Source organism: Hetaerina americana, unplaced genomic scaffold (assembly GCF_022747635.1).
Source record: "Hetaerina americana unplaced genomic scaffold, ioHetAmer1.1.p SCAF_89, whole genome shotgun sequence".
Classification (NCBI taxonomy): Eukaryota; Metazoa; Arthropoda; class Insecta; order Odonata; family Calopterygidae; genus Hetaerina; species Hetaerina americana.
Genome location: NW_027287527.1, coordinates 614595 through 825062, shown reverse-complemented (window position 1 = coordinate 825062; position 210468 = coordinate 614595). Strand labels below are relative to the sequence as shown.

Below are 210468 nucleotides of genomic sequence, written 5' to 3'. Positions count from 1 at the left end.
TGGAGGGCCAGGAAAGTAAAATCTCACAGGTAATTTTGATTATGCAAGTATGTATTTTGAATATCACCGATTAGTTTTGCTTTACAAAACACTAAATTTGTAACAATTAAAAAAGTAAAAAATAAGTGATGAATTAAACTATATTTGTACATCATTCCTTTTGGCTGAGAACAAAAACATATTGTTAGATCATTGTGGAGTATGTCTAACTGTTTATGTTTGCACCAAGCATATAAATGGGAAGTCATCCGGGGATGAATGACCATAGTCTATTTTAAGTTGTTAAAAGAAATTGAGCATGTCTTTTAAAAATAAAGGTAGTCTACCACAAAAAGTTAATTATCTATAATTTTAAGTCGGTACTTGCAAGTTTATTGCATGCCAATTCATGAAATAAATTCCTTATACACAATACTTTGGATACATTCTACTTCTCATAGTTTCTGATCCACATTGTGACATCTAAAATACCTATTCTGTCTTTCCCTATTTTCCCATTCTTGTGTGAAATTAGCCCTTCTGTATGAAGTTCAACAAAATACTACATACCTAATTGCCATTAACTCCTACATCCACTTTTTGTCCCAGTTAGGAAGAAGAAGACTCTTCTCCCACATTCTGACAATTATCACTAAATTTTACTCCTCTCCAGTATATTTACCTGCCCTTTCTTCTTCATAGATGTAGTTGGCATGTATGTGAGTTGAGCATTTGATTAGAGTTTAGACCTATTTGGCTTAATAGGCTTAAAACTATGGCTAAACATAGATCATACATCAAATGGAACTGATTCATCTATACTGGATGTCTGACAATTCCCACACATCAAGATGAGCCTTTTGAGGGAGTTGAGTAAAGGCCTTATGAGCCGATCGAATCTACAGCATGCCGCAACATTACTTCCTTTTTTAAAGGGGTTTTGCTTTATAAAAAAGGAAGTTCCGTTGCCGTACCCTGTATCAAAACAATCTATCATTTGGAAAAAACCTCCTATAACTGGACCTCAGGAACCAGCATCCTATTCTTATTCTTTTTCTTCAAAGAACAAGTCTCTGAACCTAGCAACAATTACAACAGCTAGGCTTCCGTTAAGGTCTCTTTGAATGATCTTTTTGGCCATTTTTGGTTTCTCCTTCAAGGCCTCTTCAACTATTTCCACTTTTCTTCTCCTTGAGTCTCCACTCTTAATTTTGGACAATAGTAATTTTAAGCTTACTCTTTGTAATAAATCTTTCAAAACCAGAAATTACAACTCAGCGGAGAGGAATGGGTGTTATTTGATGGGAGGGATCATAAAATCAAAATATAATTGAAGGGAAATGACTAAAATCTGATTTCCTTTCAGAAAATTCCAGCTCATGGTGACTTGTAGGTTGCTTGGGAATAAGAGTGTTTCCATTTTAATGATAATTTTTAATGGGCTGATTTAAATCTTGTTATTTTTATTTTTTTATAGTTACGTCTATCGGTGATAATCAGTCCTTCAAAAGAGGGATGCATATGATTTTTTTTATATACTTCCATTTTCATCATTCCTCTCAGATAGCCAACTACTTCCTAAACAGGGCTTGGAGAGAAATTTTTGTAGGATTCATGTCGGCAAGATAAACTGTTTCAAGACGCTTAGTCTGATGTTCTAATAAACTTAAATTTTACTTTTATAATTAATAGATTTTAGACTTTCAATATTTACCCCTTCGTTGCTAAGTAATTTTTTTTCATCTTTTGATAGCTGTGGAGTCACCAATTTGAATTACATGAAATATGTTTTTTTAAATTAAAATCACCAGGTATACTGCATACTATATGAATTTTACAGTAGATGTCTAATACATGCAAGACAAGATAGGAACACAATGTGTGAATTTAGATGGCTCTTTCATAAAAAAATGTAAATGGCTAATGAATAAAGCCACACTTGTGGGTGGCAGTAGGAGTGTTTGCTCAAAGCTGCTTACCCCAGAGAAGGGGTAAAAGCTGAGCCTTATCCCTGACATTTCCTTGCCTGTTCTTGGAAAATGGTGTTCAACAGATATTATGTCAGAATGTCCTCTGAAAACTCAGACAACATGAGAGATCACCAAAAGCAGCCAAGAATGTGAAAATTTTGCCCTTATTCATTGTTCTTGTGGTCTTCACCAACCAATAATGGTGTTGGGGAAGAGAGTAGATTTCCAAAGAAACTGTGGGAGATGCCGCAACAGTAACTTTTGATGGATTCATCCGCTAATGTGCATTTCCCAGTCAAGGCTAATGATTTTTACACTCTGAAATTGTTGCATTGAAGAGTGTAGATATTTGGAAATGTGATTTTAAATGAAAATTTTGTTCTCATTAATGTGACAATAATATTTATTGCTGGATAATTACATGAAAACCTAAAACAATTATATTTGAATAATGTTTCAATTGTTGCTTTAGAAAAATTAAAATATGTACATATTTTGTAAGTGGCACTAGGTATAATGATCTGGAGGGAAAACAGCCTTCAAGAATGTAACTCGAAAGAAAATTGCTGAGAATGATTACAGCACATGGTACATGAACTTAATTTAGGTTACTTTGATGTTTCTTTCCATTTTATTTGGAAACATCCTCTCCACTCTTTATCATAACCTACATCCTAAACTAAAATCCCTTAATCCGTACACCATAATTCTCTGCTGTTTATTGGTTTTGAAGACTAGAAATTATGTATTTACAAAGTATAAATCAGATATTTCAGTAGAATAGGAAAGATATCAGTTAAGCACATGAACACTGCTCATTATCCCATGTTTTTCCTTCATAGAGACACTTCCTTTTCTCATCTTGATTAATGCAGAGGCAGTTGCAGTCCCCTGGTTGATACATCTGAGAACAAAAATTCATTATAAGAGCTTTCATATATTATAACAGATACCTATTTAGTGGATATACAGGTGATATCTGTATATATAAGCGAATTGAAAAATGATGAAATATGTGTTCACACCAGGCTTACAGGCATTGTACTTTAAATTCTTCCCCACTCCACCATAGATGTAGGTATTTACGTATTACTTTTTCAGTTGATGGTTGATTTTCATTAAAATCTTCACCTCCAACCACATATAAATTAATCTAGGAATATTTTTCAAACTATATTTTAAACGCCTAGATTCATCTCACTACAGTTGGTTCAAGGTACATGTTATTTTTTTAAATTGAAATAGTCGGTGAATCCCAGATTGAAATAATATACTTGGTTTCTGGGTCACTTATTTATACCATGCAAAAAAAGATGAGGATAGGTTACGCGAAGGCCTTGATAAATAGATTAGAAACTCAGTTAACCCAATGACTTGTTTTATAGGTTAGGGTTATGCTTAGAATACAGAGAATAAAACCATCCCATGTACACTGAGTAAGTGATTTAGATTTGAAGAGAAAAAGGAATAAAAAACTTTGTCAGTTGTACTCATCAAGAGTTGACTTGCAAGTTAAAGATATAATTACTATACATTCATAAAAAAAGAATAACTTTGAAATAAAATTTTCCAAATATTTTCATTTGAAAGTTGAAAACTGTGAATTAAACATTGTTGGATGATTATTTTACTTCAGAGAATTCATGCAGATCATTCTTTGTTTGTTTATACAATCTGTGCTTGCTCTCAATTTCATCAACATTTAACTGGTTTAACTGATTTATGGACCTGCTTCCTTTGATTAATTTATATCTCTGATGGCTTGCAAGCTCCTTGGATTCTGCCAAGACACTCTTTGACTTAGGTTTGAATGGGGTTGAACCACCAAAATTTACACCATTCTTTTGTCTGAATTTTGCCCATGAACGCTATACTTTGCAGGACTCTATGCCTAGCAGACTAGTCTGGCTGCCAGATCAGTTCACACCGTTAACACTATAGAATGATGGGATCCAAACCCCTGACTAAGATTTATCAAGCACCCAAATTTTTTTATTGTGCATCAAGGAAATTAAATCAGTGTTCTTGTTTTTGGTTCGAAGAATTGGAGTCTCTACACTGAGTAAATAATGTCATGTCCAAGTTCAAGATTAATAGAAGTACAAATGAACTTTTGAGATTTTGAGAGAACCCAGAAAAGAGTTTCAACATGCTTACTTTCATTTTCTTATATATGAGAATATAATTCATCAAGCATCAAACATGAAGCTATGATAACAGTTACCCGGGGCTTAGAGTGCCCTGGGGATTTACTTGTTAAAATTATGAGAAATGAATTGTGATTTTTAGATTCATTCCCAGAAATGACACCTAACTTACTTGTTTTTCATTGCAATCCTCCTTTGTCACTGTGCACATGCAGTTACAATTAGTATGCTCTTCAACATGTACTTCACCACATTCAGGCTGTATGCCTTTATCCATAAAATTTATTTGCTGCACCTGTTGTGTATAAAGAGAAAGTGTGACCCAAAAATTTATCTTAACATGTGGACATAAAAAATGTATGGCAAAAATACTCCAACGTATTCCTATCAAAATAGAATGTCCCTGCTTACATCTTTAGAAGTTGGACTACATCTATGATCACTGCACATGCATCATCTTATGAATAAATTACAGCTTTGTGAACACTGCTCTGAAATGTTGACAATAACTCTACCACTCCTAAATAATCCACAATTGTATAAATCATTAGTTTAAAACACTTACTTTAACTGCAATCTTCTCTTTTGCTGTAGGGATGCAGTTAAGCTTTGCATGACAAATTCCATCACAGCGATTGACCACCACTTTGTTAGGAAGAAACTATTGAAATGGATAGATAAAAAGGAAGCAATAATTAAGCGAAGTAAATCACACTTCCTCTTTTAAATAGCATGATTTTTGACTAATAAAGTCAAACTCAGAAATTGACAATTACTGTATCAATCCATGAATGTTAAGCCATCTATGATGATTATGAATATACAGACTGTTTCATATGCAATTCCAAACAAGTGTATGTCATCAAATGTGAGGTAAACAGTTTTTAAGCAAAAAGGTATCCTCGGAGTAGCACCTTTCTTTTTAATCCAAAGGTGATCTACAATCTATTTAATGATATATTTTATGACAGTTTAATGTTATAATTTACTACATATCACAAGAACAGCCTCTTGTTTTCCCATTATTTTTTTCCACAGTTCTTCGCATGGAATAGGCTATTTCATCCTTTCCCATAGCCTATTTCTTCCTTCCTTTATCCCCCTTACCCAATTATCTCCCTTCGGTCATGGCCTTCAACATTCTACTACCTCTTAATATCTCCTCCCACTTTTTCTGCCTCCTTCAGATTACACCTAGTCACATTCACCTAATATATTCTCCAATTACATTTAAAACTTCATTGCCTGTCTTCCTCTCCATCCAAATAACCTTCTTTTACAATCTTTGTTCATGCCCATATCTCAAAATTTTATGATAAATGTTCATCATCTTACTTCAAAGTAAAAGTTTTAGATAATAAAGTGCTGGACTCCATGTTAAAGTCTGTTGTAGTTAATCTATTTTTTATTCAGTCTACCAATCATGAATTCCCTTTATGAGAATGCTTTTCTCACCAATGTAATTCTTCCAGCAATTTTCCCTATACTGTGCCCGATTTTTTCCAAATACTGTCCAAAAATGTGAACTTCTTTGCCTGCTCTTTTTTATTTCCTCCTAATTTAATATTTATCTTACCTAGTCTACCTGTTGAGAATCTCATTTTACATACTTTAATTAGCTGTCTTTCAGAAAATTATTAATTGAACAATGAATGTGGATGCAATGAGGGCTTTGTTGGTACCACTTTTAATTTTAGGAAGGCTAAGGCAATTAGATGCCATCAAAGTATAATGAACTCCAAAAAAATAGAATTTGGGATATAAGTCTTATAAAATTATGGTATAAATACTTAAGGAATTAGGATGTAATCTCTTCATCATAATAGCATGTTAATACAGATAGCATTTTATGTTCGTATATGTTTCTCTTTTAACACCGCATTTTAAAATAAAAATGAAACTGTGATGTGAAACTGTGAAAATGGCACAGGGGATATGCATCTAATGTCTGTTTACCTAAAGTTAGTCATGAAATGGTAGGCCATAAGTGGACATAATTTAAAGTGAATAGTCTAGGAGATTAACCACTAGACTTAGCGACTGAAATAAGTAAAATCATTTTTATAATCTCTTCTTTTATCATTTACCAATGAATGCTTGATATCTTCTACTGAGGACAGTTAGCTTTACAATAAAACCATAGTTATTAACCTGAAGGTTGGTTTGATAGGTGAGAGTAGAGCTCACCTAGTACTAAGCCCAATGGTGTGTGAAAATCACGCATCAGGTTAGGGAAGGCCAGTTCCTTTCCCTATGCCAACTATGGTTTCCCAGGAAGATGTGGCACCTGAAAAATCACACAGCTTGGGTGAGCTGAGGGTACCGAGAGGCTTCCTCAGCTTCCTTAAACCTGGGCCCTGCAGTCATTAGTCAAATGCTCTACCCATACGACTACTATATCCTCCAGCTTTACAATAAGTGTCATATTATTTCATTAAATTTATTAATATTTTCATTTTTTTCCAACAATGTAGGGTTCACTGTATTATGATAGTGTATTTTTTATCATTAAAAAAGCATAATTATTTTATTGACAACTTTCCAAAAATACCTACATTTAAATTATTATTTAGTGGATTAAATATTGACTTAATATGATATCTGCATTCTCATGGAAATGGTTTTCTTTGGTTGGATATTTTTACTAAGGGTAAAGTGCACTTACTACCAATAACAAAGGAAGCCATTTTTCAACATAGCACTCTTTCTTTTTCACAATTTTTCTACAGGTATGACATACATGTGTACCTACAGAGCAAGTCTGGTTGGAGAACTGAGCAGCCATTGCCATTTGGGAACAAGTTTAAAGGTAAAATATCCTTCATTTACATAAATTTAGCTTTCAATTGTGTTACTTTATCAACAACTAGGTTAAGTACATAATTCAGAGGATTAAAATTGTTTTTAAAGCATTTTTTAAATAATGAACAACATGTCCATCAGTAGTGGGTACTCACAAGGACATGATTACTTTGCTGATTAAATAATAAATAAATTTAGTAAAATTCCATACTTTTCATTAAACTTTTATTAAACAGCTAGTTTATTGTACTGTAATGCCTGTATTTCTTTCCTACTTAGCAATTTAATTTTGATATGTTGATCCTTTGAAGTCCAAGAATTTGCCAAAGCATATATAAATTTATATCCTCACCTATTCATTGCTAATTCATGACCAATTCACCAGGGGCTAAATTTGAAATAATATTTGTAGTATTTCACTAAAATTTCCACTAATTTGGCCATCAAGGCATCTGGCGATAGTTATCACTCAAACTTACCTGTATTTCTGAAGAAGGAGATATGATATCAACGAGGACAGGCCGCGGTTTACAAGCACTCCCTTCTATAATCTTTTGAAAGCCTTTCAAATAATTTCTGTCACACCCATCTGTTAATTAGGAAAGAGGCAACAATTAAACACAATGGTGTTCAGCATCACTCGGTGTGGTGGCTCCATTTTGAAATCAAATTGACAACTTTGTATTCTGCAAATTTACATTATTAGTTAAGCCCAGGTTTCACCATATTACAGCACTTTACATAGTTACTGTGTACCTAAATATGTCCCCACCTGATGAAATTTAAGTAATACACATAAAAAAATTGTTGGATACAAAGTTGTAGATTGATTCCAAAGTAAAAAAAGTAATAGTTAAAGAGACATTAAATGGTATCAAGGCAAATCTAGTGGTTTTATAGAAAATATGGGCATGTTTATATAGCCAGGAAAAGGCATTCTGGCCAAGATAAAATTTTATCAACTGGTTAATTTGAAGGAATAATTTGACAGCCAACAAATTTCAATTTTTCTGATGTAATTTTGCAGTTTTGTGACCACTTTGGGTCCAATGAAATCTTTTACCACACACTCTGAATGAAATCCTTTTGGCACTTGAATAAGTTCCTCTAATACTTACACAAATTTGCTACTTCATTTTTGTAGTTCAAATTACAAGGACTAATAATGGAACTGAAACTCACGGAAAGAACAACAATTAGCTGTGGCCAAAAATAATCAGTAGTTAAAATCTTCTAAACTGCAATGCTAAAGTATGAGGCCAATTTATTAAATAAACGCTTTGATGAAAATTATGCTTATCATTGTGTTCTTAAGTATACAAGGAAAGAAACTGGGCATTTTTCTGTACTTTGTTTCAGCAACAATTCTTTGCAATGGAATTATTTTTGCAAATATTATAGGCCAACATTAGCAGGGATTGGAAGGTATAATAAATTTGTAAAATTCAAAAATAGATAGGAAAGATGGATGCAGAGGATTTTGAATAGCAATGGGATGCTGAAGCTTATTTTAATGTTGGAGTTTTTAAGGTTGTGTTTTGTCATGAGAGACAAGAGAGAGGGGGATTGTCTCTGTACCATTTGATAGCTTGTGTCCAGCCATAACCTACCTTAATCAGTAGATTACCTATAATAACAATATCAGATTTTGTACAGATACATAACTACCAATATTAATTTTTAACTATCATTTTATGTGAAAAATTATGAATAAAATTATGGCTGTTGATATGTGGTTAGATACTTATATGGTTGTCTTAGTGCCTATAGTAAGATAATACATTATTCTTGACATGACCATTATGCTATAATCCTTTGCAATATGATCAATTTCATAAGCAGTCATTTTTGATGCAGTATGTCTTTTTAAATGGTGCACAAACTAATTGAAGAATGAGTCCAGTGCAATCAGACCAGAGGGAGTAGACTTCATTGCTGTTAGTACTAGTGTACTAACAGCTAGTACATTAGAAATGGATAAAGTAATTTTTAACATTTCCACTTTAGTGAATTCTTCATTTGCGCTTCATGTCACCTAGCAAAAGACAGAAACCATGTCTCATTTTATCCTGCTTCAAACACTGAAATTAATTTATATTTTTTCCTTAAAGAAAATCATGCTATTCAAATGAAAAACCATGACAGCTTCTACACTTCAATTTAAGGCATAACTCTTTTTCATTCCAGATAAGCTTTCACATCACTGAAAGATAAGCTTTCAAGTACATCATATTTCCTGATAATGATTTGATACAATAATAAATGTAATGAAATATAAATAATATATAGAAAACTTTGACAAAAATTATCTCAAAAAGTTTTCATTACTAAATTATCAAAATTACTCGTGATTATGAGAAGAATTGCCCAATAATAAATTATAATGAGTTTGAGAGAGGAGAGTTGGCTAATTTGCGATTAAAGGTATTGATTTTTTCAGTACTACCAATACAACTACCACTACTCACCTGTCAGGGAGACGTCTCATAGCCCAATCACATATGAAACTTGACAATAAAAAACACAGCTCATTATAAGCAACTGAATTAAACTCACCTTGCTTCACAAAGGTGTGTGGCTCATCCCAATCTGCTGACCTTTTGCTAAACGTTAAAGCACCCTGTGAATTAGGAATTGATTCATCAGGTAGGTTGATTATGAGTTTAAAATTCAAAAATATGTTCAAAAATATGAAAAGCTGTGATACAACTTACGTTGCTCCCGAGGAGGTTCGGCAAGAACAATACGAAAATTTGCCATAAAACACAAGAAAGCAAGTTTCCTTTTCCCTTCATGTTGGCTGTATCTGAGAGAGAGAGGGAATTATTTCAATCCGTTAGTGTCTATTACAGAAAAAGTTTTGCTCCATCAAGCCAGAGGAAGTCTTGTCTTCCCCACTTCCTGCCTTCTTGACTTCCTTGTCAGAATGCTCAGGCGCTTTCCTCTCCCGTGATGAGCCCGAAGACGTAGATTTCACTTTTCATTGCCGATGTGGGTCCTTGATCGCGACGGAATTCGGTACCAGAAGGAAATCGTGCTTTTGGTGGCGTTGCTCGCGACACTAGCTTTTTGTAGCGTATTACACTTTTAATAGATCAGCCTTTAGAACACAGTCCGCTCTTGAACGTGAAAAATCCCGTGTGTCGTGGGAACGAGTTGCTTGGCCTGATGAAATTTCGTTAGTTCACTGATTCACCGTACATTTTCGACTCATTTTAAGAGGCCGAGGAATAATAGAGAGCGCTCAGAGATTCCCTTTTATCGAATCATATTCTCCATTGGTTAAGTTTAGTCATGCTTAAGTAAGGAGGAAATAGCTCCACTGAACTTGTCTATAGTTATTTTTTTGGGGTTCACAAATGGCACCCTGCCCCAATGAGAAGTGAACTGTCCTGAAGTAGTTCTATTTTCAAGGTTACCTAGTCGAATAAGTAGTTCTATTTTTAATGGTTACCAAGGTCAAGTAGCGCCGATTTGGAAAGGGACTAAGTGAACGGCGAAGTAAGGGATGCAATTTTGGGGCTAAAATCATTTAATTGGTTCACATGAATCCTCTATCGTTTTGTGAAGCCAGTAAGCAACTCATTTGTAGACAGCCTTTAGGTTGTGCTTCCATGAATGCACATTTGAATACTAATGGCACAGCATCGCGAAATTGAAGATTTTTTTGCATTTACTGATTGGGCACATGTACAATGCATTCACTTCCGCAATGTATACAAACATTATTATATAACATTCTATTAAACAGTGAGCAGGAATTAAAACCGAACAATTTCAACTGACTCAATTAACGTCTCTTGTATTTAGAAATAAATGTGATTGGAAATAAATTAGCATTCCATCAGGTTACGTGAAAAATATCATCCAGCTTTCTGGTGTAGGAGGGCAGCAATTATTTCCAATTTTATGGATCAGAGTCAACTACTTGGGGGCGTAATTGCCACCTTATTTTCCATATTTAAATCCCTCTGGTTTTGATTCCACCTTGTTCTTAAGCGCTGCTTGTGGCACAATCACAAACTACATGCCGCTCCGCATTAATGAGTGGGAATTGGTTTCAGTTTAAACGCACGTACGAAGGGTTCTTATAGCTATTACTGCTGAGAAACCACTTAATTACTACATTATTCGACTTAAATCAGAATTCAGCAGTGCAAATTATTATTATCACGCTAAGCATTAGTTTTTTTGCTTATTTCTCGGTAAACATTTAATTCATCTTATATTTCAATAATTCTATTTGAAAATGGGATCTGGGAATGGCTGATAAGCCTTACTACAATGAGCATAAACTCTGGTGACTTCAAAGTGATTTGACCAGACTAATGTTGAAAAAGCGATTGGACATCCTTGCGAATGTTTAAATGATATGATGAAGTTGTTTTAAATCGAACAAATTTCTTTAGCTGTATTTTTAGGTGTAACAGGAGCCAATATCAATGAACCCAATTAATACTATTTACGGTCTGATTTCATTCAAAAGTATTTAAAATTAATTTCATTAACTTATAGTTATGCTCACTAAATTTTATAGTCAATATCAAATCCTAGGATTCGGTGAGGATCATTAATTGATTATCAGAAATGCATCGGTGGAGAAAACATTTTTTTCGCTAAAATATACTAAATTTTGCATTCATATACCAGAATAAATCATTCACAGATTGCTAGCATTTTATTGTGAGCTGTTCGATGAACTTAAGATATTTGGAAATTTTTGTCTTAAAAACAATCTTGTCTCTCAAATTAAGTTAATTAATTAATCACCTGATTTGCCATTTTATACAAAAAGCTAATTCATCGTGAATATAATATTGGCCCCAAACCAGTTATTACAAAAGAGACATTAACGAATCAAATTTAGCTTCTTCTGTTCTCCATTTTTTTAACCTTGCCAATAAATTATGAGTTTACTAATTAGGAAAGGAGTACGCAAGATTAAATTAACGATCATGATCCTTATTTATTACCCATAACAAATAGTCTATTTTCTACTGAGTCGGCGTGGTTACTGATGTATATTGATGGTAAAACACAATAAAATTACATATAAACAAAGATTTTTCAATTACCGAGGATCGATTCTGGTATATATTTAGTTTTAAATGAAAAAAAAGGAATTTCAAAATATATCCATATCCTGTCAAACCTTGAATGTTTTTATCTGGGCTTATCGAATAACAGACTCTTGTTTTTGACCAATTGTATTAGCCTGGTGACTAATTAAACTTTCATTCATTCTTTAGTTTTAATACGAAGTTGCGGCAATTAATATAATCTGGATGGCTATTTATAGTCATATATATAAGAATGGAGTATCGAGATAAATGATCAATATAATATCTTAATGCGAATATACGTAGAATATGTTGCACGAATTTCTGCGAACGAATAGGATTATTCGTTATTTCTTATTACGATGAACGTATATCATTATCAAATAAAATAACACTTAAAATAAACGTATTTTAAGTGCAATTTTCAAACTGAAAATGCCCCTATTGCTCCAGTGCCAGTGAATTCTACTATTAAGATCGGTTTCTCCTGTGGATCCGGATATTGCCATTGTTTTAGGCGATGAAGACAATTATAATTCATTTATAACATTTTAGCACGCAATATTATTACCAATTTTTAAGAATAGAATACGATTTTAATTATACACAACAAAATTTTCCTCATTCAACTTTTTCATACGGTCACGGCGTTGTCACAACATTATATGCAGAGAGTCATTGTATATCTCCTGGGTAAACCACTGATTCGCTGAGGTTTTGTCAGAAAACATTTTCATCTTAAAAAATCAGCACTTTTCTGGTTCCGTCGTTACTATTATTGTGAGGTACCTTGCACATTTACTTATCATATCAAACCATATCTGTAATTGCCTTCGAAATTGAGCAGTTGCCAAGAACTTTGCTGTAAAATTCCCGTGAACAATATTTTTAACGTTTATTATTACCGGCTGGCCATGTTCATCGTCGAATTTATTTTGGTACAATATCGCGCTGCCGGAATACGTATTTAAATATTGGCCGTTCTGCAAATTCATCGGCGTCCGGCAAGGTTTACGTCTCGAAAGGACCCAGAAGCCCACTAGCGATGCTCCAATCACGTGGAGGGGGACAAGGAACGGGAATGGATGATTCGGAGGCCGGGGAAATGTGGAACAGGGCGGCATATCGCGCGTATATGGGATATTTGCTCGGAGTTAGCGGGACTATATTTACTGAGTTATTCTTATTGGTGCTGAGTTACTGCTATTTGAGACTAGCAAGTTGGAGGATCGAGTTGTAAACTTCATCAAACCAAACCATAATTCAACCAAGGCAGGTGCTATGTGGTGGAACATTCATGATGACCTAAAATCAATGAGAAAAACAGGTGTACTCGTAGTTTTTAAAACTGCGTTGAGCCATGTTGGCGATATCATAATGTACACAGCATATACGAGTATCATTTTAGATACATAGTCCACCTGATAATCACTCCAATGCGGCGTTTTAAATAAATTAGTGAACAGAACCAACCGTCTCTGAAATAAATTTTGAATCAATATTCTTAGTGATGAGTGGATGCGAATTTAATGGAAGTATTTTGACTCAAAGTAGATGAATGAATGGTTTGAATGTGTTGGTGATGACTGTATATTAAGTCGGTCAATTTTGGAGAGCGAGGAGAGAAGAGTTCCGTCAAAACAATTCTGCTAGATTACCATCACATTAGTCACCATGCACCAAACACCATTAGCAGGCTTAGTTTGATGCATCTGCCCGCTCGATTCCCCTATTCACTAACCTCTGCCAGCATTCAAATTTCATAGTTTTCTCACGTGTGAATGTAAACAAGTGTGCCACACTTCATTCGGCGCTTTCATCCGAAGTTCTCGTCCGCTTTTCCTTTCCATTCGGAATGGTGCGGCGACTACTTCTCACGGCGGTATGCTTGTTCTTTACATCTGGGTTCAACTCTTTCAGCGAGTGTCTCGGACAACTGCAGCTTTAACTCCGCACGGAGGGAACTCAGGAACTGGCAGCAGTCGGTCGGTCGATGACGAGACGAAAGCGAGACGTGCGATTTCATTTGGGCGAGAGCAACTGGCCTCCTACTTGGGAAAGGGTAGATCACATAGTAGAAGTGAATCCTGAGCTGGGGGGTATAAGAGCACACATCACATGAGAATTTCACTTTTGAAATGACTAAAACAACATTATGAAAACTTGCGCTTCTAGGCAGATGCGGCTAGACATATTTCTTTATCTCAATTACTTTTAGAAAATAATGAACAGCAGTTATCAATCTATATTCTCGGTCGTCAAAGCATTTTTTATTGTTACTGTGTGTAATGAAAATCTTATTATTGTCTCTGGTATCCCATTGTCTCCTATTGCCTTAATATTGTCTCGAACGAAAATACGATACATATTGACTTAACATTTGTGTCCATCATGATTTCTTGAGGCGATATCAACAACGCTCTCTCCTCATATACGACCCCTTTGCATTCCATTCCGTTCTGTACAAGGAACTACCGTGCCCGCTACTTCATAGTTTGAAATGGACAGAAAGAAAACAAACGGAGAAGAGCTGGATATGATAGTTGAGGAGAGGTAACTTAATGAGAAATTAAAAGAGAGCTGTAAAAGTAGATGCAAAGTATTTAAAGTGGCGATAGATGGTTGATGACTATGATAGATTAGAGAATGTTAGACGAGTGAGGAAGGGATAGGAGAAGAATAGGCATAATGGATAGAATGAAGGGCGACGGATAGTATATGGAATTGAAGAAGGGCTTAGTGTAGTACAGGTTATCTTGTTGCGCCGTATTAGTGGCCTGACCTCTCCGTCCATTCAAAACTTGTCTTAACCAGTAGAATGTCAGTAATAATTATTACAATCGGTATACTCGTAAATCCCAAAACCAATTATGGGCTGAGAGTTAATTCCGTTATGTCTTCACGTCTTAGTACGATTAGCGACTTTGGTAATTCACATTTCTCGCAGCTCGTATCTCTTTTTCATTAATTTTTTTATTCATAGCTATTATTTTATTCATAGCCATCAATTTTATACTAGCCTATTAAAGGTAGGTTTTACACGGTTTCAAACAACTTCTACGTATCATCAACTTATCGCAGCACTTCCTTTGGTTTTCTGTACATTATTTCCTCCTTCATTTCTTCGCAACCCCTGCCTGATTTCATACTGTATAAAAAGCCTTTCTCTGCCTTGTTTATCCAACATTTTCCCTGCTACCACCGCTTGTATCATCAGCACACTATCCATGGATATTTTCTTCGCCCATCTTTTCCATTCCCATTGTATTTTTCAGATTTACTTTAGCAACTATCTACGTATCCTTGCCCAGGATATTTAAATTTAAGTGTTGGTCTTATTTTCTGTTCAGCTTACTTTCTTCTTCTGTAGTGCACTTAAGTCTAAATCCTACAGTCTACGCCTATCCTTTTGCCTAAAAGACCAGGGTTCAGATCCATAAAGCACCACAATGCATAATACAGCATTTAATATTATTTTCTTTACATATTTACTTAGTGTATCTGTCATTTTATCTTCTTCTTTAAAATGTTTCTTTCACCAACGCAATTCTTTTCCTAATACTCACACTACTATGCCAATTTACCTCTTAAATACTGCCCAAATACATTCACATTTCCGCCTTCGAAAGTCCATTTCTTCCTACATGTTTAACTTAGCTTTCCTACTCCTTGAGAATCTCATTACTTTTGACTCTTGTGGTTAATCTAAATACCGTACCTCTCGTATCGTTCCTGTAAATCACTCAGTAATTACTGCTATCTCTTAGCTGTAATAATCACTATAACTTCATTATTTGCAAAACTGACTTAATCATCTTGCCGCCCACTTTTATTCCCAGGTCAAGCCCTACCATGTCACCCTTAACATTTCCTCAGCTTATATGCTTTCCACATTTATCGCTTCTAATTGGAGTAAGAAAATATTTGATTGGTGTATATTAATGCCAAAAGAAAGGGTGCATTTAAAGATAGAAAGCATGAGGACTCATTGACTAGGATTCTATCGAGCCGTGTTCGGAATATTTATCCTCGTTTTGTAGTTTTGAAAAATATTTTTCGTGCACACTCGGTTCGCAATTGTTTTCTCCGCCCTCCAGAAACCAGCCGTGCGTCCATTCTTCAAAAACTCAAGTTTTGAAAGCTCTCTCCCTCTCTCAGAACCGAAACTTAAAGATTGCGGTTTCATTGAGGAAATACACTAACTCAGTTATAGTAGGCTGTTGACAATATTTACCCGGGCATTTCCGCTGTCTCTTTCCCCCTCACGATTTTCGTTACACTCGGGGCTGTGTATTTGATCATCTGTGACTCGAGAATCAGTCAGGTGAAAATAGGAATTCTCTCGTTCTCGCCGCAAATTTGACGCCTGAGCAGTGTGCCTCTCCAAGAAAATCTTAACACTTCCAGACTAGCACCTTCCTCGTTTTGGTTTATTTCTTGAGCCTGTAAAGTGAACAGATATTTTATCTAGTTCCGCGATTTCCCAGTTTTTTTATAGAAAGCAGATGAAAGACTTACCGTATCCCGCTAATTTAATGATACGAATGATAAAATAATGAGTAATAATGATTACTCATTATTCTGAATCTTAGCAGAAAGGCTTAAATCGCGCTGAATTTGCAAATCGCGCGAGTGAAGTATTGACGAGGACCTAATAAGTCATCCTTAAGAGAAATATCTGTGAAGTTTTATTCCCGCCAGGATTTCTACTACTCATAGATTATTAGAATTAATTATTACAAAATTATTTCTATCAATAGCTACGCCCGAGTATCGTGATGTCATTAAATACCATTACCTTTAATATTGCCTATGCCTTCATTTGTACTGCAGTTATAAGTTAGCCGTATTATATTATCCACATAGCTAACCGATACTTAGAACTTTCGTCACGTCTTTAAAATGTCCCGTATGCGGTCACATAGTATATATAAATTTTATGCAAACAATTGGGGGCTCATTTTTTCCAGCAATGCGCAACTGGTACAAATATTTGAACAAATTCGCGATTCCTTTCAGATAGGATTTTAATTTTTGCTATTCAGAGACGGAAATTACACTTTTCAACACCTCAGCGTAGCTATTGGTATATAATACAATAATTTAAACGTGACCTTTATGCCCCCTTTCTCATGATAAGATACCAAAATACTTATAATGATAAAATCGAATAAAGTTTTTCATTAAACCGATCAAAAATAATGCAAAAACTTTCACGATAAAGATATAAATAGTTAAAATAACCTTCAAATCACATAGTATCTTCCAATATAAATCTAATGTAACGAATGCAATACATTTTTAAAAGGTAACAGTAACGGATAATTATTTAGCCTTCGTGGGCTATGAATGTTTGTCCTTAAAGTTGTTAACTTGCCTTAAAGTTATTTAATTCCTTCAGGTATTGCTCATCAAAGCGTTGTAACCGACCTTCCGCATCCTTCCTCGGCATGATCACTGAAATCATCATGCGTAAAATAAATAGTTCACTCGGAGCGTACAAATCATCTTTTATTATTATGAATTCAAAATCCGTTTAGTCTCTTCAACAATTTACAGAAATGACGGTCATAGTCGGTGATCATTGAAAACTGGTCCTAGTTCTGTGATTGGTCCTGAGCCCTTCGTGTTGCTCTCGTGACGCAACGCATGGCATTTTACCAAAAATCATGTCTCGCCCAGAGCCGCGGAAGGATACGATGGGTGTGACCAGATGTAACCATAAGTATGTGTTGCGTAATTCTTCTACGACCACGATTTTTTTCTATTATTGCCTGCCAACTCTGGGAACAAATGAACGAAGAGAAATCAAAGATTACGAACCGGATGAAGGGAACAGAGTTAAGTTTTCTGTTCACTCATCACGGTGTGACTATTGGAAAGACGTAGGTACTATCTTCCCTGTCATCGAGCGCGCTTACTGTGACTCTTAAATGTGGCTCGAACCTCGTTAAACCTTCAAATATCTTGTATTTTCAGCAGCACACATTTCGAACATTGCTTCTTTTATCCAAGATGATAAGCCGATGGCCATTTAACGGCACATTGCTTTGGGAATGTGATTAGGATGGCCATTTCATTCAACCATCTGATCGGGCTTTAGCGGTTGAGAAATATTTTTATCGACGAAGGTTCAGGCGTAAAAACACATCTTCATTCTTGACTCCGAAGAAACCACTGTAGTAGTACTCCATTTTACAGTATAGTCTTTCTTGAGAGGTGAAAATTCTAAATAATATCATAAACAATAGTTCAAATTTTTGTGAGGCGAATAAAGGATTACAGCGTCACATGATCCCCCTCTGTTCACGAACAAGCCAAGGGTGTTTTCTATGTTTAAAATATTGTTTCCGTACTTTCTAGGTGGTAAAATAGAGCATTGAAAACGTAAATAAACGTAAAAAATACCTGTATTTTAGTAGGGGCTGTCTAATAAGTTAGTTCTGACCGTTTCTAGCTCTCATACAAGATGACATCTCTTTAATGTCAAGAGTCAATTAATTTAATATTGAATGAGATTTGATAAGATAAACTTAATAAGAATTGAAAGCCGTCTTGAAACCATTTTATGTTAAAACTTGGAATTATTTGTAAAATGCTTTTACCATATTGGTGTTCCTTTGCTCTTACTGAAAAAATAGAATAGTCATGTGGATACTATTCCGTTACGAAAAAACGTATTTGTTAAGAAAATTATTATTTTTTCTCCTATCACAAAATGACCCCATCATAATTGGGTAATTGGGTCAATAGTAAACTATAGGAGTATCTCGTTAACTCTGTATTAAAAATCGTGGGAAAGAATAAATGGTATCCCCACCGACCTCCATCTGTCTCGTTCCAAAGCATATAATACGTACGTCCTCATTGCACTCGTAATCTGCATCGCTACATCTTATTAGAGACCTTTCTCTGTGCATCGTACCTCCTTAAAGTCAGAATTACAATGAAATGCTTACGATTTTTCATGAGAAAATTTCGAAGTGATCATTGAAAGAGGCTCTATTTTACTGTCTTGATTTTGATGCATCGCCAATGAGAATAGTACAAATTGTTTCCTACATGGGATAACCGTAATGACTCCTCCAAGGAAATTATTAGTTTCCAATTTCATCAATTATCATGTCCATATTTTCATGTGAGCATTATAATTTTTAAAGCTAAATACAATGTGACCTTTGCGTTGCATCCTAAGCTGAAAGTACGGATGTTGATGAATTCCTGTGGTAAGAAATCTTTAAAATGATGAAAGCCTTGCTTGTGATTGAGTAGGAAAGATTTTTTAAAGAGCTTCATAGATTTTAGAGAGGAGTTCACTATATACTGCAGTACTTCTTGCACATATCATACTACACCGATGACAAGCCGTACAAAATATCATTTTTTTGGCCTCATACTATATATTGCTATTTTACTAACTCTTCATCTACATGAATAATCCATCATTGAAATAAGAAATTCCTTGTCCCCCAAACAAACGTTTTTTATAAATATTTTGTAAGATATTTTTGCCTCTTCAACTTATACGCACAAATTCGAAGGTGCATACCCAGAGAACGTTGATCGCAGAGACGTGGTCCGCACTATTTTTTCGTCCTTGTGCATTACTAAGACGTTGGTGGATTATAGGCGTGGTAGCTTGAGCGCTGTTAGCCTATGCGCACAAAAAGTTGCTTGCTGCAGCAGCTGGATTAAAGTACGACGCAGGAAAAAAATTATTAGCCTTGGAAATCTTTTTTGTGCAGATATTAGAGTCTTGACAACCTTTCCATTTCTCAAGAAGGCGGTGATAATTTAGGTCAGTACTTGGTGAAAAGCTGTTTGAATATTGGATACTCCCGGAAGCGATAGGAGGACAATTAATAGTAAGTACTTTGATACGCACCAATACGCGGTGAGCGTGATTTGTACTCTTATTACCTGGACAAGGCTAAATTAGGGGAGGAATGATATTTTCATTGTTTCTAAGGACATTAAGGTCAATAAATCATCATTAATGGCCATCAAACGTAGGGCTCATTTGTCGCAGCCCTTCGCCCAATGCAGTCGTATATAGCCGCTTTAATTCATCGTGAATGGATGAACGTATCCATATTTCGGGAGAAATTGAGCTAAGAGGATCCTCTCTGCTATTTATTCCATACATTCTTCAGAATATTATAAATTAGTTTAAGAAGGTAAAAAATGGCTACACAATGGAAATTCTAAAAAACTTTCATGTCGGGTCAAAAAATGGCCGCGTAAGAAAGGAATATGTAAGGTTCAATTGAAGCATCGACAGGGATCGGAAGTAAAAATCCTTTAAAAAGTTATCCAGGGCAACTCCTATATGACATGTGGGCATGATTAAACCTCTCAAAGAGCTAACCGTTATAAATAAGGCAAATAAATTAAGTAGAAAAAAATTACGTGGCATATATTCAGTGATTTCATAATTTGTTAATTAGTTAAATATTGTTTAACTTTACCAAAGTCTTGTCCTTAACTTGGAGATGGGAACAGAAACATCAAGTGGACATTATTTTCTTCAAATTTATCCGAAAAGAGATACAAGTAGTTTCCACGAATTTAGTCTTGGTTTCATTTTTTTTCTCAGGTTTTTGAATTCTGTTGAATCAAGTTCTCTAGAAATTTGTCAAGGTTTTCGGCTGGAATACATTTCTCTATTTTGCTATATATTTATATTATATAGTTCTCTCATATATTTCCTAGGAAATTGGCGATTAAATTTATTTGTTTATTTGATTTAATATTCAACTAAACATATAATTACAGCGAAAACCATGTTTAATCACAGATGAATCACATTGATAAGAACCAAATCATTACCAGGTAGCAATAATTACGTCAGAGATTTACGCAATGGATCTTTTCAAATTAAGTCAAGTAAATACAATAAATACTGCATATTTTTCATACCCCGTTCAAGAGTTTTCACATCATGATCGTTCATGAAAATGTTTAAACAAACATAATGTTTTTCCTCACTATATTTTCCTTGTAGAATTTAATACTTTTTTAAAAGGATTAATTTTATTCTATTCTCTTTGTGAAATAAATCCTTTACTCTTTAATCCGCTGCACATTACTTTTTGGATCGCGTTTGTCTGTATATGGTTTTTGACTAATTAATACGAGATCTTATAAGGTATCCAAACAATTTGTACTAGGTAAACAGTACATACTTATTAGCATATAAGATCTTAGATCGGAGTCAAACTATTTACCCAAGTAAAACAATACTAATAATAAGAGATATAAAATAATAATAACAACAAATAAAATAATGACGACAGAACTATGAATAGGAGAAATACCTTCTTTCATGTGTTGTTGAATAGGATGTACCTGTTGAAAGAGGATAATTGAGATTTGGGGAGGCCTTGATCTAACTCAAGAGTGGAACGATTTTTAAATGTAGATCTTGAAAGAAGAAAACATACTCGTAGACGGAGGAAGATCAAGTATTAATTATGAGATGTATACTTAAGGAACTAAGATGTGAAGATATAAAATGGAACTGGACGACTTTGGGAGTAACTACAAATCCATCTTAAGATGAAAAATCCACTTTAAGGACCCTTCAGACAAATTCTACGATAGTTTGAGACGTCGTGTTGAGTGTTAGGGACCTTTCTTCGCGCTATGTTGGTAAAACTTTCCAAAAAAATCACAGGATGTCATGCGGAAATATAGCGAGCGTGGGGGCGAACGTCTCTTCCAACTTATCTCCAATTACCGTCGTTTCATTGTCTCTGCAGTGAAGTAATTGGCCTTCCATGTCATCCTATCCCGTTTCGATCCGCTGAAGTCAGCTTCTCCTTCCTTTCTCCCGAGGTGCATGGTTAATCTTACGGACCGAATGTTGTGGTAACCACCTTCGTGGAACCAGCCGCAGGGTGAGCCAATCCGGCACTCTGTCGAGTGCTCTCCTGCTGGAATAAAGAAAAGGGGCTATGACCTCTTTCCGTTGCATAAATCTCCCAGTAATATTTTCATTGACTGAAGTTAAATACTAAAAATGAAAACTTAAGTTAATTTATCGCAACGGTGACTTGGCACACGGATATTTCATTACGTCGTAGGCAATATAAAGTAAAACACATTAGTGTCCTTGTCGTTATTATAAATGTTTTCGACAACGATATCATTGAATAATCGTCATTATTAATCTAGGAAAAAGTATTGAAAGGGCATTGATACTGCGAAAAATATGCACTGTACGAAAAATTCTAGCATAGGTCTGAGCACTAACATAAATGTTTTTATACTGTTTTTTCCTCCAATGGTGTGGTATCACTACGTAAATCCTTCAGATTTGATATATTATACCTGCACGGATGACTAGAATTCCAGAGGGAAATGAAGATAAATAAGAATAAAACGTGAGTAAAGCAATTCCCGAGAAGACGAAATTCGCCATTTAAGACATTTTTAATGGGAATATAAGACATTTTTAATTATAATAGATGGTAGTCTACCGTCAACTCTTTCTGTAGCATAGAAGCAAATACGACCATATTGTTTAGATCAACAACAGGATACTATATTTAGCTCGCGAATATTTTAAAAAGTAGAGAGGTTTGGTGGCCAGGGCCTTTAGTAGAGACTAAACGAAAATATTTGCGTAAATATCAATTCAATATGGAGCGAAACGTTGCTTGGTTGAAAGACGTGACTTTGAGTAAGGCAGAATAGTTTGTACTATTTTAAGACTTAATATGGAGAAGGTTGGATATGAAATATGAATGAGTTGACATACGAATGGGGAGAGTGGTGAGAAAAGTGGGATGAAATTGTGAGGGAATACTAGGTGAAGAAAGATGAGGTGGGTGGAGGATATGATGAGAGACATTGGAGGTGGAAGAAATGAGAAAAGGAATAATTGGAGACCGGGGAAGAGAGGAAAATGGAAAGGATATTTTCAATGGCATGAAGTCAGAAACCGTGAGGAGCTGAAGAGGTTTCAGTGATGTGTTCCTATAGTCCACTAGACTATTTAGTTTTCATGGCCCATCCTCTGAGCTCAGATGGCTATAATAATCGTAATAATTCGTGCCAATTGCAGGGGTGGCTACAGTTATTTTTTTATAATTCCCAAAATTTCAATACTTATCATCCCTCTTCTCTCTATCAGTCTTCAGCTTACATTTCCCTCCAGTATCTTCTGTATCCACTTGTCTTGCCTTCTTCGGATTTCCTACAAGGACAGTGCGGAATTTTCCTAATTATTGTTTTATTTGCATCATATTGAGTCACAAAGATTTCTTTATAAAAACATGGAAACGTGGATTTTTTTACGGAAATCGTCAAATTCGGTAAAATTACACCCATGAGAGCGTTATATAGTGAATATACGAGAAAATTCGATTATAAATACAGAAATTGATTGAATACATATATTCCTATGGGTGAGAGGGGTAAACGTGGATTGAAAACCTTTGAGAAAAAATGAAACGGACGGAAAGGAAAACAAAATATTGAAGTTCTGGGCATGGTTGGGGATGAAAGACGGTTGTTGTCAAAAATTCGAATCATACAGGACAAGTGGCTGCAGGAAGTACTGAGAGGTAATATGTTACTGAATACGGTAAGAGAGGGGAAAATGCTGGGAAGAGGAAGGGGGGTGAATTAGAGAATAGCCATTTGGATGGAATTATGCGAGGGAGAAAGTGTGATGAGCTAAAGAATGAGTAGTAGTTGTAGTGGTTATTAGGGGGGTGGCCGGCTGCTAAGGCCACTGCTAATTTGCTCCATTTGGGGTAACTGGATAGTGGTAGGATGTTCAGGGAAGGAGGAAGGGCGAAGAGAAACTCGGCGTCGGCATTAGCCTACTCATAACGATAGGCGCCAAGGAGTACACAGTTTAACGTCCCATCTAGTGTACGGCGTACTCACTTAAAGTGCTCTCCACATAGTAGTACCCCAAGTGGGGATCGAAATACTACTAAAAAATGCTGCCACCTCTATTTTTTAAACTCTGACTCTCGAGGTGAGAAGATACACTGACGGCCGTACCAGCCAGATTTCCAGAAAAATAAGGAGTTGTTGACAATGTAATATGAGGTTTAAGGATATTTTGTACTGTGTTTGTGAGAGCTTTGGAATACAGTAATGTGATGTCCCAGAGTCCATAAAAAATCCACCCTAAGCCGCTTGACTGCTTCTTACAGAAATATAATTCCAGACAGAGTGATGAACTGAAAATTCCAATTTACGTGTCAAGCCCTTCCAGCCCAGTGGAGGGCGAAGTATTAATAATAATTGATATCGCTTGCTCAGTAGTTATATCCGGTGTTTCCTCCTCCTTACAACCGTCTTTAAAATAGGACCTGTATTTATTCGATTTTTTACAATTTCCGTCGTGTGCGATGCCCTTGTTCGGAACCCTTTTTGAGTTCGGAAATCGAGTATTGTCTGCCGGATGAGTCAACCGTTGCAGCGGGGCGGAACGTTTCATTCAGCAAATCACGGTCCCGCTTTCAAACGTTCGACTGTTTACTCTTCCTTTCGTGGGAAAACAACGAGAGAGCTTACAACTCATTGGCGGCAACTAAAGTTCCTCTCCAATAGGGCAGAACTGCTTATTTACCCTGAGGGCAAAATGTAAGCACTGCCCATTAAGCAAGTACAATATGAGCATTGTGGGACGGAAATGCTCCTGTCAACATTGGTCGAGGCGTGCTTTGAATTAATGGTCTACTGGAATCGGGTTCGAAAAAGTATACATAGTTTTTATGAAGGAGAAGAAGCCTGGGGTAGTAAAAAAAACACCGTTCGGTTTTCTGTTTAACAAGGAGATGATTTCATGGGTCGTCGTCCTACTCCTTCGTGCACTGGAATCTCTAACCATTCTAGCTCGTGGTTTGTGAGGTTGGGTGAAAACTGATCGCGTCATACGCGGATGCGGATATTCGTGGTTTTAACTGCTTGCGACCGCGGAAATGAGCGGACATGACGGATGTGAAAAACCGGACAGCGTTACTTCCCGACTGCATCATCTCCTTGATCTTCACATATTTTTATTTCCTGTAACCTTCCCCTTAGAAACAATGTCAAAATTTACTTCAAATTGAATTCATTCACATTATCTACGATTTCTTGTCGTTAAAGTGTAATTATCTCGTATCAAAGATCGACTCAATTATCAAAACTTGACGTTTCTCTCGCGGGAATTGGAGTGATTTTGTGGATTGGATTGATTATTACTACAGCAATTTTTTACCTGGCAGATATGAAAAGAAAAGAATAAAATGGATTTATGAATACATGTACACATAAAGGGTAATCAAGCGTAGCCGGGTAAAAGGCAAAGATAAGGACGCTTACGGTTTGATTTGGGACTACGCGCAAATTTGTATGTCGTTTAAGGGGAGGCTACTTGTGATCCTACAGTCAATTATTTATTTTTTTATCCTGTTAATTTATTTTATTATTATAATTAATTGTTTGATTAGTTAATAAATTTAATATTATATCTAAGTTTATGTTTTGTGGTAGAATTGTCAGATCTCCAATTATACTAAACTATATGAAAATATTCTTCGAATACACATCTTAAGTTCTTTTATCATTTTAACTCAATAAAATTAATTTCGTTTATTAGAGTTCGTGGAAAAACACCCGTTATTGGAATTCGATTTTATCGAACAATTAATCGTATTATGTGCAGTGGAATGGTACTTAAAGACGATTTTCCATAATCATTTTTTTGTGCTCCTGATTTATTTAACAAATATTTTAATCATTGAAGATTTTTCTGATTCATGTAATTAATTATAATTATTTCATTAATCATGACTGCTCCTGGTTTAAAGGAATGTTTTCACCAAGTGAAATGGACCGTGAATGACGGAAATGGATTGTTATTCGAGAAAATGTCTGTTCGGGATTGAAATGGAGTGATCTGATTCCGAAGGTCACAGGGTGCGTGTATGTATTTCTGAACATCGGCTCACTGTCGTGACGGGGGCTAATAATGCACCGGTCATTCCAGTGGCGTTAGGAAACTGGGGTCGGTGCGCATTTCAATGACGCACTTCAATCTTTTGAATTGTATACGAATCAATCTGCACTACTTCTTCAGGGGAGAACATTCTTGAGATTCTTCAGTATCCACGATCGCCATCGTGAAATTGATCTGCACCTAAACTTTATCTGTAGGTGGCATAATTATCCTAGATCGAAAATTTTCTCACATAATTTAACTTAATACAATTTTTTTCTCAAAATATTAAATAAATAAAATTAGTTTTTAAGAGACAAAATTTAATTTATGTCATCATCAGCCTTGGTAATTTATCTGCTAATGGTAGATTTTGTTAGGCCTGTAGTAACTATTAAATTCTAATTATCTCGTGAAATTGAACTACTCTTTCCTTTTTGTCTTGCTTTTTTCCCTGCTTATGCATCATATCTTCAAGCTGTCCAAAATGCATATTTTCATCCTTTCTTGTCACCTTTTAGAACTCTTTCCCGCTTAGATGACACTATTCTTTCTACCACGGTCTAATTATCCCATTACCATTCAATATGTTTTCCTTCTTCTTCCTCTGACTTCCTTGAATTACACCTTGCAATATCCTCTCTACTCCTACCATGTTTTAAACTTCATTATCTTCCTCTCTCTCCAACTCATTCCTCAATGTCCTCTACCATGCCCATAAATCAAAAGTCTCCACCATTGTATGGTATTCCTCTTGCCTTAAAAAAACAGACTTTGGATTTACAAAGCGCTCCATATTAAATATTTGCTAATCTTTTTTAAATCTTTACTTACTAGTAGCGTGTGTCATAACTTCTCCGTATTTTGAAAATTTTCCTTTTGCGAACGCAACTCCTCTTTCAATTTTCTATCTTTCTTACCCAATCGCTTTCAAAATATTCCCCAATTTGTTGATTCTTCTATGTCACATGGTTTGGTTCCTCATACCTTGATGCTAAACTTAGGCTATGTACGTGCTTATTGAGAATATTATTACGATTTATTTGCACCGTGGGTCCTTTGGAGCATAGAAGATATGTTCATTAGAAAACGTTTTTATAGACGGTTTTAGTTCCCTCACAAACCTACTTAACTTTTGAATGTAATCACCGTTCACTTCTAAGTATTTTTCGTGATAATGCACCAGATTTTGCAATCCCTCAGCATAGAAGTTCGCCACCTGGGAATTGAACCAGTTGACAACAGCGGTCTTGAGTTCCTCGTCGTCTTCAAACCGAGGAAATACGTAGTCGCTAGGTGTTGTCGATAGTGGTCCAGAAACAGTTGTCCACTCAATAATCTATACTCTCTGTATTGATCGGTACCCACCTTGCACATAATTTGTGATATCTGAGCTTTTCCGTAACAATCGTGTAAATATTGTTGCGTCCAACAAGAGGAAATTAATCAGCCAGAGCACTAATCGCCAGCCGTCGATCAGATCGCAGTTCTTGGTCCAATTGTTGAACGATTTAATCCGTCTGGATACTAAGCCTGCCATCCGCTCCTCATCATGCATTTTTGTGCGGCCATTTTTGAAGTCTTGACCACATTGCCCTTTCCTACAAACCTTTCACTTCCTTTGGCACGCACATCGAATCACAGCACGCACTTCGCAACTGACGGGAGTAGTGATTTTCGCGGAAGTTATCTGCATTCACCGATAGACCGACTACTAAAAAGAAATAGTAGGGGATCCGTATGGTGCGATGGTTAATGTCACGGCTTCCAATCCCAAGGGTCCGGGTTTGAATCCCGGTAGTGCTCAGCTTTTCTAGTGGTATCCCTACTTGGGGTGCTCTTTGGAGAGTACTTTAAGTGAGTACCCCGTTCGTCGGACGGGACGTTTATTTCTGGACCTCTTGGAGGTTTTGTTAAGATTAGGTTAATGCTTACGCCGAGTTTCTCTCCCTCCTTCCCCCATTTCCTGAAAAATCCTACTCCTAATACGTAGATTACCTACCCATCCCTGCTGACGAAAACGACCTCCGCTGTCGGTCACCTCACCTAATAGAAATTACTACTACTAGCCCCTGCTACTACTAGATACTACTGTTAGATACTACGAGTTATACTACTAGATATCACTACCCCTAGATACAACTACTTTATACCGTTACTACTAGATACTACTTCTAATATATACTACTACTGCTAGATACTACTACAGCTAGATACTACTACTCGAAACAATATCTTCAATGGCTTCGGAAACAATCAATAGATGGCGGTGTATGCTCAAAAACTTTTTTCTGACCCGTCTATATTCAAATATAAGTAAATAGACCTATAATTTTCAAGTTCAAAACCAGGTATTTTTGTGATCTTGTGATTATTATGTATCCCATACCACATTGGAAAGGTGATATACTTAACAAAAACTACGATTCCCCTGGCTGACTGGATAAATAATATTTAAATATCTACTAACCTCAGTTAATCAACCCTCACTCGCCTTCATTCTCAACTGTGAGAGGCAGTCAAATGAAAACCGTAAACATGGAAATGAAGCTTTGTGGAAACCGAACACATGGATATGGGACATGGGACATTGCTAACCATGCACAGCAGAGATGCGACGATGAATTTCGCGTACTCCAGCACTCTTAGCCGCCAGAAAACGAACTACACCTCTCTACCCATCTTTGCTTGCCTCCATTTCAACAGCTGGACGAACCCACTACATCAGTCCGTGCACCAGCAAGGATATAACCCAACAACTGTGAGTTTTCACTGTGCAGTTCTCCTACCGCAGCGATGACAGTATCGATGCGTAACAACAGTGTTGCCACCTTTCGCACGGACTGTTAATTATGGCGGGTGTTCGGCTTTCATTTGATTGCCCCTCATAAAAATAGTAAAACCTCTCTCAGGACACCATTAGCACATAAACAGAATATAGGTTAAACATCACTTGCCCTTGCCAACACATCTGCCTATCACTGTCTATCTCGATTCTGTTTCCACCATATACGTTGCATAATTTTTGCAGTTTAAATGCAGTTTTTGAATAATTCACCTATTCTTGCAGTGTACTCCTATTGGCCGTAATTCTTTCATCCGCTCTGATCACACTACTCTGTCGACCACCCCTTGTGATGCTCTTAGCTCACAAAAATATCCTGTTTATATTCTATTTTTATTTCCATTATTTTTTTTATTTCAAAGGCCAAACTGATCCTCGCATTGGTTATTGTTTGTGCAATGATATGTTTTTCTATTCTGTATTAATCTCAGTACTACCTTTTTTGCTGTTACAACTCTTATCCTTCGGGATGGGGATCAGAATTGGTTTAATATAGCTTTTATTCCAAACTACCTTCCGATAAATTCCACCTATGAGTTCATAAAATATTTTCTTATCGTTAATTTCGCGTTAACTCAGTTGTTATTCTGTAGAAGATGATATTTTCTATTCCTACTGCTTAGTTCGACTTATTTTCCTGTAGCATGTAGATGTGATTTTGCTCGTCAAAAAATGTGATTTCAAAGGGCTGATTCACGTCATTCATTCAAGTTTTCCTGCCCTCATTTATCGTCTTCATGCCTTTACAGTTCTTGGCGTTGACCATCACTACTCTCCCGTAAGTCCACTCTCTCCCGTTAGTCTACCCGTACTCTAGCGTTGGCCATCCTCCTCTACTCTTCCCCAACAGGTCTTCAGTTAACTGCAGTGCCTCAGGATGAGTTCCATTACTTTTGCTTATCTATTTTTTTACAGTATATTCCACTTCTATACTTAGGATCTGAACGAGTTATTCACAACTAACTTGAACTCTTTTATCATCCTTTGGTTGTGCCATTTGATCTGCTTCCATTGTCATCAATGGCTCAAATAGTTTCTTTGCCTTTCATAGGTTTTTGCCTTTAAATCTAAGATGTCTTTGTAAACCGTTTTCTCGATTTCAAGGCGTATCCTATTTTTCTTATGACCCAATTATTAGTGTTAACCGAAAATCTTCATAGTTTTGTCTTTTCGTCCGACTGCATTACTCTATCTACCATTGCCGTCATTATTTTTATTGATGGTTTCAGTTGAATTATTCCGAGAAAATAATCCAAATGTAACCCTATAATCAAGTGTGTTCTCCCGTATCTATTTGAAATGCTCTCTTTCTGCGAAAAAATGACTAAATATTAGGGGCATAATGAGTACAAAACCAAGATTATTTAATAATAAGAGTAGAAAAATAGATCAATAACTAATAAATTTTTATGTGTGTTTCTCAACGTGCGATCGAAACTTTAGAATCGAAAACTTAGGATGATTGCTTAAGAATCGATTCTTAGGCAAGTGCTTATGTTACTAGTGCGACATTTTCGTGTCGCCTATGCCTCGATCGCACATACTCGCACGTTAATAAATATTTATGACGAACATTTGCTTTTTTGATTCAGTGTTCACGGATTCTATTGAATTTCCGCCTAACGTCATTGAATTAATTGACATTTAACTCACAAAGTTATTTTCCACGATCAAAATGACAGACAATCGTTATATTCGAGGTTGAATTAGAGCAGCATTGAAGTTGTTAACATTTCAGAGACATTTTATTGAACTAGAAAATGAGCGTAGACGTAACATGACATTATTCTATGTGGCCCCGAAGGAGTCTTTCAGAGCCCCCTTTGGTCTGTTGAAAGACTCCCGGAGAGGAGTCGGAGAGCGTTCTGGCGCCCGGCGCTAGTAATGGAACATGAGTATTTGAAAGAATTTATTCGAACGTTTTCGAATTTTAAGTATTTTAGTATAATATACAGCAATATGTCCCCATGAAGGCCAAGATGATTCATATGATGAGATACTATTGATGGCACCATATTCTAGAAATTCGAAGGTTAAGGCGAATAATTTTTAAAAAGGTGAAATCCTCGCATTTGTGTACCCATCAGCGGGTAAGTCCACTAATGTAACTGTAAATGTAAATTATTCACAAATAGGCAAAATGGCCGCTATTATTAAATGAGATGTGATGCTTGTGATTCAATATATTATTAATTGCCTCGAACGATGTATCGACTAGCTTCTCTCTATTGATATTTAAGTCACATGGAAGGTCAATATGTTTCCCACGTAGTTAGTTATCTGCGAAGTAGTTGCGAATTTGAATGCGTGAGAACTTCTTCATCGCCATATCCGTTCTCGGTGAATTTAAGTTCAGCCAATTTTTATCATGCGCAACGTGTTTTTGATTGCTAACTCAAGTAACCACTTCAACCGTTAGCAACAACGCTTGCAGTAAGTTGTGATTTTTATTTATTTATTATCAAAATTCAAAAGATTCTATTCGTGTGTTTTAACACTGATTGGCATTGACTAGTTTCCTCTGTTTATTTATTTTTCAAAATTGTATCATATTTGCATCTTGTCAACCTAGAATTTTTCAGAGAATACGGTGGGTTCCCGGGGTAATTTCAAATGCCGTTTAAGCGTTGAATTCCCGAATCGCTTTTTCCTTTATTGCCTCTGTAATTAATTTTAATCTTGTTTCCTGCTCACATATACTTTTTACGCATATGTCTAGTTAACTTGTTCCTAAACCCTGCATATTACATCTAGGATCTCTCGCATTCCTGAATAATATGACTACCCTAATGTTTTATAAATCGTTGGCTCTCATCGCAGAAGTCTATAGGGGATTAAACCAGTTTGAGTGCGTAAGATAAATTTAAAAGTTTATGTTCATAAGCTAAATTAAATTAAGGTTAATACGGTATCAAATGTTGTGGTCATGAATTATGCTCGGTTCATAGTCGTGATTCAAACTCTTACTCTCCGACTATTGAGGTCTGAAATTTCAGACTTCACCATGCGAAATTTCTTTAAACTTTTTCAGCAATATTATGATAATTTTTCTTTTTTTATTGATAATTGAAGGGGACCGCATTTCGAAAAGAGCAACACTGCTGTTATTCATTTCGTATATAAAACATTAAACTATGATTGTCCTACTTGAGTTCTAGATTAAAATTAGATTTATTTAGCGCGAGGTAGACAAATTCTTACATTCATGCACCTTAAAAAATTGTCTGGACGAGAAATCACAGGATTTCAACGACAACTGTACTCTATCACTATGCTTTGAACCTACTGATCCAAAACTTAATTAGAAGATGGGTGCATGATAACTTCTTCTTCTTCTAGCTCAACATACTTTAGAGCAGAATGATGTATTGAATAACTAAATAGCAGAAGTTGAACCATTACAAATGCTGCGTGACTACCGAAATTTAATGCTTATAATTCTACAGTAATTGCCTAGCAATTCCAAGCAAGGTTGCTTAGCATCCTGTAACCTCATGTGTTGTTCTCCTACGATGTGTATTTTACCACATCCTTAAGACGACTAGAACAGGATAGATGATAACATTCCATTGCCTGGACGTTTATATTCACCAGCGTTTGAAGATTACTGGCGAGAATTCTAGCTTCCTATCTCATTAGACGCAGAGCCAGTTTATTCTGTCCTTCTGTAAATAATTCTTATAGAGATAAATCTCGTTTCAAACAGCTCTTTAGCTACTCTAACCAACTTTTTTTTCATCGATCCTCCCGCTAGTGTCCTTAAAGAGGAAGCCGCACTCTCTTTTTTAACTTTCCTTCCTCCTAACCTTTCTTTCAACCAGTTTTATAATTTTTTGCTTTCTCTGCTTCCGTACCGTTTTGAACACAACTCTTTCCCCTTTGACTCGCCGCTTACCTTTCTCTTCTTCTACGAGCTTATATCATTTTTTATTAGTGAATCGAAGCCCGTTTACATGATCGCACGTGTGAATGATAATTCCAGTGGAACGATTCCAGGAAATTGGGACGAAAAACGTCTTATCTGAATTTGAATTCGGCGCACGCTCAGTATTTTCTCCAATTGAAGTGCAAAAAAGGTCATATCCTAGGCAGAGAGCGTTGTATTTCACTATCTCATGCATTCTGCAAGTTCTATTAACGATTCACTTCCATCGAAGGGGAAGAGGGTAAATTTCAAAAGATGAAGTCACTTGGGAGAGTTGTGGAATCCCTTCGCAGTTGTATGCCGGGTGTCTTCCGTGTCGTAAAAATGATGGCATGCATCCATTCATTTTCTTGTTCACAGAAGATGGGGAATAAAAACAAATATTGTGAATTTCAGCAACCGTGACGTTTGCATTCGCAATAAATTATCCTTGAAATGTTTTATTCAACCGAATGATATTATTTATCAAATTGTTTATGCTTTAATTACACATTATACAATTGATTAATTATGTTCATTGAGTTGTAGAATCAAGAAGTTGATATCAATCCAACTTAATTATTGTGTTCCTATAAATAAACATTTCGCAAATGAGATTAAGCTAACAGACCTACGCTTACACAATCAGGGGATTTGCAGTGAGCGTTAGCGATCACTTAACCTTGGGTGTCATCGCCCCTTGAGGAGCAATTGTAACATAATTTTAATGAAAATTGCGTGTTTATGGGTATGGCTCAAAAGTTTTTAAGGAAAGGGAAAAAATTAAAATGAAAGGGGTTACAATGATAAAATTACGGGATTATTTATGATTCTTTGCCAACATTGTTCTTTGATGCCTTTATGGCGCGCATTATTGGCTTAAAGTTTTCAAAAGCCGATTCTGATATCGACAAGTAAAATTTCAAGGATAGGCTTCCATAGCTTTAAAGGTATTCGTTTTTTAACCACCGGGGAAATTACATGTAGTGCCGAGCTGAAGACACTGGTCTTCGTAAAATGCACGGTTGGAAAATATAGTGGTAAAGAAGTGTGGTAAACATGCTATTGCTCGTTAGTTGGAGCACCAGGCAACCATCTCAGAAAACATTAATTCGATAATTGATCAAAATATCGAGGAAATGCGCCGGGCTCGTGAGAAGCTGCCACGAGAGAACAAAACAGAGTCACACGATTTCTACGCAACCTGGGATGGGAGCTCTCGGGGTCACAAAGACTCGATGCCAGATTAAACTAATGAAAAAATAAAGAAATTTTACGATTTTATGCTCATCGTCGATAAATTTGCTTAAGTCTCAAACTAAAGAGACAGATGGGACGGTAATGACAAAATCAGAGAGTTGAATGAAGTAAAACTCGTTTATGACGGGTACGGTTATGATAAGATCTTGGATATTTCTATAAAAAGAAGTGTTGGTGGGAAATCATTAAAACGGTAATTGAAAAAAATCGATACAGTATTTAGAAAATAATTTTCGAATGAAAATTTTAGATTTGGACCCATGTCCCATCATATGCTATACAGGTATATTCGTATGTCCCATCCCTGATTTGGGCATTCTAAATTGTTAGCTATTGGCGCATTCTACTTACTAGATCTCTAAATAACTACCTCATAAGTTATATAAATTTTTCTTCGGATAAGTTATTCTCTGATTAATACTGGACTTGTATCTTTGAAGATTTCTAGTGCAATTTGCTATAGTTATCAGAATATTCATTAAATTATTCTGCTATGCACTCAAAAATTGTTTGAAAAATAAGTTTTGGGTATTGAACTACAGTTAGGCTACTATCGAGTACTTTTATCACATGAAACAACTCAAGAAGTCATAGGTATTTTTTTCGGAATTAATTCTTTGCTTTTGGAAAATGCAAAAGGAATTACTAGCGTGGATGCGCTCTGAAAGGTAAATACATTTTTCTCCTGAAATACTCAGAGAGTATCTTCAGAAGTTCGATGAAATTCATCAGCAGGGGACTGAAAGGTTTTTTAAAGAAATTCAATCTTTTACTATTCTACTTTGACTGTTGATTGCCTTTCTAAGGTAGAATACAGTTTATCTGCCTTCTCCCGCCTTACCCAGTTTTCTAACGTGATAAAGTTAGTTACTGTAAGTCAGTTCAGCAGTGTCTGTTTATGCGTCTGTTTTGTTCCGGGAAATTGTCTTGTAACCTAATAAAAGGCTGCGCTCTCTTTTTAATAATTCCCTCCTTCAGTTTGTGAAGTCAAGACGTCCGTCAAGGAGACTCTTAATCGCTAAGTCAGGCATTTATCTCACATAAAATCAGCTACTGGTAGGCGGCTTGGCAGCTGTCGCAGGAAGAGCTCCGTTCCGATGCCTGAACGGCGGGAATTTCGTTTTATTCTTGCTGGCATTCGAACCTCGTCCACTCAGCCGTTCATCTAATTCCATGATCCACACCCTTAGGCTTAGCATTTTAAATTGTTTTGTAATTGCAATGTGCATTTTCGTTTGTACTACAACTCTGAAAGAAGTTTCCTTTTGACCGAAATTGGCTTTATATGTACCAACTGTACGATTTATAGAAAAACATATTATTTTAATTACTCCCGAAAATATAAGATATATATATATATATATATATATATATATATATATATATATATAAATGTATACATGTATATATATGTATATATATGACGATTGTACGGAAAAACTCACACGAGCGGCACAATAATGGGCTGACACAATATAACACAAATAGAATAGAATAGCAACATTTAAAAGGACACTCACACGGTAAATTGTTCGAGCTTTCGGCCCTCTCAGAGACCTTCTTCAAGTGAGACTCAATGTATATATATGTATACACATGTATGTATGTCATGTATGTATGCACGTTTGATACCTCGAGGAATGGAGGAAATATATTTTACTGATTATGGGAACCTTTGCGAGTAGATAAAGGCTTGCGGGCTAGAAAGCGCGAGGGATGACACAAACCCATGACATTACATTAATTATAAAATAGAGTTCTGAAAAAATACGAATCACTTTCATATTTTAATGAAATTTATTATTTCATATATATAACGTGTTTCCTTGAAAATCAAAATTTACAAAAGTTTGGCATAGTGAAATGGTAGAAAAGTAACTAAGCCTACTCGTTCAAGTGCTATTTTTTATAGAGAGCTTCAGCTACTAATTTCCAGCGTATATTTACATTTGTTTCGATACGCATTGTATTAAAATTGCTTGGTGAGTAAATTAAAGCACAAATAATTTTAATTGGCTATTCGATTAAGTTAAACTCTAAAACATTTTTCAATTTACCAAACTATACTGAGTAGTCTGAATAATGTTAAGAGTTTGTTCCTCGACATTTTGTTTGTTTGTGTAATGATTTTTTAAAATTTTTGTCCTATTTTTTGCATAGGTGGTGCTAATACCACATACCAATATTTACCTTCTTGTCTTCCAAGATGAAAGTTTTTGACAGTTAAACACACGATAGAATTCTTAATTTGTATTTGGCGTATTTTCGCGATGAAATTGAGCAAAAGGTTCAATATATTTATATAAAAAATAAGTACATTTGCTGTTCTACAAAAACTAAATTCCTGCCCTATCCCTTAGAATTTTTTTACACACTCTTTTCTGGACCAGAGCAATCACTCGGATTTTCTAGCCATAAATCATTGTTCAGATTTCCCCATTGCGAAAGGGGGAAAATTGGATAAAAAAGGGTAATTTCTGTACTCGCCTGAGAGTTACAAATAGCCTTTCGGGGCATTAGAGCGATAATAGTTTCTTCTACTTCAGTCACTGCTCGTGCAGAGCACTGGACCATGCTGGAATAAAAGATATAAATACAAAAAAATAAGCGTCCAAGCGATAATAAATACGCCATCTATGTCCAAAAACATTCTTCCGAAGGATCCCGTCATGAAACTCACTAAGTTGTCTTTATCGCAAGACCTTTTAAATGGAATGTTGGGGGCGAGGTAGCGAGCGCACCGACGGCATGGCCTTTTCCCACCGGCCCTGTTTCTCCCCTTCACATTTCCCGTCTTTCTTTTCGCCACCACCCTCCTACCTATTCCCACCTGCCCTCAAATTCCCTCGCTCCCCCACCCACAACAACTCAACAACTGCTCGCCCTCCCCTCCGCCCTCATCCCCCATTTCCCTCCCTCCCTCTCCACCTTCCCCTCAGCTCCATCGCTCCGTAAGACAACACAGAGCAGCCTTTGAACGCAGCCACAGCAGTCTCGGCTTTCCCACTCTCGCGGCCCTTTAATCCAGATACTCTCCTCCACCTCCCTTCTCTTTCATAGAAGCCAACGGTGATCGTTCACAAGATTCCCCTCTCCGGCGCTCCCCTCCCTCTTACTCCTGGTTCCCTTCTCTTTCCCTTCATCTCTCCGTAAGGCAGTCCTCAACTCTTCTTCTCCCCCGCCAGACGTGGAAAACCGCTTCGCCAAATGACGTCGTGACATTTAGTGCCCCGACGCGCGCGGATAAACGATCTGACCCACCTTCTGTTGTGGCGGAAGGAAGGATTTTCGTGTGGGGGAGTAAGTGCGTTCCCGCATTGTGTGAAGGGGCAGAAGATATCCTAGTATTGCATTGGATCGTGAATGATCATATATTTCGGAAAGTGTGCGAGCCCTTATCCCGTATCCCGCGATCCTCGTTCGCGTGGATGAAGCGGCGAAGTCATCAGTAGCAGCGCGCGAGCGTTGAAGTCTCTTCGATATTCGCTCGTTGAAGTCCACGGCTCTGTGCCAGCATTGATGTCCGGGTTTGTGCGTGTGTTGAAGTTCCGGTAGAGTGATTCTGATTCTCTGGATACCTCGAGTGCCTTAAGAGACACTCTGACCTTCGACGTGAGGGTTTTATTTTTTCAAAATTTTTCCGAACGTTTGCCGCAGAGGGAAGATCATTTGAAAAATTACCAGCCAGAGTGAAACTTTGTGGGACGCATGACCGTACAACTAACCCTCTGGTATCATATCCACGGAAGAACATGACAGCGGACGGTCCAAAGAACGGCAGGAGGAAGCCGTCACTTGAATCCAAGGTATGCGCAAACATTGGCCCAGTGGCATGAAGGGTTTTTATTTTTTTCTTCACGAGATCCGAGAACGTCTCCCGTTTCACACTCTCCAGAGGGTGAAGCTTTCGAGAAGGGGACGCAGGTGGAAAAGGGGGAAAAGGATGAGGAAGAAGGGTTCCTGGGCTATGGGCGTCGACTCGACGCACGCCTCTGTTACACGCTTCGCTTGGAGAGAAAATTCAGCGTTCCGCTTTCCAGCTTTCCTTGACTGAGGGGGTTGGTGGAAAAAAGTTTTACCACAGTAAAAACCACCCGAGTCGAGTGAGAGGTACATAGACAATCCAATATGGTGAGAGGGTGGTATAACGTCGTCGCTTTTTGATGATTGTTGAGATGAGGCCTTTGTGAGGTTGATGGACGGGATAATTATTGGTCGGTTGGATGGTCACGGAGTTCATGGCTCTGCTCGAGTGCCGAGTTCGTTCGTCATTACACTTTACACTTCCTGTCAGTTAGGGGAGGATGAAAAGTTCAAAGAACGGAAGAATTAAGACAATCCCCGATTAAATGGTCTGTCAGCGAATTGGGGATACCGGTGAATTCAGGCATATACCGTCGAATCATGTGTTGCATTGAATCATCTATATGTTCGATGAAACAACACGAGGCGGTGTATTACCGCTTGCTCATGACCCTAATTTTATGATCTACTTTATTTTGTTGAGTTGTAGAGTATAAACACCTCCCACTTTAAGTGACAAGGGGTGTGTACCTTTTACCTTAGATTCAAAGCTATACTTTCTAAAAATAACCTTGTTTCATAAAGATCTTCGCTGTTATCCCTACTAATTTTCCCAGTAATTTAATGCAGGTTACGATAGGGTGACTCTGAAATATAATAATTTTGTAATTTGACTAGTAATACGAAAATATTTCGTAAATTTTATTCCAATTATGATTTGTGTATGTATTTAATATGGATGATGAATATACCGATACTTTTTTACCCTTAATTTCATTCATTAAAGGTTTTACTGTATACTTTCAAAGGTAGGTTTTGAACAATCCGCAAAGACTATTATCTTCTTTCTATTCTTTTAATCTTTGTACACCTAGAAATAGTTAGGTGAAGTAATCACTGTGCTGTAAGTAGTGTGAATAGAGTTGAGAGCTGTAAATGATGATAGAACATAATCAGCCACTTTCGTTTTTAATGTGAATATATTAATTTGATGTTTCAATAGCACAGAACACAGTTCTCACGCACTCTCTTCTCACGATTTCGAGGGCTGCGCGCAAAGAGGGAGTGGCGACTAGGAATTGGGAGTTACCTCATTAGGTTGACTTGAGAGATAAAAGTGAAGGTGCCAAACCGGCGTCTGCATTGGCTAACTGAAAAATAATCCAATGGGACATTGTATAGACATTCCATGTCATTCCTGTTTTTCTCATTGCCCTGTATTTATCTTGCCTCCAACGGGTGGAGAGAGCATACATATTTTGAATACTCTGAGATTAAAATTTTGAATTAGCGCCGAATTTAAAGCTGTTTGAACTGAAGCTAACTCTACTCTTCTCTAGTATTATTTTACCATAATACATACAATTTTATTAGGAAATGATGAAAATAATAATTTACAAATTGAAAATTATATATTTATGTATCAAATTGAATAGAATCACTTTTTACTTTGTCACCCGCAACTACAAATTTTCACGGAATAGTTGGAAACATTGCTCTTCATTATCAAGAATCATAGTTTTACCATTTGATTGCATCATTAATTCATCCTAAAAAAATTATAGTTTATCAACTAGCCTATCGTAAGCAGGGATACCGTTTACTCAGGAATTAATATGGTGATATTCACTGGGAAGGAATTTTGATCGACTCGAGTGTAGGGGATTGCACGCATGATATAATGACATTTTTGATATTTTACGTTTCTGGAGCTCGTTTCTGTTTCTCATCCGAGCAAGAGTGAGAAAAAAATGCACGGACTTGATCAAACACAATCTAGATAAATTAAGGAAGTCAAGCAAACTCGAAAATTTCGTGCTTTGGATTTTGGAGATTATCTCTTTGCTTTAAGTTATACGAGCGAGCTCGTATAATCTCGTCCTTCATTTTTCGTGAGAAAAGCGGAAGATAAAAATCAGGGCATCATTTCAGGGGCAATGTTTTCCGGCCATTAACTGCATGTATTTTGAATGAAACAGCACTTTCACCTATTTTTAAATCACCTTTGGCACTCTTTTCCGCAATAATAATTCTTGCTTACTAATCGATACCTGGTGCCATATGATTGAAAAGCGATAAGTGAAGGAAAAGGGGACAAAATATTCAAGCTATGGAAAAACTGTTGGCAGCATATTTTTGAACCTGTAACCGTGAATTTGTATAGTTTTTACTGTCATATTATCTGGTGCATGGTAGCCAATAGAGATTAAACATTATTTTATGTAGAAATACTAATAATTTATGCTACACTCAGTAATTCAGACCATGCAATATATTGATACATATTTATTGATACTTTTAATGCATTTTTCTGAAGCAATTGTCCGTGCAGGGATTGTACGCCGTTCAGTGAAAGGATGAAATTTCATAAATCGGTGTACTGAGATCCAGCAGGAAAAAACAATTGAAGCTGACAGGGATTGGAACCCTCTTTTTTTGAGATTGTCAGTCGGGCGTGATTACTAGATAACAAAGTCGTTTGAGATCACATGTTGACACACCCGTACAACTATTGAGAGTTCCAGAGTGTCAGTCCCTGCCAGTTAAAATGATCGCTGCATGGTAGATCTCCGAATCTCTCACAAAATTATCTATTTTATAAATTATCCGCAGCAAAAGAACGTATTTCACTTCATCTGAGGAAGCCAACTGATATTCCGGCGAAACTGTCGTGTTTTCATTTTATACTCGAAATGAAATCTATGCATCAAAATCTCTAGGCAGAATATTTCTCAAAATATTTAACAAATATTTATTTATTAGTTTGATTTTCATACGCGGAAAATAATTCAAATTGCTGTTATAATGATAGTACTATCCTGATGTTAGTTTGAATCGAAATCATTTGCTATAAGGAAGCATACCGCAGCAGGCTGTTGCTATAGTTTGGGGGTTTTCGGCTATTTTACTGCGAGGAAATCATCTCGTTTGTTTCTTTTTGTACGCGTTTATTTTCTATACTCTTTCCGGCAAGGCATGGGCGTGGTGAAATTCACGTGGAGATGAGCACGGCGGTGGCGGTGGACGGGTTTCGGTTCCGCGCCGCGCCTAAAACCAAGTCATCGGGCCGTTCCCTCGAGACCGGTGAGCCGGAAGTTGAGAGCCGGACGACCAAAGGGGGGCGGGCACCGAATCTCTCTCCTATATTTCGCCGTTGACTTTCAACCGGCACGAACTCGAACCAGCCGACGGGGAAGCTGTAAATGGGATGCGGATGGAAAGGGAATCCGTCCCGGGATATTTCGAGCGGGGAGAGAAAACTTGGAAGTGGTGAGGTACTACCTAGCATGAAAGTCTCCCCACTTACATTCAGCAGAGTGCAGGTGGACCGTGATATTTACATCGGTTGGCTCGCGGAAGTCTCCGAAACTTTTGGTGTTTTATGATCGTTCCTCACGTACGAGTACAACTGTCGTTTCTTGTATTACGCAATTTTTTCTGCAAAACCAGTTGTGGAAATGATCCGAGAGATGGTCGTTGTGGAAATAATAAGATTAAAATGGTCATAGGAATCGTTCCACAAAATCCTCTTTATGTTTCTTGAAGAAGTTAATGGAAAACTTAAACAGAACTCAGTGTTTTGCTTAATGGAACTGTGTAGACTAAATAGGATTTGCAATTCAGTTTTTTTTATTTGCTCAACCGATTATGTAGAACAAACGACAATTATTTAAGTGATAAACGAAATATTTACTGAAAGAACTACGCTTGATTACTAAATTAGCAGTAGCCATTCGGGGTCCAAAAGTTGTGGTTTCGTAAGGACTAATCACTTCTCAATTTCTAAGACTAGCCTAACACTAATCACCCGATATTACGATAAAACACTTTCAAAGCCCAACTCATTTCATTGCTGACCAACATATTGATTCCCTTTCCTTCTTTTACCTCACTTACCAAACCCTTCCCTCTATCAGTATTCAACATTACATATCATCTCACGCATGCGCTTGACCTGTCTTCAGATATCTCCCAACAGCCTTCTTAGTTTAGTTCCTACCTAACTTCTAACCTGCTCAGTTATCCCTTCTTAGACTGTTTTCCTTTCCATCCATTTTACTTCACTTTATTTTCCCAACATTACTTTTCATTCCGTCTCTTTTATTTTCTCCACTCTTCCCAACACCCAGGTCTTAAAAACTTGAATTGCACGCTTTATCCTCACCTCAGCGATCTAGTTTTGGGACCATAAAACGTCATGACTTCTGAGTTTTGCTTCAATTGTAATTTCAAAAAATAGCCACTCAACCCTACAGACTGCCATGCTCAAGGCCTCTCAGCTCAAATTATCCGTAGCCGCCGAGTTTTATCTCCGAGCTGAAAATTACTTAAATGATACCAAATGACGGGCTGCATCCTAGTCATCCCGATCGGCCATACGAGTTGAATTAGAATGCGTACTACCGTGGGCTAAAAGGTCTGAGAACAATGGCCTGCGTTTCCGTAAGGCTTTCCGCTGCGGTTCAAAGCCCTTCGGAGGTGCTGTATTCATTCCTTTTCCGCCTCCCCTCGGCAGCTGCCTGCACTTGGAGAGTGGTTACTTAACCCCATTGGTCCCCCCCTTCCTGATTCGTACGTGACCCCCATGACTCGATGTCATACTCCAGTAACTACTCGCTTAGGGCAGCGTATCAGCGGCTGCTTTACTTTCCAGTGTCCTCCCTCACGTTTTTTGCATTTGACTGGTAGCCCCAGTGCAGCTTAGCAATTCATCCAAGCTACAAATTAACAATCGTCTTTTTGAGGCATGCAATGAGCTGTTTTCTTGGACTAGGAGCGAAAGGGTCCACTCATAATATTCACGAGTACTCCTAAGTGTTATGAATGAATTCAAGGGGGCTTTCATAACGAGGGATGGTCGAACTCTCTTTAAAGTCCTGAGCGCAACAAGGATTTAGAATTTCCCTTTGCATTGTGTCGGGAATGATGATTTATTTTAAAGGGTATGCAAAATTTACTTTATTCACAATTAGTAAAATTTATGATGGTATTTATTTTAAAAGAGACCTTTAACTTGAAGACTGCTATTAGGAAACCAACTACTTGTCCACACGGCTATGCTTCCTTCAGAAAAAGCAGTCCTCTATTGTCATTCAGCGCTCAATACTGCCGCTAACGGTGTTTGCCATCAAATTCTACATTTCTCTTCTCTGACTGAAATAATAATTAAGCAAGGGCGAAACGCTTCATGCTTCATTTTTCCCTCCTTTGTTTATTAAATGAATTTGTGATTTTCCATGTCCCTTGTTATTTAAAACAGATTACCCCTTTTTCAAACAGCTCAGTAATGTCTATGCGCAAGTCATGCTCGTTAATGCATGTCTAGTTTCAGCAAGCTCTTTCTTTTTGGAATAATCCATTGGATTTTAAAATCCTAAATGATATTCAAGTATCATTAGTGTGTATGGTTCTAATTGTTATAAGTTTCAAGAAGAAATATGCATACGAGTATAAGACGAGTATTACAATTCTCTGAGCTTGCTCCTGAACAAGCTGCATTGAAGTTCTAATATATACTATTTTTTCTGACAAACTAGTCATACCAGAAAGTTTAAACTTCTGTTACATATGAACATACTCTCCCCGTAGACGTACACACTGCAAGCTATTCTGAATTCTGTGGGACAATGTTTACGGGAATATAATATGAGCATCAAGAAGAAGGAAGCTAAAATCCTAGAACGACAGAGGAAAGGTGAACATGGATATAAAAAATTTGAAAAGTGAAACTAGAGCAATTGGAATCCTTCATTTACCTAGGCAGCAGTATAATTTGGGATGGAAGAAGTTCGACCGACATCAAACAAAGAATAGATTAAGCTAAGAAGACGTCCATGAAGGAAAGGCAACTACTATGTTCAAAGAACCTAAGGTTTCAAGCAAGCCAGGAGTTCGTCCAAACGTTCGCATGGAGCATGGCACCCTACGGATCAGAGACGTTGAACATTGGAAAATTGGACCAGCGAAGAACAGAAGCCTTTGAAATATAGTGAGGGAGGAGCATGCTGAAGATTACGTAGGCAGAAAAAGTGAGGAACTGGAAGTATAGAGGAGTGCAGAAGAGGAAAGGACCATGCGGAAAACTACACGTTAAAGAATTAACTCAATTGGACCACACAACTTGAGGCGCAGTGGATTAGTTAGAACCATAATAGACCAGAAAATTGAAGCAAAGATAACGCAAGGAAAATCAAAAGACAAGTGCATAGGCCAAATTGAGAATGACGTAAAACAGAGAAGCTATCAGGGGGTTAGGGAATCAAAACAGAATGGAGAAAAATGGAGGGCTGCATTAAATCAATTTTAGGATTGAAATACTGATAATTATGATGGGTATTAAAATTCATTGGTAGTGAACAGTTTTATATATTTCCCTGTTGAGTCTCTTCTCCTACACTTGATCAGGGATTCCATTACGGATATTTTCAATGTATATATTTCGTGCACAAAGGCGACCATAGTTTTCAAACTTAGCAACTCATCGCCTTTATTTCGATGAGCAAGTGAGTGTTTACGATACAAATGTGACATTATTAGAAGTCATTGAACTCAACACCTGGCCAACGAAAAGTTCCGTAATAGATGCCCTGTTCCCTCTTTGTCCTAATAACCTCCGCTGTGGAAAACTTCATTGAACAATTATCTCCTCCCGCGTTTCTCTTAAATTTTTATCGAAATATTACGTTTTTTAAATAAACAACTTTTTTCATATATAATTTTTAAATTTATACTGAGAGTGAGCTATTTCACTTGTAATCTTCGATCGGTGGTTAGCTTATTGTGAAATATGAACACATGCTACAGTGAAGTAATTGGAACGGTTTGAGAGAGATATTAGCATCATTTGAGGGCGGAAAACAGGCCTTTCCACCGAGACTTTTTGTTCGTTTGCAATGAATGCCCCCGTTTGGGCCTGTGTGGGTACTTAGAAAGAAAGGCCGACTTTCACAGTGGTGCGATAGTTACTGAACAGCGGCATTCCTTTATAAACGAATAAAAAAGAATAAACCGCAGCCCGCGACCTCGCATTCTACCCGAAAGGGAAATGTCGTATGTTTCTCCTTTGCTGTGCTGAAAGCGCAGCAAGTATCGCACGCTAATGTCCCGCAAAAATGGTCAAGAATTGAAATCGCAATTTTTTCCACAAAGTTTTAGCCTGAAGCTATTTCTGGTGTTTGAAGTTGGGTGAAATGGATTGATGATGTGATTGGACTAAAGTTTACCCTGCATACGGGGCATTAACTCAGGCTAATCCAAATTTGAACTTTTTAAGGTAGTTATTTTTACGAAAGATATGATATTGTTTTCGCATGAAATTTGGCGAAGATTAATAGAGGCATTATGACATTATCAATTAGTTGAATCATTATGCTTCAGACTTTTAATCACTGATTAAAAGCAATTGTATACTTAAAATCAGGTAATCGTTAACTCGTATCATGTCTCATTTCTTTCCTTGTTGCTGGAAATGTTGTCATATTATCAAACTTCAACTTCACCTGAAATCTATTTCAACAAAATATAACCTTTAATCTTTTTTTAGCCCTATCTTTTATGGTAATCCGTTATTGGAGAGAGTGAACGATTGACGATGGCCATGTAAGGTCTAAGGACTAATCAGTTTGAAATGCCAATCATTAGTATTCATAAACAGAAATAAAATTTCTTAGATATTAGAGCTGTTTTTGAATGCCGATATAGGGAATTTGGAAATGAATTAAATAATAATTGTTTTCAGTTGGATTTGATTATAATACCTTTGTAATTGTAATAAAAATGCTTTCTAGAAAGAAATTTCCGTTCGTTATCTGATTGCTTTTTCGCGTAAGAAACTGAGCTAGAATTCAGTTAATTTTTCAATTTGCTTACCTTTATTATGCACTTATTAAATGAAATTCTCCTTCGGTTTGATGAATAACTTTTACACTACTCGCTATCATGGAAGTATATTTTACGAATTTTATAGTAGTATTAACGTGATTATGTTCCGAACTACGTCCCACCACCTATACTACAGTTTTCCTTTGAAAAAGTTTTTTTATAATAGAAATTATAAATTTTAACTCTTATTTTAATTTGATGCAGCGAAAAAGTTGGCACTCTGAGGTATGTAGGAGTGTTTAACAAAGAGGCACTTGAAAAAAAGAATTGACAACGAATAAAATACCTAGGGACTGATTCGTTGTCTCTGGATCTGAGTGAGTCAGAGGGCTCTCAAATCAATAGGTTTGTTTAGGGAACGAATCCCTAAATAAATAAAGAGTAAATAAAAAGTATGCATGATATTGCGATTTCAAACAATTCTTGTGGGAACATTAATTTCAACTCAAATGAGTGTTTAGTTTTAGTGCCCAATATTACGTTTCTCATTGTTTTTTTCCATCAAAATCAGTCAGGACAAATTAAGCCGCATAAATAAGTAGTCTTGTAATGAATTGTAATTAATATTAATGGTAGACTACCGACAAATATTTTCGATGAACACTCAGATTGTGCTCTGTTGTTCCTAAAAGCCCACCTCACATGACACTACATACCTTTGAACCTCATATTAAAATAAACCATTTTTCTGGTCTACACATTTTTAACTTCCCTTTATGCTGTCTACAGTGCCTTCTTTTTCCTCCCTCTACCTCAAGATTCAAAAACTCTCCCCTCAAGCCCAGTCTTCAAAATTTCATTAAATTTATTCGACATCTTTTTCCTACCTTCTAAGAATTCCTTCCTTCTCTCGACCTTACCATGCCTAGCACTCATTTGTTTATATTGATTTCCGTCAATTTTTTCTCAATTTTTCTCCACGCCCGCTTAAACTCAATAGGAAACTAGCTTGTCATTTCTAATCAAAACCAGGTTTAAAATCCCAGCAGTTTGCAGTTATTCCCCAGCACTGAAATTGTACGCCGTTAGTAAATTAAATCTTGGCGTATCAAATTAAAAGTCCCAGTCTAAAAGAGGCAATTACGGTGCTTATTACATAGCGGGATTCAATCTTGTAATAAAACGTTATCGAACAAAACACAAGAAAGTCACCCAAGCGGTTCGATTTCCAAGTTACCGTGGTCCCAAGTGGTTACCAAAGTATTCGATATCTTACTCCAAGGCCGGACGTAGGATTACCGCAAGAACATTAGGACGGTACGATGTATTGTCACCAGAAGGATTACATTGATTCGAAGCAAAACTTGGATGTGGAATGACGACAAAAGCCAGGGATTAGTACTATTAGGAATTTATTATTCGGAGAATACACGGAGAGCTTTTTTTAGATACGTGTATAACGGCTCAACCTCTCATTGATCAAGGATTTTACTCATGCGCTGGAACTGGTGGGACGACATTATTGTTAAAATAACTGCAAATGAACCAATTATAACCAAACATAAAATATAATTGAATGTTTCCAAGATAATATACCGACTTCTGATCAAACGACGCGGTAAATGCAATTTTTTGCACAGTCAGGTGTTTCTTCTTTCATGGATTAATTCAAGCGTATTTTTCATTTTATAGATTGTTATAAAAGGAAAACGGTCTTAAAAATAAGTAACTAACAAGTTGTAAAAACAAGTTTTATTTGGTTTTATTACTTTATGTCCTCCGTCTCATAGATTATAAATGGGTATGGAGGCTCGACGTTAAACGGCCATAATGGCTGTTTTGGCAAATGCCATTAAGGTCAGCTTGGTTATCATATAGACCATGATCTAGAATTGACTGTAATGCATCGATTTTAATTTCGCATCCACCGTTTTCATTGTATCGGAATAACAACGAGTACCTTCAGTGAGTGAGTACTTTACAACATCACGGAATTGATTTCATATGAGTCCCTTAATATTTTAATTGGTATTGATTTCACTCTTAAAAACGCGCAATTTTCTCTACAATTCATTGGAATTGGAAAACGTAAGTTTCAGGATTAATAGTTTGATGCGCTCTATCGTATTACTTACCACAAAGGCAGTTAAACCGCTCAAGATATTCCGTAAATATATTACAGAGTATTTGTTAAGTCCAGCAAAATGCCAACATTTACGACGCTGAAGTGACCGTGGATGGTCTAATACTACATCGTGTCTCATCATTTAGTGGAGATGCATACTTTTAGTATGAACTTTTATCTTCTGTCCTCCTCACCGGATCTTCCTCACGGAAGAGAATTTTCAGGTCCCACATTGTTTCATACTAATGGGTCAGGTGAAGATGGCAGGGACCGGCTGATAGATGTCACCTCTTAATTACATGTTATAAATACCTTTTTCCGCTCTCAACCGAGGAATACGTCAGGCAGACAGTGTAAATAATCGCCATCATCATAGATAAACTACATTTTCGCTTTCCATTGTATTCTATTCCCCGTATTCGTTTCAGTTCCTTAATTCTTCTAACGATAGTCTCCGAGATTTCCAAAAAAATGAACTCGCAGATGCCGTGGGAACGATAAAAAAATTGCCATTTGTCGTAAAAACTGATGTAGACAACAGAGGTCAAATTTCCACTGGGAAGAAAACGTAAAAACCCACAAATGCACGGTTTCACTCTTGAAAATATTTCTATATGGCCTCTTAAATGACATTCTTGGTCAATAGAAGATTCGCTACGGGGGTTGGAAAAACTCAAATCTTCCTGTGGGATCTGTCATTCACTTTGTCAGCATCTACACACCCAACATAGCCTTCAAAGTGAGGTAAAAAATTGTTGAAGCAACTAGAGCAATTAGTCACAGCAAAAAAGAAAGATTTTTAAACTTGAAAGGGACAACATTATTGTTAATATAACTTCAAATGAAACAATTATAATTAAAAATAAAATATACTCTGGTCGGAATACGCTGGGTTATACTCCACATTATCCATATAGGTGATTGTGTGGCGCAGTCATATTACATCTGTAATTCACCAACTGGGAGATCAATCGTAAAAAGGATTCAAATCAGAATGTCACTAGAACCAATAAATTAGCCTAGAGATGTGTTTCTCTCCTCGACTTTTGTCCTTAGTTCGTCGAGCTCTTGAGGCGTTGTTTCTGAAACGGTTCGCAATTCGCTCAGGGGGACTGCCCACTTAAAGGGGAGTGCCTCTTTCTCAATGTTTTCACCCCCGTATCATGATCGGTGAGGAGAATCGATTACAATGACGGCTACGCTCTTGCTAAAGAAGCGAACGAGAGCGCGCTCGTGGAAATCGACTTGCATCTTCGTCCAACCCAGATTAAGCGCTCTTACTTGATAAAGCGGGGCATTAAAGGGAGAAATCGAGCACACAAACACACACGTACACACGCACGCAACCTGAAATGGATGAAGAAGAAAGTGTACACGCTGTTTAAGTCCATCGGATGCGCTGCTGATATTTCTTCTTCGGGCGCCATGGACCGTTTCACCTCGTCCGTCGCAATTTCGACTCTCCCACCGGTCGCCCTTTCTCCTCTCTCGATCGCGAACCCGAATCCAGGGGCTCTCTCTCCTGCTGTCACTCTTCTTCACCGGATGAGATTTCTAAAACCGTCTTCGAAGCCGTGGCCCCCGACGAGGAGGTCAACAAGTATCTCTTGTCCGAAGCAATGCGGAGATAGACTCGTGATGGTCCCAAGTTCTCCCAATGGGGAAAAATCCCCTCCTTCGAGGGGCCGCTCTCTTGTTGCTCATGCTCTTAAAGGTTACGGCAACCGATTCCACCAACAATACAAGGCCGATAGAACAATATCTCAACAGATCTTGATTCGCTTCTAGAATTTTCGGAAGAGATATGTTGTAATAAATACGAGTACGTGTTTCTTAAATCTGATGCTTTCAAAATATACCGAGTCCGATAGCAACGGCGTGAATAAATGCACTTTTGAACGTCCGCTGTGAATACAAAGGTTCACTTTAAACGGTTGTGAATTTGAATCGTGATAATGCTTCTTAGTAGAAGTATGAACACTTAAAAATTATGATTTCCTAAATAATATACGTAGGAGTGTAATCCTACTGGTTAAAGGATCACGAGTTCAAACCTGAGTACGGAATTTGATTATGCTGGGCAGTTTCAGGAGTCACTTTGTGAAAGCGACCCATATTGCGATGGAAAAATTGTTTTTTCACATGAATCTCCTAAAAAACTTGTTCTTTCCACAAAGAATTCGTTTAGACTGAAAAAATCGTCCAAATTATCTGATGAATGTGTACGTCGAAACCTCGACCGAAAGCAAATGGGCTCTGGGTGGAAAAACCAAGTGTTTCAATGCTTCCATGACATTTCATGATTTGAATTGATAACAACCAGTGATACAACCAGGATTTCAATCTAGGAATAAATAATGATAAAAAATCTGAGGAGAAATATAATGCCATTGTGTCATTTTGGTTAACACATTGTCGTAAAAGTGCCAATAAACAAATAATACGTTTGTATGAGTACGAAAACATTTGACAATATAAATGCGTACTTTTTAAGCTTTATCTAATGTGAAAATAATAAATATATTTTGAAAGTTAGCACTGCCTAAGTGTGAGACACTTCACCAATTTATCCACCATCTCATTTTCTGTTTCATCATTTTTAATAGCCCAACACAAACATTTTGCTTTCTAATTTGGTAACTTCTGTTTCCGCGACTGTAGCGTTTGAGAATTTGGACACTATGATACAGGCTGACCTTTCAGAACTCATTTTACGTGTGTTTCTTCGTCCCGTTAAGCGTTTATTCCCATGAAAATTCTTTGGTGAGTGTCAGCCATCATTTTCATTGGTTCGCTACTGCATTAAATCATTAAATTACAATTTTTTAAACTCTTTCTTTCATTAAAGATACACCAATAGAGAGCTCCATATGCGACAGAGCTGAGAGGGAAATAGTTTCTACGTAGGTAGCCTTAATCGTTAGTTTGTTTCGAAATTCTGTTCTTCTATAGAAAGTGTTGTGAAATTCGGAGACGACCTATAAAAGTATTTTTGATTGAAAACTGCTTGCGTGACTAAATTCAGTAATACTAATATATGAATTGGTAACTATTGGCCACGACAGCCGGAGTCACTCCTCAGTCATACTTTTTATTTTTTACTGGTACTTTTACGGTAATATATCGGCCACAATAACATGATGGCAATAAATAAAAATTCTCTTTCGATTTTTTAACCATTTTTGCGTTGAATTTACTAAAGTGTATCTTTAAAAATCGAGAATAATCACTCGATGAATTATATTTTTCACGTGTAAATAACATTCACTTTATTTTTACTCCTCTAAATAAATGAGTATAAATTTATCCTCTTAATTTTAGACAAAATATCCCGGTCCATTTTGACTTTTGTATTAAAAATTTTTTCAGAGTTTAACAATTACCATGGTGCACCAATGGGCATTGAGTTGATAATATTCGAGTACCTTTTGGATGCTATGTAAGAGAAGCAAAATTGGTTGGGCCCATGTGCATGTGCAAGAGACCTGAATGACCATGGGTTGATTATGCAATGCGTGAAAGGGATTTATTATGCCATTTGAAAACCGGTATCTTCCCATTTTTCCGGCAAGGCCCTTACGTAAGCTCTCAACCGCAACTTATTTTCTTGCCGGGCATAATTCAGCAAGTGGATACGTTATCTGCTTCATTTTAATGCACGGCGTGTCATCCTCAACTCAGCCACCGAACTGCATATCTATCCGGCATACTATCTGTTATCATTTAAATTCAATATGTATGGTGTCACACAAAACACACGCCAGAACTCGGTTTGGAAGTGGGTCACAATTTGTCCATTGTGTGTTAAGTTTGGAGGATTTAATCCCCGTGAACCCTGGGCGTCTCATAGTAGGTTGACGTATCACAGGCCATCGGAATGTTCACGCCCTTTCGTAGAATCGGTTGGTGTGGTAGTGGGGTGTCGTTCGCGTACGACAGACCACGAATACCTACTGCCCTCACACGCTTCAAGTAACGCCGCTAAGCATGTCTGTTTTGAGATAATCTTTCAGAAAACGCGCCCATCGTGACTTCGTAATTATTTGATTGTAGAGAGAGCCATACATTTGGGAAACTGAGATAGGAAAGACAAATGATTGGGAAGTCTCCTGTAGATAGCAATATCCTTTAATGATCATAAACTGTCAAGAATACAGAATAGCAAATGCTTGGGATGCATTAATACTTCGGTTTTGGAAGGCTTAAATTTAAATCGTTTATCTTCAATGCAACAGCTGTTGCAGAAGCCAGGAGGAATAAAATAAATGAGCTATGCCAATTGAAAATCCCTCTTTGACCTTCAAAAAGGGATTTTAAAAATAATATGGAGAGTGGTAGCTAGAATTTCATTTTTATTCACCTTTAGAACATTGTATTTAACCGCCCATATAATGATGAAAATAGCGACTTTTGAAGAGGAGAGCATTGCCTACCTACCTTACGTGACCGGTGAGATGGTAGCATCCAATGAAATGAGTTATATGAAGTGTTTCACTTAATAGCAGAAAGCTATAGCTCCCTTAATAATGTATAATATCCACCACATCATCGCTGACACATTAATCAGTAGTAGCAGTTACGTGAACTTTTGGGAGGCTAAATAATAGTGCATAGAAAGCATGTAATAACGCTCAGGAAAATTACTCTCTCAATACGAATTACGCTCTCGTTAAATTAATTCAGATAGTTTATGCGTAAGAAATAAAGACTAAAAGTTGGGGGCACCGCAAAACCATACCATTAAGATAGCCTACTTTTGCGGAATATGAAAGGAGAGAATCAGTGTCCTTTAATGTATTGTTAATTACTTCATGGGTGCGAAAATTAATCATATTCCTTATTACCTTTGAAAATGTTTTTGCTACGAATGAGAAGACATAATTAGTAGGACGTGGATGCTGACCTCGAAGCCGATGAGGAGGAAAAACAATGCCGGCATTTCGTGTTTGTCGTGCAGTAAACAGTTACCCACGGCCAGACATCCGAAACGCTTCACCACTGCGAGGAGATACGCAATTCTTATTTCTCTCTGTAGAAAACTAACGGATATAAAATGGAAAAAAATTATTTTCTTGTACCAAAGTAGTCCATATCAGATGTGGATAAAATCGTTTTGCCCTTATCAACGTTTGTCCTCGTCTGGCCTTTCACCGTTTAGATTGTTGTTTTGATATGTTATTATTACTTCAAGTTGTGTGACGTCAAAATGTTTTATTCTGCTATAGCAAAATTAGATTGGAGATTGAGACGAGATTGAACCGAAAAGGATATCTGAACCGAGAAGGATATTTATCTCCCTCATTTTTCCACGTGGATAAATCAATGGCGGAGCGAAGGTAAAATTACAGATTAAATCTTTGGCATGAATTGGAAGGATGTCTCCTTAGCAATGATGCTGAATATGTATTATTAGCCCCATCGTACTACGGGTAGGAGATATCATGCAAATAAAATGAGAAAGATTAAGTGTAGAAAAGATAAGTATAAGATGTCAATTTTCCCAAGAAGAACAAGGGAATGACATTATACGGCTGCGCTAGGGGGGGGAAGTTGTATTTTGTGCCAAATGTAGTCTAGTGTGTGATCACCCCCTGCCACATACCTTAACGGTAGCTTGCAGGATACCATGTATTAACTCGTATGGTACCATGTATGTATGTACTCGGATGTATGTATCGTAAGTGGATGTGTAAGCTGAGAAACCCACGCCTTCCGTTTGTTGTAAACTAAGATATAATGAGAGCTGGAGAGCTAAAAATGAAGCTGTTGGTAAATTTATGACGACGAAGATAGCATATAAATTGACGAAGACAATTAATTTTCTCCTCGTTTCATGAAAGTAATCACGAAAGGCGGATTTCCTTCTTCTGTTTGTGGGGCGCATTCCGGGGAAAATAGACATCTATTTCAAACGTCAGTTTTAACTTTTTTGCTCCGGAACCTTATGAGTAGTGATTTCCGATTCATTCCCCTCGGCCTTAGGCGATCCTTTATTCTCTTAAACTTCCCACGGCCGTAATTAAAGTCGAGGAGAAATTAATTTTCCCGTTTGCAAAATGAGCAGAGTGAATTTTTTTATTGGTCATTTCCCGTCGCATTCAAAGAGAGCAAAATTTAAAACTACATCCAGGTATCTAGGCCGTGAATAATTCCTGGGAATGATACCAAACCCTCATATGGTGTGACCCACATGCAAGATATCTGACTGTTTCTTATGTACGGAGGAATGAATGCATTTCTATTGAGAACTCTGATTACATTCTCATTATAACGGGTGCCGCTTTTAATATTTTTTCAGGTTTTATTTCATAACCACGCGCTTAAATTCCAGTATTTTCTGTTTTATGACGTTCGTCCTGATCCAGGGATGCGAAATTTTCGTCATGAGAAAATGTTCTCTCTATCACAACGTCCGAGTTCCCTTGAGGTAGGCTATTTTAAAGAAGTTCGTTTTAATTTGTTTGTAATTATAACTTATTTTGACCGAATCCTTAGGATTTCGACTTATAATACCTATAGGATAAGACTTTGTGCCATCTTCTGTCTAGTAACAAAGAATTTCATTATCTTTATAAGTAGTAGTAGTATGCAGGGGAGGCGACGGGCAGCTGAGGTCATTTGCGCAATTAGGGATGGATAGGAAAGGATGAAGGGTGGGCAGAAACCCGGTTTCGGCATTAGCCTACTCTTTAAGAAAGGCGCCAAGGGGTCCGCAGCTTAACGTTCCATCCGACGGAAGGCGTACTCAGTCAAAGGGCCCTCCTCGAAGCACCTCAAGTAGGGATCGAGATATCTTTATAAGATATCGCTAGCCAACATAAGTATTAATATAAATATAGGTATAAATCTTTTTAACAACATAACCAGCAGCTCACATCTTTAATTGCACATTTAACTTATCAACTAACAATCGTTTGGCAACGGCATTTTCTTATCGAGCCTTCTCCCTACTTTATTGTAGTCAAAATTTCTCAATTTCATCATAGTTTCACATTCATGGTTTAGAATTATCATTTGCAGATTTTTTAAATGACATTTGATCGTATCTTGTGTATTGCAAGCAAAATAGTGGATATACACTTCGGTTGGACCGAAAAACTTGCATCATATGAAACAATTCGTGTCTTTCAATTTAGTATTGATATTATTCATATTAATTATCTAAATATTACCGACTGAATTTTTCAAAAGCTATGAATGATTTTTCACGCCTGAATTATCAATGACTAATTTGTGTAACCAGCAGCTTGATAAAGCAAGACTAATTTTTTTCGGAGACATCCTTCTCTCAGCAAACAATTGTTGGAATTTCCCCATTGAGTGCTTTCACACATCCGATTTGAAATACTATAAAGTAAACCATAATCCCTCTACTCCTGATTACCACAAATGTTTCGTTTCGAAAAATCGACGGCGCCACGGTAGGTACGTATTTGACAGTAGCGGCTAACATGCCCAAACGAGGCTCTGTCATTTGAAAGTGGGAGAAGTAGAAAGTTCGGTGACAGTTACGGCAAGGGCAGAGGGCTAGATGGCGTGTAGCCGTAATCTGCGATGGTGACGGGTTAAAAAAAAAAAGAGTTGGAAGGAATGACGGAATGGGGAGCCGGACGCGGGATTCGTGGTGGCTAGACCGAGGGACGCCTTGCCGCGCCGCCGGGAAGAGAAGAAAGCCGTCCGAGGAAATCAGTATTCTCGTAATGCTTGCATGTTTGAGTGGATGGTTTGGAGTCGAGGAGCGTGGGGAAGTCTGCCGTGACTGTTCGCTTGGGGGCTGAGTGAGAGGTGGGGAAGTTGGTGGGAGGGACACGAGCGAGAGGAGGATGATTCTACGCCTCGAGGTCATGCGGGTAAAGGCGGGAAAAGAAGGTCACTCTGCGGTCAGCTTCGAGGGTTCCGAGCTAGTTCCTGAGATGACGCGTGGCGTTGTTTTGCGTATTCCTCTCAGTCCTCCTCCTCATTCCCTTTCCGCTCCCCCACCCTACACGTCTGGCTTCCTCCTTGCATCGCTCATCTGAGCCTCGGTGTGTAAGTACGTATGTACGCACCGGCCGTGAATAATTAGTGAAAATAAATCTTATGGTCTAGCAATTAAAACCTCGTAACGGGGTCGGGTTTATTTTTACGATCCCACCATATCAAGTTGGGAACGACCCTTCATCGTGGGGGGGAGGGTATCTCTTTTAGATCGCACCGGTGAGTTCAAAAACTTTTTTTCCAACGGTCGGACTGCCACACAGTACACTTTACGACAGTGCCTCTAATCGAATATTTTTTCATCATTTCGCAGATGTACGGAGAAAGTTATAATCTTCCTCCCGCATGTACTTGTTTTTTTTATGATTTAGTTCCAACCGAAAAAACATGTAAGGAGATTTTGCTTACCATATCATTAATTAGTTTTATGAATTAAAAGGGAATGTTATGTGACTTCTTATTCCTTCATTTACGTTTCCAAGAACATGAATTATAAGATATATGAGTGGTATCATATCGACGCTTTCTCTTCTTCTGCAGTGCTATTCAGCTTTAATTATAGTTACGGATTGGTGTTCCAATGAATTTGTTTCTTGATGAACAGACTTTCTGGAACATGACATCGAAGGATGATTGTGGTAGGATCGGTCCAGTTCCCGTGGTTCATTCTTGGCGTTTATCGCTTGTTCATTCTCTCTGACATATTTACTGCTATATGTATCCAACTTATTTTGAAGGTAAACTAGACTAAAGACAAATATAAATAATAACTCTCGAGTTCAATTTGGTACTTTTTTCATATAAACAGGAAGGTATGCACCTCACATGAAAATTTATTTTCATCTAACATAAGAGTATATATTGATAAATAGAAGAGTTTTTTGTATTTATTAGGATTACTTGTCTGCATAAGAACTACAGCCATTTAATATTTCATAAAGACAAGTGATGAAAAATTGCGATCTTGTTCTTTCACCTATCTCATTTTCAGAACTAATTCCATCTTTTTACACGAATGTTTATTTGTCTTCGCTGCTTTGCGATGTCGTTTCCTGAACTATATAAATTCCGTTATTTTAACCCTGAGCGGGGTTTGAGAAAGTTACTGACATTTTAAGCAATTATTTAATTTAAAAACTGTCATTATGTTGTTTTTACACGTTCTGCTAATATTTTGATTCTCCAGAACGCCAATCTGGTCATGAATAATTTAGCTCCTTAGACTCAAAAAAATATAATGTCTAGGTTCTGATAAAATCATTTTTCTATCTCTGTCCAATTATTGACTACTGACTGCAACTTCAAGTGGCAATTATGCTTTAAATTTCACCTTCCCACGATAGATTAATGTAGGTCGCGGTACACAATGAGCACTAGTCATGAGACTTTTATGACAGGGATTTCCCGGTCAACTTTCATGTCCGTAGGCATACTTTAAAAATTCTTCGTTTTTTACGAAAATGCGGTGAATTAATCAGCTTCTGCGCATCTGCTTTTGTTTTAAGTATTCTTTGGTCACGTTTTACTCCTGAAATTCGTGATCTGTACGTTGATACTTTGAAGTGAAGATTGAAAATTTTGCATTGCTAATTTAGCTGTTCTCTTTAAACTCATCTAGTTTTATTTGCAAGAAAAAAGGAATATTTGAAGAACTATGCCGAAGGAATTAGTTTTGTCTCTACATGGGTGGTTTCATGATCCAATGCTTTAATATAGTGCGGTGAATCCGATTCCATGTGTGGATAGAGCGAGTCGGTCAAAGGGTGGCGTCGTCCAGGCCCCTTTTGTTATTGCATCTGCGCGCACAATACTCGTATGATCAAAGTATATAATATATATATGTATGAATATATATATATATATATATATATATATATATATATATATATATATATATATATATATATATATATATATACACACACACATATAAGTAAGATGATATGCCTCTCAAGCACATACTAGTTTCAGTAGAGTTGCTGGGAAACAAAGTCATGTAAAACAACAATCAGGAAGGATATACCTCAACCTCATTCTACCCAATCACTAGCGCTCATGTACGTATGCTGAATAATTTTTGTATGGAGAACCGTAGAGTGAGCTAAAAAAATCAGTTCAAATGCGTCCAGGGTTCGAACATCAGCTGTTGCTTGTCAAACACGAGTTGCTGGCTCGCGATAAAGATTTCGACTGAAAGAGGGAACATCTAGCTCCAATACATCCCTTCGGGTATCCGCACTGAGTTAAAATGTAACTTAATGGCTGCTGACTGCTCATATACCCTCCCCCCTTTCCGGAAAATGTTATGCTTGCTATTCGAACCTGAGGAAATCAAATTAATTCACAAGGCGTTTCTCTAAGAACAAGTTTTTTTTCATGTCGTATAAATGAATTCTTTAACTTTTCTATCTGAAACTTCATCAGATAAAATATACGTCATTGCTCGTCTACCAGCGGTAAACTAATATATCTGGGCACAGTTTTCCAGTCGTTATCCTTAGTGGTATAGGGGAAGTGGGAAACATATTCCAGCCTACAAATCAGGATGTCGTGGGGTTGAATACCGCGTAGGTATATTTAACCATTTAGGGCATGCTGGTTCATCCTTATTGAAATAAATTGATTTCTTAAATTGTTCTGAAACAATAATCTTTTTTGTTTCCGTGGTAACAAAAGGGTTATTATTATAGGCATTATTATTACCCATTAATGCCTATCTGCAAGAAATTTCAACAAGAGTCACCCGAAAGAGCGTCCCATCATATTTAATCCCTTGATTTTTTTCTTCCAATAAATTTCAAAAGTGAAGGCGTGTGCACTCGTCTGCTTGCGGTAAATCGAATTGGCAAAGTGATCGTAGGGCATTCCGGTATCTCTCACCGCCGGCGTTCCGCCTCAATCGAATCCCCGACTCTTCCTGAATTCGCCAATGTCTTGGCAGTGGGTTTGCGGGACTTCGTTGCTCTCGGTGAGAGATCCCGGGGTGAAAAATGGGCGCACACGGACACGACAGAGCAATATGGCGATTGACTGACGCTTTGAACGGCGTGACCTCCCTCTCCCACCGCAGATGCTCCCTTCCCGCGCAAGGACTTCCTCTCGAGAGTGGGAGGAAGAGAGGGAAGGAAAGAACCCTCGAGCTGTAGGGCAGCAGGGTTGGGATGGGAGAAAATGAGATGGAGAGGGAGTGAGTTGAGGAGGTGGGTGGGGAGACGTTTGAGCGAGGGGTTGGGAAGGGATAGTCCGTTAAAAGGAGGGGGAGGTGGATTGGTTAAAGCGGAACCGTTATCCATGCTTCTCTCCCTCTACCAGCGACTGGCGCGACGTCACCGGGATGATGGGGAAGTAACGACTGCAGTGACTCGGGTGGTCGAGCAGAGATGGGCGAGTCCGATTCGATTCGGTCGAGAATCGACTGTAATAAAGGAATGCGAGTCTCTTTTTTTCAAGTCATAATCGTATCGATTCGTCCAGGTCCTATTCGATTCATCCCAAGGAATTCGCTGATTCCCCTCTCGCTCCTCTATTTTCATGGTCCGATGAAATCTCAATTACGCATCTCATTGAGGTCGTCTTGAACGTGATAATACTCTGCGGGTAGGAGGTATCGCCTTTTGTCTATTTTAAGATTGACATATTTCGTGCGTCGGTTCACGTGAATTGCGAATAGGCTTAATCGAATCGATTGTTTCCATCGTACCGCTGTTCTCCAACTTCGGGGTACAGGGAGGAGTGTTGTGACCTTCGTTGTCCTTGGATGATATGGTCTCTTTTGGTCATTCATTTACTTTTCTATACAAGCGCGATTTTCCAGAGCTACTTATCGTGCCTCGGAAACTGAATTCACCGGCAGTGCCTGCACAACGGATCCACTCGATTCTTTAGTAGTGTTGGTGGAGGAAGTAATTTGTGGGAAATGTTTTTGGCAATGATTGGGAATCGTCGTACATTGAATGAGAGATGCTTGAAAATGTTTCACATGACCCGCCATAAGACGAGTCTTCTCTGAGTCTGGCACAGATTCGAGGGATTGAATTCTCTCATATTTTATATCTGGTCCTGGTCGGTGATTCTTTAAGTTTGCTTCGCGAACTCATGGATGGAAGCTGAATGAAGAGAGTGGATAAGGAAAAGGGGAGAGGAAACATAGCCTAAGAGATAGCATTACTAAATAAAATATTTTTTATTTGCTTCTGGAAAAAAAACTAACTGCAAGATTGGCAGTATGGTACCTTGGGGGGTTGCATCGTATCCCTCGAGTCTGGCCTGAGAAGGGTCAATCAAAATGGTTTAGAAAAACTTTGTGTAACATAATGTGTTTTGGCTAATTTTTTCAGGAATTTTTCTCTTTGAAATACCAGTTGACTTTACAATCAAATGGGACTGCAAAGTGTATCGGCATTTCGACTAGTTCGGAACCGATGGACACTAATTTTCTGAGTCTCTTCAAAAATACGCTTTTCCAATTTTCCTGACCGATTTTCTATCGGAAGCCACTCGTTCAATTCGGAGGAAGTATATTAACGACGCTGAAGTAATCGCTGAGTACTCTAGTGGTAGAGTTGCCGGGATTCATGTCTATTTAACATACATTTAACACGGAAGACACATTTGCATTAGGTATTTTCAGTCCTAAAGATTATTTAAAAATAGTTTAGGTCATACTGGGGAATGTGAAATCTTATGTTTTATGCAATAGCCCATATACCTGATTTCTTTCATAGGTGAATTTTTAATAAATCGACAGTCAAAAGATATGCGGGCAGGCGGAAAAATATTATTTCACAAATAGATCAAAATAAAAATATCTTGAGTGACTCATTCCTCTCCAACCTTCGAAAAGTATGTCTTATATATAGACGCACACACACACATATGTGTGTGTGCGTCATAAAAACATATATATATATATATATATATACATATATATATACATATATATATATATATATGTATATATGTATATGCATATATACATACACGGGGCTCGGCCCAATCGGCCGTGTGTCGTACCCGGCAGCGGGGGAGGCAAGGCTTCCGCGGTCGTCATCCCACGAAACCCTTGCAAGGTAAAACCAGCAGCAGCAGGACTGAAGACGCAGGAGAAGAAGACCAAATTAGTTAGAATAGGAACGTGGAATGTTAGGACAATGATGAGGACAGGGAAATTGGAGAATGTTAAGCGAGAGATGGAAAGGGGAAATATAGATATTTTAGGTCTATGCGAGGTGAGATGGAAAGATAACGGGGTTACTGGAGTGATAAGTATAGAAAAATATACAGCGGTGGGGACGAGAGCCAACGAGGGGTTGCCATAGTATTAAATGAAGAGGTAGGAAGAAGCGTAGTCAACATAGAGCAGGTAACGGATAGAATACTACTAGTGGAGATAAAAGCAGAACCGACGAACTTAGTTATTATTCAGGTATACATGCCACCGAGCAACCATAAGGAAGAAGAGGTCGATAGGATATACGATCAGTTACAGGACATGATCGCGTGTGTTCCTGCAGGGAAACATTTGATAGTGATGGGGGATTGGAATGCGACGGTAGGCGAAGGAAGAGATGGTGATGAGGTGGGGGACTACGGTTTAGGCACGATTAATGACCGCGGGGAGAAAGCAGTTGAGTTCTGCAGGAGACAGAGGGAAGTCATCACCAACACTTGGTTTAGACACCACAAAAGACGCAGGTATACATGGAAAATGCCAGGTGACTCAGGAAGATATCAGCTAGATTATATCCTGGTTAGACACAGGTTTAGGAACAGTGTGATAAATCCCCACAGCTTCCCGGGAGCGGATGCGGACTCAGACCACAATTTAGTTGTTATGAAATGTAGCGTACGTTTCAAAAAGATAAGGCAGGGGCGGCGAGTTAGAAAATGGAATGTAGAAGCATTAAATGGGTTGAAAAGGAAGGAATACAAACAGGCGGTAGATAAAATCATGGAGGATGCTAAAGGGCTTAATACTATCGAAGAAAAATGGGAAATGATCAAGAAAGGGTTGTCTAAAGCCGCAAAAGCCACTATTGGAACCGTTAACGCTAAAAGGACTAGGAAACCATGAATCACGGATGAGATGATTACAAAGATGGATGAGCGGCGAAAATGGAAGAATATAAATACAGAATTAGGTAAAATGAAGTACAAAGAATTAAACAATAAATTGAGGGGGGCAACAAATAAAGCAAAAGAAGCCTGGTGGAAGACGCAGTGCGAGGATATGGAAAGTCTGCAGAGGAAGGGTGAAATCGGTGCGCTGTACAGCAAAGTTAAATCGTTATCGGGAAGTAAGAAAGGAAGAGCTATGCTTACAGTTAGAGATAAGGCGGGTAAGGTAATAGTTGACGCAGGAAAGATCCAAGACAGATGGAAGGAGTATACTATATAGAAGAACTGTATAGTAAAGAACTCAGACCAACAAAGTTAGACATTGAAAAAGAAAATGACGTAGAGGAAGACAGCTTAGGTCCAGGCATACTAGACAATGAGATAGAAAGGGTATTAAGGGAGATGAAACTAAATAAGGCTGTTGGGATGGATAACATTCCCGTGGAACTTTTAAAATGCTTAGGAAAATGTGGGAGGAAGAGGCTATATGGGCTGATCCGTAGTATTTATGAGGAGGGAATCTGGCCGGAAGACTTTGTGAGATCAGTTTTAATTTCTATTCCGAAAAAGGTAAAGGCCACGTCATGTGAGGACTATAGGACAATTAGTTTGATATCCCACGCAGCTAAAGTTGTTCTCAGGATCATAAACAAAAGGATAGAGAGTAGGGCAAATGATTACTTAGGGGATGATCAGTTTGGGTTTAGGAAGGGGAGAGGTACGCGTGATGCCATTGCAGTAATGAGATTATTAATCGAGATGAATATAGAAATACAACCGGGAGGTATTTGCCTGTTTCGTAGATTTCGAAAAAGCGTTTGATAGAGTGAATTGGGAAAAACTAATAGGTATATTGCAGAAAATAGGAATAGATTGGAGGGAAAGGAGGCTAATCCGCAACCTGTACATGTCTCAGACTGCTCAGGTGCGGGTGGGAAACGGGGAGTCAGGATGGGCAGTGCTAGGAAGGGGTGTAAGGCAGGGTTGCCCAATATCACCGTTGCTGTTCCACCTGTATGCAGAGGAAATGATCAAAGAGGCATGGGAAGAACTCAAGGTAGGAATGAAAGTGGGCGGGGAATTCGTAAAATCAGTTAGGTTTGTTGATGACCAAGCTTTAGTTTGTCAGTCAGCCAAGGGGCTGCAAGCATTGCTGAGTGAATTGGAAATTCAGTGCGACAGGTATGGGATGAGAATCAATATTAAGAAAACAAAGGTTATGCGATGTTCTAGAAAGAAAAAGGCCAAGCTTAACATTAAAATAGGAGGGCAAAAACTAGAGCAGGTAGAAGAGTTTACGTATCTCGGTAGTGTTTTGGACCAACACGGTCAAAGTAGTAGGGACGTAAGGAGAAGAATTGCGCTAGGCAAAGAGGCTTTCACAAGGAGGAGGGAGTTGATGATAGGGACTTTGAGTAAGGATGTTAAGAAAAGACTCGTAAAAACTTTGATATGGAGCGTAGCTATGTACGGTGCGGAAACGTGGTCATTGAAGCAGGAGGATAGACGTAGATTGGAGGCTTTTGAAATGTGGGTGTGGAGAAGAATGGAGAAGGTGAAATTGACAGAGAAGAAAACAAATGAGGAAGTACTTGGTATGGTGGGCGAAGAGAGGGGTTTGTTGGGAGCAATCCTATGGAGGCAGGAAAAGTGGATGAAGGGGGTGTTGACCGGCAGTGGGATGTTGAAGACTGTGATAGAGGGTAGAATGTTAGGCAAAAGAGGAAAGGGAAGGAACAGGATAGGGATGTTGGACGGAATGAAGGGAGGAAGAAAGTACTCAGAGATGAAGAGGGACCTGATATAGAGTAGGATGATGGATTTTGTGTTTTGTTAGGAGTAATAAAGTATTTGTTTGGTAGTTGTGTCCATCCAAAAACCTACCTTAACCGGTAGATTACCATAAAAAATATATATACATACATATATATATATATATATATATATATATATATATATATATATATATATATATAACGATTGTCCGGAAAAACTCATACGAGCGGCACAATAATGGGCTGACACAACATAACACAAATAGAAAAGAATAGACACATATAAAAGAACACTTACACGGTAAATTGTTCGAGCTTTCGGCCCTCTCAGGGGCCTTCTTCAAGAGAGACTCTCTTGAAGAAGGCCCCTGAGAGGGCCGAAAGCTCGAACAATTTACCGTGTAAGTGTTCTTTTATATGTGTCTATTCTTTTCTATTTGTGTTATGTTGTGTCAGCCCATTATATATATATATATATATATATATATATATATATATATATATATATATATATATATATATATGTATATACATAACGATAGTACGGAAAAACTCACATGAGCGGCACAATAATGGGCTGACACAATATAACACAAATAGAATAGAATAGCAACATTTAAAAGGACACTCACACGGTAAATTGTTCGAGCTTTCCGCCCTCTCAGAGGCCTTCTTCAAGAGAGACTGTCTCTCTTAAAGAAGGCCTCTCTCTCTCTCTCTCTATATATATATATATATATCCTTTTCCAATCAAAGGACAAAAAAATGTATATGTGGCTTCAATAACTGAAGTAAAAAAGTGCTAGAAATGTTTGAAGTAACGAGCCTCAGGAAAGTAGTACCCCTTATAAAAAAGATAAAAGTTAGATAGAATCACTTGACCACCCGACGAGACGGACTTCTTCATATCAAGTATCGAAACAGTCAAAGTAGAAGAGTTAAGAAACCTTACCTTTGGTGTGATATGTGAGGGCAGAGGTCACAGCTTACTAAGCACAACAACATGTGAAATTCAGACGTTAGCAGAGTAGTTGAGCCAATTCCCTTCCCTATGCCGCTTGCTTTTTCCCCGAATTTTATAGCGGAGAAATCACACAGGTGGTTGAAGTTGAGGGTGACCAGAGGTATCACAATTGTTTTAACCTGAGCAATCCGCTCAATGACTGAAGTTTCTGTCACCGAATTTCACCACATCCCTCACAGTCCCTAACCTAGGAAGATAACGTTAATTTTCTTTTTAAATTAATTTTTTTATTTAATTGATTAATAATTAACGTTGGAGGGCGGCGATAGACCAGAGGTAGCGTGTCTGCCTGTAGAGCCGCTGCGTCGCTCGTTCCATTTCCGTAACCAGCGAACATTTTTCTACTCTGAAAAAATTTTATTAATAGTTTTTCGGAACGAGGCAACCAAACATTCACAGTAATAACAACATAAAGCAACCATAATTCACAATAATGGTATTTCAGAACGAGAAAACGAGAAAAATAGACTGCTACTAAAAAGCCACCCTGAACTCAAGGTGAAAGGCAGCAGTTTCACCATTAGGCACTGGTGGCGCAGACCGAGTAGGCCGGCCCGGTATCAGCTGCCACGGCTGCAGGCGAGAATGAAGTTCACAGTATCGGCCGCAGTACTGCGATGTGGAAGACAACGAGGAACCATCACATTATTCTCCATAGTATATGCAGCCTGCCTTGCATTCTAATAAGAGTGAAATATGGTAGTAGTAGTATTTAGGGGAGGCGACAGACAGCTGAGGTCATTTGCGCCATTAGGGATAGACAGGAAAGGATGAAGGGTGGTGAGAAACCCCGCGTCGGCATTAGCCTACTCTTTAAGAAAGGCGCCAAGGGGTCCGCAGTTTAACGTCCCATCCGACTGCCCTCCACAAAGCACCTCAAGTAGGGATCGAGATACCTCTGAAAAATATTCAACACCGCCGGGATTTGAACCCGGACCCTCTGGGTGGGAAACCAGTACGTTAGCTCCCGCACCAACTCGATCACCGAGTGGAATATAGCAGCTGAAGTAAACCAATCCTAGGATTGAAATACTGATGATGAATTAACGTAGACATGGACATGCTTTCTAGTGGGCAGAACGTTCACCTACTAAATGGTGAAATCCATAAAATGTCTCTGGGCATCCACAGATAAACCACAGGCGGCCTAGGGAAAGGAACTGGCACATTACCATGAATGTGTGGATTTCACACTTCCTAAGCCGTAGTGCGCGGTGGCCTCTGACCTCACACCAAGCCGACCTTCAGGTTGATTGCTACATGTGTGTACGTGTTGTGTAATAGGTGACGGACACAAGCAATTCTCGAACTACCGTATGAAACTCAAAGATTGGAATCTCTAGTGTCCACTCCATGCACCGAAAATTCAGTGATTACGTCAGTGGAATGATCTCTCTAATGGTGCAAGCTTGGAGATCGCGTTTCTGAGGCATATGGAATCGCGTTCATGATATTTTGTATGTGGAACGTTCTGTTTTTGATGTGGCTCTCCTTAATAGGCAAATACTACAGTTATGACCCTAGACAGAAGCTCCGAAAATTTTTATATTTGCGGACTCATGAGGCCAAAAATTTCAGACTCCCCGTTGGCTAGCGGTCGAGAAACAAAATGATGAAGAAGAAATAATCAAAAAGAATACAATTTATGGTTTTTGGGCTTAATGGCGTCCACAAATAACACACCGTAATGATCATTGCATTACTAGATGTAATATTTCACGTTTTTTATTGCGCGATATCATAATTTAACTCTCTCTCTGTGTGTGTGTGTATATATATATATATATATATATATATATATATATATACATATATATATATATATACGCACACACATATTTTGCTTCATAACTGTGTAATATATAACTATATAGTAGAAGCTTAAATGTAGAATCAAAAGGTTTTAGCTATCTAACAATAAACGAAAATGTCTCCTTTCCAAAATTCCAGAGACTCCTTGATTTAACATGGGGTGGTATGATAAACTTGTGACCAAAGATGAAGATTGGAAGTAATTCAAAGGAATCCTGAGCCGGATGTATGTAGTATTTACGTCACACCAGCTTAGCGTCCTATATGAAGGACAGGGCACTGAACTTGAAATGCTTTCCGCACAATACCTAACCAGGGGTATAATTGGATAATCTGCAGTCGGCGGGGATCAGAGCCTGATCCCCGGAGAGGGAAGATAGTGCCGTATAATCAATCCGCTTTCCGCATTTAGACCTCTCAACTACTTTCATAAATAAATTCTCTTCCGCATTGCAATTAGAGTAATTGTCAGTTGGCGATTGCAGTAATCATGACTAATTTGATCACGAACAGATTTCACCAGTTATTTTATTCTATTCCTTGCTATTCAATTCACTCTAACGTTTGATAGAATAGGTATGCAAGGACAGAGGCAGGGGAGACATGAGTAGTGGCGAGTGAGACTCTAAGCAAAAGCTAAATTAACCCTCTTTTTCACTGTGATTACCCTTAAACGTGGAAATAATTAATAGTGGAAAGGGTGCTTGTGTATTTAGTTGTTCTCTTCCAGCTTTTAATTAAAAAAATCTATAGCCTACCTACTTTAGACAGGTGGAAACGAGTCCTTTACAGCGGAAAGCTCATTTCCTTCACCCTTTTATTTTTCACCGTCATCCGCTTTAAAAAAAGCATCGCAAAGCCTTGGAGCAGTCCATTAAGGCGTTCCCGAACCGCTTGGAGTCGTCACGTGGATGCGAAGCATGACCTAGTTTTCGGACGATTCCACCCACTCTCCCCAGATCAGGAACACTTTGGGGATAAATGGCGTCACGGCTTTTTTTACGAGAGCATTGGAATGATCTTGAAGGATCATCCGGTTTTGTGTTACGAATGTAACGTCATCTATCGTAGATGGATTCCAGCGGTGCAATGATGCGAAAAGGGGGCATTAGAGAAGGGATTCTTGCTCTTCTTCGTACTGGAGTGTGATTTAAGTTTTTCAAGGAGTTTTCCCTTTAATTTTCCTGTGTCTTTTCAAGGAGTTGACCCTGAAAACTTTCAGTGTGGTTGGCCATATATTTGATTATGGTCACACTATAAATAATAAATAAATACATATTTATTAATATAGAATGTGTGTGCGTATATATTATTATTATTAGGTAATCTACCGGTCAAGGTAGGTTTTTGGATGGACACAGCTACTAAATAAATATTTTGTGACTCCTAACAAAACACAACATCCTACTCTACAACAGGTCCCTCTTCTTCTCTGAGTACTTTCTTCCTCCCTTTATCCCGTCCAACATCCCTATCCTGTTCCTTCCCTTTCCTCGTTTGCCTAACATTCTCCCCTCTATTACAGTCTTCAACATCCCACTGCCGGTCAATACCCCCTTCAGCCACTTTTCCTGCCTCCATAGGATTTCTCCCAGCAAACCCCTCTCTTCGCCCACCATACCAAGTACTTCCTCATTTGTTTTCTTCTCTGTCCATTTCACCCTCCCCATTCATCTCCAAACCCACATTTCAAAAGCCTCCAGTCTACGTCTATCCTCCTGCTTCAATGACCACGTTTCCGCGCCGTTCATAGCTATGCTAGCCCTGCCTTACCCTAACCCTGCCTTACACCTCTTCCTAACACTGGCCATCCGGACTCCCCGTTCCCCACTCGCACCTGAGCAGTCTGAGACATGTACAGGTTGCGGATTAGCCTTCTGTCCCTCCAATCTATTCCTATTTTCTTCAATATACTCATTAGTTTTTTCCCAATTCACTCTATCAAACGCCTTTTCGAAATCTACGAAACAGGCAAATACCTCCTGGTTGTATTTCTATATTCCTCTCGATTAATAATCTCATTACTGCAATGGCATCACGCGTACCTCTCACCTTCCTAAACCCAAACTGGTTATCCCCTAAGTAATCATTTGCCCTATGCTCTATCCTTTTGTTGATGATCCTGAGAACAACTTAAGCTGCGTGGGATATCAGTGTGTGCGTATTGTGTCCGGTTATATATACATATATATACATATATATGTATATATACACACACATACATATCATGGCCTTATAGAGGGATGAATATCAGGCAAACGAGGAAGTGGCAGGAATCGGTTAGGGTATTGGAGGGAATGAAGGGAGGAAGGAAGTACACGGAGATGAAGAGGGACTTCTTGTAGAGTAGGATGTTGCGTTGAGTTTTATTAGGAGAGACAAGATATTTATTTGGTAGGTGTGTCCATTCATAACCTACTTTAACCGGGAGATTACCTATTACATTATTCACGCATTATAAACCATAAGCCGTTATCCATCCGAATGTGTTTGATAGGTGATGGTCACTCAATAGTAATTGTGTTTTGTTCCACCGTTAGAACTGTGACCGTAATCTCACTTATCCTTGCGGACGTGTCTATATATAATACCGTACATTTCGTTTACCTTGTATTACTTCAATTAGATTATAGAGTAATTAATACTGATTTGTAACACATCGTAGGTCTTGCTATTTAATTCTCGTATCGATTTACTTAAATACCACCTATAGTTGATTCTTTTCCGTAGCAATGCCCAGTCTTTCGATTCAATTTCCATAAAAAATATGATAAATTATTTCCATAGAAAAATTGATCTTTGATGTAAAGAGTTTGCATAAATTTTTTTGACATACCTAATTGGTGTACGAAGGACCTTAGTGCTGCCTGGTGACCCCTAGACCTCCTATGCTTCATTGCTTTCTATATCTCTTTAGTAAATTGTGAAATCTTCTCCTATATGTTCTCCCTATAATTTTCCAAAAATTTGAAGCCATATTTTCATGGACAGCACGTGACTAAAGGCCCTTCCGAGCGCGAGAATACGAAATTAACTTATATTTTCGGAATCGTTCACGTTTATCGTGCAAATTTTCGACACTTTCAGTGCGATTCCACACTTTCTCAAAACCCCATATTTTCCTCATTTCTGTACCTTGCCGAACCCCTTTCTCTTGGAGTGAATGACGCAACATATTTGCTCTCTTCGAGCCGTCTTTCTCTTCCTTGAGTACACATGGATCCTCACCATTGGGCGACAGCGTGACTATGTCTCCCTAATGGTTACGTAGACGTTTCGGTAAATTTGTATGGCACGTTATATGAGTCTAAAATTTAATTCCTCTGGCCTTTATTGTTTTTAATCACCTTATCTATCTGTATCAGCTATGGAGTTAAAATATCATTTATATTTGTAATAATCAGGTACTCTCAATCCATTGTCCATCCCTGATGGCTGACTCGTTATCGTCGTCCTATAATAAGAGAAAAAATCACGACTAGATGAAATACAGATGCTCGATCCATTTTCAAAGAAAGAGTTCATATGAGGGATTTCCGATGAGTCGGAAGACGTTGCTGCATTTTTATGAAAGAGTCCTCTCACGACGCATCATTTACTTTTCCATGGAATAAATGCTTTTTGAAGTGTGCATTATCGTCGAGTTATGCCTTGAGGTCACTTAAGTTTTTCCTTTTTAGTTCGCGACTAATTTTAGAAGCAGTCTGAAACTCGCAACCTTTTGTGAGCCAAAGAGGAGGTCGGAAAATATGATAAAAGACTGCCATCCCAACAAGAGATTTCTATACTCACCATTAATTCATTTGCCCTAAAGTGATATTATTCATTTCGTTGGTCCAGTTGATAGCCAATCGTATTTGTCCACTATTGATTTATGTAAAGAGAATTTTATATGCTGAATTATCAGATCGTAGAGTGGAGGCTTTTGAGCTGTGGGTATGGAGAAGATTGTGATAATTAGGTTGAACGGCAAGGGAGACTAAGGGCTGAGTCTTAAATTTTTTTTTAGATGGAAGTTTGTGCGTGCAATCCGGAGACAGAAAAATTGGAGAAGGGGATCATAGGATGTTGGAAGACGTAATATATGAGATTTCAATTTGTTGGGTAAGCGGGGAAGATGAAGGAAGAGTATTGGCTTATGGGTGATATGAAACCTGGAAGTACGAGTAGGCATGGAATAATAAGAGTGTACTAGCATAAGTTTATATGTACTGAGGGAATTTCGCGCTATTTACTGTAATGCTGAGAGACTTTAAAACGCAGCATCGGTAGGCTACCTATTTATTATATTATTGTGTTAAATTAAATGTGTATTACTCTTATTGTACTAAAGAAAGTTTGTTTTACAGTCCGTCTAAATATAACATTGTCACACATTCGAACACTTTCATTCGAAGATGACAATGCTATGTCGGAACCAGACCGTGAAATTAAAGGTGTTAATTGTATAGAGATAAAGAGTTAATTTTGTCCTACAACCGTAATTTCTACTAACTGAGGGTAAAAAATATCAACTTTATCTATACACATTGATGATAATTATTGTACAAAGTGCTAACGTTTTTTAACGCAACAACATCTATGTCAGATTGTTGTGTCCGCCAGAGGAGAAGTGTCAGTTACCATGGGAATATTATAAGCTGCTGCCTACTCCGCCGTCGCAGAAAGACCTTGAGATCAGCGATACCAAGTTGACACCTAATAATATATGGACAATTAAAGTTTCTTCTATTTCGCCCAAGTTCTGGTGCACGGCTCCATACTAACCGATCGTAGGAAAATGTGACTTCAGAGCTTCCCATTGATTGACGCGCTCCGGATTGGCAAAGGCCATAATATTCCCCATTAACCTCATTTCCGGACCTATCGTGTTTTGAGGACGGCCCGGAATTGACGCCTTTCTGCCTCTCTACCTGCCCATATTTCAGCTGGCGTCTGGCCTTTGAACCATCTGGTGAATTTAGGAAAAACACCTTTTATTTGAATTTAATTGAACTGAATTCCAGGTCTGCAGCAGAAATACATAAGAAATGTAGGTTCCTTACTTAACATGTTTTTTTCAATGCAACAATTTCAGAGTGTAAATATCATTCCAATTTTATCAGGAATATAGGTAAGAGTGCTCGTTTTTCGTTTTATGATAATTTATAATTCAAGATCGAGTTAACATTACATATTAGTTTCTTTTAAAATTTATTTATTTATCTACTTTTATTGGATTGAGAACAGTCTTTGTTTTAGTATATCAATATAATTAAGAAATATTCTTGAGATGCTTCTTTGTCGAATAGTCGCCGCTCATCATTGAAGTTTTAGTGTCAATAATGGATAGTTTTTCATGATATGCAAGGTATATCTTGTATTACAATGCAAAAATTTCAGAGTGTAAAAATCATCCGCCTTGACCGTGATTCGAACTTGGATCCCTTAATGTCTGGTCGAGTACTTTAGCCAGTTAATCTCTTCGAGGCGTCCCCTTACACTCCGAAATGCCTCCGCGGAATCTGCCGCAGTTCCTTGGAATAAATTTTGTATAGTTAATACCGATACTTTGTGGAGTTCCATTTTTTATTATAACAATTGACTTTGCGTTTTATAGAAAATATATTCATTCTTCCTGAGAGAAACAATTCGTATGATATTAATCTTATCTGTGGGATGCAGTCTTATTTTCATATAGTCGCGATAGTTTTTCACTTGAATGATCCATTATTTTTTCTACCATTCAGAGCCACTTTTAAAGCTAAGCAATCACGTTAACGTTTCGACGTATTTTATGATGTAAGTAAAACCACAGTTTTGGAGGAACTACAATTTACGCCAGTGGAGATACATGTTTTTTTTAACACGATGGATAAATTACGCATGACTCGAAGTACTTCCATCATTCTTGATATTGTATTCTACTTGGGGTGAGACCCATCTTAAAACGTTAGCTGCGCCTGAACGACGCGTTCAAATTTCTGTTGCATTCGTAATAAATATTTTTCTCTTCCTTAGAATACACATGCGAAGCATTTTTATTGGCCTAAACATTCTTGGGATGTTTACCTAACTCTTAATGTTGCCTTTTTTTACGAAGTGGAATAAATCTAAGAGGTTAGCACTTGAGAGAAAATTAAAGAAATTATAAATAGTATCAGTACTATAATATACGAAAGTTATAACGGAGCATAAATGTGTCTGACTCGCGAATAACCTTTCGAAATGCGATTTTAAATTTTTTTCAGATAATTTCCTTATCAGCTAGTGATGGCATTGCGCAGAAACAACCGTAATATCTATTCCGCCTGACATATTGGATCCCTGAAGGCGGCTTAAAATTTGTGACACAGCTCCAATGCACGGCGACATCGTTTTTCCTATTCTCGGACATGCAAGGGTCATAAAGCGGTAAAAATCACCTCTAAATTCTTATCTCAGTTTCCTGTTCGTTTCGACCAATGTGCGGCGGACCCAGTTGGACGCGGAAAATATTGCGTTCCCTCGTTCATGTCTCCCCCCCCTCCCACAGGAAGGGCGTGCGGCAAACGCGGCTCTAATTCTTGCACTACTTAACGTCCACCCCCTCCCTATAAGCGTGACATTTTTAGGTGTACCGATTCCAGGTTGCATCGTGGGAGCAAACGGTAGAGAAAGGTGTCGGCGGTTCCGTTGTTGCGGCAATACCGTTCATTTCCCCGTCTTCGTCCATCTTTTGTGCCAGCCTTCCTAGAGCGACGATACGGTCTCCCGTTCCAGTTGCCAGCCCAAAGAATAACAGTTAAATGGCAAGACGTCAAATGTCTTCGTGGATGCGGTTTTGGCGACCGTCCTCCTCTTCCGTTTCGAAATTTCTGGAAGGGAACGATTTCCTCCTAATGGGTTCGGCTTCCAGGGACCGCCGTCACGAGTTCCGAAGGCTTTGAAGCGTAATATAGGGATGATTATCTTTTGCAAAACTCCGATTTCCTCACTAATTTATATGATTTTTTTATTCTTGGGCAATAATACATTTGAAATCCCGTGTGGAGGGTAGGTTATGAATGGGAAGGTTAAGAAAAACATTTGAGGAATCAATTTCTGTATGACACACATTAACAGTGGATTGGGATTATATTTTATTTTTGGCGGAATGTACTGCGGCAAATTCTTTTTCCTGGACTTATCAAAGGACATTATTCGAAGGAAAATTTTATTTGCAAACCAGAATTGAGTTACATTGTGGAGTATGAATTATATTATGGAAAGGGCGGATCATCGGAAGCATTTTAATCTTTCTTTGTTCTTTCTCGGGGTGACCAAACATTGTGCTGAGGTCCATGGGTCGTCAAAGAATATTCATAGCCTTGATTTTCAGCTTGCACACATGTGTGTTCATTTGCAAACCATAAAACTAAAGGTCAAAGTAAACACTTCAGCGGTGATAACATTTTGTTGAAGAGAAAAAATGAGCAAAACATTTGTAAGGAAATGTACGAGCAAATGATAGATTACGAAAAAAGAATTTGATATCCTGCGAGAGCCCATCGATTTGTATCTACAGTTATGTTTATATTTCTCGCGTGCTATAGGTATATTATGAAACAACTGAGAGAAAATGACTACGCACGTAATATTTTTCGTGAGTAAGACTATAAGGAAGCTCAATAAAGTTGTATCAGAGAGCGTGACTGATCGACAAATGAAGAGAAAGCATCCTGCCAATTTACCTTTCCCCTTGTGAATTCAGTATACAGCTAGATAGTTGTTACTCGAAATTCCGGTATTCTATATTGATACACCGCTGAAACTTTACTTGGAGCGTGACAGTACTCCTTTGAAATCAATGGCACTTCATAAAATAACGGTCGCGTATCGCACGCTCTCGAACTCAAGCATCCTTCCAATTCACCGTACGCAGTGAAAACGAAAAAGAAATTGACCCAGCCGCCGTGAGGCCATTAGGCGAAGGATTTTTTGTCCTACCTTTCAGGTGGACCATCCACGCACACGTGTGCCAGGACTGCCTCAGGACATAGTAACCGCGCGGACGAGAAGCGGGAGGCCTAATTTTCACGTAAACAACCCACGTTGAGCTTCGAAATTCTTGCTCTGACTCACCCTTTACCGTTGGCCTTTCTTGTCATTCATTTTTTTTTCGTGTGCCGCTTCCATTTGAATACTCCCATCTCCCAAGGACCGAATAACCGCTCATAATACATATTACACCACCCGCCTCGCTTTCTTTTGTCCAATGAAAGATTCTGAGTTGTTCCAATTGGTTTGCCCATCCGGAATTCCTTTGTCTGTCACGTTATATATGGAGCTTGGAAACTCCGACTACTACTGTATCTTTTCTTAAAATTATTCCGGGTAGGATTTCTTACCTCAATGCCAGGGGAAACCTTGTAATGGTTTATTTAATGGTTGTCGTAATTCGTAATGGTTATGTCACTAATTTGTTAACGAACTCCTGAAGGGATATTCTGTAAAAAAATTGCCACGGAATGGATCGATGAACGAATGATGATCAGTATTATGTGATAGTAAAAAGCTTAATATTTCTCATTTGTACAATATCTTCTGATATTTAATACCTTTAGATCAATTCGTTATTTGCTATCACGCTTCCATCCCATTGGTGGCTCGCAGGATGTGTTCATAGGTCGTAGGATATTCAATTTTACCCCGTGAATTTTGAGGCAGATAAAGGCATAAATGTCTTTACCAACATAATCCTGCACCGCGTCGCAGAAGGTCATGGGAGAGACGAAGAAGATTAATAAAATGAAGAACCCCACGCAAGTGAAGTGAAGGCGTGGTTCACACATTAATTTCGTTTGAAAATGAAGGTATTCATGAGTGTGCATTGTGAAAGTTGCCCATTCGTGGGAATGCAGAACTCGGGAGATCCGTTCCACATTTGATGGAGAACGTCGTAGAAAATCTTTCGTTTCCGTCCGACAGTTCTTGTCACATATCTTTGCATGGATTGATTTTTTCACTTACATTTTTTCGTCGCCATAAATTTACCTGGTTTAGGAATATTTTCTTATTCTTGCATCTAAACAAATGATATGAAAAGAAAAGAAAATAAAAAATAACTAATGAACGTGATAAAAGTATGGAGATATTTTTTGGCATAATTCCAAAGAAAAATTAGATTAAGGACATTTATAGGGGAAGTAGTACGTTGAAGACTGTGGCAGAGGAGATACTGTTAAGTAAACGAAGGGGAGGAAGGATGAGATTAGGTGTGATGGGCCTAGTGAAAGGTGGTAGAAAGTTTTTATATAATTGAAAAGAGGCTTATTTTAAAGTTAGGTGTTCACGTCATGTAAGGCGAGGCTCATAAATATAGCTGTGCTTGTTTCCATCTAAAACCTGCCTTGATTGGTACACTACTGTTCACTACTACTCAATAATTTTATGCAAACCTGTTCGTTGGGATTGAAAACCACAGTGGATCAATTATCTCTATTAATTACTGTGGATTAAACTAGATTTCTCATTGCAACGCAATTTTCATGACATAATTAAAATGTCTTCACTTTCATTTTGAAAAGTGAATATTTGGTTTTAGTTCAGTGCAGGCGAAGGGAGGTTGCGCAAACAAGCAATTTAATCCTTCCTATTCGATGTGAATGATACATAGCTTCGGAAATATCTTGAAAGGTGAAAATGTTAACGAGTTCAAATAAGGAGTAGCTGAAAACTTGGAAAAATTACCTCTGTCGATTGCGGGCAGTATCAGAAATCAATGTAATATTATGTATGAGATTGCTATTATTAAAACTTTTGGGATCACTTCGGTCATTCACATAGTTTTATGTCTGTAATAAAATGATGTCCTCTTGATTCACAGGCTCTTACATAATTGATTTAATCTCATTTAGGACCTTCTATTGCCCAGTGATGAGAATTTTCCATGAAGTAGATTCCAAGAGGCATTCCGAAATTCAAGGAGAGTCAGAAACTTTACTGAACAAAAATTTAAGACAAAATTGCGAAACTGTAGTCGGAGGCCGAACGCAAATTTATCTGTGAGTGCGCAATGTTCTTATAAACGGAAATTCCTTCCTCGTCATTTGAGTTAAACATTTTCGTTTGGGCCCTCACGTTTTTTTGAAGGTTTAGTCTTCCCAGTGAAGGCTTTAGGTAATTTAGGTACTTTCGTGTCAAGCTTCCTTTGCATCTTCATTCGAATCATTCAGCCATGACCAACAACCGACTCAATCCTTTTGTCTTTAGGCCGCACGTTCTCCACAGTTTTTGAAATGCTCTTTCTTCAGCCGCCTATTTGCACATTAACGAAAACTCAGTCAAGCATTTCAAAATCATGTATCGCCATTTTTAGAAGTTTAAAGTTGTCGCTGTTATAATTTATTTATTGTTCAATCATTGCTTCGATAAAAATTGGATTCTAGTTTTTAGGAATCTACGATCCACGGATCTACGACTGGCGCGGCCAGTGTTCTAACCAATGAGCTATCGAGGAAACGTAAATTACATAGAAATCAGCGGGGGATTTACGCGACCACTAGCCCCGATTCTTTTGTCAGAAGATGGCGTTGGGGAGCTACCAGGGGGTAGAGCGTTGGACTACTGACCGGAGGGTCCCGGGTTCGATTCCCGGGCAAGGCAATCTGGCCACCTGCAGCTCCACCCAAGCTAAAGTGATTTTTCGGGTACCAGGTCTTCCTGGGAAACCATTACCGGCACAGGGAAAGGAACTGGCCCCCCTACCCTGATGTGTGAATTTCACACGCCGTATAGGGCTTAGTACTGGGTGAACTCTACCGTCACCTACCAAACCGACCTTCGGGTTGATTACTGTGTTTATGGTTGAATATATATATATATATATATATATATATATATATATATATATACATATATATATAATATATATATATATGTATATATTTATTTATATATTCAAAGGCATAACATTTAATAGCCACTTAAAATATAGGTACAAAAAATAAATGAATGTCCCATAAATAAATATATATTTTTCAGGTATATAATAATAATATAAGGAAAGAGGCGGAAACCTGCACAAAGGACGAACACGAGGTGATCGGGGAAGTTGGAAGCTGAAAAAATAATAAACTCTGATTACTGGCCAAGCGATTTAGGATCAACGAAAGGTTGTTCAATGAATTCTTGAAATTGAACCTTGATACTGAAAATACTTACGAGTATTACTCGTATTTCATGCGGGTTTTTCGCAACCATGATCAATACCATCCTCCGTTGGGCGTATGCTCATTTGACGTTCCGAAACCGAACGGCTCGCCATGGCGTCGGAACGAGTGGAAGTGACATCAATTCAAATGCCAGGACGCTCCACCTATTCTCTCACGCAGTTTATGGAAGTGAAGGGGAATTGTGAAGGAAGGGTGGGACGAGGATAACCAAGGTTGGTGGACGTGAAGTGGATCGTGGGTGATGGCAGAAGAGCCGGGAAGAGAACTGAGGGGAGTGTTACAGTTAGGTCTGAACGCACGCAATCGTCTTCGAGAGTGCCCAACATACATCCGAAAGCTAAATATTTTTTTGGCGAGGGACCTCTCCGTTAATTACTCCCACGTCCGAATTACCCCTCGCAATGTGAGCGTCCAGACGATGTGTCTCAGGAGAGAGGGCACAACGGAATATACGTAAAAAGCGCCTTGGGCAATGCACGAGAGTTGCGTGGCCTATCGCCGGGAAAGGAAACCAGGAAGGGAATCGTGATCCTCCGCCCCCTCACATCCTCAGCACACAAGTAACCACGGCCTGTTTGGATGGAAGAGGTTTCCCTTCTTTTTTCTTCTCGAATAATTGAAGCCATTTTTGCTTCACGAAAATAATTTTTTACCGAAATATCGGATGGAGGAATGAGTCTGGCGTACTCGACGGTTAGCGAATCACCTTCGTCGTTCGGCGTGAATGCTCAATGCTAGGGATATAGCGAACGGGTGGTAGAAGTCTATTTCTCCGCAGGAAGACACCCTTGGCCAGAGCGCACGTTCCAAAAGTAGTCCGACTGAGACAAACCGGAATGTGTCTGAAGTCGGACTTACTGGTACCCTTATGTAAAAGTGAAGTTGAATGAGTTGTTGTATCGTTTTGCTCATTCACTCATTTTTTCCCTCTCCGGAAACTATGAAAACCAAAAGCCGCAACTACTTCTAGAAATGTGTCTATTGATGACGGAAGTATGTAGCCGCAGACGAGTTCCACAGACCGCCTTATCAACATATAACGGAAAAGGAAATATGACTTTTACTCCCTTGACGAGAGATTAAAGCTTCCTAAACTTATGTTTCCGTATATTTTTAAAGAGATTATGTCAGTTCGTGAAACTCAGTTAACTTTGTGCCAAATTTAAAATTTATCTCCGAAAGAAAGGTGACTCAAAGAGATTTTGAATTTTGATTTCATGAATATATGTGTAGCCAGATAATTCTGAGAAAAGTAGCCCTTCCTCTGGCCTTGGAATAAATCAATATTTTTTTACAGTTAAGTGGAGACAAAGGCCAAGGTTTCAGATTACTGAAGGAATAGCATTCACTTCTAAAAGAAAGCCAAGTGGATGAATTAAAAAGGTTTATATTTTAGTGTGAAACGCCATTATTTCCTCTTAGAGGAATATTTTAGTTTTTCTAAAAGCCGTTGAAATGCAGGAATTATTTCTCTTGGCCGATATTCATTAGGGACTAAAATAATCAACGACGTCATTATTTATTATTATTAGGTAATCCACCGGTTAAGGAAGGTTTCTGGATGGACAAAATTACTAATTCAACAATTTATGACCCCCAGCAAAACACAACATCCCCCCTACATCAGGTTCCTCTTCAGCTCTGAGTACTTTCTTCCTCCCTTCATCCCGTCCAACATCCCTATCCTGTTCCTTCCCTTTCCTCGTCTGCCTAACATTCTCCCCTCTATTACAGTCTTCAACATCACGCTGCCGGTCAATACCCCCTTCATCCACTTTTCCTGCCTCCATAGGATTTCTCCCAACAAACCCCTCTCTTCGCCCACCATACCAAGTACTTCCTCATTTGTTTTCTTCTCTGTCCATTTCACCTTCTCCATTCTTCTCCACATCCACATTTCAAAAGCCTCCAGTCTACGTCTATTCTCCTGCTTCAATGACCACGTTTCCGCGCCGTACATAGCTACCCTCCATATCAACAACGACGTCAGGTCCATGGTAAAAAATTTGGAATTTGGTCTTTGAGAATCTCCTAAACATACATATAGCAGTTTCTGTCTAGTTTGTCCATAAAATTATAGGAGTAGGTCCAAATCGTTAAAAAAATGTTAAGGGGGCTCACAAAACCATGTACGCTTAAAATTAGACCACGTCTGGGAAAAGACCGCAGCGGCGGAAGGCGCACACTGACCTGCATCGTTGTCTTCGCTTTTCTAACTTCAATTTCTTGTCAAATCGTCTATTAACCATATTTAAACATTAATAGAAAGACAGATTTGGGCGAAACTGAGACCTAATGGTCCCTTCTTCCATTTTAACCATCGCCGTATACATATTATATTAGGCATTAAACTTAAATTTACATTCATATTTACACATTAACACATGTAGACAGACATAAAATCATTTAGCACAGATAAAAATAGAATCATGCAAAAAGGGAACTAAATTGTATGTTTTCTAGAGCATCTGGAAAATGTCATCAGGGCAAGAATTTGTTAGAAAAACCTTGCATAGGTAAAGTTTGAGCTCATGATATTTTCGAGAGGCATTCACCGACTTCGCTCGTGGGAGTTCTTGAATATAATCTAGTATATGAAAGCGCCGGTCTCTGAAAAAATAATTAATAGTAATACCGTAGAATGCGTCGGTTGTTCAGGAACACATAGGCGTAGTCGCAGAATAAAAATCGTTTCGCTTTCCACCATTTATCACGTTCCAATATTCAGTGTTTTTTCTGTTCTGTCTAAGAAAGCACAGAACTGATCCATCATCACAATGAGACAAATAATGAAGGGTGAGACCTGTACTGTGTGAAATGATTTACAATTATCGGCTATTACTATGAAAAACTGTAAAGAAGGGTGGAGTCGGTACTACTGTAGTGAAAAATGTAAGTAATTCATTTGACGCAGAGTAAGCTGTAAAAATATTATTGAAATATCTAAAATTATGTAGAATTGGCAGCATAAAATACAATGCCTCCGAAAACGGCTGACGTTTATAGTTCAAGCCACGAAAGCTTCCACTTTTTAATTTGAATAAAAATGGGGTGGGAAACTATTAAATCACTGTTCATTCATAGTCGAGAAGCGAAGAAAATAATGCCTCATTTAAAAATGAAAGGATGGAGATAAAAGTGGTATTATTTTGTAGGAAAAACACAGGGGTGCGCCCAAGTTATCAGCCTTCGCTAGGCGAAACGTGTTTCTCTTGAAAGTTCCGATCGCTCTACGTCGACGAGTGCGATTCGATGTGCGAATTAACCGGTCGTGGGCACGGAAACGGGGCTAAGGAGAGTCTCCTCGGGGAGACAAACCCGGTCCGGTCCCTTGTTTTGCGTCGTGGAATAACTCGAGCATCGGGCTCGGCCTCGATCCGAGGCGGCATTAAATTCGTTTTAATTTATTGGAGTTCATCGGGATGGAGAAAGTGGAGCAACCCCGGGATGATCAATTGGAAAGCGAATCTCGCATCTGCTTTGTTTCGATCTTTCTCCTCCGCGGTGCCGATTTCGAAGATGAGGAAGATGGTATGCGGGAGAACCACGATGGGCGGATGCGATGGTCGACGCGTGATCCGTCGGCGGGGGCCGTATAATGAGCGGCTTGAACTCTTCCACCGTGCCCAACTCGTGCCTTTCTCCTCCCTTGATTACACTCCCGAGTCTCCAGATTTTTGTTTCCAAGAAGAAATCGACTTGCTCTCCATTACGGCTATTGGGAGTGAGGTTAATATATCTAATGGCTACCTACCTACCAATATCAATCTCGCAAAACTTTTAACAGTGTAGTCTCGGTAGAAAAACGATTATAGGATCGTTTCACCATTCTGGACGCAAGTTGGTTTTCACTTACTACTAGTTAATATTGGGTAATAGTTCAAGGTGTATTTTAGTGAAGAATGTTTGTTTGTGTCTTGTCAGGTGAGGTTACGTGGGGGTGCTCATTCTGTATCCATCGAAAACCACCCAATACCGATAACAAATAATTATAATAATAGTTCAAAATACGATGCATGTGAAGAAATGAATTCAATTAATATATTTGAGGGTTGAATAAAATAATCCACGAATAAAAAGCGTGCAATAATATTTTTAATTTATCAAATATGGTGTATCAATAGGGAAATGGTAGTCCAGAGCGTTGGGCTAGTGACTGGAGGACCGGGTTCCGTGCGACAGAATTCCGAGCACCCTCAGATTCACCCAAGTTATGCAATATTCTGAGCATGAAATCATCCTAGGAAACCACAGGTGGAGTAGGCAAAGGAACTCTCCCCCCTGCTCTGATGTGTGAATGTCACACAGCGAATAGTGCTTAGCAATAGGTGTGATCCACCCCCACCTATCAAACCATTCGTTGGGTTGATAACTTTGTTTTGAGTATGCGGGTGTATTAATTTGGAACAAACACAGAGAATGGTGGTTGTAGTCACGTTTTACGCAATAACCTTGTTTTAAACTGTAGTTAATTAAACATTTCCTTTTGTAGTCTCAGGATTGTCGCTTAAAATGACCGCTGTAGTACATGTAAATACTTAAGGTTGAATTATCAATTGGGTGGAACACGCTACGTTTATCGAACGTATTCTCTAAGTTTCATCTTCCAAATTTTCATTCGCTCATATAAAATAACTTCACAGTTTTTTGGATTCTACTTCCTTGTTATTTTCTTAATATAAAAGGTCGAATCACAGTAGTCTATCCCAAAAGTCCAGGAATCACGTCGTGACAAAAGCAGAATGTATAATGGGGGGCCATACTCTTTTTTTATGCCTAAGTTCACTCTACGTTTCGTATCTATTCATTACTCTCGCGACCCAAGAAAGTGAATCTTTGAAGTATTGATCAAAATTAATTTCTCATTCTTTTTCACCCAAACATTTAGCTTCATATCGTAATGTTTTATTCAAGGCATTATGTTTCAAAAATTAATGATTTAATTTTTATGTAATTGATTCAATTAAGGTCATGTAGACAGCAAGATTCCACAAAATACGATCTCTCTACCTCTAAGCATAGACGATAGGATAAGCATAGACAATAAGAGACTCTCACTTGCCTAATATTTTGAGAGATTTCCTTCGGCTATTAAAATCGTCACACCTCCCTGTGTGGGATTGAAGGGTAAGATGTACATATCACTACATTGTGTTATATACCTTGACTTTGCATGCACATGTACACTCATCAGAGTTAATGTAGTCCTTATTTAAAATGATCAAAAGTGATGATGTTACAGTTGAATTTCTTTGGTGGAGCACTTGAGACAGAATGAAGACTATAAAAACGATTCTTCAGCGATTAAATATGTCTGAAAAATAATATTGTGTGATCCATCGACACGTTGAGAGCAAAATTACGCATTACATTTGTATCAGCGTGTAGGTAATGCTAGTGCATCCGCTCACCCACTAGCCGAAATGGCGTCATGACCCAGATCTCGCCGCAGAAACAATCAATCTACTTTCACGCGGAAGCGGGAATCACGAACTGTCGTGCAAATTGGTCGTACGGATTAAGAGCACAGCGTTTAGAGTCCATCTGACGTTAATGTATACATATTATGCACGGAGAGCGTGTCTTAAGTTCCGAGAATACCAATCGTATTTAGTGGAACGGTTGGTAACACCCCTTTCTTCATGTTTTCGTAAAGCATGAATAGACCGTCAACGGAAACACTGAAGGGGATTAAATCCACCATGTAAAAGGCCATCTCTTGAAACATTTCAAGTAACTTTACATAGTTTCAGCTTGCAGGAGAACTTGAAGCTTCTGCCGAGCAACTTGTTTTGGTGGCTTTTTCAGCAATACAAGGTGCGGCCCTTGTATACAGGGTGCGGCGCTTAAATCCGGGCAAATTTCAATTTGAATTTCCCACCATATGGTAGTTCCACTTGAGGTCGCGATTGGCGTTCTTGAAAACTATAGGCATCTAGTAAACAGTCATGACCTCAAAATGGCCGAAATATTACGTTCAAGTGCGGTGTACAATCGAAGAGCCGCTATTATGTATATAATGTCATGCATTAATGCCTTTAATGCTTCACTTTACTTTTGAGACTTATTTCGCAAAATCAAGTTGAGCATTCCATGATGCACTACTCGATTAAGTCAAAACGACCTCTAACATTAATTTTCGACGAATGTGATAATACACTACTAAAAATGTTACATAGTTTTATGCATTTTCTTCTTTTTAATAAGAAATGGGAGCTGATTAAGCAACGAGGTTACCTCAAGACTTATTCTTCTTATGAAATAAATACAAATTGATTTATTTAGGTGAATAGTGTGAACAATTCCATAAAGACTCCTTAACATCTTTCTTTTCTTTTCAACAAGGGTTGTATTTGGAGTAGATCTAGTGTAGACACATCAGTCGTACACAAAGCCCCAATGCTTTTAAGGAACCTGATAGTGTCACCTATACGACATTTCCCTGAAGATGTTTGCTTAACAATTTTCTCTCATTAAATACCCTTTTTTATGGGCTGTTTCACCGTAGATTCTGTTTGTTTTAATGTTTAAAGAAAAATTGTCGTGAAGTATTTGTTCTTCATTTTCGAGTAAATTGAATCAGGTGCGAATAGCATATCCTTTTTCATGCCATAAAAGAAAACAACCATGAAATATTATAGATAAAGAAATCCATTCTTGAACAAGGGAGAAAAAGTGAGGTAAGACGACACCGACGATATTCTCGCTAAATTTTTCCGGCGTAAAATATTTTCTGTTTTTTACCTGCGTTGAAAGAACAAAAATACCTATTGTGAATTATATTTCATTCTAATTTTTCTTTACTATATTCGGTCGGCGCTCATTTTAATCGCCCAGATAATAATATTTAGGAAAATTCTTGACTTATCGCAACTCCTCAAAAAAGTCCAGAAATAACACGAAGGGACTTCGACTTACTCTTACGTTGATCCATTTGGCTGGACGATGTATTCGCTATCGTCGCAGCCAGCATCTTTAGCTTTTATGGGCGGATTGCGTTAACAAATTTTCATCGGCACGAAATTTCAACTGCAGAAAACGGACGCGCTTTGCTGTGTTATTGACTTATCGTTTTCCCCAGAAATATTTATCACTTCGTTTCCTTTCCTTGACCGCTTTTGACCATTTGTTTTTGGTAAAAATGGGTGGCGGCGTATTTATTCGTCCTTCAGGACACTTTCGCTTTAAAATACACTTAATCCCGGACATAATCGTATCTTTCTTTTTTACCCTTTTCCTGAATCGCCTGTACGTGTGCAATTCTTCCTATTACCCATTTTTTATGCATATTTGACAGTTGGTAGTAACTCAGTGCAAGTTCCTTGAGCTCAAGGCTGCGGTCACTTTTCAACATTTCAGTTCACATTATTCAACAATTGCAATTTTTTTTCTAATGTCTTCGACACAAGGTCGAAAACCAACTGAGCGGGTACAAAACCAACCTTAATACCTCATTTCAAATTCCCATTTCGGATTCATTTGCTCGAAAATTCGAAGCTATACGCTGGCGTTAATTTACTAAGAAGGTGAACCGGAATCGTATGTGCTGGAGATTCAAGAGTCAAGGTTGAGCAGTTTGTCTTGAGGAATCTACCTTAAGAAAAAATCTCAAGTACTATTACCGGAACCTTACTAGTTTTAAATACACTTGGAGATATCCATCTGAATAGGATTGACTTTATAACTGTATTTAGAAAGTTGATCTTGACAAGCGGTGATGATTTGCGATACTCTTGACCATTTTCCAGGGTAAGACGGTATTAAGGCTCACCGTTTGGGATAAAACCTATGTTTATTGAGACGTTTTAGTATAAAACACTTATTTATTGCCTGCCTTCATGTGGAAAAATTAATTTATTTGATAAAATTAATAAATTTCCTCTTGGGGGGTCAGCTCAGGATAGTTAAACTTCTGCTCGAACGAAAAGCCGAAATAGGTAATAGGTATCTATTCTTTCAAGGCTACTATAATGATATAGTGTGAGGGTATATTGGCATCCTTGCATGGCCTGACTAAATTAATGACCAAATATGCCAAATATTTCGGCTTTTCGTGAAGAAGCTGAATAGTTTAGGAGATTGGAAATGAATACTTGTGTATCTAAAAAAGTTCATTAAAGGTGACCTTAGAGATTGGGAGCATTTTTCCGTTTTAATTCAAAGCTAATATCTCAGCTTCCTTTAATTTCGGTGAAAGTATTATGATAGAAGCGTTGTAGTCCAGTGGGTAGAGTGCTGGACGACTGATCGAAGGCTGGGATTCGATTCCTGGTGACGTTTCTGAACACCGGGTTGATTTCTGGTTGTTTTTTTATCAAGAGCGCGTTATATTGCTAATTAACATACATTATATTCCATTTTCAGGATAAACGTAGTGCGAGAAGATGCTTCTAGCAGGAATCTAATTGATGAGATACTTAATATGGAAGACATAGTGAGTTATCAGGGGAGGTGACGGGTAGCTAATGTGATTTTCGCTAATATTTAGTTTCCATATTCTTGACTGGGAGTTTCTATTATTTATTAGCACACACATATATATCTATATATATACATATGTATATATATACATATATATATATATGTATATATATATATATATATATATATAAACAGATTTAGATTTTTAGAATATAGAGACACACAGAAATTGTGAGTGTCCTTTCTTTGTGTCTCTATATTCTAAAAATCTACATCTGTGTTTTTATATATTTGTGCGTCGCCGAAGAGCGTTCCATTTCGAAGATATATATATATATATATATATATATATATATATATCATTCACTTTTTACCCAATCGAAATCTTTGTAGATTAACTTTTGTCAGTTAGGTTAATGACTCATGAGTTCCTTGAGAGAGATGAATAATGTTATTCGCATTCATCCAATTAACTGTAGTCAAGGCTGATTTAAAATGGAAAACTTAAAACTATTTGGGTGCTATTTTTTAATACTTTTTCTGTTCAATATTAGATTTGCCAGTGAAAACTCTAGCTCTTATCAGCAACTTCAACCTTCACTGGAGGTAGCTCAAAGTTTTTAAGTTTTGGTAGAAATTCTGCGGACGCCATTGTATACAGCATACTGGTACTTTTCCCAAGATGGAAACCAATACAAGGTCTGTACAAAAAAGATGAAACTGGTCTTTTTATGAGCGAACTGCTTCACGGATCACAAGCAATGAGGTGTCGCCTTATAGGTAAAACACCGCCTTGCTCGTGGCCCTATCTCAACTTGCCTCCGAATGAAAGCAATTCTTGGATGAGCTTGCACACACTTACTGAACAAATCCTTGTGTCCGCCATGATGAAGGGGGTGCGCCGAATTTTGTTTTAATATAGGGAAAAGTATAACTGAAACTTATGCAATAATCAAGAGGCATACGTAAATGAATCTATGAGTCGGTCACAGTGTTGGGAGAAGGGGGGGATGGAAGGGGCCATCTTCCCAACGACCCAAAAATGCTCGGATGTCTCAAACGAATGTGAAGGGGATGCGATAGTTTTCTTCGATTGGGATCGGATTATTCATTATGAATACATCACCAAAGGACAAAAAGTGAATGGCTATACACGTATATAAAGGTTATGATAAGGTTAAGACACGCCATCTTACGGAAGACGCCAGAAATGTGAAAAACAATACTTCATTCTTTCATCACGATAACACACACAGCGGTGCTCACATCATTGATTGTTACCGAGGTTTTTGCCAAAAACAGCACACCGGTGATCCCCCGGCCACCCTAATGTCCGGATCTTTTTCTATTTCCTAAGTTGAAATCCACCTAGAAAGGACGCCGTTTTAAAACTATTGAAAACATCCAACAAAATTGTGCCAAATACTTGAAAGCTACCCCGGAGGAAGCGTTCCAGGCGTCATTCGAAAGCTGGAAAAAACATTGGGAGCGTTGTAATGGCAGCCAAGGAATGTATTTTGAAGGTGATAACCATGATGAAGGCGTAAATAATAAAATTTAGTATTTATTCAAACGGTCTCATCTTTTATTTAACAAATTTTGTATTATTGGTATAGTAAAATTCTCGAGAAGCAGTAAAGTTAAGCCACACATTAAAGTAGGAGGGAATGAACAAGAGTAGGTGGAGTAGTTCTTATGAGCATTTGGGCGGTATTTAGAAGAAAAGAAGCGTAGCAACGGATACATTAGGGAAAGGATTGGATTTGCGGAAGGGATATTTGCAAGAAAAAGAGAATAGATGATGGATGCACTGAATAAAAATTTGAAGAAAAGATTATCCAAGACTTCAATATGGACAGTAGTGCTTAAATGAATGTGAGACCTGATTGTTGCGACAAGAGGATGAGCGTGGATTGCAGACTTTTGCGATGTGGGTGTGGCGGAGAAGGGAGAAAATAAGCTAAGGATAGTAGAAGACAAACACTTTTTAAATAGGGTGGGCGAGACTGTGAGGAAGAGACTGAGAGAAATCCGAAAAAGACGAAGATGTTGAGTTGTATGCTGAAGGAGGGAGGGAGAAGGGGGGAGAAGGTTGCGTAAGCGGGATGGAGGGGGAAGAGGCTTTCTCAACAGTAATGACAGCAGGCAGTTGTTACGAAGTGGCTTTAGGGGAGGCCACCGACAGCTAAGATCATTTGCGCCATTTGGGATGGATGGGAAAGGAGGAAGAGTGGAGGGAAACCCGGCGTCGGCATGAGTTTACTCTTAACGAAAGGCACCACGGGGCCCGCAGTTTAACATCCCATCCGACGGACGGCGTTTTCACTCAAAGTGCTCTCCACAAAGCACCTAAGGTGGGGATCGGGATACCACTGAAAAATATCTGCCGCCTCTGGGATTCGAACCCAGGCCCTTAGGGTGGGAAGCCAGTACGCTAGCCACCGCACTTCCACGATCCCCGAGTCGTTACGAAGAAATGAAGAAAGGAATAATGCAAGGAAGGAAAGAGGAAGTTCTCACAGTGATTAGACGTTTATGGTCATTTGGAACTGTCCGAAACCTATCTTTAAATAGGGAGAATGCCTTGACTGAATGATTCGGTCTAGAAAACTATTCCTGAAATCAAATGCCCGGGGACTCCTATCTGTATGAATTATGGGTTTGATATTTCTTGTCGACTACGCTCATGAAACACTTGTTGTAATTCATATCAAACCCTGTTATGTTCCTTGCGCATCTTAAAACCCCACCTTAATACCTCTCCCCTCCTCCCTGCCATCCCATTCAACCCAGAGGTGTTCTCGTCTTCCGCGTGCCAACATTTCACGCGATCCATTCCTTAGCCTCTCGAATCGAAGTGGCGGGAGGTGGTCGCAGCCTTATCAAAACGTAATTACCTGTGATTTGCAACCCGGCTGCTCCAAGGCTGAGCGAATGGTGAAAGGGACGGAATTCGAAATCCGAGCCGCTGATTGGCGCCGATCCCTAGGTGGAGAGAATATGCCCAAGGATTGATGCCCTCTCCCACGTCGACCGCGATTACGAAAATGTCAGACAGACGGACCCTTGGGAAGTGCCGCGGGACCCGCAGGCGTGCCGCTCCGTCGACATAGCGTTCCTCGTGCAGGAGGGGGGAGTGTGCGAGTCAAACCCGCTCCGCGTGCCGAGTTCATCATCGTCATCTCCTCGTCGGTCGAGTGAGGAGGCACTCGCTGACGCTCGTGTCGAAACCGCCCCTCGCGTGATCTAATGCTTCTCTCATGTACGGCCGGGGAGGCCGTACTGTCGAAAGTGTACATTTTATCCCCGGGGTTCAAAACCCTGTGGTGCTGATTCAAACGAGAAACTTCTCTTATTTTTGATAGGACCGGCAAAAACAAAGAAGCATCAGGCCCCGTCCTCCTCCTAACGGTCTGGCGGCCGTAAGGTATTGGCCGTAGGCCGTTGGATATCCGTTTTTAAAATTATCATAGAGATATACGCGATTTTTTTTCCATTCCGTCCTCGGGGACTATATGGGCGATTTTTAATTAGGTAATCTACCCGTTAAGGTACGTTTTGGATGAATACAGACCAACCATATAAATATCCTACTCTACAGCAAAGTCCCTCTTCATCTCCGTATACTTCCTCCCTCCCTCTATTCAAAATCCCCATTCTATTCCTGCTCTTTCATCGTTTGCCTAACACTCTCCCCTCTATCACAGTCTTCAGCATCCCACTGCCGATCAGTACGCTTTTCCTCCATTTTTCCTGCCTCCTTATGATTCTCACAGCAATCTCTTCTCCTGCACCACACCCAGTATTTCCTCATTTATTTTCCTTTCGGTCCATTTCACCTTCTCCATCCTTCTTCACACACACATTTCAAAAGCCTCCATTCTACGTCTATCCTCCTGCTTCAGTAACATGTTTCCGCGCCGTATATAACTACGCAATATGTATCTTTGAACAAGGTCAACATTAGAAATGGTATGCAATGTACGGGCGTGCGTGAGTATAGGATTGTGATCCTTCGTCCTTGACGCCGACGAAGAAAGGCGGGGGAGGTGCTAAAGATCGGCGTTTGTTTTTCCATATATTAACCTCATGGAAAGAGCCTGGTTTATAGGGCCATTTAATGCACCATAACGATAAATCCTGCATGGATGAGACCATACTCGTATTCATTTATATTCTGGTCTGATTTAAATTCGGAATGCGCATTAATACGAGGAAGGAACGACAAAACATTTTTTCTCGTAAATTTGTAATATTTTCACCCTTATATATCTGACACGCTTCTGGTATATTCACATAATGGCATAGATGTAATTTTATGAGTGAAATTTGCATTTCATAAATGAATGAAGCAAGAGCCTGAAACAATCGTGCAAAAATATATCATAGGAAAAATATATGGAATGTTGTTGCTCAGAAACTTGCTCGTAGAGGCAAGAGGATAAGCGTAAATTTGTAGATTTTGGAATGTATGGAGAAGGATGGAAAATGTAAAATGGCCGGAAAGGAAAACTGACGAAGAGGTACTGGGCATGGTCGGGGAGGAGAGAAGATTGGTGGGAGAAATCCATAGGAGGCATTAAAGGTGAATGCAGGGTGAATAGAGTGGTGATGGTATGCTAAAGACTGTGATAGAGGGGAGGACGTTAGACAAGTGAGGAAGAGGTAGGGATAGGATATTCATGTCGAAAAAAATGAAGAGAGATTATAATTACTCGGAATTGTAGAACAGTTTTACGCAGAGTGGGTATTAGATTGTATATTTATTGATGGAGCTTGGATACGTAGCGATTATGTCTCCATCATAATTCTATCTGGACGATAGACTACCAATAATAAAAATAGTAGATGCTAATGTCCTTATAATCATTTTTCTGTTCGCTACATACATTTTGGAATGATATAAAACTGTAAACGATGGAAAAAATATTTCAATATGTGGGTGGTATAATCCTATGAAATCATGCATCACCCCTTGTTTAGATTTGTGATTAAAGACAGGATTATATTACGAAAAGATTAGATATAAGGCTGTAGAATATTGACCAGACGACGATGGATTGATGGGAGTCAGAAAGTATGCGGAGTTCCAATATTTTTTACGATACTGGGTGTTGCAATGTTAGTGTCGAGTTAGGTAAGACTATGAAGTTAGCGGTGGCAATATCTATCTAAGGAGGTTGGTTGCAATTAATTATAACAGGTATTAGGTGCAATAGTTTCCATTGTTGCCGTATTTCTTCGTGAACAATTAGTCACTCCTCAAGACGAAGGCCACGAGAAAGCCCAGTGTTTGGCAGGTTAGCACTCCCAGGAGTGCACTTGTGGAAACGGCGTCATGGAGAGAAAAAGGGAATGAGAAGTTGGGACAGAAATAAAAGCCTTTGTACGTTGGAGGATTTCAATTCAATGGCACGTGTCCGAGGAGTCAGGTCGTGTGTTTTTCGCTCCCAAGGTCAGAGCAATGAGGGCACATGCAGCCGATCGCCGACCACAACTAACCTTGGTGGGTGAATACTCAGCTTCCAAACGAAGGGTCTTGGTTTCAAAATTCAGGCTTACCCCATGAAAAAATGAGCAAAGGCCCAATCCAAATGAACGCCCTGGTATGATCCTGGTATTTAATCAACCAGGGAAATCGAAAGATCTCACAAACTTCATAAAAATTAACGAGCGATTACTATTCCACATACGTGATGGTAAATAAAACACACTCTCATGGCATAAATTAATAGCTAGGAGCTGCAAACATTCTTCAAAGGAGGAGCTAAGAACTTTGCGAAGGTTGAGGGAGGGGATCAAGTTCATCTACTAACCCTGGGTTAGTAGATGAACCTGATACATCTATATGTATACATATATATATATATATATATATTGTATGCATATATATATGCATATATATATTTTTTTTAAGTAATCTACCGGTTAAGGTAGGTTTTTGGACGGACACAACTACCAAACAAATATTTTATTACTCCTAACAAAACACAAAATCAATCATCCTACTCTATATCAAGTCCCTCTTCATCACTGAGTACTTCCTTCCTCCCTTCATCCCGTCCAGCATCCCTATCCTGTTCCTTCCCTTTCCTCTTTTGCCCAACATTCTACCCTCTATCACAGTCTTCAACATCCCACTGCCGGTCAACACCCCCTTCATCCACTTTTCCTGCCTCCATAGGATTGCTCCCAACAAACCCCTCTCTTCGCCCACCATACCAAGTACTTCCTCATTTGTTTTCTTCTCTGTCCATTTCACCTTCTCCATTCTTCTCCACACCCACATTTCAAAAGCCTCCAACCTACGTCTATCCTCCTGCTTCAATGACCACGTTTCCGCTCCGTACATAGCTACGCTCCATATCAAAGTTTTTACGAGTCTTTTCTTAACATCCTTACTCAAAGTCCCTGTCATCAACTCCCTCCTCCTTGTGAAAGCCTCTTTGCCTAGCGCAATTCTTCTCCTTACGTCCCTACTACTTTGACCGTGTTGGTCCAAAACACTACCGAGATACGTAAACTGTTCTACATGCTCTAGCTTTTGCCCTCCTATTTTAATGTTAAGCTTGGCCTTTTTCTTTCTAGAAAATCGCATAACCTTTGTTTTCTTAATATTGATTCTCATCCCATACCTGTCGCACTGAATTTCCAATTCACTCAGCAATGCTTGCAGCCCCTTGGCTGACTGACAAACTATAGCTTGGTCATCAGCAAACCTAACTGATTTTACGAATTCCCCGCCCACTTTCATTCCTACCTCGAGTTCTTCCCATGCCTCTTTGATCATTTCTTCTGCGTACAGGTTGAACAGCAACGGTGATAATGGGCAACCCTGCCTTACACCCCTTCCTAACACTGCCCATCCTGACTCCCCGTTTCCCACCCTCACCTGAGCAGTCTGAGACATGTACAGGTTGCGGATTAGCCTCCTTTCCCTCCAATCTATTCCTATTTTCTGCAATATACTCATTAGTTTTTCCCAATTTACTCTATCAAACGCTTTTTCGAAATCTACGAAACAGGCAAATACCTCCTGGTTGTGTTCTATATTCCTCTCGATTAATAATCTCATTACTGCAATGGCCTCACGCGTACCTCTCCCCTTCCTAAACCCAAACTGATCATCCCCTAAGTAATCATTTGCCCTACTCTCTATCCTTTTGTTTATGATCCTGAGAACAACCTTAGCTGCGTGGGATATCAAACTAATTGTCCTATAGTCCTCACATGACGTGGCCTTTACCTTTTTCGGAATAGGAACTAAAACTGATCTCACAAAGTCTTCCGGCCAGATTCCCTCCTCATAAATACTACGGATCAGCCCATATAGCCTCTTCCTCCCACATTTTCCCAAGCATTTCAAAAGTTCCACGGGAATGTTATCTACCCCCACGGCCTTATTTAGTTTCATCTCCCTTAATGCCCTTTCTATCTCATTGTCTAGTATGCCTTGACCTAAGCTATCTTCCTCTACGTCATGTTCCTTTTCAATGTCTAACTTTGTTGGTCTAAGCTCTTTACTATACAGTTCTTCTACATATTCCTTCCATCTCTCTTGGATCTTTCCTGCGTCAACTATTACCTTACCGGCCTTATCTCTAACTGCTATCGTTGATCTCCCTTTCTTACTTCCCGATAAAGATTTAACTATGCTGTAAAGCGCACCGATTTCCCCCTTCCTCTGCAGACTTTCCATATCCTCGCACTGCGTCTTCCACCATGCTTCCTTTGCTTTATTTGTTGCCCGCCTCAATTTATTGTTCAATTCTTTGTACTTCATTTTGCCTAATTCTGTATTTATATTCTTCCATTTTCGCCGCTCATCCATTTTTGTAATCATCTCATCCGTGATCCATGGTTTACGAGTCCTTTTAGCGTTAACTGTTCCAATAGTGTCTTTTGCCGCTTTAGACAACCCTTTTTTGATACATTCCCATTTTTCTTCAATAGTACTTAGCTCTTTACCGTCCTCCATGATTTTCTCTACCGCCTGTTTGTATTCCTTTCTTTTCAACCCATTTAATGCTTCTACATTCCATTTTCTAATTCGCCGCCCCTGCCTTATCTTTTTAAAACGTACGCTACATTTCATAACAACTAAATTGTGGTCTGAGTCCGCATCCGCTCCCGGGAAGCTGTGGGAATTTATCACACTGTTCCTAAACCTGTGTCTAACCAGGATATAATCTAGCTGATATCTTCCCGAGTCACCTGGCATTTTCCATGTATACCTGCGTCTTTTGTGGTGTCTGAACCAAGTGTTGGTGATAACTAAGCCCTGTCTCCTGCAGAACTCAACTGCTTTCTCCCCGCGGTCATTCCTCGTGCCTAAACCGTAGTCCCCCACCTCATCACCATCTCTTCCTTCGCCTACTGTCGCATTCCAATCCCCCATCACTATCAAATGTTTCCCTGCAGGAACACATGCAATCATGTCCTCTAACTGATCGTATATCCTATCGACCTCTTCTTCCTTATGGTTGCTCGGTGGCATGTATACCTGGATAATAACTAAGTTCGTGGGTTCTGCTTTTATCTCCACTAGTAGTATTCTATCCGTTACCTGCTCTATGTTGACTACGCTTCTTCCTACCTCTTCATTTAATACTATGGCAACCCCTCGTTGGCTCTCGTCCCCACCGCTGTATATTATTCTATACTTTTCACTCCAGTAATCCCCGCTATCTTTCCATCTCACCTCGCATAGACCTAAAATATCTATATTTCCCCTTTCCATCTCTCGCTTAACATTCTCCAATTTCCCCGTCCTCATCATTGTCCTAACATTCCACGTTCCTATTCTAACTAATTTGGTCTTCTTCTCCTGCGTCTTCTGTCCTGCTGCTGCTGGTTTTCCCTTGCAAGGGTTTCGTGGGATGACGACCGCGGAAGCCTTGCCTCCCCCGCTGCCGGGCACGACACACGGCCGATTGGGCCGAGCCCCGTGGTTGCCAGGACTCAAAATATCTCTATTGTCCATCATATTTTTCTAGGGAATGATAATTGAGGTGGTTTCCCGTTGCCTTCCTCAATAGTGTTTTTAACGTGACACCATCACTTACTGGCCGCCCCACTGGGGTCAGACGCCATTGCAGCCGCCTCACTGAGGAACAGACGCTGCGTGGACTACCTTTCGTCTGGCTCCTAACCTTCGACCTATCTGGCATGGGTGACCCTACCAGGAGCAATTTTTATTACTCCCGCCAGTACAGCTCTAGGGGTCATCGGAACGCACAAGCCCTTCCACCACGTCAAGGTTGTAGTCCGGGGAGGGGCATATATATATATATAATCTTTTAAATATATATATGCATATATGTGTATATATACATATATATACGAGTATGTATATAAGGAATAGTTAAACTTAGCAACCCTGGGTTTGTCAAGATAATATTCTTTCTGTATTTTTAAATAACCCATAGCCTAAGACATATAGTAAATACGGCTTGATATAATATTGAATTAATGTTGGAAAATTACGGGAAGAAACTAGGTTTTTGAGAGCAATTTGAAGGGGGCAGGAAAAGTGTCACTGAAAGGGGATTTGAGAGTTAATAAGATGAAGACGGCCGAAAGGGAGAGGAAAACGTTGGGTAACGAGGAAGAGGGGACGAAGAATAGAATAGGTATGTTTAACGTAAATAAGGGATTCAGAATGATAGATATGGACAATTCCCCGTTTAGAGGAAGAATGATTTGATTTCATGCAAACAGGTAGTGTCATTTTGTGCAGTTTTCAGTAGTGCCCGAAACTGCTATGCTCCTCAGAACATTAGGTCACATTAGTTTTGCTGGTTTGATCAAAAATCTAACTTTGCCATTTATACTACCACCATGACCTTGATAGTATATATGTTAAGTGATATTGTTAAAAGAGAATTGATGATAAGAAAACGAAGGTAGTGAACTTCTCAAGAAAAGGTAGGCTAAGTTTATTAGATTTGAGGTAAATGAACTAGGGCACGTAGAATTATTTACTTTTATAGGTAGTCTGCTTCATTGAATTGGGTAAAAGAGGAAGGAAATTAAATAGCAATTACATGCAGTAAAGTTTATCAAAGAGGAAAGAGTTGATGAAAGGGATTTTGAGAAAAGGCATAGTGAAAATACTAGCAAACATTTCGATATGGAGCGTAATGTTGTATAGCTACGAACTTGGTCGCTGATGTTTGGCGTACATCGGAGGATTTCGAAATTGGGGTGTGGTGGAGAATGGAAAGAATAAAATGACGAGAAAAGAAAACAGGTGAAAAGTATTAAGAATAGTAAGGGACGAAGGGAGATCGTTGATTCAAAATAGTCTGGAAATAGGGATCCATTTTGCGAGGCAGTAAACTGTTGATGACTATGAAAGGTGGAAGAATACTGGGTGAGTGAGAAATAAGGAGGAAAAATCTGGCATTTTGGATGAGAAAAATGATCGTAAAAAGTGTGAGGACTTAAAAATGGTTTGCTTCAGAGTAGGGGGCTTATGACATTGGGTACCATTCTAGGTAAGGCTTAGAAGTGTAGAAGTGTTTAGTTCCTGAGTTAATCATAAACCTAACTTGCCCGGTAGGCTACTTTTTATACTAAAATCAGGGTACATAATGTTTTATTCACTCAGCAAGTCACTTCATTTGCTCAATACGAAATTCGATCTAGTGTGGGCTGTCATATTCAATCCTCTCCCTGTGGCAGAGACGGAGTGAAGGACAAACTGGCCCCTCTGCCCCGAATGCGTTATTTCACGCGCCGAAGGCTTTGGGCGAGATCATTTCCTCCCTCCCGCCTATCGAACCGACCTGTGGGTAGATGGAAATATTAATTTAAAGATAATAGACTTCAACACACCTTAGTGAGTAGGCGTAGATTATTGGAGCTAGCTATTGGCGAAAGAGAAAGGCATATCGGTGGAGTGGAATCCAGCTCGGCCACGCAAAATCTGAGATTTTTCCACATTGGATTTCAAATTTTACGACTGAGTGTATTTGTATCTGTGAGTCTTCATCGATGTTAATCCTCGCTGTACTTTGATCCAGGTGCAAATGTCACATTTTCTTAGAATGAGATTATTAAAGGAATATTAAACGTTGTAGCTAAAAAGGGAATGCTGTGCTAATATCAATTATTTATCACGGAAAGTCAGTTATCACTCACAGCCCAAGTTTAGCACCTACTATTATATATTCAACTTGAATATAATTTTCGTTCTTTTGAGGTTCTACACCGTTCCGATTTTTTTTTTCATTCTATGGTTAATTTATCATTAGCTGGTTGGCTAAATCTTTCCTTGCTTTGACTCATTATTTTCGTCCCTTTGGTGACGGCACCTTCGTCGATTCTCAGTCTTCGAGAATTGTGCTTATGGTGGTACTTTTTTCGACTCTCTTAATTTTTCTCGTCTGTAGTAGCGACTGGAAACCACATTTAATGCCATTCTATAGACTCTTAAACTCTAAAGATGCTTACAAAGCATTTTCATTGAAAGGCGAATTTTAAAGGTGGCCTATCTTCAAAGGTCCATAAATGTATGTAGCCAAGATTTTAAAGTTCAGAATGAAGAAAACGCAATACAATATAACTTTGACGTAGTTTATCTTTCCTGAATTTTTATGGTTGGATGCCTCTTGGACCTATATCGTCGTGCACTGAATCAAGTACTTCTATTTTGGAACCCTAATATAAGATACATTAAATTCTCGGTATTTTACGTAAATATATTTTTTTATGTTTATATATTTACGTCTTAGCATTACCGGAAAATGTACTAAATTATATTTATCACTTGGAAGCAGTGATTACTACTCAATAATAGTCAGATTAGATCACTCGGCTGAATAGGAGAAACATACACCTGCACTAGTATTTTAAAATACTTGAGTTTTACTCGCGAAAATGTTAGTCTCAGAACCATTACTGAGCACACCAATAACTTTGAAAGTAAGTCCTCATCGTCCTTCATCATGAGAAAATTTCATGAAAAGAATTCATTTATCAATGTAGCCAACAGGAAAAACAGCATATTGATTGTACATGAGTTTAAATAATACCCGGCGAAACCTAGATGCATGCTTAAGAGACGATTTGTGACTTTGTATTCAGGAGTCAAATGAAGTATGAATATTTTCATCTCGATAGCTTAATTTTTTCTCGATCAAAATGCCTGGGTTTTGTTCTATCGTACTCAAAGAGGAAATCGCAAAATAAAGTATAGAACTTTCAGAGGTCAGTTTTTGGCTTGAAATAATCTAGCGAGTTCCCAAAAATCTAAATCTCTTGGGAGAAAATCATACTGGTATGCAGTGGTCTCAATGCGGTTTCCTGAGAGAAAGAAAATCTAAAATGGCGTTCCTTCCTGTCAAGCAAAAAAATCTTCGTCCACGTACTCGACAGTTGGCATTACTTTCTCTGATTGTTTTTTTTTCTGACGGGAACCTGCCAAGACGCATCCCCATGTCGGAAAGCCTTCGACGTCAGTTCAGCGATCGGAATGTCGCCATCTTCATCCTGGCCGGGCGGGCGATTTCTACTAGTATTTACCGGGAATGACTCATTTAGGAGGATCATGGCCTTCCGCACGAGCAAACCAGGAACCCTTTCATTTGGCTTTTTATTTCCCACTCTCTCTCCCACTCGGTCCAGGGGAGACGCTTTCGTTGGGTAAGTACGTAAGTGGGTGATTCTCCTCATCCTCCAAGTGCTCTATGGTAATATTTGCATTCCATCAACTGCTTAACTCTCACTTTAGAAGGCTTAAAAATCTTGGCATGCCCTCCAAAGGAAAAGTCACCGCTCACGCCGCGTCTCTTGTGCCAGGGGTGTTTCTGCGATTGGAATCGAAGCACCTATCCTGAAAGGACGTAGAAAATTTATGGCTGTGAATGATGCCATGCACAATTTTCACCATTTTGTATGAGTTAACATTAGTAGGGAAAAGGAATTTGGAGCCTTGTATATGTGGGCAGCTTATTTATAATTGGCGTAAAAAATACACTATTGCATGGTTGTAGGTACTCTTCAAAAATTTGATTGTTTTTTCTGAAATTAACAGATCAAATGCATCGTGTTCAGGCAAGCAACAAGGCATACTCCAGCCATGTTTTTCTATACTGTTACCTGTTTTAGTACGTTTTGTTCATAGGTCCTCGCTTGTCACCGTGTTTACCAGGGACCAAACTACAAAGAATTGCTCAATTTATGTTAGGCATAGTTGGGCAAGAGAGTGAATTAATGGGGAAATTAGAGAAAGAAGAAAATTGGATGGAGGGTAGACTTTGAGAGGTAGTGGGATGCTGCATGTTTTTAAAGAGAAAGTTATGTAATAGTTTTCAGGGACTATTTATAAATCACCTTTACAAGGTAGAGAGATTAGAAGTTATGAAAATAAAGAAACAGTTGAATTAACTCCAATAGAGTGAATATATTCTAAACAGTGGAACTCATTTTATTTTAATGAATGTAATGCATCTATTATTTACGTACATGAGCACGATGATGTAATTCAGTTAATACTTTTTGATATAATGATAATGAATTGCACTACAATACAATTCAATAGTTAATAATTACTTGTTAATATTTAACCCCTCTATTACCGTCTTCAGCATTCCATTTCCTCTCAGTATTTTCCACATCCACTTGTTCTGCCATCTTTGAATTTTTCCAAAGAAACCTCACTCCTAGCCTGCCATTCCTAGAAGTGTATGATTGATTTTTCTTTCCATTCATTTTGTTTTCTCCATTCTCCTCCTCATCCACATCTCAGAAGCCTCCTATCAACGCTAACCCACTTTCCTAGATGACCAAGTTTCCGATCCATACAAAAATAAGTCCTATATAAATTTTTTCACCAGTCTTTTCTAAATGTTTCATCATACCACATCACCTGACATCAGCCCTCTCCTTTTCAGACAGGGAGTGTTAGTAAAGATGTAAAGAAAACATTAATTTTAAAAATAATTAATTACATGATAATACATTTAATTAAAGTATGTTAGATGTAATTATAGGTGTAATTTCCTTCTCTTTTCAGTTCTCAATATCGCCATCATCGTATTCCGCCACTGGGAGTGAGGATGCACTGAGATTCACCCGAAAGTTGAGTGTCCGCCGCTACTATAGATGGAGTTTCACCTTCCTCTCCGCATTCCTCCTCATCTTGCTCATCGCAGCTTCATCAGTTTATCTTGGATGTAAGTCAATTGAATACTCTATAAAAAATTTCCTTGGGAAGAGGATGTTGACGGCGAAAATAATGCCCTAGTGACCCTATACAGAGTCCCTTTTCGTTTTGGAGGATGATATTCTAAAGGCAATGCTGAAAAGAAGTATGATTTTTATTTGGCTCGCAACAGCTAGCGTTTATAAAGTCATTTAGTCACAAATTGGGCAACTTTATTAGCACTGCCGCTAATTGAGTGGCGCTCACAGGTTAATCACGACCTTCCGACATATGTAATGTCTTTCGTTTGTGGGATGGCATGGCGGTCCTACTAGCAACACAACCTAGTTCTCTGACCTCTCCTTCACGACCGTGACTAATCAGTATAGTTTATTGCCTTCGGAATAAGCGTGTCCTGTCTAATATTGTGTTATCTAATAGTGCATTGCCCTCTCTTCAGCAATTAATGCGTGTTTAGCATATCCAGCGTGAGCAAAATGTTTGTTATTTTTACGCTACTGATGCAGGAAGGATGCATAAAAAGATGGACAATGTCGGAGTTTATAACAGCTTTACAAAAACCCTTTCGTATTGTATGTAAAGTGCTTATTAGGCAAGTTATCTTATAGTCTCGCCGGTCGTTTCATTAATGAATATGGAAGAAGAGGGAGGGGGGAGGATTTCACGCATCCTTGCGCCAAGAAGAGGCCCCGATTATTTATTTAGGTCCGAACTATATAAGATTAACAAAAAAACTAAGTATACCATTGGCGTGCCAAATCAATAATTCATAAATGTCCTCTTTAATTCAAAATTGCGGCGTCTCATGCCCATAATGGAGCTCCGAAATCCGGTTGAGTTTGGTTCACTGCTCACCCCTCCCCGCCGAAATCGTGACTGATGCAAAAACCGCGCGTTCGTTGGCGTGCGCAATGCCCTTCCGCATTCCCTCCGCATCGTTTATTAAGAGAAATGCACTAAAGGTCGCACCAATTCCTCGGATAAAAGGACCCACCCATTTCGGAGGGCACGCCCAGTTACAGTCCGAATGAACCAGAACCCAATTCAAAGCCTCTGGCGCGTTCCGTACCTCGGCTGTACCTTATTCCGGGGCCGAAAATGATGATATCTGTAAAATGTCATAATGATAACGATATAGAAGTATACCAATGTCTTCTGGGAGAATTGGACGATTTGTAAGATTGATGTATCGGAGTGTAAGCTGTATGCTAAACAAGAGTACATACTTCAATTTTTTTTGTTATGCCGAGGTCATTCGACAGGGAAGGGGATAATTTACGGTGTATCTTAAACGACTGTGATTTTCCGATACCCCTGCGTGCCGATTATTTCGCTCCTATCGGGTATTTACGATATTTATGCGTGGATGAGGATGCGCGTATATAAGGATGAAGAGGTATGGTAGTCCAATAGGTAGAGCGGTGGGTTGCAGGACCTGGGTTGACCTTCGGGTGACGACTGCGGGCACCCTCGGTTTCACCCAAGTCGCGTGGTTTTTCTGGATACCAGAGCTGTATTTATGTGGTACAGAAGGAAATAAAGTAAAGCAATAGAGTGAGAAATGAAGGAATGTCAAACAGAAGTGAAGAATAAAGATGTTATGACCAAAGTATAAGTTTTAGATTGGTTATATCTTAAGATGAAACTGTTCACAAATACGAACAGCTATAGAGAAGGCAGATGGAAAAAGGTAGAGCATATGCCGGACATAATGGAAAGAAGGCGTAGTGAAAAGATTAAATGGATGCACAGGAGAAAGGTGGCTCGAAGGCCAGTTGATACTCGTATTAAGATAGCTTTACAAATGAAGAAGAAATTATTTTAATTCAGCATCATCATCAGTATTTCAATCCTAGGATTGGTTTACTGCAGCTGTTACATTCTACTCTTATGATAATGCAAGGCAAGGCTGCATATTCTAGGGAGAATAATGTGGTGGTTACCCGTTGCCTTCCATATCGCAGTACTGCGTCCGATACCGTGAACTTCACTCTCTCCCGCAGCTGATACTGGGCTGACACACTCGGTCTGCGCCACCAGTGCCTAATGATGAAACTGCTGCATTTCAGCATGGGTTCAAGTTAGCTATATAGTAGGAGTCTATTTTTCTCGTTTTCTCGTTCCGAAATACCATTATTGTAATGTTTCTGTAAATGTTTGAATGCCTCGTTCCGAAAAACTATTAGCAAACTTTTTCTAAGCTGAAAAATGTTCGCCGGCTACGGGAATGGAACCTGCGACCCAGCGGCTTCACAGGCAGACACGCTACCTCTGGTCCTCCCTCGCCCCTAAGTTCCGCAAGGGAAAAACTTATGAAATCGGGACATTAAATGTTTTAATGGGAATTTTCTACTAAAACCCTACATTTCTTCTGCAGAGACAGTTATCACTCATTTGTGTCATGGCGATTAGGTGAAGTGGAAGATAATTATCCTGGTACAGTAATCATTCTAAAAGAACAAAACGGCGTTATTTACTAGAATAAAACAGGCATCAATAACAATCACAGCACCTCTCTAGGTACTGCGTAGTGAGTCCCGAAAGATGTGATTCTACGTCCAACCAATCATTCAATCTAAATACAACCCGTTGCTTACTCCTTAGTTAAGTGAGGTTGGAATTACGATTGAGATTTGAATGGACTGGGAGTATGAAGGCAATCCCGACCCTGATATGTGAATTTGACACACCGCAGCGCGCCGTTGGGCTTAATAAATTAGGTGGGCTCACCTACCAAACATCACCTTCGGATAGATTATCGTGATATATATATATATGTATATATATATATATATATAGTATATATATATATGTGTGTGTGTGTGTGTGTATATATATACTATATATATATTTGTGTATAAACTTTGACAGCAACAAACAATATAGGAACACATAAAAAGATCACTCACTTGTTATTTCTAGATCATTTCGACGGAATTCAACTCCATCTTCATCGGAAGAAATAGAAGTAATGACTGCTATATAAAAAATGTAATAGAAGTAATGACTGCTATATACTAATATATACTTATATATATACTTATACTTATATATACACTATATACTTATATATATATATATATATATATATATATATATATATATATATATATATATATATATATATATATATATATATGTATATATAATATGGACGAACGTACGGTCCACTTCTGGACTCGATCCGATAAGCATGGATACCCGAAGAAGATAATAAAGCTGATACGCCTCTAGAGTAGAGCAATTTTGAGAGGGTAAATTTGGGCGCACTGCTTGAGAAAGTCCTCGAAGAATTCAGTTATCTTAGGACTATCTTTGGACTTAATCACCGAGATAATTGTCGTGGCGCACAGTTCATTGCAGTATAGGACAGCGAATTCACGAGCGTCAATTGACCGAATGAGGACAATCCCTTTCCCACCCGTTTGTTACTTCGACTGACCCCCACGAAAAAAATCTTCGGAGCACGCCCGATTGGTGGCGAAACAAACGGGAAATTACTCCATTAGAAGAAGTCAAACCAAACGAAACCATTTTTCTCGCGGCCATTGGATTTATCTATGAAACACTTGGGAGCAGATATAACGGGCCACCACTGCAATAGCGTGCATTCTGAACTAAACCGATATGCTATGGATGTCAAGTCGAATCGTTTCCAGTTATAGCACAATGTATAGAGTTGACATGGTAATATAAAATTTCCAGTGCAGACAGAATATTTTAATTTCTAAGTCATGCACTTTTCATGCACATTTCTAAGTAATGCATAGCGCGTCTCGACAACGTGATAGGTATGCTATAACGACAAGCATACTTCATTAAGATAGCAATTATCCGAAAGCGAATTCTCGCCTCTTGGGCCCTGTACACAAATCATATTCATAATCTTTGTAGGGTATAAGGCTTTTTCCACCATGCTTCTTCAATTTTGTCGTCAAATTCAGTTACCTGGATCCAACCTTCTCTATCAAAAATCTTTTTGCTTTCCAATGCGCATATAGGAGCTTGATATAGTGTATTATCCTCATTTGCAAAGTCTTTTGGGTAAACGAGTTTTCGGAAGAGTTGCTTATGATTTTCGTTAGATGTATTTCCACTTACTTTGGTATAAGTTTATTATTCTCTGGGATCACAGCTAGATCCATGAAATAAATATCATTGTACCTGTAAATCCACTAAGCGAAATCCCGTCGTCGGACCCATTTTTGTAAATTCCTATCGTTCGTTTCTACCGATTATTTCAATCCGAGGGGTGGTCTTTTGGGTGAGGGTAGAGCTCACGCTATAACAAGTCCTAAAGCGTGTTTAAATGAAGTATTGAGTAGTTTAGGGAAGGCGTCTCGTCCCTTATTCCGCATGCAGTTCCGCCAGCTAAGGTTTACAGGGTCTGTAGTTGGGAGGGTCTAGAAGTATTCCCCAGATTTGTATCAGGGGTATTTGGGTCATAGACCGAACCATATACCCACAAGTGTCCACCACTTTTAGCAACCCATATTAGTGGATAATTTATGTTTTCCACAAAGAGAGGGGATCGAGATGGTGAGGTGGCTATCGTATTGGCTTCCCACCCAGAGGGTTCGGGTTCAAATCCCGGCGGTGTTGAATATTTTTCAGTGATATCTCGATCCCTACTTGAAGTGCTTTGTGGAGAGCACCTTGAGTGAGTACGCCGTCCGTCGGATGGGACGTTAAGCTGCGGACCCCTTGGCGCCTTTCGCAAAGAGTAGGCTAATGCCGACGCCGGGTTTCTCTCCACCCTTCATCCTTTCCTGTCCATCCCCTATGGCGCAAATGACCTCAGCTGTCGGTCGCCTCCCCTAAATACTACTACTACTACCACAAAGGGTCAATGAAGAATTTAAGCGACTCTCTTACATTACGGTCTATTTTAGTCGATTTTTCCATGCCAACACTGTGATGTTGAAAAAATCAGTGTGCCGTTACAGGTAAATTACGAGAATGCGCTCCAACTTGGATATTGTTAGGCAGGCGAGGCGTTGTGAGGGAGAGGATCATCGTAATGTCAGTGCATAGCTGGGTTTTTCCAGCTGTTCCGAAGATTGAAAGCATATCTCACCGATAGCTCCGCCCCAGACAATTCATTAACGAGCAACACAACAAACCGAGGTGGGCCCCGTGACCTTCGGGTTAACCTGCAGGCGCGTTGCCCACCCGTCCGACTCGGTCGGGGGGGTGGGGGGGGGGGAGCAGGTATTTAAAAGAACGTCAAGGAGAGCAGGCACGGGCGGACCCATAGGGGGCGGTCCGCTCTTCCCCTCAGATCCTTTTCAAGCGCAGCAAATGGACTCCATGACCGGACCCGCACGATGGTAAACTTACCGTAATAATCAAAATGATGAACTACAGTAAAAAAATAATTGATCAACGTTTCGAAGAACATTTGGGGTTAATATTTAAAAATCCCACCACCTAAATGAGTCAATAGTTACAAATGTGATTCCTCCGTTTCATCCCCTTTAACCAGCCTTTAAATGTAGATCGTTAAACGCCATTATTCCGAAAAAAGGACGGGTTAGACAATTATAAAAGGAACAACATTGAAAATGTTACACGAACCAAGAATGCAGGAGTTCATGGATGGGAACTAAAACTTTTGAGATTGTAGTCATTTTTTTCCTCGCATTGCTTTCGATTCGTAAAACTAAAAAAGACTCCGTGAAATGATGATCCCATTCTCAGAGAACGAACGTCCAATACTTTTTAAGTGACCCCACACGTCATGCCACGCAAGCTCAAGCACGCAACGGCTCACGTGCCAGTGCCCCGACGTGTGCCAGGGAACAACTTTTCATAGGGGTAGCATTCCAGGCATCAGGAAAAAGAAATAAAAGTACAGTCCACCCCATTCCTATGGTGCCGAGGTCACATTGTTATACCCCTTCTCTCTACTTAGTCGAATTGTTTGCTGTGGGGGCGTTGGGTGGTCCGCTCGGTTCCAAGGCGATCGAGCGTCCTCGACACTTCCGTGGGAGGTTGAATTACTCCCGATTGAATGCTCACGAAGTGTCCGGCCGCAAGTCTTGTCCGCCACGACCACATTTAAGAGCCTCCTCATTCCACGGGGAGGGCCTCACCTCCCTGCCGCGGTGCCCACACTTGGGCCGGATAGTCGGTCAGCCCCAAGGGCTTTGTGTGCGCGGCCCAGACACCAAAAGAAGCGAACGTTCCGCCTCCCATCGTTCACACCAGGTGAAGTCTCCGAAGCGAACGGAGAGGTGGAAGACTGTGCGCCGTCTCCCGCGTAAAAAAACCTTCGTTCGGAGACACGGAACGCATGTAACTAGGGCGAGAAGATGAACCCACTGAGAAGTATGCTGGAATATTCCTGGATTATTTTGAATTTATATTTTTTCAAAAAGTTCATTTTTTCTGCTTAGTGAGTGGCTGATGGAAATCAAATGACTGGAAGAATTTATACTTACATCCATGCCATACGACTATATTTTCATACTTAACGAAAGAAATTGGCATACGAATCTTGAAGAATCACGCGACCATGTGTACAACGGTTGAAGAATAACGGTGTCATATATGGACTGAGTGCAAAAAGCACGGTAGATGATACAAGATGTTTTAAGCACGATTATTGAGAAGCCTCGCCTCTATTTGAGGGAGAGAATGTGAAAGGACAAAGTCTTGCAATTTGATGAGGAATTGACGATAGGGTCCACATTGCGCTCAACCACCTCCATGTGTACATATCGAACATGCTCCCACAAACATAGATTCTTGGTCAATGTAATAAGGAGACATACACCTTAAGGCTAGTCGTAAAAATTCAACAACTGGGCGTGTGTTTTTCTCGCAGGATTTGCTATCTGAAACCTGCAATCAAAGATATCAATATATCAATAGAATTAGGAGTAAAATGTGGAGGCGAATTCATAAAATCAGTTAGGTTTGCTGATGACCAAGCTCTAATTTGTCAGTCAGGCAAGGGATTGCAAGCATTGCTGAGTTAATTGGAAACTCATTGCGATAGATAAGGGGTGAGAATTAATATTAATAAAAAAAAGGTTATGCGATTTTCCAGAAAAAAAGGCTAAGCTAAACATTAAAATAGGAGGGCAAAAAGTATTGATCGGCAGAGGGATGTTCAAGAGTGTGATATAGAGGGAAGAATGTTAGGCAAACGAGAAAAGGGCAGGAACAGGATAGGGATGTTGGACGTGATAGACGGAGGAAGGAAGTATACACAGATGAAGAGGGACTTGATGTAGAGTATGCTGCTAGATTATGTTTTATTAGGAGTCACAAAATATTTATTTGGTAGTTGTGTCCATCCAAAACCTACCTTAATCGGTAGATTAATTAATAATAATAATATCAACGGAGTAACAAAGAAAAGACGCTCGGATTCCTTTTCTCTCTAAATGAGGCAATCCTATTCTTTCTGTTATAAGTTTTATTGAAAATCTCTGTATCTTACCCCACCAAAACTTCAATTTATCGATTTAGAGGTCAAGATGAAGCTCATGCGTATGATCTTCAAACATTTTTCTTGACTGCATAACCTCATATTTACAGCCTTTTACCTCTCATCCTTTCTCTTTCCTCCGCCGACTTGCTATTTAATTGAGTTCTTTCATTGGATTGTTTTTAAATCTTATTATGTACTGATTTTTTTATCCGCTATGGTATCATTTCCCACTTTCTTCCCGGTCTCAATTGAATTAGGCGTCTTCCATTTCCGTAAATACGCGGTCGGCTCTCCGTCCTGACCTTCAGAGCGTGTTGCAAGAGAAATATTATAGAGATCTCGATCTTTTGGTTCGTAAGAAAAATAACGAATTCCCATTTTGTGTGAGATACAGACATTTTAGCCAATGTCCAATCAGGATCAGCTCTGAAAAATTCTCCTAGTGGCTTTCTTCAGCAGAATTAAGTTATTATCATTTGAAAGTTCCAGGTTTGGCGCACAAAAGGATTCAGAATGCGATTCTTATACAGGAGAAGGGATAAAAACAGAATTTCACTTTTCAGCCGCACCGTCGTCGCTCTCCGCTGAGAAGATTTGACAATGGGCCATTGTGGAAATCAATTTCGTGACTCGAGTAGTACAAAACGTTTGCACAATAAGCGCCGTTACTTTTTTGGGCTAGATTGGTAAGAGGGAGGAAATGTGGAGCAACACGATCCAATTACAGCCAGCGTGTCTTCTCACGAATTCCCTCAGCTCTTTAAAACTCTACAGGCGGGCTATCATACCCGATGGTTTGACCACATGCGAAAGGGTGTGTGTGACGGGTTTATTGCAGTTCTAGAAAATATTTATTGATATTTTTCTAAAGATGTATTTCACTATTTTGCCAAATATTTCTAGCTTGCCTACATTAATCATTCTCAACCTTGGCAAAATCAACTGCATTGCGCTATAGGAGCTCTTGATAAGGATATTAAAACAATAAACATTGAAGGATATTCAGAAGAATGAGTGTGAATACATTAGAATCTCATAATAGTCCCGTCACAACATTCTCGTAGAGTGCCATTCTAACAAAAAGATTATTTCTGATAACTTATTTTAAGGTTATCCACCGCTCCTCGTGAGACAAAAACATTCCTCGCAACATAGGATTGTTTGTTCCACATACTTTTTGGCTGGTTCCCTTACCTCGTCTGGCATGCTAATGAAATTATGTTATCAGAATTGATTCCTAAGTTTCAGTGTTGACTTTGTTCGTTTTGTACTTTTCAATTTGGTCTTTATGAATGCAATCATAGTGTATAACATTGTTGGCCATACACATTTTGTAATGATCGTACGATAACATATTTTCGTTCATGTGATGAATGCGATTGCATTATATTGTTGCTAAACTTACAAATTAAATCTTCCAAGAGAGGGTTGCTCTTGATAACCTTGCTTTTATTTCTTAATGGATGAATATATTATCAGAGAATGGTTTAATTTTTTAATTAACAAAGTTCACTGGTATATTTGATTGAGGGGAAAGTGCTAGGCAAGCGAAGAAGGGGCAGGCGAAGAATATTTGGACGTTATGAAAGAAGGAAGGAAGCATGCGGAATTAAAGAAGGGCTTATTACAGTGACAGATGTCAGGTTTGGTTTTATTAGGAGGGGAAATTAAATTATCGTGTCATGTTGTTCACGGTTGTCATTGTGAAATACTAATGTTAAACCTAATATCGGAAGAACTCAACGCCGGGAACGCTGCAGTCCAAAAGCTATTCGACTTCTTTACTTTTACAAATAATTAGCGACTTCAATATCGAGCGAGTACTAATCCAACGTTCAAAATCTAATTGTTTAAAAAAAAATAATTCACAGCCTTTAATGGGATAGATGGTGAGATGATAAATGACGAAATTATTTCAAAATGTGTTGTATTTCTAAGCTGGGGTGTAGTTTGGAATTTGAGTTAATATAAACAATGGTCGTCTGCTGAATAAAATGCAATACAAGTAAAAGAAACAATCTATCGTCTGGCTTACATATTTAACATAAATGTAAAAATTATAAAGTTGTGACACAAAGGCCTGAAATGTATGCAAAAACTCGCGCCGAATGTTTCGTTATTTTCTGGCTGAAGCTAATGATAACCGAATGAAAACATCCACGAAGGTCTCATTTTGTTTCCCAAGTTCCCACTTCAAATGCTAATGACATTGCACCATGTGGTTTTCCCGCAACAACCGGCTTTTCTGAGGTCTGAAACGTGTAATTTGGTTGTAGACATTCCTCCGTCATTTAATGACTACTTTATAGCCAAGTTGGTCTTCCACGACACTTCCCGCAACAGGTATTGGCTCGTCAGTGATATCCGTCATATCGTCTCCTTTTTCCCGCTCTGCTATTTTCCGCAATTAATTACAATTCGTCGCAAAGACGTTTATCAGATAGGAGGAAAGTATTTTAAGAACTGTTGGTGGGTTCCCAGGTTTTTGAACGCTTCCATGCGTAAGACGATGAAGGTCGACGCTCGAGTTCTTTCAGACGATTAAGTCCATTGAGACTGAAGCACCGAATAATTATGGATAGCAATCACTCTGAAATTACATGCGTGAGAAATCCGAAAGGAAAATAACATTGTTAAACCACCGAGGCCCGGAGATTTTCTCGTGTGAAAAACACTGCGTGTATTCTGGGTGCATAGCAATCGAAAACAAATTTCAACCACTCATTATTTAACAATAATTATCATAATCCATTGCCTTTAGCAACATTTCCATTTTATTCCAAATTGGTTATATGCATGTTTAGTAAACCATGAGCTCTTTTATTCATATCTTCCAAACTAAATGAGTAAATAATTTATTATCGTTTATTGTTATTATTTAACGAAATCAGTGTTTCGTATGCATTACTCTTATTCTGCTAGGCTAAGGCATTGCCTCCTTTTCATAAACCATCGTACTTGCATCAGAGTTAATTTATTAATAATTATTCTTTTTTCTTCTCACAAGCCGTTTTTGTTGCAAAATCATCACGTCTCTTAACTTTCATAAAGTCAAGTACATTTTTTGTAAAATCATGCGGGTATATACGATCGTATGGTTATCATTTATAACTATCCAGTTATGAAATTTGGGAAGCTATGTTTTTGCATGAAATTCATCATTATCCGTTACCTAAACCAGTTTGTTCATTGACGCTGGCTGATAGGCGTATATTGGAAGCTTTTGAAATATGAGTGTGGATAAGGATGGAGAAGGTGATTTGGATGGAAAGGAAAACAAATGAGTAAGTGTTGGTTATGGTGGGCGGAGAGAGGGGTTTGTTGGGAGAAATCATAAGGAGGCAGAAAAAATTGATGAAGGGCGTATTGATCGGCAGTAGGATGTTGAAGACTGTAATAGAGGGGAGAATGTTGCGCAAACGAGCAAGGGGCAGGAATAGGATAGGGATGTTGGACGGAATGAAGGGAAGAAGGAAGTATACGGAGATGAAGAGGGGCTTGTTGTAGAGTACGATGTTGGGTTGTGATTTGCCAGGAGATGCAAGGGAATTAATTTGGTTGTTGGGTCCATCCAAAACCTACCTCAATCGGCAAAATACCTTTTAACTAATAAACCGGTTTTACCATTCTCCGTTAGCTAAAAATAGTCCAGAAAAAACCAGCATCAGGAAAAACTTCATCAGCCACTGTTATTCCATTCACTATCGTTTCACGATACTTAAACTGGTGGGTTGGCCAATGGGGGCAGCCAAACATCATGTAATCATAATAACAGAGATGAAAACTAATACAATTTTCCCCTAAATAAAAATTTATTCACAACAGATTCAATGTACTGCATCAGTTTCAACTGTACAGGTCCAATATATATAGAAATAAAATAAAGGAGGTGGGGAAACCAGGGTGTCTCCACGTGCCGAAAGGGGTTAGACGAGTGAGAAAAACCGAAGTTCTGGGGATGGGAGAAAAAAAAAGGGTAAAAATTGGGGGTGGAGGTTGAGGGTTTGTAGAAGAAGAGAGAAACACAAATGAATACGAAGACTCCAGTTTGCCTTGATGAGATGGTCGTCCTTCCCATCTGCACTCCCTAAGGCGTCCCCCCCAAGGTGTGCGAGGAAGGAGCGGCGGCGGCGTCCCGTGATGTCGGATGGGGACCGTTGGCCGATCGTTGTACCTCGCTGGGGATCATCCGGGTGTCGAGAGTCGACTCACTCCGTGACTGCAACCCTCAAACCCTCAACCTCCACCCTCACTTTTACCCGTTTTTTCTCCCATCCCCAGAACTTCGGTTTTTCCCACTCGCCTAACCCCTCCCAGCACGTGGATATATTGGACTCTGGACAGTGAGAGCTTCACTTGAAAATGATGTAGTGCATCGAGACTGGATGCGAATAAATAATCACACCTGAATCTGTAATTTTTATCATGTAATCACTTCCCTCAAAGGATGTTGAAATTAATATGCCTAAATATGGCCAGCCCCAGTTTTAGGATGAAACATTTACGTCATACAATGAGGGTGGAGCATTATAAACCAATTTCTATTCGAATGAATACAACTCCGATTATTTATTTTTATAAGATAAGATTTTATAGGTCTGTCGATTGAAGGCAGGTTTCGGCCAACTGCTGGAAACTTGTTGGCTATGTCGTGGATTTCTAAATAATGACATAAACCAATTTTTTTTGACACGCTTTTTCCTCATTCCGAAATTCACGTATCCCGCTTCCACAGTAGTCTCATTGCTGTCACAATTATTTTAATGATTAAATATTACCAGAGGTTTTCTTGAATAATTAGTCCATTACATATGCCAACTTAGTGCACTTTATGATTCCAGAAAGGGTTATCAGAATGTTCTCAGAGATGGGACATCATTTAATTTCTCTGAAAGCCAGAATCTAATAATTGTAAATGCATCAATACTGATGAATTGTTAAAATATCTTTCATTGGGTAGTGAAATAGCTAAACTTTTTTTTAAGCCACCCCGCATTGATATAATACTTTGAGGAGGCATTATAACTTCATTTTCATAACACATGTGTTCTAAAGATAGTATCACTGTCAGATGCAACTTCTCAAATTGCATTCTTCCATCGCTCTATTACTCTTAAATGCATGAAAAGTTAATCCTCCATTCATAAATACGATGGTAAATACTCGTAAAATGTGCCTGAATATGAGCTAAATAAAACTTTTGTTATATCTTTCTTACATATCTATCTAATACTGGCCTCATTGAATAAGTAATAAGCCACACGTTTCCATCTTTTGTTAGTTTTTGTTACCAATATGGTCATTATGTAATTCAATACGACTTGACTAAGGGAGAATCGGAGCCGTTTCACTGTTGAAATCCTCAGACCATGCGTGGGCGACCATCTGACTAAGAGCGTTAAACTTGCATGGATTTGCTGGGTCACTTCAATCGAATGGCGGCCGATCCTGAGGTGGAGGTCCACTCACGATGTCTCTTTGACGATGATTAATGACAGTGTTTCCCGTTTCCCGCTGTCGCCAACAGACACGTACCTGGGTCCAGAGGATGGCTCGACTGAGAAGGTGTTCCGGGTCTCGATGAGGATCCTCGGCTGGGATGGCCTCAAGCGGTGGATGGGGAGGAGGGGGACTGCGACTGGAGGCAATCAGGAGGACGGACGCTCGCTCGGGGGCGGTGTTGGGGTCGTCCTGGCCCCACCCCACGACGGAGAGAGCAAACTGGATGGAGAGGGTGAGTGAAGTCGACCTCTCGACCATATCTACCCCCACTAAGAGCAATCAATCATCCCGAAATCCCCGCTCGTTTGTTCATTCTTTCGGTGATCCCGTCGCACTTATTCCGCGGCCGAAATCAAGATGTCTCGCGCGGTCAAATTCATTTCTCAAGTTGAATAACCGCATCAAATATCACCTAACGTTCGATGAGCAGATATCATTATCCGTTGGTGGTCGTATTAAAGGAATTTTCATGCCTTTTTTCCCGTAATTTGTACTTCACAATTGTTTAACATGGCTCTCATGGTCGATTCTCTACTGACATCTTCTGCACAAAAATACCATTCAAAATATAAAAGAATTTGAATAAACGAATATTGAACAATATTTCCACATTATTTTCGAGATATAGGGGCTTAGAATTTTAATATTTTCGAATTTCTTCCCGAGAAGGGGAAAATGGCCCTTTGGCCCAAATATGTTTGGCAATGTTCATATGTTTTTTAGTGTTAAGTTAAAGCAATCTTAATCGTCGGCTTTCAAAAAACCATTTTGAATTTATTATCATTAAATAAGTCAAAAGGTAAAATATTTAAGGCGAACTTATTATAGTATAGATTAATATAATATAATCTGGTTTTATTTTTTTACCAATATTGTATATTTGTTTCTTCCGATTCAGTTAAAACCTCTTTAGCAATCAAGAGTCGAATTTCAAAGCGAGTAAAAAATTTGATCGTATGGGAAATTATCATTGATTAGTTTATATAAATAAAATTATAAACGTATTAATGTAACTTTAAGTAATAATGAATCATTTTTAATTTTACAAAGGTACACAAAGTCAATGAAAAGATTATTTATATGCCCAAAACCTTATGCAGTTGAGGCCAAAACCCTTGCGAAGGACAAAGACTATTTAATTACAATGAAAATGATGGTTGACTATTTATGACAGTTGAATGGGCTAATATTGACTGTGGTTCCCAAACTATACGTGTGCGTTGTGGTTCCTAGAAGAAGCACGGAATTGCTTCGTGGGAAATATCAGAGGAAATAAAACCGAAGAAAATTTGAAAATCTAATTTTAGAATATTAGATCATAATCCATTAAAGTAAAGCCCTTCATATCTTAGTTATAGTTAGTGACTCGTTTCTCTAATCTAGTAGTTTGATTAGACTCATATAATTATATATTAATACTTGTATTTAGGGAAGATAAGTTTCAATTATAAAACTTAGGGAACTCCTCATTGGTCGGTATGTGGTGTTTAATTACAAGATTTCGTATTGATATTTATTTTATTTCGTAATTAGATGCTCGTATTTCCCCGCATCACATTGGAAGTTGAATATTTTATTTTTTTTTAAATATCAAATTTTAGAATAGATGATGTCGAGCCTTTCGCGACAAGACGTGATGTGATACAGTGTAAGTGGTCTGGTTTCGTTATCCAAGTAATCGCAACCCCTATGTTAAAACAGTTTTATTTTCAGAAATCAAACGGAATACTCTCCAGAGGCAGTGATGATAGCAATGGTAAAGATGAAAGTCATCTCATTTCCTACTGTAGAACACATAAAACCCCTTGGAAAAATTTAAAAATATCCTTTTTTTTCTTCTCAAATATTATATTATTTTGTTCATTAATCGTCCTGGTTGTGAAAAGTAAAAAAAAAGGAGTCGTCTATTTCCAAATTCAGCTGTATAGAAAAATCATGGTTGCCAAGACAGACGATAAACACGTATTTCTAGTAACTACGGCGTGAATTTACATCCAACTTTGCATCCATATTTTGGACTGAAAATAGTAATTTTTATGCCCATAATTCAATGAATATACGAGGACTAATGGGGATTAGTGATCTTAACGTATTATGTGAAAAAGTAGAAGTAACTGTGTCTGCATCTAGAAGTATAAAATATTATTCGCGGTGACTTCAACTTCGGTCTTCAAAATCCTTTTGACGATCAAATTTAAATAAGCACCAAATATAGTAGCCATCGGTCGCATGGATGGACTTAACATTCATTATTATTGGGATTCAGCTATGGAATTTTAGTGTTTAAAAATTCTTCTTCTCGTGCAACATACGTGTTCTCAATTTAATCCAGATGCATAGCGTTTTTCTGCATTATAACATAAATTAAATTTTCTTCGGTTCGAATGTCAATTGTCTGCGCTCTGAAATTCCCGTCATCTGAATGGTCCCCCATTACCCCCTTTTCATGTAATACTATTTGGCGATTTTCGAAGTCATCATTTGATCTTTGAGTGGCGTGGTCTTAAATGAAATAAAATATGTCTAGTCCTTATTTTCTTTTCCACCGCCCATTTTAAAGCGAAGAGGGATACGCGTGAGACAAGCAAAGTGGGTCGCTTTAACCCTCAACAGACTTCGGCGACCTGAATGAGACAGTTGGCCGTTTCGATGGTAAGGTTTTCATCTGGGCGACAATAGGTACATTGCGTCCCCCATGACTTTTGACGTACCAATCGCGTGAAAAACCTTTCCGTTTAAGCTTCCTTCTCTGAAGAATGGTGCCCACCCACTTGACTGACTGCGGTTGTTTCACGCGATGTAATTATTCATTTCCTCTCTTTATGCCCATATAAGGCCGAATCTGATTCCGCTCTCATTTCATGGAATAGTTTGGCTCACGAAAGCGATCGCGACGTCTTGGGCAAATCGGTAGGACCGTTCGGCTGCAAACCGGATGACGGTCGCGGGATTGAATGAAGGCGATGTCATCTGGTTCACCGTGATGACCCCGAAGACTTGGATAAAGTTCTGTCTATCTGTCTGGAATTCTGGGTTCTGAAAATCAATGGAGAAACTGTTACAGGGAAAGAGACTTCCCCTCCTACACCGAATTAATTTCACAAGCTCCACCAGTGAGATGAGAACAATAATCTGTCCCCTGTCGATTGCACCCTTGGTTGCAGACTATGGTTTGGTAATGAGTAGCATAAGCAAATCATTTGAGAGAAACAGAGAAAAACACCAGAAATACATGTAATTTTCCACTTTATATTGGAAAATTTTGGTTTGTTTCCCTGTTTATATCATTATGGAACGATTCCACCACATCGCACCTGAATCTCAATTGTAAATCAATGGAGCTTAGGTGTAACAAGAGACATGGCTGTCCTGTGACCACGTCCCTCCCCCGTCCCCCCGGGCTCTTCTTTGGGGAAACAGAGGGTTTACACTATCAGGTGCCAAATGTAGTCCGTTTCTTGCCCGTTACCGGTGACAACTTTTTCGACGACTGTGAGAAAAATGAATATGTTAGCGTCTGAAATAAAAAGAGGATTTTATTATTGACTCTTTGTGTGTGATTTTTATCAATTCCCTTTCTTTGAATTCGTTTTGAAGCTTCCAATGCCATTTATATTGCAGAACTTATTCATCAGTGCATGTTAATTCATTAGCCTATCATATTTTTTCTCACTAATACCAGCACACAAAGTATAATGATCGATATTTCATTGGAGCGTAAAAGTGAAAGAAATATAATTTCAAAACTACCCTAAAATGTTTCTAGTAATGTTTTTAAAAGCTTTCTGAGTTCCGCACATGTCTTCTCATACGCCACTATTCTGGGCAAATTATGTTTCTATCTCAGTTGTATAATATGTACTCTTAAACTTTCAATTAAAACGCTTTTATATTGGCGTAATAGAATTATTTGCTCTAAAGCAACAACTCCAATGAAAGGCTTTACTGGCTCTGGAAAATGAGCTTATTTATATCAATTTAAATGTGATTACCTTTAGCATGACCGTGAAATATATTTCAAAAGAAACTACAAAAATATTAGCTAAGCAAAATCAGTGCCATCCGTAAATGCAATTTTCCTCCAAGTTTTACTTCCGCGCCAAGACTTCATTTCAAAATAAGATATTTCTAGTGATTTCATAGCGGTTGAGTGTTTTGTCATGCCTGCTTAGTAGCAACTTGTCATAGATTTCAAATGGCGTGCATTATCTGTCCTGGAGCCTGCTTCAAAAATGTTTATGCTTATAGGTTTTCGAAGCATATAAGTCTATTTATGATGGGTGTTCATAGATAAGTTGGATGGAGTCTGTGGCGGATTTATGCGCTAGGAGTTCACGTTTTCCGTGAGCGGCATCGAAAACTCCGCTTCAGCCGCTAGAACACCTGCCTGGCCCACAGCGTGTGTTTGCGGGCGAAATATTACCAACTCAACCGGAAGAGCAGTCAGGTGGCGACTGGAGGATTCCCGACTCGTTTCTCCGTCGCTCCGACGATGATGCTCTCACGTGCAGAACACTGAGCGTAAACACTAGCGAAGACACCAGAAGCCAAAGGTGGACTAATATAATATAATAGTCAAACCGGACCAATTAATAGTTTTCCGTTGGCGAATCTATTCGATTCCGTGACCAATTACTAATAATTCACGTTATTGGGAAACGGTTCATTCTATTAATTTCTACTATCTTTCATTTCGTCTTCATTCATATACAATACCCCCCCCCCACTTAAAGATTTCTTATGAAAAAACGAGTGTCAGGAATGTTAAGGGAAGGGAGAAAGTTGCCGAAGAAGGAAAATTGGACACAGAAGGCATTGTGAGGAGTAACGGGATGTTAAAAACCGTGCTAGAAGGATGGTAAGGGAATTGGAGAAGAATTGGCATTTTAGACGGCATACGAGGAAGTAGAAGTTATATGGAAGTCAAGTATGACTTAGTGCAATGCAACTGATATTTATGTGAACTGATGACTTTGAGTGAGCATGTTTTAAAGAATAGTCATAGGTTTAATAAAGATCGTAAGCTCGTTTTGCTTTCAAGGTCCATTAAAATCTGGCCCAAAACAATAGAATACTAATAAAAATTCCTTCATTATAAGCAAAAACTATCTCCTGCTTGTTTATTTAGCGGATGGCTTTTATTGCTTTCTAATTTATTGTTTCTTCATGCATTTAAAAATGGTCACTGAAAGTTTTTTTTTACAAACTGCTGACCTTTAGAAGACAACTACCATGTTTACGTAAATATAGATACTATGTATAGCTTCGAAATTTGGGCGTTGAGGCAAAGGATATTTACAGATTTGAGGTTTTTTAATGTGAGTTCATGAGAATGGAAAAAATAAATAAACGGAAAGGAAGACAAACGAAGTGCTAGTAAGGGAAGAGAGGAGGTTGTTGGCAGAAATTTGAAGAAGACCGGATGAGTTGATGCAGGGCATATTGAGGGGCAGTGGAATATTGAAGACTGTCATAGTAAAGAGAATGCTTGTTGAGTTGGGGGTAAGAAACTGTAGGCATATTGGATGGAATAAAGGGAGATAGAAAGTGTGCTGGAGTTGCAGAACGTTTTATTGTAATACGGGGTGTGTGTGGTATTTAGTGCCAAGTGGGTGAGGCTAATGAGCATAGTAGTAGCAATTGGTTCCCCTCATAATATATTATAAAGTTGCCTTGAGTATCAGGCTACAACTCAACAATGAGAGGTGAATCTAAATATTTAAAAGGTATGTCGAAGTGAGATTCTAAAAATGAAATAATACCTTAATGTTCTATTGCATTGAGCAGAACATTGTATTTAAACGAAGATTTGCTATTCGTTTTCGTTCCCAAAAAGTACCTCACTCTCGATTTCTCGCTGCCAGAGAAATTTTTTGTCACGGTTTCCGATGTTTGTGAAACAGTGCCGCTCGAGGTGAACGCGCTCCGTCCAAGTAAAAGAGTAAATCATTGAGTCTGGCGATCGCTAGCGCCGATCGGGTTCTGCAATCTCAAACGCTACGTACATTTGGAGATCCGAAAGTTGAGAGTTGGGGAGTTGACTTCGCCCGTATACGGTGTAATGGCGATTTTGAAATGCTAAGTACCACACTTTAAATTCATGGTGTGCATGGATTTCCTTCAATGGCCCCATTTTTCAGCTGTTTACATCAATCACACCGCCCACAGCGTGTCGCTGCTATATTCCTTTCTGTGGCTCCAGTTTGATTGTCGTTCAGTTTAAATGTTGTACCCCATGTTGCACATTATACTAACAAACATTTTTTACGGCCAGTTTTTTTTAAACTCCAACCGATTGTTTCAATTTTTCGCGGAGGTAGGTCATATAACTCTCCCTGGTGATAGAAATGGAATCTGTAAGGTGAGAAACTGCTTCTATTTAGGGATATTCATACCTAAAGCACAAATTTAAACGATGAAGTTGTCAATTTCGGCCCATTTCTTTCGACCATTGCGTGTTCGGAGTGCTGTCGCGCTTTCAATTTCCTACAATTCACCGAAAAAAGTTACTCATCGCAAAACTTTGCAGAGGATTGAGTTGCCTCCTTTCAAACGATCGCGGGTTTTTGGTTGAAACGTAGCATTGCACGCACTAAAAAACATAATTGGGAGCTTAAAATATATCGATGGAAGGGAAAAAAGGGTCGAGAGATATGCTGTGACGATATACTACCTGGCATATGAGTGTACATGCGTACCACGATATTTGAGCGAAAGGTAAACACTTTACATTACTCTTCGGCCATTCTTTTCATTTCCACGATTTAAGTCTTAAGAAATTGCTTTATGGATTCACACAAATAATGCAGGCAATAAAATTTGTAATACATTTTTTGGAATAAATAGGAAGAAAGCAATTTTAAATTATAACCCCAATAGATAAAATATTGTTTTTCTCATTTTAATGTAATTCAATATATCTCATAATTTCAATGTGATCGACGCTAACGGTACAGACTGTGCTGTCAAGAATAACTGAATTGAGGATGGTTTGGTAATTTGAACTGGTTTTTTCAACACTTAATTAACGCTTTTCGTCACTAATGTCATTTACGGGTACCCAATCGTAAAGATGAATTCACCCATAAACCTATAGGTTGATGTAAAGGAAAGGTATCCACTTTGTGAACTCTGAAGAGTGCAATAGAAATTTATCGCGTTGGTGACATGAAAGTATGCTCACAAATTATTGCGATTAGAAAGAGGGAGAAAGGATATACGAGATCGTTTTAAATAAAGACAATTTGTACTCATATCAAAATTTTATAATAATTTCGCCATCAATTCTTTCAAGATGTACAATTAAAGAGATATATTGCTTGAAATCTGTCTTGTAGTTGCGTCATTCGTTTACGGAGACAAAAATTTGAATATTTAGTTGTAACGAGAAATAAAAACCAAAAGAATGGACAGGAAATTGGTGTATAATATTCATGAAAATATTAAACCTCAGAAATGTATTGATTTAGAGAATGGCAGGATGATTAGCGTAGATTGGAGGCTTTTGAAATGTGGGTTTGGAGGAGGATGGAGAAGGTGAAGAGGACAGAAAGGAAAATAAATGAAGAAATGCTGGGTATGGTGGAGGAGGAGAGGGGATTGCTGTGATAAATCATAAGGAGGCAGGAAAAATGGATGAAAATTATATTGATCGGCAGTGGGATGTTGAAGACTGTGATAGAGAGGAGGATCTTAGGAAAATGAGGAACGGATAGGAATAAAATAGGGATGTTGGATGGAACGAAGGGAGGAAAGAAGTATGCGGAGATTTTATGCGGGGGTTTAATTTAGAGTAGGATGTTGGGTTGTGTTTTTTTAGGAGAGACAAGAAAATTATCTGGTTGTTGGGTCCATCCAAAGCCTACCTTAACCGGTAGATTCCCTGTAATAATAGATAATGCTTTAATTTTAGTTAAATTAAAAATATATTGAAAAATAATGAAAACTAAATAATGCTTCTTTATATTCCTTATCGTAGCAAAACTTTCTCGGCAAGTGGTTTACAACACGCTCGAGGCAGGCCATCCATATATGTTCTTTGAAAAGGCTGAACAGTGATGACCTAAATGTTCAACTTGAGTATCAAAGTGAAGCGAATTATGTGCATCTTCGAAACATCTCGTAAACTGCATTCTCTTACATCATAAATGCTCAAATAAAATCAAACTGCCAATTTTCGTTCTTAGTTTAATTCTGACTTTGGCTGGTTTGACTTAGTTTACATATTATCATATTTTTCACTGATGAGGAATATCGTTCTTTATTTATCTAATATGAAAATGCTTGCTTCACGCAAGTGGTGTGATTTGTTTTTCTCTTAAACGGGAATACGCACAACTCTTCACCCAGAATCCTTATGGGGTTCGTATGACTTCCTCGGTCTTCCCCTTCCTTTGAATCCACATTATTACTGTGGACACATAACTGTTTGGTGCTGAATCTCATCCAGTCTCTTGACTTTGGTTTTAAATGTTTTAAATTATATATTCACGCGGCCCATATTATTTAGGGACGAATCAAAAACACTTTTTGAGCACTTAACTCCTTCCACCCAGGAGCCGAGATACGAAGGTTTACCGCTTATTTTTTTAATTCACCCAAAGCTGCCATTGGCTTGATAAGTATAGAAAGCTTAGATACTTCAGGGTAGTTAAAAAGTGTTCCGGAAAAAAATTTGACTTCAGTGATATTTTTTTAATTCAGGGAAATGCTGAAATTTTGGAGCCAAGTCTACAAATAACATGGATTAGATTGCCTAATATAAATTGCCGTAACCTTCACCTGCTGAAACTTTTACGGATATTTGAATCGTAGTTTTTCCTTGGGAAACTTGGCATTCAAACAAGTTCGTAAATTCTCTTGGACAGTCTTGGGGAATGCAAGTAAAATCATTTATCAAACCCAACTGTGGCCTGAGTGCTGTTTAATTGACGAAGTAAATGAGAGAATTATTTGAAAACACCTCCTCATTTATTGTTTACATTAGAAAGATAATCAGTATCATTTAGTACGCTTAAACTCCACCTTCAACCCCAACATCGGTTGGCCCTAATGGCAAGTGAGGTTTGCACATTCAGGATAGAGAGAGGCGTAAAATTCTCTATCCCGCTTCTAGTTTCCCAGAAAGAGTACAGATAATCGTAGAGTTTGGGCTGAGACGGAATTGTATGGAGATATCACAATATGGATTTGAACCCCCTGGTTAGAAGCTTGTACCTATTAGAATAGTCGTCATCATTAACTGAGTATATTTTTTACCTTTTTGATACCAAAACAAATCACAAAAGGCGGACGAAGTGCCGTTTGAAAACTCAAGGCAGCTGAGGACCGCTTCCACCCAACCGGTCCTGGTGAGTCAGTTGACACATATTCCTGCACGGGGTCAATGGATCGACTCCCATTGCCCTCCATGATTCTCACTTTTAACCCCAAGGCTGTTGGCCGACTTAGGCGGAAAATGTAGTGCGAGAATTTTTCGACTCCCTAATTGATTCGGCGTTATCGACCCACCTCGAGAACGCCCTGTGCTAAACATCGCGATCCGCAAGAGTCTTGAATGCAAATCATGTTCAATTCATTTGTCAAACACTGGCAGCATTTTTGATTAAGCCAGTTAGACGCACTAAACTTCGAACAAAAAAATATTAAAAAATGACATCCCCTCACACGATCTCGATTGGCATTTCGGAACTGTGTCAGAACTTGAAGGTTAAAACTCCATAGTCTCGTAATAATCTCTCAGATTCTTTAAACCTTTGATTTAAAATATTAGAGCACAATATTAATTGGAAAGACTAAAGTATTAACTACATAATCTGTAAACGTTAATATTTTGAGGTCTGAAGGTATTATTAAACTATGTATTGAAGGCATGCTCGAGAAATAAAAAAACTCGTAATGGGTTTCACTGATGGTTTTTTTTTCTTAATCAAGAAATCGCTCAATATCACACCAAATGCTCCTTCGTCTTCATTGTAATCTGTTCGATCGAATGATTTTTTTCGTGTAAATTATGAATAGTCCGCATTGTATTCTTATTTAACAAAGCGCTTTCTTTCATTTCTAGTTTGAATGAATACTTAAATGTTAAAACCGGTTATATCTAGCCCAAAATAATGGGAAAATTCATAAGTGAATCCTCTGGAGTTTTCGCCGATAGCGTGATTATGAAGTGCGTTTGTGACTACCATTTAAGGGATAAAAGGAGACACTAAAAATATGTGATATAAAATATTAAAATATTCACAATTAAGTAATTATTTGATCCTAACTCTGGAGTTAGTTTTGCAAGGCACCGAAACTAGCTCGGTGTCTCCTCGGCTTGCTCATAATTCTCTTACATTTCCTTTTTCGTTAACCAGTTTAGAGAATGTATCAACTGCGTTACTGCTGTCAAGGTCGAGTTGAATATGTGACCGCGATATGCGAATGACTTTGGGAATGAGTACTCGCTGCACAAAACACACTGGCACTGCCCTGCTTTATTATGTACCAACTCCCCAGCCTCATCTTAAATAGGTCACGCACTTTTGGCATTCTTTGATAGGAAAGTTTTTGTAATGGGTTGTCACATCGTCTATATTTCTTCATGGCGTCGAATTAAGCACATAAAATCTTTGAGATCGAGCCTTACATTTTTAGTATTAGCGTCAAAATAAACTGAGCTGTAACAATTTAACTTAAACAAAAGTGCATTCAAGGATGCGCTGCTTTAGCTTTAAGCACAACTGCTCTAGGTAAACTGCAATAAGTTTATGCTATTCTGGTATCAATGGATTCGGACGTTGATGAGATGCCTGAGTAGTTCCGTAAAATTATATTTCTAAATAAGATTATCAATTTCAAATTAATTCTATTGACAAATCCCTCCCAATTTGTTATTAGATTATTTCAGGCAGAAGATTGTGAGTAAATCACAGCAAAATGATTGGTGGATTTTTGTATGTAATATGTGACAGTGACCAAGATTATTAAATGGCAGTTCCTTTCCTTGTACCCAGTCGAAAAATCTCACAACTCGAAAATCACAACCTAGTTCCATTGTGACGTGTCTGGAGTCATCATCAGAATCTGGACTCAGGAGCCTGCCGTTTTCTCTTCATAAATAATCAATACCATTCTATAGGAAGATCATGCGTCACAAAACACGAAGCTCGCATTCTAAGCCATGCAGTGCTGTATAAAAGCGGTGACAGTCTCCGACAATTAAGTTACAGCATTTAAACTTTTAAGTAATGGTTTTATGACATTGTCACCACACAAAATTCATCATCACATGCCCTTTAAATTAGGTTTAAGATCAACCATCTACAAGAGAAAATATGCTTAAGTCATTTCGTAAGACTCCTTCTATTATTATAATGATTCACAATTATTCCTGTCGCCATTTTATAATTCTTGCTTTGAAGGGGTCCAATATACTGAATTTCAAGATATTTTTCAAGAACCGTTAAATTTTCTAGCTGCAAATTAACTTTGTTTTGACCATTTTCTCATGTAAATAATCTTTAGCACGGAATATTAAATATTGCGCATGATGGCATCACAATATCATATAAAGGCATTTATTCTAACCATTAGAGAAACATTGTATACTTAAACCCTGCCTGATAATTTGCAATTTTAACTGTATTCAGACTGCTGCAGTGCTACATGCTGGTATAAAAAATGGTAAAGCTTCAGAGATACCGGCAAGTTAGGCAATTGTCAATGGTAACAGTTGAAATAAAATAGAAGACAAGCTGTGGGAAAATAATATCCTTGAAGAGAAATCCATATGAATTCTTAGAATTACAAGTATGTAGTCTAATGGCATAGGGTAAGTTATTGATAGACCCTGATATGATACACCACTGTCTACATGATCACTAACTAATTTGAAATAATATATACTTAAATCCCATTTTACATATTACAATAAGTGATTCTTTAGCTAAGTATTCTTTCTGCCTTGCTTGAATCCATCTTAAATGCTTTTTTTATCCCTATACTCTGCAATGCCTTGATTATTTCCCCTATTGCCACTTTCAAAATCCTATTGCCTCTATCAGTTTTTATTTACTACATCCACTTCTCCTGCCTTTTCAAACTTATTTTAACAGCCATCTCTGATCCCTTATGATGCCAAGAACTTCACCATTTCCTCCATTCTATCCACTTTTTCTCCAATCCAATATCTCAAAAGCCCTCAATCTACACTTATTCTCTTGCCTAAAAGACCAGGTTTCCCAAACCCCACAAAACTATGCTCCATATTAGATTGCTCACCAGTGTTTTCTTTGCACCTTCTCTTGAGGTGCCTGCCATCAATTCCCAGCTTCTCATTATTTTTGCTTATTTATCCAATGCAAATTCTTCTTTTGTGTGCCTGCTACTCTATCCACCCTCCTAAACACTTCATTAAAATACTATACTTAACTGTTTCATCTGTTCTAGTTTGTGCCCCCCCAATTTAATGATTACAATAGCCTTCCTATTTTTGAAAATCTCATTACCTTTACCATCCCATTCTTTCCCATGCTCAAAATAAATATTTAACAGAAAATGAAATCCAAATAGAATTTTAAATGTTTATTTGCTCTACTGCATGGGTTATTGAGAGAACAAGTAAATCTAATTTTACAGGCTGTGCTAGCTTGGTGGGTGGTAATTTCACTGGATGCCTTTGTCATGGGCTTGTAACACTACAAAACTGTAAAAAAAACTTGTAAATGGTATAAAATGGTCAGAAATCTGAAAAGTATATAGTCAACAATCTTTGATTGTGTTTTTTTAATTTAGTGTATCAATTGAAATTAATGTTGACATGATTTTTGTGTGTAATCTATCAAGATTAGAAAAAAAATATTTCAATTGATTCAATAAGGCTACATCTAAACTAAGAAAACGAGGTTAGAGTGAAGGTGCTACTATGATCAAGCTGTTCTGTTATTAGCTAGATGTATTACCTTGAATGAAATTCCTTCGTATTTTCATCCCAAGCAAAGTGAAAAGATCATATATAGAATTATATTAGATGCTTTTGCTCAAACAATGTTACAATATTAGCTTTAAATTTAAATGGATAGAATAATTTATTTTTATCAGAATTAATAAATATATTACAGAAGATAGGAATAGATTGGAGGGATAGGCAACTTATCCATAGCCCCCACATGGCTCAGACTGTTCAGGTGCAAGCAGTGGACAGAGAGTTGGGATGGGTGGTGCTAGACAGAGGAGTAAGGTAGGGATGCCTCTGTCACTGTTTGTTTTCGGTATATATGCAGAGGTTACTAGGACATTTGAAGGGCTGGAGGTAGGAGTAAAAGTGGGTGGATATCCCAGCACTCAATATAATAGGGATGTTGTAGTCTTCAGTATTCACAAGTTAATTTGAACTTGTTAACTTCAACGATAATCTTTGTTGTTTTTATGACCTCTGAATATGTACCCAAGTATTGTTAGCAAGCATATATGTAAACAGGAGAAGAGTAGAGAGTGAAGGGCATGTGACCTTATATTCACAATGATTAAATGATATAATGATAATATTGCAAACAATAGTCTCTGAGAGAATTACAACCGAGTTTTATTATACAACAAAATGCAAAAACCAATTTATTTTGTAATATGAGCGTAATTTGTAAAGTTCTCAGTATTGAATAGAAATAAATGACTTTCTTCAGTGTAACTATTTTATTTTTCAATTTAGTTTCCCTGTACACTAATGCACTTGGTCCAATGATGCTCAAATGTCTTGATCCCATCTCAAAAACTAGATTCCTTCTGCCCTGCAAAATACTCGTCTACTTAGGCTGTTAGTTCTTTGTTTGACAAGAATCTCCATCCACCAAGGAAAATTTTGAGCCTGGGGAAGAGATGAAAATCTGATGGAGCAAAATAAGGCGAATACAAGGGGTGTGGCAACCATTCCTATCTTAGTTCACGTATTCTTGCCATAGCAGTGACACTTGTGTGTGGGCGTCCATTGTCTTGATGGAAGATGACTTTCTTCCTTGCCAAACCTGGCTTTTTTGGTGCATCTTTTTCTGTAGCTGTTCCAGTAGGTTAGTGTATTACTGACCAATATTTGTTCGACCAGTGGGAAGATAATCTATCAGCAGAATCCCTTTCGCATCCCAGAAAATGGAAGCATCAACTTTCCAACCAACAGTACTGGCTTTGTTTTCTTTGGTGGTGGTGAATCAACAGATTCCCTCTGTTTTGTCTTCGGGGAATAGTGGTGGGCCCACGTATCATCTGTGGTCAAAAATTGGTGCTGAAAATCTTGTTGGTTGCTCTTAAAATGGGTCAAACATTGTTCAGAAATTTCCATTTAGATGCATGTGTGATCTTGCATCAATAGTCAACAGGCCTATCTGGCTAATAATTGTCTCATATCCAATTCCGCTGTAAAATGTGATATGCCCGTTCAGATGGTATCCCTACAGCTTCAGCAATTCCTCACACTTTCAGCAGGCAATCATCCATGACCATTTTATGGAATTTTGCAATAATTTCTGGGGTTGTGGCACATGCTGGCCGACCACCATGCATATCATCATCTAAGCTGTACCGATCAATCTTAAACTTGTTTGGCCACTTGGTAACAGTTGGTAACAATGTGGATCAGAGTCCCCCAGAGTGTTCTGAAAGTCGGCATGAATTTCCTTTGCTTCCATACCTTTCCTTCAAAGACTTTAATCACTGCTGGAATATAAATTTTTCCATCTTCGCAAATCACTTGAAGGGATCAACAACAGACAGGCATCCACACGACAGACCTCTTCCCAGAGCACTGATGCGTTATGCTTGCTCATGAAAGATTACCTATTACTACGCGGGAAACCCATTGTACTAGTGCTGACATATGGTGGTGAATCCAAAAACCTTTCAAACTAGTCTCGTATCATGGGTATCATATTTTTATTACTTTGCTATGTCTCGTGCTTTCTGAAATATTTATAGACATTCTAACAAATTATTAACCACTCATTTCAGGACTAGTTCATTCCTACAAAGATCCAGTTCAACTCATTGATACTCCACACCTCCTGCGCACTGCATCTCGAGACCTCCGCGAGCGAGTAAATCTCATCTTCCGTAGAAGCAAGATGAGATCTGCATTTGTTGGATCTAAGGTTATAGCTCTCCATGGGTGAGAATCATTGTTGTTTAAATATTTTTATAGCTTATGAAAATTAAAATCTTTTGCGGATATTTTTAACCAGACTAAGTATTTATATTTTTATGGATAAATGAACTATTAAAATTGAACAATGGAGACTATTGGGCTCACTGAAGCTAGTTGAGAATTCGTGCCTTGCCTAGGAAATAATGCTCAATGGAGTTTTCTAGTTTTATTTTCCTCTATCTTGTTTAAGATGTAATTTATTTCTCAAGATTTGAATTGCATATAACGTCAATATTATTATTTGTAGAAATTTGGTTTGAATAATCAAACTTTGATATGGGATGCTGTTAGATCTTAAATAGATTTAGTTTTTTTTGTATTATTGTTTTAAGCTTTTAATTATTAGACATTTATAGTTCTTCAAAAATACATGAATAATGGTCATGCATTCTAGGACCCTTTCAGTCCAGTAATTAAAACAGCAAATTCAGATGGCTAGAACAGTACTTCATACTCATATTTATATTTCTCATTTTTTCTCCCCAACATCCCAGTAACAAAATAACATGCCATCAACACATGCAGCAAATGACTGATATATCAATACTGATGATATTTTGAAGCTTGAATATTTCAATCTTCACTAAGGAGCCTAGTTTATCTTTCTATGCAATTCTTGAACATACATTAATTTCCTCCAACCTGCCCCAATTTCCTTCACATTTTGAAGTGATTTTGGTATAGCCCTGTATAACTGCAGATTTGGAAAATCAAGGGGAATTAAGCCTACAATGCATGGCATATCTATGTACATATGTTTACAAAGAATAATAATAGTAATTAAGTAGGTATTTCATGGATGGATAGATGCAAGGGATCAAATTTAAATGGTACCAGAGTATAAGTTCATTGAATACCCGCAGGATTCAGTTTACATGGAAGGAGTTGTCATAGTAAATCCTCTTGGCATGATAACCAACTAATTGCTTAGTGATATATAGTATTGGAAATCAGACCTTTTGGGTTGTTTAATACTTAATATATGTTTTCTCTATTCTATTTTAGTCTTGGGGATGGTGACTTGGCTTTCCATTCAGAGCTCATCTTTGATTCAAAATGGTTGGATAATGAATCTGAACAACCACTCAATGCTGCGAATGTCCATCACATTCTTGAACAAGAATTATTTTCATACTCAAGGGTGTACTTCGCTAACATCACTGTGGATCCTAAAAGTTTATATGTGCAAGGTTGGTTGAACAAAATCTCTAGTTAATGTAATTAATACTTGAAAAGAATCTCAAGCTTGTGCAAAAAGAAATATTGGAGCCATAACTTAGAATAAAAGGCCTCATTAGACATAAACAGAGGAATAAGCTTGTTGTGATTTTTGACAATATTTATAAACTGCTTTGTCATCCCTACTAAAGAGCTACTGTCTTCAGTTTTAACGTAGTGTTAATACATAAGTGATTGCTTTACCACTCGGATTAGTCTAACAGCAATTGGTATTTTTCCAGCCTTGGATTCGGTGATGTTATTCAAATACTTGCAAAAATGCAAAAGCTAAATGCTGAATTTTTTTCTTATAAATCAAATATTTGTGGTCAAATTAATATATTTAATGGCTTGTAAGTTGTACTTTTTTCCAAAACGATAGTGCAAAAAATCACTCCCAGAAGTTATATTTGAATATGAGCCCTTCCATTGGCAAATTCTATCATCTATGCTCACCTCTGCAGTTGATTTCCCAGAAGTTTTTTGGGAAATCTGTTTGGGAACACAGCTATTACCCTTTTGAAGCCAGTTGTTTTTAAATTGATGCTTCTAGGTCAAAAAAAAAAAACTTCAAATAAGAGAGTGAAGCACCAGACTGTAAAAAAAACATTTTTGCTGAATATGCTCTCCTGAAATTAAGTTACATCTTTTATGTGAGTTCATTTTTTATACACCGTAAAATGCAATAACTTGTGTATTCACTTTTGATAAAACTATAACTTACTGAGTAAATTGCCATTATTCAGAGATAATTTTTCATGCTGCTTTAAAAAGCACTAAAATTCCTAAGCAATCATCCACCCATAGCAAGGTTGAAAGTAGGCTTTCAACCTTCTGTTGGAGGTGTTTTCCCTTCGGTTCGCTGAAGAGGGCCACTTTGTGGCCGAAACACGCATGTTCGACGCATATCCTCGGTTGCGCTCTTTACCTGTGTCCAGATTCTCCCAGAAGTTGGGCCCTTTTGAGTGTGTGAGTGTGTGCTTCTTGAGTGCTTGTGTATGTGATCGGCCTGTGCCAGTCACAAAGTGTGTGCTTGAGAATATCCTGGAATCTTTAACGGGGTCTACTCTACAGCCTCGTGAAGGATTCAATCTCCATCTGAAATTCTTTAACAGGGTCTCACAGCCTCGTGAAGGATTTTGGTCAGGATAGTGTGCGTGTGGCTGTGTGTTGGTCCCTGACGCGGATTAATTTCCCGCAAACCACCACAGAGGGTATTCTGGTCGAGAGGTTGTGGTTGGTCCCTGACGTGGTTCCCGTTAAACCAACTCAACAATTGGTCTGACGAGAGAGCTGCAACTAATTATTATGGCCATTGGAGTTTTTTTTCCCATTATTATTTGACTATACAATGTAATCAGTTGGAGCTCTCATTCAGTCAATTATCCATTCATCTTTTTTTGTGAATAAATGCAATGGCTTTGCATTGATAAATACATATCTAAATAGTAAAAATATTCTAGATTTGTCTCTAACAATGTCATGTTATCATATAATAATTACAGAGGAGGGAGCTCCTGCGGAGACAACCACTTCTGCACAGTCTCGAGAGGAGACCACAATGACACCAGAACCCCCAAGGTGGTGTGAGGAAGGAAAGCTGAAGTACTGTGCTGTTGGAGCTGGGTCAGACATTTCATCAACCCTTATTTCTTATCCTAATGTCTTCAATCATAAATCTATACAAGAGGTGATGCAGGATTTGATAACATTCAGGTGAGCTATTATTGGTAACACCCATATATTGAAATATAGTATTTCCATTATTTAAAATTTTCCACCATCCTACAATGTATGTATCAATCAGCAAAATGCTTACACAAACATGCACCTCTACTATTATTATTGTTTGTCTGCTATATAAGGTAGGTTTTGGATGAACACAGACTGATCATTGCTGCACTTCCCATCTCCGTTAAAAATGACAACCTGCCACTCCACTCAGCACCAATCTCTTCTTCAATTCAAAATAATTTGTATCTCTCTTCCTTCTGTCCAACATATCTATCCTTTCCTCTCTCTACCTCACTGGCCTAATTTCCTCCCTTCTATCAAAATCTTCGTCATTCTCTCTCCAAACAAAATACTCTAAATCCACTTTTCCTGCCTCTTTAGGACCTCTCCCAATAACCATCACCCACCATGACTAGCACTCCTTTGTTGGTTTTCCTCTCTATTCATTAACCTTTTCCATCCTTCTCCACACCCACACTTCATAAGCCTCCAATCTACACCTCATCTGACTTCAATTATCATGTTTCTGTTTCACACAACTTCAACATTGAACTCGTTAATATCACTAATATAGCTACCAACATTGGTTTCAACCCCAAACTAGTTGACACATTACTACGGAAAAAACAAAAAGCAATGGCCATAAAAAGCATTTTCGTATCACAGCCCGCAGTATCTAAAGATTTTAAGTGGTGCTCGATCCCATTTCTAGGAGATTTCATATAGGATTTCCAACTGCCTATCCACCTCACTCAAAGCAGCCTTCTACCCACCCATAACCCTCTCCAAACTTCTAGCCAATGGAAAAGACACCCAGGATAGCCTTCTCAAATCAGGCATTTATAAACTGAAATGCGAGGATTGCAACAGCGTTTATGTCGGTCAGACCGGCAGGAATATCAAGTTATGAGTCAAGGAACACGCTAGGTGTCACAAAAATCAGAATAACAACTCTCTCTTCGCCAAGCATTTACTAGAATTCGACCACAGCAGTGACTTTGTCCCAGAGATATTACACACACTCCCAAAAGGATTAAAAATGGACACGCTCTAGCAATTAGAGATTAGAAGGCACTTGGTGAACCCCAACACGACACTTTGTAATGAGCAATTATTCCCATACCCCTCCCCACTCCTCTCCGAGAAATTAGCCTGGAAATGGTCAAAACAATCCATCAACGCACCTGCGAGCCCCCACCCCTCTCAAATCCTTCCAAACCTCCCCGCCCCCACTCTGTCCTGAGGGTATATATTCTTTCTCTGTCTGTTTTGCAAATTTGTACCTGATGATGCCGCAAGTCGGTGAAACGCGTTGTACCGTGTAATAAAATCTGTGGAAAAGTACGAGTCTTTCTTTTTAGTATGGATATGATGTTTCTGCACCATACAAAACCACTCTCCATATCAAAGTTTTTGCAAATCTTTTTAATACACTTACTCAACATCTCTGTCATCAATTCCTTCCTCCATGGAAAAATCTCTTTGCTCCATGAAATTCTTTTTCTGATGTCCCTGCTATTTTGACCATCTTGGTCCAAAACAGTTCTAAGATAGGTAAACTGTACGACCAGCTCTAGGGTTTGTCCTCTGATTAAAACTCTGATTTTAGCCTTAGTCCTTCTCAAAAACCTCACTATATTAATTTTTTCCACATTTATTCTCATCCCATATTCATCACACTGATTTTTTAATGCTCTCAGCAATGATTGTAAACCATGGGCTGACCGACTAACTAAAGATTGATCATCCTAAACCTCACTGATTTTATGATTTCCTCACTGACTTTCATTCCAAACTCCAATATTTCACATACATCTTTTACCATTTCCTCTGCAAGGCACATTGCCAAGCTATAAATAAGAATTACAAAATGAAATTTCACTTGGAATTCAATATGGTGACTGAAAGAGTATTGACCCACATGGAAGTTTAAAAGTATTAGTAAATGGAAGTTTAAATTGGTGTGTTATTTCATAAACACTGTTTTATTCAAGTTTAATATAGTGAAGTTGGCAATAAACATCAAACCATTTATATCCTTTGATATTTAGCTTCATTTTAATTATTATTGTCCTAATGGCAGATGACACTTGATTGCCTAAGAAAAAGTGAGGATGGTTACTGCTATTGTAAGATACCAACCACCTTATCCTCTGATCCAATTTTCTATGCAAAGATAATTTAATTGACTAAGTTTTCAGATGAAATTGACAAAATGTAGAATGTATGAAAACTAAAAGTCTATCAATTTGAATAGCTTTTATTGCACTGGTAAAATGTAAAAAATTATGGCATTTGGCGATCTAATGATATTTAATGTTTTGTGATCCAACAGGGAGACAGTGGATTCTGAATGCCATCCACTAGCCCATTCCTTCTTCTGCTCCCTTCTACAGCCACCATGTTGGGAAGTAGAACAAACAACAGAGATGGGAGAAGGCTCCCAATTTGAAGGTAAGTCATAGGTTGATTCAGTTTACAGTAAAATCCTAGTAGGCAAATTCTGTCAAAAAATACAGTTGGAAGTTAAAGTCTTTAGATATATGTTAAATTCTCTAATCCAAAAACAAGAATGAGGCTGAGGATATTCTGAAAACTATAATTGTGATACTGTAACAACTGGTTTTGTAACCTTGACATTTGAAACAAATATTCTTATTTCTTCGGGGTTCATTCAAGTAATATGGTATCCCTAAAATGAATATTTCAAATTTTAATGCTTTTATTGCATTATTTACTCTTACTTTCAGGAAAAGGCCCACCTTTACCTCCTCCGTGCCAAAGCTTTTGTGAGGAGCTTTCCAGTGCTTGCGGAGACAGAATACCAGCAAGGTTATGGTCTAAAGTCAACTGTAAATCATATCCTAAAAATGGAACCTGTATTCCCAGGCCAGGTATGTTTTAATAATTAGCAATTTTTCCTTACTTACTGGGAATTTCTTTGACCATATCATGAAATTCAATAAATAGTTTTCTATCTTAGAAGGCTAGAGTGTATGGATTCTATAAATGAGAAAATGCAGTTATATTTCCAATGTTGACATTTATTTAGCTTGCTAAATGAAAAGGATTAATCTCAATTAGTTAAAAGGAAGAGGATCTATCTGAAAATGCAGTTATTTTGTGTAGGACTCATTTGAGAGTAACTTCCAGTTTCATATTCCAGCTTAATACAAGTAAAGAAGTTATCTTTTCATTTGTTTAGTAAGAATCTCTATTTGTAACTAGCATTCTTTGTATACTGGTAGACTAAAGGTAAAGATTTTATTCAATCACACCTAATTCTATAGGCTAGCTGTTATGTATCTCATTTTCTACCTAGATCTCTTCATTCCTTCTCCTCTCTAAATGGATCTCTCTGATTAAGTTCAGAAACACCCTTGACCCACTTCTTTGGGTACCTATAAAATTCTGCCTTTGTCTTTAATCAAATGTATTTATTTTAATATAAAACCATATATTAATTGGGATTAGATGATGAATGAAATCTTCTGAACTGAAGTAATATATGTATACGTATAGTATATATATATGTATGTACTTGTTCGCAAACTATGATTTAGAGGAATTAGATTTTTTTCCAACTGACTAAGAAGAACAAGGCAAACTTTCTATGCAGATGTAACACCCAAAAACCAACAGAAGGATAAAAACTCTGGCATGGCTATTTCAGTCGATGTGTATGCTTATCAAGAGGGAGAGGGTGGGAAAAGGCTTGCCTAGGGAAGAGATCAATGAAGAAGCAACATTTGAATTCAAGTGGACAGATGAGAGGCTGAGTCAGGAGAACTGACTTGTGATGAAGATAGGGGTCAAGATGGGATGGTTTATTAGTAGGAGGGGACTGACAGCTAACTATGCTGAAGGCACTTTCATTTGGGAACAGTGCTTTGCCTCCTTTGTCTATTTTTTTTGCTTTGCATTCCCTGATAAAATAAAGTGCTGTTAATGATGGCAAGCTTGTCCCTGGTTTTGTCTTTGTGCAAGCTTTCACAAGAATTGAGTTTTTAATGTTCAGTGGATTTCACTACAACTAAAGTTTTCATCATAATTAATTGGTGATCTATATCATGAATGTGTTGATTGACATCTGGTCATATAAAGAAGTAATATTTGAAATGTGCCTTTGAAGTTTTCTTTAAATCTGATGTTTCTAACTTGCTGATAAATCTCAAGTAAAACTTCAGTCAACGAGAGGGATCAAGAAAATTTAGATCATCCCTAGATTCTATTCCTTCTGGTCAGATTTGTGTTGATATTTGGTGGTGGAACCCAATATAAATCTAATGGCTCAACAAAATAGGCATAAAGGGATCCAAATTGACATATTGTCCATATTGCAACTGGAACAAAAAAAATCCCTTTGAAGTGGATGATTTTTCTCCTCTAATCATGATAACTTTATTAGCCTATGAATTTATGGGTACAGCACTCTGCATTGGTCCATAGGGTTTGTTGCATTCCGCTGAAAATCAGTACATTATCATTCCCAAAAAAATTTGAAGAGGTAATTTTACTTTATATTAAGTCAGTTATTATGATAAAATATCACTACTGTAATATCTAATATTTACTCTAATGTGTTGAGATTGGCCATGAAACAGGGGTGGCTTTTCTGTAAGTCAAACCTCAGCCAGATATAACAATAGGGATTGATAATTAGTCACATCATAGAACTATCTTAATTAAAGGCATATCTCATATTCAGCCCAGATTCTTTTAATCACTAAGTTTGAAACATAAATTATCTCTCCAAAATTCAGTCTCACTGAATGATTTTGCTTTTGATTCCTTCTGGGAACTATCCTTCATAATTTCGTTCATATACTAGTGATCTTCCTTGTTATTGCTACAATACTGTTCTGAACACTGAAAATTAACCAATAGAGAAAGTCAAAAAGTAATTTGTCAATGTCTTTACCAATAGTAATGCATTACCTTATTATTCAATTGCCTGTGCAATCAATTTACAGATTGTTAGATAGAGGAGGAAGGAAGTTTTACTAAGTATTTGATAGTGTGAATGTTCTAATTATATTGTTGTACAATGTTTGTATTTCAGGATGCGTAGCGGAACTCTCTGGCCGTAGTCTTGGCCACCTACTCTGCGATGGCCTTCCAGATTGCAAGGACAGAGCAGATGAGATGTTGGAGCAGTGTAGCAGCACATGCTCCAGTGAGCAAAATGCATTTCATTGTGATGAAGGCGATCAGGAAAACAGGATAAAGTGCATAAAAAAACACCAAAGGTGTGATGGTGTGGAAGATTGTGGGAGAGGTGGAGATGAGAAGGGTTGTGGTAAGCTGGTCTCATTTGATTGATCATTTTAAAATTAAGTATTATTTTATAACATCACATCAAAAAATTTAGTAATAATTCCCTAAAATGCATGTGTTCCCTGACATTGATGAATAATAACAAATTCTGTGTTCTTTTTTACCACTTTTCCCTTATTTGTATTCATTTTGATAAAAATACAGCTTTTCATTTAACATATTTTTTATTTATTATAGTAATATTTAGTTGCCTCAAGACAAGTATAATGCATACATTGTATAAGGTGCCCCAAAATATGAATTTGTTCCTCACAGAAAAATTATATCTCTGAAACTATATTAATATTAATTAGTGACAACAATTATCTAATAAAACTTTGTCAAGAATCCTTCACTTTACCTATTACCAATATAGCCAATGAATCGTTTCTAACTGGGCAATTTCCTGAAGAATTAAAAATAACCAAAGTTATTCCACTACACAAAAATGGAGCCAAAGACCAACTGAATAATTACAGGCCAATCTCACTAATTTCATGTATTTCAAAAATACTTGAAAAATTGATGGAAGAAAGACTATTAAAATTCCTCATAAAAAATAAAGTTCTTTCTCAGTCACAGCATGGCTTCACAAAAAATAAAAGTGTAGAAACTGCATGCAGTGATTATGTCACTAAAATTGCCCAAGCTTTAAGTGATAAAAAGCATGTTATAGGGGTTAACATGGATCTATCAAAAGCCTTTGATTCTGTAAAATCTAGCATTCTTTTAACTAAACTAGAACATTATGGTATCAGGGGAGTAGCTCATCATTGGCTTACATCTTTTTTGGAAAATAGGAAACAGTATGTAGAAATTGTCGGAAAAAATGGTGCTACCTACAAATCAAAAATGAAAACTATTAAATATGGTGTTCCACAAGGTTCTGTATTAGGGCCTTTACTTTTCCTGGTGTATGTGAACGACATTGAAAAAGCCATAATCTCTCCAGAGAATAATAACGTGGTGCTCTATGCAGATGACATAAGTCTAATAGCAGGTCATACTAAATCATCTCAATTAGAAATAGACATGTATGCTATGGCGAATTCAGTTGCTCAATGGCTGCATGTAAATAATTTACAACTAAATGCAAGAAAAACAGTTTACTTGGTATTTAGTAATAGAGACCTTCAGTCAAATATTTCTGTAGAAATAGAAAACCAATTGATTACTGAGTTAGAACATACCACTTTATTGGGTTTAGAAATAGACAACAAGTTAAGCTGGAGGTTTCAAATGGAAAAATGTAGTAAAAAATTATGTTCAGCCCTATTCCTTTTAAAAAATCTTGCCAACTACTGTAATACAGAAGTATTAATCCCAGTATATCATGGTATATTTGAGTCCATAGCTCGATATGGCATAGTCTGCTGGGGGAGTTCAGCACATGGAAACATCAACAGAATACTCACACTTCAAAAACGTGCGTTAAGGGTTATATTTAAACTAAATGCAAGAAAATCCTGCAGGGAGTATTTCAAATGTCACAAAATCATGACCATTCCCAGTATATATATGTATAATGTGATATTGTATGCCTGCACGAAAACACCTTCACTGATCAGAAATAGGGACGTTCACAAGCACGACACCAGGGGCAAGGAAAATCTTCATAATGGCCATTGCAGAGTAGCAGTACTAAAAAAAACCCCAGAAGTTTCAGGAAGACTACTGTTTAATCGGCTTCCTGAAGAGTTAAAACGAATACTCCCCCAAGAAAATAAATTCAAAAAAATGTTAAAACATTTCTTTTTAAATAATGTTTTTTATAGCGTCCAAGAGTACACAGAAAGAGCCAATGTAGGAAATTCAACTTTTTTAAATCCTTAATACTCATATATGTCATGTACATTATTATTCCTAAGAACCTGTATACAATTGATGTAATTGAATTTTTGACGAAGCCCATACAATTATGTATTGTTCTATGGTGAATAAAACTATCTATCTATCTATCTATCAGTTAGATTAGTTTCTTTGCTGATGAAAGTCCATTAGCCACACAGAAAGAACTATGTAAAGAACCAAGAATGTAGTGCCACATATTACTAAATATACCACCCTATGATAAAATTTATTTTTTTTAAAACTAGATTCCTTGATATTAATATTTTTTCTGGATTTTCTACTGGGTTATTTTTCATGACTTATGCTCATTCGGCAATAATCATTTTAATACGGTGTGTAGCCTGTTAAGAGGGTCAACAGACCCTTTTGCCAAGTCAAAGGCTGAAAATAAAAATATATATTCAACTATTGTCACTAATTTAATTTGTCTCTGTCACTATTTCAAGCTAGTCATTATGTTGCACTGATCCATACATAAATTGTTGCTCAACCATTCATGAAAAAAGTGTATGCATATTTTCCATATAGTCATGCATAGTCATTTAGTTCTGACCAGCACCGCCAGCTCAAGATCTATTTTGTTCCACCTCCTACATTACAGTGTTCTTTAAAAGCGATACTTCAGAAATCAGTGGTGGAGCAGCAGAAGTGATGGTAATTCATCATGGTGAAGTTTACAGCATATGTGGTGATGAGGACACAGCATCCATCAGTCAGAATGCTTCCAATGAGGAAATTGCTTCTTGGGTGTGCAATAAGCTTCAATTAGGGTAAGCTAAGATTTAAAAAAACTAGATTAAAATTTGCTTGCTGTTATGATTCTTTTCACAGACAGGCTTTAAAAACAAATCATTAAACTTTTCAATTCATCTACAAGATGTACATTGCCTTTTGCCAATGCTGGTTTTATAATCATATTAAAACCTCATAATGTGAGATCATAAGGTGCATGTGTTAGCTGATATTTATAAGTTTATCTTGACAATTTTCATTTATTGTTTATCATCATGTTTTCTAATTACAATTTTATTGACAATTTTAATTTTATATGCACTCTTGCATTTTCTTAAATGAACTTACTTATGCTTATGCCCTCCCCATGTTCTAAAAACTTTATGTGGTTGAGAAGATTGTATGTTCTGATGACCCCTAGAGCTGTGCTAGCAGGGACAATAATTATTGCTTCTGGTGGAATCACCCATGCCAGATGGGTCAAAGGGTAGGAACCAGCTGGAAGGTAGTTCAAGCAGTACCTGTCCTTCAGTACAGTACTCCAAAGGCATTGGATCCAGGCAACCATTTGAGTGATGGTGCCACATGAAAAATAATGTTCAAGAAGGCATTGGGAAACCACCTCAGTCATTTATCTCATGAAACAATGATGAGCATAGATTTGATTATGAGTCCTGGAAACTTGACTCGGCCAAGTACACAGTATGACATCTGGCATTGGAAGAGGCAAGACTTCCATGGTCAATATCGGACAAAAACTTCACAAAGTTTAAACAATAGCAGCAGCATAGAAGACAAATGCACAGAGAATAGGGATTAGGAATATTAGGATGATGTTATGGACTAGGAAATAAGAAAATATAGAGATGGAGAGGAAATGGTGTTCATGAAAGGTAATATTTAATAGTTATGGAGATTGGAATGCAATAATAGGCAAAGGAAGAGATAACAGTTAGGTTGAGGAACTATGGTTTAGTAAGAAGGATGGGCTGTGGAGAGAAAACAATAGATATCTGCTGGAGAGAGGGTTTAAATGATAAGGAAAACTTGGTCTATGCTTGTAGATTCAGAAACATTTTAAAATCAACTCTACATGTTATGGTTAGCTACAGATTTAGGAGCCGTGTGATAAATTCACAGTTTCTTGGGAGCAGATGTGGGTTCAGATCATAATTTAGCACTAATGAAGTGTAAAATCAGAATCAGGAGGATGAAAAAAGGAAGTCAGTTGAGGAAATGGAATTAAGAAGTATTAACTGGGTTGACAGGAAAGGAGTACCAGGAGGTTGTAAAGAAAATAATGAGAGAGAACAGAGAGATGGTTACAATAGAGGAAAAATGTATATCTAGAATGGAATATCAAAAGCTGCACATGAAACTACAGGAACAGTAAATAAAAAAGAGAAGGAAACTATGAATTACATATGAGGTGATTAGGAAGTTGGATGAGAGAAGGAGATTAACAATAGTGAAATAGGTACAAAAAAACTGGCTCTAGGAATAAAAGTTAATGAGGAATAAATAAGATCTATTAAGTTTGTCATCAAGTCATCATGATATCAAGCTTTTTGTGGCTAGTCAAAAAAGAGATTACGAGAATTTCTGAGCTGATTAGAAATACAATGTGATAGCTATAGGATGAGAATCGATGTAAACAATACAAAGGTAATGTGGCTTTTAAGAAAGAAGGAAGTTTAGTTAAATATTGAAATAGGTTTTCATATAATAAAGCAGGCAGAAAGTTTACCTACTTGGAAGTGTTCTGGACCAAAATGATCAAAATAATAGGGATGTTATCAGTAGATTTACATCAGGCCAGGGAAAAATTGCAAGAAGGAGGGAATTAATGGCAGGGAAATTGCGTGAGGATGTTTTGAAAAGAGTTTTGAAAACTTTGATGTGGAGTTTGGTTTTGTAGAGAGGAGAAACATAGTCATTGTAGCAAGAGGATAAACATAGATTGGAGGATTTAGAAGTGGGAGTGTAGAGAAGGATGGAAAAGGTGACATGGACAGAAAGGAAAACAAACTAATAAGGGTTAGTATGGTGGGGCAGGAGAGGGGACTGTTAGGGAGAAATCCAAAGGAGATCGGGAAGGTGGGTGCAAAACATTTTGATTGACATAACCAATAATAATATTATTATTAGGCTTGCATAGTTTGTAATGCCTTGTTGTATATTAAACTATCCTGTTTGAACCTTAGTTTGACAAATTTATCCAGCCTTAAGTTTGGGGACATTTTCCATTTTTTGAACTGAAAAAACACTGCTTGGTATTCTTCCATAGTTAATATTTAAAACTTACCATGGTTGTAATATATCACAATTATATTCAAGTTGGGTTTCATTTTTCCACACCATTGAAAACCAAAATCTCTTGAATCTCTTTACATGTCAATATTAAAGATTAACTTAAGAATAATACCGAGTGCTTATCAATTTTGAGTTCAATCAATCTTAATTGATGGCTGATAGCTAAAAGTAAAGCAGGCAATACATTCACGTTTCAATATGGCAGTTTGTATGCTACCACAGTTTTACTTTGTTGGCATGATGCATTTGACCACACTGTGGCATAGCCACTTACAAAGAGGGTAAATTTGTGTCAATTGATTAGTCTAAGAGGGAGTGGAGGTAAAAAAAGGGAGAGTTAGGAGTGTGAAAAGAAGAGGATGAAGATAGTTGTGAGGCAGACCCCAGCAATTGGTTAAAATAATCCAGGATATTCATGTGAAGATACGTGGTTTTCAAACCTTGTTTACAATTCTGATTTTCAGACACTGGTTTACTGCTTTATTTAGTCTAATATCCACATCAAAATTTTCTGTTGAATAAAATATAGAATTTCAATAAATTTATTTGTTTCAATTCACTCTAAAATATATCACTTTTAGGAAAATCTATCCTATGTCTAGCAATACCTCCAATGTATTTTACTAGCCCTAATTATTTATGAGCTGTAATAAAATATGTTGTAACAATGAAATTCAATTCTGTTTTTAAACAGCCCAGAAAGTTATGAATACATATTGCCCTTTTAATTTATCTATTAACCTCACCAAAGATCAATGCAATAGAATAATTATAAAAAATTTTGGCATATTATTGATACTTAATTTGATTGAATATTGGAGTTGATACTGTAGTTCATCAATAATATTTAATCACTATAGCAGTCTGCTGATATTTTGATATAGCTAAATTTTTTATAACCTCCCTTCAGTTTCCTATCTGTATTTGGGTAACTTTGGCCTAAGATCACTTGTATGTATCCTTGGCACAATGCAACCCAATACACAATACTGTCAAACTGCTTGCATATTACTGACATGACATATCACTGCAATACTTTTCAAAATACATAAACCACCATTTTATTTTAAATGATACACTTAGAGCATAAGGTAAATTTTAGAAGTCTCTGTTTTAATTTGGTGACCAATCTTCAGATTTCATTAGAATTCATTTTTCTATTTTTTCATAATGTTTACATTAAAACCCATAATTAGTTTATGTAGGAATATTATTGTGGTTGGTATTTTACTGGATTAGGTAGGTTTAGGATGGACACAGACTATAGAACAGCTAAATGATAAATTTTCTAGCCTCTCCCAACAAAACACAACCTCAGATCCAATGCTACAATGACCCCTTCTTCATTTCCACATATCTACTTCTTTCCTTCCTTTATTCCATTCACCATGCCTATCCTGCCGTGCCCCTTCCTCCCTCTACTAATTTGCCTCCATCAATCACAGTCGTCAATATTCTATAGCCAATCAAAATGCTCTGCCTACATCTGCCCTTTGAATTTCTTCTAACAAACCTCTTTCTTCCCCTACCATGCCAAGCACATACTCATTTGTTTTCCTTTCTGTCCACAACACCTTTCCCATCCTTCTCCACTCCCACACTTCAAAAGCCTCCAATCTACACCAATCATCCTTTTTTAATGACTGTTTTTTAGCGCAGTACATAACTACACTCCATATCAAAGTTTTTATGGGTCTTTTCTAGACGTTCTTATTCAACGTCCCTGTCATCAATTCTTTCCTCCTTATGACATCTTCTTTGCCTTACACAATTATTCTTCTTCTATTCTTACTATTTGGCCAATTTAGTCCAAAACTTTATGTTTATCAAGTGTTAATATTAAATCTCCCTCTGTATGGACCTTACGTTGCACAAATACCTTTGATATATGTATAGTGTGCTGTTGTAGTATTTCCTATGGTATTATTAGGTACTTACGTGCTTCACATGTAAAAAAATGAATGGAATCATATGACACATCATGCATTTTTGGGATTCTTTAACCCTACATTCCCTTGTCATAATTGGTCACAAGTTTTAAATCAAACAAATAGTATGTTTTTTGTAAATTTTTTATTTAATGTGCTGCAATTCAACACTTATGTAAAATCCTCCCAATGGTTTAATGAACTAAGCACTGAGACATCGGTATTTTTCAACTCTTAGATACTATTGATTTTTCTATACTATGGTGCACACAGTGGCTTATTTTATTTTTAGATATAATACTTCCTTCAGACCATCGTTCGCCATTACATCAACTCTTCAGTTAATGGGTTAGCATCAGAAATTTGGAATTGTGGGTACTCTATGCAAGATGTTTCACTATCTTGAACATTTCCACTCTTTTGCAGGGAAGTCAGATCGTTGAAGCTAAGTTCATCTTCTAGCCAACATTTCTTAAGGCCAACCCCAGGAATATCATCATTTGTTCCAACATCATGTCCAAGTGGACGGACGCTTCATCTGAAATGCCATCGTCGCGGTAGGTGTCAATATGTTTATGCACATTATCTTGACCAAAATACTAACAATATTTATTTTATTATGAGGATTATAAACAATTTATTAGTGCCTAATTTATAATCCCTGCTACAAAAGTTAAATTTGTTATTCAGCTAAAAGGAGAATAGTGTTGAGATCCAGTGTTTAGTCATCTGTGACTCCGTTGAAACTATTTTAAATGATGCAATATCATTCTGTCATAGTGACCTGTTTATTTTAAAGAGTCAATTTAGATCATTTGAAAATTTTGCACTATAATTACATTGTTATCAATTGCAAAAATTGAATTTTCATGTTACAAAGTGACTGTTTAAGTACTACTCACATTTATAAGCATTAATGTGTTTAATCCACTTTCCTTTTTTTAAGGTACTCATATTTTCATAAGTGATTGACCACTAACTTACTCACTTGATTACTATTGGTCACACTAATCTCTTTTTTAATGTATAATTGAAAAAGTGCCTATTGGTTAGAATTTATATTAGGATACCTAATGGAAATGAGATGGAGTGAAAAATTTATTTTTCTTTTATGCTATTTAACAGCATGTGGTTTGCGCCCCATGTTGAAGGGGAATGGTCCTGTGTTGGGAGAAAACGATATTAGCATAGCAGCAATGGCTGCTCTCCCAGGAGATTGGCCTTGGGAAGCTGTACTCCTTAAAGAAGGACTGCACGTTTGTGATGCCACACTTGTTTCTCCTCACTGGATTCTTACAGCTGCCTCCTGTTTTGATGGGTGAGTTACTCTGTTTCACATAAAAAACATTGCAATACACTCACACAGTGCTCATCTGAGAGGTGTCAGTATGGCATAACTCATCTCAATTTAAGCCATCAAAGAAGCCTAGTAATCTATGAATGCCTAAAATGTGTTGTCCTCTGAGGAGTAAAAGATTTTACTTTTCCTTAAACAGTATAACCATAGCCTACTCCACCATGGTTTTAGCTTTTGAGGTTAAATAATGAAAAATATTAAAAATAACACAGTCTATTGTAGTTATCTACTATATGCAATCTTGGGCTACTAGAGATACATATATTGCATTTGATGATACCCATCCTAAAACATAGCTACGGTAGAAACTTACTTGCCATTAAATTAAGTTGTTGAATAATTAAACCATTTTTATTATACCTCCAAATGAATCAATTAATTGTACACATGCACTTGCATTTTTTTGTTATTCTGTTACCCTAGTATGTGTAAGGTCCCAGTTGAAAAGTGATGTTGTTAATTAGTCATGTTCAATAGTTTTAGGCCCCCTACACTGTCGTGGATGGTTCGACTAGGAGCTCTTCGTCCAACTGGCTCTCAGCATCCATGGCTACAAGAAACATCTCTTGTTGGAATGGTCACATCACCTACAGGATCTCTGGCCCTTGGAAGACTCACAAACCCAATCATATCAGATAACTACATTGGCACAGCATGTCTGCCAGAACTTATGATCAATTCACAGAGAGGACTGCATGTTTCCCTTACATGGGGTGCCAAAGGTGAGAATTTGGATAATTGGTGGGAACAGTGATTAGTCTAGAACGTATGGCATTTACCACAGAATGATACTAAGGGAGTAATTTTATGAAATCAATATTGATAACAGGAAATGAGGTAAAGAGAATGTAAGGGCATACTTGAGTATGTGAATGTATTTATGGTGATTTTTGTGAAAGTTATTTTAAAATGTGTATTTGAACTAAACTCATAAAGATTAAGAGACAGTGTTCATGGTGATGGCCAAGGAACAAAGTATAAATAATAATTGAGAATAATTTTTGGTGAAGACAATGTGAATAGCTGAAGTTATTTATGAATTTCTCAGGCTTATTTATTAAACCACACAAGCCAATTTAGAAGGCCTTACAGCTTTCTTAAATGTTGTAAAAATACAATAAGAAAGACAACTATTTTACATATTGCTTATTGAAATCATATCTCACTTTCAATGTTTTTAGAGAACTAACATTAATAATATTTATTGATAGTCAAGTATAGAAAATATAATAATTTGATGCTTTTTAAAAATATACCCAAGCTATGCTTAGGATATCTATCATGACAATAAGTTTATGGATTTAAAATGTTATTCCTTAATCAAATATATCCCTTAATTTTTTAACAGGAGACAGACTGGAGCCCATTAATTTAAATTTAACATCATGTACTAATGCTAGCAGTGATCCTTCTAGAATGATCTGTGCAGAAGAGTTTTATATTGATTCAAAGAAATCCTGCACCGTAAGTATCACTTTGTTCCTTATCAATTGGGTATTCATCAAAATTCAAGTGCAATAAAATATATGAATCCGCACCGAATACTCTTACATTCTATTAAATTATATATGCAACATCAACTTCCTTCCAATTGTCATGGTGCATGAATTTTAACTATCCTTTGATGCCAATGTTTGGAACCTTTCCCATCAACTGGAAATGTGACATGGCCCAACAATAGAAAATTAATTTTTCAATTATGCAATGAATCAATCCTCTAATTGGAAAATATTTATTTGATTAATTATCTTTTTCAATAAATTACTTGTTTTTATTGAATTAGATTACCCAGTAATCATGAAAACATGATGTATAAAAACAATGCTAATTATTTTTTAAATATATTTCATTTTATTTAACCCAAGCTCATATATAAATTCTGACTGTACAACAGGTACCAACAATAAAGTCAGCCATTAATCATATACTTAACATTTTTCCTTTGAATATGGCACAGCTTATTTTGTTATCTCATCAATGTAAAAACCAAAATTTTAATTCTCCATCAAATTGTTGAAGGTTATAGTTATTTTGGCATCATCAAAAATAGAATATGTTAAATTACACCTTATTGAACTTGCTACCTTTTTTCTCACATGTCTAAAAATCATCATCACTCAGAACTGAATTAATTATTCATTAGCATTAATCCTCTTGAAATCAGCATAATGAATCCAAGTTACTATTTTAATTATTAATTTTCGGCAATGATTTGACGTGAACCCCGCTGTTAAAATTGAATGCTGTATTTTTAACCTCAAAGCCTTTTAATTTCTCCTGAAAGATTTGTTTTGGATAAAAGGATTTTGGATACATCTACATACTCAGTTCTAAAATGACAACTAAACAGGCAGTTAATGAAACATTATAACTGATGAATAATTATTCAAAACAGGGCATGCAACTTCCTGGAGCACCACTCTTGTACAGAAATATTCATGCAGATGACAGTCAGCCAAAGTGGACTGTGGTGGGTGTGGAAACAGGAAGGACAGGCAGCAGTGGGGTACATTGTGGGAAGCTTGAGTTTGAGGCAGTGAAGGGGAGTTTGGACTGGATAAGGCATACCATCGAGGGAATATCCCAGGCTGGGGAAGATTCTTCACCAAGTGGTGGGAGATGAAGGTTTCAAGGGGCAGAAAAGTGAAAGTTTTTGGCATTGATTTGAGGTCCTTGTGAATCATGAGTGACTGAAATTCCCACTCCTCTGATTGTTAGTAATGCATGCAGACAGGGATCAAAGCCCATAAGATTATTTCACTGCCTTAAAAAGGGGCTGTAAGTGACTACCATCGATACAAATGCTAGCAAAGTGTTTCCTTCTATTAGTGCCACTTAAATTTTTAAAGTTATTCTCCTTCAGATGTGCATAAAAAGGAGGATGGGTGACTTACCATCAGCTGCACAGAGCTCCACCTCTTTTCTTCTTCACCCAAAGGTTACTCATCAGTGTTGATTTAGTTTGGGGATTTTTACGTATATCCACCCCAAACTTCATTCAAATGATGTAGGTAAGTGCTACTTTGGGATAAGTCATTTATGGTTTGCCTATCATAACAGATCAGTTAGGGAGTGTGATCCATGATCAATCAGTTTATCATCTTCAAATACTGGGAGAAGAGAGGCACCTGTAGACATTTCAGTGGTATTCTGATTGTTCTTTTTTGGGGCCTATGCCATCCCCCTTCTCAATGACCTCTAGCTGGCCTGCTATCATAGATGGACTTTAAACAAGTTGTATTGAATGTGACCTCGTCAGAAACAGTATTCTCTGTGACTGTGTAATTGGAAGTTTGTGTGTGCATGTGTGTGTCTCTGTGCATTTGAGAAGAGTCCTCTCTATCTTGGTGTCAGTAAAGGCTTTGAAGGTTTCATTGACTAACTACATCATTTATTGCACCAAGACAATTGTTAATGTATTTAAGATAAGATGCATTTATTATGACACTGGTAATGACTGTTTTATTATATTGTTATGTCTTATTTGATATATAATGTTATATTTTTGTGAAATAAAATAACTGAAAAATTGAAATCAATTGTCAGATAAATTCACTACAAGCGTAGCAGTCTTCAACTATATAGCTAGAGGTTTATTGAACATGATAATTTAAAAAAAATTGCTTAACAGATTTTTAGCTTGATTTCCATATTAATTGGTTGTATTTAAATTTTCAATTGGAAAGAATTACTCAGTAAATCACTTCAAACGAAATTGAATGCAAATATGGCCAATTTCATATTAGTATAAGTTAATAAATCTTATGATTAATAGGATTTCACCACTTTTCAGCTGAAATCTTTCCATATTTTAATCAATATCTCCATAATGGTATTCACCACATTGAACAATGTGGGTGAACCAATTCCATTAGATCTGACCCAATTAAGAACGCAACTTATTCTCCACTATAACTTTCCATTTCTACATGATTAGAAACAGTTACAATTTTGGGGTGATTTCAAACTAACTATTAAGATCATATTTAAGGGATATTACACATGCTATATGCTGTTTCCAGCATTAACTTCTCACATTATCTGCTGCAGGAGTGACCTCCTCAAAATGATGTCACATTGCTTCCATAAACCATGCCTTCTTAAAAATCCTGAAAAAGATCCTGCGTCAACAGAATGGTGGAAATATACTGATTTCTTCTGGTGTCCATCTATGGTGCCTGTAAGACTTTAATATTTCCCTATCAAAGAAGTCATACAAACATAGAAAATTTTCAAAGGTTAAAACTTGGGGAAAGGAATGAAAAATGAGACAATGAAATATACTGCTACAATGCTGCCATTATTTTATATGTTACAAGGTAACATCCTCGACAGGTGGAAGAAAACTAAGCCAGACAGGAATTGAATCTGTCACCTTTGGGTTGGCAGATGAGGACGTTACCCTGCCACCAAGTGGGTCGGGTTCTTTATTTTTGTTCCACCTTTGCCCATCCAAAACCTACTTTAATCAGCAGAATACCACTAATGATAGTAAATAATTACCTACTGTGTGGGGTATCTTGGATAGCCACACAGGTCTTCCTAGGACCTTGTTTTGGAATCTCTCAGTGAAAGCATCCTGTATCCTGACCAAAGTTGCTTGGAATCAGATGTGGACAGCACACCAATTGAAACTTGTATGTACTTTTTTGAAAAGGTCAAAATATACCACATGAATGAACGTTCTTTTTTAAGCATCAATTGTATACATGTACCGAGATTCAAACTTATTTTTTGTACCAAAAGTTGATATTATAGTTGAAGACAGATATAGAATGTAAGGGGTTAAATTATTCTGGTATTAGTTTCCACATCAAAGCGCCACCATTTTCTCTACAATGTTATAAATAAAACTACATCATTATGAATGTGACCGTTTTTATTAATCATTTCCAAATTACTTTTGCAAGCCATTACAATCACTTTGCTGCTTTTCCTTCATTGCTATATCAAAAAGAGCTTTCCTATCTAATTTACCCCCACTGTTTATTGGTAAGCGGCTCACAAATTTTGCCCCTCCATGCAACTGTTTGTAGAATATTACTTTACCTGAAAATAATTAAAGTTTAAAAATAATAAAATTTTTGCAATGAGCAATGGAGTAAACATTAATATCAATAAAAACGTTAATAATAAAAATTTGTAAATAGTTGCTAATTGCATAAATATTCATGTTTTTTCATAAAGTACTGACTTTATTTCAAAGATAAATATCAAAAAGATCCCCCCTTTCATTGACAATAGTAAGAATTTATGGTTAAATGAACTACATATAAAATATTTATTTGATTAATTTTATTTTTAGTGACTTCATGTACATTTAGGTACTTGCAGTTCCCTAATATAGTCCATGCATCAAAATCAGTATGTTTAACTATGCATGGGTTTATAGGATATAATGTTTTTGGCTAACGTTGGCTGTAGTTTGCAATTTATAGTATTAATCGGAAAACATTATCAAAATTAACCAACCAATAAGAGGCCGACCTTGGACAATCCATCACAACACTATACATTTTCATAAGCTTATGTGCACCTCTTCCCAGTTTAAAACCTTGATTCCCTCTCCCCATTACACCACTTTTTTCTATGCATTAATATATTTCTATTTAATTATTATGAAATAAAATGTACATATCGCAGTCCATTTTACTTGTAGAGAATGAAGATCTACATTTTATAGAAGAATTTAATGCTGCATTTTCATTTTATATAAGGAATAGGACTGCAATATTTAGGTTTTTTTAATAAGCCTCTCAAACATTGTGCCCTTACTTGAAATTTCCTGTACTCATTTGATGCAGTAGCTTATTTAGCTGTGATAACTGGTTCTTAGAGCCTGACCCTGGAGCATTGACTACATACTATACTAAAGGTGTTTAGTTGTATCCCCACCCCAATCCATATCATCAGTAGAAATGATTTATTTATAATGCAAAAGAAATAACCTTATAGCTTACAATTCATTATAATGGGACACACATATGAAATCTAGAATGTTGCAGTTTATTTTAATGCAATTGATGAGCTTTTATATGCTTAATGGTATTTGTAAGACTTGGAATATATTATATAATTGTTCCATTGGATGGCTTTCATTAGGATTTATGTGAGATTAAACATTCAAGAATATGTCTTTAGAAACCCCTCAATTAGGTGCTTTATACATGGTTTAAGAAATAGTAAACCTGAATAATGTATGAAAAACATTTTATACCTGCAACGAATTGCAGAATTTCATCTTCCGTGACTATCTTCCCAGGTTTGAGAACTATGTATGCCCGCGCCAAGGATGTAGTTTCAGGGTTAGGAAGAGCAACCACAGCAGCTGCTAGCACTGCAGGATGCTCTGTAATAACAGCCTCTATTTCAATTGGAGAGACCTAGACGGGAAACAGTTCACAATTTTCAATAAGCAAGTAAATGAAATACCGGAAACATTGAAAAAATGTCAAATTCAAAAAAAAGTTTTTCAATCACTCAGAATGAATTTATTCCACCAATTACTAATATTAAGGTTTTATGTGTATACATGAAAACAATAGCTTTAAAGTATATGGTGAAGCCGATATCATGTTACTGAATAAAGCCAGCAGCAGAATTTTTTGGAGAACCATTTGGAAACATACTTAAGTTGAATACATATATGTACCTTTATACAAATTTTAGAATATTTATATTAATAAATTTATAATGAAAGCATTTGTTGCACTTCAGGGTGCTGTCATTGCTGCCAATCTAAACATTGTAATCCATATTTTTTTGGCTTTCTTGAAAAAAACAATGCGAAAAAAGGAAAACCTTAGATTCCAGACTAGAACCAAACTATTTGAGTGGAAAATATATATAGTATGTCTGATTCCATTACTATGAGTCAGTTGGAGAATCAATTGATGCAATTGTCATTCTAAGTGTGTTCCTTAAGTTACCTTTAGTTCATTATGCTGCAATATTTATTTGATCCAAAGAACTTCTATCTTATGATAATATGGTGAAGGTTGTTCTCCAATTTTCTCTTACCTGGTGCATGTAGTATTTAAAAATGAGGTTGCTTCTGTCAACAATATATAAATTTCCAGACTCATCAAAAAATCCATTATCTCCAGTGTCAAACCATCCATCCAAATCTACTACTGGAGCGCATTTCTGAAAGCAAAAAAAACTCTCTTTTAGACATTTTTTGTACAATTTGTGTTACTCTTTTACTTCTTTAATTTTATTTCAATTGATATAATATAGATATTGGATATGATATTTTTCAACAATAAGAATGTATCCAGGAAAACAGGGTATATTCCACCGTCCAGAGAAGGGAACTACTCTAGTCTCTATAGCAAGGATTACATCATTCATCAATTCTTTCTCACTAGATAACAACATCCCAACTCTTTACATCCAACTCAGTAAAAACTGGTAGAATAATCTACAAAAGTTTGGTTTGCACTGTGTTTTCCCATCGATAACGGGCACCTTATGTATAACGCGCACCTAGAACTTGGTAGTTATGAATTTGTATTGTTACCGCGCGCCCAGAGCTTCATAGTTATCTTGAACGTTTATAGATGCCGCGCATCTGTATATATGTATGCGCGCGCAAAAAGTATATGTATTGTGCGATAAAGATACGTCTATATCCATACACTAATGGGTGGTAATAACCAATGAATACATTATTGCCTGTGGTTATACCTACAGTAAGTATACAGAAGATTAGAGCCAGGTGATTGAAATTAATACCAAACAACAGAAGGATAAAAAAATAAACAATATTTACAACCAAACACAATATGCCACCTTATTGCTTTTTCGCTTTGATTCGTAAGTCGAAACGAGACGCAGGGTTGTGTGCCCTTTTATTTGCTATATAAATTAACTTTGAGCAAATGAAATATTAAAAAAATAAGAGAGTGAATGGAATAGAATTTTCTTGTTTTGTTTGCTTTACGCCGCTTTGTTTGTATCAGCGTTCAGCTGTTCTAGACATCCTCCAAGATAAAACATACCGGCTACACGGTAATTGTTTTAAACCGGAATTGAGTTAAGTTTTCGTAATTTAGAATTTTCTCAAGAAAATAACACAATGAGAAGAAAATCGTATACAGCGATGTTTTAGCCAGAAGTCATCAATTTCTCGAAAGACGGGAAATCGCGAGGCTACCGGGATTTATCCATTAATAAATATTTTAAATCTAAGTTACGTTCTAATTGGGAAAAGTGGATGTTGCCTGGTATGAAAGACAACTCAGAATCGGGAAGGATTAAACAGTGTCAGTTAAATTAGTGACAACTTTTTGAATTCACCTTTCCTCCTCCAGAGCCCAAGTAGCCCTTCATAACAAATGGACATTTCAGAAGAAACCTGCCAATGGATCCTCTGCTGAGGGCATGACCTGTATCTGGATCAACTATCTGCCAGGGATGAAATAAAGTAAACGAGATTAAATACTTACGTAAAGATTAAACAAATGGTCAATAAATAATCATTAGTATTGATGAAGCATCAAAGGACCAAAGAATTTGAAGAAGTCAAGTATTATAATAATTTTTTCAAACAAATTTCAAACAGTCTACTTTGAAGTTAAATACATAACCAAAATAGCAACATTTTCCCATGATCATATGTTACTTCATTTGATGCTCTTGGGGTATTTCTTCAAGCTTCGAATTAATTGATTCAGATCTTAAATTTCAATCAATTTGAGAATACTTTGTAATCAGTGCATATCGAAATCAATCCTGGTAATTTAAAGTATTAAAGTAGTTTTTAAAGGAGTCACCAAGCACCTGTAAATTCTCTAATGTTCATCAATGAATTTGATTTATTACTTTTCAATTTAGCATTGCATGTTTTGGAGTGATTAGCACAATTCTTAGTGGCTACTGGATTATCATCTCTCTTGAAGTCTTATTTACTGATTAGAACTTTCTTTTATTAAAATCTTTGGCTCCAGCAATATACAAAGTAAGGTACCTTGACCATTACAATGTTATCCATTAACATTTGAGCATAAAATAGTCATGAATTTCAGGTAGCTTTTGAGATGATTGGCATTGAGTATGACATAGAAAATAATTTCACCAATGGTCTAAATCTGCTCATTTGACATTTCCAATGAGTTACGGCAACAAAGTATTATGTTGATAAATCATAAATTTATTTTTTGTTTGATTTCCTCCCTTCTTTATTTATTTACCTTTCCTTGGACTTGAGGGAAGAGCACTCCTGCTGAAGTGTAAATTCCTGGAACAAAAAATAGGAAAAATCCTTAATGATAAATTATTGGGAAAAATTCAATATTTTATTGCTAAAATACCCCTTAAAAATTTCCAAATAATGGCAATATCAAAATAATTTATTTACATTTACATCGATTGAACCACATGGAGTAAAACCCAAATTTTTGGGTTTTCCTCCATGTAGAACATTGGTGGACCATTTACTGAGTGATTTAAAATGACTTAAGTTTTCTACCAACTTTTAGTATTATTAGATACCACATCAGTCCTCACTTTGTAAATATTTCAAGAAAAAACAACTTGGTAAATGTTCACACTGTAGTTTGAAAGTTCATTGACCATGGATATTTTTACCAAGCTGTTCCATGAGCCATTTATGGAAGCAAGAATGGTAGCCTTCATTTCTTATGAGATGATTTTGTGAAGGCACTTTTTGAATCATGCCATATACTATGAAGGCATGTATGTTTATTATGCACGCTGACTAGGTGCTGTGCCAATACCTTGGTTGGACTGCATATGGTCTCAACTCTTTGCTTGATTATTCACAAAACATTGACTCTTGTAGGAAATTATGGTAACTGCATTGGAACTGAATCATTATTGAGCATTTTATTTTTTCTCCCCAAGGTACAATGGTCATACATTTGTGTATTCTCTTTTTCCAGAGGACCAGATACCACTTTAGTGCCATCATCTCTGCTATTCATGTGTGGTTGGAAGCTCTTAATCATTCTCAGATGCTTTGTGCATCAAGACTTAATCGTCATAAGGTCAATAGATAAAGGCAGACTTGCCTATGGTAACACCACCCTTAGCCACTAACAATTTTGCATGGCTAGAATATGGTATTGATGCAGCCTCTCATGAATGGATTGCCCTTCATCAAGTTACTAGCTTATTCTTTGAGACAGAGAAAGTGGCACTGGTTTAGTACGAGGGTCATCCGGAAAGTAGTACCCGTTCGTGAAATAAAGACACAAAAGTAAATATTAACAAACATAAAAAATTTTATTTGAAAGAGGATACTTTAAACTACTTCTCAACATAATCTCCAAGCAAATTAAGGTATTTGTCATAACGTGTGACAAGTTTCTGTATTCCTGCTGCATAGTCCTTCGCCGCCAGCTCATTGAGATACGCGAGGGACCCATCTTGCACAAATTTTTGCATAATGCAGATGGTGTTTAACAATTTCATGAACAATTGTTCGAGAAACATTGGGAAAATGCTCACAGATGTCATCAATTGTGACGCGCCGATCGTTCCTCACGAATTCGTCAACTGAGCTCACCAGTTGGTCTGTAATGACAGACGGTCTCCCCGAACGCTCATCGTCGTGTGTGTTCCCCCTCCCCATGTTGAAGTTGCGACACCACCGCCGAACAGACGACTCGTCCATTACATTGTCTCCATACACCTCCTTTAATTGGCGATGAATATCACATGGGCGAACGTTTCTTGCATTGAGGAATTTAATCACTGCCCTCACTTCACAACTGGCGGCGTTCTCAATTTTTTTAAACATTGTAAACAATCACAGAAACAACACAGGCAATGCTAGCGTCACGCAACTTGGCTCAGAGAAGGCAGACAAGCCACTGAAGCTATCTGACCTCGTCCAGCGGCTACTCGCGTCGTCAGCACTTCATGCGGCACGAACGGGTACTACTTTCCGGATGACCCTCGTATAATGGTCCATACCTACTCTCTCCCTATCCTCTCTCCCACAACCCCTCCTAACCCTCCTCCAATCATGCGACTCATCTCCACCTCTTCTCTAGCCCTCCCCATCTGCTCTATCCCTCTCTTAGTGGTGACATTCAGCACTTGCTATGACGTCAGTTTGTTGAACACAGAAAAAAAAACATGCATCCACTTTGCATTATCGAATTCATCCACCCCCTAGGGATATATAGTGTTGTATAAGTGTTTTATTCCATATGAATCTCTCTTATGATTTCATATACCATTTCCTGTTGATTCATATATTCAAAATATTCCAGAAACTAAGTGTATACTTACTTGAATCCTCTCCATCACCATCTTTTAACTGCCTGAGTCCTGCAATGGATGGGCATCCTTCACTGGGTGTTGGGCCCTCATTTGTTGTAGTTACCACCAACGTTTCTGACGTTCCATATGACTACAACAATAAGACCTATGGCTGAACAATTTATAAATTATCACATATAATAAATACTTATATAGTTATATGAATTATTGGTCAAATTGTTATAGCAAATTCTTGAAAGCTTAATGGCAGTGAAGTCCCCTCTACCAGTGTTTCTCTAAAGGAGATGGACAAGCATTACTCCAATTGAGTTGGTATCTCAGTTCCTGAAGTGGTACATTTATAAAATAATTTAGCATATCTCTGAGCCAAGAACTATTTAAATTTTTAAGAAATATCCATGTAACTTCAATTAACATTTTAGACTCTGATGGAGATATATATGTTGACCAATGATAAGAAATGAAAAACTACAATTTTAATGGTTTAAAACATAGAACACTGGAGTTAATTTTAAAAGTTTTCATTGGGAGATTATTTTCAGTCCACAGAATAATTACAGAAATGTTAAGTCACGTGATATTGTACTCACTATTAGAAAGATACACAAATGCACTTACTTGGGCAATTTTAACATGGGGCAGTGCCGAAGAAATCTTTTTGAGTGTTGAGATATCAAATACTGATCCTCCACAAATAATATATTTTAAAAAGGACAAATCATGTCTTTCCAATTCCCCACTTCGAGTCAACCATGATGCCACGTAGTGATACAGTGATATGGAACTCGGCTGTTGGAAGAGAAAATTACAAACTACAATGACCACAACCTGAATAGCAAAATGTGAATATGTTGCATATTAACCCCTAAAATGTATAAAAAATACTAAATTGAAAAACAAATCAGTAAAAAATGATTTTTGAATAAAATATCAGCCATCCAACATTTTAAACACTAGAGTCATGTATAATTCATGTATCCCACTTGATAATGACTTAAACCCCTGAAAGTAAGTAGATGGAAAAACCATTTTCACTTTCACTGCTGATGAATTCTTAAAATAGTTCCACGGAACTAATTAAAAATGGACATGATTGATTTTCGGCATAATTTTCTTAGACAGTACATGTTTTAAATCAAATTTCTGCCCCTTCCTTGGTTACCTAACGTTCTCCCCTCTATCACTGTCTTAAACATTCTATACAACATTCCCTAATTTAAATTTTATTAATTCTCTGCCGAATTTCATTTCAACCTCCAGTTCTTCCCATACCTCTTCAATCATTTCTTCCTCATGTACGCTGAACAGCACAGGTAATAATGGACAATCCTACCTTACACCTCTTCCTAACACTACTCATCTGGACTTTCCATCCCCCACTTGCACCTGAGCAGTCTCAGATATGTACAGGTTGCAGATTAGCCTCCTGTCTCTCCAATGTATTCCTATTTTCTGCAATACACCCATTTGTGTTTCCTTTATTTACGCTTTCAAATGCCTTTTCATAGTCTAAAAACTGACAAAACATCCTGTTCTTCTATTGTATGTTCCACTCTTTTAGTAATCTCATTTCTGCAATGGCATCATGCATGCCTCGGCCCTTCTTGAACCCTAACTGATCATCCCATAAGTTGTCATTTTCTCTGTTCTCCATCCTCTTGTCAATTATTCTGGGAAGCACTTTAGCTGCATATAAAATGAAACTTATTGTTCTGTGGCCCTCGTATGTTTTAACTTTTACCTTTTTTGGATTAGGAACTAATACTGATCTGACTAAGTCTTCCTGCCAAATTCTTCTCTCATAAATGCAATTAGTTAGTACATGAAAATTCTTACCCCCCACATATTCCTAAACCATAAGGTAGTTCTGTAGGAATGTTGTCTACCCCCAGGTCCTTATTTGATTTCAATTCCCTGAATGCCCTTTCTATCTCATCGTCGAGTATGCCTGGACCTAAGCTATCTTCCTCTACGTCATGTTCTCTTTCTATGTCTAACCTTGTTGGCCTAAGTTCTTTACCATGCAGTTCTCCTATATATTCCTTCTATCTCTCTTAGATCTTTCCTGTGTCAACTATTATCTCATCCAACTTATCTCTAACTGTTAGCACAGATCTTGTTCTATCATTGTCAGATCATTGTTTTAACCTTCCTGTTTAGCACACCAATTTCACCCTTCCTGTGCTAACTTTCTATATCCTCACACTGCTTCTTCCACCAAGCTTATTTGGCTCAATTTTTTACCTGGCTCAATTTATTTTTTAACTCTTTATACAGTGGAACCTCATAATATGAGCATAATCCATTCCACGATCTTTCTAGTAAAGCAAAACACTTGTTTAGTGAAACCACTTTTTGCATAAAAATTAATGTAAAATACAATAATGCGTTCCATGCCAAAAATAATAAATTATGTACAAGGTTTATTCAAGGAAAATTATTCATTGTTTAGGATCATGAATCACTTTCACCTTTCCTTCTATTGCGGAATGAATCAAGGAATGTGAATTCAATTTGTAAAAGAAAAAAGAATCAAAATAAATTACAAATAATTTATGACAAGTACCTGACTCCTTTTTGTTTTCATTTGTTTTCACCAATGTTTCAAAATTAGGTAAAAATGCACCTGAGAATAATCATTAAATAAATTTATGGTGCGCATCACCACTTCCTTATTAGAGTGGTGCCTCATAGGCATAGTACATAATCAAGTTTCCCATGACCTCCACATCCCATTTAGCCTGCGGTCTTCTCAGATTGGATTCAACTTTTCTTGAAGGTTCGTGGAGTATCTGAATGGTAAACAATCAGGGGTTTGATTTTCAAATAGCTAGTTGGATTTGCGCAAAATAGCAGTGTGATATGGTCTTTCATTGCCTTGTGGTCGGGCAATGCATTCTCTTCTTCTGTTATGCACACAAATATAGGTTTCCTTTGGCATCTTCTTCGTTGTGCAAATTACTCACTGCGTGATGTTTTCATTAAGTGAGGGTCCACCATACTTCCTTCTATTTAACTCTCTCTTTATATTTCAATTCTTCCATTTCACATAATTTTATTATTTCGTAATGCGAGACATTTTAAGGCTACCCTTTTCACTTGGATGAAAGATTTAGCTTCATAAAATCAAAATTCTTCAGAACCAATTTTAGAGTACTGGGAATGACAAATCTCTGTCATGCCATATAGCAGGTAAATGCAGTTAACAACTCTAATGAAGCAGAGTTATTAATTAGTCTTGCCTCACTTGAATTGCTTCATTTCTTTCCCAATTGTATATTTTTGCTTCTTTTCTTCCTCTACTCCCAAATTGTGCTTACTGCACAGTAAGACTAAGCATTCATATTCATTACAATTAAGTACCATGTGGATACTTTTTTAAAAGTGTGCGGTTGAAAACTTAAGACCACAATTCAGCATCAAAAATAACTTAGAAAAAATGGTTTAAAACATTGTGCATGTATGCCAACTTTAAAATGCTATCAATTATATCATATTTCAAATTAATTTAGTGAAATTACTTAGAGTCAAATACACCCACTTCTCTTTCAGATATGAGTCTATTTTGGACTATCAACCAATTTTCATAGTAGTTGGGGCAAAGGTGGCAACCATTTAAAAATATTTTGTTAAATGATGGTGGAATGTGGATGAAAATCAAGGGACATTAGTGGCTTTCAAACTTGTTGACTGACTTCTTTTCATAAAAACTCCTCACCTTGTAACTCAGAAGATGTGACATGAATGAGTGTTTATTAAACTTAGAGATGGTAATAAGGGTATATCCAAATATTATTGCCATGCTCGTATGCATGAAAGCTCCAACAGAAAAATTTCCCATGAGAGACAATAGAGAGTCGCCTGTTACAGGAGCCCTGTAAAAGGAATGAGTATTTAGATGAAAAAATAGAAATGAAATGTTACAAATTTGATTATGTTCCAAAAATATTCAATAAGGTATAAATACAATTATTGCTTAGTGGTGAATCTCAAAGCTTGACTACTTAGTATTTTCAAATTGTTTCATTACTGAAGGGCAAAAACGTGAATTTTTTACAAAATTATCTGAATCATATAGGTAATATATTTTACTTGACTACATTTTTATAATCTCACATAGTGAAGTTATCTTGCATTCACTATTAAAATATAAGGACATTATTCTTTGCATGCATATTAAACTATTTAAAAGGAATTTCCATTTTTGCTGGGTCGGGATGTGTATACTATATGTCGATTGATTAGCATTAACACATTTCACTTCAGGCACGAAAGGAAACAACTGAATTAAAATAATCATGTTGCTATTCAGAGATGTTTGCATAAAATATCGACAACTGGTCAGATACAATGATAAATGCGGTATAGTAGAAAACTGACATTCTAGTCCCTATATTTTTACCAAAGATCTATGACTCTTTCCTTAATAGATGGAAAATACGACCAACTTCAGAACAATTTGCCCACAAAATTCCTATTTGACATTCCATTAGTAATTTTTTTCAACATAAAAAATGTTGGAATTTGACAGTGTAAAAATCGTTTGCCTTTGTCAAGGTGAATGTGAAATGCCTGCATTTTTGCTGATTGGTGGATAACTCTATTTATTAACTGCCATGGCATCTCTTGTGATCCTTTGACTTTGCTCCAACATTTATTATTTCAACTTACTTCTCTAGTTTCTTTGGTCCTCCCATATTTTCCAAAAAGGATATGATATTGTGATGGGTATGCATAGCACCCTTTGGCTTGCCTGTACTGCCACTTGTATTTGGAACACAAAGCACATCTTCTCTAGGATTGAATTTCACTTCATGTGGGAATGCTGAAATAGGTAGCAGATATAATAACACTATGAGAAAGTTATTTTCTGAAAGTTTACAGCCATATTTAAAGATGATATCTGGATGCATCCAGAGACCTGACGGAACTAGACCCAGACTAGATTGCAGAAAGACTATATAATCATGAAATTTTAATTATTGCATATTTTTTAAAAATAATATCAGAGTATGAAGCAGTATTTTGGCTCATTATAAATATCCTTGATTTTCTATAATTTTTTAAACTGTGGATGAAATATTCTTTTTAACTGAAAAAAATTGTGATTTCATTGCTATTATGGCATACATTAGATCCGTGGAAATTTGACTTATGGATATGGAGTCATTTGTTGAAATAGGCAAGGAGAAAAAGTAACTAATTTCTGATTAATATGTCATTTAAAAGACCTAGAATTTTGAAAATTATGCTGGAGGTACATATTAAAAAATCGATTATTCAAAATAAATTATATGAATCGCACACATTGGCAATCATCATAACAGAGAAGCATTTTCAAATTGGCTAAATTATTTTACATTAATCATTATCATTATTTTTTACTTAGATTCCTTAAATGAAAAATCAAGTAAATAAATGTGCTTGGTTATTTATATACTTGATATTTCTGGATGACACACATATGTTCACATCCTACAATAAAAATATTTGTTCTATTTGGCATAATGTATAATGACAAGAATCATCATTTGCATGTGGCAAATTTGTGTCACTCCCATCTTATACTGCCTGAAAAAATATGAGAAAGCAAAAAGTTTCTCCATGTTGAATAATGTGACATTATTATTATTGGTAATCTACTATTTAAGGTTGTTTCTGGATGGATACGATTTACTAAAATAAACAGTGACAATTCCCTAATCTCTTAACAAAACACAGCCTGAAAACCTATATTGCAGTAACCCCTCTTCAATTCCAAACACTTCCTTCCTCCCTTCATTCCATCCCACTTCCCTATCTTATTCCTGCCCCTTCCTCATTTGCCTAACATTCTCCCCTCTATCACCATCTTCAACATCTCAATGCCAATCAATTTGCTTTGTACCCATTTTTTCTATCTCCTTATGATTTCTCCCATCAATCTCCTCTCCTCCTCCATCCTCATTTGTTTTCCTTTCTGTCCACTTCACCTTCTCCTCCTTCTCCACACCACCATTTCAAAAGCCTCCAATCTATACCTATCATCCTGCTTAAATGGCTATGTTTGTGCACATTACACAACTACGCTCTGCATCAAAGTTTTAACGAGCCTTTTCTTAACATCCATACTCAACGTTCCTATCATCAATTCTCTCCTCCTCGTATAAGCTTCTTTGTCAAATGCAATTCTTCTCCTTATGTCCCTACTACTTTGACCATTTTGGTTCAGAACATGTCCCAGATAGGTAAACTTTTCCACCTGTTCAAGTTTATGAACTCCTGTTTTAATTAAAATGCAAAAATTTCAAAGTGTAAAAAAAGTTACCAGGATTCAAACCCATATCCCACAATGTATGGCTGAGTGTTTTAACCAGTTATGCTAAAAGCCCCAATATTTCAGAGTGTGCGAGGATGCCTTGCTAGCTTAACGAGCTAAAGCACTTGGCCGAGCATTGATATACAGGGTTTAAATGATTTGAACCCATAAACTCCTGTTTATGGGTTCAAATCATGGTCAAGGCAAAAGATTTTTACAATTTGCAATTGTTGCATTATAATGCACATTTAGTGATGACTCCTTAAATGATTATAAGTTACTGTTGCCATATCTCCAGCAGTTTCTTAGAAATTTCCTATTTTGATATTTAACTTAGTCTTTCTGGAAATCCACATTACCTTAATTTTTCTTACATGTACTCTCATTCCATAACTAATGCACTGATTTTCTGATGCACTCAGAAATGCTTGCTACCCTTTGGCTGACTGATGAACTAAAGCTTGATCATTCGCAAACCTAACTGATTTTATGCATTTCCCACCAACTTTCATTCCTGTTTTCAGTTCTCCCTTGTCTCTTTTTCTATTTCCTCCGCATATACATTGAACACTAATGGTGATAATGATCCTGATGTTAATGGATAAGGTGATACATTTAACGAAAAATAAAATATGCAGAAAGAATTCATCCCAAATATATTTGAACAACTGAGAGAAATTGGAATACACAAACTTAGAATTTGTATAAATACCTCATACAATAGCTACCAATCTTAGATGAATGAATTTATTCTTGGCTCCACATGAATATATTCCAAAATGTTTTCAAAAAGAACATTTTTTACAAAATCATCATTGCATTGCTTATATTTATTAACACATAATACAACGGCCATGCATCAACAGTGTATTTTTACAAATGCAGCCACTTACTTCCTACTTACTTGAACCATCATCTTTGTCAATCATGCCCTCAATGGAAATGGCGCTTGTCACTGTGTCACCAATAGACAACAGGTTAACTGACCAAGAGAGGCGGCCAATGGCCCTCTTAATGGGCCCTGCAGTTTCACGATCACAGAGGACAAAACGAGCTCCTGTCTCTTCTAATTGCCTCTGAAATTCATCTAAGGATAAAGACAATATTTATTAATTCTCTAAATCTAATGATCTAAAGTACAAGCAAGCAATAGTATTCTAGAAAATAAGCATAATGAATGTTAGTCAATCAGGGTACACCAATTACCAAATTGTCCAAATAAGGAATTATGAGAGTGATAATACCATCTATATGCTACCTCTTGCAGCATTTTTTGAGCATTGTTTATGTAGCAAACAATACATGAGATTCGGATGTCTGTTGGAATGTTAATTCATCTTCATTATTCATACTTCTTTGCTTACAGTTAAGGAAACAGTCACCTTGGCATCACTATACACCCCTGAACACTGGGGGTCCCCTCACCTGCTCAACCAGTTATCTGAATAAGTATATAAATACTAAACATATGCTAATTATGCATCCCCATACAAATTTATAGAATAATGATAATTATGCAGTTTTCCTAATACAAATTTACAGTGTATCATAGCATAAGAATGTATATTTATTGACAGTCCCCCTGGGCAACTACCCATCATGCCCATTCATTAAGTCCTTATAGGCCACAGTAAAAGACCTACCTTGAAACTTAAAACATGGTACTGTCTGTTATTTGATGAACTATTGGATGATCAAATTATTTGTGAATGTATCTAATGAACACAATATATTGGTGGCCCTGAATATACCTATTGTGTATCTATGAGAAGGAACACAGTGCAATAACTTCTGATATGCAAGTACATTAATTAGTGAAATGAGCAGAGCCACTTCATGAGCCTAATTAAGATTCTTAATGCTAGAAACCTTGTTTTCTTTTACATCTGTATTTATTTTGTAAAGACGTTTGGCATTCTCAAGTGCCAGGTTTCAATTCTTAACCCTTTTACAGTGCATTTTGGTTTCCGCTACATTATTAAAAAATGTCATTTCGCCAAATATCTACGTAAGCAACATTTCTCTACTACAACAAAGTGAGTAGGGCAAATGCATTCACTTTTATTTGATTAATTAATATCACCATGAGGAAGTACAATACAAAAACCTAATTCCTAAGGTGGTAGGAGGAGGAGTAAGATGACCACCATGGGGCTTCAAACATTTTTGGAATTTAAAGACTTAAAATATCTGTTGATCTCAATATGTACATGATTGAAATTGAAACCAAACCACTGTGCAAGGATTCAGAGCTTAAATTATTAAATGGTGCTGGTAAAACACTGAACCTGGGTTAAAGTATGAGTTTTTAGAAAATTGGCAGGTAAAACATTTAGGAAACAAATGTCACAAGGCATCATGGTACTAGGATAATGGTTAAGTTAAGGCATCTAAAGAATTTTCTATTTTACAACTAGGTACAGTATTGATTTCACAGTCACTTAAAAAATTTTCACAGTAAACATCAATATCACTATTACCTTCCCCCTCCTTCTGAAAACAGCCCCTAACAGCTCCACCACACCGCCAAACACCAATGTGTACCACATAGATGAGAGCAACTTCATAGGTCACAAAGTAGAGCCAGTCACCCTTCTGGAATCCTATTTTTGTGAGGGCACTTGCGATTCTGTATGAAAGCGGCTCTATCTCGCTGAAGAGGATGGACTTTTTCCTAATTACATCCACCTGGCGGGAAAATTTCATTAGAATTACTCTCCAGGGATTTTAATCACCATTCAACGAAATAGAATGCATAGTATATATATTCTGATGACAAATCAAATCAAAAATAGCCAAGGGTCAATGACTCAGAGAGCAGAAGAAGTGTGCATCATCAGCAAAATCAGAAAGGATTTCAAAATAATGAAATTACTTTAAAAATGGTTTATTACGAGCAGCAGTCTACTGGCTGAGGGTGGGTCTTTAATGGGCCCTGAGACTGCATATGACTGCAATACTACTTCCTAAAATACAGGGCAAAAAATATTCTTAACCTCCATGCCTCACATTACAATACACCTCAATTCTTTTGCTCTAAATACTTTCTCCCACCCTTGATTCCATCCAGAATTACTTTTCCTTTTTTCTTTTTTCCCTACTGAAATACGTTTCCTCCCTCTACTTCACATATGCAGCATTTTCCCTTCGATCACAATGGCCAGCATTCCATAGTTGTCCCATCCACAGACAGCATCCCATTGTATATCCCTTCAGTATCTTAGCATATCCTGAATTGTGTTGCCTTCTTCAAATTTCTCTCATTATCAATCCCTCTTCCTCTGCCATGCCTAGAACTTCATCTTCTGTTTTCCTTTTGATGAATTATCTTTTTTTCCATTTTTCTCCACACCCAAATCTCAAAACCTTCTAATCTACACATCCTCCAGCCATTTTTAAACATAATAAATTACAATACATACAGTATAATGTGAAAGCTTTCACTAGTCTTCTCCTTACATCATTACTTGTGAATGCTTCTTTAACTAATGCAACTTGTCTTTTAATGCCCCCACTACTCTGCTCACACTCACCTGAAACAATTTCTACCTAGGTTAATTTTTCCACCTATTCTCGATTATCTCCCCCCCCCACTTTATCTTAACCTCCCTGTTCTCAGGAAAATCATTATTTTTGTTATCTTATGATTACTTCTTATCCGATACCGATCATACTGATTCAGCAGTAATGATTAGAGATGATTGTAGCCCTTTGGTTGACTAGCAAACTAAAGCCATTCTAACTAATTTCAGAAGTTTCCCTCTTACTTTCACTTCTGCCTCCAACCCGTTCCATGACTCCCTCACCATTTTTCCAAATACATATTGAAAAGAAGAGGTGTTATTAGACATTGTCTTATTCCCCTTCTTAGCAATGTGTATGCTGACTGTCCATTGGCTATCTACACCTGTACAGTCTGAGACATGTACAGGTTCTGGATGCATTGTCTGGCCATCCAGCGTACTCCTATCTTCTACAAAACATTCATTTATTGTTCCAAGTTTCCTCTGCTTAATGCCTTCTCAAAGTCAATTAACCATATACTCGTACATGGGTGGTCTGAAAAGTTTCTGACCTAACAAAGATACAAGATATTTTTTCTGAAATTTTTGAGGTCAGAAACTTTTCAGACCACCCTCGTAATTTTATCTTGTTTATACCCTAAGTGACCTTGTTTTTGCTATTTTATTGTGCATATAAATACAAACTGAACTTCTCCCAAGTAATCATTTGCTATCTTCTCCATACTTTTGTTGGATTACCTAAGTAATAATTTTGGCATGTGTGAAATCAAACTTCTATTCCTGTAATCCTCATATACTGCTATTTTTCCTTTTTTGGGACAGTATCAATATTGATGTTATATTGGAATTCTATATATACAAACCCAATAATTCTAGCAAATTCATTAACTAATGTAAAATTGCTTAACTATTTTACTGAGTCTTTGAAAATAGATGGCAATTACTCTTTTTCATATAATACTTCTGTTTCCAATATAACATTAATAATTGGCAGTTGTTTATAACATCTCTACGCTATACATTTTGACTGACTTAAATGGTGTCAATATCTTAGAATATGTGCCAAATAAAAGTAAAAATGAAGCTGGATCATCATCTTTGATTCCATTTTCATCACTTTGTCAAAAGTACTCTTTTGCATAAATGCAGTTTGGGTCTTCATTAAGGCAAGAGCGCAATTTCATTAAAAACCATGGGGCATGTTAATTTCCCCAAGAGAGAAGTATTTTTATTTGCTGAATTACCCAAATGGTCAGGGAGTCAACTGGCATTGTACTTAATGGCAATTATGGAATGTTACATTTGCAGGCTAGTCTACAATATGGTTCAGAATTTACAAAGTGACAGTATTGTACAGGAGTGCGGCATTTTCATGTTTATTACTGCTCCTTTATGGTCTGTACAACCAGCTTTTACTCTTTAGATCATGTGAAAACACATATCACCATAAACATAGCATAAATATTTCTGGCAAAAATATATTCTTTGATTTTTACAGATTCGAAGTATGAAGATAAAGAATCTCAGACACTCCCAATACATTGGTTGGTCTCTATTTCCAGGCCTGGCAGTATGGAGGATGAGTCTTGCCCCTAAAAAGGAGATTTATGTAACTCTGCAAACCCACAGAAATACAGAACTTTTAATGGGATAACGAAGCGTGAAGTTTGTGTGGACCAGCTTCAAATCAAAGCGCATTTCCAAGTCAGAATTCATTAAGTAAGTATATATTTTTTATTTCACAAACACACTACAGGTTTTATAATAACATATACATATTTTTGCCCAGAAATGGGCTTAGGGTATTATTTAATTTCGCTGAGATGCAATATGTTTTACTACCAGTGCGAAGTAGTAAACGATTCGTATCCCAGTAAAATATTAAGATACTATAATTTTCAATGGTAGAAAATCATATGATACCATACTGGAACCAGTAGTGAACATCCTTCGCATCGTGCCGTAAGATGCTACCCACCAAAAACTGGAAAATACTTTGATCAAGGAGAATCAAGTTATATTCGAGGAATCTAACTTTTTTGGACATCCGAAGGGAGAAGATCTTAGTTTCATTCTGAGACCAGAACGACAGAAGTCATGACAACGACGTCAATATTCTTCTTTCTTCACTGACCAAGTTGTATTGTTTTTCCAGATAGGTAATTTTTGCACATATCTTCGATATATTATGTGAAATCGAGGCCATCTTTTCTTTTAATTTGTTGTTGAGGGTTACGAGTTAAACTCCATTGATGCATGACGATTGGTGTTTACGAAGACTCCAGTTTTGGTCATAATTAACAAACTTCGGAATTAATTACAATGGATTATTTTTAGCAGACCGGTTAACTGCAAGTGTATGTAATCAAATTGCTTCCGAGCTCTGCCTGTACCTTTCTTCAATTATCAAGTAGGATCAATACAAAGCGTGTCCACAGCACACGCTTTGAAATTCCGCAAACCATGCCATCAGAAAATCAGGATAAAAGTAGGTTGAAGACCGTGGTGGGCGATGTGGGCGTGAAGAAAATGGTAAAAATAGCGCGGGCAGAAAGAAAAAACAGCCAAGAAATAATAAGTATAGCAAGGAAGTGAGAAGGTTGTCGGGAAAAAAACGAAGAAAGAAAGAAAAGTGGATGCATGGTATTGACCGACAGTTGAAGAAGGCGATAAAGGAATATGGATGTGATGAGAGAAGTAGAACGAAGGATTATGAAGATAGACAGTATGTGGAATTAAAATATCGTATTCCGTAAGGTGTGGTTCAAGGATATTCAACGTCGTGTTATATCGGGCTTAGAAGAGTAGCAGTGCTTCGTCCTAAGATCATCAAATATCTACCTTGAAAAGTGCGCTACATTTAATTGGAATGTTCATCTGAGGTGAGTGAATGTTTGCCCCCAGATCCGTGGCCGAAAAACCCCATGCCCATCGTAACATGTAATCTTGGCAGGTTATCTCAAAGTCTTCTGATAAAGCCATTTAGTTCTAAAGACATTGAACCGGAACTGGTTTAGTTTGCCTTATCCAAAGCACAGTGAACGAGAGGCGTAGAACTTCGTGAAAGAAATTTATTTTCCGCGTCATCAGCACTAGAGTCATAGGCCTACGAAGAAAATGGCATTATTGAATGCATTAAAACATTTACAGTTAATTTAACATCTCATTGACGAAGTTTACTCCCGTTTCCCACTATCGCAGAATGCACACAGTGTGTTGTGCAATGTAACCAAGAATTTGAATGAAGTGTTTGCTTATGTAGGAAAATACCCAATTGAAAATTATAGAATCAAATAAAGAACAACTGTAAACAAACGAAATTTTCATAGAAAATAGAAGTTTAGAAATAACACCGTAATGATGAATGAAAATATTAATTTTCGGAGAACAGTATTTTAAGTCTGCAAATGGGAGAAATGACTAATGTAAATGATCAGCGATAGCATTAACTTCCTCACTCACCACCCAGGGCTTGTGTTTGAGGTACTCCTGATTCATGCTCAGGGCTCCAAGGAGATATTCCGCGGCAGATACGGGCGGTGCCTGAATGCCGTCCGCCATCTCGGCCCACGGAGACTTGATGACTTCCTCGCCATCGTCCTTGTCCACACCTCCGTTCGGAAACTCTCCGCCTTCCATGGCTACGACCTGGGCATTTATAGCTCTTCAACCTGTGCGATCGAGATGGAAAAGAAGGTTTTTGCTCACTTCTCTCTGGTTCGTTTCAACGACCCATGTCGAATGGATAATTTTTATCGTCAGGGCACGCCAAAATTTAATGGGTGAGGTGTTTGAGTGGCAGTCGTATCCGAGGGAATTCTTTTTGATTACATCGGTAATAAATATTTTTATTTGCTCTGAGATAACATTCTGGGCGATAACAATCCTACGAGCGCGTGGATGAGGAGTCTCCAAAGGTGGTCCTGCGGTAACTAAAGGATTATCCCCATAATACTGAAAATCAGTAAGGTCCCTCTTTTTTATATTAGCCAGTCGCTTTTTTATGTGGTAATTGTATCGTCTTATCGTCATTTTGACTAATCTAATTTTGGCTTCTCGCGTTAATTGAGACGGAGTAGTAAACATTGAAAATGACTATCATTTCAATGTCATCATTACATAAAGTTTCAAAGTGGAGGCAATCTATTTCCACCTTTTTTACAGAATTGAGCAAAAAATATTGCATGGTACCAGAAATTCATATTCCCAGACGTTTTCATGCCCAAAGCTTCCCGGTGTTTTACGACAACATGAATTGCTCCACTTTTGTCCTATCTTCCAGCAGTCATAAACACTTCAGAGTGACTAGTACCTACTTGGTTGCGAACCGAGACTGTAAAACCAAGTCGTAGTGGTCGTTTGCGCTTCCTTGGATTTTGCTCACGTCTCAGTGCAATTTTAGAATTTTTACTATCGACTAAAAAAGTCACCTGGGGTTGGAATTGAACTGCAGGCCCCTTGCATTCCGGGCGAAAAATCAAAAACTATCCAGAACTGTTTTTTTTTTTTTAAAGATTACCGAGTCTCCTGGAATCATTGGTAGACGAAGTAAATCAAAGCCGCTGTAAAACCAGTTAGCGGGAATATTAATCAATGATCCAATCGCCAGCTGAACTGCAAAAAAAAACCGTATACGAGTGTATAGGACTCGTACATACATATCCTGTGCGAGAGAAACAAGAAAACCACACGGGAAATCTTAAGCGGGATAAAAGCCAAATACGCTATGAAAACGCCAAAAAAAGTTACTTTAGTTCGTTTTCCAGCGGTAAGATAACTCGGAAGTAGTAAATATTAGCATCGTAATGAATGCATATTTTATGGGGATTAAATGAACAAAGCAAATACCTGCGAAATTGAATTCATCAAAAGTTGTCTGGAATATCGTGGGTTATTTATCGAGTATTATTATGGCTGACTTGAAAAATGACCGTTTAACTCCATCACGTAAAGATTTCTCATGGAATTGATGAGAAATTATGATGAAAAGAACCTTTTTTCTGCTTTGCCCAATAGCCTGCCCTTCTACTTGTGTGATTTTTAGGGTACCAGATATTCCTGAGTAACCACAAGGGGGGGCAGAGAAAGGATGTGCTCTTCCTGCTTGAATTTCACAGGCCACATGACTTGATACGTTATCAGCTTCACCCTCAACTATTCAGCAAGCAAACTGGTTGATTACTCTTCTTGTACGTCCAACTTCAGACAAAACCAGAAGTCATTTATGTGAACCTTACTCAAGTATGTATCATCGGAGTAGTAATTTAATATTTAGGTGTCACGACGTATGCTTATTCATTTTATGATGAGATACTAGACAAAGAAATGATCTAGATAATGGTTCGTCCGAGAAAGGTCATTCAAAAATATATACACTGTCCACCAAAAATAATTATATGCACATTAATCCGGGAGACCCCATACAGAACAAGTGCTTCGTTCATGGCTATGATATTTGAAGGCATTGAAACTGTTGCAGGTCACTCATCTCCATTTTTCCTACCATGCACGAATTTTATAGGAATGACGTACTTATCTACCTAAAAGACAGCGCAAAAGTATACTACTTCCAAGACGTGTGGGCTTATCTGGTGGAGAATTTGCAAGGACACTGACCAGGATAAAGAGATGCAGTTGAGTGCCCCGCATATTCTCCTGATTAAATACTGGCAGAGTTTTATCCATGGGGGAGGGTAAAATATGTCTTTTATCGCAGAAAAACACCTACACTGGCAGTTCTTAGAGAAGAAATTGATAATGCATGCGCACCAGTCCTGCTGGACACTCCCAAAAGTGGCCCAGGAAGTAGATTGCCGTACTAATAAATATCTGGAGGATAAAGGTCACCTACAACTTTGAACATATTTTGTAATTAGTTCCTCTTCCTGAAGTGTGTATACATTTTTTGGCGGGCTCTATATGCTATTTAAATTTTCCATGCGAATTAATTAGGGGATCGGGAGAGTGCGGTGGCTCAGGTTCTGGCTTCCCACCCAGGGTTCGAATCCCGGCGGCGGCAGATATTTTTCTGGGGTAGAAAATAGAAATAAAATCATCACGTAAATTTTACATGCATTGTTTTTGAAATTTCTAATTTACTTTTTCATTTCTATTGCCTATAATGTGGGGGTTAATAACATTCCTGCGGAACTACTGAACTGTTAAGGAAAATGTGGGAGGAAGAGGCTATAAGGGCTGATTCGTAGTATCTATGAGGAAGGTATTGTGCCGGAAGACTTTGTGAGATCAGTGTTAGTTCCTATTCCGAAAAAGTAAAGGCTACATCATGTGAGGACTACAGAACAATAAGTTTGATTTCCCACGCAGCTCAAGTTGCTCTCAGGATCATCAACGAAAGGATACAGAGTAGGGCAAATGATTACTTAAGGGATGATCAGTTTGGGTTTAGGAAGGGGAGGAGCCGCAGGGGAATTAGTAAAATCAGTTAAATCTGCTGATGGTCAAGCTTTACTTTGTCAGTCAACCAAAGGGTTGCAAGCATTGCCGAGTGAATTGGAAACTCAGTGCGACAGGTATGGGATGAGAATCAATATTAATAAAACTAAGGTTATGCGATTTTCTAGAAAGAAAAAGGCTAAGCTAAACATGAAAATAGGACGGCAAAAACTAGAGCAGGTAGAACAGTTTACGTATCTCGGTAGTGTTTTGGACGAACACGGTCAAAGTAGTAGGGACGTAAGGAGAAGAATTGCGCTAGGCAAAGAGGCTTTCACAAGGAGGAGGGAGTTGATGACAGGGACGTTGAGTAAGGATGTTAAGAAAAGACTTGAAAAAACTTTTGTATGGACCGTTTTTGAAATGTGGGTGTGCATGTATCAAAAGTGTGTGTGCAAAATAAGGTCCATACATAGGAAGATTTAATATTAACTCTTAAAATGTTAAGAATAGAAGAAAAATTGCATTAGGCAAAGAAGCTTTCACAAGGAGGAGGGAATTGATGACAAGGACATTGAATAGGGATACCAAAAAAAGGCTCGTTAGAACTTTGATATAGAGCGTAGCTATGTACGGTGCGGAAACGTGGTCATTGAAGCAGGAGAATATACGTAGACTTTTGAAATGTGGGTGTGGAGAAGAATGGAGAAGGTGAAATGGACCGAGAAGGAAACAAATGAGGAAGTACTTGGTATGGAGGGCGAAGAGAGGGTTTGTTGGTAGAAATCCTATGAAGGCAGGAAAAGTGGCTGAAGGGGGTGTTGACCGGCAGTGGGATGTTGAAGACTGTGATAGAGGGTAGAATGTTGGGCAAAAGAGGAAAGGGAAGGAACAGGATAGGAATGTTGGACGGGATGAAGGGAGGAAGAAAGTACTCAGAGATGAAGAGGGACCTGATATAGAGTAGGATGATGGATTTTGTGCTTTGTTAGGAGTAATAAGATATTTGTTTGGTAGTTGTATCCATCCAAAAACCTACCTTAACCGGTAGATTACCTTATAATAATAATAATAAATAATAATTGCCTATTGTGAATAGCACTTCTCCGGATTCACGGTCGATACTTCCCAGAGCTACGGCAGTGTAAGCTCTTATGTGTGTATGTTGACCATAACAAAACACATTAACACAATATACAATCTCCCTTTACGTATTTCTTACCTTTCTTTTCCATTCATGGATTTTTCCTGGCTTGTGTCCTTACGCCCCGTGCCACAACCTATTATACAGGCTTTCGGTGTGTTGAGTAGATGTGCGATGTACAGGTATTAACGTGGTGCCTATTTTCCTTCCGCGCCTCTGCGGGAGACTTCAGCAGGTTTCTGTAAGCTACTGTTTTCAATTAGAGTAGCAAAGTAAGAATACGGGCTGGAGAGGATGGTTTTAGATGACTGTATTTGATCCTATACAATACGTAACCAAAGTGCTGCCCATTCCCAGACAAACCACTAAGAAGGGGACTCACCGTCATAAAATAAATAGAATGCAAACATATATTCTGTTATCGCTTCGTAAACATTGCAATAAATAATACCGAGCCAAGAAATGAGTCACGATAGTCGGGGAAGAGGGTGTGGGAGGAAAGGCCGAGGACGCAAGAGGGTTTTCTATAATTACAGTACTCATCTGTGTTTCCCTACCCTTATTACCCCATTTCAGTATGTTCAGTCATTCACTTCAGCTTGGAAAAAAGCAACCAAATCTCAGTTATCAAGCCGAAGGTTGGTTTGATTGGTGATTTTAGATAGAACTCACAAAATAGTAAGCCCAACGGCTTGTAAAATTTCACACATCAAGGTATGAGAGGGCCAGTTTGTATCGCCTGTGGATTCCCAGGAAGATCTTGTGACTGAAAAATCACACATCTTGAAGCTGAGGGTATCCAGAGACGTCTTCGAGTACCTTCGGTACCAGCACTCTACCCACTAGACTTCCACGCCCTTATTCGTGGACAGTGGAGTGGCAAAGAGTTCTATTAATAAATGCGTCTTTTCTTCGAAAGAAACTTTATCCGGCTATACTTCATGGAACTTCACAATGGTAATAGCTTAAAAAATACCTCGCGTTTTCATGCATAAACTTATTTATAACACGACCAGGTTTCGATACAAGGTATATGATCGGAACTTGGAACTCTGCCGCGAAACCTGGTCGTATAATGAACAACTATATGTGTAATGCAAAGCGGTTATTACCCTTGTGCCTCCCCTTTCGTTTGATGTGCAATTTTCAAGATTTTATTTTCCCACGAGAAATGGTGTAGGCAAAATGGCATAATTGTGTCTTAATGCACCCGATAAGTTTTGGAGATAAGTACGGTGTAGTCGTAGTAAAAAGCAAAAGAGGAACATCAGCAAAATGGGACTTCATTAAAAAGTATACCATGAATACCTCGGTATAACTCCTGGTTACAAAACATGTTTTGAACTCCAGTGCAATGAACTATACCTATATATTTTTTTGTAAGGTAATCTACCGGTTAAGGTAGGTTTTTGGATGGACACAACTACCAAACAAATATTTTATTACTCCTAACAAAACACAAAATCCATCATCCTACTCTATATCAGGTCCCTCTTCATCTCTGAGTACTTTCTTCCTCCCTTCATCCCGTCCAACATCCCTATCCTGTTCCTTCCCTTTCCTCTTTTGCCCAACATTCTACCCTCTATCACAGTCTTCAACATCCCACTGCCGGTCAACACCCCCTTCATCCACTTTTCCTGCCTCCATAGGATTGCTCCCAACAAACCCCTCTCTTCGCCCACCATACCAAGTACTTCCTCATTTGTTTTCTTCTGTGTCCATTTCACCTTCTCCATTCTTCTCCACACCCACATTTCAAAAGCCTCCAATCTACCCTCCCCGGACTACAACCTTGACGTGGTGGAAGGGCTTGTGCGTGCCGATGACCCCTAGAGCTGTGCTGGCGGGAGTAATAAAATTTGCTCCTGGTAGGGTCACCCATGGGTCGAAGGTCGAAGGTTAGGAGCCAGAAGAAAGGTAGTCCACGCAGCGTCTGTTCCTCAGTGAGGCGGCTGCAATGGCGTCTGACCCCAGTGGGGCGGCCAGTAAGTGATGGTGTCACGTTAAAAACACTATTGAGGAAGGCAACGGGAAACCACCTCAATTATCATTCCCAAGAAAAAAAATATGATACCTATATATATATAGATATGTATAAGAGCCGCCAATGAGGTTAAAAGAGAAGAAAAAATATTTTTATTTTGAGATGCCTATGATCTGAAGCTAATAGCGCTGAACTTCAGCTTTATTTGCAGTGTGAACGGAACTGCTCAATAAAAGGTTTAAGCTTCACCTAAAAAGAAAGAGTGAAAATTATGATCAATGAATCATCAATTTAAGGGTAGATTTTCAGAAAACTCACTTCAACTACTTCACCGAGAAACTTGGGGTAATCAGCGAGGGATAAGGAGAATGATTTTACCAGGACTTCAAGGAACTGCAAAGACGTATGCAAAGATTGTCAAAAAGATGGAAGACTACTGTCGGTTGTTGCGAAGAGATGATCTGGAAACTGAACTCAAAAGAATGAGCTCCGGAAGAATTTCTGAGTGGAAATGAAAAAGGACTTACAATGAATCGTTAATGGTAATTTACAGCTGTTACTCCCCTTTCCTGTGAATGAAATAGAAAAACTAAAAATTAAAAAAATCAAATGAAAATAAGTCATTAGGATTGAACACAGGACCTGGGATCGCCAAAACTCTACCACGACTCCCATATGTAGAAGAATCAATTTTCACCCAATGTTCGTAAGCCTGGCTTAAGAAACGATATATTTCGACCGTATGAAATAGCGTAACTATTAGAATAATCAGCCTGAAGGTTAACTTTATAAGTGATGGAAGAACTCACCCTTAAATAAGTCTTTTGGCGTGTAAAATTCATTCACTCCGGGTAGGAGGGTCAGTGCTTTTCATTGCGACATCCCACATCCCTCGGAACCTTAGAAACTGGAAAATCGTGTCTTTAGGATTTTAGAATTGGTTTCAAACGGACTAAAATAAAAAAGTTGAGAGGTGACTTTTATCATGAACAATTTCTTCCGTCTTTTCAACTTCTGATTCCTTAAATACTTTTCATTGTGCGTTAGTTTTAAATGGCTTCCGCAGGAGTAGGCCTCCTGAAAAACCTACCACTGCTTCAGTTTCAGCGATAAGTATATCAGCGCTTTTACGATACTCCAACGTCTTGAGGTCATGTCGGGTGGACTTAATATTCCCAGTTTCCTGAGGATGAAGTCATTTATTTTTAAAAATTTTTGTTTGCGCTGAGCTCCGAAGCAACTCCGTAAAAACTATCAACGGATAACAACTTAACAACGAGGTGAAATCCGACCTCGCGACCTATTATCACATATATCCGCCACACACGTTGCTTAACGGATTAAGGTCATAAACAACGTTCCTCGAGGAAACTTGCAAAAACTACAGACAATCACACAGGGCAGAGTTGGGACATGATTAAATTCGAAGATAAAAAGCTCTCGACTCGTATGATACGATAGCAGAAGTATCTTTCAAGATATTTTCTGAATCGGCCTGCCCTAATGAGACAAACGATCCGAGGGTTGTGTAATTGGACTCTGCTTCTTGTTTTACGTACATCTGTTGCGACAAAAACAATTACGCGGGTGAGGCAAGAGACTGGTCAAATTGTTGAAAAAATGTGTGATGAAATCCCGAGAAGTTATCATGTAATCGGAATATTTAAGTTTCGCCACAGGATATGGACCGCCAATATATGATGCGTGAGAGCCGCGCTAACCTCGGGACAATCAGGAAAAAAATAACAGTTACAGCAAAAATTACAGAACATCTACGAAGCTGCATGAAAGAAACCCAGCTTCGTCAAACGAGTAGTGGGGAAATACCCGTGGCTAAGGAGAGGTGCTATTTCACGTTGGTCAGGCCTCATCTTGAATCGGGTCGAGCATTTTGGATCCTGAGCAGAAGGACCTACTTTTGGAATTAAAAACGTTCAGGGAAATGCTGCCTGTTTTGTGAAAAATCGTCTCGAGCGAGAAGTGTCGCACAACTATTCGAAATCCTGGGTTGAGGCGAAGGCAAGCGTGAAGATTTCATGCATGATTAACACAACTAGATAATCACAAATTGTATGAATTTAACGCTGCCGCAAATGATCGTTCTAGAGCCGCAATGACGCTGATGTGTTTGACTATAGCGAGTGGTGAACACTTGAGTAATGAAGAGAACGATAGGGAATCCTTTCCCATTATTCATTACGAAAATAATAGTAAACATTGCACGTGGCAAATCGAAATGCAGGAAAATAAAAAATTATACGGAATGTAAAGATAACCCTTTATCAAAATGGTAGACTAACTGACAAACCCTGCCATTCGCCCTTCCGGCGACTTGCTGAGTTGGATGGAGTTGTATCGTTAAATTCTTTCAAATAAGCATGTAAAAGTGTAACAAAATTTAATCTTGCACCCCTATTCAATGAGCCCCTTTTCAATTTTGCATGCTTCATTCTGTCCAACATCCCTCTCCTATTCCTGCCCCTTCTTCGCTAGCCAGACAGTTTCCCCTTTGTCACTGTCTTTAACATCCCATTGCTAATCAAAATGCTCGGCACCCAACCTTCCTGCCTCCTTTATATTTCTCCAAAAATCCCCCCCACCATAACTGTTTAAGGGTTAGGTGGAAGAAGGGACTATGAAGTCTCATTCTCGTCCCAATAAAGTCTTTATGTAAATAAATAACTAGCACATCCTCGTTTATTTTCCTATTCAATTAAAATTTTAATGCATTTCCATCCACATTTCCAAAGCCTCCAATGACTCAAAAGCCTCCTATCTTCCTGCTCCAATGACCATGTTTCCGCGCCGTACATTACTACAATCCGTATCAAAGTTTTGATAAAGCCTTTTCTTAGCACTCTTAATCAAAGTCCATGTCATCGAGTGACTTCTCCTTGTGAAATATTCTGTACCTATCACCATTCTTCTCCAAACTTATCTAATCGTTCTGGGCTAATATCTTAACCGACGTCTACCAACTATTAATCTAACGAATAATATGTTCTACAAATCACGTCAACTCCTTCATGCTCGCCATACATTATTTCCTTCTCCAGTTTTTCTTAACTTGTTCTCGCCGTCTATAAAGCCTATACTCTTCTTTCCTCAAACCCGACTACTTAAAATTCTCCCAAATAGCAGCGATTCAACATCTCATTGTTTCTCAATATTTTCTACCCCCACTTTGTTGCCCTCTTCGATTTTCACCTGGCAACTTCCTCTCTTCACCCACCATATTTAAAAGATCATTATCCGGTTTTCTATCCGTCCAGATTATTTTCTCTATTATTGTCCACTAGTACGTCTCTAAATCCTCTAATCTACACTCTTCCCCTTGACTCAAAGAGCAGGACTCACATCCAGGAGCAATAAGTTAAAGTCTTTGTTTATTTTTTCTTTACTCCTTTAATTATCGAACCTGTCATCATTTCTCTTCTTCTGGCTGATGTTTCTTTAGAAAACGATATCATTCTCCTAAATTCTGTACCGTGACACAATGGACCTCATACAGGAAAAAAATGTAAGAATCTAAGAAATGATATTTCGGAAACCCTTCGAAAGAAAATGTGAAACCAAGTCACCCGAGAGTGTAAGAAGAGCCAGGAGTGAATGTTGAAAGCTGCTGCAAGAAAATCAATGACAACATGAAGAATGTAAGAAGCGAAATCTCTTATAAACTGGTAAAGAGACGATTCGGAAAAAGCAAAACAAAATCCCACGAAATCCAGTATGCTAATGGCAATACACTTATAGAAGAAGAATGCACTGGAAAGAAATCGGAGAAATACAGTTAAGAACTCTACCAAGGGCCTAATTCACTAGAACATGACTTAATTCAAGAAGAAATCGTGATAGAAAAAGACGAACGGGGCCTGGAGAGACAAGGAGCGAATTCGGCATAGTCGCGAAGGACCTGAGAGACAGCAAGGCACTAGCAGTTGACAAAAGAAACGGACAAGCACTCGAAGTCAAAGCGTAGGATACGCTCTATGGAATACAAAAAAATAGCTATTATACTATAACAGCTCTAGTGGTAGTGGAAAACTACCAGAGGACTTCAAGAAGAATGTGATGACTACAAACCAGATGAAACTAAGACCAGATAAAGGCGAAGTACACATAACACTCAGCATAATCAGGGGATGAGGGAGTTGACACTGATTAGAGAAGAATGGAGGGCTACAGTAAACTCATCTCAGGATTGAAATACTGATTATGAAAAGCTAAAAAGTACCGGCAATAATATTCACCCAAGTTTTACTTCCATGCCAATCACTACTCAAGGGATACCCATACCTGTATCGTCTGATCCATTTACAGGTTTCGAATAAGCTTATACCCCCAGTCTACCCCTGTTTTCCACAGTACTTACACTAATTTATCTACTGTTCTCTGTCCAAGGACTTCTTGATATCCACGAAGATCATTGATATACTGATATAACTCCATGATCCTTTCTACTAACGTCATCGTCACTGCAATGGCGTCACGCTTTCCTCGTTACCCTCCAAACCCAAAATAATCTTCGGCTAGGCCATTTGCACTATTTTTTAAATTTTTTATCGATGATTCTCAGAACTACCTTCACTGTACAAATATTAAAAATTAACTTACCACACTGTATGCGCCAAATTGTTCTGAATTACTCATTTCCGGATATGTGAATAAAATGTATATAATTAAGTTTGTTACCCAACTTCCTCCCTCATAAATACGGCGTAAAAATACAAAAAATCTCTTTCTTTCATTTTTCCCATTCTGTGAAGATATTATTTATTCCTTCTAACTTGTTCGAATTTATTCCCTCATATGGTCTTTCGATCTTCCCTTAATTGAACCCATGGTATCCTCATCCACATCACATTTCGTTTCCTTGTCTATGTTCACTGCCCAAATACTCTGAAAACTCTTCTGTTTCCATTTATTCCCCTCTGAATCTCTTACGGCTTCATAAATGATTTCCCTGTCTTATCACGTGCGGTCCGTACAGTTTTACCCTTCTTACACCCCGATAATTCGCTTGACTTCATTTATAAGTAAACTTCAAAGGTTTTTGAAGCTTCTATTTTTCCCAGCCTGTAAAATTTCTTCATATTTTACACTAATGTTTCGGTGACACTCCCCTGGCACTATTTGTTTCTCGATAATTTCGTTAAGTTCCCTGTATATTCTCTTCACTATTAATTTTTAATTATTTCCAGTTCTTTCTAATTGATCATCCATCCGCTTAGTCATCTCTCCAGTGACTTACGGTTCCTTAATCATCTTAGCGTTTACTATTCCCATTGCTACATTTTCAGCTCTTTAATTGCTTATTTATTGTCTGCCGACCTTTACTTAACTGTTTCCGCCTCCTTATCTTCAGTCATCTATTCATAGTTTCTTGGTACTCCTTTTTCATACTCCCGTTAAAGCTTCAAACTTCCACTTCCGCACTCCCTTACTCCTCTTAATACTTATGAATTTTAAATTGTTTATCATAAAAACTACTTCATAATCTGAATTTATATCAACCACCCGGATGCTTTGCTATGTGACCATACTGCCCCTACACCAATGCCTGACCATTTTGTAATTTAACTGGCATCTTTCTATTCCATTCCGGAATGTTCAATTGGTAAATGCGCCTGAGATGATGTTTATACAGGTGATATCCATCATTAAACTCATTCTCTTGCAGAAATCGGCTGATCTCTCTTCATGATCGTTCCAAATTTCTAAACCGTACTCTCCTATCTTTTCCTTCGCCCACCACTGCGATCCGAATCCTTTATCACTATTACGCACTTCCTCAATTTTTTCTAATTGGTCGAACAAACTGTTCACATCTTCCCGCTGACTACTTGTCGGCATGTATTCCTGGATTACCACTATGTTGGCCGCGTCTGCTTACATTTCCACCAATAGAATTTTACCACTTTCCTGCTCTATTCCCTACTTTTCAGTTTCCTATTCGTTATTATGGCTAAGCGACGTTGAGTCTTCTGCCTCCCGCTATAAATTACTTGGTCACTATCGGTTCAGTACTCTCCGCTGTTTCTTCTCCATCTTACATCACCCAAACCTGTTTGTGCATCAAGAACTGCGGCAAATGCCGAAAAAGTTATTTCAGCGGTGTTACCAGCTGATTGGCACACAAATGCGAAAATTTCATCTTTTAAAAATCATTCGCCTTGACCGGAATTAGAACTAATATCCCTATGTATCAGTACGATGTCTTTAGCTAGTTTAACGACTGAGGCATTCATACAATGTCGCACGCAGTAATTGCCATGCATGCAATCTCACAGTGCACCACAAACCACGAGCGTAAGTGGCTGATGCACTCGGCCGGATATTGAGGATCCGGGTTTGAATGTCAGTCTCTGTGAATGATGGTCATGCTGTGAAATTATCGCATGTATGTGCATATCAGCATGTTAATCCGCTAAAGTAACTCTTGTGGCTTTACCGTATTTCTTTGTCAACGTTATGTGTGTAAACGTTGACTCGAGCCACGTGGACTGTGGCGCAATACGCACAACTGCGATTACGTTGTGAAATTCATGTGTGGTAAATCGTCGGAACATCTCGTTCCTTTAAAGGCTTTAGAAATCCAAAGTGCAAGAGGAAGTCACGGTGGCTTCACTGGCTAAAGTATTCAGCTAAATATCAAGGGTTTGAATTCGAATCCCGGTCAAGCCGTGTACTTACAAACAGTGAAATCTCTCATTCGTCTATACTTCCTTTCTCCATTTCCCTCTTGATGTTTTCTAGTCTTCCTGTCCTTAGAATTGTCTCAATACCCCTTGTCCCTAACCTAATTGTTGTGATCCTCTTCTGAGTCCCCTTTTTCACTGCTGTCAGCGATATTGCCCCTATTGATATTTTGTGCGATGACGACCGCGGGGACCTTGTCTTCCCCGCTTCCGGTGCAACACCCGGCGCGGGTGACCGACCTCCGTAGTTCCAGGATTTATTATCCATTCAGACGTCTTAGCAGTCACCTAACTGAGGAATAGACACTGCGTGGAGTAACTTATATCTGACTCCAATCCTTCCACCAATAGGTGATCGCACATGGAGAAATTTTCATTTACCTGGCCGGAAGAGATGACGTTGCAAGCCAGGCGTCGATCTCTTTGCATAATCGATGGCCAAAGCACTGCGATGTGCGAATTTCAAGGGGTCGCTAGTTTGGTTCAGTTCCCCGGATTTCGATCTAAACTCTTAAGTTCAATTAATCAAATCGCATGATTAGCAGCAGTTTACCAATCGAAGATCGGTTTGTTGCAATTCGCTACTACTTATTCCTACCACATTCAGTGTCTTCATTATTTTCACTCTTTTTACTGCTAATTTAGTGACCCTTGATGGGTTCGACTTAGCAGTCCTTCGGATTCCATTTCCTATCTTTCAGGAGGTTATTACATATTAGAATATGCAGGATGAAGTTATCCTTCCTTAAAGCGTGTAATGGCACCACATTCCCATCCCTTACATTCATCCATATGTTTTTTCTGTTATGGCCTATCTCCGATGGAAAAGTACTTTGAAATTGGAAATTGGAAATCAATTACTTCAGATTAGTATGGTGACCGCTTTGGATACGCTTCTTCTAGTCTTAAATATTGTGCATTATATTACGGCTTTTTTAGGGAAATTTTCGTAATAGATAAGTTGGGCGACTGTTTGAGAATTCTGCGCATAATCCCTAATCCACCCGTCTCTCACCCTGCCATTAATTCATTAATTGCTGAGATATTGGTGAAAAAACTTCCCGCTGCCCTTGCACTACAGTGTGTTCATCGAGCAAGCCTGAGGTATCTAAAACTCAAAGATTGCAGTTACGGGACCTGTTTCTCCAGGGATGTTCCAGATTGAATTGGTAGCGCTTTGATGGAATTCTGGAGCGTCATCTTTTTCTGCTTGCCGTGCCAACCATCGCCGGTTTCTGGGTATTTTCAAAAGGTGACTTCTTGAACCTTGAGGTGATCGCTCGTTCCTGGATTCACACGGAGGAAAAGAAAACAGGAAACGTCCAGTCATAAAAAAAGCAATTATTCTTTACCAGGATAGCTTTCTTGGCGCAAATTGCTCAACGCAGAGCGATCGTCTATTACGGGAGGGCGAACCGCAGTCCGGCGTTTTAATGGCTCCGTGCTCTCTTCGGCCTCTCACGCGCGAGGACCATGAGTCACCCTCTCCCCATCCAACTTACTCCGGACTTTTCTCTTGTTCGTGAATTTTTCATGCCCCGAAGAATGATTTACCAAATGTACTAAACGGGCGGGAGTTCGAATAAGACAAAGAATTATGAATACAGTGCATACTGAATGGCAATGGAATGTTGAAGACAGTGATCGAGAGAGGAATATTGGGTATGTGTGGAAGAGGGAGAAAAAGAATAGGCATAATGGACGAAATGAAGGGTGGCAGAAAGGTGTGGAGTAGAAGAAGGGTACGTTTTAATATTTGTCTAAATGGTAATTTGTGCCATGCTAGGCAAGCGTGGCAGTGCTTAGTCCTTGAGTCCATCGAAAACTTACTTATATTGATAAACTACTATTGATTATTATGATAAATACGTATGAAAATTGAATTTTAATGAGCGAACACCTAATGTGTGTTCCGACACGTATAACGTTGAAAAAATGAAAAAATATCTAGAATTATCATTGGACGTATCATGCTAATAAAAATTAATATAAACCTAAGTGTGTTAAAAAAGCAAACCAGCTACTGAAATGTTTACGAAAATGTGGGAGGAAGAGGCTATATGGACTGATTCGTAGTATCTATGAGGAAGGAATCTCACCGGAAGACTTTTTGAGATAAGTGTTTGTCCCTATTCCGAAAAAGTAAAGGCTACATCATGTGAGGACTACAGGACGATTAGTTTGATATGCCACGCAGCTAAAGTTGTTCTCAGGATCATCAACAGAAGGAAAGAGAGTAGGGCAAATGTTTACATAGGGGATGATCAGTTTGGGTTTAGGAAGGGGACAGGTACGCGTGATGCCATTGCAGTAATGAGATTATTAATCGAGAGGAATATAGAACACAACCAGGAGGTATTTGCCTGTTTCGTAGATTTCGAAAAAGCGTTTGATAGGGTGAATTGGGAAAAACTAATGAGTATATTGCAGAAAATAGGAATAGATTGGAGGGAAAGGAGGCAAATCCGCAACCTGTTCATGTCTCAGACTGCTCAGGTGCGGGTGGGAAACGGGGAGTCCGGATGGGCAGTGTTAGGAAGGGGTGTAAGGCAGGGTTGCCCATTATCATCGTTGCTGTTCAACCTGTACGCAGAGGAAATGATTAAAGAGGCATGGGAAGAGCTGGAGGTAGGAATGAAAGTGGGCGGGGAATTCGTAAAATCAGTTAGGTTCGCTGATGACCAAGCTTTAGTTTGTCAATCAGCCAAGGGGTTGCAAGCATTGCTTAGTGAATTGGAAATTCAGTGCGACAGGTATGGGATGAGAATCAATATTAAGAAAACAAAGGTTATACGATTTTCTAGAAAGAAAAAGGCTAAGCTAAGCATCAAAATAGGAGGGCGAAAACTACAGCAGGTAGAACAGTTTACGTATCTCAGAAGTGTTTTGGACCAACACGGTCAAAGTAGTAGGGACGTAAGGAGAAGAATTGCGCTAGGCAAAGAGGCTTTCAAAAGGAGGGAGTTGATCACAGGGATGTTGAGTAAGGATGTTAAGAAAAGACTTGAAAATACTTTGATGTGGACCGTTTTTGAAATGTGGGCGTGGACAAGAATGGAGAAGGTGAAATGGACCGAGAAGATAACATACGAGGAATCACTTGGTATGGTGGACGAAGAGAGGGGTTTGTTGGGAGAAATCCTATGGAGGCAGGAGGACGAAATGGACGAAGAGCGTATTGACTGGCAGTGGGATGCTGAAAACTGTAATAGATGGGAGAATGTTTGGCAAACGAGGAAAGGGCCGGAAAAGGATAGGGATATTGGACGGTATGAGGGAGGAAGGAGGTACTCAGACATGAAGAGGGACCTGATGTAGGGTAGTTTGCTGGATGTTGTGTTTTGTTAGGAGTAACAAAATATTTATTTGGTAGTTGTGTCCATCCAAAAATCTACCTTAACCGGTAGATTACCTAATAATGATAATTATATATTAATGAAGTAGCTTTGCTTTTAACTTATTATAATCGACCACGAAAGGCAACTCGACGCGGAGTTACTGAAAACCGAAATGACTCAAACATCAAAACGCCTCGAACGAACTCTCACTAAATGCATCAAACAATAAGGGCTAATATAACGAGGCAATAAGCCCTGTAATTGTTTCCGCAGTATTTTCAACCAGTCATGCACATACCACCTCAAGGTCCTCTTTGGAGGTTTCAACGCGACGGAGAGGTGGGGAAAAATAATAATATGAAATATATAACCATAATCCTGTGCAAAACTAGAGCAGGCATTACAGTTTACCTATCTTAGAAGGGGGCCTTAATCTTCATAATAGTAGGTACATAAGGAGAAGAATTACCACGGGCAAAGGTGCTTGAAAAGGCGGGGGATAATGACAAGGACGTAGAGTTGTTAAGAAAAGACTTGTTAAAACTTTTATGCGGAGCGTGGCATTGTACGGCGTGGAAACATTGTCGTTGAAGCTAGATGACAGGCGCAAAGTGAAAGGTTTTGAGATTTGCATTTGGAGAATTATGGAAAAGTTTCAATGGGTATAAAAGAAAACAAATTGAGAATACATTGCGGTCTAGGAGAAATGATTGCTGAGAAAAATTCAAAAGAGGCACGAAAGGAGGATGCAGAGCATTTTGATTGACGATGGGATGTTGAAATCTTTTTTAGATGGGAGGACGTTAGGCAAGCGACGAAGGGATAGGAATAGCTTCATAGGTATGTTATACGGAATCGAGGGAAGAAGGAAATATGGAAAATTGAAGAGGGGCTCTTTGTAGTGACGGATATCAGGTTGTGTTTTGTTAGGAGAGGCAAAGAAATGCATCGTTGTATCGTTCTATAGTCTTGTCCATAATATTGAACTATAACATACATATTTTTGATTGATGTGTTTTTAATCATATAATTCAGTAATTTTTCCCCTTCGAAATTTTAGATACTGGTGGAACTCGAAATTATTATAGCTTAGGGAAGTCATATTTTATGAGAAAAGGTTTCTAAAAATGCTTTCGGTGGATGAAATGAAGAGAGCGCAACAGTATTTTTAATCATCGGTCACTCTGAATAATCGGTCACTGAAAAATTTCCTGTGAAATATTTACTTAAAATTAAGAGGGGCGTTATTCGTCTTCATGAAACGACCTTCGCCGCGTTCTTCGACCCCGGAATTCTCTGAAACAAACAAAAGTCTTTGAGTGATTCCTCCAAAATAAGAATTCGGTTTTCCTGGTTTTTTATGATAATTTTATACACTTTTGAATACATAAGGTTTTGTAGCGTTCAACAAAATGTTGGAAACGTGACCGTTTGAGAAAATGGTACAGTTAGATGACGAATTAAAATACGATAGCAATCCACTGTAGAAATGAAAAGCCTTTCCCCCCAAAAATCTTTCCCAACCATCAAGAACAGTTCACTTATCTGGGTGATGATGGTTTGTAGCCTGGGAAACTAGCAGTCCATGGGCACAGAGCAAAGCGATCTTTTATAAATAGACTTCACCGAGCATGTACAAGTATATACATGTATGCCACATAGCATGTGCAGGCATGCCCTTTAAATAACAGGGTGCTCTGATTTGATCACGTCGACGATTCCAAATGGAATTTTTTTCTCGGAAAAAAATTCCATTTGGATTCCATTTTTTCTTCGAAAAAAAATTACGGTACTGGCGTAATTATTTACCATTATTTTTTCTTCGGAGAGGAGGAAAAGATTTACCCTCCGCCATTATCTGTCTGCCGTCTCGAATTGTGCCATACGTGATTTTGAAGGCAAAAGCACGTTTTTACGCGGATCGAGGAGTACAAACCTTGGCCAGAACCCAACTTTTTCGTTCGGCCGAGCAATTTGACAAATTGTGCGTGAAATTGCGCGAGAAGTAAATATCGCGGTGGTTTCTTTTCACGTTTCGTATAGCTAGCATTGGCATAGAAGGGGGAGAAGGAAAAGGGTGCAGCGGACGCAGATCCGCCTCCAAGTCCTCCAAGGTGAGATGGAGATTACGCCGGGAGCTCTCGGATAATGTTGAGACCATAATGATGCAAAATAATGGAAGCTAGCGTGTCAACCAGACTATGGAGGTCGCCGCCACTGGATGGAGCATCAGTACACGCTTGTCGATATCAAACATTCTTCGGAAACAATAGACTTTCAAAACCCACAAAAACGATCTAAAGGTAAAAACTAAGATGTCGAATGTTGTCTTCAGTACTAGTATTAACTTAAATTTATAGTTAACTACTTCTTAGGCATCACCATCACCATTAGTATTTCAATCCTAGGATTGGTTTACTGCAGCCCTCCATTCTACTATGTTTGAATGGAAGGCTGCATTTTCTAGGGAGAATAATGTGGTGGTTTCTTTTGAGGCATATTAAAATGAATAAAGTTTGCAATCATTTACAACTACGAATATTGCTCCTATCGTTGTCAGCACCGTATTTCCCAATTCAGCTTATGGTTGCTCCATTTTATACGGCAAATTTAATTGCTTCAGTGGTTTTTTGACTGATTTAGAATAACTATTCAAATGGAAAGATAAGAAATTCATGTTAATTCGTTAAAAAATAAAAAAAAACTTATTCGAAGGTGGTACTTAAGTGGGTTTTGAATCATTTATCATACCTCTTCCAATGGCAAGATGAGAAATTCATCTCACATCGGTTGGTCACGTAAGCGGAATCTAGGGGCACAGAAATAAGTTGCCATGCCTAAATGGTGATTTCCTCTTGGCAATGGCGTAATGGTGTTTATAATTTCCAGTAATATATTTACAAATTACTATCCAAAGAGATAAGTATACTTTTTGACGTTCTGATTGAGTATATATAATAGCTAATTCTTAGTTTTGGTGGTTATACTTCGTAGAAGACAAATATTTCCTCAAAACTTCGGAAAAGAGTTTCATGCGTAATTTAGTGGAAATATTTTATAGCCTTGTGTTGGGTGAGAAGAAAAAATGGGAAATTTCCATAATCTTTAGAACCTGGCTTTTTTTCTCCTTCTCTATAGCATGGACCTGATAACTTTATAGTAAAAATCGCATTTTTTTCGGGAGATATGTTCTGGAAAATGTAAATTTATTCAGCATTTTATATCGCTTTTAAGATAACCTCCCCCTCCCCCTTTCAAATCTGAAAATATACGATTTCAGTAAAAAATTATTTTATTAAGATAATCGAGAGAATTCACTGCTCTTTTGGCTCTAAAGTCTTGTATTGGTGTCATCATGAACCAAATGATGACGAATTTTCACGCGTAACACTCACGCTGGTTTTGTCGTAGCTACTAGGAATCCTATTTTCAGTTATTTAGAGATAAGCATCGAAAAACAAAACGGGGTGAAAAAACTATTCACGGTTAAACGGGCTTAGTGGTTAGAGAACGGGAGGGAAAAAACTTTAGGGAGATATTTGCGTGAAGTAGAGAGATCGGAGCGAAGGAAGAGAAGCCTGGAAAAGTTCCAAATCACCAAATCCATCACTGGCATAAATGAAATACAGACTTTGAGCGGAACTTATTTATGGTTTGTGAGCGTTCTTTCCAGGAGCCATGCCCTTCCATTAAGGTAGATCAAGGTTGACTCGCGTGAAATATAGTGACATGTTTGATTTCCCTCGACGTAAATACTTAGAAGCGAGACAATAGTTGTCAAAGCGTTGTGAAATTCCTTCATGAAGAAATCAATGAGAAAATCTTAGTAAATACCACCTCACGCATTCTTCATGTCATGACCACTTCTTTGGTGTCATCATGGATTCGGATTCCACAAAAATATGATACAATATTATGCAATGAAACTAATCAAAAGGACTTACTTTGATTGATTGGATTTGATTTGTGTATTTACCAAATGATTTTTTCCTTCCGGAATTGCAAAGGCACGTATTTTTACAGTCATAGAGGAACCTGAACGAACGTACGTGAAATTCCAATTAGTAATGTTCAACGCTAATATTTTCGGCCCTCGCCAATTAGTTTCACGTCCGAGCTAGGAAGCGACTGGGAAAATATTAAGTTCTGTGAGTGCTAGTAGCGTCCGTTAGACTTTAACCCATGCACGAGTTAACTCAATGGAATAGATAATAAAACTGATAATAATAGCTTATCCATGATACTCTATACATCTAAAATTTCTCAATAAACTGCAATGACGCTTGTGATACAAGGACGCGGGTAAGATCAGAATCTAATGTTTCTATGGAACCTCAACTGAATTAATTTATATCCATTTGCAGTTGGTAAATTTTCAATTGCAAGAAAAATTTAGCTGTAGCAGTCGCAATGATTCGTGGGCGTAAAGAAACTCGAAGCATGAATAAAGAGGTATTAAGGTTTAATAACAAGAACCCCTGCTGATTTCATATTGGGTCTCCGCAAGCCAATTTGTCTTCGCACGTTATAAAACAAATTCCTTCTTTCACGCAAGATGAATTACTGGAATCACTGGAATAGTGGAGCTTTACGCAAGTCTATAGCTTAAAAGTCCACCCAACGCAGAATATTATTTGGCCAAAAAAGTAATGAAAATTTCGTTCCGGGAGAGGAAGCCCATTACGTACGTGAGTAGATTGAAATTTAAGATGTAACCTTTCTCCTCCTCGATTTAAGAATTGATTAAACCATGTACAATTCAAATTGTGTGCATATCTATCTGTTGTGAAGTTACTGAAGTATGATAGGAATTATTAATGCGGAAAAAACCATTTCAGGAAGTTTTGTCAATTATGAAACACTAAGGGATCGGGATTGGTGCGGTGGCTATCGTACAGTCTTCCCACCCAGAGGGCTCGGGTTCAAATCCCGGCGGTGTTGAATATTTTTCAGAGGTATCTCCGTCCCTACTTGAGGTGCTTTGTGGAGAGCACTTTGAGTGAGTACGACGTCCGTCGGATGGGACGTTAAGCTGCGGACCCCTTGGCACCTTTCGTAAAGAGTAGTCTAATGCCGACGCCAGGTTTCTCTCCACCCTTCATCCTTTCCTGTACATCCCCTATGGCCTCAGCAGTCGGTCGCCTCCCTTAAAATACTACTACTATGAAACACTAAAAATTCTGTTAACTCACCGTATAGCTTACCTGTCTATTTTTCGCCTTGTTACGCTATTTCCCTAAAATCTCTCGTTGGTTGTCACAACTGTTTGTTCATGCGAGCTTATAACACAGAGGCCATTTACATAAAATTATTGGAGTCCAAATTAAAAAAAGTAATGCATATTTTCATCATGTATTATGCAAATTAAACAATTATTTTTACTACTCAGACTAATGTGAACAACAGAGAGCGCGTCCGCGAGGCTTTGATATCTCCAAAAACGAGAAGTCAGGGTCTAACAAGAGTTTTAGGAGGAAAACACCGAAAGATGGACATCCACACTTTCTTATACCACACTTTCTGGAAAGCTCACGTGATTCTTCATCGATACGTATTCATCAATTAATTAATGATGAAGCTTGGCCGCTTTAGAAAGAGGATGGGCGTAGACTTGGAGTCTATTGCGTAATATGTGAGCGTGGAATGAAGAGAATCAAAGGACTGAAAGGAAAACATACCAAAAAGGGCCAAGCACGAGAGAGGAAAAGTGACGTTATTGGGAAAAATTCTAAGAAGACAAGGGTAGTGTGCGTATGATGCATGGCGAATTAAATGGCTCAATTTCATGAAACGAGGACAGACATTCCACGTACCTCACGTGCTGGATGCTGATTTTGAAAGCATTCTATCAAATGATGGATGCTATCCGATTTCGAACACTTCAATCCCGAGTATTTTCAAAAAACACCAGCTATCTGTATAGCTTTTGCTGTCTCCTCGTAACTCTTGAGGCACCAGCTTCATAAACGTAAAGGACCCGGCGCAGTGGCAAAGATCTTTGTTCGTAAAATTAAAGAGTGAACTCGGAAAATGTTGGCTAGAGACAGAAAAATCGCATCCATGGCTCATCTGACAATCGCGGGGGGAAGATCGTTTTAGAATTATGTGACCAGTGGTGTAGGGCATGTAGTGAGTGAACATTGGGGAGCTGAAGACTTGGATTGAAAGGGGGGGGATGTTGTGTGATAGAGGAAAGGAAAATATCAGGCATTTTGGCCGGAATTAATAGAGGTAAGATAGTACATGGAGTTAACAAAAGATTTAATTTTTATGTGTGGCGCTATTATATTATTTTCGTGTTAGGCCGGAATGAGAAGCAAGTAGAGTAGTGATTACTCCCTAGATCAATCAAAAATCTTTCATGACCGAAAGACCACTACCAATTGTAAATAAATGCTCCGATGAACATGATTGGAAATCGCTGTTCGAACCGAGTGGCTTTGTCACCTTGGAGGAACGCGTAAATAGATGAGCGAAGTTGTAAATCGCCCATTACACTAGACTCAAAGGATAAGGCTATTAAAGTAATTCTGAATCTATTTTGGCGGATACAGGAACAATTTTCGTCTGCTCGCTCGTCGAGTTAAGAGGTACAAACCCACGTATTTCCGAGTCGACACTGACAAGAACTTAGGCTCTTCGGTTTTCAAACGTTTGAAGAGAAATTATTTTCCAATAAATCATAAACAAACAGCTCCATCGCCCTTAAGATTCTCAAGTCTACGTTATCACATCTTCGTATCGCCCGTGAAGTGATACGACTTTTATGATAAACATTTTTAACTTAAGGTCTGACTCATCATTGATAATTCTAACCGAAAATAAGGCTTCGAATAGGTTTTCTGAGACCAAATTTAAGATATGGCCAATCGCTTTTTTTGGACAAGCTTTGAATTCACCTCAGCATTCCTGTGGTTAGTTTTTGGAGATATATTGAATTGGTTGGCAAAACTTTACAATCCGGGTCGGTTCCGCTGACATTCAGTGTTTCATTGCCATGGATTTCCTGATTTTAATATACCTTGCATCGCGGCTCATAGTGCATTATACGAATACTACTCTTTGGAATCATAATGAGTATCTCTTTTACTGGAAGATATCGCAACGCCCTTATTAGCATTGCGATAGCCCCCGACAATTGCGACAACCAAGCACTTCACTAGGTCTCTTCGGAAAAACACGGCTAGACTGCAACGTCATGCTCAATACTTCTGGCTGGCAATATTTGGGCTTTGTAGCGCATATCAACCTGTTATTCTGCTTACTGATTGAAAGTGGTCATAACACGGGCTCATAACAATTAATTTATCAGTCGGAGAAGAGATTATCAGTAACAAGTACGACATCCGGAAATACATTGGCACATTACAATTTATTTGTTGTAATTCTGATAAAATTAATATGAATCTGATGATAAATGCATAAAGCATTTGTCGCCTAACTTCCCTAATGGACCACGATAAACTTGCATCACATCTGATCGTCAATCGAGCATCACTTGACGACAAAATAATTTCGGTCAACTTTAAAGTAACTGAGGGCTGATTTTTAAATGGGTTAACATGATATTTTCGAAGTCGACAAGTATAAGATACTTTTATCGTGATTCCAAATCTTTGCCGAATTGATTGCGCTTCACCGACCTAAATTTGCGATTAAATAAAATAGAATATTCAATTCCATGGCATTTAAAACCCAAAAAATCAAACAGAAAATTAATAATTATATGGGGCAAAGAGTTGGCCACTTGTTGGAAATAATGAAATAAATAAATTGTGAAGTTCATGGGTGAAAACATCCCAAGCCTAGTGAACTGACACATTAATAATTAGCAATGAAAAAAATGATTACTCCTTGATGTTAAGTGACAAATTATTTATAATCCTCACCGATCATTTTTTCGGAGCTAATTGCAACTAATTACCAGTGGCACTGGGAGACTTTGTCATCCTAATGGAACGTGCAAATTGACGATACAGCCTCGGACTACAAGTGAGCGTAACAGAATGACCCACCTTGATTGAGAATTCCAAGGGCCCCGAAAATATTGCAATCGCAAACGGAGCACAATGATGTCTCTGCCACGCTGGTGGAAATGCCTTGCGGGGAGTTGCAAGTGAGTAAGAAACTTCCCGGCGCCTCCCGATTCTTCTCCCGTCACTCCCAAACAGTGGACGCGGCTCCTCCTCCACCGATCTAATCTGTTCCACACTCAAGATATTTATACTCTGTACGTGAGACTTCCCTTCTTTCCGAGGAGCCTTCCTCCAAGGGAAACCATTCCCCTCACTCCTTCGACCCACACCCGAAGCCCCGCCCACTAGGAGAACTCGAGTGCCCGACCAGCGGGGAAGAAACAGGAATGATTTCTCCACCACCGACCTATTATTATGTGGAGAAAAAAATTATCAACTTCGGATCAAACACATTCAAGTCAAACACCTTTCGTTGATTGATGAGAATACAGGTATGTGGGGCCATCCTTATCGGAATTACGATGTGAAATTTGTAAAGAGAGGAAGAATGAGGTCATTTGTTTTTATGATCAATAAATTACCATTACAATGTTAATACCTCACAAAAATTTGCAAACTTTTTGGAACTATGCCTAGCTTCTTTTATATTTTGTATTTCGTTGCCACCGTGCACAAAAAATCATTATGCGTATAGTATACGTCACATGCTTTCATTCAAAGGTGATGTTTTTCATGGTATTGTGTGAATGCAGAGGACAACCCTTCGAACCTATAGAATCATTGGTTAAAAACATCATATTTAGTGCAATTCCAATCTGAAATTAAAATATTTTGCAATTTTTTGCAGTTGGTAGCATTGATGCAGAGAAGTAAGTATTTTGTCTATACCATTTAAATACTCCATTTAAATTCATGTCGCATGAAGTCACAGCATGTAAACGATTTATTTGAAAATATTAAAAAAGAAAAAAAATAGTTCTGTTTTCATCTGTGATACCTTAAATAGTAGTTTTAATATTCATGCAGGTCTTATGCAAAATCTTAAGGTGTTTAAAGGCTATTTAAAAGATAGGCCTTTGGTCGCGTTGGAGGTAAGATCCTTGAGTAAGCAGTTATGGGAGTGGTAATCTTAAGAGAGTACTTAAATATAATCTTCAGCTCTATCGGAAAAACGTTGAATATTATGCGTTAGAAAGATTTCTCTGAAGCTAAAGAACTGAGCTTTTGAGGAATATATGGTACTACCACATCGTACATTAAAGTATGAGAAAATAAGCCTGAGAAAGAAAATCAGTAGATGTAATTAATCGTTTCAGTCGTGACTTTGTAGCATTGCTCCATAATGAATAACGTCAACATACAACTTTGTAATTTCACACAGAAAATAAACTTGAATGCGAACTAGGCCGGGTGAGGAGCTAGGCACTTAGGGTGAGTACGCCGCCCGTCGGATGGGACGTTAAGCTGCGGAACCCTTGGCGCCTTTCGTTAAGAGTGGGCTACACCCGACACCGTGTTTCTCTCCACCCTTCATCCTTTCCAGTCCATCCCTAATGGCGCAAATGACCTCAGCTGTCGGTCGCCTCCCCTAAGTACTTGTACTGCTACAATGGGAAATTTAATAAAACAGCAGAAGTGCGTGGAGGAAACTCTCAGAGGTAGCGGGTCGTCAAATACCGTAATGGAAGGAATAGTATTGGGTAAGCAGAGTAGGGAGGGAGAACAGACTTTTTCGATAGCATGAAACAGCGGTTAGAAGTTACGAAGAACAGAAGAAGGAAATAATGTAACGTAAACACGGGGAAGTTCTCGCAATACCTTTATTTGAAGGAAGTCCTAAAGATAATTAAATGATGGCTTTACTGTATATCCAAGCGGATATAATGAAAACTTGATGGAAAACCAAGTAAATTTAAATGCAATATTCTGTCACTGTGTCTGGGTGTCTTCTTGATGATCTATCGCTGTCTACGGTATAGTTGGACTCCCGAAAATCAGTGCATAACAAAACAAAAACAGATTTTGGTAATTTTGTTTCGTGATTATGAATAACGGTGTGAACCACGAAGCCCACGAATTTGTGAACCCAACGTGAACATGATTTGCCATGCCAACGTTACATGTGAACCGCACACAAGGAAATATCTCACAAAATTGAAACGCATAGCCAGGATGTGCTTTGGTGGGATTAAACAACCTTTTACAAATAAAATTACGGGTTCAATCAGTGTCTAATCTAAAATTTAAATTTAAGCTAAATTGAAATATTTGGTACCTTAAATTTCAATTTAAACAACCGCTTTCTGAAAGTTAGTGTCATATTTCCTCAATTGGTAGCGCTGTAATGTAAGCTTTCAGTGATAGCATTTGGTGACAGTGGCGGATGTTTGAAGTGTATATACATATTTATTTTTGAAATTTGACGCGTGGTGTGTTTATTTTGATTGTTTGTTAAAGAAAAATAGGATTTATTCATTTGATGTGAATAGAAGGAAGTGGAGAAGATTGGCGTCAGCTAGAATAAAAAAGAGATTTGTCATTTTCACAGCAATACGCAATATAAATTTAACCAGCAGGCTATTCAACAACTATCACCAAGCAACTATCATTGCTATTCATCCCTAGAAGTCATTGCAAGAATCAGGATTGTAATTACGAAAATTTGGGAGAGTCGTATACCTTATAAAAATTTCCTTGCGTGACAAATAACTTTGCCAAAAAAAAGAGGGATACTTACAGCACCTAATGTAAATATTCAGTACTCTAGTAAAGATAAACGGATTTCCTGCGTGGGAAGGAATTTATGGACAATTGCATTTTGAGGTAAGTGCTGAATCCTAGTTTAATGAATTTGAAATTACATTTTAGTCTAAACGCAAAAAGTATAAACTCACCATGGTTGATAAAAAATAATATCAATGAATGATTTGTTCTAAAGAAGTCAATAATACGTGCACATTTAAATCATGGAAAGGTGATTTTACGGATGGAGCGGGTGTTTATTCAAAATGTTTCCAATGATTCTTAATGAATGTGACCTGAAGTTATCTATATTACACCGTACCAGGCGAATTTGTATATTCACGTATAGAATCAGCTGTAGAATATTTTTTTAACTTGATTATTCTGGTATGATGCAATTTATTTTACATCCTAATAGTTTTCTTAAGGATATTTTTTCTTTTATTAATCTCCGACAGAAAGTTTACCAGTGGTTGCTTTTTTGCTTTTTGAGGAAAATCTCTTTGATTTAAATTGTCAGGGAAGATGACTTAACAGAGGATATGCGTTGATTGTTGACAAAAAATTTTAAAATTCAAGATTTTCAAAATCAATTGCAGAGATTCTGGAAATCGTAGTGACACAGCAAACTTATAATGAGTCCAGTTCTCCATTTATGTAATGTGGTGGGTAAACTCTTGGAAGTATTAGTTATATTGACAAGTTGTATTCATGAATGGTATGTGTTCAATAGCAAATATTAATGTTTAAAAACTTGATTTGTTTTCATTCATATTGAACTTAGACTCACAAGGAAACTTTATATTTCGGGTTAAATTTAACTTACCTCTGAATGTAGATAATTGTATTTTTGTCAGTTCATTTTCCTCTGCCACGTGGTGCTATTGATGCTGAATTAGTTTGTGATTAATTATTGAAGCTAATATGTAAAACTTTGTGTTGAAAGATTTCTTGTATTTCAACTGTGGCCCTTAGGAAATAATCATATTTTTACAGAGTAAAGGAAAAATGCCATAATTTAAAAATCATGAATGTCATTAATTCTCTGAACCAGATACAATGACATAAATATCATGTCAGTAGTATGATGAATAATATAATGTCCAGTTGTGAAAACCAAATGAACTTAGACTAAAGGAAAGTCTCGGTGCCACAATTGTTGGTGTTGCTATTGTTTCATGTACGGAATATTGTGTGACAAGCACACCCAAAAGCAGAGATATGCAGGGAATTTGATATTTTACCTATTGAAGTCTAAATGTGTGTGTAAAGTTTATTCATATGCACCAAACCAATGCTTGTCAACTTCTGTTGCTGCCTTATTACTGATTAGGAACTCCCATTGCCCCTCTTTCTCACTTTTGGTTCAAAAATGCAAATGCAATTTTGTTAATGGCATTGTTTTAAGCTTGGAACATAGTCTACCCTACTCTATCGTCTATCTATCCACATTAAAATTTAGTTGCTTAAAATGATGACTGCTTATTTCAATATCAGCTTCTCATATGTGTAGAAGTTTAGTTGCTAATTTGGTTCAAGTTCCTGATGACCTATAGCTGCTACTACATCTCACCTGCCTGCCTTGCTCTAATAAATCTTTCTCTAGGGTAAGGTCTATTGCTGGCATGTGAGGGCACCAAATCATTTCTAATAGCATAATATCTAATAATCATTTCAATAATGACGCCATATTTTTGTAAGAATGTTTGAAGATTGATCTTGTCCCAATATTTTGCAATACAGTCTGATCAACCTTTCCTCCTCCTTTTTTGAGGGAGACTCACATGTCCTTTTAGAGCATGCAGCAATAAATCCTTCTGTAATGTGAATGGAAATTTTTCTGACTTGACCAGAGTTAATCTTTTCTATTGTCACCTTCCATGTCCTCTCATATTACAGGTGTTTTCATCTACCCCACAGCTAGCACCATATTGCCAAGATGTTCAAAGAGTGATATTAGTTCAACTTGATAAATCATATTCCACCAAGTCTACGCTGTGGACCTCCTGATTTTGGGTGGGTTCCTAGTCATTCAAGCCAGATCATCTGGAATCTTCTAGTAGTAGTTTTATTGGAGGCGACTGACAGCTAAGGCTATTTGTGCCATTACGGATGGATGGGAAAAGAAAGGTGGAGCGAAACCTGGCATTGGCATTAGCCTACTCTTAACGAAAGGCACCAAGGGGTCCGCAGTTTAATGTCCCATCCAACAGACATTGTACTCACTCAAAGTGCTCTCCACAAAGCAGCTCAAGTGGGGATCGGGATACCAATGAAAAATATTTGTTGTCTCCAGGATTTGACGTGGGCCCTCTCAGTGGGAAGCCTGTACATTAGCACCATCCCAATCCCCTGGAATTTTCTCTTGGCTATTTTCATTAAGTGGTGATGGGCAGTGCACTGAACTTAGTTCTGGTGACAAATAAGACACAGCACAATGTTACTGAGAAAAGTAAGTCTAAAAGCTGTGATAATAATTTGAGGAAGCCTTTTTTAACTTTTTAAGGCTGAGTAATCAGTGGGAAAATCACTTAGTATTTATTAGGTTTTCATAATGTAGGGTGACTGATCTGCCATCTCTTTCATTCATCAATTGAAGATTAATATATTTGTCTACTAATGTACTTGTCCCTCCCTGATCTATGAATAAACTTTGCCATCTTAATCCAAAACAACATTCTTGGGAATAAGATGATTATCAAAGTGGTAAGGTCATTACAAGATGATTGGTGTGCTAATTAAATAAGCTATTTAATATATGGTGAGATTTGATGATAGTGAGATTAATTAAAGATTTAAGGCAAGACTGAATAATTTGAAAATGGAATGTAGTATTGTATGACATGGAAATTTCATCGTTTAGCTTGGATTGGTTGCTTGTGAAATGTGAGTGTGGAGGAGAATGGCAAAAATAAAATGAATGGACAGGGATAAACAAACCATGGAGGGGAAGGAGTTTGCTGGGAAAACTCCAAAGAGGGTAGTACAAATTGGCAAAAAGTATTTAAATGTGTTAATGGAATGGAATGTTAAAGACTGTAATAGAGAGAAAAATATTGGATCAATGAGGTAAAGACATGAAAAGAACCAGGGATAATGGATGGAATGAGGGGACACAGAAAGTATGTGGAGTTGGAAAATGGTTTATGAATTGAAAGTATTAAGGTATATTTATTTATTGGTGTGTTAGGTTTTGCTTAGCTGTGCAGATGTGTGTTTAGGTAGTTTATGAATAGGAGTCTACTGGTTTAGGGTGGGTTTTTCATGGATCCTGGAAATACACATTACTGTACTCCTGTGCCCTAACTAATGTGACGAAAACTTCACATGGGATATGAAATAACTGATTATTTATATCATCTCCCCTCCATTGATGTCTTTAGCATCCCACTGTCTCTCAGTATCTTTTGTATTCAATAGTCCTGTATTCTAAGAATTTCTCCCAGCAGCCTTCTCTCTTCCCTCACCATGCTAAAACTTCATAATTTCTTTTCCTTTCCACTCATTTTATTATTTCCACCCTTCTCCCCATATAAATATTAATGGCCTCCAATCTATTCTTATCCTCCTGCCTTGAGAAAAGAGTTTCTCAACCATGCAATCCATCCATCCATCCATATTAAAGGCTCCTCTAGTCTTTTCATTTCATCTATACTTAATGTGCCTTTTATCAACTCTCACTTCTTCATAAATACTTCATTACTTAATGCAATTCTTTTCCACCACTCTGCTCACCATCATCCAAAACACTCTTCTGACATGTGGTCTATCCCAAAATTAAGTAGATTGAATCCGGGAAAAAGTTTATTGCAGAAAGAAGTCAATTCAATAAAATTCGTCAAAACAACATCCTTGTGAATCAAAGCGCTGATGCCAGCATCTCAGCCAGTCATGGTATGCCTCCTGGAAGGCATCGATAGAATCTCATTCAGGCACCTTGTCACAGCCTCTTTGATGTCATCCATAATACCAAAATGGATGCCTTATAAGCTCCTTTATCTTCTTGAGAACAAATAGAAGTACGGTGGTGCCACATCTGAGCAGTAGGGCTGGTGCAGCATTGCCACCTTGTTGTTGGCCAGGTACTTGGTTCCGAGGAAGGTACTGTAGTATGTCGTTGTGGTGCAGCCTCCAGTTGACATTGATTTCCTTCTGGACATGCTTTTCTGCTGTCTTTCAAGGACTACCACATAAAACTTACTGTTTACTATCTATTCCTGAGGCATTAATTCTTTGTGGATAATACCTTTTGAGTTGAATAAGCTGGAACCATTTCTTACTAGTTTTGGTTTATGTCCCCATCTTTAATGTTTATCTTAACTTTCCTGTTTCTTGTGAATCTCATTACCTATATTTGCTAAATGATTAATTCTAATCCCATAGTTGCCATCATGGCTCTACAATGCACTAATTCTACTGTAAATCATAATTTGCAACTGAGAGATTTTATTGCCTAAGAAACTTGTTGACTTTTTGGGTAGTTCAGATGGTTAACTGTACAAATTAGCTTAAACTGATCTTAGAAGAGTCACAGAAGTAAGATTTAATGTACTGAATGAAAAGTGAATGTTGGCTTTGTTATTTGAGAAATAAATTTAACATTAGCCACCAGATAATAGTTAAAAAAACTGTCATCTTCTGGTAAACTCTGGTTGAATTATTTTTCCATATCTTAAGTAAAATATGAAGCCTAATAATATTAATCCAAGACTCATAATTAAATATTTCCAGTTTCTGGGAATGAAAATTAAGTTGAAATTATGTAATAGAAATTCAAATACTTAAATGCATTGGGATATACACTACATAGTTGATGGTAAATTTGACATCCTTCCCCTAATCCAAATGGAAATTTGTATTTCAATAAACCATTCAGTGTTCAAATAAATTTTATGCTTCATCTTCTTTGCAGTCCCTAACCATAGCCACAAAGTTCAAACAGTGCATAGACCACACTTATGCCAAAATTGTTGCAGCAATTTCTGTTTGTAACTGTAATAGTTTTTAAGATTTTCATAATTATGGTTCAATGCATGTGTCATATTTTTTATTTGGCCTAGATTCAGGGAAGACATACGATCATTTTAAATGTTCATGTTAGAATATATGCCACCCTAGAAGACAAATCCTAAACTTTTATTGGGATTTTAAAAATATTTTCTTAATTTTTTCTAAATGGGAGGCTGACACAAAATACAGATGTAATTTAGACTCTCAATTCATGTTATGTCCTATTGATGGATGAGAAGAGTTTCTTGTGCAATCAATTAAAAGGGGGTAAAGGATTAGTTAAGTTTTCATTTAGATAAAATCTGGAGTATTGTTTGATAGAAATGTTTATATTTATCACAAGGCAGAAAAAAAGAAATTGCAGGTATTTTCTACTAAATCCAGGACTCAATTACAATTATGATTCATACCTTGCAGCTTATTACCCGACACCAAGTGTTACAAAGAACAATTTTTATTTCCAAGAAATCATTTTTCTTTACACAAGATTAAAATTCATGCTCTGGAGCCACATTTTGAGTAGTGAGGTTAAGAGAATAATTTAACAGGTGTTATCAAGAGGGAATGAATTGATGATAGCACTTGTTAACATAAATCGTGGCGCAAATGACCTCAGCAGTCGGTCGCCTCCCCTAAAAACTATTACCATAAATTGTGGCCATGGCTTCCATAGTTTTTGTGGGGCATCTTTTTAATTTTTTTCCTCTCTTTTGGTGAAAATCCCAATTTCATATTTCTTTTGGGTATCGCAAGCATGTAATGATCAGGAATAAACAGTATAATATTTGAAATTTTTATTTCAATTTGTTAATTTACAGGGAAGATTAGTTTGGCTTCAGGTAGGAGAGAGGCACAAGTGATGCCATTGCTGTAATGAGATCACTAATAGAGAAGAATATAGGATACAGTCAGGATACATTTGCATGTTTTGTAAATTTCATTAAGGTATTTGACAGAGTGAATTGGGAAAACTAATGAATATATTGCAGAAAATGGGAATAGGTTGGAGGGATAGGAGGCTAATCTGCAACCTGTGCATGTCTCAGACTGCTCAGGTGCGAGTGGGAAACAGGGAGTCCGGATGGGCAGTGGAAGGAAGGTGAGTAAGGCAAGATTATTCATTATCACCTGTGCTGTTCATCATATATAAAGAGGAAATAGTTAAAGAGGTGAGGAAAAAATTGGTGCTAGGAATGAAATTTGGTGGGAAGTTTGTAAAGTTGTGACTCAAAAAGGTATCAGTTAGATTATATTATGGTTAACCATAGATTTAAGAACAGTTCGATCAATTTGCGCAGCTTCCGAGGAGTGGATGTGGACTCAGATCACAACTTAGTAGTTATGAAGTGTAGGGTGCAATTCCAAAAAATAAGACGGGAGGCGGATTAGGAAATGGATTGTAACTGAATTGACATTTTACTTGAATTGACACCCCAAATTTGTAAGAAGATTCCAGTTCCATGTTTTATAATCCTATCTAAATAATCTTTAAGTATCCATATTTGATCTTAGAGGCTCTTTTCTTCACTCACACTGCATTGTAAAGGTTTTCCTCAAGTATTCATTCCATTTGGTTATCTTCTTTCCATGATCTTAAATAAAAATTCCTCATTATTAAATATGAGTAAATGAAGCTGCCTACTTTATACTTATATTAATTTCACTTTTTCATGATTTAATATCCATAATTATTTGCTAGCATTAATCAATGAATTAGCTCACATTTTGCAACATTACAGCCGTAATTTTATGCCCAAGACTCAATTTTCTACATTTCGCCTTATTACACCTATGAATGAATATTGAAATGAGGGCTGATTGTTGTCTTACTTTCATTAATGTCCATGATCTGTTTCTATGCCTCGTCTCTTTATGCTTTTTGCAGATCTTGGGGTACTACCAGTTAAGATGAGATGGCCCTGATTCAATGAAATGTTGAATGTTTCTGCAATGCAAGCAGAAAGCAGATTCAGCTTCACATATTAGTGCACTGTCTAACTCACGCTAAGCAGAATCCAAAATACGCAGGAAGCCACTTGACGCTTCTGGAAGGGGAAGGAATGAAACTTGGCTTCATGTAGTCTTACAAGATGATGCTATCAATGCATCAGACTAGAATCTTCTGTAATATGCTTTTGGACTGAAGTACTGCTGAGTGGCCGGTCAGCTGTGAGAGCCAACAGCATCCAAAATGCATCTTATGTTCAACAGCCGGAAACGCACAGTAATTCATGTTACTGATTGTCAAGAGTTGATTTCTGGTCACTTTCGAGTTCTACAGATGCTCAACTTGAAATAATGATGCCATCCATTTTTCCTCAATTTGTGATTTGTAAATGGGGATTCATCCCTTTTTTTCGTCCAATAAAATTTTTTAACTAAGACCCTGTACAAATGTTACTTACCAGATTTTCCACAATTGTTTGTGAACATCAATTCACTGTCTGAAATCTCAGCATCATCAGAAGCAAGAGACCACATACAAGATATTCCTACCAAGAGGTAGGTATCCGTAATCATAATTGGATTAGCACTTAAGCTAAAGTTTTATGATAAAACTCAAACTCAATTAGCTATTGAATACTTGAAAATGTCAGTCAAAAGATACTTTAGTCGCAAATTATAACAGTTACACTCTATTTAGAATTATGAATTATTGATATTTAACTCCAAAAACTATTATACAAAATATTTTAATAGTGACCATGGGAGTACTAAATACTTTGAATTTTTGCTTCAATTATTTTTCAAAATTATTTGAGAATATTTTTTCCACTTGTGGTTCAAAAAATTTAACTATATTTCAAGATAATTTCAAATAATGTAAATAAAAGGCGAATTTCCATTCTTGACATCATGAATGAAATCCCAGAAAATGCATAACTTAATAACATAACAATGTGATTTGTTGAACTCTTTCTTAAAATATTCCCAAGTCTTGAACAGAGATCAATTATATCATTCCGAAATTTAAAAAAAAATCCACCATTCCTCATGAGCATACTTATATTTTGGATGTAAAAATACCTTATATATCACGCAGGAATTATTTTGTTGGAAAAATGGTATTCCTCATGGGAATATGTCGACTTATATACATTGGTTAACATTGAAGCTGGATAATACTTACTATTTGAGGTGAGAGAGTTCAGTGTGCGATGCGTGAGGTTGTGGCACCATATGAAGTTGGATGGCCAAAGCCATCAGGATACTTAGGGGAGCTAATTCAAAACCGCTTAGCCATGAAAACTAAATGTTTATTTGGGTAAATTTTTTCTAAAATGGAAAATTATTATTGTTTCAGAAGATTCAGAATGGTTTCTACCCTTAGTTCAACAATCAATCAAAAATATGTAGTTTAGAAGAATAATTACAGATTCGGCGATAAATATGAAGTGAAATGTGCTGTGAAGAACGAGGCTGAAATAGCGGCTTAAAAACGTGATTTTCCAAGATTCCTAACCGGCGCGCATAACATACTAGGAGGTATCTTCGTAGATCGTTCCACTTGACTCTTACTCCTGGTACCGAGGGCAAATTTCCTCATACCACTACACCAGTCGCTAGCGGACAGTCGTCGGTGGCTATAGGTCAGTTGGGCAAGTAGGCGGATCCTCGAGGCTCCTCATAGAAACTACCCAATCATAATTTTTTTCCATTTCCGGGGGTGGTAACTGGGAAGTACCATCGGATTGGCTGATACCCTATTCCTTCTGCCTTCAACTCCTCCTCCCCGGTTTCTTCGGCCAATGGGTTCCCACCAGGGCGTGAGCGGTGGGGCGGAATTCCCGCGCTACCAGGAGCTTGAGTCAAGAGGGACATTCTACGACGGTACCTCCTAGCATGTTATGCGCGCCGGGTAGGAACTCCGGATTTCCGAATTTTAAGGGTACTGCATGCAGCACACGATTACCCTCAAACCTCATATTATTTGCGTATTACTTTCGAATTATCTCCGAATTAGAGTGTATTCTTCTCTAAGTAATAGTATTTGGCATTAATTTAAATATCAATGTCAAATATGAGCAATATTCCATGGATCACATCATGAAAACTATAATTATTATCAGTCATCTTTGGTTCATCTTTAAATTTATATATATAGAATTTCGAATAAGGACGAAATTTGGCATGAAAGTAACAAACTTTGACGGTAGCATATAAACGAACGATGATTATTTAAAATGAGTAGTAACTAGTTATTTAACCGTGACTATGCATTCTTCTTCGACTTGAAATGACTGATTTTGATACCAGGTCACACAAAAACGCACGTTTAAAAGTTGCAAAATGATAAAGAAATTTTGGGTCTAATATTGCATGTAACTAATATATGATACATAAATATTTTCCTACGTTTTCATAAAAATATTCCTCATGTCTGATAATCTACTTGCGTGAAAGCGTGCACAACCTAACGAAATAATATTGGTCTTTCAACTGTAAAATAATGAATTTTACGTCTACTTCATTGTGAACATACAATGCGTAGTATTTAGCAATAATTATCTGAAATGATACATTAATGTACTTTCTGGCGATGTAGCATGGTATCAATCGCTTATTCCACAATTTCCTTGCAATAAAGTATAACTTTAACTATATTTAACCGTTTAGGTAAGATTGTCATTTATTTATAGAGAATGAAAATAAGTATGTAGTTTAGATGAATATTAACTGATTCCGCGATAAATATTAAGGGGAAATGCCAGAGAGTGCAACCGGAGAGCTGAAATAGCGGCTGAAATCGGAATTTTCTAAGATTCCTAACCGGCGCGCATAACATACTAGGAGGTATCTTCGTAGATCGTTCCACTTGACTCCTACTCCTGGTACCGAGGGCAAATTTCCTCATACCACTACACCAGTCGCTAGCGGGCAGTCGTCGGTGGCTATTGGTCAGTTGGGCAAGTAGGCGGCTCCTCGAGGCTCCTCATAGAAACTACCCAATCATAATTTTTTTCTAGTTCCGGGGGGTGGTAACTGGGAAGTACCATCGGATTGGCTGATACCCTATTCCTTCTGCCTTCAACTCATCCTCCACGGTTTCTTCGGCCAATGGGTTCCCACCAGGGCGTGATCGGTGGGACGTAATTCCCGCGCTACCAGGAGCTGGAGTCAAGAGGGACATTCTACGAGGATACCTCCTGGTATGCTATGCGCGCCGGGTAGGAATTTTCAGAATCCAGCTTTTCGGGCCCGTTGCTGGGTCCTATGCTATGCATGGTCCGCCGGGTTTCTTGTACCGCGGAATTTGAAACTCGCTTATTCCGTCTTTTTTGGAACATCCCTGACGCATAACGTCAAACCAGCTCGGATATATTTGTCATATAATTGGTTAATTTTATTGATATGCCTTTCACTATTGAAAGTAACTTGATTTCAGATCATTTGGAAAGCTATAACTCAATCATTTGCCGTTGCTAAACTGTTTTTTTTCTATAAGTAACCCCAAGATTAATTCTTTGTTACTCAAAAACGATTTTAATATAATTTACAGTTGATTATTGGTAATTTCGGATTGTTGGACATTAAATTTATACACTTATGTAGGATTTCCTATGGTGGTTGTGATCAAAGTTCACTGTGCCATCAGAGCGCTGTGAGGCAGTAAATAAGAGTTTGGTGTTTATTGTACTTTTTGAAACCATAAATTAATCTCCAGATGAATAACAGTAAACATGGGACAATATGATTGATTAACTGGTAAGAATATTCATTTTTATTTCGGCTGGATTTAGCTTTACGTTTCGTGATTGTCATTTGTTTACTTTATTAAAAATCGCTTAGTTAATTTTGGAGGCAACTAGTTGTATCCCGTGTAAATCTTTTACGTGGTGTACAATTATGTAATTATTATGACTATGGATTAGATCCGTGTAGAATTTCAAAAGACTTTTTCGTTTTATGCTACGGCTTTGCGACATGATTTAGCTTATATTAGTAATGAAGGATATAGTTGTTTATGGGTACCGCCGTTTCGTTTTCTTTTGTGTTTTTAGGTACCTCTTGAAATGGACTTCGTAATGTGCTTGGCATATCTTCTTTACCATTTGTAAACTGTACATTACCACTGTGATGAGCAATAAATATGTCAGAGGGACGCTCAAATAAGACTGAGAATTAAACACATGACTACTTTTTCAATGGATGGTTTAATAAATTTGAAACTATCCTCTTTTTCCACTCTATATTCATATTAAAGATTGCTAATTATTTCATTTACACATCTCTCCTCTTCATCATATGAAACTGTTAGTATACTTATGCAATGATTTGAGACAAATTTTTCATTGTCATGGACTGAGTACCTGGGTATACTTTTAGGATGAGAATTCCTACAATCCTCTCTAAGCTAACAGCAGCAAATAGCTAGAAATAACTATCAAGGTTTTCTTTTGTGGACAAAGTATGTCAATAATGCAGAGAACATTAAAATTACTGAATAAAACCATTTATTACCGAAGAATACTAAAAAGATGGGGGTCGCTCTACATCTTAAAATATATAACAGGTATTGAGGTATGATGTGCATGGGAAATAACAGCTACTGAATGTCTACAAATTTTATTGTTCATCAGAAATTTAAAAAATGATTTTGAGCCCTTGTACTTTAATAAGAACACAATAATTTAACATTTATTCAAAGGGATACATCAGGGGTCCATTCAGTGATGAGCAGAATTATCAACACAGGCATAGAATCCACAGAAATCAAACAAAAATTATCAAGGAGACGAACTCCCACTCATTTTCTTCATGTCCTTCAGCTAGAAGGGTGTTTTCCACATTAGATGATTTATGTTAGGTTAAGCAGACAGGTGACTGGATGAATAAGTGAACTTTCCCTTCTTGCAAAGGGCACAATGAGTAGGTGATGGATGGATACATGGAGGGAGCTTTTCTGGATTTCCAGACTAAGGGAGGGATGATAAAACCCAAAAACCTAAGAAAAAGTCATATGAATGACATGGGCAGTCGTTATCAACATTTAACGTCTGGCAAGTCTCCAAGGAACTCCTCAGACTGATTTCTCAAAAAAAGTCTTGTTTCTTCTCTCACCCATATCCCCGGTGGTTTTTATACCCCACACTCCACATTGCTCAATGACCATATAGTTTAACACCAATACTTCTTCCTGCAAAAGATGAGGTCATCCATATAATAGGATGGCCATACTAATTTTCGATTTGTTTGAATTTTTCAGCAAGCCTTTGAATAATCAAATACTGAGCCTTTTTTTGTGGGTAAATTTTGGCTCTAGCTACTTAATTAATCTTCATCGAAAAAGGTTTAGAATCACCCACCTGACTTACAGACACTGCAAATGATTGCTTACCAAAACATGGGAGAGAGTCCTTAAGAGGACAGAGTTAAAAGTACAGACAAAATATTTGTGAATACTTCTTGATTCTTAATACCAGTAAAATGATAGGGAAGCATGACCCAGCCAATATGGAAATTAAATAAATACCTGGGACACTACAGTATTTATCTTCTCAAGCTAATTTCACCTCAAAATCTAATAATAGGCCGTATTAATTAGGAAAATGAAATTTTCAAACTGAAATGGAGTTAGTAAATGGGGCTTTTCAGAAAGATTTAAATATGCACAAAGAGAGCTATTCACATTATCCTAGGTCAATGATACTTCCAAATGTTATTAATATACATAGTTTATAATTTTCTCATTCATGCAATTAGTCAAATTAAAGTAGAGCCAATAATAATGGTCAAATTCACAATAAATATGACAAAATATAAAAATTTTAAGAAAATGCAAACATTGGTAGAAATTGAATATAATATAACAAAGTTGTTACCCAAAGTTGTTATTCCACCAGTGAGTAACAAATGATATTGCCATGAAATGTGCACAATATTTAAAGAAAAGGGTTTGAGGGTGTTCTGACAGCTCCAATCATATGAGACCTACCTTGAGAAAAACCAGTGCATGCAGTGCTGCTCAGGTGAACCTTATGTACTTATGAAGGATATTGATTACAGTAAAAGTATAAGAAATATGTAATTTCTCATTGAACACTGGGGAAACACTTATGCAATCTTTATACTATTTTTTTCAAACAATGAGTAGTTGATATTTACATTATTATTAAAAAGATTATTATCATACAAGTGATTCTAAACATGAAATTCCTACAATATATTTCAAGATCACAATATGCATAAATCATAAAGTCAAACAAATTAATTCATTGTTTATTTTAAGTTTCTAAGCACCAACCCTAGCGGTTCGTAAGTCATTGTGCACATGGAGATCCTTATTCATCTTCAAGATATTAGCCTTAGGTTTTACAGCAGGTAAGAAGTTATGCCTCACTGATATTAGGACAGAAGTTATGAAAATTTCATTCAGCACCTCTGGCTTTAGAGTTAAAGAATTAAAACATTAAATAATAGAAACATTGAATAAGTTCAGTGTGAATGCCTGCCAGTAATCACTTATTTATCATATTTTCTAATTAAAAACAACTTTTGCACCAAATACAAAAAATCACCTCATGTTAAAGAAAATATTTTACATCATATGCCATAACATTTTAGGGAGGATTACATCAAGTATGAAATCATTGAAATAATTTCATTTTCATCTGGAATTAAAATTAAGCAAGAACAGGGGGAAAACACAAGGAATAAATTAACTCAGTCATTGGAAATGGCATGACACAAGCAACACAAATAAATAACCAGCATGATAGCAATAACAAATAAAATTGCAATGAAAAATTCATACTATTTAGGAATAAGGAATTATGGTGACTAGTCACATCAGCTCTACCTCAATTGTAGTTTGTGGATTGAGCAGCAAAAGCAGTGGAGCTTTAGGTACTATTCTGCCACTCTTCATTCTTTGAATTGCAACTGGAAACACCATCTGTACTTGTTCCAACTGATGATGTTAAAGCAATTCTTTTAATATCTTGTCTATTAATACTTCAATGGATTGATTGAAAGAACATATTGACTTATTTTTGCGATGTACCATACAAGCTACTCTACAGATATACCTGTACACAACAGAGTAAATCGATTCCCACATTATATTTCAAGGCATGCACCATATAGCATATCATAACCATACAGCCGAAAAGTTGAATTCAAGGAAGCATTTCTTGCGATTCCACCATAAACACATGCAATTCACAGGTTATTACAAGAATGG

General features: G+C 37.7%; 3 protein-coding genes and 1 long non-coding RNA gene across 5 annotated transcripts; 2 read left to right on the top strand and 2 right to left on the bottom strand.

The window, feature by feature from the left end:
• Positions 1 to 2340: 2340 nt before the first annotated feature.
• Positions 2341 to 10446, bottom strand: LOC139698561 (vascular endothelial growth factor A-A-like). The gene is made up of 6 exons (XM_071597402.1): positions 9613 to 10446; positions 9455 to 9518; positions 7378 to 7487; positions 4662 to 4757; positions 4269 to 4391; positions 2341 to 2853 (listed from the first exon to the last, which is right to left on the bottom strand). The coding sequence occupies exons 1-6, from the start codon at positions 9691 to 9693 to the stop codon at positions 2746 to 2748; spliced, it is 582 nt and encodes a 193-aa protein (XP_071453503.1). The 5' UTR covers positions 9694 to 10446; the 3' UTR covers positions 2341 to 2745.
• Positions 10447 to 37663: 27217 nt separating this feature from the next.
• LOC139698570 (atrial natriuretic peptide-converting enzyme) lies at positions 37664 to 148429 on the top strand. Its single transcript, XM_071597410.1, has 15 exons — positions 37664 to 37718; positions 100202 to 100361; positions 113320 to 113526; positions 128277 to 128433; positions 129475 to 129659; positions 131193 to 131403; positions 133757 to 133875; positions 134172 to 134315; positions 136484 to 136720; positions 139190 to 139358; positions 143988 to 144118; positions 144687 to 144879; positions 145396 to 145640; positions 146267 to 146382; positions 147314 to 148429. Exons 1-15 carry the CDS (start codon positions 37665 to 37667, stop codon positions 147539 to 147541), a joined length of 2556 nt encoding a protein of 851 aa, XP_071453511.1. The 5' UTR covers position 37664; the 3' UTR covers positions 147542 to 148429.
• A 1033-nt stretch (positions 148430 to 149462) lies between these two features.
• On the bottom strand, positions 149463 to 193696 carry LOC139698564 (uncharacterized). Of its 2 annotated transcripts, none has more exons than XM_071597405.1 (13): positions 193572 to 193696; positions 169456 to 169664; positions 164950 to 165157; positions 163374 to 163556; positions 160843 to 160996; positions 159890 to 160046; positions 156790 to 156960; positions 156181 to 156301; positions 154113 to 154159; positions 153220 to 153327; positions 151939 to 152064; positions 151136 to 151301; positions 149463 to 149562 (listed from the first exon to the last, which is right to left on the bottom strand). In XM_071597405.1, the coding sequence occupies exons 2-13, from the start codon at positions 169630 to 169632 to the stop codon at positions 149525 to 149527; spliced, it is 1656 nt and encodes a 551-aa protein (XP_071453506.1). In that variant the 5' UTR covers positions 169633 to 169664; positions 193572 to 193696; the 3' UTR covers positions 149463 to 149524. The 2 variants fall into 2 exon arrangements, with proteins under 2 accessions (XP_071453506.1, XP_071453505.1); XM_071597404.1 differs by lacking the exon at positions 149463 to 149562 and adding an exon at positions 149815 to 149967.
• LOC139698565 (uncharacterized) lies at positions 152910 to 198284 on the top strand. Its single transcript, XR_011702996.1, has 5 exons — positions 152910 to 153146; positions 153234 to 153346; positions 154824 to 154928; positions 167556 to 167712; positions 198174 to 198284. It is a non-coding gene; the product is annotated as an uncharacterized lncRNA (long non-coding RNA).
• The last annotated feature ends 12184 nt before the right edge of the window (positions 198285 to 210468 follow it).

Excerpts from the sequence above, each read along its gene's own strand:
- LOC139698564 (XM_071597404.1), bottom strand. The coding sequence starts at position 169,632 with ATGGAAGGCGGAGAGTTTCCGAACGGAGGTGTGGACAAGGACGATGGC. Across the intron at positions 156,302-156,789 it reads CCCATGTTAAAATTGCCCAA|TCATATGGAACGTCAGAAAC; the intron begins GTAAGTGCATTT and ends TTATTGTTGTAG. Across the intron at positions 151,302-151,938 it reads TTAAATACTACATGCACCAG|GTCTCTCCAATTGAAATAGA; the intron begins GTAAGAGAAAAT and ends TTTCCCGTCTAG.
- LOC139698561 (XM_071597402.1), bottom strand. The coding sequence starts at position 9,693 with ATGAAGGGAAAAGGAAACTTGCTTTCTTGTGTTTTATGGCAAATTTTC. Across the intron at positions 4,758-7,377 it reads CTCCTTCTTCAGAAATACAG|TTTCTTCCTAACAAAGTGGT; the intron begins GTAAGTTTGAGT and ends CCATTTCAATAG. Across the intron at positions 2,854-4,268 it reads AGGATTGCAATGAAAAACAA|ATGTATCAACCAGGGGACTG; the intron begins GTAAGTTAGGTG and ends TTTTGTTCTCAG.
- LOC139698570 (XM_071597410.1), top strand. The coding sequence starts at position 37,665 with ATGACAGCGGACGGTCCAAAGAACGGCAGGAGGAAGCCGTCACTTGAA. Across the intron at positions 134,316-136,483 it reads AACCTGTATTCCCAGGCCAG|GATGCGTAGCGGAACTCTCT; the intron begins GTATGTTTTAAT and ends TTTGTATTTCAG. Across the intron at positions 146,383-147,313 it reads ATTCAAAGAAATCCTGCACC|GGCATGCAACTTCCTGGAGC; the intron begins GTAAGTATCACT and ends TATTCAAAACAG.